This window comes from Lepidochelys kempii, chromosome 5 (assembly GCF_965140265.1).
Source record: "Lepidochelys kempii isolate rLepKem1 chromosome 5, rLepKem1.hap2, whole genome shotgun sequence".
Lineage (NCBI taxonomy): Eukaryota > Metazoa > Chordata > Testudines > Cheloniidae > Lepidochelys > Lepidochelys kempii.
The window spans coordinates 57,252,781-57,541,138 of NC_133260.1; the positions used below are offsets into that span (position 1 = coordinate 57,252,781).

Below are 288,358 nucleotides of genomic sequence, written 5' to 3' on the forward strand. Positions count from 1 at the left end.
CTGAGTGATTTGATCTTGGGCAAGTCATTTTGGGGGCCAAATTCAGATAAGCTTATACACACTAAATAGCACCAACTCCATGAGTGGTTCTATTGAAATCAAAAGGACCAATTCAGAGTAAGGAACTATACCCAGTGGGTGAAATCCAGGTCATGCTGACTTCAATGGCACAGGATTTCACCCCAAATGAGTACAGGTATCAGAGTCTGGTTTGTAAGCTCTCTCTGCTTCAGATTCCTGTCTGTAAAGGCGGGGATGATAATTTCCCTGCCTCACAGGGATGCTGTGAAGATAAATTCATTAACATTCGTGAGGCCCCAAGATACTGTGGTGAAGAGGCCCCTATAAGCATATACATTTGTAATTAACATTTTACCCCATTTAGGAATCAGATATAGAAAACACTGACAACAGTTGCAATTGTTTGTTGCAGTGTTATTTTTAAAAGTGCTACAATGGCATATAATTAAACAACAAAACATGTAATCAATAAAAAATGCACCACAGACACTGTATCACTAAGAAAGCCAGTAACTTTACTGATTTGTCTGCAAAATACAAATTATACCTTATTTCCAGCAGGAGAAACTTGTGAAATTTTCCCATTTTTGTTCACTACAGACAGCTGAATTAAGTCCCTTGAGATACACAGATGTGGTTTAACTTAGTTATAACATCTTGTCATCTAGTGGCGACAAAGTCCAGCTTATGCCGCTGTGAGCCTCTATTTTAATACTTGTTGCAAATGCTTGTATATGCCCCCCATTTACAAGCTTACTTTTTAATTACCATTGTTTAATGGAAACAACTCCCCAGAAAAAGAAGAAGAAGAAGCAGGAAACAAAAAGGATACAACAAACCATCTGAAGCAATCCAAGTATAATGCCTAAGGTAACTCAGGTTTTACATTATTTATTCCACAAAGGACACAGGTACTGCATTTTTTATTTGTCATTGAACTGACCTCTTTGAATCAAACTGAGGTATGGATCAGTCTGAGGTATGAGCAGGGAAGGGAAAATGCAACACCTGATTACAAAAATAATCAAATGGAGAATTTTGAGCAGACGGTGTGGCTCAAAGCTTGGATTGCTCCACATCTTTGGTTAAAATATATTAACAAAAGCCTTTGATTACATCTACAGTCTGAAGCATTCTAACAGACACCAATGTTCCATCAGTCCTTCAAGAGCTCTGTAGTGGCAGGAAATTAATGCCATATAAGTGACGACATCACAGCAGATGGCATAAACAGGAACAGATGAAGTATGCCATGTTTAGGCAACAGCCTTTATTGAGGTTTCAAGTGGCTTTTAAAAAATTACAAAGCATTTACTTTCTAAGAGAAGAAGAGGAAAAAGAAAACAAAATAGCATTGGTACGTCTATAGTTAAAAGATGGGTATATAGGATAATACATACAATACAAAAGGATTGACATTCTTGAAAACAGTATATTGAGTTGTTTTATTCTTACTTTAGCTTTACCTGAAAAAGATCTGAGAACAACAAATATTTTTATATTATTCATTAAAAAACATTAAATTCCACTTTTGGGAAAAATATAAGCCATTTTGTTATAAAACACAACTTGTGAAAAACAGTGAAATGATAAAAGCTCCATTGTGAAAGGCAACAATGCATACAATATACAGATTGTGCAACTGTGTATATCATATCATTGTTGCCAGCAATTGGGCTAACTGAAAACACCTTTTTAGAGAAGGATTAGTTTAGATACAACAATATTTGAAGATGTACTAAATGCCACTTAAGGTATTTGAACTTGCAATTAAGAATGTTGCCTAAAACATTATATACCATGGATTAATGTAAAGTAAATGTTAATACTCTTTTAGGGCTCTGCCCCAAACTCCTTAAATACAAAGGAATCACACGATAAACCCAAATTACCTTTGCAAACACAATACATGGTAAGTTACAGATAAAGGAACAGGTAAAAGTAGACAGTTATAGTTTACAGAAAGTTACTTCACAATCAAAGTTGTGCTTCTTTTAATTAGATCAGTTTACAAATATGTATTATCCCCCACTATCTTGCCACTACACTTTCGTTGAGCTCAGTAGCAGGAACAAAAGGGACGACTGGCATCCGTATTCATGTGATTCGATTTGTGTTTGTTTGTATAAAACCATGGTTAGAATTACTAAAAATTGCCATGGCAATACCTTTCATGCTACTTTCTGCTAGTGACTTAAGGTAATGTATGTTATACCACTACTGTCTTAGAATCTCAAATTTCCTTTTTCTTGTGCTGCTGAGGCAAATTGTAAGATAAACTATTAATATGGCTATTCTTCATATTTCAATAGACTGACTCCCCTGCCCCCATTGACAAGTTACTACTAACAATACTGATAAACCTAAGTTTTTTTAAATGGCAAGGTACATTTGTGATATATTTGCATATTTTAGACACATTAAACTTTAAAAATCTCAGACTGAGAATATGAGAATAGATTCATTTTAAGGTGAGGAAATGTATTTTGAAAAAGAGTTTTGTGTTTTAAAAAACTGATTATGGGCACTAGTCTCACTTTTTGTTATGCACACATATCTTTACTCTGATCCCACAGATTGCTCTATGAGATAGGATGGATGCAACAGCAACATGTTGTTCTGCTTAGAGAGCATGCAAAATACGTAGCAATGCACTAGCCTTTGCATGACCAAGTGTGCACTTGTAGTCAGGTTGCATATAAAGGAAGAGCCCAAGTCATAATGCACAATGTACACTATACACCATTTGCTACCACAGAGAGGTAGACTTTATCAATGAGCGGTGCACAGCAACTGCATGTACAGATGGGAAATAGAGGGTATGTTTCCCGTAACATAACCTCTCCATGTTGATACTTAGACAGCTATTGCAGCTCGATTCCTTACTGTGTCAATGCATCTAAGTGGGAGACAGAATTACTCTTGAAAAGAAGAAACATTATCAGTTGTATGATGGCACTAAAATCTTAAAGGGGAATTGCGCAAAAAAAAAAAAAAGCCAACAAATCCCACCCAACATAAATGCTGAACTAAAAATCCTGTATTCCACCATTTTCCTGTAATAGTACATGAGGGACAAAGAGGTACTAAAATGAATGGGGTATTCTTTCTAAGTGATTTTAATTAAAGAAAAAAATATATGATAGTAGAAAATGGTGGATGCCCTATGCAAAACCTGTTTGGGTGAAATACACAGGAGACATTGTTCAACAACATTCCCTCTGTGCGACAATGTGTGAGAATTATGGTGACCTGTTGGCTAAGTATTGGTTGTACAAGATAAATCTGCTTTTGAATGCTTCTTTTATCGACCACCCAAATCTCTCTAAGATTGCTAAAACTCTATAACTTGTGTTTCTGTGCTAACTCCTCACTTTTGACTCCTTTCTCCACTACTTGTGGAGCTCTTCACCTGCACTCAGTTATCTGGCAGCCTAAAAAGATGCACATCCAATTCTAGCAGACAGAATATCAGCTTCATTTAATTTATGAGAAAGGGCCAAGTTATGCCACTTTGTCATTTAATTGTGGAAAACTACAAGATATGCAGGACATAAGTAATATCAGGGCCCTGAACTTGTTACAATGCACAAAACAGCATGAAAGAACTAATCAGTATATACAATGGATCTCAGTTCACCCAATGGTTTGTAAATGTTGTATTAAAATGATTTAGGGGTGTTACATCTTGGGTAAATTCTAACCTTTTACAGATTAGTTTTTTGACAGCTGACTTTGAATCTGTAAAATGTATGCAGAGTAAAAGAAAACCAAAAGAAAATAGTTACTTAAATGTGCAACTGCACAAATATAATCCCCCCACTATTAAGATAACAAAAACTTTTGCTATTACCATAATTATTATATATATTAGAAAGCTATACACAAGCATGTTAATTTCACAGATTTTTTTTAAAAGATTCTTAATATTTTATATAATTAGAAATACACATTTCAAAAACAAAACTTCTGCAAAGAGAAAACAGTTATCTTGGTTAGCAAAGCATGGAGTTCTTCATGGCTTAGGGTAGTGCTTTCTATACAAAAAGTCCTCTGTTTTCTTCAGGACTGTTTAAAATATTAGCGAAGCTATCAAGGAAAAAAACACACATTTTGGCTTAAGGAAACTACAAAAAGCCACAAATGCTTTGCAAACTTTGTCTTACTTTTTAATATGAAAATAAGCAAAATGTAATGTACATATTTTTCTATTTTTTATTTAATACGTAATGCAGACCCAGAATTTTAAAAATTAAATATGTTAGCCCTCAAACGAACATTTTTACAAGTATGGTCCTCTTTTACATGTCTTTGATCCTTTTAACTGAGTGCCATACTCCAATGATATGCCTGCATGTTTGTGAGCATTTTAGGTATGGTAGGTGACCCAGACTCTTTCTAACATTTATTCATGGCCACCCATTGCTGGGTCTGTCAAAACATCTGTACATTTTCTATATGTTGCATAACACCTGCTTTCTCTCTCAGTAAAGTCTGCCACTTTCTGGCAAATGTTTCCTTTTTTCTATTTACATGTAAATAACGTTGAACCTGCAACATGACACTATCTATTGTAACATACATTTTGCAAGGGAGCACAACAGTGAAAAGAAGTTAGCCTTAAAATCTATTTTGTACAAGTGTTCTGTTGTACAACTCAAGTGCTAAGCTTATCTCAGCATTTCTGTTTATCCTTATACTGTATCACTGAGGCAATTTAAAAGTACTTTTACAAAACAGAGTACCTGACTTTTTTTTTTTCCACACACGGCACATATAATGCATATCGACCCCGCCCCCCCCACCCCCATTAAGGTATAGCACACACACACTGCAAGAAAAAAACCTAATAGGTAATAACGCTATCATGTTGCCCATCCTTCAGAGAGCCGCATGCGCTTGACAGAGGGGCTTTCCCTTTCGTCCGGCGAAGGTCTGGTGAGTCCAATGGGGGAGTGGAATTCGTTCCGATGATCCTCTCGGTCGCTTCCATCATATGAGCTGCTACAGCTGCTCAAGCTGTCAACAGGAGATCTCCCCGCCTCGTGGCGCGTGTGCTGTGGGTATCTCGAGGGGGTGGTGGTGCGGTCTCTAGGAGGAGAAACAGGTTCTGACTTGATGCTGAGGCTTTGAGTAGAAGGCAGGGAGAGATTTGTACTCTGAGATACATGAGGGCTAGTGCAAGCTCTGTGGGAGGAAAGGAAACCCAGTTACAGGCTGAGGAGGCACGGAGCCCCCAGAAACGTGCAAACACTTGCCCAAAACGTCTGTTTAAAGACTCCTATGGATAACTGTGCATGCCAGGAATGTGAGGAATATTCTCTAAGAAATACTAAGACCCAGTGAAAGGCAAGGGAGGCATCACAACAGACATGACCCTCTTGAATGGCTCTATGGTATACCCTATAAAGAAATTCTATATTTTTGTAAGTGCTATGATACATTTTGGATGCTGAGACGTTGCACTATTGAAGCCACTAGAGTTTTCTTTATAACTGATGAATATTAGAACATAAGGATGGCATTACTGGGTCACACCAATGGTCCACTAGCCAAGTGTCCTGTCTTATGGCAGTGGCCAGTGCCAGACGCTTCAGAGGGAATTAACAGAACAGGGCAATTATCGAGTGATCCATCTCGTCATCCAGTCCCAGTGTCTGGCAGACAAAGGTTTAGGGATACCCAGAGCATGGGGTTGCATCTCTGCCCATCTTGGCTAATCACCATTGATGGACCTATCCTCCATGGATTTAGCTAATTCTTTTTTGAACCCAATTATATTCTGGCCTTCACAACATCCCATTAACAAGTTCCACAGATTCACTGTGCATTGTGTGAAGAAGTACTTCTTTATGTTTGTTTTAAACCTGTTGCCTATTAATTTCATTGGATGTTCCCTAGTTCTTGTTATATGAAGGGGTAAATAACACTTTCCCCTTCACTTTCTCCACACCAGTCAGGATTTTATAGATGTCCATCATGTCCCCCCTTAGTCGTCTCTCTTCTAAGATGCACAGTCCCAGTTTTTTTAATCTCTTCTCAGGTGGAAGCTAATTTTTGGTGCTCATCTCTGTACTTTTCCCAGTGATAATACATCTTTTTTGAGATGGGTCGACCAGAACTGCATGCAGTATTGAAGGTGTGGGAATGAAATGGATTTATATAGAGGCATTACAATATTTTCTGTCTTATTATCTATCCCTGTCTTAATGGTTCCTATTCGGTTCGCTTTTAGGACTGCTGCTGCACATGGAGCAGACGTTTTCAGAGAGCTCTCCATGATGACTCCAAGATCTCTTTCTGAGTGCTAACAGCTAATTCCAACGCCATCATTTTGCATGTATAGTTAGGATTATGTTTTCCAACGTGCATTTCTTTTGCATTCATCAACACTGAATTTCATCTGCCATTTTGTTGCCCACTCACTGTTTTGTGTGATCTCTTTGTAACTCTTCGCAGTCAGCTTTGGACTTAACTGTCTTGAGTAGTTTTGTATCATCTGCAAATTTTGCCACCTCACCGTACACCCCTTTTCCTATTAAGGAATATGTTGAACAGCACTGGACTCAGTACGGATCCTGGGGGGACCCCACTATTTACCTCTCTCCACTGTGAAAACTGACCAGTTATTCCTACCATTTGTTTCCTGTCTTAATCAGTTACTGATCCATATGCATCTGTGTATGCATGAACAAGTGGTGACAGGGGAAGCAAGGAGTTTCTGTTGAGATCAATCAGATTAGATCAGATGCACAGAAGCACTGTTTCAGAGTAGCAGCCATGTTAGTCTGTATCTGCAAAAAGAACTGGAGTACTTGTGGCACCTTAGAGACTAACAAATTTATTTGAGCATAAGCTTTCATGAGCTACAGCCCACTTCATCGGATGCATGTAGTGGAAAATACAGTGGGGAGATTCTATATACATAGAGAACATGAAACAATGGGTGTTACCATACACACTGTAACGAGAGTGATCAGGTAAGGTGAGCTATTACCAGCAGGAGAGAAAAAAAACCTTTTGTAGTGACAATCAAGGTCGGCCATTTCCAGCAGTTGACAAGAACATGTGAGGAACAGTGGGGGGCAGGAAATAAACATGGGAAATAGTTTTACTTTGTGTAATGACACATCCACTCCCAGTCTTTATTCAAGCCTAATGTAATGGTGTCCGGTTTGCAAATTAATTCCAATTCAGCGGTCTCTCATTGGAGTCTGTTTTTGAAGTTTTTTTGTTGAAGAATTGCAACTTTTAGGTCTGTAATTGAGCGACCAGATGATGGTCCTGTGATGGGCCTAATCACATCAGGCCCAACAAAGAAAATAACAGAACTAGCCGTCACCTTCAGCTCCCAACTAAAACCCGTCCAGCGCATCATCAAGGATCTACAACCTATCCTGAAGGACGACCCATCACTCTCACAGATCTTGGGAGACAGGCCAGTCCTTGCTTACAGACAGCCCCCCAACCTGAAGCAAATACTCACCAGCAACCACACACCACTAACCCAGGAACCTATCCTTGCAACAAAGCCCATTGCCAACTGTGTCCACATATCCATTCAGGGGACACCATCATAGGGCCTAATCACATCAGCCACACTATCAGAGGCTCGTTCACCTGCACATCTACCAATGTGATATATGCCATCATGTGCCAGCAATGCCCCTCTGCCATGTACATTGGCCAAACCGGACAGTCTCTACGTAAAAGAATAAATGGGCACAAATCAGACGTCAAGAATTATAACATTCAAAAACCAGTCGGAGAACACTTCAATCTCTCTGGTCACTCTATTACAGACCTAAAAGTTGCAATTCTTCAACAAAAAAAAACAAAAAAATTCTTCAAAAACAGACTCCAACGAGAGACCGCTGAATTGGAATTAATTTGCAAACTGGACACCATTACATTAAGCTTGAATAAAGACTGGGAGTGGATGTGTCATTACACAAAGTAAAACTATTTCCCATGTTTATTTCTTGCCCCCCACTGTTCCTCACACGTTCTTGTCAACTGCTGGAAATGGCCCACCTTGATTATCACCACAAAAGGTTTTTTTTCTCTCTTGCTGGTAATAGCTCACCTTACCTGATCACTCTCGTTACAGTGTGTATGGTAACACCCATGTTCTCTGTGTATATAGAATCTCCCCACTGTATTTTCCACTGCATGCATCCGATGAAGTGGGCTGTAGTTCACGAAAGTTTATGCTCAAATAAATTTGTTAGTCTCTAAGGTGCCACAAGTACTCCTTTTCTTTTAGAAGTATTGTTACCATCAGTCACACTGATGAGTAGCAATGTACAAGATAATGCAGACTGTGTAAGTTTTTGAACTTCAAAAATGAAAAGACTTCAAATTAGCTGAACCTTGAAAGGGATTAATATTGAAAAAATATCCTAGGCAGATTAGGATTTGACATATTAATCTATGCTACAGATTTAAGAATCCTAAATTCAAAATATTATTTGTGTCTTTTAATCAATAAGATACCAGAGACTTTTAGTTGAAATGTAATTGAAGATGTCAGGGGAATATATTGCTTTGCATGTGGGCACACCCAACTCAAACAAAGAGTGTTATAAATACCAACAAAAGCTATAGTTCTCACTATGCTATTGTTAAAAAAGGAAAGAAAGAAAATATGCTAAATGCTTATTCTAACTTGATTTTTTGTTTGCATATTTGTGTGCACAGGTTAGAGGCAGTGGGAAGCTGTAATGTGTGGGAGCGAGAGAAATAGGAAAAATGTTCATTATTCTAAAATAAGGGAGGAATGATACCACTTGCCTTTGAAGAATGTTTTGTACAAAAGCACCACCTACTGGCCAAAACTGAATTTCCTTTTTTTATTATACATATCTCAAACGTATCTTTCTTATTGTTATTATATTCTGAGGCATGGTTCCAGTTTAGAACCACGAATCAGGCTGAAGTTAGAGTCCCCAACAGATAATTTCATGGGTTTTAAGAGTGAGGGAATATTTGGAGGGATTTTACTTATGCAACATCTACTGTAACTCCAGTGACAGGCAAAACAGTATTCTGTCTCATTTTGGCAGATTTATACTTGAAACGATTTGGCTTCTCTCCTGAAATTATATCAAACGCTTTTATCACTAATTGTCACAATGTTTAATAATGGATGGCTATTGTTAGACAACAAAGACAGAACAAAGTGCTCCAACAACGATTACTTTAATCTATCCTGCATTCATTTAAAACAGTTTGTCAAAAATTGCTAAGCATACCCTGTACCCTCCCCCAAGCATATTGCAGGGCTCACTGATGCAAATGTTTTTAAAAGTGCAGTGAGGTGTACAATTCCTTCCCTCATGCACTCCCAAATACATTCTGAAGGCAAAGGGGGTGCTCTCTGTTGCATTTTGGAAGTATGTTTTAAATGTGTGGAGAAAACGGTTTGTTAATTTCAGATGTGGTCATTTCTACTTACTCAGTGAAATATTCTACTTTTGCCAAGACCTTCACAAAAAAAAAAACCCGTCAAGAAATAAAAATATACTCCTGATTTTTTTCATTTTCCTATGGATTTAATCTTGTATCCCCTTAGGAGAGGTTCGGGCTGTGCCTGGGATTGTAGGCTGGCAGTTCAATAAATATTTTAGACTAGGGGTGGCTGTGGATACAAAACTTGGCTCTGAATCTGAAATTCCTCAACATATGGGGTGTTAGGACCTGGAGATTTGGTTTGGGACTGCCTGTGATAGAGACCCTTGATATATTGCTCTCTAGAGATTGGGACTCTTTTAAAACACAGGAATATACTTCTTCAATCCAGGGTAAAGGCAAGTATATCAGTGAAATTTTCTCACATGATTAGATGAAACACACTGATCTGTATCTCTTTACATACATTGCACTATATTATATATTACAGTCTCCATAGGCAGCAAGTTTCGGAAAGACAGGTAGGATGAGGGCAACTCTTGAGAAATACAGCTGGCAGTATTGCCATCTAATGTGTGTTACTCTTGGTACAGAGGTTCAGGAACCAGTGTGAAAACGTGCCTCTTTAGTCTTCATTAGCCAAAATGTTGTGAGTCATAAGCGGATGTGATTCATTAGAAGTGAGGATAGCCCTCTATGCATGGGTCTACATAGCAAGTGTGAGTAAGACTTAGAATGCAAGGTGGGAGACTGCAACTATATGAAGGACTGATCTGATTTCTTCATTAGAAAAGGGTAGGACACAGGTGCTTTTCACTATTAAATCCAAATTCTGCATGGGGTAAATACCTGGTTTTGCCTTTACATGTTAATGAAGCGAATATCAATGTCTATTTTACACAAATGTTTAGTTTACCATCATATAAAATGCATTACACAGACCCAGGCTAATATTATCTTTGCCTTTTGAACAACACAGCAACCTCCCTGAAACATAAATGGGGTTTAATGTAGAAAATCCAAAGGGCAAAAGAAAATGATTTAATTTTAAAGAATTCTATACAATTACTAAACATCAATTATTCATCAGATAACACCAGCAAATTGGTTAAAACTATAGTGAAGAGCCAAATTATCAGGCACACAGATAAACATAGTATGTTGCCAAAGAGTCAATAAGGCTTTTGTAAAGGGAAATCATGCCTCACCAATCTATTAGAATTCTTTGAGGGTGTCAACAAACATGTGGACAAGGGTGAGTCAATCAATATAGGGTACTTGGACTTTCAGAAAACCTTTGACAAGGTCCCTCACCAATGGCTTGTAAGCAATCATGGGATAAGAGCGAAGGTCCTCTCATGGATTAGTAACTGGTTAAAATATACGAAATAAAGGGTAGGAATAAGTGGTCAGTTTTCACAGTGGAGAGAGATAAATAGCGAGGTCCCCCAAGGATCTGTATTGGAACCTGTGCTTGTCAACATATTCATAAATGATCTAGGAAAAGGAGTAAACAGTGAGGTGGCAAAGTTTGCAGACAATACAAAACTACTCATGATAGTTAAGTTCAAAGCTGACTGCAAAGCATTACAAAGGGATCTCACAAAACTGGGTGACTGGTGAAAACAATTGCAGATGAATTTCTGTGTTGATAAATGCAAAGTAATGCACACTGAAAAACAGAATTCCAACTATACACACAAAACGATAGGGTTTTAGTTAGCTGTTATCACTCAAGACAAAGATCTTGGAGACATTGTGGATAGTTCTCTGAAAACAGCTGCTCAATGTCTAGTGGCAGTCAGAAAAAGCTAACAGAATGTTAGAAACCATTACGAAAGGGGCAGATAATAAGGCAGAAAATATAATGCCACTATATAAATTCATAGTACCTTGAATACTGCATGCAGTTCTGGTCGACCCATCTAAAAAAGACATATGAAAATTGTCAGAAGTACAGAGAAGGGTAACAAAAATGAGTGGAACAGCTTCCATATGAGGAGAGATTAAAAAGACAGGGATGGTTCAGTTTGGAAAAGAGACTAAGGGAGCGTATGACAGAGTCTATAAAATTGTAATGGCCGTGGAGAAAGTGAAAAAGGAAGGTGTTGTTCACCCCCTCACATAACACAAGATCCAGGGGTTGCCCAATAAAAATTAATAGGCAGCAGGTTTAAAACAAACACAAAGAAGTACTTCTTCACACAACATGCAGTCAACCCGTGGAACTCATTGACAGGGAATGCTGTGAAGCCTAAAGTCTAACTGGGTTCAAAAAGAATTAGCTAAGTTTACTGAGGATAGATCCATCACAGGTTATTGGCGAAGATGGTCAAGGATGCAGCCCCATGCATTGGATGTCCCTAAACTCTGACTTCCAGAAGCTGGGACTGGATGAGAGGGGATGGATCACTTGATAATTGTCCTGTTCATTCCCTCTGGAGCATCTGGCACTGGCTGCTGTCAGAGGACAGGATATGGGATAGGATGGACCATTGGTTTGACTCAGTATGACTGTTCTTATGTTCTTATAATCCACTCACACTGACATTAATGTGGTCATCTTTTTCATACATTGCACAGAAAACATTTAATAATAAAGGAAATATCAAATATTAAACTCAATTCACATTCAAATCAATGTGAGTGGCACACAGAGATTATTCAATGTACATCAGCTGGGGCAAATATGATTCCCCCTTTGGGTATGGAAGGTTCATTAGGAAGTAGAGTTAGCATGGCTCTTCTGTGCAGGGGTTAGGAAATGTCAGGATGCAAGGAATCTGCAAAGGGAGCTTTGACCTTGTATGCCAGTGAGGTATATTCTGTATGGGTCTCCATCAGTTCTAACCTCCAGTTGGAATTTGAGTCAGGGTGGGAAGAGGCCTGGGGTATTACTGGTGAATCTATGACCACATGGCCCTTGACAACACAGATTTTCATGGAGAGGGAAAGATGACAATATATAGGGAGGGGAGAGCATCCCATATAACCTTTTCTTTTCTCTCATGCCCCGCCCCCCAGGGCTTTTTCTCTGATTTTGCTTTCCTCCTTGCCACAGAATACCTTTATTTGTACATGTGTGTGAGTGAGGGTACCTAGGGCTCAGCACTGGATATTAACCAAGACCTTGAGAATTTACAGTTATAACTACTAACTATTTGGTCTGTTAGTCAAGAATCCTGGAGCAAACTTATGAATCTGAGCCAATCCTTTATTCCATAGAGTTGAGAAAGGTTTGGAGACGCTTCCATCGTTATATAAATAAGCGTCTATATAAAAAATTCTTTTGAATAAATATTGTGGTTGAGTATTTAAGTCTGCATTTTTATTTATGAAACCCATTCTTTTGCTCGTAGCTAAGACTCAAAGCAGAAAATGTGCTGTCTTAGATTGATAATTATGGACAAGGAAGAATGTATGCTATGTAGGGGAGTCATGTGGCTCAAGAAATTGGCAACTGGACACAGAACCTTTCACTTGTAGGTTAGAGCTCAAACCCACTTCAGGTCAGTAGTGACCAACAACTCGTGGCTTTTGTTGATCAACCTAAAATAGGTAGTTCTTAGAGGAGAGGTGTCAAAAACAGGAACACCTTTTCATGAAAAACTGACCCTTTTTAGTAAGAAAAATTTCAAATGTAATTTTTTTTGATCAGCTATAGAGCTGGTAAAAAAAAAAAAAGGCCAAAAACTGAACAGACATGGGGTCTGTACTACTGTGATGTCCTTTGAAATTATCCCTCCCACACTGCTCAGAAACATGGACACTAGTATTGTTGCCAGGCAGTGACTGGACCAAGATGAAGAGCAGTGGTTCTTCTGCACTCGTCTGAGAGCCTTTTCAGACACTGCTGCCAAAACAGCCGCCGCTGGGGAGCACAGATTCATGGGTGCCCAGGCCACCTGGGGCAAGTTGTAATAGTACCTGTGCCATGTGGAGTGGAACATGCGCTGCTTTGTATTGCTGTAGGCACTGGTGACAGACCCCCTGGAGAATCTGCATGCCTCCCCTATTAACTGCCCTGTCTGAGGTACATCATAGGTCTTTCCCAAAGCTTGTTTAATAGAAAACACACATTCATTGTTCTCTTAAGTCCCTCCAAATGAACGTATTAGTTCTGAACATATTAACCTATTTTCCCTACCTTTGCATCCCCTGGGACTCACCTCCCTCAGCTAGTATAATATAGGAATTTGGAGGCAGGTCAACCCCATTTTCAGTCTGTTTGCTCAAATTTCTGAGAATGGCTGAGGGGTTTGGGTACCTAGAGTTCTTACAGAGAGTGGGGCATTTCTTCATATTTTTGAAGTTCGTTAGCTGATTCTTCTGCTCATGTGGGCTGGGTTTGTTCTTATAAATTTGTGTTTGAACTGTGCATTTTAAAGGAATTGTTAAATCACCCAGAGCTTAGGATAGGTGCTTTTGTGTATAAATCTCAATGCACAAAATAAAACAAAGAAATCATGCTTATTTTCTGCATAAGTGGAAGACTCCTCTGGGGCTGTCAGTGAAACAGTTTTCATAGTACTAACTTCACTTGAAAATTATTGAAAAAATAATTTTAAACCCACAGCCCAAAACATGTTCCACTGGGCACAGCCATTAATTTTTAACTTTTTTTGTGATATGAATTAGAAACATATGATGATGTGTGACATATTTAAAAAGGCATGCTGTTTGTTTAGGATTTAATTTATACTTTGTTTGGTTAACCAAATAGTCTTATTATGGTAAACCAATGAAAACAATCAACTTTACAGTACATTATACGGTGATAGCTAACATGTGAGTTTTCAGTTTCTTTAGGATTTTATATCCCTAGATGTACAGTTAACGTGTTTACCCCAAAACAGTACATGCCTCAAAAAGAAAAGCAATAAGGAAGGAATAATGAAGACGTATTAAGACTATTTTTTCTAAATCAGCACATTTTTGGTTGTATGTGTTTATGCAGTTAATATCTGTAACTATGTAACTCTTTTTTTTATAGAAGAGGTATTCAAAAAGTATATGTTTCTTCTAAACCTTTGTTTAGTTATTCCTCTAAAAACCCAAGCCAATGGCGCACAAGAGGTCAGATAATTTACAAAGAGAATTTTGAAGTTTAAACCACATTTACAACATTAAATACTTTCAGATTATGGCAGCAGTCTGGCAAAAAAATTAAAGCTTATGTGTAACATTTGTCTTTTTTGAAAAAGGTTGATTTAATACTTTCAAATGCTAGTGAACTAAAACTTTACTAGTTGATATATTCAGTCACTTTTAATTTGTACTTTTCTCAATGAACAACTTTCAATTCAAGCATGTCTGGCCATATCTTTAGCTATAATGTTTGCAGTGCCAGCATACACCTAGGACTTGGCTCACTAGGATTTGTAGGAGTTCAGCATCTCTGAAAATCAGGCCCTTAAAGTTTATTTCAATTAGCCAATAGTTTTGTTTGTTTGTTAAATGAATTAGGTTGTTTTTCTCTTGTGAATTTCATATTTTTAAAATATTTAAACCATATAGGACTGTTTTATTGTAGGCTTCACATCTACTGGAGAAATATCTTGAAAGTGCCACTAGAGGGCACGAATACATATTCTCTTAGATACAGGCAAACCAAAATTAGGTTTATCTGCTGTCAAATTCTTAGTCACAATTATGTTATACTTCTATAAAGCAGTTTCAAATAAAAGAAACTTGCAAGTCACAGCTGAGCAGATGGAAGTATGTGATTATCAAGCAAGGTTATGGATTCATCTAGGTTAAATCATTATGCTATTCTTATTTATCAGTGATTTAAAAATATGTAAAATTTGCAAATTTTATTTTAAAAGTGTGCACTGAACTACATGGAATCAAAAAGCTTAAGGGAAACAAAAAGCAAAAGAAGCACAATGATGAGTGTACTGTTTTGTTCTTCTGTGTTGGAAACAAAATATCACTTAGACAAATAAAGGATTAGATAAACAACAGTACGCTTTCCTACAACACTGAGAAAGAGCAAGGAAACAGAAGACTGTAGTTTAGCTACCTGCCAAGCTTCTGATGTGATATCAATTTTCCAGTTTTGACTTTTGAAAGTGGAGCTGTTACACATAGTAGACTTTTGTTGATATGTTATCTCATTTATGATTTGGGATTAATTGGGTTACGGAAGCCATTGTTTCTCATGCAAACCAGTGATAAGTAACATACAATGATAGGATAATCTAAGGAATATTACTTACCCCAATTGACTGAGGGCAGATGGTGGCATGTTATGTAGGTGCTGCTGTTGCCAGCCAGTTACTGAACCAAGATGAAGCGCACTGGCTGTATTAAACCCAGAGAGAGATGATAAGTCTGCACTACTCAGTGAGTATTCTAGATATGAAAACAGAACAGACAATAGCTAAATTAAGTGGAAAATAATTAAACAATAAGAAGAACCGTAATTTAAATTTTCATTCATAATGTAATAAGCTTTTTTATCTTCAATATGCCAGTGGTATTAAATTGCACTAACAAAACTGGAGCTTTTCTTAAGTCAACTAATCAGTTTGGGAACAAATAATGCACTAAAAACATCCTCTAATGTATGGAGGCATTTCTGGACATAAAGATCCAGAAATGTTCTTGAACCAAACAGTCATCATTGCCATGCATAAATAGTCATAGATTCATAGTCTTTAAGGCCAGAAGAGAGCATTAGATCATCTAGTCTGTACAGTGCAAGCCACAGAATTTCTCCGTTACCTCTGTATTGAGCTCAAGAGCTTGTGTTTGACTACAGTGTGTCTTCCAGAAAGGCATACAGTCTATATATCCATCTAATCGATGCAGTACTAGTGTGATGTGATTTTCTGTGATGTTTAGCTGTGTGAACCAAAGAAGTGCCCCTTTTAAGCTACACTGTTTAGCAAAAGTCTTTGGGAGAAGGCTTTATAGAGCAGTTTTCCATTATAACAATGCAGTCACTTCTTGAATCCCTGTATGTCTCAAGTCATTTATAGACTCAGAGTAAGCTAATAAGGCTTTCAATCACTTAAAGTAATACAGAATACAAATTCCTCTCTTTGGTCCAACATACATAAAGGAATTTAATTACTATTGACCCACTGCATAGGTCAGTATCTTGCTCTCCCCTACTATTCACATCTTACATTGATACTTACCGGTACCATATGTTGTTGAAATGGCTGATGGGTATCCTCCCATCCCTTGCCCTGGCAAAGTAGGAGTTGCTACGGAAACCACTGGGGTAGCCAATGACTGAGCAGACTGGGAGTTATTTATCCTCTGATTCTTTTAAAGTAAGTAAAATAAACAAATTATTGACAGGTTTAAATCAATTAAATGTATTGGATTTCAGGGTACGTTTTGTGCATGAGATACAACTTAATACAGATTTCATGAAATTAATCATTTAACATGTGGCTTTTATGAACTCTGCCAACCCTATCATTTACAATCCTTCAAGAGATTAGTTGTCACCATAGTAACCCATTACATCAGTATCTCCTAGGAAACCAAACTTGTGACAAGTAAGATTGCTTTATTGTGGGTAGAAAAGAGACCATGTGAAAAACTGATGAAATATGTAAACTCAACTTCCATTGTTTTGCTTTTCATTCAAATGCAAAAATTTTATTAAAATCAGCAATAATGGATTTTATGTTTAATTCAGTAAGCAATATTGCGGCAATGCTGCATAATAAACTCTCTCCAGCAGATGGTGCTCTGGCTACTTCATTCTTTCTCACAGTAAAACAAACTTCAGAAATACTATCTAGCAAAGCAGTTATACATTTGTCTTTAATTCTTTGGCACTGGATATTTCAATGCATAAATTGCACCAAGGAATTCAAATTCTAGGAGCAAAAGGATAAAATGTCCAGAGAACCACTTAAAAAAATCCTAATAAGGTATGCTACTTGCAAAAAAAGTTGTCTACTTTTTAGCATGCTAGCAAAATACGAATAGTGGCTAAACGTCCTTCTCAACGGCTTTTTTTTTTTTTAACATGAAGAGGTTGAAGAATATAGGTAACAATTTCATTCACCTATTCGTTATATACGAAATCAATAATACTGGGAATGCTTAATTTTATTTCAACCACTAAGTCCATATAAAAAGCAGACAAAACAATTGGTTTTTTTTATTATTATGCTGAGCATCACTACCACTTACCAAAAGCAGATCAACATCCTCAGACTGAGAGCACAGAAAAGGAGTGTTAATAATTAGTAAACATAAATATTTATCAGCAGACAGCTTTCAAGCACAATGAATAGCTTCATCTGATAGGCATAACAGGTTAAGTAATTTTTGAATACTGTCTACAAAAATAACATTTCATAAAGCCATTTTTTGTCCTCCTAACGAGATATTTGTCTCAATTGTGAAGACAATCTATCCAGTTTTCAGCACAGGTCTTTGTCTCACTATTCATTATTTCTCTCCAGCCCCAGTGGCTGCAAAGATTGTATAGTAGCACCTTGTGTCAGAGACCTGACCAGTCAAAGAATCCCTTGGAAAGTATCAGTTTTAAGATCCTTGGAATAAATCATTTGATGGAGACAGCTTGTCACAGCCTTGGTCTACTTGAGTGTAGCTCCATAGGAGACTGTATTTATTACTCCTCATCTTTTAAGTAGAGAGCGTCACATTTCTGGGGTTTTAGTTTGATATTCAAAGTTAATATATAATGCATCAGGCTAAAGTAGCCAACTTGCAAGTTGTTTTAATAGCTTGTCTGTTACATAATGGCAAAATATGTTTACAGCACTATCAGGATCCTTTTTTAATCATCCTCACTTTTAATGTTACATTGCTCATGAAAGATTTTGTAGGGAATAGAAAGACACTAACATGAAACACTTGATGACTCAACCTTATATCATAGTCCTCTGCTTCAGCTTTGTTAACACAGACAGGAGATGCATAGCTCCCAGGTTAGATGCTTTCACTTTTTCTTACTACATCTAAGGAATAATTACTGCTTCTCATCATTATAAAATGTGACCCTTATTTCCAGCATGACAGATTTCCAACTCATTTGTTTCTGGTTATTCTGTCATTTGCTGAAGCTCTCGTTGTACGGAAGCTAAACCAAAGTTGTTAATTGCAGACCATGTATAGGACTAAGTTCAATCTTGTAACAAATCTAGGAAAGGATTCTCCAGTCACTAGGAAGGAGTGCCAGGAAGTTGAGAGTGTGCAGAAAACATTTACCATTTTTCTAACTGAATAGAAAAGAGGAGGAAGTAAAAATGACTTCATAAAAAAATATAAATAGACATGGAACCAGTCTACAGCCAGAGTGGACTGGACAATGTCAGAATATAGGGCCTGATCCAAAGCCCATGGAAGTGAATAGGAGTCTATACAGAGAAACAGCCATAGTTTGAAGGGAAAGAAGAAATGCCTAAGGAATGCATTACCACTGATGGCATTGTATTTTTGCTGCCTGGTGGAATAAGCACTCGGAGATCTGGTTTACGGTTGTTCATTCCCAAATTCATTGGGGGCGGAGATTTTGCTTGCATATTCTTGTTCAAGTTGCCAGGTGAGACCAGCAGACCTGGTGAATTTCGGGGGTTGCCATACCCATTCCCTGTTTTTTTGGAAAAACAGAACAAAATGTTAAGAACAGGAGCATGGATTCAAACACATTTCCTAAGGTTGTACATGAAAATTAAAGCTTGATATTAGCAAAACCAGCATATAAACTCACAAAGCTTACTGTGGGTGCAGTGCAAGTGCCCATGTGTGAAAATATAACCCATCTGGTATTTGGAACAGTTGGTTTTGAGACACTTTCCCTCATGGCAGTTGACCTTTCAATGATGCAGTGAAGTAAAATGTGATTATCTGACACTACTGATACACTGTAGAGTATTGTGCACTCAGACCAGCCAAAACCTAACTTTTGTTACAAAGAAGAGTCAGGAAAAGTCAGACAATCTTACAGCTGAAAAAAATGGAGAAAACTGTACTGTGCTTTCATGGACAAATACAAGAGGATTTTGACTTGGCTGACTCACTCCTTTCCAGTTCATGGTTTTGTTTTGTTTTTAGACAAAGAACAAGTATAGCAAGGCTATAATTTCCAGAAAAAGCCGGGGGAGGAATAGGAAGACTCTGAAATGCTTTTCTACTCTCTTCCCCTGACTTTTAGGACCTGATCTTGTCAACAATAAATTCAATGGGAGAAGGAGCATGTCCTTATTTGGAAAATGCCCCTGATATCTTTCCTCCTGCCTTCCGCAAATCCTTGAAACAATCCTGACAGGCAAATGCTTCGAATTGTGCTAATTTGGAAGCAGTTTCTCATCTATAACTGAAATAACACTAGTGTTTGAATAGCAATGAAATTAATGTCTTCCCAGCCCATGAAAAACAAGACCTTTCCCCTCTCACCCATGAAACCCCCTCGCTCTTCCCATACCCGCAGAGAAAGCCTGGGAAAAGAGATGGCTTTGTAATATGCTCTCCATATTCTGGCTCTGTGGGACCAAGGGAGGTAGAGACAATGTACAACCCGACTGAATAATATTAAATCTTTAATACAGACAGAGAGGGAACTCTCACATTTGAATATCAAGAAAACAAATATTAATCAAAATATTCCGTTCTGGGCTCATGTTTAGTTCACAATTAGCAGACTGAGATATGCATTCAAAAAAATAACAAGGGAATATGGGCTTGTAAGCAAGGCACTGACCTAGAAATTGGAAAACTTGGGTTCTGTTCTTAGTACTGACACCAACTTCCTGTGTGATCATGGACAAGTAATCTAATCGCTATGGGCCTCAGTTTCTCCATCTTTAAAATGGGGATGATTGCCGTACCTCGCACAGGTGTGTTTGAGGCTAAATTTGTAGGGTGTACCACAGGAATACCAATAAATAAAAGAATGCATCCTCTTGGTGTAATGTAGCTTGTTGATTTGTGTAATTAAAGTGTGTCTGAGAACTAAGAATATTAAATCATAATATTAATCTGCAAACACATAAGGCTAAATGTATTCATTAGATCAAGTATGATGCTCTTCTGGAAACTTGATGGAAAAAATTAAGATAAAGACTTTAAAGGATCAGAATGACTTTGGATATATTTAACATTTTAAAAAGTCCTGTTCAAAGTTAAGTTGGCTGTTTCTTTTCTCAACAGCATCCTACAGGTAGCAAGATAAAATATGTATTAATTAAAAAGTGGATTTTACGCTGATCAAAACTGAAGTAACAGAGCACTTGCAAGAATTTTTCATTTAGTATCATACAGGTTTTTTTTAATGAACAATTATTTTGAATGTGTATTTGCTACATTTTTAGCCTTAATTAATGCTATGGGTTATTAGAGCGATGGTGATTGAAAGAAGGACATTTTAAGGATGGTATTTTTCTAGAAGCTATGCAGTGCTTTTTTCTTAAGATGAAGTTCAGTTTGACAAACACAACATATGCTTTACTCATGTGAGATCTGGTTTAAACAAACAATCAAATGGAAAATTAGCTTGGTAATTGCAAAAAAAAGCAGCAGCAGCAGCATTAAAAAAACTGTTCAGAAGTGTGGTGAAGTGATCTACAGAAGAAGCTGAAGCGTAGGCAAGGTTTTCTCTGATACTGGTTTTCATATAGGAGCTATTTTGTTAAAAGGAAGTAAAACCGCCTTGTGAAATGTGTTGTAATATGATATGACAAGCATTTGTTCCATGTGTGAAAATGAAGCTGTTTCATAAAAACTGTATGCTTGTTTTTTTTTTTTAAAAATTTTATAATAAACTTTTTGAGATAATCCAGCAAAGGCCATGTACCATAGTGGATTTTTTTCTGCTTCTGATTTTTGGAGAAAAGAAATGTTTAAAATAAAAACAGTACAATATTCCACAAAAGATTTTTATCAACCCAATGAAAGAATTTAATTTATTTAATGAAAAGAATTTAATATCAGGAATATCTTTCCATCATTTAGAAATTATGCTATTCAAAAACATCAGGTTTTTTATATGTATTTACCTACTGATATAAAATATTTTGAACAGTGATGACATTTCTTAGGTTTATATTTTTAGAACATCAAATTATTTTTAAGAACTACTGCAATCTTCTCTTTACCAGTAGATTTCTGCTGTTCTTGGCATATTATGCCAGCTAGCATTTTGGAGCCATATAATGACCATTTCTCTTTCCAGCCACCAAATTGTTTTTCTTTTGGCATAATGTGGAATCAGGAATTTAAGACTGTGGACTCTAAACCAATGATATTGGAACCCATCATTTGAAAATCAATGATGAATACGTGCATGCGGTTTACAGAAGAAGAAGAGCCTGCATTTAAACCAGCTCTCTAAACCGCATCCTCCTTCTTACTCACAAAGCTGTGGCCTGCTCTGAGGCAGCTGTCCTACCTTCAGATAAATCCACCAAAGAGAATGGTCTAATTTACATTCAGAGGCAAAAAAAACTGTAGAAGCCTTCTAATATACAGATTAAACCTTTCTTCATCCTATACTTTAAAATTACACGCCGCCTGGAGAATTATCAATTTAGATGTGACTGTATGCAGAACATCACATTCCACTACCCACTAGAAAGCACAAAAATTATATGTCATATATGAATGGATTTCCTGATTATAGATTATAAGAAAATGAAGAACAGATGGATTTTAGAGCAAGTTTGCTGTACATTTTTATTTGGTTAAAAGCCATATTTTCACTGGAATAGAACATTTTTAAACATTATGGATAGAATTTGTAATGCAAAGTGAAAATAAAAACAGTAGATGTACACATTTTAAAGGGCATATGTCAGAGCATGCAAATTTACAGCACTTTCAATTCAAGAAACTTTAAGCACAAATTGTTTTTTCCTGTTTTTTGGTTTTTTTGCTTTGTTGACTTTAAAGAGAGCAAAGATTTTGCACATAAAAAGAAATTGCTTATAGCGAAGTAAAATAGAGGAGCAGCACAACACTACTAAATGTAGTGCCAGACTTTGTATTTGGATTAACTTCACAATATAAAGAAAAATTCTTTCTGAGCATAGACTCTTTTTCTTTGGCATGTTCCTGTGCCCATCAACCAGGGAAAACTCCCACTGACTTCTGAGAGAATATTGCTTAAGTAAAGATTGCAGGATTGAGCCTTATATAACACCTTTTAAACTCCGTCAGCTCCAAGAAAGAAATTTCTATGCAGCAGGAGCTAGTTAATCAGTAATAATTAATACAAAATGTTAGTCCATGAAAGGAAAGATATTACTTGACCTATATGAGATACATTTTCTCAGTTATTTCAAATTAATTATGTTTAATTGTTCACGTCTATGCTGTAAGAACTTTAAGATGGATTTTCAAAAATGCAAAGTTAGGGCAATGCTGAGTACTTTTGAAAATTTCACCTTCAGTAGCCAGTAAACAGCATTTAAGACCGGATGCTGTATCCCTCACTCAGATTAAAGTCGTATCAGTCAGGACAGCAGGATTTGGCACATATTTTTTTATTCTAAAATGGCACTGTTAACAATTTTGGGCTCAAAGTTAACCAAGTTGGACAGTGATTCCTGTCTAGATTTCTGAAAGTTTTGATTAGTTTCATTTCATCGTTACAAATGCAAGGAAATAAAAATAATAAATGAACAACAACAAAAGAAGAAAAGAAGGAGAAATACTTGTCATGTACGCTGACATTTTCAAAGCTGTCTAGGAGCTTTTGATGCCCAGTTCCCATTAATTTTAATCATAATGGAGTGTCCAAATTCTTGAGGCAAGTTTGAAAATCTCAGTAATAATTTCAAGTTGCCAGCATTACTATTCGCCTACAGCGTTATTTTTCCATAATTCTTCTGAGAAGAGTATACAGATTCTGTTTTATAAGTGGTCCCTGCTCCCTCATGGACATTTGTAGTCATTTGCGTAACCTTGCTTCGTGTGACCAGCAAACCTCTGAAAATATATGTGAAATTCAGAACGACTCTATATAAAAGAGAGAGCCACCTATGCTGTATTTTACCTTGAAATTTATAATACACAAGGAATAAGTGAGAAGAGAATGCAGAGAGTAACAGAAATCTTGCTAATTTTACACCCAATTCTACACTCTTTACTCAGTCTAATCTCCCATTGACTACAAAAGGAATTTTGCCTGAATAAGGAGTAATTAAATGCTGATATATAGGCCTCTAAGGATTTAGGTGTCTCTTTTCCTTTTAGTCCATGTATATAGTTCTTATTTCCTTTAATTCATGTGCACTGATGGCAGAAGAGCTCTTATAGTTTACTACCGAAACAAAATGGATACTACCCCTAATGCAAAAAAGGCAGGAAATCATGCTAGTGCTCACCTACAACATAATTTTTGAAGGAGCTAATGACTGAAGGTTTTTACTCACATGTTGCATCTGCTAATCATTTCACAGTACATTACCTTGGTTAACTGCAAGCAATAGAAGAAAACTGAAATGGGAATATGTTATCTGAGAAGAAGAAAATCTTTACTTTAAAGTACCTGCCCATTCCCACACTATTATGCTAATGGACCTTCTCTACTGACTTACAGGGAGCAGACCAAGATAGATGTGGTGTATAAAATCTACCGACTTTGAATGAAAAGCGTTCTATGGCATATCATGAAGTATCAGCTGCTTTTGTGCTGACGTGGAGAAGGATATGGGGGATAAATAAATATTTTTAGGAAAGTAGAGAAAAATAGCTCAACAATTCTTTCTTTAAGGATTTTTTAAAAATAATCATTCCTTAAAAAGCGACTATGTAAATGTAGAGATAAAAAAGCCTGTATGGTGTGATGTGATATTATATTATATCCCTGTGAAGCAGCTTAAAGATCATTAATGAGAAATTGTTGCCCTTTCCCTACAGGTATACAGAGTCCTAGCTGCAGTGCAGTTCTGCGGTATAAGGGAGAGGGAAGGATTTAGGGGCTGTGCAGATACAATGATGATGAGAGGGGTGGAAACAATTTAGCAACAGGCTGTGGCTGAGGGTGTGCAAAATGGGAGGGTGCAATTAGCCCTTCCTACACTCTAAAGGGCAAATGCCTAGTGGCGCTCCCCTAGGGCTGTGCAGTTTCCCACTGCTGCTGCTGCAGGCCTATGATCAAATCTTTGGATAGACAAAGAACCTACCTATGATAGAATCATAGAATCATAGAATCTCAGGGTTGGAAGGGACCCCAGAAGGTCATCTAGTCCAACCCCCTGCTCAAAGCAGGACCAATTCCCAGTTAAATCATCCCAGCCAGGGCTTTGTCAAGCCTGACCTTAAAAACCTCTAAGGAAGGAGATTCTACCACCTCCCTAGGTAACGCATTCCAGTGTTTCACCACCCTCTTAGTGAAAAAGTTTTTCCTAATATCCAATCTAAACCTCCCCCACTGCAACTTGAGACCATTACTCCTCGTTCTGTCATCTGCTACCATTGAGAACAGTCTAGAGCCATCCTCTTTGGAACCCCCTTTCAGGTAGTTGAAAGCAGCTATCAAATCCCCCCTCATTCTTCTCTTCTGCAGGCTAAACAATCCCAGCTCCCTCAGCCTCTCCTCATAACTCATGTGTTCCAGTCCCCTAATCATTTTTGTTGCCCTTCGCTGGACTCTCTCCAATTTATCCACATCCTTCTTGAAGTGTGGGGCCCAAAACTGGACACAGTACTCCAGATGAGGCCTCACCAATGTCGAATAGAGGGGAACGATCACGTCCCTCGATCTGCTCGCTATGCCCCTACTTATACATCCCAAAATGCCATTGGCCTTCTTGGCAACAAGGGCACACTGCTGACTCATATCCAGCTTCTCGTCCACTGTCACCCCTAGGTCCTTTTCTGCAGAACTGCTGCCTAGCCATTCGGTCCCTAGTCTGTAGCTGTGCATTGGGTTCTTCCGTCCTAAGTGCAGGACCCTGCACTTATCCTTATTGAACCTCATCAGATTCCTTTTGGCCCAATCTTCCAATTGGTCTAGGTCCTTCTGTATCCTATCCCTCCCCTCCAGCGTATCTACCACTCCTCCCAGTTTAGTATCATCCGCAAATTTGCTGAGAGTGCAATCCACACCATCCTCCAGATCATTTATGAAGATATTGAATAAAACCGGCCCCAGGACCGACCCCTGGGGCACTCCACTTGATACCGGCTGCCAACTAGACATGGAGCCATTGATCACTACCCGTTGAGCCCGACAATTTAGCCAGCTTTCTACCCACCTTATGGTGCATTCATCCAGCCCATACTTCCTTAACTTGCTGACAAGAATACTATGGGAGACCGTGTCAAAAGCTTTGCTAAAGTCAAGAAACAATACATCCACTGCTTTCCCTTCATCCACAGAACCAGTAATCTCATCATAAAAGGCGATTAGATTAGTCAGGCATGACCTTCCCTTGGTGAATCCATGCTGGCTGTTCCTGATCACTTTCCTCTCATGCAAGTGCTTCAGGATTGATTCTTTGAGGACCTGCTCCATGATTTTTCCAGGGACTGAGGTGAGGCTGACTGGCCTGTAGTTCCCAGGATCTTCCTTCTTCCCTTTTTTAAAGATTGGCACTACATTAGCCTTTTTCCAGTCATCCGGGACTTCCCCGGTTCGCCACGAGTTTTCAAAGATAATGGCCAGTGGCTCTGCAATCACAGCCGCCAATTCCTTCAGCACTCTCGGATGCAACTCGTCCGGCCCCATGGACTTGTGCACGTCCAGCTTTTCTAAATAGTCCCTAACCGCCTCTATCTCCACAGAGGGCTGGCCATCTCTTCCGCATTTTGTGATGCCCAGCGCAGCAGTCTGGGAGCTGACCTTGTTAGTGAAAGTTAGTGATGTTCCAATGAAAACAAGTGTAATTTAAAAACATAACTAACAAGAAATGTGTGAATGCATTTGATAAACCAGCTCAGTAACACACAATATTGGTAAGACAGACGATGGCAAGGGAATAGGGAAGTGAGTGGAGAGGATCTGCTCCTCAGGGAACGCGATGATTTCCATGAGGAGAAAATCATATGTCAGCCCTCTTCCAGGCCCCAGAATAGGGGTGAACCAGGGGAAGAGAGAGAAGCATGCTTTGGCTATTCTAGGTGGGTGGGCAGACCTCTGGGGAACTTTGCAACCAAGGTTACACAAGGGTCTGAATGGCCTTGTACTTGCACTCCCCTGTCTGTCTGTATCCATCTGTTGTCTCTTGTCTTATACATAGTTTGTAAGCCGCATGAGGCAGGGGACATCTTTTTGTTCTGTTTGTACAGCACCTAGCATAATATGGTCTGAGTCTATGATAGAGCAATACAACTAATAAATAATAAGAATACTGGGAGCACACTAGTTATTTCAATCCAGTTTTGCCCTCTCCACCCCGCTAAATGCAGAAATGGAGCAACATACAATCAGAATCCTTGTGCAGATTTCCCCCGCCCCCTTAATGTTGCTGCTATTGCGAATATTATTATCAGTTCTCATAATGACTGTTCATCGGTCCATACAATTTGCATTGTTCGGTAATTCCTTACCATCTGATTTAGGGAATTTAGGAATATATTCCTCTAACGCAGGAAAACATTACGCTTCCTATATTGTTACCTCTAATTGTATTGACTTACATGTTTCCACTGCAGCAAAACTGTTTTGCTCTTTGGTTTATATATCACATTATCTTATTTGGCCTGGAGTTTCACCTGATCAACTCAGCAACTACATTTTAATTAACAAGCTAAACCACTTAAGACTATTACATTCTGATCTTCATATTTGCACTAATTCATAGTACTTTGTAGCTTAAAAAGTCTGGGACAGTTCAGGGAATAAGAGACCTGTAGCTTTACCCTATGGGCTCTTCAAGTGTTTAAAGCCAGAGCCCTTGTTGGGTAACAGGGGTCAGATGGTCATGGTGGGGTGCCTGGCCCTGGCTGAGATAGCCAGCATGCCTTTGGGACTGTGGGAGACAAAGTGAGAATCAGACATAGTGCAGAATGTGTTGCTCCCTCTTCACTGGTCATTCTCCCCTTTGTGGAGTTTAGTGCCACAGTCAGTGCTAGACACATCTAATTCATGTACACTAGAGGCCAGAACTTCAAAGGAGCTCAGCACCCAAAATCAGGGGTGGATTTTCAGACAAGTTCAGCTCCCATTCAGCCAGCATGCCAGCTCTTCTGAAAATTGGGCCTTCAGTATCACATTGGGTATGTCTATACTGCAAAAAAAGACCTGAGGCAGCAAATCTCACAGCCCAGGTCAATTTAACTTGGGCTCTGGCTGCTGGGGCTAAACATAGCAATGTAGACATTCCTGCTCAGGCTAGAGCCTGAGCTCTGACACCAAGGATTGGGGTGGGTCTCAGAGCTCAGGCTCCAGCCTGAGTGAGAACTTCTACACTGCTAGTTTTATCCCCACAGTCCAAGCCCCCCAAACCCAAGGCAGTTGACCCAGTCTCTGAAACTCGCTGCTGTGGTTTTTTCTTTGCAGTGTACGTGTATCCACAGGGAGCTGCTGGGTGCTTAGCTCTTCTTAAAATCTGTCCCTTATCTAAGTGCTTAAAAGGGAGATGAGCGCTTTTGAAAATCTGGCCCCAATTGTGGTTGCTGAGCACTTGAAAATCTGCCCCGGGGCTCTTTTGAAATCTGCTTTTAGGACTCGGACTTGGATTGCCCAATGCCCATTAGAAATTAATGCCTAGTCCCAGGGAAGGAATTCAGCACATGCATACTTTAAGCATATGATTAGTTCATCTCCCCACCTTGGCATTCACAGCCACAATCTAGCCCTTTGTATGCAAATAAACTACATTTTCTTGTTGTATGAACTGCCCTTGAGTGTTAAATCATGAGAAAGAGTAAAGAAGCTTATGTAATAGGGGAAAACACATTATTGGAAAATATAACCCTGGAGGTTATTTAATTGAATCTGGAGGCAATATTGAATTGAACTGAATCTGGAGGCAATATTTTGGTATTTATCCCCACTTTACTCTTTGAAAACCTTTTTAAAACACAGGGCAATTCATTTACTTCTTCAGCTGTTCTAAATTAATGATCTTTTGGGGAAAATATCCTATATATTTTAGGGAAAATATTTCAAGATAAGAATTAACTCCAAATATAAACGACTATAGACTAAAAAAACTTAATTTTTAGCTTCCCCCATGGAAATTTTAGAAATATTGATTACTGTTTCTTTTTCATAAACAGTGATAAGTGGTATATTTGTTAAATTACATATTTCTTCTTACACACATAAGAAATGCTGCAGAAATGAAGAACACATGGTTTCAAATTCATGTTCAGAAAAACTGGTGACTGCATATTCAAAACACAAATCACACATTCCTAAATCTCCATCCTTTCTATGTTATTAAACTAGATCTTCTCAGAAAAGGGCAGCATGTGAGGTAAATTTGCATATATTATATAAAGATAAAGTTAAACTTTTAAGATCAGTTCTGTGCAAGCAGTTGTAAACACAAGACAAAATCCGAGTTACTGCCTCTGCCATGTCTCCTCTTATTTTGCTCTTATACTTTGAGCAACAGTTCCAGCTATTATCAGGGGACAAAACAGTTTGCAAAAGATGTGGACAACACATGGAGTCTGTGGCTTGAATACTTTAATTGGGGAATAATGCTGAAAGTTAATGGGCAAGAGGCACATTAACTCAGTATTGCCAGGAGCTTCTTAGTGCTGCTTTGCTGCAAAATCTGTATTCCCAGCTCCAAGGGTTAAATGAATTTCTTGCTTTTCTTTCTGGAGCAAACCCAGAACTGCATTCCAAGATCTAGGAGGCATCAACTATCTCTTTCAGTACTCAAGGGTAAGCATGAAATCCAGATGTTTGCTGATTTGCAACACTTCCTTATATTTTCTCTTTCTCTGAACAAAGATGCAGACTGCACAGCAGAAAAAGACAGCATGATACCTCCTAAGAAGATATGTAACCAAAATATAATAGGTAAAATCCTAGCCTCACTAAGTGAATTGCAAAACTCCCATTGACTTCAGTGGGACCAGGATTTTACTCAATAACCCCACATTACTGTTTGAGCATGGATTTTCTAAAGGAATATTTTTAATTGCTTGTGATAAAAATAAAAATGAAATTGATCATGCTTGTCTTTAAAATCCTACTTATAGAGAACTGCAGCTTGTATGACTCACTTAATTGTTCACTACTTGTGATCTTAGGGCTTTCTCCTTAGGAGAGATGTGAGGGTGTTCTCATTATTGACTCAGTCATTCATCCTTTCAATCTATCTTTTCATAAATACAAATATTGAGACACTATAAATTAGAGACAAGGTATGACAGAGAATAACTCAAATCATTCTGTTAACACTTCCACAACTGTTGGAAACTCAGTAAAGGGCCACATTTTCTCAAAGTACAGGCTGAGGTCTACACAGAAAAATGGAGTTGCTTTCAGGCACCTCTTTACGTGAGTGTACATCGGTTAACACTTTTGTGTGCAATTACCGGTTAGTATGTGATTCTGTTTTTCGTGCATGGACTGCAGCTTCCACTCTTGAAAATCTGTTCTCCAAAGGTTTGACTGGGTTCAGTTCACCTCAGCACCAGATCTGCATACCACTTCAGTCACCCAGAGCACAAGTGGGACTTAAATGGTACACAGGCCCTCTCCCAGCCCTCTGCAAAGGTGTGAATTTCAGCCATTGAGAGAAACAAATTTTTCAGTATACTTTATATTTGTTAGGCAAGATCCAGTGCTGCCAACTGTCAGGATTTTATCAGAAGTCTCTCACTATTTGGTGTTTTTCTTAAAGCCCCAGCTCCTGGAGTCAGGTGATAACGGAAAAATCTCAGCTGTCATTAAAAATATTTTTAAAAAAAAGTTTTTAGCCTGCTCACCTGTTTGTGGAGAAAAGCTTGAAAATGTGACAAATAAAAGTTCAAACCCTAGAAGGCAAATCAAAAATCTAACAATTATTTTATTTATTTTAAAATCTCATGTTTTTTAAGACAATCTCATGATTCTTGAATGCTTTAAGTAGGCAATATTGAAAGATTAATGAATTAAGGTGTAAAAAGGTCTTGAGATTAACCAAAGATCCACCATGCATCTAGGTAAGTGGATGGACTATATCCTGAATGACTGTAAGCTCGAAACAGATATACGCAATCTATTAGAATTCTTTGAGGCTCTCAACAAGCATGTGGATAAAGGTGATTCAGTTGATAGAGTGTAGCTGGATTTTCAAAAAGCCTTTGACAAGGTCCCTCACAAAAGGCTCTTAAGCAAACTAAGTAGTAGTCCTGGGATAAGAGAGAAGGTCCTCTCATGGATCAGTAACTGGTTAAAAGATAAGAAACAATAAATGGCCAGTTTTCACAATGGAGAGAGGTAAACAGTGAGGTCCCCATGGATCTGTACTGGGACCTGTACTGCTGAACATATTCCTTAATGATTTGGAAAAGGGAGTGAACAGTGAGGTGGCAAAGTTTCCAGATGATACAAACTTTTTCAAGATTTGGTTGACTAAGAGTTACAAAGGGGTCTTACAAAACTCAGTGACTGAGCAACGAAATAGCAGATGAAATTCAACAGTGATAAATGCAAAGCAATGCACTTTGGAAAAAATAATCCCAGCTACAGACAGACAGATAGATTCTAAATTAGCTGTTACCACGCAAGAAAGAGATCTTAGAGTCATTGTGGATAGTTCTCTGAAAACTTCAGCTCAATGCAAAGGAGCAGTCAAAAAGGCTAACATAATGCTAGGAACTATAAGGAAAGGGATAGAAAACAAGACAGAAAAATACCATAATGCCATTACCTAAATCCATGGTGCACCCGCACCTGAAATACTATGTCCAGTTCTGGTCGCCCCATCTAAAAAAGGAACTGGAAATGGTTCAGAGAAGGGCAACAAAGATGATCAAAAGGTATGAGATGACTTCCAGAAAGGAGAGATTAAAAAAGCTAGAGCTGTTCAGTTTAGAAAGGAGACTATTAATGGGGAGGGACATGGGAAAGGTCTATAAAATAGTGAATGGTATGGAAAAAGTGAATAGAGAAGTGTTATTTGCCTTTCCCAAAACAAACAAACAAACAAACAAACAAACAAACAAACAAACAAACAAAAAAACAAACAAGGGTCACCCAATGAAATTAATAGGCAACGGGTTTAATACAAACAAGAGGAAGTACTTTTTTCTCACAACACACAAGCAACCTGGGGAATTCATTGCCATGGGATGTTGTGAAGGCCAAAAGTATAGCTGGGTTCAAAAAAGAACTAGATGAATGAGCTCATGGAGGACAGGTCCACTAATGGCTATTAGCCAAAATGGTCAGGGATGGAACCCCATGCTTGGGACAACCCTAAACCTCTGCCAGAGGAAGACAGAGATGGTTCTCTCCAAAACTGCCCTGCTCTACATTGTCTCCCTGAAACTCTGGTACCGGCTGTTGTTGGAGATAGGATACTGGACTAGATGGACCATTGATATGAACCAATATGGCAGTTTTTATGTTTTCTTTTAGACTGTAAACTCTATGGGGCAAGTACTGTTGTTTACAATATATTTGTACAGCATGTACCACAGAGGGATTCCTATATGATGGGAGCTTCTAGATATATTGCAGTATAAATGGTTATGTTAATAATAATAGTTTTAAATGAATTTCTTTATTTAACATATTCCACATTTATGGCCTGGGAAATATTTTCCCATTGACATTCACCAAAGCACATCTGTAGGGCAAGGATAAGAATTCATGTGTAATCCTTTTAATTTGTTTCCTTTAGCATTAGGTTAGTTGTTTCAGTCTGGATTTTCACTGGAGCCTCAGGGAGTCAGGCACCTTCAGAAATTCCAACCTGATTGTTTTTTTCTCCTGCTCACAGGCTTATTTGGGAACATTGCTTTTTTTTTTTTTTTAAATAAATCTTTGTTTTCGTTACATTTTTTGAAAAGGTGTTGCCCAAAAATCTTCCAACCTGAGGGCTCAGAAATTAAAAATAACTATTACACACATATCTATTTGGTATGAAATAGTAACAGAATATCTAATCCATTTGTACACAGTCAATACATGACTAGTTGAAGTAAAATCAATAGTGTAGCACTAGTGAGTTATGATACTAGCTGAGAAAGAGCAATCCAAGACCCAATCTGGCAAAAACTGAGGTGGCCTCTGGTATGTGGTATGCTGTACTTAATTTTCAGAAGAGGGGATTTTACCACATCCCTCCTTAAGTACTCCCTGCTTGCCTACCTGCCAATTCACAGATTAATATGGGATTGGGTTTTTAAAAAGTACCCGGAAAAGGTTTTCAGAAATGACTAGTGATTTCTGGGTGCCCAACTTGAGTGACCATAAAGAGGCTGGATTTATGGAGAAGAGCTCAGTACTATCTGAAAATCAGTTCCCATTAAGGTTTTTTGACACCCAAAATTGCTAGTTACTTTTGAATTGCGTATCCCTTTTCTTTTGATATTGGCTTTAAGAAGGAGAAGGTGAGGAAACAGGAATGAGAAAAACAAATTACAAAACAAGAAAGAGAAAAAAAGAAACAGTTAAAATGGCATTTTTGTTGAAAATACTGCTAACCTTATCCCTTTGGAGAATCTCAGGTTGGATTTAAAGGTTCAGGGTCAAATTCTGCTCTTATTTCATTATTATTTACAGTGGTAAACCTGAAATAACTCTTGGCATCTGTGGACTTGTTCCATATTCACACCTGTGTAACGGAGCAGAACTTGTCCCCCAATATTCTTCTAGTTACTTTCAATAGAAAAATTAAAAATAACACAAAACTATGTGCTCCTTATGTGAAGTCCCAATACTAGTGTGAAATGTAAAATATAATCCAATTTTAGAGGTAGTGAAAACCAGGAGATCAAAACATATTGGCAAAGAAAGGCCTCCAAAATCAATTGTAGCACTAAGTTTTTAAAGAGCAGTCAACAATTATTTGAAAGCTTCATCCTCTGTCAGGTTTTCAACAATGTTAAACCACTACATGAAATTATAGCTCAGATAATGTACAGCAATAAAAACGCGTACGTCTCATTATTAGCTTCTTGTCAAGTTCCCCGCAACTTAAATGGTTTATGTTTAAGAGTAAATGTGCTTCCTAAAAATTAAAACAACATTGCATACTTTACTATGTAAACAGGTAACATGTCACTTGATTAAGTGGTTATGATGAAAGGGGTTTAACTCTAAAGACGTTTTACAACATACTGGTTTAGGTCCCAAGAGTTCTTGTTCTTTTCTTTCACTCAAAAATCTCTGGTTTAAGAGAAAGGCACCAATGACATTGATATATTTATAGTTTAGCAGCTATACTAAATGGGAAGTTCACTCTAATTTTGCTGGCAGTTGTTACTCTCACATAGAATCATAGACGAATCATAGAAGATTAGCAGTGGAAGAGACCTCACGAGGTCATCTTGTCCAACCCCCTGTTCAAAGCAGGACCAACCCCAACTAAATCATCCCAGCCAGGGCTTTGTCAAGCCGGGCTTTAAAAAACTCTAAGGATGGAGATTCCACCACCTCCCAGGACATGACATAAACTGTCCCACTAGAGTTTGACTATGAATAGAATTTATTCTAACAAACCTAAGGTAATCTTGATTTTAGTTTATAAATACCATTATTGGTATTTAATTGTGTAACGTAACAATCCAAACCAACAAACTAACATAGTTTTCAAAACATGGATATAACTAACTTAAGTAGCTTTTTCTGTTTCCCATTTTCTAGTTATCATGTGATTTGTTAGAGTCATGCCAGAAACTTGTGCCCTTTTGTTGGCCATCAAAAATAGTTTCTTTTTGTAGTAACTGAAATTAAACTTTTGAACAACTTAGCTCTTCTTGCAGTGCATTATTTTGAATATATGCTATTTTTGGATGGTGCAGAAAAAATGCAAATTCATAAAGTTAGAATTTGGCAAGAAATAGGAACCCTAACAAATTAAACCACATGATCATGCCATCAGCTTCTAAGATGCCAAATGGAAAAAAACACTGGGGTCTCTGTTTTTTCTGAAAAATCGTGAACAAAGAGAACTTTTGGTGTTTATTCTTCTGTAGTCTTATGAGAGAGAAGGCTCTCCAAAATAGTGGCATTGTTGAATGAAGCTACTGAGGCAGACGATTCAACCATATATGACCCCTTATTGTCCTTTGGCCCTATATCAAATCCCTCCTACTGCTTTGCATTTAAGACATGAAGAACACATATCTGTACTGGTGTTTTTGGGCTCTTACTGCCAGATAAAGAACGAAGACTATTCATACAATTAAATATTTATGAGACGTTCCTGGTAATGTCCCTCTTACACAGCATTAAATCAATTGACCAGCCCAAAGATACATTGCTTGAAAGCCAAGTGTGTAATAATAGAATAAGCAATCTATATTCTCAAAGGGTCATTCTGTCCTCTTTAGTATACCTAACTTAAAAGAAAAATATACATTAAAAAAGCATGGTCCCTATACTTAGTGTGTTGAGTGTGTCTTCTTTAGACAGCAAAATGTGTATAGATTTGAATGAGAACCAAGAACAACAAAGCCAACTAGACATTTAGAACAGCAATCATTTTAGTAGACACAAACATTTTTTAGAATGAAACACTGCCAGCTTCCCAGCACCTTTGTAAGAACGAAAAGAACAGGCAAACCAATGATGGTGCTACCATGACATGTCTTAACAGGCCAGTAGAGGGAGCTCATTAATAGGGCAATCAAACTTCCTCTCCCTAGTTTATTGGCTGTGGTACCTGAAGCTTCAATCATGTACATGGTCAAAAAAGGGTATGACATGAAACCACCAGACATCACCAAAATGAATCTTTTTAGCTGCATTTATGCAAAATACCAACAGATAATAAGAAAATTGTAATTTTCTAGCATGGTTTTTGTGAGACTAGGAGAGACTAATGGCTAAGAGCCATATGTTCATGTGTTTTGCATGCTGTAGTCATACAGTAATACAAAATGACCTCTCGAAGCTGCAGTGCCAGTTGAAAATGCCTACTGGCTCCACTGTTGTGCTGTTTCAATTTCCCAACATATCCAGCATGCAAGATCTGTGATTTATTTGCATGTGACAAAATAAAAAATGAAAAACAAAAAAAGAAAAAAAGAAGATAAAGGAGAGGTCTGAGGCAAGTTGGGAGGAGTCAGGGAAAAAAAAAAGAAATTTATATAGTACCCTGGGTAAATATCTTTATGATATAGTGTAAGAGAGTAGAACTTTACAATATGTGTCACCAATTATTGCTACCTCTGGTGTATGGTGCACACAGTGAATCTCCTCACTACTCCTCCGTATAGCTCCTATCAGCCAGCAGTTAACACAGTTCCACTGCATGTTCTACTGCTCGGCTTTTTCCTGGAACATTCTAATATTTTGTCATCTGCATTTGTCACAAAGCAGCATCACTGTCCTGGTAGTATACTGCAGCATTTACTGAGCCCGGGAGCAGTTCCTACAACACAAAAGCAACATCACTCTGATATTGCAGTCCTTACCAGCAATAGCTCCAATTTAAATCAATTGGATCCAATATTTTCCTATGCCTGGATCTCCTAAAGTCTTTTGAAAATTCCTTGTCTGTTAGTCTTTGATTCCATAAAGCAATTAAGTAAATGTTCAAAGTTAAATACTACTGGTGTTTCACTGCAATTTTTGTAGCTCAAAATCAATACAAATGGCAAGTGTAACTTAGTACATGTAACTTAGTACATGCTGAACTGCTTTGCTGAATAGGGGTGGAGTTAAGCATATGATTAAAATGAAACATGTGCTTAAGTGCTTGGCTGAATCAAGGTCCTGATAAGAGACCCAATCCTAAAGTCATTATTCAAGCTTATATTCACTGTGCAAAATCCTGGTTCATTGAAGTGAATGGCAAAACTCCCATTGATTTCAATAGGATTGGGATTTTACCCATTGACTTCAAAGGGAGATTTGGCAGAATAAGGGCTGTGTGATTGGGCCTAAAGATTTTTACAGAGAGACTTTAGGTTAAAAGGAAAAACTTGAGGACACTCTGAATGTGGAAATCTGTTAAGGGTGTGGTTTTGCTCCCATTGAAGCTGATGGTAGAACTCCCATTGACTTGGCAGAGGTGAGCTCTTATTCTGAGTATACAGGTATTTTAAGACCAAGCCTATGGTAATGATCTGTTGTGGTGCATAACACAAAATAATATTATGCAACATAAAATGCTCTTCTCGTTACCTGCACTGGTGCCTGCACCGGTTGTGAGGTCCCCACCCATCAGGCCACCTAGGAGTTCAAATAAAATAGTCAAAAGGAGACTGGCTAAAGGTCAAACATTTTAAACAATATTAACATGTTTTCTCTCAGATGACCTGTTCCAATGCCCACTGAAGTTTCTGGACATCTTTTAATCGACTTCAGCGGGCATCGGATCAAGCCCATAATCTTAAAACTGCAAAATGCCTTTGGAAGGTTTTACAGCTAACAATATTTGTGTCATGATGTCATGCAAACATAAAAATATGTGCAATACTTTATAGAAACTGACACTTTCCAGAATTTTTTTCAAGCTGACATAGTCTAAGAAGCATCCTTATATTTTAAAAAAATCAGACTAGCCCTGATTATACTGGATTATTTGAAAAAATAATTATTTCATTGTTAATTGCATTAGAAAAGCCAAACGTGATAATTCTGCATCGGGTTGGTGCCAGGCAATGACATATTGCAAGTAGCTCTACGAACAAATTAATGGTAAAGAATGATTGTAACACATTTGTGTAATTGTTGATTATAATATTCTTGACCCTTTTGCAGACATTCGTTCTGTAGATTTATTTATTTACTTTTTTCCTTGGGCTGGAGACCTTGTATGCTTCTTTGAACTCTGAATGCTTAAGGCTGACGTTGCTTCAGACAGATTGAGGGTTGTCTACACTACGAAATTAGGTCGAATTTATTGAAGTCAGTTTTTTAGAAATCAGTTTTATATATTCGAGTGTGTGTGTCCCCACAGAAAATGCTCTAAGTGCATTAAGTGCATTAACTCGGTGGAGTGCTTCCACAGTACCGAGGCTAGAGTCGACTTCCGGAGCATTGCACTGTGGGAAGCTGTCCCACAGTTCCCTTAGTCTCTGCTGCCCATTGGAATTCTGGGTTGAGATCCCAATGCCTGATGGGGCTAAAACATTGTCGCGGGTGGTTCTGGGTACATATCGTCAGGCCCCCGTTCCCTCCCTCCCTCCATGAAAGCAAGGGCAGACAATTGTTTCGCGCCTTTTTTCCTGAGTTACCTGTGCAGACGCCATACCACGGCAAGCATGGAGCCCGCTCAGCTCACTGTCACCGTATGTCTCCTGGGTGCTGGCAGACACGGTACTGCATTGCTACACAGTAGCAGCAACCCATTGCCTTGTGGCAGCAGACGGTGCAATAGGACTGGTAGCTGTCATCATCATGTCCGAGGTGCTCCTGGTCGCCTCTGTGAGGTCGATCAGGAGCACCTGGGCAGACATGGGTGCAGGGACTAAATTTGGAGTGACTTGATCAGGTCATTCTCTTTAGTCCTGCAGTCAGTCCTACTGAACCATCTTATGGTGAGCAGGCAGCTGATACGGATTGCTAGCAGTCCTATTGCATCATCTTCTGCCGAGCAGCCATGAGATGTGGATGGCATGCAGTCCTTCTGCACCGTCTGCTGCCAGCCAAAGATGTAAAAGATAGATGGAGTGGATCAAAACAAGAAATAGACCAGATTTGTTTTGTACTCATTTGCAAACATACCCTCCCCCGCCCCCCGTCTAGGGGACTCATTCCTCTAGGTCACACTGCAGTCACTCACAGAGAAGGTAAATCTAGCCGTGTATCAATCAGAGGCCAGACTAACCTCCTTGTTCCAATAAGAACAATAACTTAGGTGCACCATTTCTTATTGGAACCCTCTGTGAATTCCTGCCTGAAATACTCCTTGATGTAAAGCCACCCCCTTTGTTGATTTTAACTCCCTGTAAGCCAACCCTGTAAGCCGTGTCGTCAGTCGTCCCTCCCTGTGTCAGAGCAACGGCAAACAATCGTGCATCTGAGTTGAGAGTGCTGTCCAGAGCAGTCACAATGGAGCACTCTGGGATAGCTCCTGGAGGCCAATACCATCGAATTGTGTCCACAGTACCCCAAATTCAACCCGGCAAGGCCGACTGAAGCGCTAATCCACTTGTCAGGGGTGGAGTAAGGAAATCGATTTTAAGAGCCCTTTAAGTCGAAATAAAGGGCTTCATCGTGTGGACGGGTGCAGGTTTACATCAATTTAACGCTGCTAAATTCGACCTAAAGTCCTAGTGTAGACCAGGGCTGAGTGAATGATCCTAATCCCCATTTATCCTGCTCAGAGGTGACCCCGAATCATCACCAGCATGGAAAGCAACCTTTTGTTTACACACTTCAGCTTGGAGATGGCCTACCATTTACCAATCAATGAGCTTGTGAATACATACAGAATCATAAATGTTGTATTTAGCCTCTTAACTGATGTTTAAGTAATTAGAGGCCTATTTTACTTTCGAAGATAAGGTTGCCCTGATCACACTTAATTTTTCAAATTTATGAAAAACAGTGCAGAGGCTTTTTGCATGACACAAGTAGATGAGCTGCCTTTTTATGTAACAGCAAATTGTCTGCCTTTCATTCTTTATTGATTTCTTCATTCTTAGCCAATACTCAGATGTTTCCAGAACATTATTTTCAGGGCTTTATTTTATTTTATATATCTGGGTTAGAAACCGCATAAGCTTTTTCTTTGATTACTTTAACACAGCAATTTTGGGCACACTGTTATGACTGGTAAAAGAGACTCCTGCTTCTCTGCGTACAGTTTAAAGTGATAGAAGATGCACTGGTACTCTGATAATAAAGAACATTGAAAGAAATGGGATTTAATAGAACCTACCTGTGTTTCCTGCACTCGGAGGCCGATGTGTCACACCAGGAGACATGCTATTTCTCTGCAAAGAAGGGTGGGCCAGTGGCAAAAGGTTGGGGTTACCCAGCGAGCTGACTGGGTTATTGTATACCAAACTGTTGTGGTTGGACACTGGGATAGAAACTGGCATCTCAAAGTTGGGTGGCGGAACAGCCTGTACAAGCAAAAAAGGGAAACAAAGACAAGAATAGTACAGAAGCACAACAGTCTTCAAGTACAGTTACTCTATATTTAGTTCAAATATTTTGTAACTGGTGGTTAAAACATTAAAAAAAAAAACACACCCTAACAATCAAGAGAAGAATTTAAGGCACTAAGAAAGGCTTTTACAAATGGCTTTACAAATCATGATTCAATATTCCTTTCCTGCAGCTTGTACATCTCCTTTGTGAGTATTGGAAGGTTTTTTTCTCCACTTTGTTTAAAACAAAACCCCACTTCATTAGACTTCATTTTCCTTCTCTTCCATTCAGGGAAGTCATAATTGTTCATTTGTGATATCTTAATCTGGTGTCACAGATGACTGTAAGATCAAAGGTACATGATTATGATGACTTCATTTCATGGAGAAAAATGAGAAGGGATGGAATGCAAGGGAGAAAGCTTTTAGTTTCAGCATGCGTTGCTTTAGCAACCAGAATCATGTTAAAGGCACAAACAACTGAATTACTTTTTAAAAAAAGTTTTTCCTTAGTCTGGAATGGGCTTTAAAGAAACAAAGTGCTCCCCAAGGACATATCAAACCATAGTGTAAAATATACATATCCAGGATCCTTAACTGACAGTTCTTTTTTTGTAATGCCTTTTCATTATGCTTTTATCTTCATTTAAAAGTAATATCCTCTTTATATATATATATATATATACACACAGTAATTTTCATCCTGAAGGATCCCTTTAAATAAAGCAAATTGGGCCAAGTTATGCCTCTTATTACTCTAAACAGCGTGGAAGAAGGAGAGAAGGTGCAGTGCCTGAGTGGCAGTGCCAAGAAACATTTATTAGACATTTAAAAAGCACAATCTAGTGTTGCCAATTCTCATGATTTTCTCATGAGTCTTGCTTGTTTTCTTAAAGCCGAAGGTTCTGGAATTATGTGGACACGTGAGAATTCCTGTTTTTGTTTCTTAAAAAAACAACAAGTTTTCAGTCCTCTTGGTTGCAGAGAAAAACTTGAAAATGTGACCTGAGTGCATCCTAAAGGTTCAAAAACTAGAAGCAACTAAGAGGAACCCCAAATGTATTGTTTTTTTAAAATCTCATGGGTTACAAGCCAAAGTCATGAGTTGGCGGGGGGAGGGGGGGGAAGGGGGTCTGACTCAAGATCTTGGAATGCTTGGGCCTGGTAATACACACCTGGGACCTGGAGTCATTGTGATGAGAGATGTCCATAGTGCAACAATCCAGTTGTGCTGGACAGGGGATACATAGCCTTGTCCATGTCCCACCCATAAATACATCCTCTGGGGCTGGCTATTCAGTTCTGCAGGCAGTGCTAGCTCAATGCCCTGCTTTGTGTACTAGAGCAGCAGTCAAATTATGGCTGCCTTACGCTCCCTTTCCCTTGTCTCACCTCTCAGGGGAAGTATAATTCAGGCCTAAATATACAGGAATCATTTTACTTACCACTGAAATGCAGCAAGTGAATAATAGCACACAGCAAGATTTCAGTTCAGGGCAGGATGCAAAGGACATGTGACATGAGTACCTCCAGACTCTAGGTATAATTCAAGGTGTTAATTTTGTTCTCTAACATGGTCTGTGGCTAGGGTCCTGGCTTTAAAAAGACTGCCTCTGTCTCCTCATGCTGCCATGACAGCTGAGCGCAGCTGGGGTACTCGAGCTAACTGACCCCAGATTAAGTGTCTAGGGCCAGCTGGCAGGGCATTCTCAGTGGGGAGCCCTTGACTCTGGAACTAACTTGCCCTTTGCTACAACAGAGCTGAAGTCTGTTTCCCTAACAGTCAATTTTCTGAAGAGTTTGTTCAAGGAGGTGGTTTAAGTCTGTGTGGAAGAGAGAACTATTTTGAGGAATATCCTTCTCCTATTTTTAGTGGACAAGAAGCAAAACTGTATGTTTACATTCTGTATCTGGCCCTTGAATTGTACTAGATAGCTTGTATTTCATAAATAAAAAAGATAAAACAAATAAATACATACTGAAAACTATAACGGATAAATACCATTAGAGTGCTCTGCATCACATTTAGAGACAAGGTGCTTTCTGTGTGCAGCACCCTAACCTGAATTGTTATGTTAATAACCAAAACTTTGCCTACATGTATAATTTTTCCTGCAAAAGAAAGTTTACAACACACACAACACAGATTAGCTTCTCAGAGTGTGTTATGACTGTAGGCCCGATTTCTTGGAAACACATAAATAGTAGGTAATTCAAAACAGTATATGAGTAGGTAGATATGTTTAGAAACACAATGGGTGAAATTCATCCCTCCTGGCACAAAGTCCAAATAACAGCGGTTTGGGAGGGGAACTCCCTAGGATGGAATCTACCCTCCACAGCACAGAGGCAGGCCATTAGGCTGCAAGATTAGCCTCTCTTCCACAGATATTTCAGCCCATGTGTTGCATTGATGGCTGCTGTCTTTCCAAAATGTTTTGGCCCACGAATCCATGTCAAGGTGGATCCATTAGCTACACTTCCAGCCTACTGCTAATGAGTTGACTAGGAGCCCCCTATCCTGGCAGCATGTTTAGGAGGTGTGGCAATTCCCCTCCAGGCTCAATCTGCTCACTTCTCTAGCTCTGTTGGGTCCAAGCAACACTTAGGGGCTTACATGTGCTCTCCCGCAGTTCAGAATTTTGCCCACTGAGTATGCAGAATGATCCTGTCTGCTTCACCTTTGCTATGATACAGACAAAGCCCAAGCTGCTGATCATGGCTACACAGCTAATGAGCAGTGTTCATTCCTCTTCCCCTTTTTTCCTTTCCTACCTCCTTAATCCTTACCTCTGCTCTCAATTAAAATAAGCACCCAACTAAAAATATGACTAACAACACCGTGCCAATTCTTCACCAGATTAATTTGCTTGTATCCTCATCTCCTGCTCTTTGTCCATTTGTGTCTTTAGACTGCAAGCCCCTCAAGCCAGGGATTGTCTCTGTTCTGCACAATGGGTCCCCGATCCTGACTGCTGCTTTTACTACTGCTACTATACTACTGTACAGACTAATTATCACCGAAACATATGAGCACTGCCAAAGCAATTATTAGGTCCTCCTTTGTCCTTCTCTAAAGGCATTCTTAGATGACCTACAGAATTCATATCCCTCATTAGTAGATGTACATATTGCAGCTGGCTTTGCATGCTTTTATGTAGTTTGGATACTGTAGGGCTAGTTTAGAGCACACTTTGCATGCAGTTTGGCTATGGTTAGGTTGTTTACTCGGTGCTTTTATATGCAGTTTGGCTATGTTAATGCTGGAATTTTGTTTTATTCCTTCTGCAGTCAAAATATATGGGACATAAAAATCAGTAATGAGTTGGGTAAACTGTGGGGTCCTCCTGGGCATCACGGCTGGCTGTATAATATTACACTGCAGAACCAATAACAACCTGCTGCAAATTTGATTCTCTGGTTCTGGCTGCCTAGAACTTCTGTTTACAGACACAAATTTTCTCGGCTGGGCTGTGCAGGACCTGGTACAGATCCCCACACCACTTCTGGTGGTGAAACAAGGGTTAGAACATTCCATGGTATCATTAGTTCAGCCTTAACTGATGTGCATCTGTGCATCTGATATACTTCAAACATGTGGGTGACTTTTACATATTGCTCAACTTTGCCCGGTCTTCGTTCCATAATCAAATTGCGTGTTAAGTTGATGTGAAATTTCAAATGGGTGAAATCACACAACGTTGAGCTAGAAATTATGGTCACAATTTCTTGTGCTAAATTTTGCTAAAGTTTTTTGCCAATTTCAACCAGGACTTACCACTACATACATTCAGAGAGAGAGATTCATAGATGCTTTCTAGTGGACTATTTCTGTCCCATATGCTTTCAGCACTCTTCTAATAACTACAAATAAATATATAATTATCATCAGATGTTTTAGAATCATATAAATACGCATCCCTGAAATATTCTGTGGAAATATTATTGGCCTTTTTCATTAAGAAGAAAAGCAAAGTTTCTTTTCATCTGCAGTATTTTTGTTTAATTACAAGTCCAGGAGCAGGCCTAACCTTTGCCTTACATTTTTCTAAGCCATGATTAAATGGTTTGACTTGTTTTCACTCCCCTTCCACCCCTCCTCCCCCAGTTTTGCTCCTTTTCCCACCTTCCTGCCTGCCTTTTGTAGGCCACTTCTTCAGCTGATAGAAATTTCTGAAGCTCCACTGAATTCACTGGAACTATGCTGATTTACACCACCCGAAGATCTGGCCTTATATTTACAAATCTCTGTTATGGATTAGCTATGAACTCCATCAGGCCTATTAGACATTGGCTTTCACTGGGAGGGATGGCGCTTCCCACTGCACAAAGGGAGACTGTCTGCTGCTATTTTGTTTCAAAGGATATATCTCCTGCATGCTGGTCCTGCTCTGCAGACCAGTGTGGAGGGTGAGAATTGAGCCATTTGTGGAGAGGGAGTGTCCCTCGTTTGCATAGAGGGAGCCATCCTTGGGCTTGTAGGGCTGCAACTGTGTCAGATCTTTGTGTAGTGTGTGCACTGGAGGAGTGGGACACCTTGAGGATCTTTCTCCTGAGCATCCACATCAGGGCATGTCAGAATCCTGCCATATACATAATCATGGTAACACCTGCGATTCTATAGTGCCTTTCCTCAGAGCATCTCAAAGCCATTTCACAAAAACTAATAAACTGCACCTCTCAACATCTTTGGGAGGTATGTAAGTTATATTATATCCAATACGCAGTTTAGGAAACTACAGTAGAAAGAAGTTGAGCCAAAGAAATAGTCAATGGCAGAGCTGGGACTATAATGCAGGAGGAGAGCTGGTGGTAAAATTTTTCTTCAGTGTTTTGAATTTTGATGAAAAAAATAGACAACGTTTTTGTGACACTTTTGTGAGAAAATTTCATCCTGTGTTTTTACCTGCGCTAGTGAGGATTTCTCTTGGTCACTGTTGCCTACTCTTGTAAAGAGTTAAAAAGCTGCCAGGATCGATGCCCAGTCAAGAGTGAATTTTTTAGGATTGCAAAACTTTAAACAGTTACAGAGATATGGTGCTTTGGAATAACAAAACCAAGTGGCACATGAGCTCACAGCCTCTCGAGGAGCATGTGAAACTCAGTTCTGTACATGAGGAATGAATTACTTGAGGGATTTTGGTTTCTGGAATCAAATCCCATTTGATCAAGGCCTCTGTCACCTGGGGATTTGATCAACCAGTATCCATCATCTGAAAGTGGAAAGGAACTGCAGTGGGCAGGATTTTTACCAGGTAAAGGACTAGAGATCTGAGTTAATAACTGACTCAATAAAGCCATCACTTTACCAAAAAGATCTGTGTCAAGTCTTTTAGCAAAATCATGGTGGCAATTTCAAAGCTCTCTTGCTGACAAATAGAATTCGACAGAGGAGAGGAAGTAGGAAGGTGGGGGAGGAGGGAAGGAAATATAAGTGTATATGTATTCAATTAAATGTTGCATACACATGTTAAGCATTTTTAACAATGTGTTCTAAATGAATATTTGTCCAATTTAAAGCTATTCCAAAGATTTGCCAAAACATGGTTTTACCAGAGACACCAGAACAGCTCATTCAAGTTTTCCTTAACTCATATGAAAAATTCTTTATCCAAGAATTGTTTCCAACTGAAACAATATTTAAGTTGTGAAAGAAGAATCAGAAAATTCTTAAGGACAAACGTCTCTCCAGTTTGGACATCAGCTTTTGCATATGCAACGGATTGTTCTGACTGCAAAAGAGGCCTATGCTTTGAGGGACATAAAAAGCTCTTTGTATCCAGCCTTCCAATTTGCATGTACACATTTAGGTTTTGCATATGCAAGATGGCTGCATGCTCACTTCTGGAGGTGCAATCAACAGAATGTGCAAACACTAACGTGCAAATTCAGATGCTTGCTTGAAACTGGCTAAAAACGTGGCTGTACATGAAGATAAATACTCTTTTATTCTGTTTATATAGCTTGCTTCTCTTTCCTATACAAGGTGTGTTGGATTTAATCAAGGATTTCGGAGCTTTTGTCAGTTTGTATCACAAATGTAAAGTTATTAAACAGTTACAATACTTACTTTTTTTCTGTATGTGTGTACAAACAAAATAGCACATGCAGAGTTATTTCTCTTACGTATCTGGCAAGGCATCTGACTGTTAGAAATTTTGACTTGGTTAAAACAAAATTTAGCTCATGTTAAAGCATTAAAAGAAATGCTGATGAGGTCAAAGCAAATCCTCTGATAAAGCTGTAAAATCACCCCAGCACACAAACATGTCTGAGTCCTACCATTAGGCTCTCATGCAGGCTGTTTCTCTGCAGCGAGCAATTAGCTGTAACCCTTCAGTGCTGTAACTGAATTTAGCATTGAGGCTTAAGAACTGAAGTGACATGTACAAAATGCATTAGCTACTATATATAAAAGAATTTCAGTTCTACATCATTTTTTCTATATCACCACAGAAAGTATTCTGTGGGTTTGTTAGCCTATCCACAAAGAAAGATTTCCATTGTTATTTTCTAGATATAATTTGGGCAAGTGGTGTGGTAAACAGTTCTGTAAATCAAGTGAATATAATGTATATATGTATATTTCACTTCCTTCCGTAGGTTTCACCTATAGGAGGTTTTGACTATGTGTCAAATGAAGAGAATTCAAGAGAAAAAAGATGTTTGTGATTTTTTTCTATTTGATTCTATGGGAGGGCCATTAAAGCCTGTTTCTAGCTTAAATGCTCTCAATAAGAATTCAGAACTGAAAGGGTTAAGGTATGTTACTGCAGCAATCAGCAGACAGCCATCTAACCTTTGGTACTTACAGGTATTTTATGGCTCTTGATCATATTATCAAATTCTTCATTAATTTTTTTGTATTTTTCTTCAGTGCGTGGGGTGAGAGCGTAAGAGGAGTCAGGATCGGGGCTTTCACAGCCTTTGTTTTCTTTCTTGTTCAACGCCTGCCAGGTTCAGAGAAATATCAAAAAGTAAAAAAAAAATGAAAGGAGCTCAGAGTACTTACACACAATCTTTGCCTGCTGATCATTAGATCAATATCTTCATTAAGTTTCCTGTACTTGTCCTCAGACTCAGGGCTGTGACCTACTGAATCGTCTGCATCGGGGTCTGGACTGTCACAGCCATTAAGTCCTTTCTTTCTCAATGTCTGAAATACATAATTTGGAAAGTTCAAACCTTGACACAGGCTGCAAGAGAGATTCAGGGGTGTTACAGTGCTGCAAACTGCACTGTGGTTGGAGACTGCTACATTTAACATTAGGCAAAGAAAGTGAATACAGATCTGCCAGGTCAACGCTAAAGGGCCCCCCTTGCCAGTGGCAAACGGGCGACCATTCTGACCTCTTCCTTCTGAAATCAGAATCAGTCAATAAACTATGGGAGTAAGCAATCTGATAAAGTGTCTTGTGCTACAATACATACTTCGCACTGTAACTGATCATGTTTAAGATGTTCAATGTGCAATTAGTTTCAACACATAACCTATTTATGGATTTCAAATGTATAACTAGAGACATCAAAACAAGAATACATTTAAATTGGAGTATTGCAATGTTTCCCTCCCCACACCCCAACTCCAAAAAGGAACAGAAGGAAGAAATACAAACTTTGCACACAGATTTAAAAATCTATGCTCTTGACAGAAGAAGGAAGAACATTTAAATTAAATCCTTGATTTGAATTTTACATAAAGGATGACACTAATGGTGCCCTGCCACTCCTTACTCTTGATAGGACAAAGGGGAAGAGGACATTGCTTATGCTACTCTGATTAAGAGCTACTAGGCATTGTGTTTGCTTTTTGTTGACTCTAATTACAGTGCTACTGATATGAAGTGTTGAAATTTAATATACAGGGAAATACACTGTTAAAACAGATGCTGACTGAAAAGTCAAAACATATGAGTTTAAGGTTCAGCAGCTCCAGCAACCTTCATAACTCTGAACATCATCAATGAGCTAAGTAATGGTGACAAAAACCATCAAAAATTACACAACCCGAGTCAGCAACTAACAATTTAGCATGAACGCCTTGCCTCAAATATTTTTTGTTAATTGGTCGACCTGGATGATCATAAGGGAAGAGTCTCTTGCCAGATTAAATTGAAAATATTTCAGAACCAGACCCAGGTGAACTGCAAAAGCAAGAATACACAAAACCAACCTTCATAGGTTTGCTCAGATTTTGCTTCAACAGTCCCTAGAGCAAAAGGTTTTCAAAAGTCTTCCATTTGGATACCCACAAACATTACCAGGCAGCTACTTGTGGTGCATTTTGTGTTTAAGCCTGTTCCTTGGGGGAGGGGGAGAGGGAGAAGGAGAGGCACCTGGCATTCGCATGTCGCTAATTGGCTGAGCTTGACCCATGTGATCAGGAGAGGCAGCTTACTGCAGATACAACTGTTTTCTTTGGTTTCTCAGAGTGCCTTCATCTTACTTGAGCTCTCTGTCCAGCTGGAATAGTCAGAATCCCCTAGGTCTTTTTGACTATGGCAGTGACCTGGTGCATTATTGCCTTTTGTATTTCCCTCAGCTACTAGAATTGATCATTATTTTATATTTTGGTTCTCATAATAATTATATCCCAGTCTTAGAAGGTCTTGTTGTATTTTAGCAGAGACCTACAGCCCTTTCCAGCTCTATCAAACTAGCAACTTATCATTGACAAGAAGCTGAGCCATGCCAATGGCAAGGCAAAGGACTGACTAAAAACTGAAATGTTTGTTGTTTGCTGTGTTTAATATAAATAACTAGAGACATTAAGGGTGAAATTCTCCTTTCTGAGTGGAATAGTGAGTCTTGACTCTGCTTGTCATATAAAACAGGAATTCTCTATAATGTGCAACGTACTAGTGACGAGATCCACTATAAGGATCTTAGGATAGAATTTTTTGCACCAAATGTGAAATTCAGCTCTCTATGCACATTGCACAAAGCCTAAATGACCAGATTTCGGGCCTGATTCAAAGCTCACATAAGTCATGAAAAGATTCCCATTGACTTCAAGGGACTTGGGATCAGGTTCTTTGTGCAAGGGGTGGGACAAGTTTCCACCCTTAACACACAAGCAGGCTTTGGGACTATAATCCAGTCCTCCCCAGCTAGAAAAATGTTCACTACCTCTCTGTGCCCCTGTTGTGGGGCTTCCTGTGATCGAATGTGTGCTCAGACTAGTGTCCCCTCGCCAACTCACCCTCAATGCCCTCTTCATGCTGGTTTACTCAAAGCTGGCATGGTGCTCATGTTCATGGTGAGTAGAAATACTCTACTTCCTTCCCATCGCCTACTCCAAATGCAAAAATACAGCGGGTAAGGGAAAAGTGGGGTGACTGGCATAGAGAGTCTTTCACCAGTCTTTGCCAAGGGAGTGGATTCCAGCCTAATATGGTAATTTCAATTTTTTCATAATATAAAATAAAAAACATTTAGAAAAAACATTAACATTTGAAAGGAGGCACAGTGCATGAAGGTTGTAGTATCCACCACAACTGACTGAAAAGTGGTGGCCATAAATTCTCACCCATGCTCACTTGACGCACACATTTTTGTATAATGGGTTGGACAAAGATCATCAAACTCTTCTGGCCTCTAGTCCCCACAAATTAAACTTTAGTTTTTTATAAAGGGCTAAATCCTGTCCTGTGATGTGAAAGAACTAGACAGGATTACAACCTAGCCCGCTAGGCTGGAGCTCTGGCTGATAGGGCCACTAGAGGTCCATAGCCACAAGAAAGCTGCTTCTGATGGCTTGCAGTGCTCCCATTATGGACTCTTTCTGTGTAAGGACTTAAACCCTCATATAAGCAAGACTCCCTGAATGGTCAAACTTACAACCCACTCATTCCCAATCCTGTGATAGATTCTGGAAGGAGCCCCCCACAGTGTTCCTTATCTGATACTCCCATTACCAACCAGGACTACCCATCCAGTTGTCATTCTGGTAAATTACATTGAGCTGTCAGAAAAAACAACAACCTGAGTGCTCTCCATTTTCCCTCCCTTTCCAGTATGTGGCTATGGGAAACCTTCCAGCTATCAGCAACAAGTAGTTGGAACCCCCTTCTGCTCCTAATGGCTATGTACTCTACTTGCAGAGGTAGACCGTAATCAGTTGTAATGCTTTCATATTTTGAACTGTCCTATTGAAACAGCCATTTCAAAAAGGCCAATTACATTTATGGAGGCCCTGGAAAAAACAACACACACATATTTAAACCATGTGCTAGATTCATCGGAACATCTATTGCAACAGAAGCATTAAAGTTAGGAAATGTATAGTGAAGTCAGCCTTCACTTAGTCCTCTTGCTCATATACATGTTGATGAAATTTTTGATACCATATGATTTTTGCAAATATAGCTGTATTTCAATAACCACACATTAAATTTTTACTATGTTATTTTCACCTACGTGACAAAGACAAACCATTGTCTAGTCTTTTACATACATCCTCTGTCCTCTTCTTTTAAACTAATGCATACGAGCATTCTTTCCATAGCAATACACCAACCACCTACGCTTGGAACTGCCTCCCACTTCCGTGTGCCAAGTGATTACCCCCTCCTCCTCCGCATACCTATTTTAATCACACTTTTTGTGGAACCAAATAATATGGTGAACCTTGCCAATAGCATCTGTTCCTCTTGGCTTTTGAACTACCAACTGCCGTCAGGTCAACATGCACATTGGATTGTTAGCTCCTCAGGGCAGGGAATTTCTACATGTTGTAATGTAATGTGGACCCTGTTCTATTCTATTCAGGTTCTTGTAATGTGCCAATCAAATAAAAAAGGGCTATCCAACCAAAATGAAGCATGGTGTTTTGACACATCACAGGCACGGCAGAATTATTTTATTTTCCTGGGCCAGGCTATATAATTTAGTCACTGGCCCATGTTGTGGGTGATGAAGAGTCACAAAGGCCCAGGGGAACTCCGGAAGGGTCTTTGTTCTAGGAAACAAATCCTCATCCAGGTCCATGGAGTGCAGGGGAATCTACACGCTTGGGACAGTGCAGCTTACTCATTCCAGTTGATGGTAGAGCTACATCTTGTAACAGGGGGTGGTAGACTGGAGAGCAAGCTTGCCCTGCATTTCCCCAGCAGTGGTGGTTCCTGTCCCGCAGGCCTGGGCCTGGCTCCCCACTTTGGGCATTGTGACCTAGTACATGGGTTGAAGAGCCAACCCGATTTGGCCTGACCATCCTTCTGTTATGAATCAGGGAAACTGGATCAAGCTTGAGTGAGTGGTGTTGTGACACGGAGCATGGATCATTTAAGGGATTGACTTGCTCTCCAGCCCTGTGTGAAAATTCATGTCATACACCTCCTCTTGCCAATTGCATAATATGCTTGTAATGATGCCACACATCTAAAGGCTGCTGGAAGGGGATGGGGGCAGTTGCCCACCCTGCTGCCCTTATTAGCTCCACCACTGCTTCCAGTGTGTCTGCCCTACTTTGAGTCAGAAAGGTCTGTCTGTCTGTCATAGAAGGCTGCCTCCTCGTTGCTCTCTTAGGGAAAATTTGTGCCTCTGGGAGCCCTCGGAGGGAGCAGTCTGCTCTGCATCCTGCATGCAGGGACTGCTATTGTATATTGTGGCCTTTCTATGGGGGGATGCATGATAGGGAAGGCTCCTTGTGCCCTGTACACATGAGCAGGGGCCAGACACAATCCACTCCTCATTGTTCAATTTCATTCACTCGTAAAACACTTTTTAAATTTGGTATTGGTTTAAATTAAGCAGAGCAATTTTGGGCTTATGAAAAAAATAGAAAACAGATATATCAGATTCATGGATCTCATCTTAACAAACCTCAACCATGTATCTTTCTGGATTATCCAACAAGCAAACAAAAACAGACCACATGAGGAGATTGTCATAAACCTTTATATTATTTCCGCTAAATCATGTCCATATACACTATGCATAGACAAACAAAGTTCATGTTTATTTCATAGTGCATCCAAAATGTTTCTATTCTCAATTATTATATTTGTAAATTATTTTTATATCAATTTTAAATCTGAATTATTCCTGAGATTTTAAGGAACATATTTCCTCATCCTTCAAGTTTAATTTGAGCTTTCAAGCTGAGCTCTTGCCATACAATAAAAGGTTGTAAAAAAATTTACCAGGCAATTGGCTCAGAATTCTTACACTAACTCTCAATTTACAAGATCACATTTCCCAGGCTTTGACAGAACACACAGATAATAACATCCTTGGGTTCTGCTAGGGTCTGAGTTTAGTCACCCAGGAATTCATCTGGGGCCACTGAAACTGGAGAAAGAGAATGTGAGAGGGAGGGAGGGAGAGTGAGAGCACATCAAGTGATCTGAAAACATGCAAGTTGGCTTCTCACTCTGTCAGAGCTCAGCAGTTTACAATCTGACACGAGGCTACATCACTAGCCATCAGCAATTTTACTCATCCTAGATATCCACACCTGTCAGCGACTCTGCACCTGTTGTCTAATTTGGCAAAGGCCAAATGACAACAGCCAATCGCAACTGCCTGTGCTGCAACATGGCCATAGATGGCTTTTTCTGTCGTGTCTCTGCTGATTGGGGCTGCTAATCTCCCTGTATTTCAGTGGTCTGCTTTTTGTACTTGTAATATTGTCACGATTTTCAGCTCTTATCTGGGTAAAGGGTATAAAAATATAACTGTTACACTTTGTGTATATGCTCCCCTAGTATACCAGCTCTCAATACATTTCAATTTTTTGTCCAAATCTAGATCCACATCGGACAAGACTTTTTTTTTTAAGTCTCCGTTCTCAAAACAAACAAACAAAAACCAGGTTCCACTTACCATAATACAGCACTAGATCCAAACTTACTATTTCCGGAGTATGCTACATAGGGGCGATAAAAACTACTATATGTATTTTCAGACAACATGGATATTCTTTAAATAAGGAATGTATATATTCAGGCTATGGAGCAATTAAATCTATGCTGTAAAGATTTATTGCTATCATTATGCTATTGTTTTAACTTGGATCACAGCATTTCATTGAACTGCTACCAATCTGACAACAGCCAATATAAATGATATTTCAGCTTTTTTATATTTGTATTCTTTGACAATTTAATCTCAAACACAATTAATTTTTAGATGTTAGTAACCAATTTTTTTCAGTGAAATAAACATAATTTTGAAAACACTGCCTAAAAATGAAGTGCACTTTCAAAGCCAGCTCCACTGTGAAAATATAGTGCCAAGAATAGTGTGCAGAGAAGGAGTAATTAGGGGGCATGTGTGTTTTAAGGACTGAATAGTGACCACTGCACGCAGTATGTCCACCTGGAGACCCACACAGCCAAATGCTAAGCTTCACTTTAGAAAGCTCTTCACAGCTACTGCGACAGGGTTTGTAGAGGAGCATCTCTGCAAGTTTTGGGGGAAGACAGAATAAGGGAGAAAAACCTCCACACCCACATTCCAAATCTGTCCCACCTCTCCCCCCCACTTTTTTTTGGCATGTCCTTATGTACAATGTCCAGCCAGAATTTGGCTCATAGATCTATGTTACATGTGCTTCAGTTCAGTGACAAAAATTAACACAACAAAGTAGTGATAAATACTTAGTCTCCAATTCATTACTGCCCTAAAGTGGGCTTAAAAGGCAGCATTCCATTCTCCTGGGGAATACTCCCAACATAAGCTGGCTCTCCAGTTGGCACAGAGCTTGCAAACGGCTCTCTGTGGCCTCCCACAGAGCCCCAGACATAGCGGATGTGCCAGGAGAATAGCTATGCTCTCTGGTTATTCTTGATTGCTCATAGCCCTTTACACCAGGGACCAGTGAAACCCCTGGCCAGGTTCTGAATACTGGGAGGCAGGAAGGTGGCTTTAAGCTACCTTTGCCCCCTCACTGCCCTTCTGCAATCTCAGCCTTCTATTCTTTTCACCCTTATTCTAAGTAATACCAGCTGTTATACAGCACCTGTCAAAGGTCTCAAAGTAAAAATTCATTAAAAATGCCTAATTTTGTGTAAACTTAATCTAGTTTGTGGTTATAATGAGGAGCAGAATTCTCCATGATTAGCCCTATTTGAAATAGAAGAGGCTATTGTGATTTTTGTTAAGTTTTACTGCAATGACAGCAAGAATATATGAATGGAAAGCAAAACATTATAGTTGTTCAGCAGAATCAGCTCAGCCTTGTTATGGACTATGAGGCCATTACAAAATAAACACTGATTGTTACACTCCCTCTCCCCCTTTTTCTGTCTCTCTGTCTATAATCCTTCTTCAACCTCAACCTGGAGCAGCCCTCGCAACATTTTCACCTGTGTCTAAATTAGGAGAAGAGGGAAGCGTGAGGCTGGATTCTGATCTCATTTACATGGGGGTATATCTGGAGCAACTGTATTGAGCTCAGTGAAGTTACTCCAAATTTACATAAGTATAACAGAAAGTCTATTACATCTGTATTACTAACTCTTCACATGTATAATACCTTAAATTTGTAGGCCTAATTATAAATGACCATAGAAAAGTTAACTATTTCATTCAAAGACAACTGCTGGTTATTCATGACATAAACTGCAACATTTAATACGCAATTCCACATGAAAGATATTGGGAAAATCTGAAAAACCAAACCACATATTTCAAAAAAAGAATGTTTGTGAATGAGAACTTATTTGCATCAAGAATTATAGATGCTCTGAATTGCATTTTGCATGTATGTATTACCTATCATTCCAAAGGATCCTACAGTGCTTCTAAGAATTGTATGTATAGGGATTGCATCACCATCCATTAAAATGCAACCACCTCTGGGGTAGAAATATCATGGTAATCCTGTGTAAGAAAGAACCAACCGACTATTTTCAGGACAGGAAATGATGTATAACTGAAATTGTAGGATAGATTATAATCACTGGAAATTAAATTTTCCTTAGACTGTGGGGCAAACAAAAGTGCCATGGAATTTTTGATGATTACAACATTTTGGTTATGCATTTTATCCAAAAGACAGTACCTCCAGTAGCAGTGTGCTGGGGAACTGGTGCAGTACTGACTCAGCGGTGAAAATGCCACCCACTGAGACACCAACACCACTTCCTGCAGCACCTGGGTTTTCCTTGGAGGTCTTGCATGAAAATAACGAATGTATCAATGTTAGAACAGATTTCTCTTTTGAAGAATTTGCGAATTTATGTTACAGTGGATCAAATGACAGAGTATTAAATAACGAGGTTATCGATATGACAAGCAGCAAACACCTCTGAATAGCTGTGTCTTTCAAATGCAAAGGAAAACAGCCATTTATTTTTATAATTGTACAATTGCTTCACCCAGCTGTAAAATGTACAAATCAATATTTTTTTTAAAACAATGATTTGTTACAAATGAAAGGCTTGATCCCCTAAAAAGAATCCATATGGGAGGTCTCTTTGCAGAATCCAGGCCTTAGTTACCAAAGAAATACGAAGCCACCAACTTGCCAGTTTGCTGATAGAGTCAAGTTCTGACCTCAGGATACATATAAGCATATCCCATTAATTTCAGTGTGTGCATATACATACCTGCGGGGAGAATTTGGTCCACAGCTTTTGACTGTGGAAGCATTTAGCAGATGGCTGAGAAAAGAGAGAGACTTTCATGGCTGTTTTAAGATCTATTATCTATTAAGATTTTTCAGTTAATTTAATAATGTACATTAAACACACTTCACACAAATGTTTCTAGTACATAATAGAACTTATCTTTAAACAGCTATTAAAGTCTCTAGACCATGACATGCATTCATCTGCTCACTAGCACTGCTTCCATTACAACCAATGAGCCAGATCATACACTCTCATGGAAAATCCCACAGGAGACATGCAATACAGCTGGAAACTCTGCAAGTTGAAACTTGAAAGATTCTTAACTAAACGTTTATTAAGTGGGGAAGGAGTAGGGGTTGTTGGCCTCTGTAGGGTGATGGGGTACAGCTCTCCGACTACTCGGTTATCCTAGAGATCCAGTCCCCTTCACACTACTCCCCTCCTGCAGCACGACTCCTTTAGAAGACACACTGCTACTGCCAGTCTGCTCTCACCAAGGTCATAACCACTCTCCAAGGGGATGTGTCAGCAAAAAGAAAGAACCCATGGCTAGATTTTGAAAAATCCTCTTGGCCAGAAGCTTTCATATACAAGAGCCATCTACTGCTGCAGAATCTGTCTGTTTCTAGGTCTTATGTATACAATGATAAGCTTCTAAGCTGGAAGGACAGGTGGTCTAGTGGTTAGGGGCTAATCTAGCCCTCAGAAACCCTGGGTTCTATCTGCTATGGATTTTGTTTGTGAACTTGGCCAAGTCACTTAGAGCTAGATTCACAAAAGGACTTAGGTGCTTCAATCCCAGAATCAGGCCTCATTGGGGTTCACAAAATCCCCATTTAACTTCTGCTGAATCCTGTCAGTGCCTAAGCTCATTTGGTACTAAGTTGTTGCCTATGTTTCTGCCTCTGCGTACACACTGCTGCTTCTCTCAGCATGAACTGGTGGAAGATAGGCATTCCTCTGCCTGCCTCTCCTGTGGCACCTGAGCTGGTACTTATGCTGAGAGGCCATTTATTGGCTCTGGCCCCATATGTGAACTCATGCAAAACAGCTGGGGAGGGAGAGAAGGAGGCAAAGCTCATTCCCTCATAACTGTCATCCCAGTGCTTCAGGCACTCACGCAGGATGTGGGAGATCCTAGTTCAAGTCCCTCCTCTGCCTGTGGGCAATAAGAGATTTGAACAGGATCTACCATCTCTCAGGTGAGTACAGTACCCACTGGGCTATGGAACATTCTGACTGAGGGCGGGATAGACCCTAAGTCTCTCTTGTTGAACCTGTTCCGCTCTGGCTAAATAATTAAAAAAGTCATTGGAGAGGTGGGACTGAATCCTGGGTCTCCCAGGTAGATGCCCTACTCACCAGTCTACAGAGTCATTCTCCTGTTTATTTTTACTCTCTCACTCTGGCCCAACGACTCTTAGTTAACCCACAGCGCAAAAGTGTCAACAGATGCGACTGAGGGAGCTCCTATTTCAGAATATTCCATAGCCCAGTGGTTAGGTTTCTCACGTAAGAGGGGGCACAGCCCTGTTCAATCCCTTTCCCCTCCTCCCCTGGAGAAGGGACTTGAACAAAGAGTCTTCCACATCCCAGGTGAATACCTGAATCACTGGGCTAAAAGTTAGGAGTGTGTTACCACCTCTCCCCTCCAGCTTCTTAAAAAACCATGGTAGGTGCCTAACTCCAAGAGGGTTTGCAGCTGAGAATCCAGAGCCTGGATCTCCCATTGGCTATTTTAGGCAAGGAGCCGCCTAGGTGCTGGCTTTTGTGAATCCCATTCTAAAGTGCCTATCTCTCCCCACTTGTTGTATAAGGATCCTCGATGCCCAAATCAGGCTTTGTGAATCCCAGTGATGTTCTACATGTCTAAAAGTTAGGCATGGCGACACTCAGTATTATCATGCCTATATTCTTTAGCGAACCCAGCCCTTAGCCTCTGGGTCCCTCCTCCCCCGTCAGTCCCCATCTCTTAAAAATATAGATAATAGCACTTCCCTACTGCACAAGTGTGTTGTGAGGATGAATACATTTAAAAGATTGTGAGATAGGAAGATACTATGGAAATGTGGGCCATATAAGTATCTCAGATGGACAGATTCTCAGCACAAGCTGGGCATAGGCTCATGCAATAGTGACTTGCTAAATCTGCAGCAAGACAGCTACAGTGCTGCTAATGCTCATGGCTTTGTTAAGCAGACGCTGGATAACTTTAACAAGACATTGGTTGTGTTCACTATGGTTATGCAGAAGACTGTAGGCAGCAAATAAACTGTCAAGAACCTGGTCAACTTCATGCTATTACTCCTACTTGGGAAAAGAGAGCAGCAGCAGCGGCAGACTCGGGACCTACTCAGAGGGAGCAGGTTAGAGAACTATTTAACGCTGCCCCTCCCCACACTGAAAGTCAGGCAGCCCATTTCCCTGTGGAACTTTTCATTCGAACTTGCTTCCTCTCCACTGCAGGAGAAGGGGAAGTGAAGACTGTAAATAGAGGGGGAGGGGCAGATCCTAGACTTTTTGGATGGAAATGAAATTTGTGGGAGGGGCAGAGAGGTTGGTAGTGTTTCATTAAAGTCCAAAGCCAGGTGCATCTTACCCTCATTTGAGTTACAGTGCAAAAAGTTATCATAGGTCCAGTAGCGAATCCTTTATATGTCCCGCTGTCAGCCTGATTTTACTTCCAGAAAGCAAACTCTTTACCACTCATGCACTTCAAATCAGAACTGTCACATCTTGTTATCTGCAGGGGGCCTGACAGTTCAAGGGTTCTGCTAATGAAGCCAATTAGGTGGAATCCCCTATACCTGCCAATATTTGAAAGCTATTAATGGAGACATCTGGAGAGAGAAAAATAGGAACACACCTTTCAACTCTTTTGAACTACACTGGAATAGGAGAGATTTTTAGAACGACAGCATGGGAAAAGGATCAATGCTTTGCTGAAAAAACAAGGACTGTCTTTCCTAAATTGGCATTTAGTCTGTCTGACACACACCCAAGAGCTTAAGCTAACAACTAACAGCTATAAAGAGCTGTACGCCCCCTCCTCCTCCCAAGTCCCTTGCTGCAAGGAAGAGACTTATGCCAGGAAAGAAGGACTGGCCCCTAAAATGGAGCAGCATGGTCCAGGGGATTAAGTCTTGGCTTATAGGTTTATAAGACCTGGGTTCTGTGCTTGCCTTTGGTTAAATCACCCCACTTGCTTCATCTACAAAATAATATTTTCCTTTGTAAAATGCTTTCAATTCTATCAATAAAAAACACTAAGTCTCACTATGTAATTGAGAGAATTATCATTCAAAAGTTAATATTCATATATGTGGGATAAGAGGAAATTTAGAAAGCAAATCTCTTTTCATATATGCTGCAAAAATACAATTCAAATGCTAAAGCATATATTTATTATAGCCATTGGAGACAAAATCATAAAGATGCCACTTTATTACATCAGTTTGAACATGCAAGAACTATGTAATAACCAAACCTTAGATTACAACAGTTAAAGTATAAACTGAGCGTTTTTACATTTTATCACGTTATATCCATGATCCTATTGTAGTAAACTATACATATTTTAAACTCAGCACACTCCATTAGTAATTGCTTGTCTGTCAAGATTTTGATCTCTTTTGAGTCAATCTATAGCAGCTGTGTGTTGTTTAAAATACTCATATTGACTCTTCTATAATTTGCTTCCTTTGAACAGTCTGTGTGCTATAATGTTGGATCAAAGAAATAAACGTATACTTTAACAACCCAAAGTAAAGTGCATGCACATTTTTATAACAGTGCACTATAAAACGTAATTATAGTTGTCTATAGATCACACAGGATGATATAAATAAATGGGTTTGAGATTTTTTTAATGCAAGCATATCCAATACATCAAAGATTTTTCCCCTTATCACCAGTCCCTACAGTGCAAAGACATTAACAAACCATTCAGAATAAAGATGGTACAACCTCTTTTACTAGTATATTTACTTCTTCATTAATTGCTGACTATATATAAAAAACATCATATGGAAACTAACGATGGAAAACAAAATGACCCCATCAGGCTGGGGTTCTAAAATAGAACATCTAGCAAATGTTGATTCAACTGCAGGCCCCCCTGCCCCTCTTTTTTAACAAAAGGTATTTTTTATTCAAAGAAAAATGAATATTTTATACGTAAACATCAGTTATAGTTAATTGTTTACCACAAACATTAATTCACAATTGGTCACTGAGCTTATGATTATTAAAAATGTGGCATAACAAAGCAAACATGTTTGAGGTTTTACATGGCTGTAAATTTGATAAACTTACATTAGTTTCATTTTTGTTTTATGTACGCCGTATCACAAGCATCTAGAGGCCTCTCTGAATGCGAGGCAAATGGAGTCCAATCAATATCAGCTACATAATACATAAAGGATGGATGCACATTTTATAGCATAGAAATAAATAATTAATTGAAATCTATTTACTGTAACAAAGAAGAAATGTCAGCATACTTTGAAGTTTAGCAGAACTTTTGCCACAATCATAAAAACTGTGGGAAGGAGTCTCAGGGGGAGACTGTTATTTGCATGCAGCCCAGAGCAAGGAAAGGTGTAGAGGTGCATTGGTGCAGGGCAGAATGGCAGACACTGTGTTCCGGACTGAGCATTTAAGGGTATGTCCACACCAAAATAAAAACTTGAACACTGCCCTGCAGCACCTGGCCCAGAGCCCAGATGAACTGATTCAAGCTAGTGGCTGGACTCAGGCCGAGGGGCTAAAAATTGCAGTGTAGACATTAAGGCTCGGGCTCTGATATCCAACCCCTTCACAGGGTTCCAGAGCCTGGGCTCCAGCCTGAGCCCAAACCCAAACAACTACACTGTGATTTCAGCCCCACAGCCCAAGCCCCACGAGCCTGAGTCAGCTGACTGAGGCCAGCCTCTGGTGTGCCGCAAGTCTCTTATTGCAATATAGATGTGTCCCGAAGGGGTAGCTCCATGTGGAGGATAAGTAGGCAGCAAAGCCATGGCTCCACTTACTCTCTACTCCTCTTCACACAGACTCTCTGCCCCATCGTTGCCAGGGGAAGACTCTCGTATACAGCACCCATCTGCCCAAAGAGTTGGGACTGCAACTGTGGTCAACCCTATATGGCCATGCAAGGGAGGTGGAAATCCTTACTTCCCTGTGCAGACATGTGAGGGTGAGCCATGTTCTAAACTATTTAGAGCACATTCTGCCACCATCACACACACTTGAGGAGTAGGGTCCTACTCCTATAAACAAACACTAGACAAACATTTAATTTTATGCATATGAGTAGTCTCACATAGGGCTATTGACTACCTAAAGCTAAGCACAATTTGTAAGTATTAACAGGATTGAGGCCTACAGGTGCTACTCACTGTGTGAAAAGCTGGCAGAAGTGGCTCCTTAAAAACAGACATGGCTCCACTTAAGCTTGAGCCACAATCTTTTGAATAGAAAGACCCCTGTTGACTTCAGTGGGCATTGAATCAGGCCCTTAATTAATTCTGAGCGGTGGATTTCACATATCAGAACTATTTAGCATTTAATAATCTGTTAGGTTACCTAATAAAACTATATGGTAGTGGCGAAGGGCCTGTGTTTGCAAAGACTTACACACTCATTAACTTTACTCTCATGTGTAAGTGTCTGAAGAGGCTGCTTATGCAAGGAGCTCAGTGTCAAACTATTCACCTCCACATTGACTGAGAGCACAAAGCATCGTGCAGGACCTAAATACAACAAAATGTCTTGGGAGGGAGGGGGATGTTTACCAGTTTGAATTAAGAACGGCTGTGACTTAGCAGAAGGTATGGTGTTTCTAGGCTTCTGATTAATAGTACTGGGTAAGAGTTCAGGTAAATAACTACATTTTACAAAACAGGGATGTCTTAATGATGAAAATGAAAAATGGGTATGCTCACAAAAGCCTTTGTCTCTGGAATGTAGCTATAAGTAGCTCACTATCTAGGTTGAAAATGGCTGTGCTGTGTCGTGTGTCCTATTTTTCCATGCTTGCAGTAAAGATACAATATGGGAATTCAGCCTTGGTAATTACTAATACACCACATAGACACAATTATACCCTGTATACTGCATAAAGGAATCACTTGTGGTCTGCCTCCATTACAAAGAGCAGTTGGGGGCCAACATGCAAGAAGACAAAATGCTTTACAAGAAGGAAGGAGACCAGAAGAGTCAATGTACACAGATACAAGGACCTTGATTCTTCTTGCAGTGATTTAAGTCCCCTTCCATCAATTATCGTCCTTTGTCTCCAGAGCCTTATCACTAGCAGCATTACAGGAACTGAGCAGAACAATACTCAGGCCCAAATAACCCTGTGAACTGTGCTGACATTTCCACACCCTGTTGCTGTGTTTGTGCAGGGTATTCAGATTCCTTAAAAAACAAAAACAAAAAAAACCCCAACAACCCCACACAACAAAAACAAAATTCCCAACTGTTTTAAGTTACCTACCCCAATCCCTGCCTTAAGCCCTCTCTCCCAGTTTAACTAATTTGTTCACTGCTGCCTCACACACTCTAATCCTGCAATGATGCTATAAGAACCTCAACAGAACAAAACAGAATAGAATTTCTCTAAACCCTTGCCAAAGCTCTCAATACATTTTTCAGTTAGTTAAAAAACAAACAAACTTGTGAGCATTGGATGAATGAAGAACTACAAGGTAAGGGCCTAAATAATACATAGATATAGCAGCTACATTAGTCTAATTGTTTATTTAAATAAAGCAGCTACCTAACTCATTTACTTTTACTGTACACAGAGGAGACATTTTCTCTCCACAGGGACATCTGCAAAGTTTTGAGGGTACAATCACAAGTCTGCAATTGGTGATATATGTCCAAGTGGTGATATATGTCCAAGTTTTTTTCATGGATGGCTACTAGACACGTAAAGTTTCATGGCATTTCTTAACAGGACACCACACTCACTGCTCATCAGAAAATATATTTAAAAACACTGTGGAAAGGAAAAAAAAAGGACCCTAGGAAAGGCAGCTATTTTCGACAGTAAGTCAGCTCCTGTGAAACAAAGTCCTGTCTTTCAGAAAGTGTTTACGATCTATGAGAAAAAATATATCCTTGGGCTAAAATGTTTATTGGCACCTAGGAGTCTGAAGAGAGCAAGTCAGGCCTGTGGTTTTTTGAGGGCACTTTATCATTCCCTGCATTCTCAAAGGGAACTCTGAATGAATAGAGCTGGATTACTCAGCCTTCTATTCCACGCCTATTCCTCTCCATTTTCCTTGGCAAGGCTGAGAGCCAAGCTATTTTTAGTTAGGCAGTTTTCTATTTTTAGACAACTACCAGTTAAGAGACACTGGTTAGGAGAAAGAAAAAAAAGAAAAAAGAAAAAGAAAAAGAAAGAAAGAACACAAAAATGGGAGAAGATGGAACTTCCCTTTCTCATATTGTAAAGAAGGCCCTTCAACCTGTAACTCCAGGCATTTCAGCTGTTTCCAATCTTGGAAAAATAAAGAAAATGCAGAGTTCAGGGATTTAAAAATAAACCTACCCTCTGGCAAACAGACCAAAATGCAACAAGCTGTTACTATGTGAAACAGTGACTACAAAAACAAAGAACATTCTCCAGTGACTAGATTGGGAGAAAAACTCTCGAGCTATTAGGCTATAAGAATGTTACACAGACATGTAAGATTTTTCCAGCTTCTCAGCCAGATATATCATGTTTTGGAGAAAGAAACAGGCATCTGTGAAGTAGAACTAATACTCTGCAATACAGATTTTAGAGCCCAGTTTTACATAAGAAGAGAATCATGAATCAAGTCTGAAGCACATTTATATTGCAAACATATTTTTCACATTTATTCTCATAGCATTTTTACAACAATAACATCCAAACATTTACAGAGACACTGAACTCAAACATTTTGAAAGCAATTAGTGAGTGTGGAAAAATAAAAATAAAATAAAAGGGGATCTGCCAAAATTATAGGGCCAAATCCTTAGCCTGTGTAAATCAGCACAGCTCAACTGATGTCAAGAAAGCACCTCCAATTTACACCAACTTTGGATCAGGCCCATGTCTTGCAGCTGTCATTGCTTCAGACCTACCAAAAACACCTTCAGGAAAAGGGGACTCTTTAAAATGTTTTAAACAGTGTTTTCCAATGTCAGCCTTGCATTGTTTGTCACATGATGATCTCTGTTAACAAATTTGGATTCATCTGCAAGTTACTATCTGCTTCCAAGAAAAGGCTAAAGACAACTTTCCAGATGTTGCACTTTTAAGCCTGCACCAAAAAGCTGTTTAGAATCAGTAACAAATCCATAGCACTTGCATTTCTCTCTCGCTCTTTCCTTCTCTGTTTTATACAAAAATAATCTACCAGGTGAAGTATTTCACTATCATTTGGGACCCTTGAAGATTATGAAATATACTGCATGAAAACCAAACACTTGTGGAGAAATCATAATAATGAATTGGTCACTTCTACGAAAAACAACTCATTATGCAACTTTCCCTTATCTGTAGTATTCCTCATATTGGATTAATCTGAAATATATTCAAAGTAAAAAAGTGTAAAGCCAAATTCTGGGCTACTTTTGTTCCTTGTGGCAGGCCTCAAAGCATCTTAAAAAGCCTTCATTTGGCTGCAGAGTGTCAGTGGAGATCCTGGCACAGATTGGCTGTACACCCCTTGCCTGCTGCAGAGATCTTCATAGTGCGTCTAAATAGTTTAATGTGGAGGGGAGGATTATGGGTGAGCTTCAGACTTGATTAACGTGTCCATGCAGGGCACATATTAACTGGCCAAAATCCCATAAAAGTGCATGTGGAAGGGGAAGGTGGAACAAAAGGCCATTATCAGCTGGATTTGATCCTTCAGTTCAGCAACCATTTTGCATAGAGCAGAAATCAGTGTTGCCAAGTAAGTGAAGTCCATTTATTAATGTCTGGATACTGGTGACATGGCAGACTTTTTGAAAGCCTTCTCAATCCATCACTAGTGTTGCTAACTCTCATGATCTTATCATGAGTCTTGTGACAGCTAATATTGTTCTTAAAGCCTCAGCTCCTGGAGTACCATGATTACAGAAGAATATCATCTTTCATTTTAAAAAGTATGTTTCAAACTTATTTGGTCAAAAACGTTTGGAATTAAAATGTGTGTGTGAGGTGGGGTGACTGACTTATGATTTTTTAACACTTAGGGCTGGCAATACTAGTTCCCAGCATCTGGCCCACACTTGATCATCGTAAACCAAGAACCAAACATTCAAAAAGTTCCTAAAGTCATCATAATAACAAAGTCCCTTGGCCAAATTCTGTCCTCAGATATGCACACAGTGTAGCTGTTGAAGTCAGTGGGAGTCACGTGTGCATCTAAGGCCAGCGTTTTCCTGCAGAAGCTACTAAATATGGATCACTCATACTACTATATATATAAATAACACTTTTCATGCCTAGATCTCAAACCATTTCACAAAGGACGTCAGTCTCAATGTCTCCATTTTACAGATGAAGAAACTGAGGCACAGGAAAGTTAAGTAATTTGTCCAAGGTCACCCAGAACTCTGTCTACAAAGCTGGGAACAGAACTCAAGTCTCATAAGTCCCAAACCGATGCTCTTTCCATTTAAGTACTGCTTTCTTAGACCCCTTTAACTTTTTTTGTTGCCTAACAAGCTTACTCTATATTTAATGGGCCAGCTCCTCAGCAGTGTGTAGCTTCACTGATTCCAATGGTGCTATGATGATTTACACCAGCTCTGAATCTGGCCCAATCTAGATTTCACAGTTTGTTTGTATACAGTATTCTGTTATGATGTCAAGAGAAGAAAATACTCTTATTACATACACTACAACAGTTGTCCTGTTTCTTTTCTGAAATTTAGAAGATTTAAATAGTTATGGGGCTTATTTACCACAAATATACAGATCAGAGTCTTAATTGATATCAAGAGGCTTTCAAAATCTAATTAACCTCCCAGCTAGTCATTAGCTCTGTGACCTTTAGAAATAATTGACAGAAGCGATTTTTTCCCCTTCATCTCATTCGCCAGGTGACTAATCTTAGGTGTGCTAAAGGACCCACTGCACATCTGTAAGATTTGATGCGATAATATGTAACAAGTCAATTAGGAAAATGGAATTGTGGCATTTCTCGACACAATATACAGCCCATGTAGCTTGTCAGAAGCATACAGGTTTTGTCACCTGAATACTAGTCTAATCATCTCCAGCTTTTCGATGCACTGAAGCCACACTAAGTCTTAATTCTCAAGTCCCTGCATTATCCCACAGCAGATTTAGAAGCATTTCACTACACTATGTTGCTGGTTATATTAAAAGCCAATTAGATTTTCAACTGTAGCTAGTCCTTTTATACTTAAGTAAATATTGTACACGATGGACTATCACTTGTTGCATATTTTTCTTATACAAAATGTGGGCTCATTAGCTTTACCTGAACGAAGTGCCCTTTTTTTTTTTGCACCAAGCCTGCCATTTATAAAGCTTTGCATTACTATGAATTTCTTCCCTTTCAGAAATTATCTTTCATCCCTACAATTTTAACATCATATCATATACCTAGGGCTCTGTGTGTTGTAAAATATACTGGACATGAAGGCTGCAAGAAGAATTCCATGTGTTCACAATCCCAGCTCTCTCTGATTGAGTGGAAAATTGCTGCTGCAGTTGGCACACATCTCTCTGGCTGTGCTCACTTCATTGTCCCTGTCCAATGCTACAAGCCCACAGGGCCCTGGGCAAAACACATTTTAAAAACTATGCAGAGTTTTGATTCACTTTTTAAAAAGACCTTGTAAGTAAAGTGTGTGTAGCTTTTTGAAACTGTGATTTATGCTTTCAAAATAGAATGATCATCTCTTCCACTGGCCATCTTGCAACAATACCCTATTACCCTCAAAAGCCCAGTAATATCGCAATCTTCCTGCTAGACTGAACTCTGGATGAAGCTACCTCTTGATGAGGTCACTGATATTGCCATGAGAGTAAGGTCATCCAGAAATAAAGAGGAGGGGAGTGAGGACAGAGGGGCATCAGCAGTGATGGAAGGAGAAGGTCACTGAGAGTGACACAAAAGGAGCAGCTGGAAATGTAGGAGAAGGAGAGAACAGGATGAGGAAAACCCCTGAGGAAGGAAGACAGCAGAAAAGGAGGAAGTTATCAATTGTTTTGAAAGTGGCAGACAGATTAAGAAAGATAAGATTGGACATGAGGGACCATGAAGGACGTCAAGCTGAAGAGACCCTTAGAACTGGTCAGAAGATGGCACTTAGTAAGAGTGGTTTAAGTGTTGTGAAATAGAAATGAGTTTGCAGAGGATTCAGATGTGTCTTACTTGGGTAACCATGTGACTCTATCATTGTAATCCTTTTTTTTAAATCTTTTAGCCCAATGTTTTTCTTTGTTGCTCTCACTCATATAAGTTCTCTGGGACAGGTACTTGTCTTTTACTTATCCAGTAAAGTGTCTATCATGCTTTTGTCTGCTATAGAAACAGTGACCATAATCCATTAAGAGAACAGGGAAAGAGGAAATGTGGGTGGGAGGATATGGCGTGCTTGAGGAACTTTGAGGTGAAGGGGAGGAGGGAGCCAGTGAGGTAATGAGGCAGGCAAGTGAGGTTAAAAGAGGGTTTTATTGGGAGATGGGGGCTACTAACTTGTGTTTGAAGGTTGAACGAAAGAAGCAGGGGTCAGTGTGTGTAACAAAGACTTAGAAAAAAGAGAGAAGGGGAGGAGTTAGGAAGAGAGTAAAAGTGAAGGGAGTTGATAGCAGGAGACACAGCTCAAAGTTATGAGATTGTGAGGAAAGAAAAAGCTGCTGGGAGTAAGGAAAAGAAGTTCTTGCTAGATAACATCAAAACTGTTTTAAAAACTGCTAAGATCATGGACAGGCATGTGTGTGTGTGCGCGCACGTGCGTGTGGTAGAAGTTTAGAGACAAGCAGCTGGGTGATCAGTGTGGAGAAGCAGATCTGTTTGTATAAAGAATATGGCAAAGTTGAATGAGCAGAAAACAAATTATAGTGGAGGAATTCTGTGTGGTTCCTGTTTTTTCTCCACAAGTGCTCAGTGGTATGAGGAACAGAGGGTCAGTGGGATGAGTCTGAAAGAGGAACTGAGCAGGATAATTTGAGCTAAAGGTAGTGAGCATGGAATCAACAGAGAGGTGGAGGTCAGCTTGAGAAAGGGGGGGGAGTATGGGAGAAAAGAATCAGAGAGATTGATGGGCTGGAGATCACAAAAGAGCTGAGTGATGAATTGGCGGGCAGGGGGGATGGAGTGATTTATGTGCATGGGGACAGAGTGGGAATCAGAGAGAGGGGACTTGGAGGTTGAGAGACTGAAAAAGAACAGGGCTTGGTAAAGATTCATGAGAGACTTGTTGAAGATGAGACAGTAGTTGAGGCTGTAATGGCACGGGGGAAGGCAGGCAGGAGACTTCACTTTAAAACTTCAAAAAGCCTAATGGCTTAGCTAAACAAACACACTGGATTTCTGTAATACACTTATGATTGTAATTATGTTTGCAGTCAAGATAAGTCTAAAAATAGTCCCCATGCAAACAAAGGACAATGGCCTTTCCAGTCTCCTGGAGGAATGACACTGTGCTTTGGCATTATTGGCAGAACTGAATGTGTTAGGTCTTGTATCCCTTACTCAGGCAAGATTTCCACTTCAGGTCAATGGAGTTCTGCCCAAATGAAGAATGGAGAACAAATGCACTAGACTGGATAAATTAGAGCAAACACAGGATGATAAACAGCTGTGTGTCATGCAGCAGTCCTTTATACATGCTTCCTTATCAGTGGTGAGGTGCTGTCCACCTTCTCCCTTGTTCAGGTGGCAGTAGGCAAGTATTGCAGTTGTGGTAAAGGTAAAAAGGGGTGAGGTGGGAGGGAAAGCTATATGATGCTCATATGGCTGGGGAACAAAGGCAGGTCCATTAACCCAAAACCTAGAGGTAATGTTAGAAAGTGGTCTCTGATATGGGAACTGAGTAAACCATAGGGAAAACCATGATCAGGCACAAAAAAGAGGCAAAAAAGACCAGTTCTTCCTGCAAACAAAAGGAACTTATGGGCTGTTTACGCATGGCTCTGTAGCTTTCATAGACCTTAAGGTTTGGTACAATTGGCAATTGCAGACAAGATTTTCCTTATTATAATTGTAATATGTGAATTATGTCTAACAAATTAAGACCCATTGACTTTGTGTGTCAAAATAATCAAAACTGGTGTTTTCCATGCATTTTAACCAGACATATACTAACAGACTAAACTATTTTAACTAAGGTCATGTTTTCAAGGTGTGTAAAGATTAGCTCATTAGAGGTATCTTTATGAGATGCATGCATGCATCCTTTATTTATGACATATGACCCACTTACTTTTTAGGGACATGGGCAGCAAATTCACAAGCCATGGGCCTGATTCTCCTCTCACTCATACTGGGGTACAGCAAGAGAAACTCCACTGAAGTCAATGGTGTTACAACTGTGTAAAACTTATACAAATGAGGAGAATCAGACTCCATGATTTTGAACAAACAATGAGATCTCTGTTCTATTGCAGAAAGTGGAATTTGCTCACTTAAGTAAATCAACCCATCCCTTTTTCCCATCTTAATCCCATTTTTTCCTCATCCCCAAGCAGAAATACCAATACAGCCATTTATGACCTCAGTAACCAAAACTGGAGGATTGTGATTTTGTGCATGTTAAGTAAGTGATACTTATTATAGATCCCATTCAATTAAAGAAAGGGAGAATCTGATGTATTTTGTATACAACTGAAGATGGAACGAAACCCATAGTTGTAACAATGCTATTTTATAAATTAAACAAAAAAAATGTAGTAAATGCAAAAGGAGTTTTTATTCTGAGAAAGACCTATCCCACTTTAAAGTAAAGAATAACAAGACTTCTAGTAATCTAAAATTTTCTATTGCACAAGAGAATTCTATTTTTAGAATGACAACTGTACTAAGTGTATTGTTTTTGGTACCTATCATACAGCATTGGGAAGTTTACATAATGCAGAAGTTGATCTTTGCCATCAAAATCAAAAGGTTTAGAGAGAACCAAACCTTACATAGCTCATACTATTCCTTAAAATAAATTGTCAAATCCCAATAACTGATGTGCTGTATTAAGAGAAATAAGGTTTAATGAAAGACTGTGGGATGGGTGGTTTAGTGGTTAAAGACACTGAAGCTTCAGTTTTAGGAACACAGTTCAACTCCAGACTGAGGCCTCAAAGTGAAGCTTTGTTTGCGGAATCAATACACATCACAAAACTGCCACACATAATTCAACAGGATTTAGAATAGTTGTCATTCACTGCTTAGAAGAGATCCAAACATGAGTAAACATGGAGGGTGAATACACTTTTCTCTCTCAAAAGTGATATACCTCCATGTTAGAGTTTAGGTGACCAGTAGGTGGTAAGAGGAAATTTACACTGTAATGCCTGAAACAAACCCATTTAACAGATAACTTTTCCAAAGAACTCAAAACTCCCACACCTGTATTTCAGAATACATTTTTATAAGGAAGGTAACATTGGATCTGTTGCATACTGAGTGAAATGAAGTTGAACAGGCAATTTCAGAGACAGGTATCAAAAGTGACTGCGACTGTTATGTAAAAATAACATTATAGGATTAATTGTTTTTAATATGATAGATTAGAAAGTTTGAAAAGAAGACAAACCCGACTGGTTTAAACGGTTTATAAACTCTCTTAATATTAGCTAATCTACTTCATGTCATGGCTGTACTCTGAATTCTATATGTACAAGTTGAGCAGCACTGAGATAGCTTGGTGTGATTTGCAATAACGTTAAAACACCCATTAACTTATTCCAAGTCATTTCTTCCTTGAAAAACAGCATAACACTTATTAGAAATGCAAAGTCCTTTGCCTTCTGTTACTTCAAATAATAAATTGTTATCTGAAGAGTGGTATCTTCATAAATACTAGACATAATTAATTCCAGTAAAATGCATTTAAAATGGCTGATAATAAAACTAACAACTTTAATCAGAGCTATATAAAAATAATTTAGGCTTAAATCTGAATAGCAATAATTTCATTTGAAAGTAATGAAAGTATATCAAGGATTAAAATTATAACTGGGTTCAAAAAAGAATTAGATAAATGCCTGGAGGATATGTCCACCAATGGCTATTAGCCAAGATAGTCAGCGATGCAGCCTCCTGCTCCGGGAGTCCCTAAACCTCTAATTTCCAGAAGCTGAGTCTGGACGACAGTGAATTGATCACTCGATAATTGCCCTGTTCTGTTCATTCCCGCTGAAGCACCTGGCACTGGCAACTGTTGGAAGACATGATGCTGGGCTAGACAGACCATTGGTTTGACCAAGTATGGCCGTACTAATGTTCTTATCTATACTTTTTTTGAATTATAGGAATGTATACAATTTGAAGAAGTTGTGATATGTGCTAATCACCGATAGCGGAATCGAAAAAAGTAACTAAACAGACATTACTATGCATCATGTGAAGAGAAATTGGGATTCTAAATTAATTACAGAGAATGTTACACAGGCATACCATGCATGTATTTCAAAAACAATGTTACTTTAGAAGATTTTCTTCTCTAGTTTTGTAGAAAGCTGCAAGCAGAGCTATGCTCTGTACTTTTGCTGAAGTACAGTTATTGAACAATCATTAAGATGAAAATGAACAAACTTAATAATACCATCCAATCCTTAGGCTGCTTTTGATTGCCTAGGAAGAACAAAATTAAAAGCTTTATGAAGTCTAGATGTCACACAGCCAAATGCAGCGGACTCTCCACAAGGAAATACTCATAATGCAGTAAAATTTTAAATGATCAATTTAAATATTTAAAATGTGGCAGTTTTGTATTCTGCACCTTACCATACAGTATATAGAAACTACACTGAGTGCAAAACCATCTGTCTGCTCTTTTGTGGGTTTTTTGCCCCGTTGAACTGGTAACAGTAAAGTTAATGATCAAGTAAAGACATACTTGCACAGATTTTTTTGGTAATATAACAAATCTTTTTCAACACTAACATAATGCTTAACTATTTCTTTCGACCTGGTAACAATACTGTCACTAGAGAGGCCTAAGCACTTCTCAATGCTAGAAACCACATCATTCAAACTGCCCACTGATTAAACTACTATCACAGCTAATCCATATGGGAAGAAACGTAATGAAAGGCCCTTTATCTGGCTTCTCTTTATTACTAACATCATTCCGTTTAAATAATGATAATTATCAGGGGATAGCCACCGGACTCCTTGTTGTTTTAGTGATAATTATATTTACCCATTTTTCGGCTAAATTTTCTAAGGGTTGAAAACAATATGATTATCCACAGAAGTTTGTGTCCCCCACAAAATTACACATTCGAATGCAAACTGGATAACACATGAGTAAATCAGACAATTTTTTGGGGCAAAAAGTAAAATAAAATAAAAAGGGTTTTGCAGGTGTGCATATCATTATTCCCTTTGAAAATCTACTCCTTAAAGTTACAGCAACATAAACATAGCTTAAGTTTCACATTTACATTGAAGTTTCTTGGAAACCAAAGGACTTGATGATCAAAGGACCTACACACTCATTGTGAAGCACAGCAAATGACCCAGATAAATCCCGACCTATTGGCCTGATCACCTGTTTCCATAGGAAAACCTGAAAGAGGGAGCTTAGAGGGAAAATATCACAACAAGGTTTTTCTTCCTAAGAATGTGCTCTTTTTGTTCTGTCAGGAGAGGAAGGAGGATAATTTGGGGGTCAGGGTTTGTCCCTTGCAGAACGGCACATAAGACTGGCCACCAGTGCCAGGGCTGAATCCCTAGAGATCAGTGGGAGACTTTGCCCATCGGTGTGGAGGCTCCAAGGGGGGCTTGGAGAGGTGGGGGGAATGATGTACATCCCACACCCTTCGTGGTCCCACCTCACATGGATTCCAGCACCCATGGTGCACCCTTGGCGAGAACTCACTCCCTTTCCTAATGGGGGCAAGGAGATGTGCAGGTGGATCTGGGAGGTAGCTAAACAGTAGAGCCCTGTACATCAACATGAAACTATATTGCAAAAAGGGTTATATTCTTAGTTACAATATTTATTAATATAGTTTCATGTGACTGTATTGTGAACCTCTAGCAGTAAGTTCAATACAATCTATAGGCTCATGAACTATTTCTTCATCGAAAGTATCTAAAATGTACAAATTAAATGTAATCTCTTCTATTGCAGTGCTCAAAATTCTTGACTGGTGTACATCAAGGGTAAAATTTTCAGAAGCCTCTAAGTTTCATTTGCAAAAGCACCTAAGTGATTTAAGATTTTAAGGGTAACATTTTCTAAAGCACCTCAGTGACTTTGGTGCCTAGTAGGCTCCTAAGTCACTTTGGCACTTTTGGAAATTTTACTTAATGTTTTATTATATTAACAAAATCCATAAAAGTCACATTTACTTTGGTTTGAGTCTTTAACTATGTTTAACTTGCTATGATAGTAATGGAATTAATGAATGCTGAAAATGAATGTTTTAAGTTTGAATTAATATTCTTGAGCAGTTAAAATACAGATTGCTACATCTAACAGTCTACATTAAATAATTCTACTATGATAATGTTATAAAGTGTTAATAACGTTCTGATAAATGTTGTTTCCATGCTCTAATTTTACATATTTGGTAAAAGCATTCTAAGCAAAGTTGGATTTTTCCAATGTTCAACTATTTTTGTGTGACAGAGAAAGTGCAAACATTTGTCACATAACTTTTAAGTCAATTTTCCTTGAATTCTTTTAAATTACAGTGTTCTTAAAAATAAACTACACAGCTTCAGAAATCATTCAGCAAGATCAGATGTCTTAGATGAGCATTGACAAAAATTAGTCCTCACAGGACATATATTCTTACCTCAACAATATCTGAATTCGTTCGACTCTCATGTGGCTCATTGTACTCTGTATATTTCAGCAACACTTTGTCCATATCAGTGCTGGCATACTGAAACAGTTTGTTGGTGCTGTTGAAGATGATTAGAGCAATCTCACAGTCACATAGAACACTCAACTCATAAGCCTTCTTCATTAACCCAAATTTCCTCTTTGTAAATGTCACCTGGAAAAAGGAAAATAAGTCTGTCAAAAATCCCCAAGTCTCTTTTCTAGAGTCCTGTTTCTTTTATGAAATTATAACTTGCAATTCTATAGTCTTTGAGCTTCAATAAGTTCAGCTGGAAAGCAAATAAATCAAAACACAGTTCCAACACAGAACACAAATATCGAAGTGCTAAGTAACTGAAGGAAATGCATACAATCCTCAATGCACAATTCAAGCTACAGAAAGTAAAAAAATGGGGCATTTCCATTAGTTGAACTGTGAATTTTTCCTGTCTCATTAACCAGTTTAAACCATTGGCACTGGATTCTTCCCAAAATATTTTAATTCAGTACACTTAATCTTTTGCCCACACATAAGCTAGTAAGTTTATTCTGCATAGTAGATGTCTTTGCCACTCACCCCCACAACATTTTAAACATTACATCTCAGTTCTAGAAAACTTTTAACAAAAGATTCAGCCTATTCTTATTCAACAGGTCTTAGTTCCAGTTGAATTCCACCCCACAATTTATCTATCAGTAAGAAAAAAGTTATATCTCATTTAATTAGTCAAAAAAGATGATTTGATGTAGAGATGCACAGATCTATAACAGTTTTGAAAAATTACCAGATATATTAAAAAATCCTTTTTGTTTCACTTTCAAATTCTCAAGTGTCAGTACAATGAAGAATATAAATCGGGAGTGAAGAACAAGTTATATAAGTACTGACTAGCCAGCAATATATATGCATTACTGAGGTGAGTTCTTATCCATACATACCTGTTGACACATTTTATTTAATCTCAAAGGAGACACTTAGAAATATGAGTTAGCATTTTTAGTACAATGAAAGGATTCCAGTCACATTATCTTGGTAAATTAGGGATGCACATATATGGCTTGTGTGAGGGCAAGTCAGCAACTGCTATGAAACTTTGCAAACTATGCAAAATCTAAGCAGTATGAAGACCTGCAATTAAAAACTGAATTTCTTTCATGATTGATTTGCAAAGTTCCAATAAAACATACACATCTTAGTATATGAGTTTCTTACCATGAGAAATCTAATCTGATAGTAAGAACTGACTTGTTTCTGTTTTTTCCTGTATTCCATTTGCACTAAACACATAAATAGATATTTTATTTTTAATATCTATTTTCCTCTACAGTAATTTTCTGTGATGGATTTTGAAAGTGAATAAACGTACGGTACTAAAACAATTATCAGTCAAATCAAATATGCAGTGAGGGTATTTGACACAACTTGAGGGAAGCACTAATCAGGTAGTGTAGACTTGCTTAATCTGACACTCAGTGCTAACAATTCCTTAATACCATCAGTAAAAGTACCTATGCACATGGTTCATCACTTAGGCAAAAAAGATTCCATTCTGCATGGTTCAGAAGGCTGTTGTTTTATCTTGTTACACTCCTAATGCAAGCTAATGATAACTGCAACCCCACTCTACCTTGGAATCCCAGCTGGTCATGCCATGGAAAACGTGACATTTAAGTATTTCTAATCCCTACCAGCTAGTCTATCTCAAAGAGATGTGGCTGTATGCCAATGCTCTGTACATTTATTCTCCACGATGTATCATGAATGATGTCACTTTTATTGCCGTCTCGATCATTGTAACACCTTTATAAAATCTATTAACAACAGACAGATTAGTATTAAATCTGATTTTTCAAGCATTAAAAAAAAACAGTTTGCACAGCATTAGATTTGAATCTATATTTTTGTCACGGCTGATATTAAGACATATCTAAATGGGTAAGGTCCAGCTGGCTTTTGCTGTTTGGCATGATTGATGAAATACACAGTCAAAAACTCATCTTACCATTGAAAAACTGATCAGTCTTTCAAATGCCTTTTAAACACTTTATCTGCTTGCAGAAAATTGTGATGCAATGTTACACACAGTAATATGAACATCTATATAATTTTTTAGAAAAGGCTAAACAAGCTATGGATCACATGCAGAGGGGAGAATGTACTAACCCGACACATTTTTCTGCATCTAAAACTATTTTCAATCAGACTAGTTGACCACAGTACTGTAGGTGGAGTGCATCTATACAATATGGTTTCTGTTGCACAGAAACCTCAGAATTTAGCATGTTACAGCTCCTCACCATCAAAGTATACTTCAGCACAGAAATATCTTTAAAGCCACTGTTTGTGTTTACTGTTAGGTGCTCCTGAACATTTTGGGTAACCACACAGATGTGCTGCATAGCACATACTTATTTCATAACACTTATCACAAAAAAGATACTACTTATAGTGCCTTTTCACGAACACTGAAAATAAAAAGGACAACAGATAAGCTAGAGGGTTTATTAACTTTTCTTTAAAATGTAATCTTAATTGCTCTGAATTTAATTCACTATTATCTGTTCTTTTTAACAGTCTTCAAATGTATTACATAATGCTTTTTTGCCATTGTTCTTAGACATAAAAACAATTGTATCTATTACTGTTTCTAAAGTGATCTAGAATATTACTCTTCTTTTTAAAATATACCAGTCATTGACTGATTGCAATTCAGAGCTTTTGCACTTATACCTAATAATGTATTGTAGTAATGTAATTTCTCATACTTTTACAATAGTTTGTAATAGGGATGAACCTATTTATTTACTAAACTTGCAGTAGGGTCAAGACCTTCAGGAGAGATTAAGAATACTTTTAAAGGTATTTAAAAATACATTCTCCTTTCATATAATTTCCTTTATATAGCCACATCAAGAAGAGGAATATACTCATTTATCCTCTGAAGTATTTAAGTGAGTAATATGAACAAACAACATTTAACTTTGTATTTTATGTCCAGTATGTTGTTAGCTATATTCACCTAAATCAAAATTAGCTAATAAATATTGACTAAGATGATAGATACCATATTTTAGCACTGCAGTGATTTCACTGAGTGTTAAAGACTGCAATAATGTATTAAAAATATGTTGTCTCTTTATGTCTAGGTGCAAGCCAACTGAAACCTATAGCTGGAAGTCTGTAATTCTGTACTTAAGAAATAATTTTTACTTGTGCGAAGTTAAGAACAACATGAAGTAAATACAGACATTTCTTAAACACAGTTGCATACACACAAACTACAGAGTAGCTTAATGATTCAAAAATTGTAGCTGGTCGTATTGAGGAGAAGGGATTTACTGTAACATTTCACAATCCAAATATGATCACTTTACTAGGGCTAAAAAAATCTCGAAAAGGAATAATCCTGATAACTGATCAGGAACTCAGATACTACAGACATTGAAAGCCATATAAGCAGCTAGATAATCTGTCAGACTACAGGAAAAATTTCTCAGGAAGGAAGACTTTTATAATGCAAAATCTATATTCTATTTCACAGCCAGAAAAATATAACTATGTGTTGCCAATTTACTGATGTATTTAAAAATAAATCTGATCTATTTGCATACACACAAAATATTACATGGATTTTGATGACATCTGATTAATATTAAATGTATTTTTCAGTAGCACAGATTGAATAATTTCATATTCTTACCTCTGCTGACTGTACCAAGGACTAGTTAATTAATTAATTCACAATTGAGCCTGATGTCCAAATCAGATTTGGGACATGCTTTATCCCTTCTGCTTTCTGGATCAGTGGATGTCTAGTACTGTCCTCAAGTTTCTATATTTTTCTTTGTATACAGGAGGTTTTATTGACTGGGCAATTTGTGAAGTCCTAGCCTCTTGGACTAGTCTATGATGATAGTGAGATAATCGGGGAATTAAGTGTTGAGAAATATAAAATGGCTGCCTAGAATCAGGAGGTTGGCTTTTACCTGTGTTTAAAACCCTGAAGCCTCACACACACAAAATACATAAGCCATACAATAGAAAAGCAATTGTCAGTATTTTTAAGTTTTCAAAAGTACAGTATAAGTACTGGGTAACTAGTGTGGCCAAGCAGTGTTTCAAAGACAACATTTCCAGTGGAGTGTGCAGGGAATGGAGTATGTACTTGTGCAGCATGCTGAAAATTAATCAAGTTGCATGTGTTCTACATAAGCTCTGAATACAGCTTGCTTTATTCATTTTGAGCCTGCTATTCAGAGCTGATGAGCCCATGAATGTTCACTGAACACAATCGTGATGCCCAGCACCTCAGATGATCAGGCCCTGAAAGTCTGCAGTACTTGGGTACGTAAAGCAAGGAAGTTTAAATGCAAAGATGATTGTCCAGGCTTTGAGCAAACCACATGCTTGTTTTAAATATTACAAAAACAAAAGAAAGAGTGAAAAAGCCAGTTCTTAGCTTCCCTCTCATAAATCAAGGCTAGGTCTTTGTGCATTTTGGACCAGATTCTGGCTAGAGGTTAAACTTACTATATGCACAAGAAGGAAAGCATGGACCAAAGGCGATTTGGGAGGACATTTTCCATCTTCAATTCTGGCTCTCCTCCAAACTACAGAAAGACAATTCTCCAGGCTTTCTATGGTCAAAGCTGTGAAGGGGCTTTCCGAGACATGGTTTTGGGATCAGAGACTGTGATATTTGTGAATGGGGCTGTAGCCACCCAGAATGCAGGTGTACATTCACAGTACTCCATAGCTGCAATATGCTCTCACTAGGAAGGTAATTTGGCATGGTGCCAGAATTTGGCATTTTATTTGTAGGGAGTAATGTTTATTTAAATTAAATACATTAGGAGATAGGTTAGTTGGTTTTCTATATAGGTCCTTTCACATACTGGAATGAATAATACAATGGGTACGTATGCTTTTTCCACTCAAGACACTATACTAACAGACTGTGATAACAGAAAGAAACAGCAATCGACTGGAAATTGTTTTTATTTATCTAAAATTATACCAAAATTGTTGTGCAGCTTGTAGATGTGACTGGAACAGTGTAAGAGCAGGAGTCACTGCTGAGAGGTTGAAGCTTTTATTCTGCTGATTTAGTCTGTGACCTGTCTCTGCTGCACGGATGCTACATTTTTTTTCCCTTTGGACTCTTCCACTCTTGACTTTTAAATCTGAGATAATCTGAGAGACTAATTTTGAGTGACTGTCCCGTAATAGCGGTGCCATCACTGGTACTCAGTATCTGTCACTGGGGACCACAGAGTCTACGGCTTGCTTCTTCTGTTTTCCAAACAGCAGCCAGTGCTCTGCCCTGCCCTCCAGCAGCAAACCAATCCTTGGACAGTATGTCAGGTCTTCCCTCACCTCTTCCTGTCCTGACATAAGGCTGTGCAGGTGCTGGCACTGAAAGGAGGAGAAGAGCGGGGAGTCTGAACCCCCACCCCCACACATTTCCTGACATTATGTATATGTTAATGTGAGGGCCTGGGGAAACTGGAGGTGGCTCATGCATCCAATATTTGATGTATACCTTGTACCTGGCTATTGGGGAGTGTTGTGCTGGTTGTCCCTCCTCATTCAGAGTGGGGTCAGCTGATATGGGGTATCTGGCAAACAGGATGCATCAAATGAAGTACGCTCATCATCATAAAATCAAGATGGCCATGTATGAGCCATGTGACTTTTGACTAAAGTGCCAGGAGCAGACACTTATCTCTACTTATCTTATAGCCAAACCCCGAAAGCTCTTCAAAAGCTGCAACCCCCTTTCTATTCCCACCCCTGACTCTCCCGTCTATTTTATTCTGCTTAGCTCAGTTTGTCATTTTAAAAGGCTCTCCTGCAACAAACTTTATGACTATGTTCAGCGGTGGTGGCAGTGGGAAGTAGCACCAGTGCAGGATTCCCTCTAGACAAACCCTCCTTTATGCAACAACGACTAGGCATGCCATATTAAATGAAAGGCCCTTTAAAGAGCAGTAAGGGACTCTTCAGCAGCCTGCTCTATGTTCTTGTAACCCTCCAGCATAACTTATAGGGATGACACAGCAGTGAGTTATGCTGCAAAAAGAACTATTGTGCTTGAACAGCATTACTAAAGCATTACTAAACAGGAGCTCTAAGTAGAATGACCTAAAATTATGACTGTAATATATTAAATGGCCCTATCTTATAAAACAGGGTTCTTTCAGCATCTCATGATTAAGCTTTACAAAAACGAAGGTGCTGTACTTTTTCATTACACTTTATGGTTAGCGTATCAGCACACAAATAATGGAGCGGAAAATTAAACAAAACTGTGAGATTATTCACTTTTTCACAAGTCCGAAATTTTAGTACATAATCGCTGATCTCTGTTATGACATTTGTCTTTATGAATAAAGAGAGAGGGATAACTCAGAGATATGTTAATTAATGGATGGTATAGCAACTCACAAATTATTAGGGTAGGCAACATTCAGAGTCTTTTATTCCCATATATTCTAAACAGTTCTAATTCTCCAAAACATAACCTATATCATATTCAGACTTGAAGAATGATTGGATATTATTTTTTTTCTCTGTTGAATGATATGCATAATGATGGTTAATCTCAGTTATACCATTCCTCTTCACTCATTAGGACAGATTGAATTAACTCACTTATATCTAGATGTATAGACATGGGCATCTTATTTGTAAGAAAATATATCCTTTCCATCCATACACATACTCTAGATAATATAAAGTACAATAAAACTGACTTTTTATCTATACCACATTCACTAGGTCTGGCAGGTACAAATAAATGTTTTGGATAAAAAACATGTTTACTAGCTGAACAAAACTAAAATGTTCATAAGGTAAAGGTCAAAGAATATTTCATTCCCTGCTGAGCAAATGGTCAGGAAGCACATTTGTCTGCATTTCCTGTCATAACAGGAAGAGTGTAACTTCTTCCTCTCCACAATGGCTTCAGTTCTGCTTCCCACCTCCAGCTCTTTCTCCCTCAGGGCCTTCCAAATCAATCCTTACAAGACAGAAAGGCAGTGGCCATATCTGCTCTAGCTTTCAACACAGCTATGTTTAATGATACCATAATTACTATTGGACTATCCTTACTTAGGCTGCTCATTCATACTTCACATTAAAAGTAATTTGGCCTAAATATTTACCTGAAGCTAATTAATTTTAAATTATACTCTGGCATATATTGGAAATACAAACATACCTAATCTTAAATATAATACAGCCATGAAATTCATTATTAGGTTAGCATCGCTTTTAAAACATTTTCTCTACCATGTATGGAATCTCAATTAGATTAGTACAATATGAAATGATTTTAGATTAAAATGGAATCAGGCCCAACTGGGCCATTAAAATTTGGGAACTTGGTCACTAAAATGTAGTGTACATCTTCTGTTAGTTAAAGAGAGAGAAATGTTGAGGTAGCCTCTCTGATAAAACTAGGTATTGTGCTTAACAGGGACAATCTATTCCAGTGCCATTACGGATGATGTAAATTACTACTTAATGTGAGTAAGGGTGGCAAATCAAGCTTGTACAAATTAAAGGCTACATCATGGTTTTAAGGTACATCTCATTGAAAAGAGTGGTGTAGAGCTGCACAATTAAATGTTATCGAGATATTCCCTTCATAAAGCGCTGTAATTGGTGGGCAACCGACCAACCTCCTAAAATCTAAAAACTAGACTAAAGCCAAGCTAACTTGTGAGAGCAGACTGAATTTTTTTTTTTGGTAGAGGTGGTGTGGGGAAAATCTCACAAAATGTCCTCCTAAATTTGAGCTGATCTGTGCACTAAATCATCAGGCTCCCTTTTCTGCTTCTACAGATGACGTTCTGATTGAGGTGACGATCTTGTAGTCTGTTCTTTTCAACAGAGCTAATGCAGATAAAAATAGATGCCCCTAAGTCTGAAACTAGTTTTGAAACTAGCCGCATGAGGTATTGGAGTCAGTAGAACAAATCTAGGTCTTCCTGCAAACGGACATTTCCCTCCAGGATATTCTTCCCTGCCCTATAACCTCACTTTGCTTATCTGATTTTATTTGTTCTCTGTTCAGTTGATAACTGTAGCAAGTCTTGTTTTACCTAATTTCACACATGTGCTGGGAGCAAAGAATTATCAAATCGTACATATGCAAAAGTTGCTCTGCACGTGTTTTCCAAGTGCCTCTAATATTGTTTTCAAACCAGCTACAGAGCCATACTACTTAGAGTGTCTATTATCTGAGTACATATTTCCTACAGTATTTGACAGTCCTCTACATACCCCCCCTCCCCAGCTCATAACAAAACTGAAGATGTTTCAAGCAAAACGTGTGGAGTTATTAGCTAAGCAGAGCACACTTAAAATTAGGAATGTGGATAAGAGTATGCTTCACAACTAGGAAAATAAAGAAATGTAAAACATCAGAAAGAAGACTGCAGGCATGAAAATCATCACACCACATTTAACGCCAAATCCTTTTTGTCCCAGTCACACAAGTTGTCACAGTGAAGTCCAGCAGAGTTAGACTCTTAATAATAAGAAAAAATGATGGAGACAGACAGCAAGGTCTTGGAAGCTGTTCAAAATCTGACACCAGAGTATTTTTGAATCAATGTGCACTCTGATTAGGTATCGCAAAATGTCCTATTATAACAGTAGTATAACATAATTATGGTACGAAAGCCATCCCTTTAAGCCTGGCCTGCCTTGTCTGGGTAGTGTAAAGGGAATTTCTGGAGCTCTTCCCCCCCCCCCCCCCAAAAAAAATCACCTTTCTCTATGGGACACCAGTGCAACTGGAAATGGCCCTCGCTAGGACTGGTTGAAATGTTTCAAATTTCAAAATTTGAAAAATAAATGAGGGGAAATTTAAACAAAATTTTTGGAAAATACCTTTTGCCTCCCATATTACACTCAACTGTAGAGCTGACTGATTTTTTTTAACTTTGAAATAAACAAACATTAAAACTGAAAAAATGTCTGTTTTTGCAAATTCCTCCTCCCCCCACTTTTCTAGCCCTCATCTTGACAACCCTCAACAAGCTGATTTGCTGGCTAGTCTCTGTTGGAACTTATGGTCCAAGGTCAGAGGACAAGGCTGATATTGCTGGCTACCACCTCAATTGATGGTGCCACAGAATCTGAGCATGCAGATAACCCTTATTGGCCTCCCAGTTGCTAGGATTGCTATAGCAGCAAGTCCACAGCAGAGTTCCAACCATCTGCCATTAACATGAGGCTGCGAGGTATTTTTATTCTTCCTCTCTGTGGTCTAAAGTGCAGTGAAAAGGCTTATGAGAAATGGCCTGGGCCAAATGCAATGGGTTCTCTAACTGGGATGGATGGATCTGGGGCCATCCAGGAAAGGAGAAGACTTGTTGTACTCTCCTTCTCTCACCGTGCACCAATGTGAGGGCCAACCAGAACCTGGCCCCCTGCCAGCATCCATCACACAAAATTCCATGAATGCTTCCCCATGATTACAGGACTTGAGCTGGCCTTCATTGAAGTCAATGGCAAAACTCCCATTGACTGCAATAGTTCAAGATCAGGCCTCTGTGTAATTTGTATTCATTTTTCTTTAACTATTCAAAGATGTCATTGTTTCAAGAAAAGCACAGATCATATACCCATGTTACACTTCTCTCCGCCTTTGCAGTTGGAAACACATGTCTGTTAACAGCACTCCTGAGCATTTCTCATTCCTTCAATATTTATCTAGAATCTGTTATCAAACATTTAATGACGAAAGGTGCTGATCACACTGGCTGCTTATAACATGATTCTTTTGCACCCGTTTTAATTTGAGGGTTTATTTTTCCATTTAATGTCAGATTAGCAACCAAGTACCCAAGTATATCCATTGAGATAACTCTTTTTAGAAAGAGATACTCTTTTACTGCTAGAAGACACCACTATTTTTGCCTCTTGCAAGCTGCTCATACAAGCACTCTTCACAGCACAAGAGACTTCTACTACAGCGAGTAGTAATCTGTTAAACAAACAACTGCCATCTCTATCACAACGGGGTAAATCCACAGCTCAATGTTCCACCTGATTAATCAGGCATGGTAAATGTGTGGGGGACAGTGGAGAGGAATCACTTTCTCCAGGCCATGGACCAACTGCAGTGTCCTTCTGCTGAAGGTATTCCATCCCCGCTGTGGGGAGAGGATTGGAAGATCTGTATATCACTGGGTCTTCTGGCCCTGATACACACCTCACACCTTCCCATGCATTATGTGCTGTCCTGCAGAGAATTCAGGCACAGCATGATCTGCACATGGGATGAACACTCCACATGCAGCACGCTCCCCCACTCTCTGCATCCAACCCTCCTTGCTCAGAAGAACTACACTGAAAATTTCAATACGAATGACTGTATGACAGGTTCAGATAAACAGATTTGGTTTTGTTCTGTGTCCCTTGTGAAAACCTTTCCTTATGATGGGAACAGGCTAAGAGCCCAAACCCATAAAGTAGGTGAACAGTCCTCACTCATGCAGTAGTAGTCTCATTAGACTAGAATATGGGACTACTTGCAGGACTAAGGTTTACAAAAATGGCTCTAACTGGGACTTTAAAAAAATGAATATTAAAAAACTTCTTACAGTTTATGAATTCCCTGTTCTGTGCATCCAAATTAATTTGGTTCATCTGTTTTCACAAATATAATGTAATATTAGAAATCAATACATAGAAGACTTTAAAAAAACATAATGCAGAAATGTATACATTAGAAAACAAATTCAGTGATGAAACTGTGCTCAGAAGGAGCAACAGCTGACAGGATGTGAAATATTTTAACAAATACCCATGTTTGTGAAGTACTACTTCCTGTTCAAATTTTTAAAAGAACAATCAGCAAAGCCAGTGAAAATCCAGTCATACTGAATTGCTAGCAGTACAGCTGGACTTCAGCTGCTTGATCCAAAGCCCACTGAAGTCAACAGAAATCTTTTCACTGACTTACCTGGGCTCTGGATCAGGCCCTAAATGTACAAAGGAGAAAAACCAATAGAAACAGTTTACTAATGGAGTTTTCAAAATGTTATTAGAAATGAGGCAGCAGCATGAAGCCACTTATAGTGTGTGGCAGCTAAAGGATGGTACAATTATCCTTCCAGATTTGTTATTAAATCTGGTTTACCAAAATTACGAAAATAACCAAACACTTGAAAAATAAACCATTTCTATAGTAACGTAGTAATGCTATAGCTATTAGTCTTCCAATGTTATGACTAAGAGTGGCTGCAAGATTGCTGATGAAATATACAGTATATGAATCAAAGAAAGGCTTTTAGATATTACTAATTTTGAGAACTGGTGTTAAAAATCTTGGAGTGCTACAGTAAATGATTTAAAGATCTGTATTATTTATTTTTTAAGTAAATTTACTCCTCATGAAAGGTGCAAGATTGACAGCATTGGAGAATGAAGTCCTCTATTGGCTTCTTCTATTAACGCATGAAAGTGGATACTAAAGCTACAGTATAAATAAATGTTACTAATGGCAAAATTATGTAGCTTTATTTACAACATGTTAATTCAGACATGCTTTGGAAGAAATTGTGGTAACATGGTATTGGCCAGAACAGCCAGTGTCTAAATGGTTAATGACACATCCAGTTCAATATTTCAACTTTAATTTCAATTTCAAGCTACAGACCAATTAAAACAAATATGGTGGTTTTATATTGACAGAATTATTGCTTTCTGGCTTGGCCCACAGCAATAAGCAACCTGTAGGGAAAACACAGACTGTATCCATCATAAATCCTAGCATTGTTTGCTTTTTAAACTCGATTTTCTGCCACGGAGAGTACAAGGCATGCTCATACTACAGCGCTTACAAATTCAATGGAAGACACGCTTGAAAACAAAAATTTTAGATCATTCCTCTACTGGGTTGCTTCTGGATGGTATTATGAGACTTTAAGCCCTAAAGACAACATAATAATTTCCTATAATACAAATTTGCATATACAAAGAAAATAATACATCAAGTACATGTAATTAGTGTTTTAAAATTAACTGAATACTAAATGCTTTTTGAGGTATAGAAAATAATTACAGTAGGGTAATCCTAAACTGTAGCCACACTCTTAATAGGCAACTAGTAATACTATTCAATAATGTTATGTATCTTATTTCTGTATTTGTGTGCCTCAAATCTTAGTACAATATCTCAGGTACAAATTAAGTATACATTGACAGATTTTAATTCAGGACACTGAATAGTGAGACTTTTATTTTTCTTAAAATAGAGAAACATTAATTTTGGCTTATGATCACATTTAACCAGAGGATGTACTGCTGTTAATATTTGGTATCAGAGTGTCCAGCACATTAAAAAAAAGGAAAAAAAAAAGAGGTGACTGACCCCGGCAGACTTATTTCCAGCCAGTATCAGTATAGACTCTTTGTTTCATGGTGCATGCAACATACCAGCATTATTAGGTCTTGATTATTAAGCCACATTATGATGTGCAGATCCCTTTCAAAATCCATGTCCAACACACAAGCAGCAAAGACTTCAACATATATGAACAAGTACTTTCCTGTACCATAGATAAGAACTCAGTTGTGCCAAAATGCACATACATGAATCATTTTACTCATGTGAGGTGTTTCACTGAGTTCAGTGCGACTCCTCATGCAAATAAAGTTGTTCATGTGTATAAAGGTTTGCAGGATTAGGTGCTATGGCCTGGATCCTGCAAAGATTTGCAGTCATGCTTAACTTTATGCATTGTGCATGATTCAATGGGACTGCTCCTAGTGTGTGTACAGTTAAGCATGCACATAAGTCTTTGCAGGATCAGGGCCTATGTCTCCAAACCCCAAACTGTAACATATTAAAAAACTTTAAAAATATACAAGTCAGACATCTTGATGTTTCCAAAAGCACCTTAAATATTCATTTACTCATATATTGTGTAACACAAGGTAAAAATATTTCTAAAAATCTTTATCTTCTTTATTATCACTGCCTTGTGTAAGCCACACCAACAATATACTATAAGATGAAGCTCCAATACAAGCAGTAATTTTTGCTACTCACCTGTCTGTTACGTTCATCCATAATCCTTGTGATCTGAATCTTTTTTCTCCCCATAGTCCCCGTTTTTCTTCTCTCTCTCGTCCCTGGAATTATGTATTTTTTCCTTCTCTTTTCTTCCTCTTTCCCGTTTCCTCAAAACAAATCTCCCTCTTCAGCACTTGCACTACTCAGTTCACAGACCCCTGCATCCGTTCCTGCTAAGCACACAAAAGACATAAACTCTTACTATAAAACTGATAAAAACTGCCAGCTAGATAGATAAAAGTTACCACAGGGAGTTTACCAAGTGCCTTAATTATAATCTAGTGCACAAGCAAATTATTTTGCAGTTATAAAGTAAATAAGACAATATTAATAGTAGTAACCTGAAAGTTTATTTTCATAGTTATACATGATCCCACAAATCTTTCAAGAAATGATTAAGATGACTGAAATGCATGTCTCCATAATTTTCATGGATTTAGGTATCTCTATTTTAAAAATATCATTCATTGTGCTAATATGAAAAATTACCTAAATAAGATAGTTAACGAACCTTTCTGTACCTGTGTATGCTAAGTAGGCCAGCTAATTCATTCCTGAAGGGAAAACAATCTTGTGTTTTGACAGCAGAGGTGATAATGCCCCTCATTATGCAAATAGGATGGACCATTATTAAAGTGCTATTCGATATATGAGAAATGTCAGCTAGTTTAAATCTAAATCCTTTAATCTCATTCTTTAAAAAAACATACAGTTAATTCAAGTACTACTTAAAATACTTTAAAAGAAAAGTAGTACTTCTTTATCCCACTACATTTCAAAGTATGTTCTAAACTATCTATACCACAGGTACATAACTAGCTAACGTGAATTTTTCCATTCAAGAATATTTGCATAAGGTATTTAATCTATGCAGAACAGAATAATAGGAAGAGTTGCTCAGTAAAGAATGTTTTGAATTAGTATTTTCACATTTCTGACAACAAGCCCACATATTAGTCCTCTGCACTTTACAAAAACTAGTTGCATTATACAATTAAATACTGTTAGAGTAAATAGATAAATACATGACAAAATAACAGAAAATATTCCATAAAATGCCATAAAATGCCATAAACTTTAGGAGTAATTCTAAAGTCTTGCAAAACATTATTTAACCAAACAAAACAAAAGACAAGAAAAACTTTTGGAAAAGTTCATACACAAATTATGTTAAATCTGGCAATAAAATTCATATAATATAAATATTCCTTTTGTCTCTTATCACCCCTAAGATTTACCATAATTATTAGCTGAGTGTGACAGCACAGAGTATTTGTAAACACTTCCAAAAAAAAAATCCCGCAATATAAAAAGGATTCAATAAAAAATGATCAGTGCATCACCACTTTTACCTCAGTTCCGTTATACTAAAAGTATTTCTTCATTCGTCCAATTTACCAATTTTACAACAAATTGGAGTTTTCTTGTTTATTTTAAGCTGGTGCTCTCACAGCCAACTTGATAAATTCCCCCAATATGTTATGTAACACTAAGCCGATGTCCTAGCCATTAAATCCATTATTTGGCTCTGATTCAAAGAAAAGGTAGAAAAGCTGGACATCACTCTGTCTGATCTTCAATTCTCTCTTGATTTTCTTTGTATTTATTTAATTTGAAGCTGTCCAGTATTTTATCACCTTAAGAAGAGTTGAGATCATAGGTAAAAGATAATCAGCTGATTATAATTTTTAACTAGCTATTATGATATAATCAATTCTGCTGGATTAAACAAGGTTTAGATCCTAATATTGTCTATACCTGAATGCCTTTGTATATCGCTAATCAATATTATTTTACAGTATATGGCATGCAAGATGGAGTAATTTGTGATGCCATCAAAATAAAGTGCACAAGTATTTCTGCAGCTTTTTTGCCCATTGGAAACAGTTCAGCAATCTTTTTACTACTTAAAATGACAGTCACCAGACCATATTAACCATAAAAAACTAGATGTGCCAAACAGTGAATTAAAACAAATTATTTAAAATGTATTTATACAAACTTTTTTCTAAACAAATCTAGGAGCCATAGTCCCATCTGATATTCACTGTTGACAAACAAACCCAGGCTATTTTTAGAAACGGTCTTAAATTTCCTTGGACTGGGTTTCTTTCCTGTTTTTCTTATAGTCTTACCTCCGATACAAAGAGCAAGTTAAAGTGGTGTTTCCCATGCACATGCAGGACCCAAAGGAGTCTAACAGGCTTTCTCTGTAACAGTAAGCCAATACACTAATCCATAGCAAATGCATATGGAACAATTTCCTTTCCTTTCATTCAACTGAAGCTGGTGGCACTATCGGCTTACAGCACTACGCCTGCCTAAGCTCTTAGTCACTTCAAGGTGGAAGGTCAGGGTGGACAGATTAGAAAAGTGGTGACAGGGTTAGCAAGGATGAGAGCTGCTTTACAGATCAAGATTCTGAAGCTGAATGAGTGCAGAAAAAAGAGTGAATGTTGAAAATCTACTCAGAAGAGCACAGCCAGCTCCTGGTGAAATAACAATATGGTGAGCCCCTCTCCCAAACAGTTATCAGTTCCACATTTCACACCAATCTTTCAAATAACAAAAACTTTTATAGATAGCTCAGAGTACGGAACTCTTAATACTCAATGGCACAACTAACTATTCTTAAAATAGTCACACAATGCTTTTGGGGCCAAATTCTGCCCTCAGTTACATGGATGTCAAATTCACTGACTACACCAAATTTATATTAGTGTAACTCAGAGCAAAATTTGTCCCATAGTTTGAAGAAACAATCTATTAGGAAGAAAAAACAAATGCGGAAGGTAGCGCATTATTTACAGGATGTCGGAGGGAGAAGAAATTAATGGGATCCCATACATAGATATCTATCTCAAAATTACACAGAAATGCAAGAAGTGTTACCTAAAGGCAACAGGTTACCTTTTACTGAATTCACCTGAAGGTGCTTTTTGTTTACTCTCCTGATTGCTTTTTGTTTACTCACCTAATGACAAATAAAAATGATTGATCTTGTTTAGTGAATTTCTTGCCTTTCTATAATTTGTTATTTTTATTGCAAATACAAATAAATTGTGATATCTGGTATTTTGTGCATCTGTCTCTATATTTATATACATACATATAAATATATAGCAACATACACATATATAGTTCTAAACTGTATATTTCACATATGAGTGTCTGTACACCCCCCTCCCCCCCACACCAAACATATAAAAGCAACTATTTGGATGAAATATAATGTATCTTGAGATGAGTAAATCAGTATATCTGATTCATGGGTCATAACTTTCAAAGGACTGACAACTTTTGTGTCAACCAGAATGCAAAGAATTATGGATATTATCAATTGCCCTTCACCTGCTCTAGGAATTTCAGTAATGCTCATGATACTTTTTGGATATTCCTGCAGGAATACAGTTTATGGTATTAAATTTTTGAAGTTCCTGTTCACTGATCAAATTACATTTTCCAAATGCAAATAAAGCACACTAAGTAGAAAACTTGCAAGTAGTACAAAACTCAAGCTAGTCCTGCAGGCTTTCATTACCCAAAGGGACTTAAAATAATTCCAGAAGCCTCGCTGAAATAACTTTCCACATAAAAGAAAACTTCCAACGTAGTGACATAGTTACATGTAAACAATCTGCATTTAAAAAAAAATGTCATAGTTAAATCCTGTGGAGTTACAGTCTTCAGCATTTTTTCTCTCTTTTTTGCAAACCCAAACATAAAAAAATCAGACTGCTTACTAAAAAGAGGAACTTCATTTTGGCGGGCTTCTGTTCACTTTATGATTTAGCACAGGCAGAGATAGCTGATGGAAGAGTGATCTGAGCCTCAAAAAAAGGAATAAGTTGTAAAGGACAAATGCTGCAGATCAGCAACCACTCCCCCCTCTCATTCTCTCTCTCTCTCTCTCTCTCTTTCTCTCTCTCACACACACACACAAACTCTCCCCTTCTCTCCCTGCAACACAGAAGAATCTTGATAGAATGGCAGGAAACACGCACAGAGTGGTCAGGGAAGGATATGATGTCAGCAACCACGAACAATAAAAGGTGTAAAGGTGCTTCCTTCCCTAAACTGTTCCAGAAGTGCAAAATGGGAACCAAAACTCTCCACTTCCTTCTCCGAACAGTACTGTCTGAATCTGTACTGCTGCAACACCCCAGACAGAGTTCTTTGAACAACTCACAGAAAGGATAGTAAGGAGTATCTAAATAAGAGAATCAAAATAGTTAATTTATAAACAAGGTGACCCCTGAAAAACTTAGCTAAAATGTGTCACTGATTAAAGTTTTCATGATTTCATTACAAAAGAAACAAACCTGCCATAAAGATTTTTCTCTTTTGCTAGGCAGCAGGCTTCTTTAGTAGGCTTATTAGATTTAAAATAAAAAAAAATTCCAGAATAGCCTGTATATTATCAAAAAATGTAAAGAAATGAGAAATGCTGTAAAAAAAAAATCCTTTACCTTGACAGATAAAGGCCTGATCCAAAAGTCCACTGCAATCAATTGGAGTCTTTACATTGACATAATTTATAAGCTTTCCATCAGGCCCTAAAGAAAGAGCTAAATATACCGATAATGCTGAAAATGATGTGTCAGAGAAAATTTTGTTTTCTTTAATTAAAATAATGAGCCCCCCCCAAAACAACAACAACAACAAAAACACCCAACAGTTAATCCCCAGTCCTTACTCAAACAAAACTCCCACTGAAATTTTACCTGAACAAGGATTGGATGATCAGGCACAATGTACAGATAAAAAGAGCTATCCTATTTTAAAAAGAGATTCATGGGACCAAATAAAGATGGTTTTGAATCCCCCACCCTGTACTGTTTAGTATTGCGATAAATATAGAACAAGGGCAAAAGTCACTGGGCCAAATTCTTCACTGAGCAATCTCATTCGGTCAAATTTGTCTCTGATATAATTCTACCGAGGTCAACAGAGATATCACCAGTGGTAAATTTGGCCCTTAAGATTATATGTGATTGTAGCGTGAGTGAGCGTAACTGAGGGCAGAATCTGGCTGATTAACAGCAACTTTTTATAACAGATTTACATATTTCATGTCATCATTGTTGCAATATAACTGTGATACAGAAATAGTGCACTCTACTGTATGGTTCATTTGGGCAAGAAGCCACGCAACAAATGAATGAGTAATTTTAAGATTTCAAACAGCTGTCCACAACACTCTGATTTTGAAATTGAACATAACCTACATTTATGTGTTTTGATCTTATGGTCAGAATACCACATTAAAAGTTGTGGGAGGGAATTCATTCTAATCTGCTAAATTTATCTCAGGAGAGAGTGCATTTTTCTACAGAAAGTATAAGACAAACTTTAAATCATAGCAGAGTCATAACATACAAATATAGACTACTGAAGCTAGCACATGTAATACTGAAAAAACATTAAACATGATGCATGGACTAGTGAGTGCAAGAATTCTATTGATCCTTTCATTTGTTTATCTTATCTGAGGTAAAATGTCTTTTGTAAAGTAAAACTTAACCAGTTTTAACATATCCTTTACACATTGTTTTTCTAAAAGCTGGCATAATTTTTAACAAAAAGTAAACTACAGAATGCTGGCTGTGCATTCAGTAAATGGCAAAATAGCCGCAGGGTCACCAGCTGCAAAATCAATTCTCTCTCATATTTAGATGATTCATTATCATTTTAAGAGAAAACTTTAATCATTTATCTAGATATGCTGATTTTACTAATTTTACTACTGACTTTGAAGGTACCTGCTGAATTTATAATATTTCTTACCTAATTAATATTTTCTCTATTTATTTATTTATTTTAAGGGGGAGCAGAACCTGTCTACTTTATTTTCAACAGTCTCCACTTCAAAAGAAACAGCCTAGTTATTATTCTTATTGATGTCTGACTGCATGTCTGATGTGTTCCTGAATATAGCCATGTTGCCTGGAAAATCCCTCCATTTCACTTTGGACTCCTTATCCCTTATATTTTTGTTGCATTATTCCTCTAGCTGAGAGGGAAGCTGAGCTGCTTTCTTCCTGATCAATACTGTTTTAGAGCTTGTCTAGTCAAGAGTTCATAATACAGTCTCACTTCCCAAGTTCTAAAAATGATGGAACACATCATCACCAAGCTACCTGGGAACTAGAGAAGGGCAAAGCCAGAACTTTGACTCTGACCCTTTCAAATGTTTGAGGTGATTTTTGATCCCTGGATCTAAACTGCTCCCCATGATTTTGTTCCAAGTCAGATGCCAAACTGGAAGGGGTCTATTTTCACGTTCCAGTGTGGGTGTTGCTGAAATCATATGAGATTAGATGTTCATTTTCATCCCACTCTGATAGGATTTGAGCCCAAAATGGTGAAAACAGCATGAGAGGAACTCGTACAGGTACTGTGAAACTGCTGCCATTTGGGGCTGAAAACATTTGAAAACAGGTTGCAGGTAATATTAAATCTGGAGTCTGGCCTAAACTAATCTATGTCGATACACCGCCTAATGAGCCCAGCCTACAAGTAGCGCAGCAAGTTTCTAAATTTAGGGACAGATTGTGTTATAAGGATTGGCATGAGAATGGGACTCTCAAATTGTGGATCTCTCTTCTCCGTGCAGAAAGAGATCGGGGGTTCAGCAGTAGCAATCTCTGTAGCAATTATGTTCCTTTCCCCTAGATCCTGTGCAGGGGCTCTGTGTGAATCCAATAATCTGCAACTGGAGGGAGATGGGATGAACAGGACATTTGTTGGAATGGTAGGGTAGAGGTGAGACAGTCTAGGACTGTATTAAAATTACTGATGCACATGCACTGTACTGATGAACCCCCTAAAGAGGTGTCTCACGGTTGGCACTGTCTGGGGAGTTTCTATCACAGTGGCTGCACTGAAACTGTGCTGCTAGGGAAACGGGGAGATGGCAGAGACCTGGTACCTGAGAGGATCCTCAAAATCTGAGCAAACCTTGGGAGATCCAGGGGGTTCATAAGCAAGAACCCCTGCTTTCTTCCATGGAAGGGCAAATCCTGCACCCACAATGGGGTCCTCAAGGGTCAATGCACAGTTTCCTTGCCCCTCCATTGGTATTTCTCCACAGAGGCACAATATGGTTCCTGTATAGTATATATATTGTATAATAACTTGCAGTTATCTCATTCCACTTGAGAAGCCTGACTCTTAATGAACATATTTTGGTGCTATATTAGATCATTTTTTGCACCAAATACAAATCTTTTTTAGATGGCTCCTCCACCCCCCAACCCCACACAGAGACACAGAATCTTCTATATCTCTGAGTCATCTCCCAGGGCCTGATTCTTCCCTAACTTTTGTTTTACACAACATAACTCCACTAATTTCTGTGGAGTTACTTCTCATTTATACTAGTGTAAGTGAGAGAAGAATCAGACCCAGAACTACGATTGTTCATAGAAAAAGGAATGTTTTCCTACAGCACAGATCTAAAAGACATAACTTTCATCCAGATATTTTTGTTATTTTGTTCCTACAACCTAACATTGCTGGCATATCTTATATGTGGCACTTCCTTTCTTAGCAGAGAACAATCAAACAGAAGACTGTCCCTTTTCTTTTTTGTATTCAACTCCAGAAACTTGTCTTTTACCATAATACCTTGGGGTGCCGTTGACTTGTGTTTGTGGAGAAATGGACGAGGACAAGACAGACAAAGGAGACAAAGGTGAGGTGACCATAGTACCTGATCCCACTATTAATGTCAGGTATTAAACTGTGGTCTTCCTAAAATATAAAGTAGTCTGCATAATACGGTGGATAGTGTGCTGAGATGCTAACTGTTCATTTATTCTATCATCGTCATTAACAAGGCAAATCACAAATTGCAGATGGTACGCAGCCCTGATAGTTTATTCTACAGAAGTGTTAATTTGACAAACGTAGCAGGGGTATAAAAACTATGAAGCTTTCCAAACTCAACTATCTGCCTGGAGACAGCTGAGGATTAAAATGCAGAAATGACAGGGCAACTATCTCCTTCTTCCCAATAACCACAACAGCTGAAAATTTTACATTAAGACTTCCATTCCCATTTTAACATATTTTTTCCAAGGACAAAAGGAGATGAAAGGTATGTCAGGTATTTAATAAAGCTAATACAAAATACTGCTCTGAAAACACCAGCTCTTAGTTACATAGGGGTGAGAAATCTGCTTTTGTCTGTGAAACAGGTTCTTTGTACTATGCAGCTCAGAAATTAGGATAGAACACCTCTTTTAAACAGGTGAAATGTACACAATTTTAATAACATCTGAAGTCACAATGTGTCTGTTCCTTTAAAAAACAAAAAGCCAAATTCATGCAGTGATGCCAATATAACCATGTGATAATTTTGATATCCCATTTAAGCCTTAGGACATGAGCTATTCTCCGTGTGTCTGTTATTCAGGATCTTCCTCTTCTCCTGGGTTTTTAGGTTCCAGCAGGGTACTGTTCCAGAAGGAGGAAGGATTTTGGCTACTGAGAGGCAGGATAAATAGGTATATTTAGTGGAGTGAGTCCTGCACCATCCCTTACCTTCCAAAGCTACCTAGCTCCTCCGTATGACTGGCCTCCTGACATGACTCACTTCCCCCTTCAGCAGCTCCTGATATCTCCCTCTGTGTGGGTACCAGCAAAGAAGAGATGCATCAAAAGATCATGCCAGAAGAGGGGGAAAAACAGTGTGGCGTTGGCAGTGGGGGAAAGCAGAGACATGGATCTAAGAAACTAAGAAGCAGTCGGCAAGCAGCCTGAAAATGTTGGCCTGCTTTGGGGTGGGGACATCTTCTGGTGCTTTGCATTGGAAGTGTGGGCTATGGGTATTTTGGAGGGGAGGAAGGGAGCAAGCAGCAGCTGTGTGTGGGTGAGAGGCAGAGGTGGAGAAGCTTAAGACATATGTATTTGTCTTCAGTAACTCAATCCAGAACATTGATTATTACACTTCAGTATTCTAAAGGGTTAAAAGAAAGACACTCTAGATACCTAAGATCCATCCTGAATCAGTTAAAAAGGCATCAAACAAACACTTAATTTAGCATGCTGCTCAAGCACATCATAGTTCTTATTTAGTCTTTGAGAATTACATTAGGTAACTAATTTATACTTTCCATATGATGATTTGTTCTTCTAATTCTTCACAGAACTGATGTCTAGCAGTTTTCACCTCAAGGGTTGAAGAAGCTACTACTGGTTCAGAAGGTGTTTACCACACAGGTAAACCCAACATTGTCTGCAAGTATAAAAGCCACTATCTAGCATCACAGCCTGTCTGTGTCTGTGCTAGACAGAACTGATGTCTAGCAGTTTTCACCTCAAGGGTTGAAGAAGCTACTACTGGTTCAGAAGGTGTTTACCACAAAGGTAAACCCAACATTGTCTGCAAGTATAAAAGCCACTATCTAGCATCACAGCCTGTCTACAGATCCCGAGCTGTAACCACTCCATTGCACATGCATCTGGTTACTTTTTTTAACCTCCACCCCCTCATCCCACCCCTCCACCCCCAAAGCATGTTTGGCAACATCTAATGCAAAAAGTCAACATCCCTGACAAATATCACCTGAAGATTGATATACAAAATACACTTCATTTGTACAAGGAAATCTTGCTGCTTTGTTGTTACTGCTTTTAGGCCCAGACTTACAAAGGGACTTAGGCATTGCAACACCTAGAAAATCACAGGAACAACACTGTGATCCACAAAGCCTGAGCTAGGCACCTAGGCATATATACAACAAAAGGGGAGAGAGAGGCACTTTAGACTGCAATCCACAAAGCCAGCCCACTAGAGAGGGAGACACCTAAACTAGCCAATGGGACACACCAATGAAGGATGTCTGTGCTAAGCCCTATCCCTCTCTCGGAGATAGGTGCCTCCCTGTACCCTGAATTTAAGCACCTATCTCTGCTTATGATCCATGAATTGGGGGAAGATAGGTGTTCAGATACCTAAGTCATGTTTTGGACCCTCCCACCCAAAAAGGCGCGAGAGGGAGGGAGAACCTCCCTTATAACCTGTAGCTTAGTACTCACCTAGGATGTGGGAGAAATTCAGTTCAAGTCCCCCTTCCTTCCAAGGGGAAAAATGGATTTGAAGAGAGGTCCGTTGCCTCTCAGAGCCATTCTAATTCCTTCACTTGCCCAATTAATATTTATTTATTTAATTATAGTGGAAAGACTGAGGGAAACCTGACATGAGAATAGCCCATAGCCCAGTGTGTAAAGCACACACCTGAGAACCACCTAATCCCTAAATTCATTCTACCCCTCCAGCAGGGAGGGAGAGGGGCCGGGGACTTGAACCAGATCCTAGGTGAGTACAGTAACCACTGTGCTAAAGATTATATGGGAAATCATCACCCCCCACCACCACTTTGTGTAAACTCGCCGGAGGGACCTGACCCAATAGGCAGCCTTTGAGCTCACCTAATGAATCAGATCCCCATATGAAATTAAGGCAGCTGTACGCCTATTCCCGGTTTGAGAATTGCTCTGGGGCTTAGGTGGACGCCTAGCGCGAGGCAGCAGTGCACAGGTTCAGGAGGGAAATAGGTACCCAGGAGCCTAGAATGAAGCTGCAGCATGCATGCTGAGAGGCAAAAACTTGGGTGCTGAGCAAGGTTAGGGGCCTATGAGGTTAGGTTGCATCCAAGCAGGAGTTTTGTGGATCACAGAGGTGCCTAAAAATGGGATATAGGCACCTAAGTACCTTTGTGGATTTCATCCTTGGCAAACAAACTGCACTTGGTTACTAATCTCCATTCCATCTGGAAAGAGTATTTTTTTCTTAATGGATCATCGTTAACATAGCATTATTATCATCATAGGAGTAAGCTGAACAAAAACAAAACAAAATCAATAAAAAGATACATTAGCTAATCTTTTTTTGTGGCCTTGAATGTACATTATGTTTAATCAGAAAAAGCACTTTTATAAATGTATTGATATACAAAGTAATTTTTGATAAGATAGTCTTAGAAACAGAAAACTGCAGTAAAGCTGAAAGGCAGCACAGTATAGAAGAGCATTGCCAATGCTGAAAGGCAGCCACCCCTGACTGCTAATCTTGCATCTGCCACTAATAAATTAAGTCATCTGGGAATTTGCTTTCATTTTCACCATCCATAAAATGGGGTTAATACCTACCTATCTTATACAAGTGTTCTGAGGACTAATTAGTTAATTTGAATATTTGTCATAAGCTACAGATATGCTGAATATAATTAATAAATAGGTTCTGCAATTTTCATCTGGCACAGATAATGAGAAAGTACACAAATATATGAAGCTGGTCCCTAAGCTAAAGCAGATAGCAAAAGTTTAATAGTCACAATCTCGAGTCCCAATTGTTTAAGATCAAAAAGTTTTGAATTATATTATTTGTCAAAAGCATTTAGATACATATACTAGCAAAATAATCCTATATGTTAATATGTATCCTCTCAAAATAAAGATATTTGACAGTACTGTCATACATGGCCCAATATGGTACATAGCACATTCATCAATTTCCTGTTTCTCTCTCTCTCTCTCTTACAGCATCCTTATCAACCTAATTAAAGCTTTGTTCATTTGAAACCTCAGATGACAATTTGTTTAACTCTGTCCCACTGTGGTCTTTTTATAAAGAGAATTAAATTTGATCTTCTGACAGCAATTATTAACTGATCCCAACTGGCCCCAATTAAGACACATGGCTCACAGGCCTCAAAATCCAATAAAATGCCAAGTCCTCTCTTTCACGTGTACATCTTTCTTTACCTTGCTTTATTTTCTTAAAGCCAATTAAGCTAGTCCTATCAAGTGGAACTGAATGCTATTGTGTAGACTAACTCAAGATACAATGTATCAATTTACAGTGCAGACACACTAAAGTATTGACAACAATTCTGAAGTCATCCCCTTCTAAGTCTTCCCTGTTTCAATTAACTTAGATTCTAGCAAAGAGAAATCCATAAATGTAGTCACTTGTGCTGCATATGACCTACATACCGCTTCCTTTAAAACACAGGATATGTTTAAAGAACAGTGATTAGAGGAAGCTATTTAATAGCCATAGCATAATTTTTAGATTGTTTACAATGCTCTTACAAAAACACTTTCCTCATTTCAATATTTTCCTCTCAGAAATCATCTTAATTCCAACAGCTTCAAAGGAACATGGTGCTCATGAGTAACTTCTGAAATTAACCTTTTTTACCCTTAATTTCTGCTCTAATTTTTTCACATATGTTCAGTAGTCAGTTGTAAAGCAATGTTCCCATGCCTTCACATAAATGCAGGTAGCCCCAGGATTTGGAACTCATTGATTGTGTGCTACCCCAGGGAAAGGTCTGAATTATAACCAGCCTCATGAGACTGAAGTAGCTTCTATTCACATCTGGCTCTCCTTATTCTAAACTCTAACACTTGCCTCGAAATTTAACCCCCATCTTTTGCTTTGAAGAAGAAATAGGACAGATTTATCTATAGCCATTTGCTTTAGGTCAAGGCTGAACCATGTGATGTTCTGCTAAATTAATTGCAATGCAATTGACATTGTTTGACACAGTTTTTAAAAGGATGATGTTCAAATCACTTAATGACTACATTTCTTTCCCTCTATTTAAATACATGTATTCTTGTATTTCTCTACATACTGTGGATGATAACTTATCGTCATGCAACAAATGCTGTATGTTGCAATGCTTGTAATGAATGAGTTATAAAAAACTAATAGTATTGTCAGATTGTGCCATCACAGTAGTATGTAAAAACTAAAAAATGCTCAGAGAAAGACTGGTTCCATATCTTTTAACTCATTAACCATGCTGGAAAATGTGTTTTCTATTTGTTATTCTTTTCATTACATGCTTAACAAATGTAATCATAATAGCACTTAGACATGAAGGAGATACAAAGACACTGAAATTGCAATACAATCTTTCGTTTACTGGTAGGAAGATGTGCAAAGGTTATGCAAAACATAATCAGACATATGTTTCCTCTCCAGAAGGGAAACACCATTTTCTTAGTGAAAAAAATCACAAAATAGATACAGTACTTCCCAGTTTTCTAAAAATAAAACTAATCTCAAACACTTGATCTACTAACGCAATTGATCAGAAAATAAAACATACTGACTTTTAAACACAGTTATCACTTATGCTCTCACAAATTCTACATGACCCCAACAAACGTTAACTGTAACATGGAGCATGAATAATGACTGATCATTTCAACCAACTGCACTCAAGTTTCAGTACAATCAAAACAGATTCTGAATGTATTGTGCTGTAAATTATTTCTCATTGTATTCTGATGATCTTATATAAGACGTGATGTTAATTTTAGAACATACTTCTGCTAAAAAGGGCAAACCCAGAAACAGATTTAGTGCAAAGAGCTGAAAATATCCTGTGGAAAAAAATCTGTAGAAAAATCAGACCAACCCAAATCCTGCCATTACTCAGCACTGCAGTGACGTGCAGATGTTTGTAGTGGTTTGAGGAGCCAGCGGGGGCTGGAAACTCTACGTATTCGACTTCAACATGATTGCAATTGAACCTCATCAAAGTAAGAGTTCATAATTTGTCATAGAAAACAGCCAATTAACATATGTTAGCAAAAAGCTCCATAAAGATAATATATGATTTAAGACCCAATGCAGCTGTTGGAAATCAAAATTCTGCATTTTTAAAAGGCAGTATCAGGCTGGGCTTCAGAATATTTAAACTGACAATGGCTACTATGTTTTAAAAACATGTAAAAACGTAATTATAGTATTTCTTCCAGGTTTGGGGTTACAGCTAGGGCAATCTGGGTACTGATGCACTATTTACTATTCTTACGTAGTGCTGTAAATAGTTAAGACCCTTTGCCAAAACACAGCAGTTATTTTGTTTTAGTGCTATTTTAAAATACAGACCTTCATTGTGAGTGAGGTGGCCTTCAGTGATGCACTTTGTTGTCAAGACATTCCTCTGAAAACACAGCCTGTCCTTTATCTTTACAAAAATACAGTTCTGTGAAACTGCACTGCTGCCTCAGGGCCAGGGGGGTGATCTCAATTACACTGCAGCAACTCCAGAGTAACTCTACTCAACAGATTAAGTTATTCTGTAGTTACGCTGAGGAAAATGAGATAAGAATCTGGTCCTCAGCTATCGTTAAAATAAAGATATGCACAACATAAAACAAAATGTGTGTTTTGAATGTGTGTATATGTGTGGGAAGTGGAGCTTAGTGCTTTGCTAACACTTTTTACGCTGACTGTGATATAACTGACCCCTATGTTTTCTAAACTGCTTCTTCATAAATCTCCATTCTAGGTCCTTTGCATGGATAAACCTTTAGAGTCACAGACCTTATGGACAGAAGGGACCACCAGATCATCCAGTCTGACCTCTTGCATATCGCAGGCACCAACAGCACCGAACACCCACACACTAAACCCAACAACCCAAATTAGGCCAAAATATTACAGCTCACTGGAGATTAGACTATTATGGGCCACGGGCACAGAATAGGAGGGACTGAGGAGGACAAGGGCCTGAGGTCCCTGCAATGACAGGGATATGATTAAATGAGAGATACCCAGATAATCCTGGCAAGTGATCTACACCCAATGCTGTGGAGGAAGGCAACCCCTCCTCCCAGGTCACTGTCAATCTAATCTGGGGGAATACTCCTTCCTGACCCCATATATGGTGATCAGTCAGACCCTGAGCATGTGAAAAAGGACTAGCCAGCCAAGCACCTCAAAGTGAGAATGCTGGTGCCACCTCAAAGCCCTGGCCCTCTCTATCCAGTGTCCCACCTCCAGCCATGGCCATCCCTGATGCTTCAGAGGAAGCAGATGTGAAAAAAAAAAACCACCAGAAGACACTGGGGAGATGGGGTAGGGAACCTTGCCTGACCTCTGCAGGTGTCAGGCTGAATTTTGTGGTTACACTGAGTGATTAGGATGGGTTTGTTTGTTTTTTTAAGATATTTTTTCTTTTATAACGTTTAGATCATTATGTACCAATCAGTAGCCTCAGTAATTTTAAAATAATCTATTTTACCGTGTGTGTGTGAAGACATAGTATTGTAAAAGGAAATGTTTCCTCGCTTTCTTTCTGAAAGAAACCCAGTAAAGACAAAGTTTTTAGTTAATTCATTTTAAAACATGGTTTTAATTAATATTCAGTAAAACAAACAAAAAATCTCATGTTGATTAAAACAGTAACATTGACAGCATGGAAATCCAGTGCTGTCCACAAAAATAGAATAGGCTTGAAAGTGGTCTATTTTCCCACTGAAACACTGAAGATTCATCAGTGTAGCATCCATTAATGTTAGAGCGTGTAGTGTGCGTGCATGTGTTCTTCACTCACCATGGGAAGATCAGTCTCTTAAAACATTGCTTACTGCGGTGGGGCTCAACCATCTGTTACAACTAAGCCATGGCTTCTTAGGTCCCGATTAGAGAGACTTCTGTACATGCTTAACTTTATACACTGAGAAGTCACAGAGTTTAAAGCAAAGCACGTGTGTCTGTTTTTTTGAGAGAAGGACCTAAAATTGCTCAACATTTCTGCCTTTTCTTGCACTAGCCAAGTTCTAATCCCATTTATAAGTGTAAAATTTACTAATATCCTCTACAGTGCTTTATTACATTAAACTTAGGCAGAAATGAAACATTACACATATATTTTTTATTAAAATAGCTTGAATAATCTTTGGGTTATACTGTTCCCCCCCCCCAAGGGTGTGTTCACGGACTCTCAGTAACATATTTGATTAAGATCTCAGCAATAGATGAAAATCCCAAAGCTCCTCTGCAGTTGAAACAGTCACATATCTTTGACTGTCCCCAACTAATGACAGTAAACTATGTAGCCTCTAGCTAAACAGATTAATTTTCATTCTGGAATGAATAGACAAAAAGACCGGACAGAACACGTTAATACTAACAGCATTGTTACAGCTAATAACGAAGACACAATTCTGCACCTAGAGTTTTTTTTAAACAGAAATAATAAAATTCAAGGTGCAGTTCAAGTAGTACTTTATAAATGGTAAAATAAACAAAACACAGACAAATACCACGGGTTTTTTTTTTTCCATTATATTTCCTCTGACAATTTCCTGTGCAACCACACTACAAGGTTTAGAGAACCCAGCTTTAAATTTGCTCTTTATTCTTGAAAATAAAATTGCTTAATAAAATTGCTGCCAACCCTAAGAACACAGTATCAAAAAGCAAGTGTTATCCATACCAAGGAAATACTGTCTCACAGAGTGATTTCCTGTTCTGTAACGTTAACTTTTCTTTCTGTGTAGCTATAGTCAGAGAAATTTACAATTAGATCAAGAAAAGGTAAAAGTAAATTTCAAAATCCAGTGCTTTTAAGGAACATGTTTTCCAAGCACACAGATAATCAGATCTTATGTGTGGTTTAGTTATTGTAATATCTCATGATCAGAAATCTACACTATGGTCTTTTTTACTTCAGATTTAACAAATTCTAAAAAAGCAAGTACTTTAAACATGTTTTAGGCCTTATCTTAGGGCCTAATTCAGATCATTCAGCGATGACCTCTGCTAATGAATGCCACTTATGGCACATTGTAACCTAATTTGGGAAGGAGTTTATAGCTCTTTTTCCAATTATTTTAATAACCAGTCCCTCAAGTTTGAAAACAGGGTCCCTAAGTTAGGGTATCCAATGCTGTGCCATTTGCCGAATGTTGTACCTCTGCAAGTCAATGACAATTTTATCAGTGACTTCAACGGGAATAGGCTCAAGGTCTGAGATTCTGAAACTAAATAGACATTTGGATGCTGAAGGGCCAATTTGAATGTCCAAAAGCACCCTTATGTAGATTCTTGTAGTTTTTCCAGAGTACTGAGGGTTTATAAGGTTGATTTTTTTTTTTAAATGGAGGAGGTGGTTTGGGAGTTTTGCAGGAGAAAAGCAGACAGGAGGGTGGATAGCTTATTATTCCCCTCTGCAGATCTTTGCAGCAGCATCCTGCTTCAGCAAAGGAAATAGCTTCTGCTGCTGGCCAGCAAAATAGGTTGGGAGGCTCTGGAGCCAGGAACCTGACTAACCATGGCGTGGAAAGCCACAGATCATCACAGCTGGATAAAGCCTGCATAGTAACAAGGGATTACAAAGATGAAAGGAGTGGTCTGCTATTGTCCTTTTATGATTAAAAAAATACTGACTCTCCAATAGCCCAACATACAAATGTTAACACCAGTAAAAACAAAATATATTGTGTCTACTCAGGATGGACAGTTAGGAATTAAGGGCTCAATTCCATAGACTTTCCATGGAACAGCTACAGAATCGGCTGCAAATGTTCTATAATAACTAACTAGAGCTACTTTGCACTTTCTCAGGTAGAAATCCCAGGCCCTTGAAAGCCTAGAAGGATACTTTTAAGTCATTTTGAATTATCCAGCATCATACTATACCAGCCCAAAGATTTACTTTTCCATACCAGCTGCTGGAGAGAAGCATAATCTGATCAAAAATGATATCACTCTCCTTTTATTAGGAGCTCACTCGTCAGTTGTTTTTTGGCTCCAGTAGATGGAAGCAATTCTCTTGCTGTTTTTTCCCGTTTAGTGTGGTTTTGGGACTGTTTATAGACCAGAAAATTTATTTTTATATTTATTGTCTGTTTTGCCTTTGATGTTAGATTCCTAAATAATTTGTTCCAGTTCATGTAGCAGCTTCTTCAGAAGAGAGACACTCACCAGTAAGTCAGTGACTCCTGCTGAAACCTCTCACATTTAGCACAAGAAGTTAAGAGGGTGGACGGCCTGGTTGCATGCCACAGTAGTTTGTCTTTGGCAGCCTCATTGCAGTCTGATCCTACAGAGATAATTCTCAATAAGAAGAAAGGGAGCTAAAGATTGGTGGTCTGGATGCAAGCCCACATAAATTGATTCTTGCAGCCTTCTGACATTCTGTTCTGCAGGTAAGAAGCATTGGGGGTAGAAGAGCAGGGACCTGTCATTTGATGGTCCTAGCCAATGTGGTATTTCAGCTGCCTGACTGAAAAAATGACGGAGAGGAAATGCAGCATCCCATCCATAGCAGACAAGTTAGAGAAGATGGAATTTCAGTTTCAATGTCATGGAATATGCAGAAATATTTCTGCAAGCTAATGTGCCAGAGGTTTCTTTGTGCTTCAGATGTGTAGAAGCTGACTGATCTCACAAAATAGAAAAAAAAGAAAAGAAAAGCAGATTCGGAGGCTATTTTAGTTTGGAAGGCGCAGTCCAAACCCAGCCCCCGGCTTTGTCATTCCAGAGCAGGAGCAAAGGATCTGAATAAGGGTGTTTAGCCAATGCCCCAGGAGTTCCAATATTGTTGCTCCTACTGTGTCTGGAAAAAGCGTTGGGTTCTGTCAAAAGGAAACGAAACAGACTTTTAACCTGCCAGAAACAAATCATGCTCCATGTCAAGACAGAATTAGATATAGAAGGATAGTATATTTGCCTCCATTTCTTCAGCCCTATTTCAGTAAGGAACTCCTCTCCCAGGTAAAACCGCAAGATTAGATGCTCATCTTTTTCATGGCCTGTCAGCCTCAATTAAACAGGTGTCAATTACTCTTAATCTGAGTGATATATGGCCAGCCCTGGCTAATGCAAGAGACACTTTCCTGACCCCCTGCAGCTATACCATATGTTATGATCTTGTCAGTTCTCACAAGCCAGTCAGGGTCAGGCTGGGTCAACTTTGAAGAATGTACGTTCTTCAGAGGTGGGACTGTCTCTTTCTATGTGTTTATATAGCACCTACCACAATGGGCCCCCCATGGCCTCTGGCCATTACTCAGTTTAATTAATTAATTGTATTTGAATGAGAGACCTCCAAAAAAACAAGTAGGTAATACAGGAAGTGGTGAGTTGCATTCCCATCTGATACAATCTTGAATCAATGGTGTTAGAGGACACTATACTGATATAGGAGACAGTGCTTCAAATGAAATCTAAAACCAAAAGGTTATGGATGTTAACTCCGGTGTCCTGGCTGAATTCCAACTTGAGTTACTATATTCTGCCTACCTAAATTCTCATGCAATTGAATAAGACACTCTTTGCTTCCTGACCTTGACAAATGTTGTGTCGCTGTGTGATATTAAGCAACTGCAATGTTCCACCCTAAAGGTGGTTGCATTTTTAGAGCTAGGTGCACTGATCATTATATACCCATTGCTTATCTCACAGGTAGCTTGGAGGCTTAATTAATTAATATTAATAAAGTGTTTTGAGCTCAGTAGGTACTATACAATTAGAAAGCATTTCTATTAATAGCAGAATAGCAATTTCTAAGGTCAGCAAGGTCTTTCTCTTTCATCACTCTTTTCAGGAAAAGACCATAGAAAGAGCAAATACGGATAGGACTCCTTTTCAAGTGTATTTCAGAAATGAATGCTTAACTCAAAGAAAAACATTCACACTTCCTCCTCTTCCTCCTCCAACTTACTGGCTGTAACTTTGGGAGTTTTTTGTAATACCATCATATTGGTGGAGGGAGCCATATACCCCATGATACCATCAAACACTGAAAAAGAGCCTTTGAGAGTGCAGGTAGCTAACTCAGGACTGTCATGTATACAATGTTCTACTCCATTTCAGCGCTGCTTCAGTTACAATACAGAACCAAGATTCCACAAAAATACAGGGGGTCATACCTACTTCAGTTTCTCTTTCAAAAATGAGAGCTTATTTTTCATTGTGACACCACTTATGATGTCCTAGAACTCCCTCTTTGGATAAGTTTTGGTAAAAGCATAATGAAAGTACACTGGCTTATCCCTCACAGTTAACCTGTCAGTTGCAATTCCTCAGGATAAGTCTAAGTTAACTCATAATTCTAACATCAAGTGATATAATAGTGTTATATTCTGAAAAGACAAGTCCTAAAGGCCAGAAAAGATACAATCTCATTTCATTCAGTCCAGTGTTTTTGGTCAAAACCGAGACCAATTCCAGACCAAGGAACGTTCCTGTATGAAGGTGTCATGGCATATACTTCTATCTGAGCTTTCGGGCTTCACACATACTATCACTATGGATCCTGGACATTCTCTCAGAATTTTTCTTAGCGTTCACACTGGTGCCCAGGCAACAATCATTTGTATATTCTCAGAGTTCTGTGGGTGTCTCAAGTGGGCTCACACATGAGTAAAATTATCATTGTCCACTCAAAAGAGGTTATAAAATCCACTGCTTGCAGACCAAGGGAAGGCAAAATGCCCTTTCCCATTCCTGGTCAGGCGAATAGTCCTGAGATAGATGGACAATGCCTCCACCAATCAGAGAGGGACAAAAGAATGGCAAAGGAGGTGCAGAGGTTCCTGATCCAGGCAAAGATCAATCTCCTAGGGATTATGGCAATCCATTCCAGTAGCTGAAGTGTTGAGTTGCCATGCCAACAAACTCAGTTGCACAAATCTGAGGCAAGGGGAATTGTGTCCTATGTAATTTCTGTTATTAAGTCAGGGGAGAGAGGATCACAGCAGGGGCACTTCATGACATGAGTATGAACTAGAAGGCAGACTAGGAAGTGTAAACAGCCGAAAAGAAGATTCTGTCTTTACTGCTTGGACAGTCAGCCCTTCACATATACATCCTTTCCTTCTTAGTTTAGGCAGTATAGGGAAGCTGTCCAGCAAATAGGTGACCATGAGTCTGATAGTTCCTGACTGGCCCAGGAGGTCATGGTAGCCTAAGCTCATTGTGAGTTCCATACTTCTTCTTCCCTGCCGATTGCTCCTGTGAGATGGTTTACTATTATATCATGGACAAATGTTGCATAGCAATCCCAATTATCTGTGTCTCATAACATGGCTATTGAAAATGCACATCTGAAATGCCCAATGTTATTACTGCCCTTTTATGTTCTCTTTTGTGTTCATATTGTTTCTTTCAATAAAACATATCCACAAACTGGACCTTGTGGAAAGTCTCAACATTCAGAAATGTCCGATGTTTCATTATTCAGAATGTGCTAGATAGGGTCTCAATGTTGTTACTCTGAAAGCAGAGGCTTAAACCTTCAATAACCTGAGAAGTAACTGTGATGTTGGTCCCTGAAGTAGTCAGATGCCTGATAACTTTTACCAAATGGTATTTTTCATATCAGGTCACCATTTCCTCCTTGAGAATTATTCTAATACTCAGCATTTTTAGAAATCTCCTTCAAAGCCTTTTATGGTTGTCTCAAAAAGGTTCCTTAACAATGGTGTTCCTGGTTCAGTGTTTTCAGCCAGACAGGTAGAAAAGTTGAAAACCCTTTTCGTGCAGCAGGGTTTCCTTATCTAGTTTTCCATCCAAACATGTTTCACTTCAAACATGTTACTTTTAACCCAAATTAGGATTCCAATTTCATTTGAACCAGAAGGCATCACTGCCCACTTTGTGTCCACATTCTAACAACAGGAAGGGAGACTCTATTGTGTGACTGTTAAGCAGGACTAGTGGGATTTATCAGAAAAGAACATTTTTGACTAGAAGGTAAGATTAATTATTTGTTCTGTTCAGAAGTCACAAGCAAGAGAAGACAGTCTCCAAGAGAACAAATTCTCATTGGCAGAGGAATGCATCAACAAGAGACATACACAGACCCTGCTAAAGAAGTGGAAGCGAAAATTTACTCTACCCAGTTGGTTTTGACACCATACACAGGGCAGAGAAGAAACTTCTCCATTCAGATATGCAGCTGAGAAGGGGAAGCCTCCCCCATTCTTGGGCGTCTCCCCATATCTTGCATAGGCATTCTGAGAAAGAGCAATGCTAGAAGCTGTAATTTCTTGGTAATACAACCCAGTTAGTATGTCTGGTACACAAAATCCAATTTCTTTAGGACATAGAGAAACCATATACCCAGGTGAGAAATTACCCTTATCGGTCACTGTTTGCAACAACCTCTCAGAACAGAGGTTCTCAAACTGTAGTCTATGAACCATTAATGATCCACAGAGCTATTGTTAGTGGTCAGTAAAGAGCTCGCTAGTCAGATTTTATGTTCTTCCTTGTTTCCATCTACTGCACTGCACTGAAAGAGTGCTAAAATGCATAACTAGTTATTATTAATTAGTAATATTTCCTAATATTAATTTGTCATGTATGCTACATAGCTATAGTTGCCACAGGGATGTTAATCTATTGCCACTGAGGAGGGAGGTGGCCCACAAAGTCTGACTGTAGATAAAGACAGCAGTTTGCGAGAGATCTGTGTGGTTTGCTGGTGGGGTCCAGGTATTCCATAGGAAGGAGTTACAGTGAAGAGAGTCGATGGAATTTTTTTCCTCCTTTGCTTCCAACCGTGGATTTTTCCATTTCATCGGAATCAACTGCTTCTTCAGAGTTAATGGAGTACGCTCTAGAGCACACAAGAGTTATGAGCAAAAGGAAATAAAAGTAAATATAAGGTTCAAAATCAACACAATACACTAGATGAAAACGTTGCTGGAGAGGTCCAATACAAGAAGTGTGGAAGATGATACTTTCTAGTTTTGCAGAATTAGGGCACCATGGATTAAGATACAGCAATGGAAGGATTATTGCTCTTTCTTATTACAGTTCGCAATGTAGAATCCCACACCTGGGATCCTGAAAAGGTAAGTAGGAGTGCCACAGATATGAGATAAAAAGAGCAGAAATTGAGAGGAAATAAATCAGAACTATAGCTGTCCACAATTCCCAACACTTCCCCAAATATCTGGATAGACAATCCTTTATCTGCAAGCCAGGTCAAAGGACCATTCCATAATGTAGCAATGTGCATCTTGAATTTACTGAAGTACTCTAATCACATTTTACAAAATGTCAAAAAGCTTCCTGAAGTTTAAATATCACAATCTGACACATAACAGTACCATCTATGGGGTTCGACTCTTGAGTTGTGTTTGTTTGGCACAAGAACCAAGGAGTGGAAGAAGTGCAAAACTGTCTTTATGTCACAATCGTAGCTTCCTGATTCTGGGACCAGCAGAAAAGTCAGAAATATTAACTGTTGTGTAAAAGAATCATACAAAAAGAAGTTTAAAATAATCTGAAGGGTAAAATTTGCACTTTAAAGCATACTCAGTCAGTTTAGTTTCCTGATAACTGCACAAAATAAACTTCAAAGTCTGAATCAGACTGTATTTTGGTAGCTTGTTTTTCACTTTATCTTCTAACTATTGGTCAGACTCTTAGTTGGCCTCTAACTACAAATGACAGAAAAGTGGTTAAACAAAATAAAGACGGGACTTGATCACAAGCTTGCATTTCTTTGTACTCTTCAATTTCAAGAGCAAATCCACTTTTTCAAGGCTGAATTTCAAACAACTGTTGTCAATTGCCAACTTGACTTGAACTCGATCATTTAAAGTTTACTGCCAATGATAACTTTTTTTTAACCTGACACCATAAACTTTTAATTAAACAACTTCATCTTAAGAATTCCAAGATATACTACAATAACATACTGCAATCTTCACTGATAAGAAATATGCTAGCATGACCTTGTGGAAGGCTACTTTGAATTCTAAAGTTTGCAATGGTGTTAAATCCAGATGAATATGACAATGTATTAGAAATATTTGCTATGTTGCAATGATTTTAGGGTTTTTTTTAACAGAACCCAATCTTGTTTCCACTGAAGATCACTAAGCTCTTAGTGAGAAAAGCACTTCAGTGCACAGTAAACATCTTACTGTTAGGCCTGAGGAGCCCTCTGCAATGGTGTAATTTTATCTTGGGTAGAGAGACAGATTTAGTTCAATGTAATATTCTGAATTCTGTACATTAAGATTAGTAGTCACTTAATTAGGAGTACTTTACTTTTCTCACACTTGTATTCTGAACTTTGTTCTGTTTTTCTAAAAGCACTATAAATGTTCATCCTTTACATTCTACTGAATGAATATTAACTTTAAATAACCAAACAGCTGTCTATTAATTATGTACCTTTGTGTTGTTTGTTACAGAAAATGAACCCACTGTTACTGCTCTGGGTCTTCTACAACAGGCTTACACCTCACTCACACTGTGAAATCAAGAGGTGGGCAGGAGACATGTGTATACCATATAGAAATGGTGGCTTTAACACAAGCTCCCCTCAACAATGCCACGTACTTGCTGTGTTGTGATATGATTCCTTAGAACTCCCACCTGTTCTGGGAATAATGACAAGAAATATAGTTCCAAATTAACTCCCCCAACCCTGGAATAGTAAAAAAATAATCTACTTTACTCAAGGGTGAGTATCACCTTTGTTTGGCAGTACAGGAGTTTTTGCAGGGTTACTTGCAACATGTTGAATAAGTAATACAGTACCAAAACATTATACATCCTGCCACTGTCCTTGTCACTAAATCTAACATACATTTACAATATCTTCTTCAGCATAACCCTTCAGTAAATATGCTAGAACTGCAGTGTATTCTCAGGCTCAGATACTGATTATCAACCACTCAGCCTGAGATTATGATAGCAGCAGATTCCCTTGATTAGATTATAGCCTTTAGGGCTGTGTTCTGACTTTTTGCATCCAGACATGTGTATCTTGTTTCCCCCTTGCAGTTCTATGCAGGCACATAAATGCATTAGCTACACTATATTCAGCAGTAAAAAAACAAAACCAAAAAGCCCCACAATACCAGACAACAACAACAACAACAAAAGGAAAGTAAGAAAAAGAAAAAAACCACCTCCCTCCATAAAACACCATATCACATGGAAAACGTGCTACCGTGCTCCAGTTTGTACATATGGAGGATCAGAGCAAATCCTGATGTAGACACAAATGTTATACACAGTATCATACAACAGATACAGCCTCTATTAGAACCTAAAACATAGGAATTAGTTGCTCTGATAATACAGGATGAGCCTTGAGTCAGCTTACTTATGAATTTATAAGGTGTCTACCATCTTGGTATTTGAACTCATGACAATGGTCACAATGTCACTACCTTTACCTCCACCTTCTCTGTTTGGAGTACAGTGCAGCCTCTGGTGATGAGGCAAAGTTCACACTTTAGCTTTGCATATACTAGAACACGGAAAATAACCATCAATTCCTTCTACTCCATCCAAGTTTAAGTATTCCAGATTAATGATACCACATGAGTGTGACCAAAAAACAACAGCAACAACTGTGGAAACAACCTCTACCCAGTCCCTCTACCAAACACCAGTGTACTATGAAAGGGATCTAGGGAGACTGAAAAGAGAAACAGAAAACAGGAGGTTCCTTGCAGTGGCTTCTTTGAATACATTTGTTCAAGATTAAAAAGAAAGGGGAACAAGAAAACATGCATGCCTGTTAAAAGGAAAACCTTTTTGTGTCAAATATATTAGAGAAATTGTTCAAGAACAGTTCATCCGTATACAAAGATTGCTCATGTAATGTTGCCAAGGTCAGGGTCTGCCTGGGTTATCAGCCATGTACCAAAAGTGCCAGACACCCAAGTTAAAGCTGCCTCCGATTCCCTTCCCCCACTGCATAATGGCCCATTCTTAATTGCATGCTGAGAAATCCAGGTAGGCGAATAACAATTTCCCACAATTTAGAGAGGAGAGTTGCATTTTGACACACTTCTATTTTAATTGTATAAATTCAGACATATGTAGGGCAGAAATCCCTGCAGAACTGTGTCCTAAGTATTCAATCAAGAGGAAAAAATCATATACAGTATTGTAATTCTTATGGATAATTCTGAGGCAGTTCATTGTGAACATTTTTCAAGTATATTAGCATATACTGCATTAAAGCACATCATCTTTTTAAATAAAAAACAGGAATCTTATGGTTTTTATTTATAGCAATCCTTTGGAACATATCATATGGGATGGAATAATTTACTGCTCATCAATGCTTTAAGTTCTGCAGAAGATCTATTACTTTATCAATATCCTTCATTGTTAACATAAGATATAGCATAAGTAATAATGAGTAGCATGTCCATATTGGTTATTCAGTCCCTAAACTGTAGCAGAGCTACTGTTTGTACTTTTGAATAAAAACAGATTAACATACCTCCTTTACAGTTTGTATCTAGAACGAATAAATTATAAAGCAAAAGAATAAATGATATTCCAGGATGCTACAATAAAACTTACTCAAAGGAGTCATTGCTATTAAAAATGTACCATATTCTATCTGGATGCCAGTTTACCATCTAAAGATTAAGAATATAGCACACTGAAGACTCTGCAGGGAATAAGACTTTACAAATTCCCAATTTAACATTAAAATAATAGGTCAAATCCATCCCTGCTATAACACCATTGCTTCAGTGGAGTTATAATGTACATGATATTTTCTGTTTTATTAAAATTTATTTTAATCCATCAAAACATTACTGAAAATAATATAATTAAAGACATGTGAAAAAGTAACTATAATCTCCACCATCTGAGCTGGCCAGACAAGAAGAATATATTAAACCTACATTTAGAAAGAACCAGAGGTGAAAGTAAGCCGGTACGCCCCAGTTCGGCATACCGGCAAGAGCTGTTGCACCGTACTGGAGCAGCCCAGCTTTCCCAGGGGGCAATTTAAAGGGCCTGGGGCTCCCAGCAGTGGCTGGAGATATTCAATTGCCTCCAGAGCCCCGCTGCTGGAGCCCTGGGGTAGTGGCTGCAGGACTCTGGCAGCTATTTAAAGGGCCTGGGGCTCCCCTGCTTCTACCGCCCGGGCCCTTTAAATAGCCGCTGGAGCCCCGCTGCTTCCCCAGGGCTCTGGCAGCTATTTTAAAGGACTGGGGCAGTAGAAGCAGGGGAGCCGCGGGCCCTTTAAATAGCCCCGGAGCCCTGGGGTAGCGGGGGCTCCAGGGGCTATTTAAAGGGCTGGGGCTCCAGCTGCCTCTGCCGCCCCGGTCCTTTAAATAGCCGCTGGAGCCCCACCTCTTCCCCAGGGCTCTGGCGGCTATTTAAAGGGCCAGGGCAGTAGAAGAGGGGAGCCCCAGGCCATTTAAATTGCCTTCAGAGCCCCACTGCTGGAGCCCTGGGGTAGCAGCTGCAGGGCTCTGGCAGCTATTTAAAGGGCCTGGGGCTCCCCTGCTTCTACCGCCCGGGCCTTTTAAATAGCCGCTGGAGCCCCGCCGCTTCCCCAGGGCTCCCGCGGCTATTTAAAGGGCCAGGGAAGTAGAAGAGGGGAGCCCTGGGCCCTTTAAATAGCCCCCAGAGCCCCAAGCTGCTGCTGCTACCCCGGTGGGGGGGGCACTTACCTTACAGGGTGGGCTGGGGCTGGCTCTGACCCCCTCAACTCCGCCTCTTCCGCCATAGGCCCCGCCCTTCCGGGGACCAGAGCTGGCCCCAGAGTACCGGTAAGTCACTCAACTTACTTTCACCCCTGGAAAGAGCTAAATATAGTGGAGTACAGCTTCAGGTATCCATGTCAGCTTTCTCCAATTCCTTCTTTTTGCTTTAAATATCATTTGTAAAACTTAATAAAAACAAGGGTATTTTCTCTCTACAGAGCAGAGTGCACCATGTAATAATATAGACAGGTTAGAAAATGTGATCGGAACTCTGAATGCCATCATCGTGTTATTAAGACAAGTCACATTTACGTAGTACCTTTCATCTCAAAGGATTCCAAAATACTTTATAAACATAGGCCTCAAACCTGCAAAAACGTATGCATGTCCTTAGTTTTCCCCACTGTAATTCAGTCTGTTCAAGTCAAGGAACTTCTCACAGTGTGTAAAGTTAAGCACACAGGTAAGTCTTTGTAGAATAGGCTCCAAACATAAAAAACACTTATGCATATACTTAACTTTAAGCACTTAAGTGTTCACTGAAGGCAGTGGGACTACTCTTGTGCTTAAAGTTAAGCACATGCATAAGGGTTTGCAGGACAGGGATCATATTTTTCCTGCACTCTTTGTGCCCTGAAAATTTGAAATCAATGGTTGCATAAGAAATGCAGGACCAGACACTTAACATGTTTACAAACTACTGGTAGGCATCAAGTTATACACATTTGAAATGCAGGCCCCTCTGGGATGAAAAATGACTACTATTTATCAGTGCACACTGTGTAATTGTTTAGGACAGGAAATGGTGAAGAATGTTCCAGCTGAAAGTGCAGCGGGGATGTAGGTAGGCAAAATGTAAATAGTTGATCGAAAATTTAGCCAGAAGATTGGCGTAAACACCCTACTACTGCACAAAATGCCAAGGGACCTTTAAGTGGTAAGGACTCAACTTGTAAGTGTCTTTAAAAAGTCAGCACTGGTGGCCTTCGAACCAAACTGGAACACCAATCCAGTACAGGATTCTGCCTCCTGAATCACCAAAAGATGAATTTCTGTAGCAGCTATATATCTCTGAAAAATCTTGCCTCCGTGCATTTATCCAGCCCGCTCTGCTAAGCTTGTGAGATCTGATGGGACCTAGCTACAGCTAATTTAGGTTCTAGTGAGCTCTGTAGTGAAGGAATGGTGGATCTGTTATGGCATTCTCCAATCCAAGGCACAAGAGCTACAAGATCTGTAGTAGCAGCAGCAGAGAAACCTAAGAGGAGGATCCATTCCCATTTTAAATTCACCTTAGCACAAATCTCAGTGACTTGGGCTGTGCACTGGGGACAAGATTTATCCTTATAAAGAAAGGAATAAAGCCTCAATTAGAGTGGTTTTACAAGTTGTCTTTCCCAGGTATTATTATACTAAATTTACACAGGGAGGCCTAAATCCTGCATGCCCCTGCTTCAGTCAATAGTCCCATTTACTGGGTATGCTCACATAAGAAAGGTAAACAGCATCTGGCTTCTAAAACTATGTAATAGATGTAATAGAATATCAGGGTTGGAAGGGACCTCAAGAGGTCATCTAGTCCAACCCCCTGCTCAAAGCAGCACCAAACCCCAATTTTTGGCCCAGATTCCTAAATGGCCCCCTCAAGTATTGAACTCACAACCCTGGGTTTAGCAGGCCAATGCTCAAACCGCTAAGCTATCCCTCCCCCCTAAAGTTTGCACTTGCATTGGCCAGGAAACGAACCCGGGCCTCCCGCGTGGCAGGCGAGAATTCTACCACTGAACCACCAATGCTGCTGCTACACACTACTACTACTACGCTACTACTACACAATTAATTAGATATTAATTAATTAATTAATTAATATGCCATTACAGTTGTCTATAATAATCATGTTACTTTTAAAATCCTCCCACTTTCTGCCCCCAAGATCCTCAGAGTGTGGCACAGCATCATAAAAACAATTCTGAGGTACCATAATAAAAAGTAATCAAATCCTTCTTCTTACAACCCAAAAGAAACTATTGAGGATGAAGGTAATAACTATGGAAATTATAAGAATCATTCTGAAAAACATCTTTGTGCAAATAAATGTAAAACGGATTTTGTGAGGGAGCTTGACAGCCTAAAGCCCACCACATCAAAAGACGTAACTTGCCAATCAAGATGGGACGATGAGATTCCTAAAAGTTGTGTGACATCTGAGTGGTGATATCTGTCAAGATGATGCACAAGAAAGAAGTCTTGAAAACACTTGAAAATCTGATGAAGTGAGCTGTAGCTCACGAAAGCTCATGCTCAAATAAATTGGTTAGTCTCTAAGGTGCCACAAGTACTCCTTTTCTTTTTGCGAATACAGACTAACACGGCTGTTACTCTGAAACTTGAAAACAGTCAGTATCTTCACCATTAAGTTCTTTAAAAACCATCAGGAACAACTTAAAATCAAACTGCTTCTTCATAGCAGACAATGTAAATGAGTCAATGTGGAGGTAAGACTATCACATTTGCTCAAAACAAGGAGTGAATGCGCTGCTGCATTCTGAAGAAGCTGCAAATGACAGAGCTGCACTGCTGAAAGCCTTTCTAGGAGGGAATTACAATAATCCTCTCCCATCACGAGGGCATGTGTTGCTGTTATAAAGTCATCAAAGGATAAATAAGGGTGCAGTCTATATGAACTATACAACTAAAAAAGAAACTTTTCTATCTCTTTCAGGGCACAGATTTCCACAAAGAAGATGTAGATGAATGGAATACCAAGATTCTTAACCTGACTACTTGTGCTGAAATCCCTTAAATAAGCAGGGACATGCATGAAGAAAAACATCTTCATAAAGATGAACTGTAGCCATTGGCAAAACTTTTGCTTTCTCTGGATTGAGGAAGAGTCAGCTGACAATATCATCCAAGCATTCCTCCAGCATGGATATTGTACTTGCAGAATCCATGGGCAAGAGATATACAGTTGCATATCATCAGTGTTCTGCCAATGGCTTTGCTAATTAGCATTTTTACACTACCCACTGGAAGCACATAAACTATGTGACGTGACTCTTCTGTCTGCCAAGCAAACCTTGAACTTCAGCACCACTCTGAAGCTCAATAAAGTCCTGTTACCATTAATTTGATATTCAGCACAACAAAATAGTTGGCTAATTCAGTCATAAAGCTTAGCATCTGGTAATATAAACCACTTGATTTCCCCACACATGCGCAAACAGAGATTTCCATGTATTTGTGTGTATTTAGCTGGACTATAAACTGCAAAATGTACTGCAAGTAGTATTTACATGACATACACAAAAACTAGTTGTGGTCATGCATTACATTAAGGTCTTGCATTTCTCTTGATGACTAAAAACGGGTTTACAATTCACCAAATTGAATTACGGTAAATAAAACGTATTATTTGAAGTTTATACTACATCATATAAAATCAGAGTCTGATCCTGAAAACATTTTAATTATTCACTTTATCAGTGACTTACAGTATTTGAATTTTAACATTTATTGTCTCCATAATAAAAAATAAATTACTTTCTTAAAAATGCAACTGTATGTGACAAACAAATTCTCTGGCATTATTGAGTGTCATAAGTACTAAAAACAACTCCTTGTATATCTGTGGCCTGACTGGAGTGGTAATATTGACTGGAGGAAAAGTTCAGGATGGAGTAGAGAGAATTAGATAATGAACTTCTGTTAACTCTGGCAGAAACTGCACGAGTAACTTAACCTATTGAAAGTGTGCCCCAAACCCTCCAGGTCTCAGTAGACTGAAAGCTGTAATTCTTAAACTACAACAGTGATAGTTCTTCAGAAGCCTTTGTAAGTAATCCAGTTGAGCAGATGACATGGCCTTCTCAGACTAGAACATACTGGAACAGGAAAATGTATATATGCTTACTCAAATTTTCCTTTATGTCAAGTAGAAGAGATCAAAAGATCTCACGGTGAGTCTTCAGTTTGGGGGCAAAACTCAAACCTATTGGTCATTGGTTCAGAGAGAAACCTCTCCTGCTGAAGAGGCTGGCAGTTGAGATAAATTCCACAGCCAGTGGACTTTATTGCTTCAAGAGAGGGAATTTTTGGGTAAGCATGGATATATAGTTACCTTATTCTTTAGCACAGTAGCGCCAGAGATCCTTCAATGGCATTATATTATAGTGGATAGCTGAGGAAGGAAAACATTAGTCTAATATACAACTGAAACTGAAATAATGATGCATGTACGCTGTTTCCTGATTTACTAAGTGACTACTGTGTGCAACACCTTTGGCTGAACGCAGCATTGGATGAAGCTTGCATACCTTTTGTGATGGAAAACATCAAGGATCAGCTTGCTGCCTTACAAATCTCTATAAAGACCATTATAATCTCTCTGCCCATGAGGCTGTTTCCTGCTTCAGAAGAAGGAAACAAGTTCTTTGCCTTGTGTGCCTTGGATATATGCCAAATGATCCAAGCAGATATGGAAGATATGAAGACCTTTTCCTTTTTACAGCCAAGTGATAAGACACAAATAATGAGGTTTCTTTAGCATCTGTTTTTTTTCTCCTGGGACATGAATACTTTGTGGTGAACTGTATCTATTATCAAACCCATTATTTGGACAGGAATGTCCGAGCTCTTTATTTATGATTTCATGGTCCTCCAAGATTTGAGATGCCCGTCAAGTCTTGTCTAAGCATGTTTTTAGTTGGGATATATCTTTGGGAGCCAATACTTCAAGTGAATGACTCATTTGAGGAAAGTTACTTATGTGCATAACTACTGTGGGATTGAGTATCTGATTTGTTACCCAATGGTGTGTAGACACATAAAGCAGATTGTCGTGGGACCTACAATTCTGTTTAGAATTTTGTTAACAATACTGTTAACAAAATGCTAAAAAAATTATGTTTCTCTGTCAAAGGTGCCTTTTCTATTCAATAGATGTCTTCCATGCATAGAGGGAGCTGTATGTATAGAATGTATTGTATAATGTTTTTTACTGCTTATATTTCATGTTCTATTTTAACAGTTAACTTTTTTCACAATCAAAACTGGACTGCTATGACTTTGGAGACACCAAACATACCTACCTGTTACCATATTACAAATTTTTTTAGACAGCAGAAGTCGGGAATGGGAACAGCTAGTCAGACAGTGTATTTCAAAGCTTAAAAATATTTTAATTTCTAAAAATGTTAAAATGACATTCAGTATCTTAGGAAATCTGTCATATCAGGTCAGCTCAGTTTTTAAGAAGCCTAGAACTGCTACTACTAAAGAATTACCTTTTCTGAGCAACTATATTTCTACCACTAACATTGCAAATATTTTCCAAAAATAAAATTCATATTTTTTTCAAAAGGCCATCCCCCTCAAACATAATCATTAAAATGCCATCTGTAATTTTACTTGGAAAAATAACTCACAGAAAATGAAATTCCAACAGTACTAACAAGGGAGGGTACCACTCTGACTTTACTGAATACTGAATATAGCATTAGATCCGGACCAAAGTCAACTCCTTCATGGCCAAGTATTACATTATACTAATGCAAATGACTTCCACTGATGCCAGAGAAGGACCTAGGGTAGTATATAACAGCAGAAATCCCTGTAAGCATATCTCCAACTAGCCACCACTACCCGCAGAAAGAACATGGGTGTGTGTTTCATAGGTTCTTCTGGGCAAATACTGTGCAGCTAACACATGTCGATGCAGAGAGAGAAAAAATGATATGTACATATTTAATTTTTAAAAAAGAAACCCAAATAGAGCCCTTAGTAGATCCTGTACTGGCTGTAAAAGTCCAACCTATCATTACAAGTGTAACAAGTCTCTTTGATGGGTCCTAGTCCATGGATAATACATATTTTGGGACAGCTTTACAAAAATAAGCTGTCTCTGCCCAAGAAAGGCCCATGACTAAACTAGCACAGTGAAAGAATTGCCTCTTACCACTAAGGAGGGTGGTCCCTCCACATCGGAAATTGAGGCTACTGGCAAGCCATTGAAAAGTATTTTTAAATGAAAATGCCCACACTGTTCATATCCTGTGGACACTAAGAAAACTGTACTTTTCAGTTTTGCCTTTCCCTTAAGTTTCCAAAGCCTAATCATAGAAAAAGCTAATCTCTTTCACAAATCTCTTCAGATTTTATGAGGTTACAGTTAACTGCACAGAAAGCATGAAAGAAAAATAATAGTTCTATTTTGTCTCATTTTTAAAAAAAGTGTTACAAAAGCTTTGCACTGATCTATGTAATCATTAGATATTGTCAGTTATAAAAATGCAACTTCTGTATATCTGTTTCAGGTACTTATAGGACCCCAATCATCACCTCACAGTTTTTAATATACTTATCCCCACAGTATTCCTATCAGGTAAGATAGTGCTAATATTGCAGGCAAGGTACTAAGTGAGTTGGCCCAAGATTGCACAGGGAAACCGTGGCAGAGCCAGGAATTGACCTGGAGACCTATGCAAATGTCCTAACCACTGGCCCATTCTTCCTCTACAGATAGCAATTGAGACTGAGGTCCTCAGTTTATCTACAAAACAAGTATACTATGGGAAGCCTGAGCACAATTCTCTCCACACTGTCATGTCACTATGTCTTTGATGTACTTGAGGTAGAGGCTCTCCGGGTTAGGAAGCTGCTAGCAGGGCATTTTCCATGAGGTATCTTCAGCTTGGACTCTGTTACCCGCTTTGGTCCATCTGAATCTACTAAGCTTCTGCACATGCTGTAAAGGTTATTTTTGTTCTCAGACATTTGGGAAAGGAGTGGGCTGAGAGACAGAGGCAGATGTAAGGTTCCTGTGCTTTTTGTTATTGTGACTGAAATGTGATATTGCTTTGTTCTACAGCAGGTCAATTTGTAGGCTTTAATTTTGCATGGTATAGTTTAATTTATATGCCTAAAACTACGGAGAGAGGCTGAAAGAAATCAAAATAAAAACATGGTCAGATGAGGAAGGCAGTTTCAGACTTTTGCCTCTTTAGACTGTCAAAAAGAGTGCCAATTAGTACCCAGCCATGGTGGCATTTTTTAATGGTGTAAACACTGTCCATTGGGAACTGAATTAAGATCTCTGACTTATTTCACACAGGTCAAACTGCTAACCAATAACAGTAGGAGCTCTCATACTCCAGCAATGAGGATCTTATAAGTGCATATATAAAGAACAGATAAAATAGTTTTTGGTCACTACCAACCTTGTAGGATTTGAAAAGACTACCTAGCAATAAAGGGAGGACAGTACCATCACAAATCCTCTGAACCAGCAATTTCCTAACAACTCCCTTTTTACTATATGTGTACTAACAAGTGAGCATGCTGCAACTATTTAACCTTTATAAGGGGAAATCACGTTCATAACTCCAAAAAAATGAATTTCTGGACTAATTCAATAAGGTCAAAATCATTCGCATGAAAATTCAGGAATGACTAAAATTTCATGCAGAATTCTGGCCTGTAGACAAAAACAATAAAAACTATTGTCAAAAAAATCATACTGGAACTAGTTTCTACTGTTTCTCTAGTCCAACTTATCTAAAAAGCCCACAGCAGCAGACAACAGAGCAAGTTACCCAACCTGAAGATCTAGAATAAAGCAAAATTATACATTGGGATGCTTATTTTTATGGTGTCCATACATACAAACAGACAAGTAAATACACTGAAAATGCAGAGAATCTACAAATCATTAATTATATTTCTACTGCACGATATATTAGGATGACAGGTCCAAATCACAAGCGCAGCACTCTCATATAGCATCTCAATGCACATGTATAAACAGCATCACAGTGTTTATGGATTAATTATATTTTACACTGTTTAATTGTGGAGAGGCAACATGTAGAAAGTTATATTTACAAAGGCTCTACCATGAATTGAGGCATGCAAGCATTTATCTCCGCATATCTCATAAAATCATTCCTATGAATGGACGCATGAGCTCTGATTTTAGAGAGAGGCCAGCCAGAGCAAGCCTTACTAATGTAGCATTCTAATATTATCTAGTAGCTTTTTTTAACATATACACCCTGTCATGAATATAAAATCTGAACTTGTATTAGGAACTACACAGTAATGTTTATCTTTATAGCATGAGTAATTTTGAGTTTTAAATATATAAAGACCCCCCACTCAAAGTAAAATAATATTTTTAAAATCCCTCTAAAAATAGAGATCAAATTTCTTTAATTTATGTAAATATATATATATGCAAGCTACTTCAAATGCAGCCAAGTCACTAAGCTCATTAAGTAAGTCTTTGATTTTGGGAATTAATGGAGATTTTCACTGTTGAAGAATTAATTTTTTAGCTATCAAAAAAGCCCAGAGAAATCAACTCCGCTGAACAAAGGGCAATTCAAAGATTGAAGTTGGATCATTAAGAATGAGAATAATAGGATTCTGGGGAACATTAACTTGTAAAACAAATTTGATTCTTTAATAAATATCTATTGTGTCTATACATTCTTTAATGTTAACTTTTTTTAACAGCTGGAGGCTGTGACCCTTCCTGTCCAATGTGGACTCCACCACAGTAATTGGTTCCTTTATAATTGCAAAGCTAGATGACATAGGCATTATGTTAGTGCTTCCTGTTCTGCGCTGGCTACCTAGTTGCAAGGTGTTCGTTAGTGACAGTCTATAAAGTTGTACCAGTATGGAACAACTTGTGCTTAAAGTTACACATGTGCTTAAGTACCCTGCTGAATCAGGGCCTCAGAGATTGCCGTCTCTCTTTATGACCTGTTGACATAACGATGCTCTGTTGTTGGAGTTGAACAGTGGGACCAATGGCAAAGCATTCTTAATGAAGTGCCTTCACGTTTAGAACCTACCTATGCTTCTCTTTCCTCTCACTCTTTAGCTGTCAACTCTTTGGAGTAGGGACTATACGTTACTATGTGTCTGTACAGTGCCGTGCACAATAAGGCCTTTATTTAAGTTGGGACTTCTAGCACTATCATAAAACAAATACAATAATAATAATAATAATTGAAAAAAAAGATTTTTCTGAGTCTGAATATGTCAAAGTTCAGGCTTCTAGGTATAACTGGTCAGTCTTTTATTGGGCCTATGGTCTATTTTAGGGGGAAGATATCATGTTTTTATACACAGCATCCTTTTAGACCCATCTTTTATAAATTTTATGTTTATATTTTATTTAATGTAAGGAACCCAGGTTTTTATGTTATGATTGACATTTCTAAATTGGTAAATAGAAAAAAAAATGATAGTACAATGACCTGTGAATAAATATTTCCTTATCCAGGGAATACTGTGACATTTATTCAAGAATAGCCTATGGTAGCCAGCATAACTAAAATCTAAGAGGTTTCTTTAAATATTCTCTTTGTATAGAATGGTGATGAATTTCTTTACTAGTTATTATCAGATCCATAATCCACAAACTAAGAAGTATTTGCACAAGGTAAGTGTATAGTATCTAACATTTTCTAAAAAATCCGTCCTTTAAAACTGTGCCTGAGAATGTCATAACAAAGGAGTTGTGACCGTCTACCTGGTAAAGCACATATACTGTAAGTGATATATTTTTGACAGAAATATTAGAAACTATAAGAAAGAAGATGTGTCTAAAATTTATCCAGATATGTAGGTTTGGGTTCTCTTACATCAACTTTAACATACTTCTAAGGATTTTTCCCAATACTTCCATTTAAGAAGTAAGGAAATTAACATACAAAACAGTAAAATAAACTAACAAATGGGGCATATTTCTGGTCTACTGAACTTTCTGAGAAATCTGTATATGGGCCCGATTTTGATGCCTCATGTGGGTGTACAGGATGGGGAGGTGTTCAAGGAGTTGTGTTCCCCTCAGCCCCTCACCCCCGTTTGCCCTCTGAGGGCCTGTCAGGATTGCAGTTGCTGTATTCCAAGGAGTGCAGTGATGACCCCCTCTGTGCAGCCTTGAGAGTGCAGGTAAACCCAAAGGAGTGAGGATCATGGCCCCACTCCCTCTGTACCAACCCATGCAACAGCAGTGTGAGTATGTTGAACTCCATGAAGAGGTGAGGCGATGAGCATGTACACTTAGGGATCTCAGAGATTCAGTCTGCCTCCCTCATCTCCCACAGGGATAATGTGGCTCTGCATTGCTCCCAGCATTGGCTAGTATTCAACATGCATGATAAAGCCCTATGACAATACAATAAGAATAAGGTAGGTATATACTCTCAGTTACTCTTTAGAGAAAAGAATCCTGTATAAATGACTATGGCGGCATGTTCTGACACATTCTCTCCATAAACTGAACCCTGTTAGTGACAGCAAAACAGATTGTGTGCATCTGCTGGGAATGAGCCAGATGACAGTGGAAGAAACACACATGGATACCTTGGCACAACAACTAAAGAAGAAATAGAAAAAAAAATAGACTTGAAGAAACAGAAAGTTCTCAACTTTAATTAAAAGACTAGAGTTATTCGGGCAGAGATATACAATTGCAGACTGTATGCTTTACTTCATAAAATAATTTCCTAACAGAAACTGTATTCTAAATATTGTCATGTCTGTTCTCTATTGTATGTACATGATTTCTTTTACCCTAACTCTGAAAAGCTCAAAATACCCTTTAAAGGTAGGGAAGTACTAGTATCACAATTTTGCAGATGGGGAACTAATGGACAAAAGCAAAGTGACTTGCCAAAGTGACAAAGAAATTCTGTGGGGGAGCAGAGAATTAATCCCACTTCATCCAAGTCCCAGGCTAACACCCTAAACCGCTCCATCCCTCCTCTGCTTTGGTATGCAGTCAAAAACTTTCTTGTATTATTAAACTGACATTAAGCAAATACCCTGCTATCAATCTAACAATAGTAAAATAGTGAAGGTTTAGATTGACAGTTTGAATGGACATATCTTTACATTCAAAACTGGTAAGCTGATTTTGTTACAACCTCATTATCTCTGACATTCTAGAGCTGAGGGTGTGTATCCAAACCTGCAAAGATTCCAGCATTACTGTCAGGATTGCTCTGGAGGGCTCATTGGTTTGCAACCCTAACTGTGAAGGTTAAGTGTTTAACAATGCAACCTTAATGTTCTCTTCATGTAGTTTTTTAATGGAATATTTTATGTATTTGCCTACCAAGGAATGGCAAGGAATCCACCTAGACAGCAATTTTAATAGTGTCCAGTTTTGTAGGTCATTTGCCACTGGGATACTTGTTGCCCTACTGCACAATATGATACAATATTTCCTCCAAGGATCAAATTCTGCACTGGAGTGGATGCAGCCAGGGCTTGCACCAATGTTTATGACAGCGTGTACACATATAAAGGTATTATCTGGCCTCCAATGCTGTTTAAATAGCAATCCCAGAGAATGGCCCATCATGGCAACAGGGTTGTTGTACTCCATGTTCAGGAGTGGATTTTGGAATCTTGCTGGGTCTTCTAAAATGAAAGTCTCTCATTCTGGGTGCAAAAAACAAAGTTAATTCATACAACTGTCATTCTCTGAAGTATGATACAAAGATGAGGTCACAGATAGACAAGATATACATGGAAATTAATATGTCATAAAAAAAAAGGAAAACAGTACCCCTAATGAGAGAACATGGAAACTCTTCTGAATCTCACACTAACATCCAGTCTTGCTTAATTCTGCAGGCACAAAAAGGAGCAACTTCCAGCTGACTAAAGATTGTACAGTATGTACTGGCCTCGACAGCGAAAATCTTCTCTTTAGAGCATCTGGAAACCTGATGAGGACTAAAGGGGACCCAATTTCAGCCTCCACTGCTGTGGTGTGTGCATACCACATGCCTAACATCTTTATTTGTTAGAAAAAGAAAAGGAGGACTTGTGGCACCTTAGAGACTTTATTTGTATTTCAGAATCACAACAACACAATTTTACCTCATTTAGCAAAATGGAATTATGAAATATCACAGTAAATCTTGGTTTGATGTTTATAAAATGTATGTGTATCATCACATAGGACCATTAACATTCAGCTGAGATGAACATATACATACTCCTACTGCCTCAGCTAGCAAGATGCTCTACTATAGCTCACACTGACTGGGCACCATAAGGATCCATCCCACCTCAAGGGCTATGAATGACGCACACACAGCAAGTGCAGTGACAGGATAGGGACTCTGCTAACTGTCTAAAAGTCTATTTGGAATGTCTGACCACTGATTGGTAGTCACATCAGATACCAACACATGCTCCCACAGTGTTTCATACCAGAAGCAGGATCTGGCAGAGAAAGCAAGGGTCATCCTATTCTGAAATGTTGCATTCCAGTGGTACCGCTGTTTCTACCAAATTTGGAGATAGAGTCAGGGTGGAGGTGGGGAAAGCAGGAGGATGTTAATTAACAGAATTAAATGACGATTCTGTATACAAAAGAATTTCTTAGCAGGATATGATGGGACAGATCATCAGCTGGAGCTCAAGTCAATGGAGCTATACCAATTTACATTCAATTGCATTCTATATACTCTTTCAAATACAGATATCAATATCTGTGCATGCTGGTCCTCTCCATATTTATAAAATGGGACAGAATTTCTCAACTGTAGAAAAAAGTGAAAAATCTCACCATGGCAACACAATATTCCTACCTTATAATCTGTTTCAATTTTTAAACAGTTCTTAGATAAATACTGGTTAAGAATGAATATCTGCACAATTTTTTAACCAGATTTGTTATTCTTCTTCATTTATTCAAGTATAATAATTCAGGAAGTCAGGTTTGGATTTACACCTATGTATGCAGCACAGTAATGTTAACTGTCTCAGAAACTGGCTGAGGAAGCATGCTTGCTAGGCCACAAGATCTTTCCTAACGGACCACCCAGGTCTCCATTGAAGAGGATTGAAATCAGGCATGTAATGACTAGTTTTGAGTTATTTGTTCTCACATTTTGTTCATCAGAAGGGTTATTTAACATTCTTACTCAAGGAAGTTTTCTTTAAGCAATTTTTTCCTCACCTGAAGAGGCACTTCCTGCCTCAAAGAATATATAATCTATCTATTAGTCATTTATAGCACACTCGTTGTCATAGTATCTAGTCACCTATGTGAATTTGTCATTCCTATATTGAGTTCTGCTAGCTATGGCATGACACTTCTCAAGTCAAGAAAAAGAATTAGAATGAGACAACAGTACTTCTGTAGAGCCTGATCCCACAAGGTGTTGGGCACCATCAACTCCCATTGACTACTGGTAAAATAAGCAGTTGCATATACATGGGAGGGTCCCTAAGTGAAGTCTCAAAACCAAAACCAAAGGCATTTTCTTTCTTGTCCATTGCACTTGACAGACAAATGTAACAAGAAACATACTTTTCAGATAATATAAGTAGAAGGGAAATTGTGTTTGGGAAATTAAATTTTTAGACTATGTTGAATCTAGCAGCTCTATATGTTAGATAAGATAAGAACATATATGGCCATCATCACCATAGCATCTGAACTTCGCACCACCATTAATGGATTAGCCTCCCCACATTCCATCTGAGGTACAGAATTTTTATACCCATTTTACAGATGTGGAATTGAGACACAGAGCAAATTAGGAGAATTGGCCAAAGTGGGTCTGTAGCTGAACTGAAATTAAACATTGGTCTTTTGAGTTCTAGTCCAACAGCCTATCAACTACACCATCTTTCTTAACCTACAGGCAGTAGGTCTTCTAAATAATACCTTTTATTACCTCAAAAGAAAACAATTATATATGCACCTTTTTAGGAATGATGGTTATTGAATTAATATGTAAAAGAAAGTTTAGAAGAAGTCTGTATTATAAAGTAGTATTGTCCCCCAAAGTATGAAGTGTCAGAAATTCTGATTAGGAATGATAGTTTCAGGACCTGTTCTCAACTGCTATTGAAATAAATGAGAATGGGTTGCATGTGACTCTCGGAGACTCTCTCTTCTAGATATCGATGATTTTGCCAAATAAAAGAAACAAGTATTAAATATGCATTGTGTTTCAGAATTCAAATTAATATATGTTGGTTCACATTTTCAGTGGAAGAGCCAGTTTCTAATCTGAGATATCTAGCTTGAATTGATGCACAGCTCAAAATATCTGAGACTCTGGGTATATGCACAATATCGGCTACTCATTTAACTGTTTCATACACCGAAGACTAAGGTTTGGACCTATATATGAAAATAGAATGCCACATTTCCTTGCTTTGTAAATGTGTCAGTAGGGAGATCTTCACAAACTTGTACTTACCTAGGAGCATGGTTGAGTTTAAAGTGTCCTGTTTGAAATATTTACATTTCATTTTCAAGTGATACCAATCAAATATGGAAGTGCCATTTTTTAGGATAACATTTAAATTACAGGCCAATCTTCTGATCCAGCAAAGGAAAGATGGTGATCAAAGGCCCATATGGCTTACTGTCACCAGGAAAGGAGAAGGAAAACATTCTCTCCCCCAGTGCCCACACAATTACGTTTCCTCAGCAATCTGGAATGGCATTATTTCAGGTTCTATCTGTGATAGTCATAGACTTGAATGGTCTCACTATTGACCTAACCTTAGTCCTCAGCGAACAGTGTGTGTTAAAAAATGTGGTAGAACAGAGTGCTAATGCTTTACAGAATGGAATAAAGTAACTTGTAGCAATAGTCAGAATCATAAAATCACCACTTGTCTCAAATATGGTGGCTAGGATCTGTCAAGAAGAGGCCAGAATAATGAAAAGTGCTGCTCTTCTGAAACAGACCACAGAATATTTCCTTTGTGTCACACCTAACTGCCGTATCACGTATCACTTTACATTGTTATTAAGTAATGCAGAATGACGCTAAGTAAGGAATGCACTTTGAATGTCCAGTGAGATGGTATCAGTGATGTTCTTTCCCATAGGTACAGAAGCAGAGCATAAAATCACAGGCATTAAAAACGCCATGCTAAATTAATAAATTAACTTCTACCTCTATCTCTCTTCTCTATCTTAGGGATATCTATCACACCCGCTGCCACACCCGTATCCTTCCGCTAAATATATTTTTTTTTTAAAAAAAGTAAACTTCCAGAAAGATATCAGTGAGTACGCTAGAGTGGGAAATGAACTGTGCTACCAAAGAGTGTAATATCTGCGCTCAGTGCTGAAAGAACTGTTGGAAGTAGAAAATGACATCTAGATGGGATATCCAGTACTATATCTGGATGTGCAGATGGCACAAAGCTCTCATTTTGCTGCACTAAAACTCTAGTAATCAAAAGCACAAAAATACACCGCAATATTCACCAAAGACACAAAGGATGTGATCAGAAATTAAAAAGGTTTATACTTCTAATTCTATACTGCACATCATACTACTCATACTGATTCTATACTGCACCTCATTATTGCTCAAATCAGGATAAAAAACTCAGGCCCAGATCCTCAGCTGCATTGTTATCTCAGCGGGGCTATGCAGATTTTCACCACCTGAGGATCTAGCCCTACAGTTTCAATATATATAACACAAAGCAGCTCTGTTGAAATTAGGGAGCCAGCCAATCATACTTTGTTTTGAAAAATCCCTGAATCCTACTTTCTAATTAATACATTTTCTTTAAAAATATAATTTTAAATTAGTTCCAATAGCTAGTACTGCAGCTGCAGTGCATTTAATAATACTACCCGTGATCCAACAGCCCCAGGTTATAGAAAGTTTAAAATGTTTACTCTTAAGTAATTTAATAATATACTGGTTCACTCTATTTAGTTTTAAATGAATCTACCACTCTGTAGTACCTCATTAACAGTAAGAGTTATATTTCTGATCTCTGGCATTTATGCATGTATATTTTGGATGAGGCTATATATCTTGTAAGCAGTTGTAAGGCTGTATTCTCTGGCCCAGTATTCCAACATATCAAGTGTGTTGTACAGAAGGTTGGGTACATGTGCAATTTAACACTTGTTTCATGTGTTGTGGAGGGGCAATAAACCTATTTTTTAGTCAAACCCATGTGCATAACTTATATCAATTCTTCATCTGCATCTTATACATAAGAACAAGATAAAAGAAGAAAATCAGACCACTCTCTCAGAACAGTCTGTAGGTAATGCAGGATCTCATCAAAAACTGCTTCAAAGATCAGTTCCTCATATCGATGAAAACACTTTTAAATTATTGTGTTTAAAGATACTGTTGAAACTGTTGCCCTATTTATTCTACATGATTATTGACTATTCATAGTAGGCCAAATCCTGTGGACATCAATGGAAATTTTGTTCTGTGGGATAAGGCTTTATATAAAGACTAAAGGCTGTGACCCACTATCAGACAAGCCAAACCCGCGAAAAAAATGCAGAAATTGGGTTTGTTTTTGGCTTAATTGGCTTGTGAGTTGCTTGTTGGCTAGTTTTTGGCTTGTAGCTTGTTGCTTCTTTTTTTTATTGTCTCCTTGCAAGCACGGGAAAGGGGCAAGCACAGGCAAGGGGGGGAGAGAGTCAGGGGTGCACAGCAGGCCCACTACAGTCCCAGACTGCATGCTGGGGGGATCTAATCACATAGAGTGTTGGGGTCCTTAGGGATTGGCTTGTTTTGGCCTTGTTCTGAAATGGTATTAGCTTGATTTTTGGCTTATTGTGAAAGTCAGGGTGCTTATTTACCGTGTGAAAGTTGGCAACTGTGCCCACTATGGTGCATTTGAATACTGTCCCACACATTGATCCAGATCGTGTCACACCCTTAAGATCTTCATGGGAATCCACCCCACTACACATATTTCACCCTTACATGGATGCGACATGCAAGAGATGGGGATGGAGCTGTGGCAGGCCTGTGAAGGTGTGAACCAGACACATTGTCCCCCTCCACCCTTTCAGAACATACCCAAGCTTTATTCATTTTTTTTACAGACTCCCCAGTAAAAAGTGCCCTTCTGTGGCTTTTTATGCTAGAGACAATCTGGACCATTTTAATTTTTGTGCTGATCTTTGAAATGTTTTAATGTTATTTAGGTTAGACTAATGCACTATTATTTTACTTATAGACAATAGCTATTCATTTGTTATTAAGAATAATATAATTTATTACAAATTAAAATCAATTAAGCTTCCTTAGTATTTGCATTTTTCTGTCATTATAAAGTAATGTTTCCCATGGACAACATGCTGCATTAAGTTTACTTTGTAGATGTGTTTTCCAAGCAATTTGCACAATCCTCCACCATGTCCTTTATACAGATTTTGTTAACTGGTATTGGTTGACTGTTTAAAAGCAAATACTGCAAATACTATGTATTGGTTCCACAAATGACATACATCCTTCCTATATTTATGGAAACAACACAAATAGTGTTACGTCTAATCTGATTTGCCTAACTGTACATCTCTGGATCATGGCATTAGAGATACATGATAAACATGGCTGGGTTCCAGGAATAGCATATATTTTAATAATCATGCCTATAGTTAACTTTGCCTTCTAAATCATACAATCAAAGAAATTAGAATCAGAAAAGACATGTTACGGTAGAGCTCCAGTTTCACTCAAGCAACTCGAGATGCACGAGGAAACGAGGAACAAAGAGGACTGGGGGACTTTATGTTACCAAGACAACACCACCCCTGATCCTGGGGGCTGCCTCAGTGCTGCCTCAACCTGAGCTCCCTAGGAGCTGCTCCGCTGGTCAGGATCTCTGAATCTCTTCCTTCTCTAGCCTCAACCCTGCCATGCCCCCATAGCCAACATGCTGAGCCCTAGCACAGCTTTAAGCCCCCTGTATGACACTGCAATGGCACAAAGTGCCAATGATCTAGCCCATTGGGTCCTCTAGTCTACCCCATTGCCATTACAGGACTGTTCCCTACAGCAGAGTCTCAAAAATTCTCAGGTACTATAAATAACTCAGATGATAGGGCTTCTACCATTTCCCCGAGGACATTATTCCGCAACCTAAATATGTGTCACTGTAAGGAAATGTTTACTGACACTCAGTTTAGCTTAATTTCAGCCTAATACTCCTAGACATACCCTCCCCACACTTGAGCTGCCCTAAAAAATTCCTCTCCGTGCTCCTCTCCACTTCAATCTTTCAAATTTACTTTCTCTTTTCAAGGGAAGAAGCAGTGCAACTACAGTAGTTCTTGTGGGAGACTTACATCCCTTCTTTGCAATTGCAAATTTGCAATTTGAAGGATGAACCCTCTTTCATACTTTAAAGTGTTTCCAAGATTCAAACAAGTTTAAAGATCTGGGATACTGTCCAATTACAAGTGGCTTAAATAAATGGCAGATCCCAATACTGTTGATCCCTAGTTTAAATTATTCATAAATGCGACAGATATGTGAGTGAGGCAGAATGCAATCTAAAGAATCATAGAATCCTAGAATATCAGGGTTGGAAAGGACCACAGGAGGTCATCTAGTCCAACCCCCTGCTCAGAGCAGGACCAATCCCCAACTAAATCAAGACCAGATGCTGCACTTGATCTAAAGCCAAACTCCAATTTATTTCAGTGGGAGTTGCATACATGGATATGACCATAACTATTTAATATTTAAAAATATATATTTATATGTTAATATACACCTATATGTGTTATATATGCATTGTGAAAAAGACATTAACTTTTATGAGATTTTTTAATTGGTAAAGTTCAGATTTGTGAAAGTGTAAGGAGTCTCACTCTCTTTATATCTATTTGTAACTTACATGGTAAGCCAAATATTTATGAAATCCAATGTTTTTCCTCAAAGCGTTAGAACAACATGTTATATCTCTGAGGTCACAGTTATGCTATTCTCATACCTTACTGAAAATCTTGTGACATTCAAATTTGCAAAACTGCTACAAATCCTATTTTCTTCTTCATCCTTATAAAATTGCACCTGACCGTTCAAATGGAGTCCACTAAGTTATACTTCATCACAGTAGTTTGCTGGAGCCACAAAAACCTTGGTGCTATACAACTTTTTTGAATATCATACCCCTTTCCCCTCCAAAAAAAATTCTCTACTGTCAGATGGTATTAATCTAATAAAATCATATTTTTGTTCAAGTATTGGTGAGTCATGTTGTAGCCATATCAAACTTGTGGAAATCTAAAGCTGTATTTCAGTTTTCACCACTACGTACTCTATTCATCTATATATAAAAGACTTGATTTGCAAAGGTGCTGGTCACTTGCAGCTTTCATTGAAGTCAGAGTGCTGTGGATGCTCCAAACCTTTAAAAATTAGATTAATACTGTTCTCTTACTTATTCAGATATAAAATACACAGGAATAATTACAGAATGTGACAAAAATTAATTATTTTATGCTGCTTTAGGGTTTGAAGTAAGACGGCAAGTCTCGCAACATTCTTTCTCTTTTTTAATTTTATTTGGCTGTGAGGCACTCCACGATATTTCAAACTCTTCTGCAGCTATATTTTCAGGGCCTTAAAAATGGAAAAGCTAAACTATCAGCATCTTTTTTAAACCCCATTTGAGCCCTATAATACTTTCAAAAGTTCATATAATATACATGCGAAGTAAAAGAGACAGAAAATGCTCTCTATCTGGGATACAAACTTTCCAAAATACACTTAAACAATGTTAAAGAAAAATTGTAAATGTGTGCATAGTATCGATTGAGATGAAACATCTCATTTACAGGAATTTCCTGTCTGATTTTAATATCACACAAAATTGAACACATAAATGTTAATTTTATGTATCACATCAGATGTAGGCAATGAAAAAGCAATGTTTACATTTATGGGTGACTCATTAGTGTTTTATTATGTGAAACACTAGGAGGCATCAGTTGGGTAAAAAAAGAAGTTCAGTTTCAAAAAAGGTAAGACATTACCAGAACTAGTCATCTATGAAAGTCTGATACTTCCAAATGTTGGTATAGTATATATGTCATAACTTTAACAGGAACACTTTATATTATATTGCCAAATTAGATTGTAGTGAAAGAAAAAAGGCCCACATTTGATTTGCTAATTATTTTTTAAAACATACTGTGATGTCTACAGATGTAACACAAAGTACAGCTGAATATTACATTTTAAAATATAATGGAATATACCTGGAACTAAGATAATTTACTTGATGCTTAGTGCCACACTTTTGCTAAATTGTAAAATGCAGATGCTATCTGCATATGTTCCTAGTAGGATAAGTGCTACGAATTTAGTATAGTCTCAGGCAGTTTCAAGAATGATCTAATTACGGTTGAAGGATGTATCACCTAACCATTTTTTTTTAAAAAAAAGCCTGCAAAACACTCACATACTCTAAACGTTAAGTCTATTTTCAACAAGTGTTGAATAAACTGATTTTTTGAAAGACATGCAACAATGCTCCATGTGGATCATTTTTTTATCACATCATATAAAACCAATCATTTCAAAATTGAATTTTCCCTGCTTTGAATTGTATTTAACAATGACTAAGCAACAGGGTTATAGTATCCTTATATAGTAATCAATTGAAATTGACGTGTGCCTTGCCATGCTGCAGCAATCAGCTTTTATCTCTGTCCGATCAAAATGACATGAGAACTGCCTAATCCTTCTTTTGTAAGGCACATAAGACTTTGTTGTCACTGTTGGTTTTGTGAATCGCCTCTATAAGCTGGTCTGATTTCCTAAAGATGACAGATCCCAGTGAACAGCCAAGCTCTACTGCACTGCAGTCAATGCGACCGGGAGATTAAGGTACAGTACTGAAGACACTAGCTTTTAATCACCTGTCCACATGTAACATATTGACCGTCAGCTCTCAGAAATTAGCTTAAATCCTTTCAGAGAAGCCAGGCAATTACTATATTTATAAAATGAAAAAAAGAGTATTTAAAATATTTCAATTCTTCACTTACAAGTTAAATCGTGCATGCTGACCAGAGTTCTTCTGTACATGTTTTATTTTTGAAATAAGATGCAAAGATATATTGTTAACCCTTTCATAGACTAACCTGATATCGTTAATCTTAGTGCTAACGTTTTCTACCTCTTGAGTTACAAATAAACCTGGTTTTAATTTTAGAGGTTTGTCTCTAAATCACCAAATAGACTAAAATGTAGATGTAGAAAAATGTCTGTTTTTATTACACTGTGGGATTTAAGAAGCCTGAAGTGCATTACAAAAATTATACTCCAAAATGTTGCATCAATGAATACAATAAAACTTTTATTTTATTATAGAGTATCTTATTTATGTTATTTCCACAATCAGTGTACTTAAAACAACACCAAACCATCTTTTTTGAATTTTTGGTAAATTAATGTGTAATTTAGAAGCTTGGTCCAACAGGTGAAAAGGTAGTTGAGAATCATAAAACATTCTTTTGTGCATTCGAGATCAGGGAATGACTTTTTGCTCAACAAGATACAGAAATACTCTTACGGATGCACTGTACTACTTTACCTATCAGCTGAAAAATTAACCTGTTACAAAAAAGAGTAAAAGAAAGAAAAACTTTAAATGGCAAAAAAAAAAAAAAAAAATTGAAACTTCTACGCAACTGTTAAGTTTCTACGTAGTTATTTAACTATTCCTTCCTATTACAGAGGTACACAAAGAAGTTAAAAACATTCACAATCAAACATTTTTAAAGATGAACTTCTGGAAAAAGTCTGGAAAGGTTAATTTCTGTTTGTCCACAAGGCACTAAATGTTTGAAACTCACAAGATAAAACTGTTTACCTGATCATCTCTCTCTCTTCCTCTCTCTTTTCTATGCGTAATTTACATACACACAAATAAAAGGACTTTATCAAGAAAAATGATATATGCACTAAAAAAAGTTTTTAGAAGAATCTTCAGACTACTATGAAATTGGAAGAAGCTTAAAAAGTTAAAAGTGCTTGTCTGATCACTGTAAGGTACTCCTAAATTGGCAATCCAGACACATCATTTGGAAAGATTTTAATCTCACGTATTGTTCCTCATTTATTGTAGCATCAACACTGAAAGGCATGTTTAAACTTAAATTGGATTTTTCTTGGTCAAACAGGCTAAAGAGAAAAACTCCGAGAACATGGGATAGTAGGTTACGACTGTACTCTTTCATAAGGAAATGTAACATGGGACTCTACTCTTTCACATCTTATGACAACTACCAGACAGACATCTGATTTAGGATCTTCTCTCTGTGGGCCTGTTCCTGAAAACTGTTACTCACATGAATTGTCTATCTTTATACAGGTAGTCCTACCATCATCAGTGGGACTTATTTAAGGACTACTTGCATGAATGCAGGTTTGCATGATCAGGCCCTAGATTTGTCCTTCAGATACTGTCCATAAGATAAACAGTAAAAAATGTATGTCAGATTTTTAAAACCAAATGACGTGTATTGCAGGAGTACAGACACTCTGGATTTAGGGCCCAAACCTGAAGTTCTTACTTAGTCAAGTCTTTCAGTGTCTTCAATAAGAGTTAGTATTTGACCCAATATGAATGACGTATTTCACCCAAATACAGAGGAAAATATATATATTATGTCATAGTTCTATAATTATTTAAATAAAACAGTTAAAATAAGAAACACTGTGGGATTTCTGGTTGGTTGGTTGGTTTTTGTCTCAGCACAATGTTCTAAGCATTGTCTAACAATAATAATTTTGAAAATGACATATTTCCAAAGTGGCCAATTACATGAGTGTTTGAAACTGAAATCAGCCGGTAACACAGAGGTTCAAACTGGTTCACAGGTGGTTATATTTCCATGCCCTGCCAAGCCTCTAGGGATTAGAGTTATTATACTCCATATAAACATCTTTCCTCTGCAACCACAATACCCTGCAAAGTGCCAATAAAAAGAAAGCTAGTCACATTTTTTTGTCTAACATAATTGGTCTGCTGGCCACCTTTATACCCCTTTTAAAATAAATCTATGAAATTAGAATATAATTTAAGGCAATTGCCATTAAATTTATCATCAGATATGTAGTAGGAAAATGCATTTTGTGACTAGGCAATTCTCCACAGACCTCCAGTAAAATATTGGCAAAGTGCCTTTCTCTGCTTAATTCTTACATCTTAATATTAAGGTACATGTTAAGATATTTAATTTAAAAGACAGGTATTTCCTAATCATAACCACCACATACAACCAATGAGAATAAAAACTTTCTTTAAAAACATATAATCACAGGGCCCTGAAGTGACAGAAATTATTCAGATATAAAGTTTTGCCCTGTGCTATTTACCCTTTTCATGTACTTTTGGAGTAAAAGAATTAGTAATATAGTTTTATTCTTGTTCAGTTTTCCAAGATGACAGAACACCATACTAAATTATCTAGAAAATATAAGTATTCCAGTTCCATAATGCACCAACAGTCTCTCTAAATTCCCCCTTTACACCAAACTTTATCTTAGACCTTAAGTAACTTTAATCAGAAGTAAAAAATAGCTAGTTTTGTAAAGGAGATCTAACCTTACTCACTCTTAATATAAAGATTAATTCAAGTATTATGCGAATACCAGAACTTGCATTCTAACAGAAATAAATACCAAATGCCATAATGCAAGCTGCCTCTGCATCTCAAACGTAAGTGTGAAAAAAGGAGATGCAAAAAGGTATGCACTTACAGGCATGCTTTATCTAAAACTGAATGCAAGAATTGAAAAGAGCAGTGGCATATGACGTTTAAGAGTGTTTTGCTCCCATGCCAGACTTTCTTCAGTGAACTGTTCGATAAATCCGGGGGCAAGTACTACAAGGTCATAGCATTTGATGAAATATTAAAACCAAACTGCACACACTTCACGATATCAAGCACACTAACAACGCGAACTAACTTCATGAAACTTTAAACACTCAAGAGACTGAAGGGGATGAGTAATTTGAATAGCTGGTGATTTAACTAAGTTGCTTGACTAAAAAGTTACTTTAAGGCAATCGATAGTGGAATCATATATTTAAAAGTATACAACTAACCTCAATCCCAGTACACATACATTCTTAAAAATGCAAGAGGATATGTATATGGGGCTCATATACAATCCCCACTCTATTTTATTTCCATTCTGAATTTCATATGTACTTACATTGCAAACATTTAGATGAGTAGACTAGTCCTTGAGATATTTTCCTTTCTTAGGAAAAAAAAAATAAAAAAAAACAACAAAAAAAACCCTTTACTTCTTCCAGCCTTTTAAGTGTTCACCACCTGATTCAACATGCAGCCTCCTTGAACCACACACAAGCCTCAAAGTCAATCCAATAGCAGCCAGAAGATGTCTAGGGTGTGTGTGTGTGTGTGTGTGTGTGTATCTGTGTGTGTGTGTGTGTGTGAGTGCACAGCGTGGAGGAGGAGAAAGTGGCTGTGCTGCTGGCTAGATTAAAAGTAACCGGACTCGTCCTGAAAGCGTCCAGGAAGGAAGTGACAGAAGGCAAATGGGAAAAAGAGAGCAGCTCACAGCCTTTGTAACATCGCGGAGGGGGGAAAGGAAGAGGCAAGGAAGGGATTCAAAACTACACGCTTGATGAGGTGTCCTTTTCTGCGTTTCTCCCCCTTCCTCCCTTCTCTCTGTCTCTCTCTCGCTGTCTCTCCCACAATCCCAAACGAATGACTCTCTCCTCCCGAGCTGGAGAAATAATCAGTTTCACTCTTGCAAAAAGAGGGCGGGATCAGATCCCGAAAGCGTTTTAATAAAACAAACATAGAGCGGCAGCAGCTCCTTTCCTTGCCCCTCTAGTCTAAACTAGATTGATAAATTACTCCACTACACTACTTTAATTATGTATATGGTATGCAGAATAAATCACCGAACATCAGCACCTCAATCAAGCACTTTTTAAATGATAATTGCATCTTGGGTGAATCAATCTCTCCATTCCTGACATTTTGCTAATTTTAGTTTTGCGGTGGGGGTAATGGCATATGCCACAGGCAAACCTAATGACAATGCTTTATAATACAAAATTAAGAAAACACGGCAAGCGGGTGCATGTCCCCCCCCCCGCCTCCCCCTTTCTGGTGCGTTACAGCAGCAATAGGACACAAGACCACTGCAGGATCTGGGAGAGAGACACTCTGGGCCAGCTCAGAAACAGCCACGGCAAATGCTGCGCACACTGGAATTGCGGCTAATAAAGGGCGCCCAATGTCCTTCAGTGGCAACACTTACACAAAACAATCGCTGTCTGAATGCGAGGAGTTAGGGGGGAAAGGGGTTTACAACTATATTTTAAATGCTGCTACCCTAATATGCCCGTGATCGTCCCCATATGTGTTCGGCAGGAAAATATCTGGGCATCAATACATTCCAATGTCTATGTACAAGAAAGCGGAGATAGGTACCCAACTGAAATAGAGTGTGCCGGCAATTATTAAAGGAGAATAAACTGAAAGGGGCGCTGAAATGCAAGCGGCAGAGAAGATCCACTAGCATCATCAGCCCAGCAACTGGGGGCTGTCAGGCCAGCAACTTTTTAATCGGTTTCGAAACATATCCAAACATATCTGTGCAGCAGGCGTGTGTATTTTTAGCCCGCATGACATTTCCTACCCTGTCTCCCTGCACCTTTATTGGCCTCTTCCTTCGGAGCCTTCGGTCTGTAAACCAACCCAACTTCCCAAAAGCATTAGACTTCCGTATCCAATTGCTGGTGACTTCACTTACCCTGGGCTGCTTCAGCTGTACAGGAAGCAGACACGGGGCTAGGAGAGAAACGATCGTGATGCTAACGTTTGGGGGAATGCAAATATACAGACTCCCTCAGGGAACAGGGTTGCTGGTTAGATAAAGTACTGTTTGCCTCATTGCACAAGTCCAAATCAGACCCTACTGCATGAGATGGTCTTTCTGCAGACTTTTCCACAGAAATGTAGTATTTCCAACACACTATATAATAGGACAGAACCTTCTTCATATGCTCATTTACCTTTACAACCAGTATTGAAAAGACTCTTCTGTATACAAATTAAAGTCAAAATTAAGCATATTTAAAAATTTGTGAGTAAAACTATTTTGCTGATTCTTGTTTTAACTTTTATGTAGATAGCCAGCTTCTATAATGCTTTGAGAGCAACAGGAGACTTTATAAAGGTATAAGCCATAACAGACAGGAGTAAAGGAAACCTGAGGAATATATATAAAATCAAAGCAGTGAATAAAACAACAGTGAGATTTATTTTGGTTTACTTTATTTTTATTTCAAGGGCCTAATCCTACACATTTTTTGCATGTAAATATCCCACTGGGCCATTGACTGACTTCTAAAATTTCAGTGTAGGTAATTAATAAATATCTGCTTACTTTATTGTATATTCTAAAGCAGGAATGCTCAAAGCATGACCAGATCTGAAGGAAACTGATGGAGTTATAAAACATTGCCCATGACTGTTCTCAGTTTTGATAATTAGGTGGTGCCTTAACTCACTACAAGTCCCATAACCCTCTACTCCATCATGATCAGATTTGATAATAGTGGGCAGCCAATTCTTACTGGACAGATATCCACATCCCATAAAACACAACAACAATTCTCATAATTAATAATAAATAAACATAAACATTTATACTGCAGTAGCATCTAGAGGCCTCAGCCAGGTAGGCACCATACAGACATATAATAAATGACAGTAGTTGGCACACAGGTTAGCAGTTTCAGCAGAGGGGCCAAAACCTGGGAGAACATGAAGTCTGAACTACTCTTTCAGCCCTAGTGGTCTCACCAGGTTTGGAGTGAGGCACGCTGATCCTACCCCTGCTGTGCCTGTTCTGTAGCTAGAGTTTCATTCTCCCAAGCGTCAATATAGCACCAGTCTTTCCCACAGCAATACCACTAATATTTTCTTAGTTTAAAAAAAATGCTTTGGGACATCTAGTTTTCATTATGCGTTGGGACATCTAGTTTCCAGGCTCACACCTTTGTGCTGTAGATGAAAATGGCGGTAATCTGCTGCATTTTGTGCAAGCTAAATGCATCTTTCAGGCTTTTGTCTAGTTGCTCGAGCAGACCCTTCAGTTGGCAGGGTAAAGCTCGGATGGTACCTCAATTCAACATCAAGAAATCAGATAGCAATTACCACAACAAAGTAATATGTACAGCTGCTTAATATGTCTACTATGCCTTCCACATTTTTAGGCTCTGAGGGCCTAATCTTTAAATAGTTGTGACCTTCATATATTAGAGTATCTGTAAACTGTGCCAGGTTTTTGTCAGAGCACAATTCACCAAAACAAGGTAGAGGACACCTCCATCTTAAACCAGAGTTCAAACATTAAGCGGAAAAATAGACAGCTGGACAGATCTACAGTAGAGGGCATGCTTCCTCATCAATCTGAGGATTCAATAAAGCATGTATTAGTGCACAAATATGCAATATCTTTTGACATATGTGCAGAAGCTTTCTACCTGGTAGGGTTAATTTTAGAATGTGGAATAATTTTAAACAACAAAAAATCTTTGCTTTGTTATCTGCACCAAGTTTTAAAAACATGCATCATAAATAGCAAATATTTTTGGGGAGAATCCCCATTGGACTTCTTCCAAAATAGTCTAATCTAAGCTATAGTTCCTGTTGTAAACTGGTCATTCATAGGCCTGTTGACAACCTGTACTATGAAAAACGTTGCACCTTTTTCCAACTGCACCACCTGCCATATCTGAATTAAACAATAAAGCATAACATGAGGTGGGATCATTAGAAGTTCAGATCCCCAAAGCCTTATTAGAATGAGATACAGCCAAGTGTCTCTTTTCCTTAGAGTGTGATTATCTCATGGTTATCTTAGTGAGCACCCCTATAAAGGGTCTTAGTAAAGTCCATTTTTAATTTTCTTAAAAGAAATGAGGCTACCAATTTACATCATTAAGTGACATTTTAACAGAAGAAGACTGAGATTAGGGCAAAATGATCCACAGACTTTGCATCCTAACCCTGGGGTGGTATAGTTTCTATTTTCTGTGCAGAGTTCTGCCACACCCAACTCCACCTCTTGCTCTTATAACCACCTCTCTATCTCATAACAGTAGTGTACTAAAGCACTTCTTCCTATGTCTGTCTGCTTTTTAACTTGGCCCATGCTGGGGGTAGCTTTTGAAGTGAGCTTTAAAAAATTATTTTAAAGTGAGCTGGGGCGGTTGCCACAGCAACCCACCCTGAGAGGAATCAAGGCTATAGATTAATCTACCCCACAAGATTATTCAACAGTACTGTATTTGTTCTGCAGTCATTCAGAATATTCCTTCAATTCATATGCCTTTATAATTGAACATAATGTATACATTCGGAAAATCTCAAAGATAATAGGATATGGATTGCAGGAGCAGAATTTAAATATTTTATAAACCAAGAAAAGAACTGGAATGTATATAATTTCTTGTCAAATGAATTAATTATAAAAGATATTCACAAGGCATGGCTGAGACACGAACTTTAAATAAAATGGTATGCCATTACTAAAATGGTGTAATGCACAGCAAGCAATTATTACAGAAAGCCTTTGTCAATGGTATACCTGTAAGTACACAATACAGAAGAGTTTGCTGTCAAGGCTTTGCTCTGAGCCTAAAATTTGAAATTATAAATACTACTTAATAATATTAAATACAATAAATATTAAACACTCACCATATACACCCTCTTTATTGTCAAAATCATCCGCCTCCAATGCTTTACTTAATCTGTTCCATAGTAGTTACTTCACAGTTTACAATTCTTATTCGGCACCTTAGATATTTAAAAGCACAAAAGTAGCATATTATTAAAATGTAGGTCTGTGGTAGTGATGCAAATACATTTAAAGAGATGTATGAAAGAAACAGCTTCTGAAAAAAACTGAGGCTTTATTGTTCTGAACTTACATCTCACGATCATATCACTTTTAACTATATATGATCAAATACCTTTATGTATTAAACAACTGCAGTAAAATCCATCTGAATCCTACTTTGGGGATGCTGAAATATCAATAAAATTGTGAATGGTAATAAAACTATTGATTGCAGATTGTAATAATCTTCCAAGTAGGTATTATATAAAATAATACATTTATGGTTGCATTAACTGTTTTTTTTAAACAGTTCACTCACTGCTTAATGAAAAGGTATACTGTACAGATGTAACAATTAAAATTATTGTGTCAGATACTGGAATTTTATGGCAAAGTGTATTCATCAATGTATTTTCTTCTTTTAAGAACTATTGTTTTTTACACAACAACAACCATCTGAGGAAGGTTCCATAAAGGCCTACCTTCTAGATTGCAAAACTGCCTGTAATCAGAACACTTTTCTTCTTGTATTGTCTGTCCGGCCTTCTGTACACCCAAACTGTAATGTGTCCCCCAGCAAAGTAATCGAGTAAATGGCCAGGTTTATAGCTGTAGACTATTTGAATCATTTGGACCATTTCTTATCTGATAGTTTCCTGATAATATCTTGCCTACTTTAAAAAAATTCATTTTTATTTGCATATTTGAAATGGCTTGAGAATTACTGCACAAGACAGTGTTTGAGTTTTAGGAGAAGCTTATTATTGTTCATAACCAGGAAGTTAGTGTATCTCTTGAGGTCATTCACAAAACACTCAGATTTACACAAGATTGGTCCTGCAAAATCCCCCTCACAGGCACAGTATGCCTGGTTTCACCTCCCAACTACAGTGTGGGTCCCTTTCTTTAAACTTTTTATACTAGGGGTGGGCTAGATTCCAAAGAGGGGCAATAAGGGGGGGGGAAGGGGGGAGATACTTCTGAGCCTCTCAGGAACTTGGGACTCTGGCCAGCCTTTGCCAAACATCTACAAGCCCACAGCCAAGGACTGCTTTTGAGTCAAAACAGCCCAAACCCCAGCAGATGATTCTTATGGCCACTCAATCCGCTGACACTGCACACATTACAGACCAATCAAAAGTACAGTAAAGCAACAGCCGCGCAGTACCCGTTTGATTTCCCCTCCTCTCCTCCCGCTTCAGGCTGCTGCCGGTGTAGTGTCAGAAAAAGAACAGCCAACACGTGTTACGCGTTGGTACTGGTAGCAAAATGTGTCCGTAGCGGCTTTTGACACTACACCCGGCACCGGGGCTCAGCTCCAAGATCTCTCCCTCCTCTCGGATTTGTAACTCACAGTTCAACGAGCGGGTGTGTGTGCACAGTGTGTGCTTAGGAGAAAGAGAGGGGAGGGACAAACGCCGTTTGTGTGCACTAGGGCAATAGGTCTTGGGTGTGCACAGGGGATGTCACTCGTGGACATGAACTGGGAAGAGAGGGACAAAGGTGCGTGCGCACTGAAGACAGGGCAGCAAGTGTCACCCGTGAACATGGAAGGTGGTGTGGGTGTGTGCACATACACACATTAGGAGGCGAGAGGCAGATTTCGGGTGTATGGGCCCCCGGGGGGGGTGGTTAATGTGTCCTGGATGTTGGGAGAGAGTGCTGTTGGGTGTACCCGTGGAAGGCATGATGGAGCGGGAGGAGTACAAGGAGTGTGACCTACGCGTTTGGAGTGAAAGGAGGGTGGAAGAAGTGGGTAGCAGAGGAGGAGGACGAGGTCCTACGCGCTGTGTGTCTCTGAGCTGAGAGACAGAAGAGCATCATCTGTCTCATGGATAGGTTGTGGAGAGCCGGCGATGTGCCTGTGGGTATGCGCGCGCGCGCGCAATAGGGGAGCGATGCGGTGCGTGCACCCTGTGGAGGACCCGCGTGCGCGCGCTGTCGAGGCGAGCCCGGCTTTATGGATGTGAGCTTCCGGAAGGCGGTAAGAATGCCACGTGTGTGCGCGCCCTGGGGCAGGGACGGGCGGCGCGTGTGTATGTGTGCGCGCGCACTGGAGGGAGAGTGGCGTGGCGCAGGGTGAGAGGGAGGGAAGGGCTTTTTGTGTGCGCACTGAAATGGGCCGGGGGGGGGGGGTTGTCACTCACAGTGCGGGGGTGGAAGTGGGTTGCAGAATTTGTTTGCTCTGGGACAGCATAGTAACCATGACTTCTTTCCCTGCCCCTCTCCGACTAGAAAAGCCCGGAGGAGGCAGAGGAGAGGCGCATTAAGGAGGACCAAAATAAAGCAGAAATGCACTTACATGCCGGACACCGTCTGGATGCCCAAGAGTCACACAGTGCGCTCTATGCCCTGCGTTATCAGTCAGTCAGCCAGACTAGGCACCACTGCCCAGTCTTCCTCGCCTCCTGCTCCCCCCGCCACTGCCCCTGGTTCGCCCGTCTGGACTCAGGGTCCCGCAGGGCTTGGGCGGGAGGGAAGGAGCAGGAACACGTGGGGGCTGCCTGTCATCATAGCGGAGCCATCAGCGCTCCCAGGTCCTCTACTGCCGCGGCTCCCAGTCCCATCCGCACGCGCCGTGTGCGCCTCGGCTGGAGCAGGCTCAGCAGGGGCTGCTGGCAAGAGAGTGCTGCTAAGTCCCCTGCTCTTCCTCCACGGGGATCATTTGGAAAGGTGGATGGGGGGGGGGGGGGGAGGGATAAGCTGTGCATTTTTAAAACGCGCCATTAAACCATACCAGCATGGATCCCACCTACCCACTTACATCTCACCGTGCAAAGAGGTTTGCTGCAGTCGGTGAGTCCTGCCCAAGGCGGAGATCCATCCCTCTTTCTGTTTGCAGAGCAGCTGCAGCGCTCATGCAAACGAGCAGGATTTGGGGGTTTTTGAAAGCACACATATGCTTTAAAAACAGAATACTGATCTGGTTGGCTGTGGTAGTGGATTCAGACTGATAAGGGTGTGAGGTTATTTTTGTTTGTTTGTTTGTTTTTGGCAGTATCTTGAATCTTCGTGGAATTATATTTGCATTGTTTGCTAGGTGCAAACTCAGAAGAATAAATGTGATAACACCCCTTCTTTTGCTTCAGGAGTTTCTCAGCATTTACATTAGATGTCACTTGTTTCAGGAGTTTATTATAACTGAGCTGGGCAAATCACTGGCTACTGAAATATTCCCAGACACCTCCCCCTCCCCCCAAACAGTGGTGATTGTAGAGCTGCGTCAATTATTTGGGCTAAAAAACTTTTATTACAACTTTGTTGTTATTTAAAATAACAGAAAGAGAGAGAGATGCGAATGACAGGAAATTCTAACTCAGGGTTGCATCTGTGAAAGTCTTGAAAATCCATCAGCAACCTTAACTCTGCTCCGGACTCCACTACCTAGTGAGCTGAGCTGTGCTGTGCATGAACCCACGTGACAGAGATATGGCTCCTGTGCTAAACCTGTCAAGCACTTTACATTTTTTGTCTGCCTCTCTGTCCTTGGTGGCTACAACTAGTATTTGTACAGTATAAATAGGTTTATAGTGGAAATCTATTTGCATGTGAGTGTTCATGTCTTAGACCACACTGGGAGGAAGAATAGGTATAGTTCTCTATATAGCACATTTAATGGAATGGGAGATAGTCATGAGTGGTTGAGGGAAATATGTAAATTTGTAATAGAAAACTATATTGTTGATGGGGAAGAGAGTTGGTAAAGTTGTTTGATGTAGCTAGTGTGTCTGAGATATAATGTGGGAGATGGCTTATTCTGCAAAGGGGAATTTGACTATAGGTGTGTGGTTCCTGTGTTGTAAGAATGTAATTTTTATGGGTTGTTGTAGCAGGGGTATGTTGCTCATATTTATAAATATATGTAAAGATATATTGAGTGTGTTTCTCTATGGGATAGAGAGAGGGAGCAGTGGTAGGGTTGTTTATGGCATCTCTTATTTTCCAGACTTTCAAAAGTTCTCCCCTCCCCCCATAGATAGGTCTTGCTTCTCCCTTATTGATGTTTTCAAGGGTCTTTGCAACAGATATAGACTAACTGACTGTACAGGCAAAACAATGAAAATGTCTATACACAAAGTGTGCCACTGAACAAACAAAGTGAACAAACTGGAAAAAAAAGGGATTTTTTTTTTTGCTAACGTCTTTCATTTATAGTAATCTTAGGTGTCACATTGTTATAGCAGGAAACATTCTGAAACTGATCTCCAAGTTGATGCTGTCCCCCTTTTAATATTTTCTAACCTTTTTTCCCCCCAAAGAGTATTTATAAATAAACCAGTGAAATGTGAAAACATTTGTAGATAAATGTTTTCTTTGATAAAGAGCCTAGACTTTGCTAAAATCATTGTAAAATGTAAAAAACAATATTTGCTGTTCAGTGAAACAGAACAAAATATTAGAATCAAATACTGAAGCTTCCTATCCCAGGGGTGGTTCCACTAATGGAGTTTACACACCAGAGATCAGGAAAGCTTTTAAACCTGTTGTGATCTTGGAAGAATTTGTGAACTCCACCTGATTCTTGATCTTTTATAGGTGTAATGTTAGAAAACATTTTTGTCTATGGACCAAATTCAGGAAGACACTTAATTTCCTTATTTTAAGCATGTGTGTAGTCCCATTGACTTCAAGGGGGCATGTGTTTTAATACCTTGCTGAATTGGGGCCACTGTATGAATTATCATCTGTGAAAGCTGCAGAGTTGACATACCATCCATACAAAATCTTCATGGATTTCTGTGGGGCTCAGGGGCTTGATTGAAAGCCCATTCAAATCAGTTGGAGTCTTTACATTGACTTAAGTGGGTTTTAGATCAGGCCCTAAAATGGCAGTTCAGACTCTTATAATACTGTACCTACATCAAAGATCATCCAACCCTGCTCTCCCAGCACCAGGACCCCATCTCCTCTACCAGACCCTTTCTCTCCCTACCATATTTAAATATCCACATTATCCTTTGCACCCATTATAATGTTTATTATGTCTGTTTTTAAAAAGAGGGCAACCATTGAAGTCACTGGGTTTGCATGGGAGTAACTGAGGGCAAAATTTAACCTAAAATCACAAAATTATTTCTTAAGATTTATGGACTCCAAAAATGTACATCTGTGCCTCTATTCTAATTTTCTATGGAGGAGAAACATATGAACAGTTTTGAAGTTCCTAGGCTTTAATTAAAAATCTTTAAGCAAACATCTGCTAGTTTTGTCTCAGAAACATAACTCAGACAGCTTCTGTAGTTAATCTTAAATTCCTACCAAAAAATCTCCTGCGACGTAAAAGTATAAATACCTGAAATTTCAGGTTGAATAGATTTTCTTTAGCAAAAGATAAGGAAGCAGGTTAAAACTTGGCCTAGAATAGAAACTTGAAATCAATTTGTTTACACATCACTAATGTCTCAGGACAAGGTATATATATTTCAAAATATTTTTTTTAAAAGCTGATTTGTCCATTTGAATTAGTAAAAAAATTATTCACCAGTCTAATTATTTTTGTGTTCATATAATTCAAAAATAATTCAATTTTTTAAAGCAAAAAATTTGGCAGCGAGTAAATCCATGATACACTGTAATCTGTCTGTCAGTTTCATGACTGCTAAAATCTACTTGGTTAAGTGAACATCAGAAATACAATGAACTTATTATTAAATAACAAGAGTTTTAACAAAATATATGTAGTGTAGTAATAAACAATTTCAATCTCTCAAATAAATAGTGCATTTTATAAATAGATTAAAAAAACAGCAATAACCCACCTACATACATTATGTTCTCCCTGTAAATAATTTGTTTCATCTTACAAATTAACAAGAGGCAGGAGATTCAGACCTAAGTCTGGCATTCTGCCCTTAACTCATGCTATTGTGTTCTGTTTTTTTAACTAACAAAAGGAGGCAGCGCTGTTCTCTGTTGTGATCTGACTAGGGTGACCACAAGTCCCTATTTTATAGGGACAGTCCCGATTTTTGGGTCTTTTTCTTATGTAGGCTCCTATTGCCCCCCACCCCGTCCCGATTTTTCACATTTGCTGTCTGGTCACCCTAGATCTGACCCCTGCATGGCATGGAGGGGATAGAAAGCTCTCAGAGACAGCCCATGTAAAATACTTCCATTGGAAGGTGTCATATATCTGGCATAACATTTCTGCACTGGCCCCTTTCTCCTAGTCACCAGTGCAGAGGTCATGTTGGTGACTGGAAGGAGCATACTGGCAAGGGAGTTGGCAGGAGGTCAGAGGGCATGTGGCCAGTGTGTGCTGTGCTCTGGCTACTTCTGCTTTCTATGGCCCATACAAAACAGCATAAACTAGAGCAGTGTGTCTGCTCTAGGCTAGCTAGACTCCTGCCTTCCCCACAATACAGGGAGAGTGAGGATAGCTTAGAGACTCTTTGCAAAATGTCTGTCATATAAATGATTTTCATATTTATTTTTCAGTGTCTTTCATAACCTGTAGGCTTGACCCAGCAGAGAATAACTAGCTTTCTGGATCATGCCAATTCCAGAAGGACAAGGCTTCTTCACAGCAGGTTGGCCTTTCTAGGAGAAGGTTCAGTTTGCTGCAGAAGGCTCAAAGAGAGCCAAACAACAGAACAGCCACCTGTGAAGTAAGCTGCACAGCTGACAGGGGGAGGAACTCTCATATAAAATAACTTGCCCTCTACATCATCCTGCTCCAGATCCACATGACTCCTCACATTTGGTTCCTGCAGCCCATGCAATTGGCTACAGTATGTGTAAGTGGGGGAATAGTCCCACTATTGTGGGGAACTTTCCTGGCTTCTGCACTACCCTGGTGAAGTGGGCTAGTGAAAGGATCTGAGTCCTCGCTCCCACTTCCTTTACCCAGTGGCCTTCCTGCCCTTGAGGATTCCCCTTCCACTCTCCTGTCTGGCAGAGTCCTTGTAAACCCCAACAAGGCTGGGCCCAGGATTCCTGGGGGGCTCGACCCCCAACCCTGCTGTGGTCACTTAGGACAGGGGCTAGGGTGTCCCCACTCCGGGGTACTATCTCTGCATTGGGCACTTCTCTGACTCACTGACCATTACTTACAAGTTAAAGCAAATGCAAGTTATTTAATCAACAATTAATTTTAAGAAGAATAAGGAAAAATGGGAAAGGTTAAAGGAAACACATCAACCTGCTCTGTGGCAGGGAACATCACAAACAGCGTCTCTGGAATGTCAGGGCAGTTCACAGTCTATTCCTTGTAAGTCCCAGGCCTTCTTCTCAGGCCCTGGCTGTGCTGCAGGGATGCTGTGGGTTGGACACTTGCTCTGATGGTGGCCACACACTCTCAGGCTCTAAGTGGTAGGACCCTTCTTCCCAGTATCGCCCCCGCCCTGTCGGGGTTACGATCCAAGCCTGGCCTGCAGAGCCTCTTGGCTGAGGCGTCTCCCTGTGCTGGGCCTGCTGTCCAGGGTCCCCCTCGGTCTCCCAAGCTGCTCACCGCACCCAGCTCCAGACTGCTCCAGCCCCAGCTGCATCACTCTGTCTTTGCACTGCTGCTGCTGCTGCTCTGCCTCCAGCTCCCTGGGCTGCTTCTTTGGCTCCTCTGCCGCTGGTTGCTGCAGCTCTGCTCCCAGGACAGGTCTGCTCTGCAGGGTGCTTCTGTGACTCTGCTCCCAGCACTGACCTGCTTCCTGGGCTGCTTTTCTGGCCCCTCTGGCTCTGGTTGCTGCAGCTCTCCTCCGAGGGCAAGTCTGCTCTCTTTGGGCTGTGCCTCTGGCTTTGTGGCTGCAGCTCTGCTCCCAGGACAGGGTCTGCTCTCTCTGGGCTGCTTTTCTGGTCCCTCCGGATCTGGCACAGCTTAGCTTGGGCCCTGGCTTTCTCCTTAGCTCGGCCCAACTCTGTCTGACCCAGGCAAATCCAGCTCATATGGAGGACGGGACCTCCCTGGCCTCTGACTCCCTGATTAGCCTGCTCGCCCTGTCATTCAGGCTGACTTGGAGCATTGGCCTCTCCCCATTGTTCCTAGAGACTATCAGTCTTAGGGTCCTGGTTTCCCATAGACCCTTCCCCTTTTAGTACTGGGAGCTAGCCAACCAAAACACCCCCACTGAATGTTAGTAAGGGGGCTTACTGGTCCCTTTACATATGGGAGGCAGAAGCTTCCTCCCTCCTTTTTCTTCTCCTTGATCTCCATTTCTTTTTGGGAAGGTTTGGTTATTCATCAGGCTAAACATCTCTTCTCTTTTCCTGAAATGAAGTTGTTGGCCATGGTTTGACTGTCTTCACACTCAAGAGTTTTTTGGTGAAAAACCAACGGTTAGTGTCTCCTTGTTAATACCTTGATACTCCGAGCACTTGATCGCCATTTCTGGTGATACACTAGGGAAGTATGTAGCCTGAGGTGGCCAGAAAATGCCTAATGAACCATTCTGCAGCTACTACAGATAGGAGGAGCTTCCACAACTGTGGAGACAATGAGGTCCATGAAACTTCTGAGGGCCAAGAAATGTAGGGGATTGTTTTGGGTAGACCTTAGCCACAGTTCAAACATAATTTCAAATAGAAATGGAATGCATTTTAAGGTGAGAAAAACCTTGGTTAACTTATTCCCCCATTTCTGAAGACCATTATATTTCCTGGCTTTGGCTACAAGTGAAAATTCCAAGTATCACAAGAAAGGCTGCTGCTGCTGTATTTCTAGCTAGAAAGGAAATACCAGAGGTTTTGTGAGAAACCCAGTTCTCATGAGTTTTCCAGACCAAACTTTAGGATATGCTTTAGATAAGCATCCAGACTTTTGGATGTTTCTCTGACCCTTTGCATCTGTTGCAATTTGCTCACCACTTGCTTGAATCAAATTTGGAGTAAATGAAATGGTATTTTAGAAGGGTGTACACTCACCAGGTTATAAACAGGGTGTGGAGTATAGTGTCTTGTGTATATACTGAGTGTGTACACAGGGTACAGAGGAACTGGACTGGTGTGAAAGGGCCCCCAGGTGCCTGACATTCTGCCAGTGTGCATGTGCAAAGGTGCTTAAGTCCTGACACCCATTTCCCAGATGATGCGTAAACCACAATGGGATTCACAAACTAGGTATTCCCTTACCTGTCTTGTTGGCAGGGCCTAATCTGGTAGAGGTGCTCAGAGGCTGCATGAGAGGACACCTACAGGATCAAGCCCTGCACAAAACAATGGAGGAGGTGGTGGTGTTGCCCTTTTACCCAGTAGCTCAGGGGTTAGAATACTCTTACCACTGGGCTATTGGGGAAAAGAGCACTACCACCATCCCCCTTTCTCTTGAGAAAGGGCTGACCTGGCTTAAGCATCTAACTCCCTTTGAAGGTTTAGGCCCCACCCCCTCCTCAGCATTTCTTATTGGCTAGATTGTATGGCTCCCTACTCAGTGTGCGTGGTTTTCTGAATCCCTTTCTTAGGCTCTTAACTCTCCCCATGCCTTGTATAGGGAGGCTGGATATCTAACTCATGGCTTAGGATTCCATTGGGTGATGTGGCAACTAAATGCAGGTGCTACAGTGTTGAGTCTTAGTCCCCTTTGTGGATCTAGCCTTCACAATACTACTAATAATCATAATGAATATGGTAATTTTTTTGGTGGTATGGACATTTCCTTAGCCTTTTTATAGAGGGCTTCTGAAAGTTGAAAACTCTGTTAGATATGTTCGTAGGAGCCTGTAACCCCTATGAGCACAACATTCAACTTCACTATAAGGTATCTTTCAGATGTTGTGCTCATGCTACTTATGCTAACATATGTTAAAACGTTCATGAAGCCTCTGCTGTGCTGTCATTCATTATAACTCTTCTGTGGAGGTCCTTTTAAAGGTTGTACTAATTGAGATTACAAGGAAAGAGAGGCAGAAGAGATTGTGTTTGGATATGGGTTTAGGTTAATTTTTTGCCCTTGAAGCTGGACTGTGGCTGCTGTATAAACTATGGCAAGAACAGATTCAGTTCTTTGGTTCAAAAATTCACAATTTGTTCTCATGAGATCCATAGTGATGGGAATATCATGAGATCAGATAGTCATGGAAAATATTTTCCATCTCAAATAGTGGAAATCTCATGGGAACAAGTTGTCCTGTGAGAATCTGGTTGCATCAAAACTGGAACTTGAAAATAGGCCTCTTCAAATTTTGGATCCAGCTTCGAGCCAAAACTTGGAGTGAATTTGGATCTGGATATTCTAGTCAGACTTATCTGAAATTTGAAGGGGTTCAGATTCAAGGTTCCACATCGGAGTTTTGGTCCACATCTTGCTATAGGTCTGAAAATCTTTCATAAGGAAACACAAAGCGGGGCAGATGACATATGACCTTCAGAAATGTCTGAGATGCAACATTGTGAATGTCTCTATAAGCCAATCAAAGAAAACTAAACCAGTTCTCTAGTATGATAGAAATCCTTGGAAATTCAGCTTTGATAAAGAAGACTGTTGAAATTGTGTCTTAAGTGAGGAACATGTGACAAAAGGCTTTGATTCTTGTTCTTTATCTCAAATGAATCTTTTAAATATAAATTGAAAGTTGCTAGATTAACTGGTCCACCAAGACATCACCCTCACCACATTTAAACTCTTCCTAAAAATTCACTTTTTCCACCATTACCACAAGAAGTGAGTTACTATTCACTAACTTCTATCTTTATCTTCATTATGCTATTAAAAACAAACAGATCTTTACAAAACAACCAAGATGTATACATTCCTAAACTGAGTAACAACTACATGAGTACTTCTGTAAGACTTTCCCTCTTTGCCTCTCTCTCTATTAATCACCCAAACTTGTGTCTCCTCTAAAATGTAGATTAGAAGCTCTTTGGGGCAGGGGCCATGTTTTTCTGTTTCTTGTGTGAAACGTGTAGAAGCCTTTTGGGTGCTATAAAATAATAATAATAATAGTAATAATAATAATAATAATAATAAATAATAACCACAGGTCAGATTCTTAGCTTGTGTGACTCACTGTAGCACCATTGACTTTGATAGAGCTATACTGAGTTACATCAGCTAAAGAGCTGGCCCCAAAAGTTTGGGTTTCATTATGAACTTCAAATTTATCACAATGCTCCAAACAGTATGATCTCTGGACGAGTTTTATGCCTAACCCTCTGGGTTTCCCCTCTCACTAACAAGCCAAGCTCCAGCTTTACCTTTAAATATCTTCAAAGGGCTGAGAGAGCAATGGCTTGCCAGTTCCTTGTCCTTCAATATCTATGGGGAACACTTGGCTGACCTTTTTAGCCATCAGTGGGATGGAAGAGTGAGGAATGGAGAACAGCGACTGGAGTGGAAGGAAGCTGTATGATTTGTTGGCTGTGGTTCTATGGGGAGGATCTATTGGGTGCTGGATATTCATGTTTGGGTTGAAGGTAGATTGAGGAGGGGGTCAAATGACTATGGATGGGAGAAGGGGCTCTGATTCGGTGAAGGGATCTGTGAGGAGTATTGCTGGATTAAAGGGGTTTTGGTTAAGGACCAGGTTTTCTCCTCACAGAGGTGAGGGATTCGGAGCTCTTTTGTGGTTGCCACGCTAGAGGTAGGAAGAGTCTCTTTGCCTTAAGCAGGATGCACACCTATTATAACTTGCATGTGTTCCACAGCGAAGATTACAAAACAACCACTGACTTTGGTGAGAGTTATGTGTAAGGGGACTGTTGCCCCCTCACTAACATTCAGTGGGGGTATTTTAGTTGCTAGCTCCCAATACTAAAAAGGGGGAAGGGTCGATGGGGAATCAGGACCCTGAGACTGACAGCCCCCAGGAACAATGGGGAGAGGCCAATGCTCCAGGTCAGCCTGAATGACAGGGCGAGCAGGCTAATCAGGGAGTCAGGAGGCCAGGGAGGTCCCGTGCTCCGTGTGAGCTGGCATTGCCTGGGTCAGACAGAATGGGACCGACCTAAGGAGAAAGCCGGGGCCCAAGGTAAGCTGGAGAACAGAGGTGTACCAGATCCGGAGGGACCAGAAAAGCAGCCCAGAGAGAATAGACTTGCCCTCGGAGGGGAGCTGCAGCAACCAGAGGCAGAGGGGCCAGAAAAGCAGCCCAGGAAGCAGGTCAGTGCTGGGAGCAGAGTCACAGAAGCAGCCTGCAGAGCAGACCTGTCCTGGGAGCAGAGCTGCAGCAACCAGAGGCAAAGGGGCCAAAGAAGCAGCCCAGGGAGCTGGAGGCAGAGCAGCAGCAGCAGCAGCAGTGCAGAGACAGAGTGGTGGAGCTGCGGCTCGAGCAGTCCGGAGCTGGGTGGGGTGAGCAGCTGGGGAGTGCGAGGGGGACCCTGGGCAGCAGGCCGAGCACAGGGAGATGCCTCAGCCAAGAGGCTCTGCAGGCCAGGCTTGGATCGTAACCCTGACGGGGTGGGGGCAACACTGGGAAGAAGGGTCCTACCACTTAGAGCCTGAGAGCATGAGGCCACCACCAGAGCAAGTGTCCAACCGACAGCATCCCTGCAGCACAGCCAGGGCCTGAGAAGAAGGCCTGGGACTTACAAGGAACAGACAGTGAACTGCCCAGACATTCCAGAGACGCTGTTTGTGATGTTCCCTGCCACAGAGCGGGATGATGTGTTTCCTTTAACCTTTCTCATTTTTCCTTATTCTTTTTAAAATTAGTTGTTGATTAAATAACTTGCATTTGCTTTAACTTGTATGTAATGGTAAGTGGGTCAGAGAAGTGCCCAGTGCAGAGAGAGTACCCCGGAGTGGGGAGACGCTAGCCCCTGTCCTAGGTGACCACAGCAAGGTTGGGAGTCGAGCCCCCCAGGAATCCTGGGCCCAGCCTTGTTGGGGTTACGAGGACTCTGCCAGACAGGAGAGTGGAAGGGGAGTCCTAAAGGGCAGGAAGGCCCTTGGTCAAGAAAGTGGGAGCGAGGACTCAGATCCTTTCAGTAGCCCACTTCACCAGGGTAGTGCAGAAGCCAGGAAAGTTCCCCACAAGAGTTGGACTATTCCCCCGATTACATATGCATATATGTGGACCACAGGACTGGGCCCTAAAATGTTACCAAAAGTTTAGTGGTAGAGTTCCAAATAATTAACTGTTTGAGATAGAATGCAAAGGACACATAATAAAAATGGAATTAGTGATGGACATAATATTGCAGTCCTTTTTCAGGCAAAATTCCCCATTGAACTGAACACAAGTTTTGCCTGAGTGAGACTGCAGGATGAGGCCTGATACTACTAGTAACTTTCAAAAGATTCAGGAGTCTCCTGAAGACTGTAAGCATTGGAAGGACTGAAGGCTGGTTGATTGATTATTTTAATACTCAAGGCTTTTGCTGTGACTTTTAGGTTCTTTCTTGATTTTTAGTATTGTTATTGGATGACACTGATGCTAGTACTAGACTTTTTTCAAGGATATAACGTCTATTGGTAATATTATCTCTAATGATTTCAAATTGGGACAGGTAGATGGTTATTATTAGAGCAAGAGCTGACAATGGATGTGGATATTGAGTATTACAATGTCCTGCCATCACTTGATAGAATCAAGCAGAAAGAATAAATAGTGCAGACATAATAAAGCTAGACATTTCTATGATTTTCATATTCTTTAATGCCTTTTTTCTTCAGTCATTAAGGACTTAAGGAGAAGAATTAATGAGGGAAAAAACTGAGTCTTTGAGAGAGCAAAGATTCATAAAGGTTTGTTGTACTGGTTGTTTATCAGTTGTTAGACATCTTGGTTGAATTTTTTTTTTCGTTGGCATATGCTGTCATACCGTACAGTATGTCAACCATATCAGTGCTGGGGTCAGCTTCAGATATCAATTGCACAATATGCACACCCTGTATTTGTATAAATAGAGAAAGATTGCATCTATGTATTCTTGAACAAAATGACCATTGACTATTTTATTCGATCTGTAAAGTTACTTAGGGTGATTCCAGTGAAGTGCAACTGTATACTCACCTTTGAATATATGCACTTATCCTTTCCAAGCTGTATATATTGAACTTGAGTTTAGAATCTGCTGCTTTTTGATTTAAACATTGAGCACATTGCACTTTTTAGAAGGTGTTTTCTTTTCTAAAAGTTTCTGTTGTTTGTCTTATCATAAATGGAATTTTTGGTATTGGCCTCGTTGTGCTAGCTGCTTCTCTTGGAATGAATATTAGTATACATGGATTGCATTTTGCAGTATATATTCAGGAGAAGAAGACCCAGTGAACAACAGAAATGCTGTATTTCTGCTCAGTATGGGGACGGGGCAGGCAGCAGAGAGGCCACCCAGGGGGCTCTAGTGTCCCATTTTGCACAGTGGAGCCAAGCACTATGGCAGCTTTGTGATAGGATTGTATCAGGAAATTGTGGGTAGGTCAAGGGGGAGGTAGGGGCATGGTCAGTGTGTCTTCAATTGCACAGTAGTCCATAGCCGCTACTCTCGTCCTGGAGTAGAAGCACCCAAGCTAAGCAGCTGCTCCGTGTGCAGCCAATAGGCTGACAGGCAGGAGAATTCCATACTCTACCACCCTCTAACATCCATATGGTCCTATGGGTAAAGCTCTTTTACTGCGGCTTTAAGTGGAGGAGCAGGATTTGGTCCAGTGTCCTATGAACTCAGTGGGAATTTTTACTAAGAAAAAACAGGAGGATTGGGCTCTATAGGTTTACATAGAAAACATTTTAATATCCATTTAGGGGGCTAAGAAGGTACTTTTTCACAATATAAAGAAAAAAATGCTTTGTAACTGTATTATTTCAGAGATAATTGAAATTTTACATGAGGATAAGTTACATGTGCATTAATAAAAAAGTTAATTAGACAAAATATAAAGCTATTGGGTTTAATTGTTTTTTTCAATTGCACCAGTTTTAAACCAGTATAATTCCATTAACTTCAGTGGAGTTCTGATTTACATCTGTTCAGATGAGAGGAGAGCAAGGCACAAAATACCATCCAGCTCTGATTTGAAAAGCTTTACATTAACTTTTGAAGAACACAACATATATTCACTCTGTTGTACTTTTTGCCAAAGATTTGTGTTTAGAACACATTTATATTTATATGCACTATGGAATAACAAATATAATTGTCTTCCTGACACTAAAGTTTGGGATTTATTGGAAAAGACAAACATATGGTTGAAAGCTGAAGTAGTTTGTAGTTTGTGGAAAGATTTTAAAAAATAGCTGCAGAATAAACAACAATATTTTACAAAGTATATAAATTAGGTCAAGGTGAGTGTTGGTTTCTTAGTTCTTAAGAAATAGGTGGGGCAGTAATAAATGAATGTATTCAATATTCCAGATTGTAAGGCCTGATTCAGTTCCTTGAAGACAACAGAAGAACTTTTATCGACTTCAATGAGAACAGGATTTTTATCACCCAGCATTTAATCACCAAATTACATTTAATAGAAATATTTCAGAATTTCATTTAGTATTGTAACTGTGTTTAAATTTGTTGATTGGAGAAATTACAAGCACAATATCCAAAAAAGGATAATTAATTATCCTGAATTTGATTGTATGAATTGTATCTAAACTAAAATCTCTACTTTGCATCGTGTACAGCCTAATCATCATTCCAAAAAGCAAACTGTTCTCTAGTGAAGTTGTATTTAACAAAAGGGACTAATTAAAAGATTTTTTTTAAATGAATTGAGTTACAGACCAACTCTATTAAACTCTGTTTAATAATGTTAGTCTAATGAAATTATCTCGGACTTAGTCACATTAGTTGCTGTTACCAGGGCTCTAGGATCAATACAGTGCAGTGCTGAGGAAACGATAGCCTATCAAAATAAGTTTTAAACCAAAGGTTGTGCACAGTGCTTAGCTAATATAATATGTACTTATTTCAGATTTACTCTAGGAATTACATTTATTACATATTTAATAATATATATTATTTTTTATAATTTAATTTATATTTTTTTATCATTTATAATATTTTATAATTTCACAGTGCTGGGATTTAGTGGACGTATAAGGCATTTGATAGTGAGATTTCTGTATTTTAAAAATATGGTATATGAAAAAGCAATGCTCTACAGATTTATTCTTATTTCAGAGGAGCCCCAGAGCTTTGGTATTCAGCAAAAGTTTCTTTTGCATCTCATAAGTTGTTTCATTATCAATATTAATTTGAAAAAAATATTATTTACCTTTATGGTGTTACTGTTTATTTTTAATCAAGTATTGTACATTCTACAGCCCTTCTGTGTCCATCTAACAAACCACAGAATATTCTTGTCATAATAACAATTAATTGGTTTTAATGCAGAATGGTCCATAAAGTTGCGTTGGCTTGTGTTCCAAAGTGAATAAGACGGACAAAGATTAAGGGCCTGATCCAGCTCCATTCGGATCAAAACTCTCATTGAATGTAACAGTTCAGGATCAGACTTTCTGTCTCAGTAGGGTGACTAGATAGCAACTGTGAAATTAAAAGACTACTACTTGTTAACGCTATGAGGGTGGGGAGTAATAGGCGCCTATGTAAGAAAAAGTCCCAAAAAATGGGACTGACCCTTTAAAAACGGGACATTTGGTCACCCTATGTCTCAGGAAATTCACTAATGTGGAATCTTTAAATTTAAGTGTTCCATCCCAGCTTCAGCTCCCCGCCTTGGTAAATCATTCATATTTTCACACTCAAGTAATCTCCAATGTAGAAGTTATATAATTGTTTATTTAAGCATGCCCCTGGTGCTTTTGTTTTACTTTTTTGCCTTTTATGTGCATGTGACTTGTGAATATGGAATTTGGTTGGTTAAATGGTTTCATATGTTCACTATGTATAATCTTCATCTTCAAGTTTTCTGTTTGCTTACTTGTTAAAATAAATGTTTTCCATTTAATACAACAGTTTGTAAGAATTGCTGTGAAGCAAAGTTAAAAGGATGAGTTCTTGAAATAGAAATTCATAATAAAAACATTTAAAAAATATGTTTTAACATGTGGACTAATTTCTCCCATGTTTTCACATTAATTAAAATCTTATTGTCTTGGAAAAATATCCCTATTCCATCCCCTTTCCTCCCAGTCCCCTTCCCCATTGCCCCCCACATACACTAAGTTTGTGGTGTCATAAATCTAAACATTGTGCAAACTAACTGTACATTTAAAAAGCTCCATGCAAAGAAAATACTTCCACAAAGCTTTTGTTTCATTATCTGACTTCTTACTCCAATGAAATCAACAACTGTTTCATATGGTTACCCTTTGAATGTAAACTATTTTTTAAAATTATTTCAAGTTTTTTTTAATTCACTCTCTTTTTATTGTATAGTTAACCCATCATGGTGTTCATATGGAGTTTTTAGGCATTTGAATGTCAAATTAAGCTACAAATACAGAGAGAATTCTACAAACAAAAGTCATCCTATCTCATTAGAAATGAAAAGGGTAATGATTTCTTAAGAAACAATTTGCATTTAGAGAAGAGTATGATCAGCCATGTTTGCTGGCTGCGAATGTTCCTAAGTAGTTCTGTATGTAATCCTAAAGGTCCTTTGCGTTCAGATTTAAAAGAAACAGTTTAAAAGATATCAACTAAATCTTTCACTTTCAAGAAACCTTTCCCAGACAAAGAAATTACACATGAAAGAGAATGTGAAGCATGCTACAGAGCTTATCTATTTTCAAAAAAGTTTTGAAGTCTGAGCTATTCTGGAGGACAGGTATTAGCTCTTGGTAGAGAGCAGATCAGCTTTAAACACTTAAATTATTTTTTCATTGTTTTGTCTGTTAAAACTCACCAGTGCCCTTCTTCTGCTTCTCCAGGAAGTTGTACCCGTCAGCACCTGCTGAGGGCTTCGTTGACCAAACTGACAGGTAAAAAAATTCCTGTAGAATAAAGCCAGACCAGCTGGCTTTGAAGAGAAACCCCCCAGTTTGGGCTGTGTTTGCCTCACTCACCCTCTACTATGAAGACAGAAGCTTTTTCCCTTTTAGTTGTTGACCTGTAAGATGCGTGATCCCTGTGCACAAGTGTCTGGCAGGCCTAGGTGCACCTGCTCCTGTCACTCTAGAGTAAATTTAGCTGTAAAAGGTATCACTGACAACCAGACCTTTGTCAGCGCTGGCAAAAGAACACAGAATTACTGTCCCCTCAAAGTATGCTGCAAGTTCAAATGGAAAATATCAAAATCAGTCATTTCATCCAAAAGTCACTCCTTTGAGGAAAAAATGAAATTGCTTTCATATGGCAAAGAAGTTTCCTCTTTTACATAGACGTTAAAATTACATTTCCAAGAATAATCTCAGAACAAGACAAGTTTTTGTTCTAATAATTGTGGCTGGAAGGAAACTTTTTAAATGGAAATACAGCACACATATATTTCAATTCAGGCTATTAAACTGTGTTAAGTATTAAAGTTGATTGCCTTTTTTTTTCACTAACTCATTGTGCTTTTTTATCCAGAGAAATATTAGACGGCTAAAACTTCTCAAATAGGAGGTATTAATCTCACTCCCAAAATTAGAAAGCATGTAGTGTTGAGAGACTGGATGTCAAAATTACATGTTCATAACACTTATGCTTTGAGAATCTAGGAACCAACCACTTTTAAAATGGTAGCTAGTATACATGGAAAGCCATTAGATTTTGAAGCATTCTAAATTTGGCAGCCTTGTTCTTATTGGATTATGTTAAGGGTATTCATCATTTATATACACCCTTTACTTTCTTCTTCTTCTTCATCCTCTTCCTCCTCCTCCTCCTGGAGATGGCTTTTGGAGAATTTGACAGTCTTGTTCTTATTGGATTATGGTAAGGGTATTCATCATTTATATGCATCCTTTACTTTTTTTTCTCTTCTTCTCCCCCCCTCCTGCCCCTTCCCACCCGAGATGGCTTTTGGAGAATGAAATAGAAAGAGGTAATTTACATTAATATGCCTATCATAGGGTTTTTAAAAGTTGTCAACATAGGTATAGCAGCATTAGCAGTCGAATACCTAGGTACACAGCTTCTGCTTGAAAAATTATGTAAAGCACTTAAACAAATAAAAAGAAAATTTCCCAAAATATCTGTTTTACAGTATTGCCATTTAAAAGGGGGCAAAATAAAGGGGTGATGAGCAAAAGTCTGGGTCAGGAGCTTTTTGTAAAATAAACAAGTCCCTGTTTACTTGCTATGTATAAACAACCACTCACCAAACTGTATTTCTCTGCAGGGGCACCACTTTCAGATAAAAACATGGACTTGATTGGCATCATCCAGTATCCATGGAAACCCTGGTAAGTACCTCTCTCAGTGTGCACTCCTCTTATTCAGAGTTTAAAAGCTGAGTACTGAATAAGTGAGTGTTTTATTTAATAATTATACAGGAGGTACTTTTTAGAAGCTTGCTAACGAGAAACAGATTCTTGTTTTTTTGTGTGTATCATAATAAAGCCCTTATGTTTTCACCATATTTAATAAAATCATGTGTTTCATTTCAAGCTCTCCATCAGATCTCGTTCTTAAATACAAAACAACCTTCTCAATGTCCTAATGAATGGGAATTCAGAACTTTTTGAAGACCCGTTAGTGTCTGAAGAATAATGTTCATAGTTCTTGATCCTCTCACGTTTAAGTACTACTCTAATTGCAGTAACCCAAATTGTTTTTCTAAATTAATATAGGGGAAAATCATTAATAAAAATACTTTTTTGTTTTTGTAAATAGTTATAACCATTTATAAGGCTGTTTGCTAGGTCACCAAAGTTAGCATCTTAGCAACAAAGTAATAAAGAAGATGATTAAGTTTAGAAGTAACTCAGAGTAAAAGAATGATTTTTCTATTAATGTGTGCTTGCTGCAGTACTTAGCTAAAAGTACAGAGCTAAAGGACTTAGTGTAGCATAAATAAGAAAAGTAATTTTACATGTTCGTATTTCCATACAGAGAAAATATTGTAGACATTAACTAAATTTATTCCCAAACCTATTATCCTGCAGAAGACCTAGATCCAAAATAAAGGGAACAGATTACTTCAGAGTTGCCTCAGCACAATTTCAGAATTGTTTAGCAAGTCAGTATATCTGACGTAAGATAAACACATTTCTCAGTACAGTTTTGATTTTAGTCAAGTATAATTTGATTGTCATCCACTGGGTATAATTAAAATTTGATAAGTATTTTTAAAAGTGCTAACTCAGTCATGTAAATAGAAAGTGTATTTCCCCCACCTGAGCCAGCCTGTAATTCTAAAATGTTCTGTTAATTACAACAATTATCAGAAAACACATTTCTCTCTAGAAAGATCCAGTATTTGTCGTTGAAAGCCAACTGGTTTAGAGTCCTGGTTTGCTTAGTTTTATAGCTCTTCAAATTATTTTCATTTACTCCCATTATTTTTTTTTATTTGCTACCTTGTCTCAGCAACCAAGTCCCTGCTGAGTGCGGATGGCACAAATGATCTCTCTGCTGATTAAGCCAGAACGACATTTGCAGACACTCCATGTTAAACTCCACTCACTGTAATGAAAATTGTTACTTTATCACATACCTAAAACAAGATCTCTGGATCAGTCTGTACATCTATATATGTACACGTACTTTACAGAAGTGTGACAGTTTTATTTAAATAGTATGATTCTAACTTATGAACTTGTTTGACTTTCTATTAAAGCTTTGGTAGGAAATCTGTATGTGGGCTGGCCCATTCACTTAACAGATAGTACTGTGGACTGCCACATGACATTTAGGATTGTGATTGCTCTCAGGAACTCTCACTCTTTGAGCCAGCTAGGCATATCACAGAGGTGATCTTGCCTCTGGGAAGGATGCAGGACATACGACAATTTTGTACCTTTCCTCTACCTGTCCCTGTCCAAAGGTCAAGGTTGTTGGGTTACAACTGGGAAGTGGAATGAGGTGGCAGCACCACTCCAGCACTTCGTGAATTCAGCCTACATATACATGAAACCGTAACCTTACTCCCCATCTTGAACTATGAAAATGCCATATATGTATTCGAATAATTACATGGGAAGATTTTCCAGGTAGACCAAGATGTGCACGTGATACATATTAAGCTTGATCCTGTGAATTTGAAATCAATGGGAGTTTTACCATTGACTGAATGGGAGCAAAATCAGTTCTTTTATCCCTATTTAACAGAGTAAAGTCTGAATCCTCCTCAGTCCCAGATCTTGGGTAGGTAAGGGGATTGTTTAGGCACAAAAAGCTTTATCTAAATGGTATCATTTTCAGATCTTTGATTTTTAGGCATTAATTCCGGGATACCTTTTATCTAGCTTTTGATAGAGAATTGTTTCCAAATGCTAGAAAGGCACCTTGAAGCATATTGCAGTCCCTCTTCTCTATCCTGCAAAATAGAAAGAAAACCTTTGGCCCAAATTTCAGCTTTCAGATGCTCAGAAACTATGGCAAAAGTGCTCAGATAGCATGATAATGGATACAGTATAAAACTGTGGAGGCTAGATCATCAGCATATGTCCAATTATTACAATTTTATTGTTTTTATAAATCATTTTGATAGCACCATCAGTTTATCTGACACTTTATAACCACAGATAAAGCCTTGAACACTTTACAGTGCACATAAGACAAATCCTTGTGGGGGAGTTGGTAGGTGCCCCTTACGAAGTAGATCACAACATGGCAACTGGGCAGAACAAATGTGCTAGACCAAAGCCACCATCCAACATGGACAGTGGGCCCACTGTGGCTAACCTACCCCTACTCAGCACAGTGAGTCTGAGGAGGAAGACATTACCATAGTGTATCCTAGAATGGAGATGATATTTCAATCAGCTGAACCAAGAGAGAGCACCACTTCTTCAGCCCTAAACCCCATGGTGGAAGTATTTAGGCCCATTGCTGGCACACCCATGCCACCAATGAGACATCCTGTGATGACACATCTAGGTTATTGGATAGTGGAGACATACAGGTGAAAGGTGTCCTGGATGCCTTGGGCCTTCCACTATTAGAATCAGAGATGCAGGGACCTATGCCAGTAGCCGAGGGATCCTCAAAGGAAACCTCATCATCCCTTGCCCCAAAAGATGTCCCCCTTGCCCCTGCAGTGCCCACTCTCAATAGGTGGGACAGGGTTATAATGCCCGTTAGCCAGTTAACTTATGATGCACCTGGGGTGGCTAGTGAAGAGCCAATACACTTAGTTCACAGGCTTGTGGAAGCCATAGGGGGTTTCCTGAGGCTCTTTGAGGGGAACTAATGAATTTGGTATAATATGGAGTGTGATTTGTTGGGATGAGAAATTCTCAGCTGGGAGGAAGATGTAAGAAAAGTCTGAATGAGCTCTCCCCTGACATCTAGTGTTGAGCTGTGGAAAAAGACTTCAGGAGCTGATCTCATTTGCATGGATACACCCACCCTGCCTAGGTGCTCAGCATGATGGGATTGCTTGCCCAAATGATCACTTGTGGCTGGTGTTGGATCCCCAGTCTCCTTGTTATTGGGGCAGGAGTAATAAAGCTTTGTTATCCTTGTTGTGTGAACCGAGGGCAGCAGAACTGTACCTGGCATACCCCGTTGGAGAGACTCACCCTCAACTGAACAGCACTCGCTAGGCAGGGGACATGGGTTCCAAAGCCCAATGAATTGAAAGAGCTTGGGGACAGGTACTTGTGCTTGGTGTTGTGCGCTATGTTTAAGAGTCTTAGACACCATTTGACCCTTTTTCTCTCCACAGTATAATAAAAGAGCTTATTTAGACTCAATTGAGTCTTGTTACATGCCGCAGAGCTGAAATCACTGATATCTAGGTCTAAATATTAGACCTACTTTAGGACACTGTCTCTGTTGCAAGAGACTTCCTAGTGTGTACCAGCAGTGAGGCTCCCCCACTAATAGCTGAAATCACTGAGAGCTGTGTTAAGTGGGGGGTATGGAAGCCATCTTGGCAAGTGGACAGCAGGACGGCTGGCAGAGAGGGCCAGAGCAGAGCACTGCAGAGAGGCGTGGCAATTGGCTGTTGGGGTGATAAGCAAGTGCCCAAGCTGCGGAGCGTGTAAGGCTCCTCCTTGCCCCCCCCATACAGGATGGAAGGTGAATTCTGCGGATGAACCTCTGAACTTTGGGGTTGCACTGGCCAAGGACAGCAACTGTGAGTGGAGTGCAGAGAAGGGATGGGCACATTAAAGGGACTTTGGGGTTGCTGGATTTAAGAACCTGAGGGGAAAAAGACATTGCCCAACTTACTTGGGGGTGGGTCTTTTGCTCATGGTTTATGTTTATGAACCCTAACTGTGGAACTTCGTTTTCCCAAATGAATGCTGAGTTACTTCCCTCCTTGTATTAAAAGTTTCTGCTATACTCAAGACTCTGTGCTTGTGAAAGGGGAAGTATTGCCTCTTAGGCCTTGTCTACACTATGAAATTAGGTCGAATTTATAGAAAGCGTTTTGTAGAAAGCGTTTTTATACAGTCGATTGTGTGTGTCCCTACACAAATGCTCTACGTGCATGTAGTCGGCGGAATGTGTCCATAGTACCGGGACAACCGTCGACTTCCGGAGCATTGCACTGTGGGTAGCTATCCCGCAGTTCCCACAGTCTCCGCCACCCATTTGAATTCTGGGTAGAAATCCCAATGCCTGATGGGGCTAAAACATTGTCGCGGGTGGTTCTGGGTACATATCGTCAGGTCCCCCCTTCCCTCCCTCCCTCCCTCCCTCTGTAAAAGCAACGGCAGACAATCATTTTGCACCTTTTCTCCTGGGTTACCTGTGGAGACGCCATACCACGGCAAGCATGGAGCCCTCTTAGCTCACCGTCACCGTATGTCTCCTGGGTGCTGGCAGACGTGGTACTGCATTGCTACACAACAGCAGCTTATTGCTTTTTGGCAGCAGACAGTGCAGTATGACTGGTAGACATCGTCAGTGTATTCCTGGGTGCTCTTTTAACTGATCTTGATGAGGTCAGGGGCGCCTGGGCAAACATGGGAGTGACTCAGCCAGGTCATTACCCTTTTAAGTTTTGTCTCATGGCGATTCAGTCCTACCAGCAGTCCTACTGCACTGTCTTTTAATGAGCAGCCAGGAGATGATGATGGCCAGCAGTCATACTGCACCGTCTTCTGACGAGCACCCAGGAGATAACGATGGCTAGTGGTCGTACTGCATAGTCTGCTGCCAGCAAGATGTATAAAGATAGATGAAGTGGATCAAAACAAGAAATAGACCAGATTTGTTTTGTATTCATTTTCTCCTCCTTTCCTCCTTGAAATCAACAGCCTGCTAAACCCAGTTTTGAGTTCTATCCTTGAGGTTTTGAGTTATCCTTGAGGGGGGCCATTCTGTTTCTCGCAAAGCCACCCCCTTTGTTGATTTTAATTCCCTGTAAGCCAACCCTGTAAGCCATGTTGTCGGTCGCCCCTCCCTCCATCAGAGCAACGGCAAACAATCGTTTCATGCCCTTTTCCCTGGATTGCCCAAGCAGGAGCAGATGCCATAACACAGCAAGCGTGGAGCCCGTTCAGCTCACCACAGCAGTTATGACCATTGTAAACACCTCGTGCATTATCGTGCAGTTTATGCAGAACCAGCACCTGAAAAACCAAGTGAGGAGGTGAAGGAAGCGTAGTGATGAGGACATGAACACACTTTTCTCTAAAACCGCATTCCCCCACAATTTGGAGATCATGGTGTTAATGGGGCAGGCTTATGCTGTGGAATGCCGATTCTGGGCCCGGGAAACAAGCACAGAGTGGTGGGACCGCATAGTGTTGCAGGTGTGGGATGATTCCCAGTGGCTCCGAAACTTTCACATGCATAAGGGCACTTTCATGGAACTTTGTGACTTGCTTTCCCCTGCCCTGAAGCGCAAGAATACCAAGATGAGAGCAGCCCTCACAGTTGAGACGCGAGTGGCAATAGTCCTGTGTAAGCTTGCAACGCCAGACAGCTACCAGTCAGTCGGTAATCAATCTGGAATGGGCAAATCTACTGTGGGGGTTGCTGTGATGCAAGTAGCCAATGCAATCACTGAGCTGCTGCTATCAAGGGTAGTGACTCTCAGAAATGTGCAGATCATAGTGGATGGCTTTGCTGCAATGGGATTCCCTAACTGTGGTGGGGCTATAGACGGAACCCATATCCCTATCTTGGGACCAAACCACCAGGGCAGCCAGTACATAAACGGCAAGGCGTATTTTTCAATGGTGCTGCAAGCACTGGTGGATCACAAGGGACGTTTCACCAACATCAACATGGGATGTCTGGGAAAGGTTCATGACGCTCACGTCTTCAGGAACTCTGGTCTGTTTAGACGGATGCAGGAAGGGATTTACTTCCCAGACCAGAAAATAACTGTTGGGGATGTTGAAATGCCTATAGTTATCCTTGGGGACCCAGCCTACCCCTTAATGCCATGGCTCATGAAGCTGTACACAGGCAGCCTGGACAGTAGTCAGGAGCTGTTCAACTACAGGCTGAGCAAGTGCAGAATGGTGGTAGAATGTGCATTTGGACGTTTAAAAGGTTGCTGCCGCAGTTTACTGACTCGCTCAGACCTCAGCGAAACCAATATTCCCATTGTTATTGCTGCTTCCTGTGTGCTCCACAATCTCTGTGAAAGTAAGGGGGATACATTTATGGCGGACGGGAAGTTGATGCAAATCGTCTGGCTGCTGAATATGCGCTGGCTGCTGAATATGCGCAGCCAGACCCTAGGGCGGTTAGAAGAGCACAGCAGGAAGTGCTGTTAATCAGAGAAGCTTTGAAAAACAGTTTCATGACTGGCCAGGGTACTGTGTGACACTTCTGTTTGTTTCTCCTTGATGAAAACCCGCCCCCTTGGTTGCCTCTAAATTCTCTGTACGCTACCTGCCCTCCCCTCTTCGATCACAGCTTGCTTGCAAAGGAAATAAAGTCACTGTCATTTAAAAAAACATGTATTCTTTATTAATTGATTATAAAAATAGGGAGATAACTCACAAGGTAGCCCGGGTGGGGTGTGGGAGGAGGGTAGGAGGGAAGGAAAAGGCCACTTTAAAACTTGTTGAATGACAGCCTTCTGTTGCTTGGGCTGTCCACTGGGGTGGAGTGGTTGGGTGCCCGGAGCCTCTGCTTCCACGCGTTCTTGGGCGTCTGGGTGAGGAGGCTATGGAACTTGGGGAGGAGGGTGGGTGGTTAAGAAGGGGCTGCAGTGGCAGTCTGTGATCCTGCTGCCATTCATGAACCTCCACCAGATGCCAGAGCATCTCCGTTTCATCCCGCAGTAGCCCCAGCCTTGCCTCATGCCTCCTCTGATCTTCCTGCCCCCCCTCTCCTCCCATTCATCGGCCACCATCCTGTACTCTGCTATTGTGTCCCTCCACACAGCTTTGTCAGTGCCAGACGACTGCATGAGCTCAGAGAACATTTCATTGCGCATGTGTTTTTTTCACCACCTTATCTGAGATAGCCTTTGGGACGGAGGAGGGAGGCTTGAAACATTTGCAGCTGCTGGAGGAAAAAAAGGGAGTGAAGTATTTTAAAAGATACATTTTACAGAACAATAGCTATACTCTTTCACGGTGAACAACACTATTCACACTACATAGCACACGTGATTTAGGAACAAGTTTGCATTTTGCATCTTATATTGAGTGCCTGCGGCTTTGGTGTTAGAGACCGCACATGCAGGGCCGGGCAACAGAATTCAGCTTGCAGGCGGCCATGGTAAGCCATAGTCTTTCGGCTTCTGCAACCTTCATAATAGCAGTGCCCTCCTTTCCCATATCAAGCAAAGCCCGTTGAGTTGGCCATTTAGTGCTGCCGTTTTCCTGTTAACGTGCAGCAGCAGAAACCAAACTAACCCCCTCCCCCCATCCAATTCTCTGGGATGATCACTTTTCCCCTCCCCCCACCACCTGGCTGGTATCAGGGAAGATTTCTGCTAGCCAAACGCAAACAGCCCCCCACACCGCATGGCTAACTGCGGGGAGGATTTCTTTTCAGCCACAGGCAAACAGCCGAGTAGGAATAGGCACCTCTGAATGTCCCTTTAATTAAATTCCCCTATTTCAACCAGGTGACCATGAACGATATCACTCTCCTGAGGATAACACAGAGATAAAGAACAGATGTTGCTTGAATGCCAGCAAACACCAGGGCCATACACTGCCAGGCTTTGTCATGCAATTATGCCAGATTACTTGCTACTAGCATGGCGTAGTAAAGTGTCCTACCATGGAGGACGGAATAAGGCTGCTCTCCCCAGAAGCCTTCTGCAAAGGCTTTTAGAGTACTTCCAGGAGAGCTTCGTAGAGATGTCCCTGGAGGATTTCCGCTGCATCCCCAGACACGTTAACAGATTTTTCCAGTACCTGTACTGGCCATGAATGCATCCCAAGTCCTCAGGGCTACTTAATCATTAAAAAATGCTTGCTTTTATAACATGTATTATATTTAAAAAGGTACACTCACCAGAGATCCCTTCTCTGGCTTGGTTGGGTTGGGAGGGTATTTCAGTCAGGGTGAGAAAAAGATCCTGCCTGTCGGGGAGAATGGTGTGCTGTGTGCTCTCTCCAAGCTCGTCCTCCTCTTCATCTTCCCCATCTGCAAAATCCTCAGGCATGGTGGAGAGTACCCCATCATCGGAGTCCACGGACAGGGGTGGGGCAGTAGTGGCGCCTAGAATTAGGCGTAGAAGCAGCATGTCTGGGGCTCTGTCCCGGAGCGTCCGTTTGATTCTTTGGTTTTCTGGTACGCTTGTCTGAGCTCCTTAAGTTTCACGCAGTACTGTGTTGCGTCCCTGCTGTAGCTTCTGTCCCTCATGGCCTCTGAGATTTTTTGAAATGTTTTGGCATTTCATCTTTTGGAACATAGTTCTCATAGCACAGATTCCTCTCCCCATACAGCGATCAGTTCCAGTATCTCCCGTTTGGTCCATGCTGGAGCTCTTTTTCAATTCTGGGACCGCATGGTCACCTGTGCTGATGAGCTCGCCTGGCCAAACAGGAAATGAGATTCTAAAGTTCCCGGGGCTTTTCCTGTACACCTGGCCAGTGCATCCGAGTTCAGAGTGCTGTCCAGAGCGGTCACAATGGTGCACTGTGGGATAGCTCCCAGAGGCCAAACCTTCAAATTGCATCCACACTAACCCTAATTCGAAACAGCGATGTTGATTTCAGCGCTAATCCCCTTGTTGGGGAGGAGTACAGAAATCGGTTTTAAGAGCCCTTTATGTTAAAAAAATGGCTTCGTTTTGTGGACGGGTGCAGGGTTAATTCGGATTTAATGCTGCTAAATCCAACATAAACTCATAGTGTGGACCAGGCCTTAGAGGCGCCCAGGGGATGGTGTGTAGTTGTCCCAGGTGACTGGGTGGTGGCTCAAGCTGATTTTGTGTTGTATTGTTGAAAAGGAACCCCTAGATACTGAACCCAGCCCTTGTTGCTGGCTCCACCTGGCAGAAGGGTTACACTAACATGAAAAGAAAAACAGGACAGCAGTTCAGGAGATGGGGAGAGTATGGAGATCAGTCATGAGAAGGGGCAAGCAGGAGGGACTGCTTGAAGAGTAGTTTTTAAGGAGGACAGACATGAGGAGGGTGCAGATGGACGAGAGCAGGGAGAATGTTGGAAGCAGAGCCTCCTGAATCTGATATTGTGGAGGCTCCAGAAAGGAGAAGGATCCCAAAGGTCTGCCTATTCAGGTGCCTGAAACTTGGAACAGCCTACCAGGGGCTAGACAAGAAATCAGATTGACATGCCAGACAATTACCTGCAGATCCTGGGTAGCTTGCACATTGCTGGGACTGCCCAGAGTGAATTGTGCCCAGAGACACATGGTGTTTGGGGGAGGGTATTGACTGCATGGAGTTCACTGCCATCTATAGGAGGAGACACAATCCTTCTCTTGCTCTTGAAGGGAAGGTGCACAGAGAGCCCATGGCTCCTAAGGAGAGCCACTGAGGTGGGAGAAAGAAGCTGGCTCTTCCACTCTTGGAGATGAGGAGTTGTCATAAATATAAAGGGAAGGGTAAACCCCTTTGAAATCCCTCCTGGCCAGGGGAAAGCTCCTCTCACCTGTAAAGGGTTAAGAAGCTAAAGGTAACCTCGCTGGCACCTGACCAAAATGACCAATGAGGAGACAAGATACTTTCAAAAGCTGGGAGGAGGGAGAGAAACAAAGGGTTTGTGTGTCTGTCTGTAGTCGTCTTGGCCGGGGACAGAACAGGAATGGAGTCTTAGAATTTTTAGTAAGTAATCTAGCTAGGTATGTGTTAGATTATGATTTCTTTAAATGGCTGAGAAAAGAATTGTGCTGAATAGAATAACTATTTCTGTCTGTGTATCTTTTTTGTAACTTAAGGTTTTGCCTAGAGGGGTTCTCTATGTTTTTGAATCTAATTACCCTGTAAGATATATACCATCCTGATTTTACAGGGGGGATTTCTTTATTTCTATTTACTTCTATTTTTTATTAAAAGTCTTCTTGTAAAACACTGAATGCTTTTTCATTGTTCTCAGATCCAAGGGTTTGGGTTTGTGGTCACCTATGCAAATTGGTGAGGCTTTTTATCCAACATTTCCCAGGAAAGGGGGGGGTGCAAGTGTTGGGAGGATTGTTCATTGTTCTTAAGATCCAAGGGTCTGGGTCTGTAGTCACCTAGGCAAATTGGTGAGGCTTTTTACCAAACCTTGTCCAGGAAGTGGGGTGCAAGGTTTTGGGAAGTATTTTGGGGGAAGGACGCGTCCAAACAGCTCTTCCCCAGTAACCAGTATTAGTTTGGTGGTGGTAGCGGCCATTCCAAGGATAACGGGGGTAATATTTTGTACCTTGGGGAAGTTTTGACCTAAGCTGGTAAAGATAAGCTTAGGAGGTTTTTCATGCAGGTCCCCACATCTGTACCCTAGAGTTCAGAGTGGGGGAGGAACCTTGACAGGAGTTCTCCAGAAGGGGGCTATACAGGTGTAGGAAGCAGAAAGACAGAAGACAAAATATTGGGAAAAGCAACCCTTAGCAAAGCACTTTAGCGTGTGACTAACTTTAAGCATGTGAGTGGGTCCCATAAAGTCAATGAAACTATCCATATGCTTAAAGTTATGCACGGGCTGAAGTGCTTTCCCAAATTGGGGCCTAAAGCAGAGGACTGGGAAGAGTATAAGAAAAGAGGAGAAGAGTAAGAGGAAATGAGAGTAGATATGTAGGTGGAGACAAGATTATGTAGGGCCTCATAGGTACAGATGAGGAACTTGAATTTTATGCAGCAAAATAAGATCAATAGAGAGATATAAAGGTATCAGGAGGGGATGTGGTCAGAGAGGAAAATTACATTAGTAGCAGCATTTTGAACAGTCTTGAGGAGGAAGTGTTGAGTATCAGTATAGCCAGATAAGGGAAAGTTACAGTAGTTAAGGTGAGATGGCCTGTTAATCAACAAGAATTTCAGCAATGGCACAGAGAGGAAATGGTGGATTTTAGACATTCAAAAAGAAAGAAGAGACAGGACTTCAAAGGAGACTGGATGTGAAGGAGGAAGGGCAAAGAACAGTCAAAGCTACACAAAGATTACAAACCTGAGACAGGAAGAAGAATGGAATTGTCAATGCAGACTAAGGTGGGAGGTAGGGGAAAAGTCTTAGGAAGAAAGATAAGAAATTTAAGTTGGAGGGCTTCAGTTTGAGATGGTGGCTGCATAGCCAAGAGGAGATGTGGCTAGCAATGCAATACTGGACGGTGAATGGTCAAAGGTAAAGAGTTAGACTTGCACACCACTGGCATAAAAGTCATGGCAGTTGAAGGTATGGAAGGATATAAGATCTAGGAGAGAGTTAGAATAGAAAGAAAAGGGGAGGAACAGAACCCTCCAGGACACTAAAAATAGGAGAAGAGGATGTACATATCAGAGAGTGAAATTTGACCATATAGTATAGAGGGAATTGGGACAGGTTGCCAGGTCTGCAGTAGTAATATATCTGTACAAGTACATTACATTCCCCAGCTTTAGACCATCGTTAAAAGAAACTGCATGGAACAGTTACTCCTGGTCAGGGGGATGAAGTAACTTCAGACACATACAGGAATACTAGACAGTCATTGTAAATGTGCAGCATGCAAACTATATGACCTTGAGGAGAGGTGACATGGCAAGCCCCAACATGCATCCTTTTATGGCTCAGCAGGGTCTGCACAATCCAGCACAGCAGTCAGAGTAGCTTCAGTTATAGTGGGTCCACATAGCAGGCCTGATGAAGGGACACCATTTTACACGAGCTGAAGATCTGGCTCATTAAGTGGTGCACAAGTGGTCTGTTCAAGAGGAAAGAAAAGGCGTAGCTCTGCAAACCCCCATGCAGGATTAGACTCTTTATGGGTAAAAATACAAAGATTGTCCTGGATTGGCTAATAGCTGTGTACCACAGTACTGAAGAAATGAAAACATCATTAAGGCTATAGATAGAGATTTCCAAAATGGTATATGGGATGCATATCTTCCAATAATTTAAATTAATGTGTCAAAATCCCATAGGCTAGTTTGAAAATCTCCACTATACTGTTGTTGGAGAGAAAAGAGGAAAATTCTGTTGGAATGCCTGAGGCCTAATTTTATTTAAGCCCCTCAAAATAAGTTGAATAGAAAACATTTTACAATAATTAATTTAGTATTAACCCTGTCTTTCAAAACACTGTGATCTGCAAGGTTCTTTTGCTGTGTTATATTGTTTGTTTCATTTATGAATTGTCTAACTGACCAAGAGATAAAACATAGATGTGAAAGTAAGTGCTTACTAATTGGGACGTATTTTAAAAAGAAATTATACACACACACACACACACACTTAGGTGCTTCAAAAACTAAAGAATTTTACAGTGAAGTTAATAACTTGGTGTATTGACAGATTCATTATTTAGGTTTACTTCAGAATTTGAAATAGGAATATTTAGAACAAACATTGTAGAGGCCCCATTTTTATGTAAGTGGTGAATAAAGGATTCCTCTAAAATTCCCATTTACAGGCAGAGTTAATTACTTCCTATACTTGCTAAAAGTCGCCTATATTTATTTGTTTTCTCCTAAGTTGCTGCAAGGTCCAGTTTTCTAAATATGCCCTGTTCAGAGTACTAGGGACTTATTTTGGGTCTGCCCTGTTACTTGAACTAATGGTGCTTACTAATGAACTAGTAAATGGACCTCCTGCTTATCTTAATATATGATTTTTCATGCTATATGAATAGCTGAGTTGAAAAATATAATTACAGATGGAGCTGGTAGCACAGCCTGTACTTAAGGTTGCTTGACACTTCCCGTTATAAGATCCTGTATGCCTAACTTTAACTGTTCAAGCTGAAATTTTCCATGCTGGGTGTCTGCAACAGGCTGATATATATATATATATATATATATATTTTTGAAAGCTTCAGCTAAAATGGTCCAACCATTCCCAAGATCAATATTAGAGAAAAAATACTATATTTTGCCCATGTTAAAAAAAATTCATACAGTTGTTTCACTGAGAAGGCCCAGCACCTCCATGGTTTGGAGCAGGGACTTGATGTTTGCCAGGAGTGAGGCTGTCACCCTGGTGTCAGGATTGTGCCTTTTATTGTCTCTGTGAATATTTACCCAAATTTGGCCAAGCAATACACCTCTGAAAAGTAGCTATTGCACCTACTCAGTAGAGACTAGTTTGACACCCAGGCAGCTAAGAGAAGGAGGAAGTGATAAAGACTGTATTGTAATGCATATGCACAAGGGGGCCAAAGTAAGGTGGCTACTTTTCTGGCATTTTCTAACATTTGAGTGTTTTACTTTGCAACCTTAGCATTCCTTTACTGTCATGGTTTTGGGAGTGGGGTTGAGCTGTCTGCTCCAAGTGGGATCTAGTAGAAGGATTGTGCCTCAGCAGCCAGTTTACTCCCACTCTACATGTCCCAGATTCCCAGTGCAAAGGAATGAATACATAGGCTGCACTGTTTTTGTCTCCATTTTCCCCACTACATGTACCTCTCGGGCTGGGACAAGGAAGCAGTCCCTGCGCATTTTCCCTGAACCTTCCTACGGGTAGGAAGGTGTATTTCATCTTACTGTCCCCCATATACCTCCTTACACCCCTGCAGGCCCGAGGGACAGTGTGCCCCTAAATGACATCTCAGAAAAATCTCAGATTGAATTGGTGTATTTTGAAATATTGAGACGTTCAATGACCATTTATTTATAGCATGTAATTCCATTTCTCTGAGGATTGTGTGGTGTTTTTTCATTAATGCACATATTCATTGAGATTGAGACAAGTGTGTTTCCTTTAAGAGCCTCTGATTTGGACAATTATCCAAAACCATATTATAATAAATGACAGCCTTAAGAATTTTGATTAACCTCTAAATAAATGTTACTTTGGGAAAATCCTGTCAGATGCACTAATGATAAGTTGTGAAGTACTAGTAATTGCAGGCATAGCTTTATAGATAACGTACTTAATTGATACCTCCCTCCCAAATATGTATAAGACATCAGCTGCCATGAAGCTGGAGTGATTGTAACAGTATATACAACAGTTTATATATATTAAATATGACATGTGTAAAATGGAAAGATAGAGTGCTTACCAGCGTCATCTAATCATGGCCATTTGATGCCTGTGGTCAAGTAAATTTTTAATGATACCCCGGCACTACACACCTTTTAGCCTTCTGAAGAGGTAAGTATACATTGATCTGCCCTGATTAGCCTTTCAGAGAATATCAGACATCCCAGTAGGAAGAACAATATATAATAAAGTGAGAGCTGCTTTTTCTGCCAACACAGCATTGGATGACTGTATTGTTTCTTCCTTTTTACATAGCCCATGTTTATCATTGTCATTGTCTGGCAATGTAGTATTAATATTGTTACATGAAAAAGTGTGAGCAAAATTCAGACAGGAATCTTATTCTAAAAAATCTTTTATATTAATAGAAACATGCTAAAGTGCAGATTCCTTCCTTTCATAATGTATTGGGGGCTGACTGCATACCGAAATGCTTGAGAATACACTGGGGCCGTCTAAGCCAGTGGTTCTCAACCTTTCCAGACTACTGAACCCCTTTCAGGAGGCTGATTTGTCTTGCATACCCCGAAGTTTCACCTCCTTTACAAACTAATATCTTACAAAATCAGGCAAAAATACAGAAGTGTCACAGCACACTGTTACTGAAAAAATGCTTACTTTCTCATTTTTACCATCTATTTATTTTAAAAATTCAATTGGAATATAAATATTGTACTTACATTTCAGGGGTATATACAGCAGTATAAACAAGTCATTGTTGGTGTGAAATTTTAGTTTGTACTGATTTAGCTAGTGCTTTTTATGTAATCTGTTGTAAAACTAGGCAAGTATCTAGAGGAGTTGATGTACCTCCCAGAAGATCTCTGTATACCCCCAGGGGTACGTGTACCCCAGGTTGAGAACCACTGCTCTAAGCCGTTCTACTGAAAAGTGTGATGGGCTGCCTGATTATAAATGGTTTCAGAGTAGCAGCCGTGTTAGTGGCAGAACTATCCTGCCCCTCCCCTCCAAATGTCCCTATGAACAGTTTTCATATCTTGACTCACCAGGATAATGTTATGATTAAGTAATGTTAGTTAAGTGCATAGCAATCCTCAGGTAAAGGATGAAATACTTGTAAAAAGTACTATTAATATTGTTTATTTTATTCATTCTAGGAAAATCTAGTTTATAACATGAGAAATAAAGCTACATTTATTTTTCACTAGTGTGGTCTTGTAAGCACCTCTCTGTCTTCCTTGCTTATTCTGACATGGTGGAGGGCTTCAGATTATTTTGTAACCCTCTTTGTGTACCCTACCCTCTTTAGTTGTCACTTGTGGCACATGTTTTAAATCTATATTAAGAAGGGATACCTAATTTTTCATATAAAAGTCATAAGAATGCCCTATAAATAGGCCATCTTCTATGATTTTATTCATCCAGTGTCTGCTAGGCTGGCTAACTAGCACCGTGGTTTGTATTACTGCATTTCCTGCTAGCTTCATATGCCTTGTAGAGTTATTCTTCATGATGGCTTTAGACATTCTTTGTGTCTGGATTCTTCAGAGGCACAAAGGCCCAGATCCACAAAGGAATTTTAGGCATTGCAATGCTGAGCAAATCTGGGCCGTAGGATTCTGAATCTAGGCTTTAGGTGCCTAAGTCCCTTTGTGGATCTGGGCCAAAGTCCACAATCAGATACCATGGTAATGAATGTGGTATAAAAATACAGACATTTTTTCTCAGATGTTTTGAGGCACCTCCTCTGCGGTCACTAACACAGGTTTTTTCACTACTGCTGCCAAGCCAGCACCTGAAAACAGCAGGTGGGCACAGACACTACATTTTGGTCTGGAAAGTATATCCTTCACTCTCAGCTAAACTAGTTGTCAGAAAGCCCAAAACTATGTCATTTCAAACCCTGAATAAGTGATCCTTCTTTGCACATACAGACAAATAGATTTAGAGATGTCTCCTCAGTCCAAATAGACTAAGTCTCCAAAGGTCTTCAGTCACAGTTGTTCACCATGGCCGAGTAAACTCCCTATTTATATTGCAGGGTACTAAATGTGATTGGCATGATACCTGGTACTCAGTGACCAAAGAGTTAACTTCAGCTCAGCTTCCTCCCACCCTTGCACTTATAGCCAAAGCTGTAAGAGTGGCTACCCGAGAAAGGGGTGGGGAAATGCTGTTGGGAAGATAGGGCTCTGTATCCAGTGTGGTAGGACTGAGCTGAACCTCAAGCTGGGGAAATTTCTGTTTACATTCTACTTACTTTACATTATAAATTCTGTCCCTTGAGAAAAAGTCCTTGCAGATTGCAACAATTTTCCGATTGAGTTATTCTGCTGCCTTAAACCACCCTACTTAAAATATAAAGCCATGAGGTCAGTTTATTACCAACTAGATGGAGGCATTTCTTGTCTCTCTTCAATTGAAAAATGATAGATTCATGCAAATTCAACAGGTCTGTTAAGGGGCAAAATGTCATCGCCGTTTGGCCAGTGAATATAGTCAAAACAGTGACACAGGCCAAAATCCTGATTATTTTTTTTTAATTAGCCCTGAATGGATGTTTGCCAAATACATAGAGAGTATTTTCATTTTCAGACAACTTTTTGAAGGAAAATGACACTCTTTCCCCAAGTAAAAGCTATCTTGTCCGAAAAAAGAAAAAAATCTTGGTGGGGTGGTGGGAGAAGGAGAGCCCAAGCGTTTCATGACGTGTTGTTATTTTGCTAGTTCTAACCGTGGTGAAGATTTTACTCCCAGTTGTAAAATAAACATGAAAGAATTTTCTCTAATCTGTAGCAGATTTTTCACACTTAAATATTGAGGAAAAAATATTGAAGGCCAAATTCTCTCGTTTGATAACAATGCATCACTTCAATTTTTGGCTTATTTCTAAAGATATGGTTATATAAATTAGGGCTAGAGTGTACCTGTATTCACCTGAGAGAAATCCTGCTGAGGCACAATTCCTTCTCTGATTGCTCAGTGGGTGGAGTGGGGTAGTAATTTGCTGCAGGGGTTAGGAGTGCTGTGGTTGTGACTGCCTGCCAATTAGTCAATAGTGATTCCTGTGGTGGATGGAAGAGGATCAATTCTCAGGGATACAGAGGACACCCATCACTTCCTCAGCTCTATTTGTGTGTGAGGTTACTTATAGGAAACATTTTATATGATTCCCTGTAAATTTTCCTAGTTTTCCTCTACACTCAGAGCCTTAGCAACTGTAAATTGACATTACTCCACAATGGAGTGACACCAATTTACAGCAGCTAAGGAACTGGATCTTATACTCTGTTATCTTCATACACCTATACAATAGTCTTTGAAACGTCAATCAAGATCACTGTTTTTGAAATAGATAAGATCATATAAGCACACTATAACATGCAATAATTTTGCCCAGGAACTTGAATAAAAAATTTTATCTGTGGCTGGTCTGCTATGATGCACTCTCTTCAAGGCCCTTTGTACTCTGTGGCTAGCTTGACCTAAATTAGGCTGCAACATTCCCAGTTTTCTGTTACAGCAGGCTGGAAGTTCTGCAATAGCTTCAGGCAAATAAAAAAAATGGAGGTTTTTACTAAATTAATTATGGAAAACAAATATCATGAGCAGTACAGTATTCCTATGCTATTTATTTTAATATTGCATTCCTCTGATTTTACACTACCCATACATTTTCATTATTGATCGTGCAGCAGACTCTGGTATTGAAACTTGGAGGAAAAGATTGACATTTTGGCAGCTAGGTAAAGGAAAGCTGTGGCTTTTAATACTTGGGAAGGTATGGGAGGCAGTTGAGGCAGGATAAACTGGATGTTTCTGCAAAAATAAGTGGCTGTGAAATAGTTGACAGCATTGACCATTTAAATTATCATTATTATGTTCCAGAGATAATTCAGCAGGTGAAATCAATGGGGCAGTTCACACCTACAAGAGCTATTTTCTTCAGTTTGCCTGCAAACTCAGGCACACATCACCTCATGACAGGTTTCACAGTAGCAGCCGTGTTAGTCTGTATCCGTAAAAAGGAAACGGAGTACTTGTGGCACCTTAGAGACTAACAAATTTATTAGAGCATAAGCTTTCGTGAGCTACAGCTCACTTCATCGGATGTAGCTCACGAAAGCTTATGCTCTAATAAATTTGTTAGTCTCTAAGGTGCCACAAGTACTCCTTTTCTTTTCACCTCATGAGTTTACATTCAGTTCATATTTGGAAGGTTTTCTTTCCAACTATAAGGCTAAAAAAACATTTTATTTTTAATAATGAAAGCTGAGATCCTGCAGCACAATTCTGCAGTGGTGGGTGGATTCTTTAGCAAATTCTGTTGCCACAGGCCAGTGGCCATTGCCAAATTGGTTGATAAACACAAAAACTTGTTTTATTAACATATTTTCTTCAGTTAGTACTTAAATGCACTGGAAGTGGCCTTTTGGAAAGCATAGGTCATGATACAGCAATTACTGTTTGGATGCCTGCTTTTCTTCAATATTTATTTAACTTAACAATAGGGTAGCTACAGCTTCACAGTTTAGAACATTTATTTTTATGGTTTAAATGTTTGTACAGTAGCAAAATGGTTTAGCATATCTCTGCAATAGAACAGTGCCTCATATTGCAGCTGCTCTGGCTTTCTTTAGTTTAGGCTCCATGCAGGGTGGGTTGCTTTAGGAAACTGGCAAACTTTAAAACCACTCTTCTGCTAGCCAGAAATGGTTTCTTGATTGTTCCAATGTACTGTCCCCGCAGCAACAAACCTGTGAAAGCTCATTTTGGGAACAACTGCCAGTATGGGCCAAATGGGTCTGAGGGGGGAGTGCACAGTAATCTCTGTTGACAGTGACAGTGAAAAGCTGCCTAGGTCTAATTAAAATCTCTTTAAATTGAAAGGGACACCTATCAGTGTGCAGACAGTGGATTTCTTTTATGTGTTATTCTGCAATATATCAATGAATAGGCTGAAAAAATAGCAAATGATACAAAGCATTTACATTCATTTCAGTACATGTTGAACATCTGTTTAGCTACTTATATAGTGGCTGTCATCACCATAATATTTATGAGGGGCTCAGTTATTAATGCATTTATCCCACAGCACCCTTGTAACATAGGGTAGGTGTTATCCTTATCCTCACTGATATTGTTATTATCCTCAATGATGATAAACTGAAGCATAGCAAGATTAAATGACTGTCTTAAGGTCTCCCTTCTGCTTCCATCAGCATGGGTAGTGGGACCAGAAGAGAGATCTGGCAGTGGGAGGTGCAGTAGGGGAAAGAGCTGGGAAGCCCATCAGGAGTGGAGGTGGTCTGTGGGGATCTGGATCCATGTAATGGTGCAGGGCTGAGAGCTGGCTTCACCTCACTGGATTCTTTCGTCCCCACAACCCTGAAGGAGAAACTCAAGCAATTCACTGCAGACAGAGTCTGATGTAATTTGTGTAGGTTCCCCCTCTATGTCATGAAACCCCACCCCATCCTAAAGGGAAACTCTGAGGGCAGCCACAGCTAGCTGATAAGGAGCTATGCATAGGGAGCCAATAATCTAAGAAACTAAAAGTGCATGGGAAAGGGGTTTTATTTGGCAGCCTTGCTGCTATAGGCCCAGGAGATCAGTATGGATTTTGTGATATCATTGGGTTTGGGACATCTTCCTCTTCCCTGGCAGGAGGGTGCATTCCATTTCTCCAGCAAAAAAATGAAGAGGAAGCTACAGTTTCCCACACTTATAATGCAGGTGAAATGCAAATAAGAGGAGATGGACAAAAAAAGAAGTAAGACTTGGTTCCATATATCTAAATACCATTACCTCGTTTGCTGAGTTTTAGAGAGAAATATATTTGGGACAGTAGAGAAAAGTTAAAAAGAAATTAATTGATTTACAGTTTCTAAACCAGATTCTGATGCCTTCATGCTGGATTATACTTTACTCCACTGGAGTTCATGGGGCACAGTGTGAGTAAAAGTATCAGAATCTGGCCCTGAGTAAACTTTCACTTACTGAAAATCCATCAAGAGCTTCAGCTCCTACACATATGTATGCATGCAAAAAGCCAGGTCTGATTTTGTTCAGTTACAACATGTATTGTATTTTTCTCCTCTACAAGCTCCATAAGATTGGCATTATCCTGTAGTAGTGTCGCAGCCTGCAGTCGTTTAATGCCACTTCTTCTGAGGCCAGGATTCCACGCCCAAGTGCATTTAGTAGGTCAGTACAGTAATTTTAAATGTCTTTCTTTCAATCTTTTGCCATCTTCAATTATACCTTTCCACCCTACTATTTGTGTAATTTTCTTCTGTCTGAAATCTCTTTACTGTTGTTCTCTATTGCACAGCATGACAAATTACCCATCAAGCCATATCTTTTCAGCCCAGAAATGCGCAATAACACAGAGTCATGGCATTATCACATGTTGTGCACTTTATTTCCTCACAGTTCATTCAAGTGTGTCACTTTATTTTCTGCTTCCTTTTGTCATCGCAAAGATTAACCGTTTTATTCTTCCTAAACTTTAGAAGCAATTAGAAATTCATTGTATTGTAAGCTGAGAGTGAATACCTATTCAAGCTTCTATAAAGTGTACTTTTCGTATTATCTGTAGCAAAATTATGTCCATGTATCTGAGTCTATGTAGAAGCAAAAGCTTTAGTCCTTATTATACAGCTGAGTAACCTTGGCTATGGACAAGAGAATTATTTGTAGCCTCTGGCCACTAAACAAATTAACTGAAAGACACCGTTCAGTTTGACAGTGAGTGCAAGATTCTCTTGGGAGATACGAAACTCTCTGAACCAGATGTGTGCAACACATAGTTCTTTCTCTCTCTTTAGCTCAAGATAAATACCAGTAATTGTACATCATGTACTGAGATATCTCACAGACATTGCAAGTATGTGTTAGAAAAATCAATCGGAATAGCTGAGATAGCAGGGCTGCAGCTGATATGTAGAAACAATCTTTAGAATTTGTGATTAAGATGATATAGAGAAAGTTCCTTCTTAAATGCCTCATTTAGTGCACTGATCATAACTTATTAGTATTGCTCCAGAACTGTACACAAGTTACGTGCCCAGTGACTCCTGAAGGGTCTGCAGTATTAATTTACAGATTGAAGTGAATGGCTGGAGCAAATTCAAAGCTCTCTTGCTATTGCATCCAGTGTGTGAGATGGGATACCCTTAGAGAGAGGTGGCTTAACATTTTGCTTCAGCTTCACAAATTCTTTTACAGATCACTATTGAAAGAAGGGAGGAATAAAGAAGAGGAAGAAATTTTTTTTGAAAGCCAAGGTTGACGGGTGGTGCGATGAGATATTACATGACTAGATACAGCGTTGATGGGCATGGTATAAGAAAGTAGGATAGATAGACAGACAGACAAAACCTCACATACTATCATATTATTATGAAGAAAATGTCTATACTTCATTTATATAGAATCAATAAACAGCCAAAATAGCAGTGGGAATATGACAAAAGGGTTTTTTGCTTGTTTGTTTATTTGTTTTTAATCTAAGTATCTAGGAAAGGATGAGAAGGAGAATTGCTGGAGGTATTGTATTTCAGGACTGGGGGGCATTGGCAGACCGGTGTGAGAGATCCAGTGATTTGAATAGTAGGAGGAGCTAAGAGATCAGATTTGAGGTGCATTGGCAGAACTGTGTGGGGCTCAGGATTTGCAGGGGGAGCTGTAGGTTAGGCATGAGCTACTAATCCATAGCAAGGATTAAGTCCCACCCTCTGATGCACATCCCCGTGTATTTGGAAGACATGTGCTTACTATACAAGTGCTGTAGCTGATTTGTTAGGATATCAGATAGCAGAACTGAACTCTTAGTGTTGGCATTTGGAAATCCAACCTTCTAATTACCACTACACGGAGGATGAATTCTGAAAGGTTTTCTGAATCATCATTTCCTCACGGGTACCATGGGAGGGTTAATGTAAAAGGAAAAGATAAAGAGTTTTCTAAAAATTGTGGATTTTCAGGGAAAGGGAAAATCTTTGGACTTCTATTTTTTGTAACAAATCTGTTAGAACTCTTGAAATGACTCCAGCTGAGTGTTTGATTCATTCATTTTTCTTTTGTATGTCAGGCAGAAACAGGTAACATAAAATGCAGCTCCAGCACATTTCTGCATATTTCCCCATTTATGGAAATTTGTTACTACAGCTGATAAACAGAACGATACCAGCTTTGTCACACAAATCACGTTATTAAAGGTTCCAAAAACTTGACAACGTTGACAGTTGTTTTCAGCAAATGGTTGCTTCCCTGTAGTACTGTCAATGTTGATGTCCTTGTGCACATGTAAAAGAGCAGTGTGATTAAGGCAAGCTTGTCCATGCTAGATATGAGCCAAGTTTTCAATCTCCTTGTGGCACCAAAAGATTGCTCAGCTGTTGCAGATAAGGCAAGAATAGATAGTAGATTTCTGCCATTTTTTAAAAATATCCTTTGCTCTGGACATGCATTCTGTAGGAATTTACCAGCATCTGCTGCTGACCTAACGTTCTGGATAAGAACAGTTCATATTTGTCATTCTCATTGGTATTGGTCAATATCGATGACACATTTCCTAGGGGAATAGTGAGGTGTCTTTGTAAAAGGAGATTTAGCTGGATGAGACTAAACATATTATATACTTTTACATACATTCTCACCATTCCTCCAGCCCCAGCCTATGCTTGTAGTTTCTGCCCACCATATGTTGAATTTAATTTCCACAAACAATTTATGTAGTCTTTTAACCTGAGAATATTTCATGCCCATGCTTGAAAAACAAAGCTAAGGAAATTACTCCTGCATCTGTTTCTACTTAGGGCATTGATTATCCCTTCCATTTTTTCCCTCACAGAGCGGATGAAAGGAGTGGAAAATCTGCTTCTTTAGCCAGAATTTTGTCAGAGGAAAAGGGGCTGAGCTAATGCAGCAACAGCCTCTATCCCTGTGACCCTGTGAATGATGTCAATGTATGATGAGCCTATGGGGCTCAGCAGTTTTGCTGTCACGACTGGGTGTGAAAGCAGAGAAAGCAAGCCAATTTCCACAGCATCATCTCCTAACAAACCCACAGGGATTTTCTTATGTAAGTTAATACAACCTCTGTCAGTACCAATTTACACAGACTTCCACTCTGTGTCTCTTAAACTCCACTGGAAGGCTTTTGGATCTGTGAAGGTGATTTTTCAGTTGTCTCAGCCTCCGGGGAATGAGTGAGGGACAAGGTCTGGGAAGTAACATGGAGACACGAGGCATTTGTATTGACATACCACAAATGTCCTGAGTCCTGGGCATGGTACTGCAGGTCTCGGGACATCATGACTTGGAAGGAACTGTCGATTGAAATTCATTGTAGGCTGGGCTTTCAGAAGTGCTCAATGCCATCCTAACTCTGCTCCCATTAAAGTGAATGGTTTCCCATCGCTCGCTGTAATCCATGTATTTTTTGCACACAGAGCACAGGTGACTAGGTGATTTGGCCCACTGGGATTTTGATGAGTCAGGAGAATTATATGCTTAAGGGACGTGCACTTTTAATAGGGCACTTTAACACTGCCTACTTGGATTCTAGAAATTAATCTGAGAAACTAATAAACTATCCGTGTAATTAAATACTACACACAAACATTACTTTAAAAGAATGTTATTTTTGCCACTGGACCCTAGTCTCATTCAGTACACAGGATGAGCAGTCCATGCTGAATGTGTCCTGGTCTGTATTTTGGTTTATCCATATTGTTCAATGTGTGGGTCCTATACTTTATATACTGTACACCATTTAAACCCTGCTCTGAATAAAGAACTGTTAATTTCCTCATAGGCTTTTCTATTGTGCTCATCACTATAGTATCCCAGTGCTTCAAAAATTTATAAATTTATTTTCATAACACCCCTGTGAGATGAAGGGGTGGTATTATCTCCATTTTACAGATGAGCAACTGAAGCATAGAGAAATGAAGGACAAAAGTCTACACTCATTTTGAATGCCTTGAGATAACCTGGGCCCGGTTTTTCAAAGTACTTAGCATTATATAACATTTTATATCTTCAAAACACAGCTCTCATTTACTTCAATTGCAGCTGAGAATACGTAGCTTCTGCAAGTCAGACCCCCGATCTCAAGTTGTCCACACAATTAGTGACCACTTTTGAAAAGTCTGGTTGAAGTGACTTGTCCAGCATCACATAGGAACTCTGTGGCAGAGGCAGGAATAGAATCCAGTTCTCCGGGACAGCATTCAGCTGTCTTAACTAGGAGACCCCCCCTTTCTCTTCCTGCAGTCCCCTGCCACACTCACTACATACCTTCCAACTTCTGCAACAAATGAGACGGATCCTACAGACAGCCTCCTTCACTACCCAGTCTTGATTCATCCCCAGAGCATGAGCCATCCTTGTGAACTGAATGAGGCAGAGGTCCCGTGGAAAAAATTGTATGTATTTAAGAGTTGCATCGGAATGCATACAAATAGGGAGACATAGGCAGATTATGGTTGCACAAGCAAGCTAATAATGGTGGTATTTTACTTTTGGGTGCTAGAGTTTGCAACCTTAGTTTTCTCTTAAGATAGGTTTTTTGTGTGGATTTTCCTAGTTTCTTTTTTAAAAAGGCAGTCATAAAAAACCAGATATTTCATCGTGTGAAATCATATTGACACCCACGTGTCAATGGGTCATCAGCCGGATCAGAGCCTTTAGATCCAAAGTGCAGACTTCCACTAGTGGAACTAATATAGCAAATGAAAGCAGTCATCTTATATGCAGCTTAGGGACTGGAAAGGGATGAGACACACACTCTGCCAGTGTGTTTCATAGATATCTGTGGACAGCAGAGAAATATGGAGGCTCAGGAATCTTGGGTTCCAGTCCAGGTTCTGGAGGGGAGTGTGCTCAAGTGGTCACATACCCTTCTAGCCCTGTCCCCCCCAGTCTATCCCTGTCCCAGTCCTGGCTCTACCCCTCCCCCCTAGTTTCTCATCTCCAGTCTCCTTGCCCAGCCAGTCCCATTTTCCACCCTAAAAGATCCTCAACCCAGTGCCATTCTGCACCCCCAGGCTTCCAATTTGAGTCCCTTTCTCCCTCTAGGCTCCTTGTCCCAGTCTGCCCACTCCCAGGCTCCTTAACAGTGCTTTCCCTCCTCTCACCCCTCTGACTCATAGTCCAGTCTATTCACTCCTTTGCCATACCCCCAGATCTGGTTCATGTCCCATCTGCATTTGAATCATCTGCTTCCTTCTCCTTACTGCCAGGGCACCAGCAGGGGAAGCATTGAGAGCCAAGGAAAGACAATCTCCCTGCTTTCAGTTCCCATGCCCGGTTCCACAGAACTCCACAGCAGAGAAAGTCCTGCTCAGCCCCTAAAGACGCAGCATGGAGTATGCTCAGTTGTTCTGTGGGGATGGCACATTCACAGTCTGGGTAGCAATGATAGCTATGACAGGATAAACCTGCTCAGCACAGATGGACTCTTCAGAGAATTTAGCTGATAAACTCTAACAAATCTCTATTGAGCATGTGTGAACTGCAATTTTTCAGAGGCTCAGAACTTGGCCAAATTTGGGCATTTTTTCATGGGGATACTAAAAATTACACCCTTGACCTCTGGACACCCCTTTGCTCCAAAAGACAGAGGCAGTAGAGCATCTCAACTAAATGGTTGTAAGAATTGTTTTAACATGAGCAAAACAATGTATTTTTTACTAATCTTGTTCTGAAAATGGCTGAATCATTTTTGCTGTAATTTCACCCCTTACCCGTTACCTCCCACAAAAAAAATCAGCTTTAGATAGACACCTGGCATGGAAAAATTCAAATCCAAGTGTTAAAGTTTTAAGCAACGGAAGACAGGATATTATGCACGGAAGTGTCAGACAACCTTAACTATAGGTGGTACCTACAAGCCATGTCACGTGTTACAAGCTATGTCATGTATTACAAGTAGGACCCTCTCCTGGCCCTACAGAAGCCAATATTAGTTTTCCATTGGGCTTTGATGGAGTAAATCAGGCCCTATAATGTAAAATAAATTCAAGAGAGAAGACATGTTCATTTACATAACACCTTGTGAAATAAACTTCTTCAGGCTAAGAAGCAAACATAAGAGTACTCATTCAAGATGCTCTTGAATTCAGAGAATTGTCCTCTCATTCACTTTCTTTGAAACTCACATTCTCCCTGTTTGAAACTCTAAATCTCATAAGGACAAGCCTGAGAGTTGTGATTATCAGCTAGTAAATCTTTATTATATCAGTGATTATTTTTAAGGCCAATTAACTCAAGAACATTTTCAATCAGGATGTGTTATAAGAGCAAATCATTCATGCAGAATTGGTGAAATGGGAGCGTTTGTTACTCCACTGTTCTATTCTCTGCTTTCTCTGTTCTCTTAATACAGCTGTGTGCATTACTTTGAAAATCTTAAGCCGCATTCTTTAGAACAGTTGCTTCGTGTTGGTCAAATATCTCTGTGGCCCTTTCTTCCATTTAGAGAAGCCATCAGCCATGAAGGCTGACGCATAGTTTCCAAGAACTTTAGCATGTCTTGTGATTTCTGAATCCCAAATATTTCTTAAGAGACTAACATATAACCAGATAGTCTTAGGATTGGGAATTTCCAAGAAGCAAATTAGAATCCACCTCTGAACAAGTCATTATATCATTTTATGTTAGTTTGGTGCCTTTACTGTACATGTATTTTCATTGTTACATTTGAAATATTCACAAGATCTGAAGAGACTATAAAACCCTACTGATGCTTGTACTAATAATAGCTTTTCTTGGTCTGTAAGTGATATTGCATACTTATTAATTAAAAAAGGAATAGTGTACTTGGAAAAATAAAAGATGAATGGAAAACAAAACCACCAAAAAGGGCTATTGCCTTTCCCAAAACAATTCTCTTATTTTTCTGACCTAGATCTACTTTTTTCCTTCTACGAGCATCTTTTAGATTATGTACTAAAAATACAAGCATTCAAAGTTCGAACTTTAAGTCCAAAATTACTGCCTTTCAGATCCTTTATTATTCTCTCAGGCATCTAAAAAAAATAGGTCAGAGCAACACTGCATAATTTGGAAAGATAACAAAATGTTGCTAATGGAAAGAAAATGTAAGTAGATGTAATTACAATAACGTTTAAATGCTTTGTCTCCCTTCTATTGTCAATTAAGCATGTTAAGGAACTGAAGTTCTATACAAAAATTCTTGCCAAACCAGAATATTTTCCTGAAGAGCGAAAACTAGTTTCAAAACATTTGACATCAAGTCCACACAGCTGAATTGGCATCCTTCCAGTGTCTTCAATGTGCTTTGGATCAGACCCTAGATTTGCTCTCTGATCAAGTACCTCATTCACAACATGGTGCCTAGAAAGCATAAGGAAGTGTGAATATGGAAGAGCAAAATATAGTAATTATAGATATAAAAAAAGGCCCTGATCTTGCAAGCTGCTTTGCACAGGTAGATCTCTACTCTTGCAGAGCCTCTTCGTAGTAATAACATATTGGCATTGGTTTTAACTTTCTAAATATTCAAGGCTAACAGGCATGGCTATAACTAACAGGCTGCAGCTAACAGACATAATATTGATAACACTTCCTACAGGGAAATACTGTGATAAAAGGAGGGAAATTATCTTATTTTCTTAACTTGGGTGATGGTACTGAAGACAAAACATTCAAGAATACGCATCCATAATTGATAACCAAAAGACTCAAACTCCTCTTTAATTTTATACATACTGTCTGTTGGTTGGTCTGGGTTTGTCTCATCCTCAGGACAAATCTCTTAGTCCTAGATAGGATCATTACTCTGCAACATAAAACAGTCAAAAGCAGAGTCCTGGATGTGTCTGCCCGAGGCTTGTTTTATGAGAAAAGTTCCACCACTGCTAACACAGATACAAGACCATTGGTGATAGCAAGAGTGGGATTGTTAGAGTAGAAACGACTCCAGACAACTGCTGCCATGTTAAGCACTATATTGTCTAAACTTTCCACAAGCAGCAGAATATATGCTGATGACCAGTGTCACCTTGCCTAAACACTGCCATCACCAGTGGACCTGAACCTGTAATAGCAACAGTGGAGAATTTTCCAGAACCTAGAGTAGACAATGCTTAGGGGCCAGTAAGAGGGAAACCTTGATTATAGTCACCCAAAGGGAAGTCCTTTGTTTGGGACATTTAAAACCAGAATAATCCTGCATTGGCAGGAATGTGGAATAGTTGGTGTCATTTACTCTTAACTTATTCGATTCTGTGATTGATTCATCTGGGTTCTGTTTAATGGCTCGTCTCCCTAAGGAATGTGATGCAGAAGAGTAAGCAGGGTCGGGGGGATGTGGGGAGAGGATAATCCACTGCCACATAGTTCCCTGGGGCTGCAGATTCACTCCACCAGCTGAAATAATGATCTCTCCCGCAGCCTGTCCCCAATACTTCCCTCTTTGTTCGCCTATTTGGAGCTGGTGTGGAGGCCACCACTACAACAGTGCACCATGTCACACAAGGCCTTGTGTGTGCCTTCTGCAGTGAGTTGCACTTTGCCTTCAGTGCACATCTTTATTGCCATACCTACTTGCAAGCACCCAAAATCTGCCAAATCAGATTGTTGGGGGTACATTTTATTATTTTTCCCTCATACAAGCAAACTGTGTGTTTCTATCCCAGTGAGCAAGATTTTAAATAAATTACTCTTCCAAGAGCTGCAGACATTCCAGCCTGCGGCTAATGATGAGGTTAAGGAAGGGCTCCTCTTCTGCAGTATCAGTGTTTTAACTATTACAAATATGTAAGACAACCAGCCCCTCTGATATTCTATCAGACAGAATATCTGTCATATATCTTATACAAGTTATTCTGGGTACATTGGTAAATCTATTCCCAGGATAAATTGTTCTTGAAATGTTGCCATTCAACAGCATCCATTCATGGGAAAAAAAGTATATTTAAACAAAATGCAGCCAGAACAAACACCTCCTAATGAGTGGATCCACGTATACATATATATTTGCATAATACAGGCTTCTTAAAGGAACAAGAGGGCTGAAACAGGTTTTTCAAACCATTTCATAATGGGAGTGGGATATTGATGCATGTTGTTGAAAATAATTTTTAAAACTGGAAAATTTAGAAGGCGGGAGTTTTAGAGTTATGTAATAGTAGGATTTTCCAAGAGAAGAAAGGAAATTTGAGACTGACCCACAGCACGCTGAGGTGTTTCATGTCTGAATGTTTTAAATATTGAAGGACTAGTTCACTGATAAGCATCAACATTGTACAAAGCATTTACATGTCCTCCTGAAGATTGGCTGGTAGATCACTGCCATGAAGAACAACTGGCCACTGGCTCACTACCATGTGAATTTGAGGAGCAATGGACCAATCATCCATTTGGCTTAAATTAAGGAAAAGGCAGCAGGCTTTTAGGAAGTTCTTAGAGGACCAGAAGAAGCATCCCAAGGATTCCCTGTCAGACTGAAGACCAGATGCTGCAAAGGTGTAGCAGAGTATTTTCTCCAAATATCTGTCTCCAAATAAATAGCGTGTCTGTTGCTGGTTGAAGTAAGGAGATGTGGAGACCGTTTGAAATCTCCTCAGTTTTCTTTAGGTGGGAGGTGGAGGTAAGGGTCACTCTCCCAAATTTTTCAGAAGCTCAAAAGAGGTTTGTTTGGGGTTTGAGCATTGGGCCAAGTTCTAGGGTTTATCTTGCTCTTTCTGTATTGGCTCGTCCATCCCTACTTACAACTTATTAACTACTTAAGAGAGATAATGGGGATTAATATCTGAAAATTTTATGCTCTGTAAAACCACTGTTGTAGGTCTTGAAAGTGTATCTACAGGCCACATGGAGATGTTTACAGCTGCAGTGAAGGATTAAGTTCTTCAAGCAAGAATGGAATAATTTGAAAACAAGGCCAGGGTTAGGGAATTGGGAATTTTAAATATTCCAGAGCAAACTGAATTCACTAAATTGTGTGTGAACATGTTTGTTTTAACTTAATAGAGGCATGATTTCTTTGGCTCATGGTTGCCTTTGTGCTGCCTCAAGACCTAATTCTGCTTGAAATAGTGAGGTTACTCACAAGAATGTCTTTACAAGATTTTCCCCCCTCAAATATCCCTCTTTTCTTGTACTGCTCTCCAAATTTATAAAACAATTCCAAAACAATTACATAGTATAATACAACGGATAAGCTTGAACTTGCTGGTGCCAGGTCCATATATCATGTTTGCACTCAGGTATTATTAAAGAGAAGACACTGCTTTTCTCCAATTAAAGAATGACGGAGAATGCTGGAGCTGAAGCTAACTGTGTGTTTACCTGGCAAAATATCTCCTGGAAGGGGTGAAAAGACAGCTACATTTCAGACTGTGAGAGGCTGCTGTATTTGTGGTAAGCAGAGTACTTCATACCTTGGAAGAGTAAAATGAGGTAGCTTCTGTGGGCAATAACTATAACATACTGTCCGACATGCCTTATTGTCTGTTCTATGGTGTTTGTGTATGAGAGGCAGGGTTACACTGAAATGGGGGCCCAAGTAGGAATTCTGACTGCCACCTTCTGGGGATTTAAGGGTGCACTAGCTTGTGGGGCAGGTCCTCCATACTTTGGGAGGTGTACTGTGTATTCCTCCAGCACCAGCCCAGCTTTGGTCCTATCCTTCTCTGCAGGCTCCCTCTGTGATGCTAGCCTTGAGCAGTCCAGTACTGAGGTTGTGACTGGCTTCTGAGTAGGTCCTGAAGGTGACAGAATGCCTCTTGCATGTTCCACAGGCCAGCCCTGGTCTGACCCCATGTGTTTTATTTCAGAAACCATCTCTCTGTCTATGCCCTGCTGCATCTGTTGGTCTAGGAAGGAATGTTTCATCAGTCTGCCACAAGGACAGGATTCATGGTTGCCTAGGGTAGGACATTCTTAGTGGCAGTCTCTCACGTCTGGAGCTCAGCCTTGCTGGAAATATATTCATGCCTGAACCCAGCCGTATTTAGGGCAGGAGGCAAGACACATCTCCTCATTCAGGCTACTAGCTACTAGCAGGTTCTGGAATGCTCTGATGCTGAATCCCTTGACATTAAGTCTACTGGATGCTATCAACTCTCTCTGGTCCTCTAAAGGAAGTTGAGTCAGAGGCTGCACATAGTCATGGAGAATATGTTCTGCCCACTCATGCAAAGTTGTTTGATACTTTCTTCATCCATTTAAAGGTTTCAGAGTAGCAGCTGTATTAGTCTGTATTCGCAAAAAGAAAAGTACTCCTTTTCTTTTAATCTGTTTAAAGTGAGCTTCAACACAAAAGGGTTAACTGCATTGAAAATGCCTGAAATATTAATAATAATGTGGGTGCTTTTTTATGAGTTAATAGATGTGTGGGTAATAGGTATTATAAGGATTATTGTAGAACTTAACACGCTATACTTAACCACCTGTCTGTGATCTCTGAGAGATTGCAAACAAGTTTAACTCCTTTTTTTGTTCTAGAACCAGCAGGTAGTAGCAAACACTTATTTATGTGTCCATTCCTGTCTATATTTTTATGGGTTTGGATGTGTTTTGCTGTGTAGGATAAGCATTCTGCAAAATATGATTGTTTTGTTTTGCCATGATTGTTGTTTTTGTTTTGATACTGATGAGCTGGACCAAAGCTTCACTTTGAGGGTAGGTTAAAACCTGCCCCAAACTTGGTGGAACTCAGTAAAATGTCTTGTGTGCCCTAGAAGACTCTATGAACTTCTAGGAACTGGTAGGATTACTAAATCACATACACCAAAAAACTAAAATCTGATTGAGATGGGATGGGATTTGTGTTTGGGCTGTTTAAAATGCGTGGCTATTGGTTATTTTTTGCTAGCATTAGCACCTACAAACTCATGTGAAAAAAGTGTCTTCTTTAGAGATTTCAAGACCCTTTCCCTTCAATTAAGGTCTGGAAGAGCTCTTAGCCCACATGCCTGAAACCTCGGATAAGTCCTCTAGCAAAATTAGGGAAAACCAGACATGACATTCCCAATATGTGTAAGATAAATAAATAAATAAACAGAAGAACCCATTGCCCCTCACTATCGTTTTTTTTAACCTAGAAAGCGCCTTGCAGGCCATCTGTACACATCATAAATCTATTGTTTCCTTTCCTTTGTAACCTTAAAGAGGAATAAATATATTTACTGTCTTAATACTTGATGCACACCCCACGGAAGTCTATGGAAGGACTTCCATTGACTTCACTGGGTTTTGGTTAATAAGAATCCTGTGCAGAAAGGATATATTACAGCTCCATAGTGTAACCTATCCCTTAGCTTTAATAGAAGCTTTATAAGCATGGCATATTGTGTTTTATTAGCACATTCTAATGTATTCTATTGATCACAGTGCCAATTAAAATGCCTATTGTTAAGATAAATATTCATATAGATATGCAATGGTAAAGACCTGATTAAGAAAAAGCAACACCAACAAACCTTGTGTACATTTTACATATAAGGGTACATCTAATTTAAATTAGATAAATCTGCGACAGAGGGCTGATTATAGGAAGAACCAGGTCAATGTACTTTTGTTAAATCTCTGTATAAATCAGGCACACTTTTGAAAGGTCAGAAAATGACAACCTAGTGGCCCGATCCTGCAAATGTTCTTCATTTCCTCAAGGGCACTTCTTGGTTGATTAAATTTACTGAACTGTATAAGCATTTTTGGTATTGGGCCCTGCAAATCAATTTAGTTTGTTTGTCTCTTTTAAAGATTTTATAATAAAAATGAGATTGGAAGGTCTTCACCTAGCAGAAAAATAATGACAGTGTTCCTTGTTTCCTCCAATCTCTACTCATGTAAAAACAGAGTTTTAAAATGAAACCATGCAAACTATTGCCAGTTAAGTTGTTTAAAAGCCACCACATCCATCCTTTTAAACAAAATCCTCAAAAGGTTCATTATAATTTAAACAACAGCCTTGTTGTTCAATTACATCCCGACTTAGCTTCTGCAACTCAAAAAGTTTGCAGCCAGTCTGAGAACGTAGAGACTAAACGTTCTTAGAAATGTGCCTCTGAGTAGTTCTTTGCTATTAGTCGGTGCCAGCTCTGTATTTCTCACTATTAGAACAGTTTGACTAGTTTGCCTTAAAGAATAGGTTTCCTTCCATCCTTGACTACTGATTATGGGAATGGGTGTTTTTGGAAATGCCACTAGACAGAAAACCATAACAAGGCACAGATGTGGTGTTTGAGATATGGATATGGGAACATTTACCCAAAGTGAGGTGACAATGAAATTTATAAAGCTAAAGGGGATGCTGCTTTGCAAGTCATATTAGGCCCCACAGACTTGGTTAAGATTTCAGTGGAAAGGGTTGGGGTGGGGAGATGTGGGAGCAGCAGCATGGACTGAGCTGAGGCACTCATCACAGTGGTAAAAAACTTTGCAGTCGTCTGGAGAGGCGGCAGTTTATCACAGGGGATAATTTTACTGCTGCAGAATACAGTAGCTTTTTTGTTGTTTTGTTTCTCAGAGCAGGAATGAAGGGGTTCATTTTAAGCCTGATGCACAGGGAGTTGTTAGTTGGAAAACTCTGTGTAACTCCGGACGCAAAGTATGGAGAATCTATCCTGAATTGTGAGCTTGTAACAGGAAACCTTTATCTTTGGTTCAAATGTGAACACAATAACTCATTAAACAAAATCTTGACTTTTTACATTTACTTTCATTTAGGGAGAAAAAAACAGATTTGTTTCTTTAGTTATTTACAGGACCAGCTTAGTTTTTTTTTTTAAAGTGGATTCTTTTGCCTCTTGAAAAAGACTTCAAATAACATTTGTATTAGCTAAATTTTTAAATGGACTCTTACATTGGCAATACTATTAATCCCCAGTAGTAATCAAAATCTGTGCTTTAGAGCCATTATGCTGCTTAGCAGCTGAAAGAAGAAAAACCAGGCTACATTGTGTACCAGCTCTGTTATCCTCTGTTAAAGCTCATCTTGGGCCAGTTAGCAAAGTCTGAAATTCACCAAACTCTCAAGAAGGCAGACTGCTTGAGATCATTTGGGGGCACTCCTGGAGCTCAGAGAGAATTCCTGAGTTTACTGGCCCTACATGATATTTCAGGCATCTCTTGTTTCCGTGGGTATGACCTGTTGCTGAGAGTCAAGCCACTATGTAAACAAGAACAACTTCAAACTCACAGTGTGCTGCTTCCCCGAGCAAGTGGTCATTTGTTCCAGTTTCCCATGACCACATTGCTGCTTGGGTTTGCCGTTCAGAACTATATTCATTTCAGCATGAGTGTTAGACAAAAGGGGGGATGGATTAATATATGCTATATTAAGAGTGCTAACAAGGTAATATTATCCATTATTATATCCCTTTTCAGCATTTGAAATCATCTTATTTAAAAATACATGCCCAGATATCCAAACATATGTAGCCAACATCCAGCTTGGGAAATACTTTCCTTATCTATTAGCAACATTATATGACTTTTAAACTCAGGGAGTGTTACCAATTTCTGTATCACTTCCATTCAAAATAACTTCTTTTTTATTGCATTTAGAACTCTGCAACTGAAAGGCAGTAGAGAAAGGCAGTATCAGAGAGTGGTTCACATTATGCTGAATTGTATAGTACCTTGACATTGTGAATGAACCTTTGGAATCTTTGAAAAGAACATCAAGGAAAAGTCAGTTTCTCATGTGCTGAGGAAAATATTCTGACATGGTGATAAGTGAGGTGAGTTCCAAAATCATGGCTTGAAAATGTTCTCAATGACTGCTATTTCAGCTGTCCCAATCCACAGACTGGTATTAAAGTAGACTGGTAGTAAAAAGAACTGACAGGCTTTTTGTACCGGAGAAGCTTAGGACTCTCACTAGGTAACAGTTACAGTGAAATAGTTGTGGACATTTCCAATCGTACGTATTATTAGAGGTTTCGTTTTTACAGACTAAGAGATTTTTATTTAATATAAACTGGTGGCCAGTTTTAATCTGTGACACATATATAAATCCAGAGCAACTACACTGTAATTAGTGGAGTTACTCCTGACTTACATCAGTGTAACTGAAATCAGAATCTGGCTCTAAGTGTGTGGATCTCCTGGAATTATAGAGGTTAGGAATTTATAAGCCACATTATCCACCCTGATAAACTTGCATTCATGGAAAAAGCATAAACAAGTATGCTGTACGTTTTATTTTAAGACATTTTGAAAACCTTCTTTAAATGTGAACATGCCATAGATTTTAAGAGTCTGGCTGTTGGCTTCCATCGGAATTGATAGGGGTGAAGGTTCCTTTTCTTCTCTCTGAAGAACCTTTAAGCTTAACCTTTTTTAAAACATGGGATCTGTTTTTCTGTTTTCAAACGGGACACATTTAAAAGAACTTTGTTATTTAAATTTTAAAATGTAACATCCTCATGTTAAGTAATCAATGAGACGTCTGCAAGGTACTCTGTATTTGTGGGTAGTTGGGATACCTTTGACTCCAGTACCATACTTTACATGCATACGTAAAGGATGTAGATGTATGATATGAGGGCCATGTCCTGCATCCATTAAAATTGGTGGGAGGCTTTCCATTGACTTCAGTGGTCTTTGTGTCAAGCCTCAAATTCATACTTTACTATGTGATGCTGCTTGGCACAGAGGTCTGTGTGCTAGAGCAGTGGTTCTCAACCTTTCCAGACTACTGTATCCCTTTCAGGAGTCTGATTTGTCTTGTATACCCCCAAGTTCCACCTCACTTAAAAACTACTTGCTTACAAAATCAGACATAGAAATACAAAAATGTCATAGCACTCTATTACTGACAAATTGCTTACTTTCTCATTTTGTCTGTATGAAATTTTAGTTTGTACTGACTTTGCTAATGCTTTTTCTGTAGCCTGCTATAAAATCAGGCAAATTATCTAGATGAGTTGTTGTACTCCCTGGAAGAGCTCTATTGTACTCCCAGGGGTACACGTACCCCTGGTTGAGAACCACTGTGTTAGAGAAAACTGCCCTCCTAACAATAGCATCATTTTAAGAACAATTTTAGCCCTACCCTCTCCCCTTGCTCTAACTACGGCAGGAGACAATACAACCATTCTATGCCCTAAACTAAGCACACTCCCAGTCAGTGTAGTATGTTAACTACAAAGTTGTTGACAATTTCCTTCCTGTTTAATTACCCCTCCCCATAGCGATATGCCAAGAGTAAATGGCAGTGGGGGAAGGGAATGCTTCATTCACTCAGGGATTGCACCAACATAAATTCACCAAAGTATACTCATACAGAGCCAGTAATCATAGTAGCCAAGCGGTCCAGGCCTAGCAATTAAATATAAAAGCCTGTCTTTGTACAAGGAGACTGTCTATATTTTGGAAATTTCCACCACACTTCCTTCTGAACTACTACTTTGCTCAAAACATCGGTGCTGGCATGGCAGCATGATCAGTAATAGTTATGCTGGCAAAGGAGTGGCCATATATTTTTTAAGTACATCAGAAGCAGGAATACTGCCAAACAATCAGTGGGCCCCCTGGATGCTCAAGGTGCTTAGGGAGCACTCAAGGAAGGCCAGGCTGTTGCAGAGAAGCTAAATGAATTCTTTGCTTCGGTCTTCAGTGCAGAGGATGTGAGGGAGATTCCTACCCATGAGCCATACTTTTTAGGTGACAAAGTTGAGGAGCTCTCCCAGATTGAGAACAAATTGATAAACAGTAATAAGTCACCAGGATCAGATGTTATTCACTCAAGAGTTGTAAAGAAACTCAACTATGAAAGTGCAGAACTACTAATGTGGCATGTAACCTATTGCATAAATTAGCTTCTGTACCAGAACTCAGGTGGATAGCTAATGCAACACCGATTTTTAAAAAAGTCTCCAAAGACAATTCTGGCAATTACAGGCCAGCAAGCCTAACTTTAGTACCAGGCAAATTGATGAAAGCTATAATAGAAACAGAATTATCAGACACCTAGATGAACATGATATGTTTGGGAAGAGTCAACACGGTTTTTGTAAAGGGAAATCATGCCTCACTAAATCTATTAGAATTCTTTGAGGGGGGTCAATGAACTTGTGGACAACCGTGTTCTAGTGGATATAGAATACTTGGACTTTCAGAAAACTTTTGACAAGGTCCCTCACCAAAGGCTCTTAAGCAAAGTAAGTAGTCATGGGATAAGAGGGAAGGTCTTCTCATGGATTAATAACTGGTTAAAAGATAGAAAACAAAGGATAGGAATAAATGGTCAGTTTTCAGAATGGAGAGAAGTAAATAGTGGTGTCCCCAAGGGGGTCTGTACTGGGCCCAGTCCTATTCAACATACTGAATGATCTGGAAGAAGGGGTAAACAGTGAGGTGGCAGATGATTTGCAGATGATACAAAACTACTCAAGATAGTTTAATCCCAGGAAGACTGCGAAGAGCTACAAAAGGATCTCTCAAAACTGGGCAACTGGGCAACAAAATAGCAGATGAAATTCAATGTTGATAAATGCAAAGTAATGCACATTGGAAAACATAATCACAACTATACATATAAAATGATGGGGTCTAAATTAGCTGTTATCACTCAAGAAAGAGATCTTGGAGTCATTGTGGATAGTTCTCTGAAAACATCTGCTCAATGCAGTCAAAAAAGTTAACCAAATATTAGGAATCATTCAGAAAGGTAGAGATAATAAAAATAAATATCATAATGCCTCTATATAAATCCATTGTGCTCCCAGACCTTGAATACTACATGTAGTTCTGGTCACCCCATCTCAAAAAAGATAAATTAGAATTAGAAAAAGTAAAGAGAAGGGCAACAAAAGTGATTAGGGGTATGGAACAGCTTCCATATGAGGGCAGATTAAAAAGACTGGGACTGTTCAGGTTGGAAAAGACTAAGGGGAAATATAATAGCGGTCTATAAAATCGTGAATGTGGAATGAATAAAGAGGGGTTATTTACCCCTTCAAATAACACAGGAATCAGGGGTCATGTAATGAAATTAAAAGGCACATAATGCACAGTCAACCTGTGGAACTCATTGCCAGGGGATGTTGTGAAGTCAAAAGTATAACTGGGTTCAAAAGAGAATTAGGTAAGTTCAGGGAGGACAGGTCCATCAATGGCATTAGGCAAGATGGTCAGGGATGCAACTCTGTGGTCTGGCTGTCTGACTGCCAGAAGCTGGGACTGGACAACAGATGATGGATCACTCAATAAATTACCCTTTTCTCTTCATTCCCTCTGAAGCATCTGGCACCAGCCACTGTCAGAAGACAGAATACTGGGTTAGATGGACCATTGCTCGGACCCAGTATGTCCATTCTTATGTTCTCATGTTAAATTAACCCACCCTGAAGAACTACAGGCTTTTAATTCAACATGAGTGAGCTGTCACTTTCAATTTGTTTGGTTTTTTTTGCAAGTCTTTTTATTATCTGTTTCCACCAGAGTTTTCATTCTCTATTAGAGATCAGCTGCTGTGAGCAAAAGTCTGATACTCAATATAGTAGTCATGGGTGGTATACCCCTAGTGTTACGTGAAATCTGAGAAACTTTAGCCTTTAAGATGCTGGAGCCTTTCATTTGGGCTTTGTCAGGCATTTCAAGAATAGCATGGATCTTCCAATATAGGTCCTGGAACTTGTGGTGGGGGGAAGAGAGCCAGTAGTTTCACAGCAAATGATGTTATGATATTAGCAGTGTTGCAAACCCCAAGGTTTTCAAAACTCCTGAGTCAGGCCCCCAAAAGTGAGATTTAAAAGTTTTTAAAACATTGAGATTTTAAAAAATGAGTTACATCCTGGTCCTGTTGAAGTCTATGCCATTGAGACATGTCAGGATTTTACCCAATATATGTTTAGTTCCTTTTATTCTCTTTCTGACTTTTGAGCATTTGGTATCAAATTTTCAAGCTTTTCTCTATAATTAGGTAGGCTAGAAACATGTTTTGTAATGAAAGCTGACAGTCATGTAATCCCCTGATTCCAGGAGCTGAAGCTTTAATAAAAATATCAAATATATTGAGACTTGTGATAAAATTACAAGAATTGGCAACACTGAGTGGGACAGGCTTTTTATTATTTTATTTCAATAAAAATAATTCAATATGCATCACTGTTGCATATTAGTGCAGCAAATTATTTTTATAAAAACTTTTTCAAATCCACAAGGATCTCATTTAAGATGTGACAAACAATATCTTCTATCAGAAAAAAGAAACAAATAGTGAATAAAATTATGTTAATGCAATGTTAAAGTTGCAGAACTAAAATTAATAAAGGCAGAAGACGTAAAAGCTGTTTCCTAAAGTTCAATAACATTAACTTAGCCATATTGAGTGAGTTCTATTCTGTGGCCTCTATTTAAAACATAGTCCCTGGTTCTGCAAAGACTTATATATGTGCTTAACTTTATACACCATGGGTAATACCATTGAAGTCACATAAACATTAGTATTTTGAGGCCTGTGTGCAAAAAATGGAGCGTCAGGACCTCAAGTTAGACAGTGAAAAAAAAAGCACGAATTACATAATTACATATCTTCAATATGGCTGAGTAAACGTTGCCTTAGAAGAGTTCACTTTTAAAGTTTATATTATATATATATATATATATATATATATATATATATATTTTCCCCCCAAGGCTACTTTTAATCGCTTGATAGTCCATATATGTATCACATAAACTTTAAAAATGAACTCTTCTAAGGCAACTTTTACTCAGCCATATTGCAGATATGTAATTATTGTAATGCGTGCTTTTTTTTTACTGTCTAACTTGAGGTCCTGACAGGACCTCATATATATATGAAAGGGCTGTCAAGCAATTAAAATATTAATAGCGATTAATCACACTGTTAATAATTGAATACATTTTATTTAAATATTTTTGGAAGTTTTCTACATTTTCAAATATATTTATTTCAATTACAACACAGAATACAAAGTGTACAGTGGTCACCTTTTATTTTTGATTACAAGTATTTGCACTGTAAAAAACCAAAAATACTATTTTTCAATTCACCTAATGCAAGTACTGTAATGCAATCTCTTTACCATGAAAGTTGAACTTACAAATGTAGAATTACATACAAAAAAACTGCATTCAAAATAAAACAATGTAAAATTTTAGAGCCTACAAGTCCACTCTGTCCTACTTCTTGTTCAGACAGTCGTTCAGTCAAACAAGTTTGTTTACATTTGCAGGGGATAATGCTGCCTGCTTCTTGTTTACAGTGTCACCTGAAAGTGAGAATAGGAGTTCTCATGGCACTGTTGCAAGATATTTATGTGCCAGATGCTCTAAAGATTCATATGTCCCTTCATGCTTCAACCAGAGGGGACATGTGTCCATGCTGATGACGGGTTCTGCTTGATAACAATCCAAAGAATTGCAGACTGACGCATGTTCATTTTCATTATCTGAGTCAGATGCCATCAGCAGAAGGTTGATTTTCTTTATTGGTGGTTCAGGTTTTGTAGTTTCTGCATCGAAGTGTTGCTCTTTTAAGACTTCTGAAAGCATTGTCTTACACCTCGACCCTCTCAGATTTTGGAAGACACTTCAGATTCTTAAACCTTGGGTCGAGTGCTATCGCTATCTTTAGAAATCTCACAGTGGTACCTTTTTTGCGTTTTGTCAAATCTGCAGTGAAAGTGTTCTTAAAATGAACAGCATTTTCTGGGTCATCATCCGAGAGTGCTATAACATGAAATATATGGCAGAATGTGGGTAAAACAGAGCAGGGGACATACAGTTCTCCCCCAAGGAGTTCAGTCACAAATTTAATTACGCATTATTTTTTTATGAGCATCATCAGCATGGAAGCATGTCCTCTGGAATGGTGGCCGAAGCATGAAGGAGCACAAAAATGTTTAGCATATCTGGCAAGTAACTACCTTGCAGTGCCGGCTACAAACGTAACATGCAACTGCCTGTTCTCACTTTCTGGTGACATTGTAAATAAGAAGAGCGCAGCATTATCTACTGTAAATGTAAATAAACTTGTTTGTCTTAGAATTGGCTGAACAAGAAGTAGGACTGAGTGGACTTGTAGCCTCTGAAGTTTTACACTGTTTTGTGTTTTAGTGAAGTTAAGAAACAAAAAATAATCTACATTTGTAAGTTGCACTTTCACGACAAAGAGATTGTACTACAGTACTTGTAGGAGGTGAATTGAAAAATACTATTTCTTTTGTTTATCATTTTTACAATGCAAATATTTGTAATAAAAATAGTATACACTTTGAGTTTTAATTACAACACAGAATACAATATATATGACAATGTAGAAAAAATCCAAAATATTTAATAAATTTCAATTGGTATTCTATCGTTTAACAGTGCAGTAAAAACTTCAATTCATCGAGATTAATTTTTTTAAACGTGATTAATTTTGGGGGGTTAATTGCGTGAGTTAACTGTGATTAATTGACAGCCTATATATATGCACTTGATTATGATTATATATATTTATTATGATTTATTATATATATATATTATGATTTTTATATATAAACTCATAATTTTGTATTTAACTTCCAAATTTTAAAAGGGGAAAATAAGGTGGGGGGAATGAAATTCACTTGAGTGCACACTTCTTGAGTGCAGATATAGGTAAAGCCTGATCCCCAGTACTGTCTACCCCAGCCTTACACCATACAAGGATTTCCCTGTGTGATAGGAATAAGCTGGCTGGTTAAGCGAACCCACAGCAATTATGAATGTAAAAACATATGTTACAAAAATATTTATTATTCATAGATTCATAGGCCAGAAGGGACCATTCTGATCATCTAGTCTGACACATATAATAGGCCATAGAACTTCCCTCAGATAATTCCCTTTGAACTAGATCATATCTTTTAAAACACATCCAATCTTTTTTTAAAAATTACCAGTGGTGGAGAAGCTACCAAAATCCTTGGTAAATTGTTCCAATGGTTAATCACCCTCACTGTTAAAAATGTGTGCCTAATTTCCAGTCCTAATTTGTCTAGCTGCATCTTGTGGCCCTTTCTCCGCTAGATTGAAGAGTCCATTGTCAAACATTTGTTCCTCATGTAAGTACTTATAGACTGGGATCAATTCACCTCTTAACCTCCTTTGTGTTAAGCTACATAGATTGAGTGCCTTGACTCTCTCGCTGTATGTTTTGTAATCCTTTAATCATTCTTGTGGCTCTCCTCTGAACCCTCTCCAATTTGTCAGTATCCTCCTTGAATTATAGTATTCTTATTACCACCATAATAACACTTTGCACTTCTATAGCACCTTTCATTCAAGGATTTTAAAGCACTATACCAACACTAATTAATAATAACCGTGTGATCTTGACATTATCTCCATTTTACAGATGGGGAATCAAAGAAAGTGAGGTGAAATGGTGTGTTCGGAGCCTTGGCTGCAGTAGAGTATTTTGATGTTTCAGCCACCCTGGCAACCCCTCAGCATGCCTGTAAAATGTTTCATGTCCTCACAAAATATCTTACCACCATGCACAGATGTTAACACCACCCTGTGACTGCAGTTGGTGTGAGCAAGGCGTAAGCACTCTCCTGCGTCCTACAGCTGCTCACTCTGCCTATTTGCTGTGCACAGGAAATGCAAATGTTGCTGCTGCAATGGTGCAATTTTTTGTCCCAGCACAATCCCACTGTGCTCCTATCTATCCTTCAGTGTCTAGTCTGCCATCTGTCAAATAGGTCCAGAACACAGACAAACCACCAGCCCATAGTGCTGCGAGAAACAGACTGAGAAACTGCAAACTAAAACTTGGTTAGCAGCATTAAAACAGAGAAAGCACAAAGAAAAATGTGGTCAACAGACACGCTTCCACCCACATAATGTTCTTTGTTGGGGGTCAATATGGCAGTCTGTGCATTGCCTCAAGAGCACTTCCCACACTTCTGAGTTCTGAAAAAGAAAAAAGTGTTGCTAACGAATTGATATATAGCAAGGCTTCTTTCTCTACTTTAGGGCAAAGGTTTAGCTAATGTGGGTGAGTTTCCCTTAAACATCCAAATGTTTGAACTGACCTCTGAATATTTTGAGTTCCTCCCCCTCACTATTTCATGTGTGAACCCAACTGGGTAGAGCATGCAGCCCACAACAAAGGATGCTTCCACATGAGAATGCCATTTTACTACTGATCATTTGATATTTATTTACAGATAGCAGCAGTGTTTATTAGGGTATAAAAAGAGAATTCACACATGCATTGCAACTCCCTTTCCACTTGGGAATATCCCCAACATAGGGATAGAAGGGGGGAAATAGTAAGAAAGACAGTGGCTGGGCAGTCCTGATCTCAAGGCTGTAGGTCTGGCTGATCGCCTGTTTGGGGGTCAGGAAGAAATTTTTTTTCCCATGGACCAATTGGCAGAGGACCAGGGAGATTTCTGCCTTCCTCATACCATCATCAAGCCATGGAGGGTTAAGTAGGAATGTTTTTAGTGCCTAACTGGTTGAGCTGTTAATTCATCTCAACTTGTGGCTCATTTCCAGTGTGATTAAAAATCTCATGGCTGCCGCAGCATGCCCCAGGAGCCAGTAGGCCCCAGAAGCTCCTGAATAGGTAGGCACAAGCCACTTCCCCTCTGTCTCTGCATTGGAGCTTGTGCAGATGTGATATTGAATCTGGCCTTCTATCACAGGAGTCCAAACCTAAGTCATGAATGGTCCTGGAAAAACTGCTTCTCCTAGTGGAGAGCATAAATGCAGAAAGCACAAAACACATGCCTCAGTCTATGAAAGAAAATTCAGTCTGCCAGCAGCTACAGTATATCCTTTTATAGATTGTGACAGGGTGTCCACACGGAATTGACTTAGGCAAAGGAATTTAAAAATTTGTTTTCCTAGGTGGACCCTGAATCCTAGATACATCACCAGCTCTTTGGGCACATATCACTGAAGTTGACTACTGTGACACTTTTCCTCTATTTCAGTGGTTTGGGCATATAAAAAAACCCACACTGCCAGTGTTGATGACCTACAGTTATAGTTAATGCCAGAAGCTGAAACTATAGTTTCTCTAAATTAAAAAATGTTTCATAGGCGAATACCACAGCAGTGTCTCCATTGCATCTTTCTGAACATGTGAAAAAAAATGCTTTCAGCATTAAATTACTTGATAATAGAAATAGCATTTTCTCACTTAGATGTTTAAGTGAGACTCATGAAAGAGATGACTATTAAGCCAAACATTTGTTTGGCTTTGCTGCAGCAGGCTGCAGGAATGTAAACTCTTTTTTTTTTTTTCAATGACTTCAGCTCCTAATTTAAAAGCTAGGATTTTTAGCAGTGAGCAAGAGACTATATTTGGCAAAAAAATTCCCCTGGCTTGACTTAGTTACTCGGCATATTCAAAACAATACTTCTTTATCAAAAAACAATAGTCTGTTTTATTCACAGCACATGTGGAAGTTGGACCAGCCACCAAATTCCACTTTCTTCCCTTGCAATATGTCCGTAACCAGCTAATGAGCTGTGACAGTGTCTGTGCTTCATTTTCAGCAAATTAAGTTTCTGCCTCACAGGAATTGTGGTCTGGCTATGGCACTGCTCCTAGGTATGGGTGGGGCATGTTTCTTCTACCAGTTGTAGGTTAACCACATGGGTACGTGCTGTCGCACCACACAACAACATCTCCTCGATAATAACTAGTCTAAGTAGCCATTTACCCCACAAAAGTCGATCCCATTTAATTTACTTTGTGTTTACAGCACTCCCTTTCAAATCGCATCTTTGGCACAGATGGATATTTATACAACTTTTATTTTAAACTATTTAGAGTTGAGACTTCAGTAACACTCACTGTCAGATTTATAGTGCATTTTTAAAACCAGGATTCTAAAAATGTAATATTTCAAAGAGAAGGAGGCAGACAATGAATTTATACACGTGGGAGTCTATTCTCCTTTCTCTAAGTATACATAACATGCATTAACATAAATGCAACTTCTGCACATTGTTGATGTGAGAATCAACTGTACTGAGTAGACCATATACATATGTATTTATACAATAGTAGTTGATCAAACAGCTTGGTAACATGCACTGTCTTCAAGCTTCATGCAAATACAGCACATTGCTGAGATAGGATGCATTTTAAATAACATTTTTTAAATTGCCATGCTCCATTGGTAGTGGCAATCCTTTCAAATTGTATGGAATATTCCATCCCTCACCAGGCCTCTCAAAAATCAGGTGCACACGGCAGAGAGAGAGAAAAACAAAACAAGAAACTGACTCCTATTCAACTACTGAAATTAGGCCTAGTCTAAAAATGTCTTGAAAAAAAAAAAGCCTGAATCCCTCAAACCCAGCCAGGGAAGAAGTCATCTTCCACGTCTCAACCGGAGCTTTTTACACATAGCTGAATTGTCAGCCTTCCTAGTCATGGTGGAAAGACTTATTTGGCTGGATGGGTGAATGAATGGAAAATCTCTTAATGAAAATGCTGAACATTTATTTCCAGCAACCCACTGTCTTCTACTCAATAGATATCAGAAGAATGAATGACAATATGGTCATAGATATACCTGTCACAAAGACCTCTTTCCTCTAAAGGAAAAAAGTTACAGTTGATCAAGCCTAAATTTGACCTCATAAATTTTCTCCGTATCTTTGCAAAGGCCATGTTGTAATATGTTACTGACAAGCAGACTGGTATCAAGCTAAACCCTTTATTGTGAACAGGACTGTGTACAGCAATGAAGTAACAAAATTTTCTACCCCTCGATGTAGCTGCAGTCTACCACTACCTGTCTTGTTTCTTTATTTTTTCTGCCCCAGCAAGAAGTATGTCCCAGGAAACAAAAGACTGCATCTACAGTGTACATGTCTAAACTTCCTGGAAGACTTACTCTGTAGACACATGTCATTGTTTCTGGATTTTTCCTTTAAAGCACCATTTCAAAGCTTATTTTAGGAGCAGCTCCTGATGCCTGCAGCTCAGCAATGATGAGCAACCCTACAATAACTAAACATTGTGCAAAAATAGCAAGAGCAAAATGTTTCTTAATTAAATAGATTGAATTGTTGAGTGTCTGACACATTGTAATAATAATAACAACCACAAAACACTTTGAAAGTATGTGCTGCCTTTCATTTTGGGATCTCAAAGTGCTTAAAAAATTTAATTTTCAGACATCCCTGTGAGATAGTTAGTGTTGTTATCGTATTTTACAGATGGGGAACTAGAGACACAGAGAGGTGAAATGATTTATCCAAAGTCAAACAGCGATTAAGAAGCAGAGCCAACAACAGATTTCAGGGTTTCTGATTCCCAGTCCTGTGCATTAACCACAAGGGCCCTGGTTCTAAAGGATGTAAAGTTTCAGAGTAGCAGCCGTGTTAGTCTGTATTCACAAAAAGAAAAGGAGTACTTGTGGCACCTAAATTTGTTAGTGTCTAAGGTGCCACAAGTACTCCTTTTTTTTAAAGGATATAAAGACATCCACTCATGCTTAACATTATGCATTGTGAGTAATTCCAATGAAGTCAGTGGCACTTCTCACACTGAGTAAAGATAAACATGTGTTGTAAGTCTTCATGAGATTGAGACCTGGATCAGGCACCTTTCCGTACTCTCGTGTTACAAATAAATGCAAACAGTATGTTGTAAAATTATTAAATTCCACAAATATAATAGGCAAGAAACATTGTTTTTTAAAGCTCTTCATAAAGCTAATTGCATCTGGGGCTGCATTCTGCTGCCCATACTCAAGTGAGTAATTCCGTTAACTTCAATGGGACTATTCACACGAGTAAAGCAAGTAGAATTTGGACACACAAAGCGGTCGGCTAGTAAACAAGCAGTGCTTTCAGAAGGCTTGATCCTGCAAACTCTTATAACTGGGCATAGTGCTTATTATCCTGAATGTGTTCACAATGTGAGAGTAGAACAAAGCAGTCTAAGCAGTCTACAGCCTTTAGAGCTGACAGGCTTCTCTTCAGAGTGAGTGGGAAGCTCACCCATAGATGGACTGCACTAGTCCCTCTGCCCCCATGCCATACTCCACTTCACAGGAATACCACTGTATCCATATTTGCTGGGGCATAGGGTCATACCAAGGAGCTTCCAGTAGTGGAGGGGTACCATTCTAACCAGTAGGATGAAACAGAGGACACACAGGTACTGTGTTGCAGCCCAAAGTCCTGCCTGCAAATGGTATGTGTGTGGTGAATCCCATTCCTCAGCCCCAGTAATGGTGCTTTCTGGGGGAAAGGGGAAATTTCACCTCAGAGAATATGCTGTTACAGGTGATAGTGCAATATTATCATCCCCACCCACTGACAAATTGGTGAAGGGACTATGATACATACCTCCCTCAGGAACCTCTTAGCAGTTATATACAATACATTCCTGCCTCACAGTTAATACTTGCTTACCTCACTTGAGTGCTAAAAGTCTGAATTAGTTTTTGTTTCCACAGATCTTTGAAAGCATAAAGTGCTCTTGTAAGTGCAAACTGTTATTATTATTTTATTGTCCTCTCATTATAATCTTTCCTTTTGCTTTGGAACCAGTGAGGGTAAAATTACTGCCACACATTGCATTGCCTAGTACTTATGCTACAGCATTTTTCAATGTTATCTTTGTCTAATTATCAGAAGTGGTTAAGTTTTTGTTCATGTCCTCCCACTGCATGCAGTCCATTTCTGTGTCTGTGTGTTGGCTATCTAGGAAACATCTGTAGGATGGAATTTGATTGTCAGAGGTGTGGGTAGAGTTTCAAGTGGTTGTAGACAAGAGCAGGTGGCCAACACCTAAAAAAGTGTCATTATCAAGCATTTGCCTTATTTATAAGTGGTACAAGAGAACTATTATAGGGCCCAGTACTTAAGGTTTTACTCCCACAAAGTGGGACTACTACTGTAAAGACTACTCAGAGATGTAAGGGTTTCACAATTAAGTGTACAGTTGAACAGATTTTGAGGAAATTAATTGTGCACTGGTGGGCGATTCAGTTCTGAATACTGTAAAGAAGGATTTCATTTTTAATAACAATGATGCAAATGAAAGTTGTTGTAAACTTATTCATAACAACAATATAGAAAATAAAATATGTATATGTTGATGTTATTTTCAGCTACTATGGCTTCACTCTTCTCCACCTAATATGTACTTTATATGTAAAATTAAACTGTGTGTGTGTATGAAGCCTATATTCTTTATAGTGATTTCATTGGAAATTATGTACAGCTTAAAGACAAACTTTTCAGCAGAAATGGGGCAGAGTTGGCGCTCTCTCAAAAATAATAGGAAGCTGAATTGCCATTTTTGCTTTCATTGCCCTGTGTGATATAGTATACAATTTAGGACGTTGACATCTAAAAATAGAGCTGGGCTCTTTGCCCAAGAGAGCCAGAAAGTAGTAGCCCTGTTAAAATGCCTTTCTTAAATGCATGGTAGAAGTAAACATTCAAGCAGAGCTCTTCATACATAGATATTTTCTAGTAAAGCCGAATAGATTTTTGTCCCACAATGTCAAAAAAAGTGAAAATGTGGATAGATTTTGTTTCCAGTATTATTACGAGTTTTGTATCCATGCTTTTAGTTAGGTTCAATATTTATTTAAAAGCCTGTGAAAGTTAATTTTAAATATATTGTTGATAGAATATTACAAAAAAATACATAGTTAAATTAATTTTATGCTAAAAATTGGGAAAGGAAATACTTCTAAATTAAGAGCTTTGGAATTCAGAGCTTTTTTGTCAGCTAAATAAAAATTTTCAGAAGCTCTAGAACTGAGAGCACTATAGTAACAGTTCTACACGCTGATTCTTCATTACAGTTACCCATTGAGAGCGTCGCTGAAGACATTTCCTCTGGGATCACAGAGACTAAAAATCAATTCTGATAATATTAGAACAAATTTAAAGAGCAAAAAGCCTCAAAAAGCATGTGATGAATAAATGGGGAGATCTTTATTCCCTGTGTAATTTTTTATTTAACTGAAATAAAGTAAATTTAACTTTACTTCCCAGGCTGGATTGTCTACCAGCTCTTTATTCTTCTTCCAAAAGCTTTTGTAAAACTCATGTTGAAAAGATTCATGGTAAAGGTAGAGATGATATACAGGTATTTAAGTTCCTGAATGCATTAAGTGTTTACAAAATTGACAGTTATGGAATGTGAAAAGCTCAGGAATGAAAATATTAATAAAATGTTATTAATCATTTTATGATTGTTATAACCCCATATGATTTGCATTCTCCCCTATCCAACTGCCCACTGCTGAGGTACAGTAGAATGGATTATCTACCTTCTGGACAAATGACTGGAGGTTATGAAAATAAATAGAGCACAGTTAACTGAAGTATTAGACAATCACCCTTTTATGTGCCAGAAATCTTCATATAAAATTTGTATTTATAATCTTTAAGGAGAGAAGTTTATTTTAGGTACCTTCGCCATGAAGGTCAGCTGACAGTTTATACTGTGCACAGAATTTATCCTGTGGCTTAGGGTGTCAGCCATAATTCTAGGCTGATAGTTTGTAAAGGGAAGATTCCATTTTGTACTGTTTATAAAATGTGATTCTGCAGATTCATGCTCCAAGACTAACAAAAGTCTATCCAAGTATAGTCAAGCACTTCAGTTTAACTTACTGCATTCATTAAACTGGGCTTAGATTGACCTAATTATATGTTATCAACAATTAAGAAATGTATCACATGCCCCAGTCTGGCTCAAACACTCTGTGTTCTTGGATGAATGCCAACAGAGGTGTCAAGTTCCATACTACCTTGTCATCAGCTGCAGCTCTCATTTTGCAGTACAGGCAGCAGCTGTGCTAGACAAAATAATCTAAATTCTCACATGTACTTTTCCTTTAGGAAACAGCTCACACTGAATTGCATTTCTGGTAGTGAACAGTGCTACACCTGAGTGAGCTTGTGCTGAAAACGTATTTTATGCAAATAAAATGTTAACTCATAATCTTTCATGACTTTCAGATGTACTTTTTCATCTTATCATGAGGATAAGCTTGATGTTTATGCTAACAGGATTACTAACTAGACCTGTGAACAGTAAAGTGCTGCACGTGTGTTTAACAATGATTTCCTATACCTCAGATTACATATTTTTTTTGTATAGGGTCTCTATTTTGAAAACATATAGTACATATAGTGTGCTAAAACAAGGCCTCTGCCACCAAGAGCTTGCGAATCAAACAGTCAACATATATATAAATGATAGCAGGTGGGCAGAATGGAAAAGGTAAGTGATTGAGCACTTATTTTATTAGTTCCATGGTTTTTCTTTGCTTGACCTTTTCCAATTTTGTTGACTCTTATTTGAAAGGAGATCTAGAATTTAGACTTTCCTAGAAGAAGTGTGTTTTAATTAATAAAGGGCTTGAAGGAGTTGTGGGTGGAGGTGTGTTGGACTGGGTCAGGGCCAAGGTTCTGACTATGAGAGGCCACATAGATCAGAACTGGTACATGCAATAACTACATCTGACATGAGAATTATGGACTATGGGCTCAATCAACTCCCACTGTAGTTAATGGGAAAATTGCCATTGACTTCAAAGAAAGAACAATCAAGGCCTTTATCCTTATGTGACAGAAATCCACATGCAACTCTGAACTCAGATAATCAGTGTATACCAACAGGGTAATAAGTATCAGAGGGGTAGCTGTGTTAGTCTGTAGCCACAAAAACAACGAGAAGTCCAGTGGCACCTTAAAGACTAGCAGATTTATCTGGGCATAAGCTTTTATGGGTAAAAAACCCCACTTCTTCAGATCAAATGGCAGCCTACTACATCATCTGTCTGTTAGGCAGGGTCGGATGGTTATGGCTATCTCACTAGCCTGGCTTTCCAGAGCCACATTCCTTCCTGTCAGGAGTTAACCAGAATCTAGTCTGCTATGAAGAGCTAAATTTGTGTATTCATTGCTGGTACAGAATCCTGGGACTCAAAAAGCAAACTAAGAGCTCTCATCTGAGATTGCACCCTGCCTCACCTTAGTTTACCAGTTATCACCCTATCTAGCACAAACCAGCTTTGTGACATAGATAGCTATTTGTGTAGTTAAATAGCAGTGTCAAGGAGCATCTGATATCCAACATCATTATGAATCCCTGTTGTTATTATTATTATTATTCATTATTACATTAATTGATTAGTATTTGCATATATGGACATGGTGCCTATCAAGAAGTATCTAAGGCAGAGGGAATGGATGGAGGAGGACATAAACAGGATATGATTATAGAGTTGCTGGGGTGCTATTATGAATGTTCTTAGTTGTCTGTTGTTTTTTAAAAGCACACTTTTTGCATAGTTTAAAGAAAATTCATTAGATCATTGTTGTGAGTGATCAGCGGCAGAAAACCAGGGTCCCTAGGAACTGCTCAGACTGTGGCCACCACACAGCAGCTCACCCAAACTGGTGGAGAAAGTGGCCAGTGAAGCTCTAACCCCCAAGGGACCCACTCACAAAACTTTAGACCTGGGAAGATGTCCAGCCCCACCGATTGGCTGGGATGCACTACTTATATCAGAAAGAAGGCAGACGAAGTTGTCTGAGCAACTAGGTGAATATCTGTCTGGCTGTTGCTGTCCCTGCCTCCTGAGCCCTGCTTCCCAGCCTGTTCCTGGTTCCTGCTCTCCAGATCCCAGACACCCCCATGTGTTCCCAATTCCTGCCTTACTCCCGGATCTTGCTCCTACACCCTACCCCTGACATGTGAACTCAGTTCTGACCCTTGGCTTGGCACCTGACTCTGGCTCTGACTTGTGGCTTAACTCCTGACTCTGACCCTGGCTCTGGTTCCAGACTTCTGACTCAAATAATTAGGCATGACTGTCCCTACAGGACTGTCCCTGTCCCTACAGTTATTCTTATAGGAAAAGGTGAGTTTTGAGAAGGGATTTGGAAGGAGGGGAGGCAGCTTGTATGGCATGTAAGATCAAGGAGAACATTCCAGATATATGGGGCAGCACAGAAGGAACATGGATGCACTTGTGGAAGGTGAGAATAAAGGGAGAGTGAAGAAGGTAGAAATGGCAGACCATTGAGTTTCATCAGGAAAAATGGTGGGTGCCCAATGATGAGATATAGACAGAGGCAGGGCTGTGCAGAGCCTTGGAAGTGAATGTGAGGCATTTGAAACTAATGGCTGCAGAGCCAGTGAAACTGATGGATATGTGCCAGGAAAATGAGTTTGGAGACAGATTCTTAGGAACTGAAGTATATGTCAGAAGGCCAGAGAGAAGGAGATTCCAGTAGAGCAGGCAGGAGATTATCAAAGAAAGGACAAGAATTTTAACAGTAAGGATAATAAGAAGATATGGATTCTGGATTTGTTGAAAAGGAAAAATCAGCAGGATTTAGGGCTAAAAAGTGAAAGGTGTCAGAGATGACGCTGATGTTGCAGACCAAAGGAACAATAATTAAATTATCTACCATGATAAAAAAAGAGAATGGGGTGAACGTAAGAGAGGAAAATAGGGAGTTTAGTTTTGCTATGTTGAATTTGCTAATGGAGGGACATCCAGGAAGTGTTATCTAAGAAATAATATCAGATATAAAATAGACAGAGTAGGAGAGGTCATGGGTCAAGAGACAAATTTGAGAGTTATTAGTGTAGAGTTGAAACCACGAGAGTGTATGAGATCAGCTAGGGCTAAGCCGTAGAGAGAGAAGAGAAGGCCAACCACCTGACAACCATGTTACTGCACATGTAGTCTGGTGTTTAGACAAAGACACTGAGAGGAAGGAGACCTGAAATTTGTTCCTAACTCTTTTCAGAGTAGCAGCCGTGTTAGTCTCTATTCGCAAAAAGAAAAAGGAGTACTAGTGGTATCTTAGAGACTAACCAATTTATTTGAGCATAAGCTTTCGTGAGCTACAGCTCACTTCATCGGATGCAGCTGTAGCTCACGAAAGCTTATGCTCAAATAAATTGGTTAGTCTCTAAGGTGCCACTAGTACTCCTTTTTCTTTTTATTGCTAACTCTGCCACTTACACTCTGTGAGATGTCCTATAGGGAGATGAAAATATATACCAATTTTTGTACAGCACTTTGCGATCCTCAGATGTATTGATCTATATAAGTGCAAGGTATTGTTGTTAAGAAAAAGACATAACCTAATAAGATCCTCAAATAGGGAATGTAACAACAGTATAGGATTATCCATGTGGTATGGATAATCAACACAAACAGTATAAACGCAATACAGGACACAAAATAACACAAAATATTAGTGATACTTTACACTTATATAATAATGCTTTGCACTTCTGTAATATCTTGTGTCTGAGGACCTCAAAGCACTTTATAAACTTTATTAATGAATGAAGCCTCAAAATACTCACCTAAGTACAGTAAATGTTATGTTTACTTTGCAGATGGGAAAAATGAAATACAAGAGCTGAATTCTAGCCCGGGTGACACAGCTCAATATCAGAGTCAATATGAGAACTCAGGAGTTCCTAGCTTAGAATCTCCCCTTTATTCCACTCAACTAAACTGCATTTCCCCACAGCAGCCTAGTAAAGTAGTTAAGAACTATTCTAATATGCATTTTGCAGAAGGGCAAACTAAATAAGGTTCAGTGACAGTAATAGACGTCCCAGAGTCATGCAGTGAGTCTGTAATGACCATGTAGCATGTGTCAGCTTTATTAGAACAAAATTGGGATACACAGAAATGGGGCACAATATACCACACCTCTTCTAAATAAAGGAACCTTGTATCCACCTGGAGTAACATCAAGCACTGCAGAAGAAAAATGTCTCTGACTGTATAGAGACAAGGTTGGGGAGGTAATATCTTTTAATGGACTAACTTCTGTTGGTAAAAGAGAAAAGCTTTCAAGCTACAAAAAGCTTTTCAGGTATGTGACTGAATACATGCATGTGGGAGAGGACATAGATGAAGTTTGTCACATACCCCGATTGAAGCAAAAGACCTGTATTGTTAATGTATTTGATAGGGTTCCCTCACAAACTATGTTCTACATTGTTACAGTAGTCAGCCTACTGTCCCCATTTAGCTCCTCAATGAGCTGTGAATATTTCAGTGGTGATGCATAGTCAGTTCTCACTGGTGTTTCATCTGTGTTTCATCATGCTGGAAGAAATGAGTCTTTGGACATTTCTGAGTACTGTCATGAAGAGCGTAGGCAATTTTCCCTGACTTTTATAATCAGATATGTAGGAGCTCCTCTTTCCTCAGAGCAATTTTGCATGTATCTCCTGCAAGCATCTGCAATCTACTTGGTATTCTTGTTTCCTAAGGTGGTTTTTGTGACTTTAATATTAGTAGAGATTTTTGATTCTATATAGAATCAAATCAAATCTGCAGTGGCTGCTGAACAGCAGTTAAAGCTTTTTAGGTTGAGGAGGAGCCTTTGTTTTCATATATTTCAAGGGACCTGATTCACTTTTCACTCTGGTCTCACATTGTCTGCAGCAAGCTGAAGAGAACTCATGTCTTGGTTATAGGGCTGCTTGCACATCTGTCCCCTTTTTGGTGTCTCCAAATGCACCATCTCAGGTGCTAGGCCTTTTGCCTTTACCTTTCTGGGATGGAATTTTGCAGTTCTCCCACTCTTGGACCAAAACCTGAGTTCAACAGGCTTCTATACCCACCACTTGTTACTGTCCAGATCCTACAGCGTGCCCGTGATCAGAGCTAAAGAGTGGTGAACAGCCTTCTTTAAACATTGTTAGAATATGAAACAGAGCATTAGTGATAATTATTTCAAAACAACAAACAACCCACATACATATTGAATCTCGTCTAATCTTAGGCTTTACTACAAGCTAAATGAGATGGGCTTCCCTCTTGGGTTACGGGAAAAGAACAGACCCAACTAGCATTCTTTCAGGAAACTATGTGGTGCCTGGAACCCAGCTTGGTCTCAGTTTTCCTTCCAAAGAGTGTGTCCCCCAGACTGTTCCCCCTCTCTCAGGGAAATTGCCTCTTCTCTAAGCCCTACCTTGCCTCTGTATGCCTGAGCCCAATTATCATATTGCTCACAGCAGTTATGGCCTAAGCATTACAAGGCCTAAGGGTGAAGTTTTCCTTTTGCCACAGTGGGTTTTTCCCCAGTTGGCCAGACAGGCCATCTAAGAGAACGCCCCATGATGGTTGCTCCATTGTCTGACAGGTAGACCCATTCAGCCTCACTGGCTTGCAATCACAGGCCTTGTTGCTGTGGGGGAGTGTGATTAAACTGATCCCGAGACATGCTAACACACCACCTCATAAATATTATTCATACAACTCATTTTGGGGTACAGGTCAATATTCATTACTGAGCATCCACATATTCATCACAACCCCTCTTTAGATGAAAAGAGGATGTGTTGCACAAAGACTGACAAAATCTATTAATGGGAATGCTCGGTAAAGCCACATTCCTCATTGCAATAAGGTACGGTGAGTTATCTGCCACATATCTCCCACCCTCTTAGCAGATCTCAGGAGAGATCTTTTTTTCCCTTACGTGTTCCACAGAAAACACAGATTATGTTCCACAGAAAACACAGATTATGTAAAATCATACTGTGCCCTAGTCTTACTGGGTCTCTAATTTGCCATTGTGAGAAGAATTACTTGCTGTCGTGTAGTTTAATGCAATTTATTAACTAGGGTTAAAAGAGGATACCTGTTCTCTAGATAAAGATTAAGGAGCAATCCTGTACTGGTATGTGAATGGATTAGATTTCCTAATACTGTAGCTTTTCTCCACCTTCACCTAGTGTGATTAATATTTTATATGCTGCAGGTAAAATTTTGAGGAAGAGGAGATTTTGCCTGAATATATCTATGACTGTGGGGCTAATGACGCACTACAACATGATTTCCTCTGGAATGGAACTCATAGGAGTCTGGAACAGGCAGGAAGGGAAGATTCTAACCACTGCCCAGTGCCAGAGATCTGGGGAGAGATACCTCACATCTGCCAGATATCTGTCCGATTGAATTGAGTAAGTACCCCCAATGCACACTTCCCAGCCTCTCTCTTTAAAGCAATGATAGCACACATGTTTCTTGGCCATTGACTCCCTGGCATCCCCTCAGTGTTCCAAATAGCATTAATTTACATGAATGTTCATGTACATTTCTCTCTTAGAAGTAAGTTACACGGCTCTGAATGGGGAACAGATTGTTCCCCAACTCTTCCTCTTACAACTGAACAAGCGTTTCCTGTTTGTGTATGTTAGCTCAGACATGTATCTTACATATATGGAGAGGTTGCCCATAGTTATGAGATATGTTTCATTTAACTGCTTTCCCCTTCACTTATTGTGCTATTGTGACTCTTAAGATGGTAAGTATCTATTCTGATTTTTGGAGTGGAAGTGGTAAAAACCCAAAAGTATCAGGATATTAATCTGAATGTTGCTTTTGAGACTTAGGAAACCCCACTCAGTCTGTCAGCTGGCTGGTATTGCATGAGTACAGTTGGACTTTCTACTTTTAGGACAGTACAGAAATTTAACTACCGTTAAAAGGCTAGTATTTATTTATGGAGCAAATGCTGCTCCCCACATTCAATGCACAAGTAAACAGGCTTTCTACAAAAAAGATTTATTAGGACACACTGCATGTATGGTTTTCTGGGAGTGTTGGTGTGAGCTTTGAAGCCCCACATAGTCACAGAACCACGAGCCACACCATATCATATCAACCTCTCCCCAAGACCAGCCCCTCTGCTGTGGAAAGAAGAGCAAGCAGGAGTTCAGAGCTTCCCTGAAGAGGTTCTTCATGACCTCCTATCCTGAGTCCAGAGAAACTATATTGGTTCAGCTCTGTTTGGGCCTTCTGTCCCAGCACAGGACGGGGGCTGTGGCGGCGGGGGGGAGGGGGGGGAAGAAGAGGAATTGCACTTTAGCATTCATCTAGACATAATAAGCTAACTCTGTGCACTGTGTTAAAGTTGTATGGAATGATTAAAAGCTAAAGGTCACCTGTATGCTGTGTAGCAATAGGAAAGCGGGGTTGCCATTGGAATAAGAGGCAAAATAATAGATGTGCATTGTATCTCTTGCTGTCGGAAATCTTACAGCCACCTCAAATTAAGGGTTTTGCTATGCCAATGGAATTATTCTGTGAGATAAATATGGGTTAACTGGGATAATGAAGTCATAATTTTGAGTAGCCAAAATAAAGACACAAGAAAACACCTTGTGGCAGTTTCAAACAGCTTGGCCAAAGCCTGGTCAACATTAAAAAATGAGAGAGAGACTCTGATTGCTCTGAAAACTTTAACAAGGTTTCATCTTAAAGTACTTACATACAGGTTCTGTGACCTGCCAAAATTTTGCTTAGGTTATCTGACATTTATTTGTTGTAATACGTATGCTTCCTCTTTTTACTTTTAGGCTATAGAGGAAGGCACGGGTGAGAGAAAATATTGTAAAATAAAATCTTGCAGAAAAGTCAAAGCTCAGAAAGAAGCTACTGCTTCGTGTACCATTCAGTCTAAATTCTACACAGCTGACAGCTGAACTAGCCAACCTCACTGTACACTTAATGCTTAGATCATATACTGCCTGTGTTTGTGCAGGAACTGTGAAAATTACGGGAGTTTTTATTTAATTATAGAGGTCAAATGAAATGTCCAACATTTTGTTGAAGCTGGCAGCTATGAAAAGAAGAGCATGGTCAGATCCTGGAAGACAAAACATCAACTATAGAACTTTGTCAACATTATGATATTTACAAAATCATTATTAAAAAACAATCTTATCCAATATCAGTACCACAATACACTCTGGTCCAGATCCTGATTCCCCTACTCATATTGAATAGTTTCTTACTATCTGACTAGCCCCAATGAATTCAATGCTTCCGGAATAAAGTACTATTGAAATTTATTAAGCATGCCAGAATCTTTCCCACAATGATCCACTCTTGATCAGTTTGGAAAACCTGTAGAATTGATGATTTTCACAAAGACTTTTAGAACTTCTAAATGTATTGTGAAAAATACTTCAGACCTTTTTTTAAAATAAAACATTTATTTTAGGGCTGTCAAATTATTTAAAAAATGGCAATTAATTGCCAGATTAAAAAATAATCACAGTTTTAATCACACTGTTAAACAATAATAGAATACCAATTTCAATGTATTGTAAATATTTGTGAATGTTTTTCTGCATTTTCAAATATATTCATTTCAATTACAACACACAATACGAAGTGCACAGTGCAAATATTTGTAATGAAAAATAATAATATAAAGTGAGCATAAATGTTTAATCTTGTTAATTTGTTTTGCATTAATCACATGCATTAACTGTGATGGACGGCCCAATTTTTTTTCCCAAGAGAAATTGACCCTATGATTTTTTTTTTTAAGTAAAGAGATATAGCTTACAGCTTCTTACAGAATAAATAAGCAAAAATAGAACACAATATTGTCAGATAAAATCTTGCAAAAAAGTCAGAGCTCAGAAAGAAGCTACTGCTTCGCGTACCACTTGGTCCAAATATTATATATTTATATATATTTATACAACCCTCCCTCCACAATTAACTTAAAATTTCAATGAAACAAAAATATTGTTTATATATATATGTGTGTTTCATTTGAAAAGTTAATTTAGGGTAGGGGGGATTGTGTGAAAATTTTCATTTTGTTTTGGTAGAAAGAAAAACATACACTCTCACTCTTTTCCCAACTGAAATAAACCAATTTTTGTTTTGATTTTTGTTTTTATTATTGTTGAAAGAGAAAAACGTCAATGAAAATGAAAATTTTCATTTTGGTACAAAAGGTGTTTTCTGTCAGAAAAAAGTTATGACAGGAAATTTGGACAAGCTCTACTGCTTAATCAGACTATTTAGATACTTGATGTAAGTTCATTTGTGTGAAAGTCCCATTGAGTCAAATCCTGCTTCCACTGAAGTCCATTACAAAACTCCTGTTGATTCAGTAGCTGCAGTATTAGGCCCACTGGGCAAGCTTTTCAAAATTTCTTTCAGTGTGAGTTGTGCTCCTAGGTCACTGAGGAACATTTCTAAATCTCACCTATTAGGTTCTGTATTGTTCTCTGGAGTAAGGTTACGCACCACAGTGAATTTATTTCTTTTTATTTTCTGGTAGGATCGGAACCTGGATTTCGATGTATGATTAATTTTATAAATAATGCTTATCTATTTTGGTGATTTGGTGAGATGATTTGTCAACAGACCTCTTGATCAGAAATACAGATTTTAGAAGACTCTAAAAGAAATGGTTAAATGTCTATTAATTTTAATTACCAAAAATTAAAAAGAAAATCTTAATGTAAACATTAATTTGGTGTGCTGCCAAGTCAAACAAAAATGAATGAGGCATATTAAAAATGAGCATGTTTTTTATTTTTATTGGTTATGTGACCACCTTTCTGACTACATACGTCAGTTAGCAAAGTGTGCTTTCAGCAGTGGAAATTTCATTATCACTTTTAATTCTGGTTTAGTAGCATATTTAAGTTTCCAATAGCTAATAACTCTGGTTTCTTTCTATTCAGGTTTACCTTTCATGAAAATACAGGGACGAGGAGGAAAGAAATGACAGTAAGACTGAATTATGAACTTTAAGAAGTTGAGAACAAGTAACTATTTGTATTGTGAAAGCTAAATCCACTGGTCTTGATTAAGAGTCAGCAATAGCAGTCACTAGTGATCACATGTGTAATATAGAAACAAAGATTGTTAGAGCAGATGTAGTGTGTAAATCATTTATGCAGGTTGGAATTGACAAAAGAAAAGCATTTATTTCAATTTTCAGTCTAGATTATCACAAACACAATTTTAATAAAATGTATCAGTTATTTGAAAACTAATTCTAGACCTTCTCATCTGCAACTTTTTCCAATTAAAGTCACCTTATATGGCTAGCGGTGAGGCCATGGTATCCCAGACTTTGTTGCCAATACTAAACATTCATCTTTCAAGTTCTGTATGACTCAGAATACTTGTAACACCTGGCCTAGCAAAGCTTTTTGCTTAGTTATTTTAGCTCTGGATTTTTGACACTTTCTGTCAGCAGTTCAGTTCATTTTGCTGATGTAACTGGTAGTGTGTGTCTAATGGTTAAAGCAGTCAGAATGCCCAGATTTTGTTCTGAGTTCTGCCACTGACTCTGTGGTTTACCCATTTGTAAAATGGGTGCAATAATATTTCACAAAGGTGTTGCAAGGTTTAATTAATTAAAGTTTGTTAAGTGCTTTAAGATCTCCTGGGAAGAAGTGTGATATACATGCAAAGTACTATAGTAAAGCAACAATAATGTAGATAGTAAAGGTGATAGGTAGGCCTTTTATCTCTCTAAATTAATCTTTCAGCCTGTGGTTTTTCTCCTTCTTTCCTTGTTTGTCAGAACAGATGCTGTTTGTTTTTCTTTAGTAAAAAGGTTGATATTTGATCCCTTAGAGCTGATAGTGGCAAGCTACATTTAGTCTGTCATCCTGAACCTCCCCTACTTTCAAGGTGATGTGATCCATGACATTAGAAAGATCTGTAATCATAGTCTGCTGTCACTTTGAATAATGTCTAGATACCATTTGATAGGTGGGACAAGACCACACAAGAAATCAGTGTCTTCCCAGCACAGTTACTGAGTCTGGAAGACTGATGGTGTACAGCATTATGTGCGATGCAAAGGATATATCAGGATACTACTGAGACCATGGGAATGTGTTAAGGTTCCCAAACAACAATTCAGCACTGTTCCAAGTTTGCCTCCTTCTTAGTTTGCAAGGAAAAAGGAATTCCAGGCCAATACTTAGGTACAAATAACAAAATCTATCATTGCAATGTTCCTGTATAACATGAATGGTATTTTTGTGGTAGTGCTCCTATTTGCCTCTTCCTGTTTATTATCAATCTGTCCTACAAGCAACTCTCAGGATAGTGTGAGTAGACAGTTTTTCTCCTGGTTAGCATAAGCTTAATTCTGAAATTTTGAAATCTGGAAAACCACTGAGAACTTCAATTTGTCAGCTTCAAATTCTACAGTAGTGACAATTTAGGGCCCTATTCTGCCAGCCGTATTTTCAGTAGCACTTTACCCTATCAGAAGTCCCTTTAAAATCACCATGCGTAAGGTTGTCAGATCTGGGCTCTACCTTTGCTCAGTACGACCTATGCCCCCACCCCCTACAGCTTCCACCCCCTACCAAGGCACTCAGCATGCGCCACAACAGAGTAAAAAACCGTAAAACAAGTGGATACTATAAAACAGTAAGAATGCAGACATTTAAACAAATGGGGGGTGGGGGGTGGGAAGGGATTGGTTTGATTCAATTCCCTTAGCGATGACACACAATTGCCCATTATTATGGACTGAACCATATCTCCTAGGGATGACTTGAACCACTGAATATCACCTTCACACCAATGACATTCCTGAAGTCAATCATATGAGTAGCCACTGAGGAATCCACCATGATCAAAACAGTCAGCTGACTGATCTAGCAGGAGCTCGTTCAGGATACTGATAAATGTGGTCACAACTTCAGAGCAAAGGGGAAAGCCAGACTAGGACTGAGGGCTGGTCTACACTGGGAATTTATGTCAGCATAGCTAAATCTCTCAGGGTTGTGAGAAATTAGAAATGTAGCTATAACCCCTTAGAAATGTAGCTATAACAACCTAACCCCCAGTGTAAACAGCACTAGGTCAACAGAAGAATTCTTCCTTCTCTTGGGGAGGTGGATTACCTGTGCTGACAGGAGAACTCCTCTTGTTGGCATAGGTAGTGTCTACACTGTACAGTGCTGCAGCTGTGCTGTTGTAGCAGTTTAAGTGTAGACATATGCTTACACGGGATGTCACTGGTAATCTCTGTGAGTAAAATCAATACAGCCACAACAAGGCTGGAGTGCAAACGGTGTTCAAAAGTGAAAATGAGCCCAGAAAACCATAGCTAGAAACTTCAGAATTCAAGTCAAACTATACTAGAAGAGAGACAGGCCACTGGGACTTGTAATCCAAACCATTTATGTATGATAGCCCGGATCCTATATCACTGAAGTCAGTGGGAGTTTTGACACTAACCTCAAAGTGTGTGCAATCAGGCCCAAATGGAGCTGGTTTAAAAGTGAAGAGATTGATTTTGTCAGTTTCAAAATTAAAATTGGTTTGATCAACTATATTATATTTCTTAAAGGGGCATTGTCAACTCCCTAAATATCAGCACCAAAAATTAAGTGATAAAAAATGTTTGTTTCATTTTTTGCGATTTACGAACTGATCACATGCACTGCTAATGCAAATCTGTAATACTCTATTACTACGACTTGCCTTCCAGAGCAAAATGTACACCACACAGAGATAACTGGAATACTGTTGCTGGGACTGGTTCCTGGGACAGAACTCAGCAGAACCATTGGCAGGTACAGGCCTCTGTTTTGGGGATTACTTAAAGTTAGAGTTCAGTGGTCTGGAAGGTGAATGCAAGGTATAGCTATTTAGTTTAACGTATGGTTAATTTTGTTTTTCTTGTTTTGGGTTGGTTAATTCAATTCCCTTAATAAGGACATTTAACATATCCTTGGCAGCCAGAGTGGTCATTTTATGGGTCACTCTTTGTGGGTTGTCTGTGCAGGGTTGTTTTTTGTTGTTTTTATTCTTGTTCGAATTTTGTAAATCAGCACCTGTTTGCGAAGGACTGTAGGTGCTATATAAATCATGAGGTGGTATCAGCGGGTTCGAGGGTAATGCTTACCAGTGCAAAGCAATGTATTCCATTATTCAGTACTTTTACACATACCGTGGTTATTTATAAAAATCCAAAAGTTCACAGGCAATTGTTTGGATTTGGGAACAGTCTGACAGTTCTGTAAGAGAAAGCTGGCTAGCAAGCAGAAGCAGCTTTTTTCCTCATGAAGAAATCTCTCCAAATTAGGCCATGCATTTATTATTAATCATAATAATCATGTTCCATTGTGCTAGGCACCATACAAACGCGGTAGTTGATGATCCCTGCCCTGAAGACCTTACAGTTTGAATAGCCAACACCACAGACTCAGGGCGGGGGGGAGGAGGAGGGCACATGAGTTGAGGGAACAATGTGAGGGCAGCAAAGGGCATGTTAGCACCACAGGTTTTTGTGGGAGCGGGAGCGTGGGTTTAATTAGGAGAAGATAAGCTACATGGAAAACAAATGTGGCATGAGGTTGATCAGGGCAAGGGAAAAGAGGGGCAAATGTGGAGTGAAACTGAGGTGAAAAGACTCTGAAGAGGGAGAGAAGGGAGAGCTGGAGTAAACGGCCAGTCAGAGGACAGAGAAAGTCCAGCCAAAACTGTAGAAAGTTCTCTGAATGTCCAAAGGCCCCTGCTTTGGCTGCTTCTGCTCCTACCAGCTGGAGCCTCTGGCTGATTCCTCTCTGAAGTTTACCCCCAAGGCCTATGACCTGTGGCAGGGTGAGAAAGAGATCCTAGCCTGCCCCCCCTCCACCCTAAATGTGGGGGGTTGGGGGGGGAGGGGTGGGCTGGCTGGGTCCCATTTTACCCTCTCTTCCAGTGCAGCAGTCCCTGCTTTGGCTGCTTCTGCCTACCAGCTGGACTCTCTGTTTCACTAGCCTGTATAACAACCAGATTCTGATATTGTTACTCATATCAAAGGGTACCTTATTCTAGGAGCAACCCACTAGAGTAAGGTATTATTACATGTACCTGAGTATACCAGATTCTGGCCCTAAACAGATTAAAGAAACAGTTCAAACCAATGACCAGTCTTTTAAGGATTTAGGCACATGCTAAGTTGATTTTACCACTGTTGGCTGGATTCTCTGGTCCACTGAGGCTGTTTTATGCCACATAAACATCGCAAAGTGGCTTTAAAGCATCCAGGTAAGCCCAGTGGATATTTCCCTCTGTGCAGGAGAATTCTCCACTGGTGTAAAGATGGCAGAGACATTCCTACCAACTACTGTCCCCGTCAACCCTCCACACCCTTGGGGTAAAGGAGAGAAGCAGTGTGACAGGGTGTCCATCGGGTATGGCGTGACCTGGTCAGGTATACCTGATCCTCTGCTTGTGGCAAGGCCAGCAGCCTTGAATCAGGGAGCTGTAATGGGCTCTCTGCAGCCCCTCTTTACACTTCATCAAAGCTGCTTCCAAAGAGAGTGGAGAGTGCCCGTGTGAATAATTCCATTGCCCTCAGTGGGGATTACTGAGACCGTGTAAAATAAAGCATGTGCATAAATTTGCAGGCTTGAGGCCTTAATGCTATTAGCAGGCATTGTAAAGTCTGCACACCCCCATTGTAAATACTTTGAACCAGACTCACAGCTGGTGTAAATCAGAAACTTACACTAGCTGAAGTTTTTGGCCCCGTGTTTAATTTAAAAAATAAGTTTTTCTTCTTGTTGTCTTCTACATTAAAAAAAAAAAAACAGGAGTTGGAATTAGGAGTGGAATAATAATGAAAAAATCAGACATACCTAAATGTTTTTCCCAAATTGTGTTTACAGTAGAACCTCAGAGTTAAAACACCTCCCCAGAAATGGAAGTTTTTCGTAACTCTGAAATGTTTGTAACTCTAAACAAAATGTTATAGTTGTTCTTTCAAAAGTTTACAAATGAACATTGACTGAATACAGCTTTAAAACTTTACTATGAAGAAGAAAAATGCTGCTTTTCCTTTATTTTTTAGTAGTTTACTTTTAACACAGTGCTGTACTGTATTCCCCCCCCCTTTTTTTGTCTCTGCTGCTGCTTGATTGCGTACTTCCAGTTCCAAAGGAGGTGATTGATTGACTGTTCAGTCTGTAACTCTGGTGTTCGTAACTCTGAGATTCTACTGTAGTTAGATGTCTCCTAAATCTGAGTTAAGGAAAAATAGGTACTTGTAATGTAAGAAATTATGTAAGAAAATGTTAATACCCAGACAAATATCCCTATTTAAAGAATACAGTCTGTGAGTATCCACAAAATAAAGTGATTAAAGTGATTTTATTTTGTAGAATTAAAAAAGAAATTAACCAACTGTACAGACTGATCCTATTGTGCAAATTGATATTGTCGTGTATGTAGGAGCCGTGTTTGGGTTTCATTTCAAAATGAACACTAAAAGGGTGTTTCTTAGAAGCCAAAAATCATGAGGGGGTCGACTGCCTGCCTTGGTATTTTTATATTTTGTGTCCTAGTGAGGCTTCTAATGCATTTGTACACTTTCTTTTTTTCTGACAGTCAGTTTACACTGTCCTCTAAAAATCTAAAAGGTTTCCCTTTTCTTCCCTTTACTTGATTTGTTTTATACCATCACAAACTGCACATGAGAGGTGGAGCTGACATTTTAACTTCAGAGATCAGCATGACAGGAGGGCAGTGAAAATCAAGCATAGCTTCAAAAACACTAGGACAGAAAGTCCCCCACAAAACTGGGTATTCAAGTCCAAAACTAGATGGGTGGCCAACCTAAGCCCAGACAGTCCATCAACATCTTAACCACAGAACAAACCAGAGGTAACTCTAAAGCTGCTAACACTGTTCTGTCATGTTCACCAAGAAACCAGATAGTGCTGCTTAAAGAATTTCCTCAACAGGAAATGCCTTTTGATGGAAAGAAGAGGGTCAATGCACTTGGGAAAATGCACCCATCTTCCACCTAATTATAAACCCTTCATTAAAAAATGTAAAACCAACCTATGTTCTTGATTTTGTAAATAGTAATAATATGAAAATTCTGTTGGTGGACCTTTCCAAATCAGCATGAATTTTCCTTATCTTTGAAGCAAGGAATTTAAAAAATAATCAGGTAAAAATTTTACTGAATTAGCTCATATGGGCTTTTATTAGTTCAGTTCCTTGCCCGGTTAATAGAAATTATAATCATCCAACATGTTACTGTTTGAATTTTGCCTGCTAAAGTAATTTTCTTCATGAATTATTTCTGTTCTTGGAATCCAAACATTTCTGTTTGACTTTATTTCATTGGTGTTTTGTAGAAGAACCTACATATGTTTGGAGGGTGAAATACAGAAGGGATATTATTAATTATTATTATTATTATTATTATTTTATTTTAATTATTTATATTACCTAGCACCTAGAGGCAAGGAACCCATAATGGGCCCTAAGTACTGTACAAACATAAAGAGTCCCTGCTCAGAGAGCTCACAATCTAAGTGTGAGACTATGGACAAAAGATGGATAAAAACAATCATATATTTAGTGCAAAGTGATGTTTAGCTTTGACATCAATTGTATGATTTAGGAGATTTAGGCTCAGATTCTCAAAGTCTTCTATACAGATGGACCCTGGCATCTGTATGGATCCCCACTGAGGTCAGTGGGGCTTGTTGAATTATGTCCCTTAAGACTGTGCAGAACTGTTGCCCTGAAGAGCTCTTCAGGGCAGGGAATGTGTCTAACTCTCTTTGTACAGCACCTAGCATAAAGGCGGTCTGAGCATAACAGGGGCCATTGGCCACTAATGTACTGTAAGTAATAACTTAGCGTAACATGGTCCACAAATGCGTAACAGTGCGCAACACATGGTACTATAACATGTCAGAATTCCTTAGCCAACTTATTTCATTATGATTCAGCAAATCTATACAGTATTTCAGTTTTTCAAATTAATGAATGGTCATGAAGGGTTAACAGCAGTTTCAGCTAATTATTTGATTTCATATCAGTCTTTTAAAGAGAATTCCACAAAAATTCCAAGTGCAGTGTGAAGAAGTGAATACCTGGTCTCTCTCTCCTTTCACTAAATGTTTTATATGTAGCCCTTCCTGCCTAGTTATGCTTCTGTCTATTAAACAGAAATGGCTGGTTTTGCAGTAAGAAAAAGTGTGATTTCTAGTTCTTGATCCAATTTCTTATTAAAAGATTTTGAATACATAGGAACTTGGGAAAGATGTGGTTGTAAGAAAACAGCTTGGAAAACCAGTTTAAAACAAAGATTTTTCCATTAATATTTTCAAGTTTTCCAGGTAAATAGTGAGTTAGGCTCTGTAAAGGGGAATTGTCCCTCCATATGGTGGACTATATGCAAGGGCATAAAGTGGAGGAATACCTCACACTTTTGTGTAGTTGGTTTTCAGCTAAGCTATGTAGTAGATTTTTTATTTATATGGGTCTGCAGTTTTCCATTGGGCCTAACTATGCATTCTATAGTCATTAAGTTTCTTTGATGCTTATTGTCTAGAACCAAGCAGACAAACTTGTTTTTAAAGAATAAAGTGAAATTCTGTATAAATGTATATTGTTGTGTTTCCAGTTCTCCCTAAGTTAATGTACAATACTAGGGATTTGTATACAACAAGAAATATATTTTAAGATTAACATTTTGTAATTCTTCTTGTGTCTTTAGCATTGTGAGCTAGAAATATAATCTAAAAATATTGTGTATCATAAAAATTGAAACTTTTAGCATTAATCCCATGCAAGTCATTTCATATTTTATATTCCAACTATCAAAACTGGAAAAGGAATCAGCACAAGCCCCAAATTGCAGGACTGTCCCTATAAAATCTGGACCTTTGGTAACCCAACTTCCTGGTGTCTTTTTTTACCTCCATGTTAGACTGAAATTCCAGTGGGTACAGGTAGACAGTAGATGGTTGTTAAACTTTAACGACCATCCGTTCAAATGGAGCACCTTGGACTCTTACATGGAAGTGTACCAGATGCAAAGTGGAGACAGACAATCTGGGAACCCTGAAAATACTTTTGGGAAACTGGCAGTTTATTAAATCACTGCCACATTCGGAACTACAAACTGTGATTCACCTGTACATATATTTTACCTGCTTTAACCTCTCAATAACTCTCGCTTCATTTTCTTAGCTAATAAACCTTTAGTTAGTTTACTATTGAATTGGCTGCCAGCATTGTCTTTGCAAGATTTAAAGTGTCAATTGATCTGGGGTAAGTGACTGGTCTCTTGGGACTGGGAGCAATGTGATGTTGTGATTTTTGGTTTAAGTGATTTTTTTATCACAAAGTCCAGTTTGTCTGGGTGGTAAAATAGATTGGAGAGTCTTAGGGGACTGTCTGTGACTCCATGATAAGACTGGTGCACTGATCAAGGAGTTCACATTTGTCACTGGCTTGGTGAAATCTAATTATAGATCACACCACCAGCTTAGGGTGTCTGCCCTGTTTTCTGACAATCTGCCCTGAGGCAGGCACTCGTGGTCGTGAGCCACTCCAGACAGCGTGACACTGTACTTTCTTGTTCTTTATCTGTTAAGTAAAAGATCACAGTGCAAATCCCGTGCCAAGCGTTTTTGTGTTATATATAGGGCCCTACCAAATTCTCAGCCATGAAAGATGCACCACGGACCATGAAATCTAGTCTCCCCAGTGAAATCTGGCTATTGTAGGGGGGTCCTGGTATTGCCACCCTTACTTCTGCATGGCCTTCAGAGCTAGATGACCAGAGAGTGGCAGCTGCTGTGCAGGTGCCCAGCTTTGAAGGAGAACCACTGCCAGTAGTAAAGCAGAAATGGGAATGGCATGGTATGGTATGGGCGGGAAGTTGGCACTTTCGGGGGAGCAGGGCTGTCCTTCTGGGTGGGTGCTGTGGGTGACCACCCAGGGCGTCATGGTCAAGGTGGTGCCATGGTCATCCCCCCACATACGCAGAGCCATCCCAAGGCCCCTTTAACCCTGAGTGCTGGGCCCACAGTCAGGGAGGGGCAGGGCTGGGTTTGTCCTGGCCGGTGGTTCCTATCGTGCACCAGGCTCCAGCAGCTAGTCCTGGCCAGGCAGGTACGGGACTTCCTCTTTCCAACATGGGCTGGTCCCGGAGCTGGGTCAGACCCATCTCAGTGAACCTCTCCCAGCTGCAGGAAGCTCTGTGTCTGCTGGCTGGGAGCCCAGCTCTGAAGGCAGTGTTGCCACCAGCAGCAGCGCAGAAGTAAGGATAGCAATATTGTGACCCCACCATTCAATAGCCTTGTGACCCCCCCCATTTCCTCACAGTTACAACAGCATGAAATTTCAGATTTAAATATCTGAAACCATGAAATTTAAGATTTTTAAAATCCTATGACCATGAAATTTACCAAATGGACCGTGAATTTGGTAGGGACCTAGCTATATACCACTCTTGCCATGTAGCCCCTGAGAGAGTAATCCAGAAGTCTCACACCTTTAGTGGGATTCAGGTAGAGGGTGTGTTTATGTTACTGGGGTGTCTTGGGGATCAGCATAGTCCTGGGGGTAAGTAGATGGGCTGAGGGGCTCCATTTCCATGAAGGAGTAACAGACTGAGACCATACCTTACAGGGCTGTTGTGTGGATGGATGCATTGAAAATTTTGAGGTGCTCGGATACTGTGGTAATGGGGACCATGTGTAGATAATGGGCACAGTAGGGGAAGAGAGAGTAGAACCTGCATATTATATTCTTTCCCGGCCTGTGGAAGTCAGTCAGAATATATCAAACAGCCTCAGCAGTATTATCTTTTCCACATAGTACCTCCCAGGGGCCCCCTGCAAGCAGGGCCACATTGGTTCTTCTAAGTTCAGGACCTTCTGAAGCCACTGGGTGGATGGGCAGGCAGGATTCGCCCCTATCTTATTTGACAGGTGGCTGACTGGAATTTCCACACACATTCAAGGGAAGAGCTAACTAGACCTCCCCCCACCCTTCTGTCTTTCAATTATGCAAAATTCTATGAGTTATTGAGGGTGTATGTCAGGGCTGACTAAGAGCACTTGAAGTTTGCAAATATGCATTTACAAATTAGCATGCTGCCAAAGTCATTTGTAACTGTAACACATCCAGTGCTCTTAAGCTCAGAAGCAGTGCTATGGGTGAACCTGAAAGGCAGCGGTAGTATTTCTTTGTTAATATGCTATAAAACGTCTTAGCAAAATCAGAAGTGGTGTTTATTTTCAGTGATGTGATTTAGGTGGGTCTCATGTGACAATCTTTTGTGTTGTATTTCCAAAATGATCACTACTAGAATAGCATACTATTATAATACTTTACGGTATAAAGTTGCTTGAGCAGCAGAACGCTCCTGATATAATGCTGTACAGTGGAGCACTTAAACAATTTAATATAACTTTCATGTCCAGTATTTTAAAGAATCGTTGCGAGCCCTGTTCACAGTGGTTTTGGGAAAGCAGGGCAATATTGAAGAGAAAGTTCCTTACCAGAGAGCTTCCTGGCACAGAACCCTTGTGCTGCTGTTCCAGCAGAGCCAGGTGGGAACATTTTCAAGGAAATGTCGAATACTACTCCTTTTGCCCAGAAACGTCAGAGCTATTTTTAGGAATATTTTCCATTGGGCTGAAGTACATTTCAGTTACGATAGTATAATGGGGAATGTCATATTATATGATATGTTGCATTGGGAAAATGACTATATTGCATCATTTTTGTAGTTGGCATTGAAGGATGCTGAGATATTCATATTTCTCTGTACATGTGCCAATTTGCCTGTAATCCAGATATAGCATAAATAGCACGGATATAATGGAGGATCTAATTCTGCACTCACACCAGTGTCAATCAGGTGTAACTCCACTATAGTAAGTTATCTTACACCAGTGTAAAAGCTATTCAAGTGAGATCAGAATCAGGCTCAGAGTATTTTGGTCATATGCTGAGTATGATACTTAAAATAAGACAGTTGTTTTTCAGAGAAGGTTATGATCTAAAGCTATGGGCTGTGTGTCTGTAGACTTGTGAGGCTCAAAAATACAACTGTCTGAAATCTAGCCATCCGTTTTTAGGACCTCTTCAAATTAAGGAGATATCTATTAATACCTTCCAGCCCTGCATGTGAAATCCCCTGATAGCTGGAAAGGGGTAGTACAGCTATCCCAGACTACCCAGGGCCAGATTCTTGGCTCAGGGAAGAGGGCTGACTGGGACCCAGTTTTGACTCCATGATTCTGAAGCTGCTTTGGCCCCAACATAAGGTAGAACAGCTGAGATGGGCCATATACCAGTCCACTTCTTCCCTCTCCCAGAACACCTCTTTGTCAGGGTGTACAGTTGGAGAAGAGCCAGCTTTGCTGGCTTTATGCCATTGGAGAGTTTCCTTCAAACTAGCAGCTGCAGCCAGATTCCAGCTTCTTCCCACTGAAACAGAGCAGAGAATCTGCTCCAAGATTCCTTGACGATGCTCTTCTTCCCCAGACTCTATATCAAAGTAGCAACATTTTACAGGGGAAAAGCTGCATTAGATCCTCTGTTTTCATCTAAGTAAAAGAAATCAAACTCATACCCATGACAGAAACTTTATTTTATTTTGGATAGTTTACACAGCTCTCTTTAGGAAAAAAAGGAGGATTGGAGGTATAAAATTAGCAGTCCTCTAGGGAACTGATTTCTTAAAGAGAGAAGTTTCAGAGTGGTAGCCGTGTTAGTCTGTATCAGCAAACAAAAACGAAAAAGGGGAGTACTTGTGGCACCTTAGAGACTAAAATGTATTTGGGCAGATGCTTTCATGGGCTAAAACCTACTTCTTTGGATGCATGCAGTGGAAAATACAGTAGGAAGATATATATATACACACAGAGAACATGAAAAAATGGGTGTTGCCATACCAACTGTAACGAGACTAAGCAATTAAGGTGGGCTATTATCAGCAGGAGAAAAAAAAACTTTTGCAGTGATAATCAGGATGGCCCATTTCAAACATTTGACAAGAAGGTGTGAGTAACAGTAGGGGGAAAATTAGCATGAGGAAATAGTTTTTACTTTGTGTAATGACCCATGTTAATTTTCCCCCTACTGTTACTCACACCTTCTTGTCAACTGTTTGAAATGGGCCATCCTGATTATCGCTACAAAAGTTTTTTTTCTCCTGCTGATAATAGCCCACTTTAATTGCTTAGTCTCATTACAGTTGGTATGGCAACACCCATTTTTTCATGTTCTCTGTGTATATATATCTTCCTACTGTATTTTCCACTGCATGCATCCAATGAAGGCTTATGCCCATGAAAGCTTATGCCCAAATAAATTTGTTAGTCTCTAAGGTGCCACAAGTACTCCTCGTTTTTTTTAGATAGAGAAGGTTCCTCACTGGTGGTTGTCTGTCTCACCCAGTTTGGCTCAGTCAGCAGGCTATATTTGTGTGTCGAGCTGACATGGGAACTGCATTACTAGTCTGCCCGAAATATTGTCATTGGCAGAGTAATGGAGGTACCCTGTGCTTATACGGTAGCTGTCTGCACTGTACCTAGCCTTTGGATAAACAGAGGATTTGCAAGGCTGTCACTATTTCAACCTTTAGGTACACACATTTCTATTCCTTCAGAAAACTGCACGTCTTTTATATGCAGACCTCAGCAATAACCAAGAGACGTCTTTCTGGTTTAAATTAGAAAGATCAGCTAGCTGAACTGGACAAGCTGAACTGCATGTTGAAGTCACGTTTAGGAGACCCATCTCCCTCGCAATGTTTTGTTCACTCCGTGAGAGTAAGTTAAAATGCAGTTGTTTTTATACGTTATTTAGATAAAATTCTAAATAAATTAAATAGTTTTGAGAACACCATTGTAGAAATGATATTTTAAATGGTTTGGGGAAATTAGCTGAAAGAATACATTTATGCACTCCAATCCTTTGCAGTAAAGAAAAACTTAAAATAAATAATTCTAAGAACCGTTACATTGGAGGAAAGTGGGGCAAATGCCCAGTCCAAGCAAGTTGCTTATTAGAAAGAATGGGTCAAAACCTGGCCCCACTGAAGTCAATAGAAGTTTTGCCATTGACTTCAACAGGGCCAGGATTTCACCCAATATATTGGTACAAGTTGATCTTTAGACTTTAACCCTGTAGTCCAGAGGTTCTCAAACTGTGGTCCGCGATCTCCATTCAGGTGGTCTGCAGATAGTTCCCTCTAAGGTGTGCTCAGGCATGGCTCCACAGATTAGGTGCCTGTACCCTGGAGAAGACACACATGGAAGATGAGGTGGTGGCCTTGTGAGGGGGAATAGAGGGTAGGTGGGAGGGGGCAGTGGGGTGAGAAGAGGGAGTGGGGGGAATTTTGGATGTGCTGGGCTGCAGCAGCCAGAGAAAGAGGCGACTTTCCCCAGCTCCAGGGCTGTGGCTGCCGGGGAGAGATGGCCCTCCTTCCCAGCCTCAGCTCTGTGCCTGCTGTGGTGGGGGAGAGACCCCCTCCTTTTTCCCAACCCCAGCCCGGGTGCTGCTGTGGCGGGGAGAGAGGGCACATCCATCGCATTAGAAAGGTCAGATGACTGATATTAAAATATGAGTTGTGTATTTTTATTTGTAGAACAAAAAAAGTTAATTATTATTAAGGTTTTTTTATATAGCGCTTTTATCCAAAGTGCTTTACAATAGTTAGCTAATGGTACAAACAACATTTGGAAAGATCATTAAGTGGTCCGCCAAGACCCCCATCAATTTTCAAGTTGTCCACGAAAAAAAAAGTTTGAGAGCCATTGCTGTAGTCCATTTTATCCAGCTGGTGGTGAGATGATTTTTACACTTCATGAGGAGTGAATGATCATCTTGTGGGCATGGAAGATGACTCTATGATGCTCAGTATCATCACACAGCTTCTGTTGTTGTGTGGTGTCTTGTCACTTATCTTTAAAAGAGAAAATACAAAAGCCATATTTTTCTTTTTATTTCTTATCTGTTCACATGCAAACTCTAACATGCAGCAGTATCACTGCTTATAACTATCACACTTAATTATGCTTCATGTGCTGAATTAGAGATGTGAATGTCACTCAAGTGATTCTTGCACACTTTATGATGGATAAACCCGAAGAAAACAGATCATTTAATTTTCTAATCAGTTTACCAGATACAGAATGTGAGGCATGGAAATATTGTGAGCATTTTCTATGTTTTTTAATGAAGCGTTATTGCAGTGAGGAGAGGAGGATGTTGCAGCCCAGCTGTTGCAGTGCGCAGCAGTGGCTTTTGTGTTCTGCACACAACTTTGTGTGTCAGCTTGTGACAAAACTCCAGCCCTCCAACCAAGGACATCTGACAACAAACTGCTGTTCGAGATATGGGTTTTTTTCTCCACTGGATAAACACCTCAAAAATTTCAGAGTGACAGTTTGAACATTTCTAGGAGGAAAAATGCAGTGTTGTTTCTTAACATTCTTTCTTTCTTATGTTGTTTTACAAAGGTGTAAGTCTTATTTTCTTTCAGACGTGGCTCTATGTGCTTCTTGAACAGCAAGTTCTATTTATGGAGGTCATGTAACAAAATCTGTTTTCACTACAGTATGTTTGCCTCCTTAACAATTCTATGATTTGTTTTTTCCTCCCTTAAAATTAATCTCTTAAATTGATAATATTCTGTGAAGATGTAAGTTTTATGTTTTCCCTAAAAGTTGGAACATGTTCTTACTTTCAGTGTGTAGCGTCTAAGGTATTGAGGAACACACCATTAACAGTTATGCAAATGTATGTGTCAGATTCCCAGAGGGAACAATGCCATGCGTGCAATATTTACTCCAGACATCTAAAATCCAGCACCATTGTTCTTTCAATCTGTTTTTGAAGCAAAGGAAAGTGTACAAAGATCATTCTGGGTTAGAGTGAAAAGGTATGTGAAGCAGTAAAAGTCAAACTTTACGTTTGGACAGTTAGATTACATGACATAGGGTAGATGTTAATCATTTGTCATGGACTCCAGGTCATCAAGTCTGGTGACCTACACTTCATTTATAGTCTTATTAATGTATATATATGTATTGCTTTGAAAAACGTGCATGCTTTCTTTCCCCAAATTATAGCATTATAGCATTATTGACAAATGACAGAGTGAGTGAAGCAGTTACTCAACTGTTTGAAAATTAAGATAAATATCCCACCTTAGAAAGACATATATATACTTATGTCTTAGGAACAGAGCATGTACTAATTCTTTAGAGCTGAAGTGAAAATGAGAGTGTGTATGTAGAATGTTGGGAGACGAGGTTTGAATTGTAACTCACTAATGGCAGCTACAGGACTTAGAAATTGCTTTAGTTTGAAAGGTAATATTTCATATTGATTTCGTAAAATAACAGAGAGGTGTGTTTCTTGTGTAATATAACTAGGAAAAACAGTTGTTGTCCTATGAGAGAAAAGATATCAATAGTTTGAATACTCACAGCCACATATTGAATATATTGCCGCTGATGTCATTTAACGCAGGGTAAAGTCAGCAAAGTTACACAAGTGTAAAATCAGTGTAACAAAGAGCAGAGCCACTCCCATGTTCTCTGTGTTGTTGTTGAATAAAATCTTGGAAAGTATTCTTTCCTACGTATAAATGATTAGGAATCACAGCTCACAGAGGTTTATGCCTTGAATAGTTTACAGTGATCCAGCATACAATTGCCATGAAAAGATAAGGCTTAGGGTTCTGGGTACTGTTTTGAGGTGCTGAACACCCTCATTTCCCGCTGTCATCAATGGGAGTTGATTGTCTTGTAGAAGCTAACCCATACTGAATTAGTAAATTTCCCTACAAAAATCGGTAAGCAAATATGTCCATATTGTGCCATCAGTTTTTAAGCCTGGCTCACCATTGATTTCAATGTGAAGTCTTGCATTAAAAAACTTAATGCCTTGATATGACCCCCTAGTAATCTGAGAAACTATTTCACACACCTATCCAACCCAGGTTGTTCATATTCCTGATTGATCCTAAAGGATCCCACTCAACATTTGTCCTCACTTTTACCCAACTGTCTTCATGGTCCTACCTCACTATGACAGTCCTTCCAATGAAGGGACATTTAAAAAATATTGCTTATTTGTCCCAGTGTTATGAAGTACTTCCTAATTTCCAGGTCTTGAGCAGCCTGCCTTCACAGCAGTCCCAGCTCCTTTGTATGACACCAGAATGGGGCTGGGAAGAGCAGAGGGTGACATTTCCTGTATTTGGAACCAAACTCAGGGTTCCTACCGGGCATGGCCTTACCTTTTCTTGAACATGGTACTTCGCAAAATGTCTGAAATAACAACAGGGCTTTTCACTGTTTAATACAATTACTCAAAATTTAGGAATGGGGAGATATTTGGTAGGAGTGAGTTTTATATTGGACAAGCTGATCAAACTTATAGTGGGTGGATTTTATTTTATCTTTCTTTTAAAAAGTATTTTTTTTATTTACGTTTAACTGAACGACTATCTGGAATTCTTATCATTATCCTTTCGATCAAAATCTTCCTTCAGAGACTCACAGCTCACATTAGAGTCAGAGGGAGCTGTGCACATATAATAATTGGCCTTCTGAAATTGTGCCAAGTAGTTCAATTGACAATTACTAAAATTATTTATTGAAACTGGCATTTCATCAGTTTTGAATATTTTTGATGTAGGGTTCAGATTTATATAAATATAGACCCTCTCACAGCTTCTAGAAATATGCTCTGATACATACTGTACATGCCCAGAAATGCTGTTACTTTGTTAATATTCCAAATCTGAAAATAACTATCACTGAATTGTTTTATATTTTGCTGAAATTGGGTTCAGTCACACACAATGATATTAATGTCAAGTGTTTGCTAATCCAGTATTTGGGAATTTATCAGGCCAAGAAATCAGTAAGAATCATGTGTTTTTCAACCAGAAGTAAAATAACAAATCAAGAATCTCTCAGTACTGCACAGGACTCTAATTAAAAGAACAGAGCTCTTAACACATTTGCATTATTTTTCTCTCTCTAGGTAAGTCAGGTGTTCCCTAATCTTAAAAGGCCTAGACTTGCATTTAGTCTTCATGCATCTCATCTGGACAGAGACTAAATGCATAACTAATTATTTTTCATAATTAATCTGCTTACACTGTAGCAGGATCATTTGTTTTTAAGATGTTAATAATATTGTTGGCCAGAGAAACTGATACAATCTGGATCTTTGTTATCACTGGAGTGGTTCAAAGCAGCCTAAGTGTACCAGTGTGTCTGGTGCTGCATTTATAAATGAATCTTCTCTAATATCAAAATATATGTAAGAAAAACTAAATCACATATGCCCAATCCTACATTGGAATCTACTTATAAAATCCTCTGCAGCTGTATTGGAGTCCCATTAACTTCAGTGGGAGTCCACATGGCACAGTGAACCACAGTAGTGGATTCCTATGCAGGATTATTGTACAACTGTACAGTTATTATTTCCTACGAGCATGGGTTTCCATTAGATTCCTCTTTAGATAGGATTTTTCAAAAGTACACACCATTGATCTACCAGCTATTATTGAAATCAGCCATTAACTTCAATGGAAGCAGAATAGAAGCAACATGAAGCGTGTTTGAAAATCCCACCCTGCATGTGTAAGATGTTTTTCAAGGTAATAAATAGGACATTTTGCTATTAAAATTCATGAGAGAGTTTCCTGGGTTATGGCAGCATTTGCACTCATGTCTATTGATATTTTCCACCAAAATTTCATGAAAGCAAATAAATATTTGTTTAGCTGTACATAGCACTTCACATTTCAAAGCAGGTATATACATTAAAAGAATCCACACAACATTCCTATCAGTTTGGTAAAAAAAAGTTATCTGCATTTTACGGACGGGAAAACCGAAGCACTGAAAGTTAAATGACCAACACAAGGCCACATAGCAAACAAGCAATAGAACTAAGATTCCTGACTCCGTGTTCCATGATTAATCTGGAATGTGTTAACTCTCTAAAATCTAGATAACAACCAAGTTTACATTGTATTCTGTACGTTTTATTGTGACAATGAACAGTTCCCTCTTCTACTTTATTTTATTTACAGATTATATATATATGATTGGATAGGTTATTGGGTGCATAATATGCTACTCAAAGAGCATTCAAAATACATGATTGGACACTAGCCTTTAAATGAGGTTTGGTTTACTGGTATATACAGTTCATTGGCATTCCCCTGATTTTGAACTGATAAAGAAATCATTCACAATTTTATGTAATTATTTGTTTTGCAGAGGTATATCCCTCCTTCCCCACCATCAACAAGGCAGCTACCACTACTGTGGAATGCACAAGAACTGCCTGGTTTCACGAGAGAAAAAGTGCCTCAGCACAATGGGCTGATGCTCCTAATGCTGCAAAAAACTGGTCAGCTCCATATTCTTTGCTTCTGGCACTAATGCACGCTCTTGTAAAATAAGTACAGACATATTCTGGACCTTCAGCTCGCTAGTGAAGATGCTAATCTGCTGAAAAGCGGGGGAGGGGGGAACCAAATATTACCACATGTTCTGAAACTCTAAAGATTAGCTGTAGCCTTGTAAATAAAAAAAATGACATGGTAGTGGAACAAGATTTTTTATTGTGGCAGGAAATGCAGTGAATGACACTCAGCATAGTTTTCAGAGGAACAGCCGTGTTAGTCTGTATTCGCAAAAAGAAAAGGAGTACTTGTGGCACCTTAGAGACTAACCAATTTATTTGAGCATGAGCTTTCGTGAGCTACAGCTCACTTCATCAGAGATTTCCACTCCATACGGCTAAATGCAGTGCCTTGCATAATGACAGGTTTCAGAGGAACAGCCGTGTTAGTGATTCTCAGTTGCTCAGAACAGCTCCCAGTAGTGCTTCAACTGGAGTAAAGAACATGAAATGCTCTGCTCCTTTTCTAAGTTAAAAAATTCTGAATTATCTTACAATTTTGGATTTGCTTTTTCCTTATGCTCAGAGGAAATGTTTAGAGCCATACGTGTTAGATCCATGGGATGCAGAATGGATTTGAGACCAAAAAGTCTCCCAGGAAGGAGGGGAAAACAACTGAGAGAAGGCAATGGAAGAGCGGGAATTGGTAGGTGATGGAGAAGGAGAATCATGGAAAGGGTTTGAAGATGTCATATACCAGGGAACTTGGAAAAGAAGAGAAAACAAATTAAAGAAATTACTGTTAATAAACCTAAAATATTTCACTGCATGTTTGTTTACATCTGTCAAGGTTCCTTCCTCACTCTGAACTCTAGGGTACAGATGTGGGGACCTGCATGAAAAACCCCCTAAGCTTATTTTTACCAGCTTAGGTTAAAACTTCCCCAAGGTACAAACTATTTTACCTTTTGCCCTTGGACTTTATTGCTGCCGCCACCAAGCGTCTAACAAATATATAACAGGGAAAGAGCCCGCTTGGAAACGTCTTTCCCTTCAAAATCCTCCCAAACCCTACACCCCCTTTCCTGGGGAAGGCTTGATAAAAATCCTCACCAATTTGCATAGGTGAGCACAGACCCAAACCCTTGGATCTTAAGAACAATGAAAAAGCAATCAGGTTCTGAAAAGAATTTTAATTGAAGAAAAAGTAAAAGAATCACCTCTGAAAAATCAGGATGGTAAATACCTTAAAGGGTAATCAGATTCAAAACACAGAGAATCCCTCTAGGCAAACCTTAAGTTACAAAAAAACACAAAAACAGGAATATACATTCCATTCAGCACAACTTATTTTATCAGCCATTTAAACAAAACAGACTCTAACGCATATCTAACTAGATTGCTTATTAGCCCTTTACAGGAGTTCTAACCTGCATTCCTGCTCTGGTCCCGGCAAAAGCAACATACAGACAGAGAGAACCTTTGTTTCTCCCCCACCCTCCAGCTTTGAAAGTATCTTGTCTCCTCATTAGTCATTTTGGTCAGGTGCCAGCGAAGTTATTCTAGTTTCTTAACCCTTTACAGGTGAAAGGGTTTTTCCTCTGGCCAGGAGGGATTTAAAGGTGTTTACCTTTCCCTTTATATTTATGACAACATCACTTTAATTTCCAACTATTTTATTGATGTAAAATATGTTAACCCACAAGTTATTCAATGTTATTCTCTCCCCCTCAATAATGTAGTTGCAGGGCTTTTTAAAATCTCAGCAAGATACCTCAGTGTGTCTCAAACATTTACAACATCTTCTTGAGTGATCACACTACTTGGCCTTCAGTTTCCAACCTCACAACCCAAGGTGTGGCACGATCCAAGTATGCTATCCTGTCTTATTGCTTAACTACACCCACTTCTGAAATTACCACACCACCATTGGGGGGTGAATGAATGCAAGATAACAATTGCAGTTTGGCTGTTTTAAAGGAAATGGATTAGGGATTTAATTAGACCCTCTACGTGCACTTCTTTGATTCCTAGAGACAGTTTCACTCTAACAGAAGCAGATGTGAAATGTCGTTTCAGAGTTAGGGTTGTTTTGCATGCTTAGATGGATAATTTCAGATACAGTAAAACAGACAGTAGTTAGAGGTCTAAATTGCAAACCAAATGACAGACTAGTTTAGGAATTGTCTGCATTGTCTCTCCACAATCTTCTGATACAGCAGGTGTATTAAAAAGACAATCAGAATACTGTTAAATGGCTATCAGGCTGAAAAGAAGAGTCATATCTAGGTGACATGGCTTTCATCTCTGTGGGAACAGATGAATATTACTGAATGAATATTAGATGCTTCAGCCTTGTTCTGAAGACCTACAGTTTCTACAAGATTGAAAGGAAGACAAAACCCATGTTATATGTGTTGGTTATCTGGTGCTTATAATGAATGAGAAGTATGAAAACTTCAGGAAATTGATAGTGTTCACATAAAGAGATGGTGAAATGCTGAACTTGTATTGTACAAATACTGAAAGGTAGACTTCTCCAATCATGGAGTTGATCCACAACTAACAATATGAGAGTCAAACACAAAAAGAACTAGATTAAGTTGGAATGGAGTCCAATGGTTTGATTGACAAATGACCCATAAAAATGGATTGCTTCATAAAGGGAGGGTGTTACTCCAGAGCACTCTCCTCTAACTGGAAGGGTAAAAATAAAGTGACCACATTTCTGAGAAAAAATTGTTGTAAACATATTATACAGTGACCAGCTTGTCAAACAGGTAAACAAAAGTTAATAATGTTCTCTGTGAATTGTTGAAATACTTTGAGGACAAGCTCTCTCAAATTTGGATCTAGGAGTCAAAATTCAGACTGAGCTCCATGCCCTTGGGAACTGTCTGCTTGTAACAGATACAGAGTTCTCAGCTTGAATGCTACCTGGTGTTGCCTGCTGAGTTGTAGAGATGATGGTGGAGCTGTGATTTACCACTAATGAGTTACATCCAACAGGGGATTGCTGAGGCCATTATTGGAATTGACTGTTAATGCCTTCCCTAGGGAGAGCCTGATGTTGGCTTTCCTTAAGGAAGCAATTATTGGTACCTTGCTCTAGAAATTATCTCTTGACACTGAAAAATCCTCCAGTTATTGTTTTGAATTACTCATATTTAAGAAAGATTACCAAGAAGCTTGTGGCAAGGCAGCTTCAGTAATAGCCATGTTCCTCAGGACACCCCTTTGTCCCACCTCAGCTATTTTAGCATAGATCTAGGTGTGGGACAGTGATTGTATTTGGTTTTATTTGTTGATCACCTCCTTCTGGTGATGGATAATGATACAGCATTCATGAAGATTCTTTTAGATCTGTCTTTGATACTGTTGACAATTCTGCAGACCTTTGCAGGATTATCTAGAGTTGAATGACACCATTCCTGAAAGTAGTGTGGGACAGTTGCTTATTTGGCCATGGGGGCTCCAGTGTGGAGTTCCACGTGGGTCCCTACTGTCATTCTTCCTGTTCAGGCTGTATAGGATACCCTTGAGAGAGTTTTCTGTATGCTTGAGTTTTCTGTATGCTTGTAGTCACTCAGTTCTATATCACCATTCTAATTCCCTCTCTGACTCAGTCTGAGGCCTTGGGCAAATAATTTGTGTTTTCTCCCTTAGCTATCAAATCTTTTCAATGAGGATATTTATGCTTCTAGATGTCACAGGGGTGTTGTAAGTAATCTGTTAATGTCTACAAATTTTGAAAATATAGGACCAAATTATTTAAAAAGGGAAGCCATCTTGCGTACACAAGATTTTGTACGTAATTGTGCACTTGCAATTTGAATAAACAGTCATTATAATTATTCACATGAATAATTAATTAGGCAATTCACTAAACATTTATGCTCACAATCAACTGCTTTACATGTGCAATTAAAATATGTGCGAACATACGCAGTTGTGATAACCTCTTGTTGAAAGAACTTCACCCATAAAGTACAAAATACAATAAATGTACATTTTTTCTGTGACTTAGGTAGAACATAGTGCATGGATTAATCAACTCATCAGTCTTTTCCATATTTAGTACATTTGTCTACAATATTTAGTAACAAAGTACAATGAAGAATAACATATAAAGTAGCTCTAAAATGTCATCTCAAAAAGCCTCAGTGTTCTTAACCTCTTTTGAAGGCTCCTTTCCTTTCTGTATAGGTCCTTATATTCCCCTCATCACTGTAGTATCTGAGCACCTTCCAACAGTTCGTTAAGTTACATGACTAATGTCTGTTAATGTGGTTCATTTTCTTCTTCATCTCCCCAAGGGAAGCACTGTGTGCACTGTAGTGTTTTGTTTTAGAAGGGTTTTGGTTTGGGTGGTGGGTTTTTTAAAAAATGTTTGCTATGTGATTGCAAGGGAATTGGATCATTTGCAAGGTCAGGGTCATTTATTTTTCCTGGTGTTGCCTGGACAGTGGATTTGTACAAAGGTGTATATATGCACAATGCTTCACTGTCAAGTCAATAACAATGTGCTAGCAAATCACCTTGAAACATGCTAGTAGAAATACCAAGTCCATCACCATTTTCCTTCTCTAAACAATCTGCCCTTGGTGCGTTGTGAAAACAAGCTTTGTTAAGTGATTGCATAATGACTGAAAATGAGAAATATTTTCTAAGACTGTCAAAGAATTCTCCCTATTGGAAGAAACCTTGATTTTGTGGTGTCTCAAAAAAGTGTAACATTTCAGGGTTTGCCTTAGACTGGTGACTTCCCACATCAACAAACCACTCAGCTGTGAATATTGCAAATTTTTTTTTTAAATGTGACTTTGTTGCCTGTGGAAATCTATGTTTTTTTCTCATTTAGAAAAATGGTTTTTATCTTCCCCCTGAAAAGCTTTGTTTCCTAGTGGAAATGCCCACATCCCAACCTGGCTCACACCTCAGATTTTGCACACCTCAAATGTGCAGTTTTTACTAACTTCACCTCCCCGTTTATTTTAACCCTTTAAAAAAGTGCTGAACATGAACAATCTGATAAAGGTTGTCATCATAAATTGATCTCAGTATGTAAATTTATTAAAACATTTTCCTTTTATAAAAAACAAGCTAGCTGTTGCTGAATAACAAATCAATATGACTTTCAGTACACCTGAATAACATCCTGTATGTTTTAAACACAACAACAATAGATGTTGCATCTGATAGCTTTGTAATTTATCGTTAATGTCAATTCACTTTACCCATGTAAAGGCACTAGCATCTTGGTAAATCCCTTTAGGTAGCAAATGGCTGTTTAGACAAACTTCTATAAAGAATAAATGATTCAGATCAGAAGCTTTTTCTATAACTCATGCTATGCAGTAGACCAAAGATCAGGAGTAGTGAAGTAAAATGAAAATGTTCATAATGAAACTTCATTTGTGTGATGTGCAAGTATTTGCATCATTTGTCCAGCAGTTCAGTTTTTGCTCTGTTCATTATTCTTACATTTGCTGAAAGATTTCAGCTTTCCTTGGACTAGCTCAGAGAATAGGTGGTTTTCATTGTCTCTGCAACACGTTGGAGTTCCTTGCTTTCACAAGTGGCTTCAAGGAAGTGGACTCTATCCTCATGCAGTAAGCTATCACATCAAATCTTCCTGTCTTTGCAATTCTGATCAGTTCTCTCTTGGGATGGGATGCAGTGGGGGGAGCAGGGGAGAGGGCCTCCAAGCCTCACTTAGATCCTCAGAATATACTCTTTATCTTGTGCCATTTTACACCATTACCTTCTCAAAGTCATCATGATGATCATCCCAAAATGCATCTTTCACCGGAGCCAATTAATGGGTATGTTTAAGGGGGCTGCTAAAGAGCAACACCTGGCTAAGAACAGGGGCTAAACACATCTCCTCTGGCACATGAGCAAAGGACCTGAATAAAGTTGGTCGAAAATGTTGAATCCTGAAATTATTTGACAAAATAAAAGGGACTCTTTTTTTCCTTCTTTTTTTCACAAAAATGTTCCTCTTTTTTTATATAAAATTTGGGTTTTCTTTTGTGAACAGTGGTAGTCACTGTTAAAAAGTCAACATAATTAGCTGGTGCGTTGTTGTTGTTGTGGAAAATTTTAACTTGTCACAAAACTGAAAACTCAAAATTTTAATTGAAAACTAAGAAAAGGAATTAGCCAAAAACTGATAAAACCCAAAACTTTTTGGACAAAAACTGCTAAAAATTGAAAAAATGTCGTATTTGACAAGATTTTTCATTTTGGAGGTTTTTGTTTTTCTGATGAAAACTTGAAAATTGGAGAGGAAAGCAGACACTTTTTGTTAAACCGTTCAAGTTGTTGAAGACCCAATTTCCAAAGAAAGAAGTTTTGATGGAAAATGTTCATACTTGGTATCTCATATACCACTGTGAGGTAACTGTGGGACAATATTTACTGTATTTGCATTCATACAACATTAATTTTCCTTTTTTCTCCATTCACTAACCAGGCAAGAAACTATGTAATGACTGTGGCAAAGTAATCACATTTTCTGTCTATATCACCATTGTAACATTCACAAAAAGCATTGATGTGATTCCTTACTTTGATGTATTGGGCAGATTGGAGTCTGCATTACATCCACTTCATCCCATTCACCTTGCAAACTGGAACCATCAACAGAACATAGCTTTGTGAACGTTTCTTTTTAGGCATTCACTAATTTAATACAGAGAGGTAAAAAATCAGTTAGGGCAAGATACCATTCTTGTGAAGAATTGATGTGACAAATCTTTTAGAATAAAAGAAAGATCAGAAAATTTAGTCTGTTCAAAGCAGTTTACTTGAGAAAAAAAGATTTGAAAATTGTGAATGAAAAGGATCAATAGCAATATGGAGGAATACAAAACAAAAACCTTTTCTTAAATCTTGCCATTTATCTGACTGTAGGTTTTCGTAAGTGAAATGGATTAGATTGAATCTAAGTAAATTTAAGGCATTTCTCAAAATGGTAATGCACCACTTCTTAGACTTATTTAGACAGATTGTTTTTTTCCTTTGTAACAACAACTAAGGGCTTAATTTTGCCTTTTACATACACGTCCTGATCCAAAACCCATTAAAGTCTTTCCACTGGCTTCAGTGGGCTTTTGATCAGGCCCACGACACATAATAAGAGACAGTACAGAGCCACTTTGCTCCCACAGCTCCTGGGCACATCAAACACCTACATTCCTTTATCCTGCTGCATAGGATGCATAAGGAGAAAAGCCGTGGTCCTGCCTCCTCTCCATCTCTCCCTGACACCTTTGAGATATCATGCAACTGCAGGAGAGTGAAGAGGCAACAGCCCCTGTATTTCTCAAATCACACAGACTGCGACTCTGCTCTTGTGCTCCTCTACACTGTACACCAATGCAAGGGCCAGGCAGAATCTGAGCTGCTCAGTTTTAGAGGCACAGCTTAACTTGATAGCTGTGTCTCTTCCATGTCATCCCATACAATCACCATTTACACAATATGGGCTGCTTTCAGTGTTGACACCTTCCTTCTCCATTAACATGGTCTTGACATTTCCCAAGGTCATCATTCCCATGCTTGAATCTCTCCCTGCAAACGAAGGATTCTCTTCAACCCTTTCTTCTGGCCTAAATACTTTAATGGAGTTTCTGGCCTTCCTCCTATGGCATTTGATTGGTTTGCTGCCTTCAGTCCTGCCCCCTTATCAGCCCCTGGTGCTGGGGGAGTGGAGTGCTGGGCCGGAGTTAATCCATTACTTGATGGTGACCAGGTAGTGCCCATGTCTCATGATCACAGAAGGGGAAAAAAAACTTACATGTAATATTTACAGATAATATTTACAAATATATTTGCCCTTCTATCATGGCTGAAACCTGCAATTAAAGATATTGTGATAAAAAAGCTCATTTTCATTGCTAACGAGGCAAAAAGTTCATCAGGATGGCAGAACGAACACAACGGTGGCTGTAGTTCCTCAGGGAGTAGCAGAACATCATTGCTATTTCTAGGTTTCCATTCAGAAATATGAATGGTTGCATATTGCAGTGCTTTCTATTGTCATAAAAGCTTGTGTATATATTAAGACAAAGATCCTTAAATGCAGGGGAAATGGAAAATGCAGTTGGTTTGGAAGTTTGGATTCAGTTAAGGTTTCCAGTAATTGGAGCTGGATTTTAACGGTCTACTGAAAAGATCTCAATGAACATTTTTTGCGGTGAACCAATGATCACCTAGTCAATTGCATCAGTTGTCTCTGCATTGGATCAGTAGAACCACCTGTCTCATTATTTCCATGATAAGATTAATTTTTGCTCATCACTTTATAGTAAAAACTTGCTATTTTTCCTCCACTGTATTATGACAAAGGGGAATTATAAGAAGTAGCGAGCACAATGATTGCCATTTAAAGAATGAACCTTGGGAAGTGTTGTCAAATATTGACTTTTAAAAGTAACCATTGTATGATGAAGAACAGCTAAGTTTGTAATTGAACAATGATAGCATTTGTCTCCATACAGCATTTGTCACAATTAGAAACACACTTTTAATCATTTACAAAGTTGACAGAAATGTGTGATTTACAAGGCTGAGCACAGGACAGGGAGCCTGGAACTCTATGGTCTCTAACCATAGAGCTCTAACAAGCTCTAACAACGTCGCATCCAGGAGCAAATCATTTTTGCCTATATGCCTTCATTACTTATTTTGTGAAATAAGGATGATAATAATTCACTGGGGTGTGAGAAGGAGGAGTTAGTGGATCTGAAAGTGGATTGAAGATGTACTAGTAACAGTCCTATATAAGTGCTGATCATTATTATTATTGGTAAGCTACTACTGGTATAGAAGTTCAGCATACTGATATAGCTGAAGTAGCAAATAGCACAAATTATGTCTATGAACATAAAGAAATATCATAACTGGAGAGAGTACATTCAGAAGGTGATTGTGTGATTTTAATTGGACGGATCAGAGATATTCCATCTGAGAGTGTGGGTCACTCAGACCTCTACCAGTAACAGTGTTCATTTTGTAAACACCAAACCTGGGTTAGAAAACAAGACATGAGAATGTCACTTTTAGTGAGTTTCTCTATATGCTAAAGTGGCCCATTTTATTTTGTGAGGGAAATCCATGGGAATGTTAAATCTTTTTGTATCTTGTTCTCTGGAAAGAGAGGGCAGTGCAGACATTCCTAACGATGAGAACCACAAAAAGAGGACATGTCTGATCCTTTGTCTCTCCAGTTATATCTGGACTCAGAAAGCTGCCCTGAGAGGGTGTTTCACTCTTTTTTCCACAGGGACTGAAAGGGACTTGCTAGTCACCTTCAGCAAGCTCTTTCTCTCTGTACTGGACACTTTTTTCTGTCCGCTGGCAGACTGCTTGGTATAATTCTTTGCAAGTTGCCATTGTTTTACTAAATGTTGTCTTTGTCAAAGGAAGCTCCTTCCTGGCTGGAACTACTGGATGCAGTCCTCTCTGGTCAAACAGAAAGGCTTCTAGCAGCAGAGGGATTTTAAATGATTTTCTGGCCACTTTAACATTTTATTTCTTCTCTTCAAATTAGTCACACAATCTGCTACTAAGATATGATTCTAGATTTTATAATGTAAGGTCTTTTGATATCCCTCACCGCATGGAGTAATCGTGCCAAATGGGGTATGGGGATTTTTAATTCCAAGGTCTCAAAGAGCTTTACATAAGTGTGTAAATATCATTATAAGACATACAATGGGGAAACTGAGGCACAGAGTAGCAAAGTGACTTGCTCAAAGTAACACAGAAAGTCAGTGCAGAGGTGGTTGATAGACCCCAAGGTGTCATGTCTTGCAGTTCACTGCCATAGAATGGCCTTCATGCTGCTGCCTACTAGAGCATGAAATCTATGGTCAGACTTTCTTGAGAGAGCATGGTGAAAGGACCTCTCAAGAAAATATAGAAATACATCTCTGAAGAAAGGCCAGCAGAAGTTATTTTGTGAGCAGTTTTTATTATGTTGTGTTAGTAATATAGGCAGATCTGGCTGGGGCAGCCCAAAAGGAAGACATCATCTTCCCTGCCTTCTCCTAACCGCATAGAATCCCTTCCCTGGGTAGGGCAAAGTTCCACAGGAAGGGAGGATGCGGGGTCATGGGGGTCAGCTGCTTTCCTTAGCATTGTCCCACACAATGCAAACTCCCTGTTCTCTCCCCACTGTCATTCTCCATAGGATAGGGGTTGTGGCACCTGGCGAAGGCATGTTGAGAAACAGAGTGGCGGTATAGGGGTTTAATGTGGGTTTCTCTGTCCTCATCTGATCTCAGAGGTTTTGCAGGTTTAGGGAGTTAAGTCCCTTGTTATTTCTGTGGGGGGACTCACCCCGGCCCTTTGCCCACAGAACAAAGTATCAGAAATTCCCTAAATTGGAACTCATGGCCTGTCCCCTGCGAGGGTGTTTCCTGGATAAGGGATGACTTGTCTATTATTCCTTATCCCTCAAATTGTCACTGTTTGACAGGAACAATATACTGGGACCCAATGAGTAGCTTCACTTAGCTCCTGTTGTCCAAGGAGGAGAATGCGCTACTTTCTTCAGTAGCAGGAATTATTTTCATCCTGTTTTCCTTACAGGAAAACTGCCCTTCATGTGTTTTGCTACCATTCATGGGGTGATAAATGGGACAACTGAGTTAATGTCCATTCTGAACTAGGCCTTCAATCCTCTTAAGTCAGAAGCAAAAAGGAGTTTAGTAATCACAGTGCAAGGCCCTGTCCTACTCCCACCATCACAAAATTACCACACAATTTATCATAAATCACACAACTGATAGTTTTAAAGAATAAAATAACTGGTTTTGTCTAATCACAACAACCGGTAGCCTACTAACTCTCCTTTGTCCTGTGACTGATGAGGTGTTAATTGCCCACTTCATTTTGAATGGTTTCTTGCAACATGTGTTAATTTCTTATGTGAGACAATCAGTTCCACCTTGTATTTAGCTATGCCACTCTGGTTGCCTTTTCCAGACCAGAAGAGGAGCTGGAAGAGCCCAACACTCTTCATAAACTAAACACAAAAAACAAGAATTTTTTCAAAAACCATTGCAATGCAGCCACCTCTGAGGTGGAACAGGGCAGCTGTTAAATTCAGCAAACAACATTGTATGATAACAAAGTGAAGGATGAAGCGCAAGCAGAATTTAAGTATACTATGGCCAAAACACCCTGCTTGGGCATTAGATCAGTACTGACTCATTGGGAAGAGTGCCAGCTGATGAATCACCAAAACAACTTCATGCAGCATCCTCAGTTTTCTGCAGTGGACTGAAATCACAACCCCAAGTCTTGGCTGCCAAAAATAAGCCTCACATCTGGATATGCAAGGTTGCTACAGACTTACTTCCAGGATGGGATTTAGGTGCATTGGTAGAGTTGTTCATATGCTTTGATGGCACTCAACTTGCTAGGAATAGGCCCCTACAATTCTTTCTTACAAAAGTAAAAATAATTCATAGAAGCCTGCCCTTGGTATTATATGCACAATTCCCACTACCTTCAAAGACAATTCTACTGTGTTTGTGGGGGCCAAATTTGGCCTCTTGTGCAAACACCACATACTGAAACAGTCTGGGTATGCTTATGTAGCCACTTGGTTCTTTCCTACTGTGAGCTTTATTGACAGTATTAACCAAAAGCATTTTAAGGAGATTTTCAGGTGGCTAAAAAAGTTACTGGAGGCTAAAGCTGAATCAAGTTTGAAGCTAAGTAAAATCAAGGTCATGATTACACAGTAAGATCAAATGTAGAAGAGTATACAAACTTTGAGAAAGAACTTAAATTCTGCGTATTTAAATAGTTACTGCCTCTACGAGTTGCATTGTGACTCTGTAAAATACAGCTTCCTTTACCAGTAAATCAAGCTTATAAAAATGGTAATTGTGAAGTGCAGTTGCTAACCATATCAAGAGAAAAGGGATTTTGCATGTAATAGAGATTCTTTTTAATGATAAATTTTCTAGCTCCTGGCTACCGTGTATGAGTTCTATTAACTGCTAATAAATTGTTCATCATTAAATCTAGTTCACTCTTCTTAATTAGGCCAGGTTTTTTTTCCTAACCTCCTCCCCCCCACCCCCTCCCCTGCCCACGCACCTTAATGTGGCAGGATGTTTGAAATCCCAATCATCCTAGCAGCTGCATCAGACGCACTACAATGGTGTCACTTTTGGAATGATGCTGCACAGCCACAAATGATTGAAAAGACTATGTATAAGACAAGATCAGGAGCTGAAGCACTGTAGAAATGGAAGGGTCCTGTTGTAGCCAAGGAAAGTATAATATCAATTATTATACGCTTGCAGAAGCTCTCTGGTTCAGTTTAATGAAGTAAAAAAAATGTATACAATGAAAGGTGCATTTGAAGGAACTGAAAAAGTGCTATTTATTTTACAAGATGTTTAAGAAGAAGCAATGAAAATATGAAATTACAAGGCAACTCATGGCAGTCTGAGAGGAAGAGTGAAATGCAGGGGATGAAGTTCACCCTCCTATGAAGGTCAGAACAAAGCTTTCTGTATCACTTAAGCCCCAGGCCAAGGCTGCCAAGGAAGGCCATCAATAGACTGTTTCCGCACCCCCATTTGTGCCACACAGGTCTCTATGCAGCCCCACGTAAGCCAGCATAAAGGACAATCATGGGAGTAGGCCTTCAAAGGGTCCAGGAGACTGTACAAGTGCTGTGGAGGGCTGCTATACTATCCCATGAGCTGCAATAGCGGCCACATGAGTGCTGGATTAAAGCCCTGCTCTCTGATCCCAGGGTGGATGTCACCTCTCCACTACCTGCCTAAAGCCCAAACCTCTGGATTTCTACAAGTGAAGTTAATTTCAACCCAAAAGAACAAAGGCACAGATCCACAAAGGGACTCAGCTATTGTGGCACTCAGTGTCACAACACCTAACTTTTAGGTGCCTAGAAAGTCACTGGAACAATACAGGGATCCATAAAGCCTAAATTAGGCACCTAACTGGACCCTGGGTCTCCCACATCAGTAGCCTAACTGCCAGGCTATTGAGTCATTCTAATTTTCTTTCTCTACTCCAATGACTCCTTAAGTATTTCTTTAAAGTGGAACAGGGAAGTCCCGGATGACTGGAAAAAGGCTAATGTAGTGCCAATCTTTAAAAAAGGGAAGAAGGAAGATCCTGGGAACTACAGGCCAGTCAGCCTCACCTCAATCCCTGGAAAAATCATGGAGCAGGTCCTCAAAGAATCAATCCTGAAGCACTTGCATGAGAGGAAAGTGATCAGGAACAGCCAGCATGGATTCACCAAGGGAAGGTCATGCCTGACTAATCTAATAGCCTTTTACGATGAGATTACTGGTTCTGTGGATGAAGGGAAAGCAGTGGATGTATTGTTTCTTGACTTTAGCAAAGCTTTTGACACGGTCTCCCATAGTATTCTTGTCAGCAAGTTAAGGAAGTATGGGCTGGATGAATGCACTATAGGGTGGGTAGAAAGCTGGCTAGATTGTCGGGCTCAACGGGTAGTGATCAATGGCTCCATGTCTAGTTGGCAGCCGGTATCAAGTGGAGTGCCCCAAGGGTCGGTCCTGGGGCCGGTTTTATTCAATATCTTCATAAATGATCTGGAGGATGGTGTGGATTGCACTCTCAGCAAATTTGCGGATGATACTAAACTGGGAGGAGTGGTAGATACGCTGGAGGGGAGGGATAGGATACAGAAGGACCTAGACCAATTGGAAGATTGGGCCAAAAGGAATCTGATGAGGTTCAATAAGGATAAGTGCAGGGTCCTGCACTTAGGACGGAAGAACCCAATGCACAGCTACAGACTAGGGACCGAATGGCTAGGCAGCAGTTCTGCGGAAAAGGACCTAGGGGTGACAGTGGACGAGAAGCTGGATATGAGTCAGCAGTGTGCCCTTGTTGCCAAGAAGGCCAATGGCATTTTGGGATGTATAAGTATGGGCATAGCGAGCAGATCGAGGGACGTGATCGTTCCCCTCTATTTGACATTGGTGAGGCCTCATCTGGAGTACTGTGTCCAGTTTTGGGCCCCACACTTCAAGAAGGATGTGGATAAATTGGAGAGAGTCCAGCGAAGGGCAACAAAAATGATTAGGGGACTGGAACACATGAGTTATGAGGAGAGGCTGAGGGAGCTGGGATTGTTTAGTCTGCAGAAGAGAAGAATGAGGGGGGATTTGATAGCTGCTTTCAACTACCTGAAAGGGGGTTCCAAAGAGGATGGCTCTAGACTGTTCTCAATGGTAGCAGATGACAGAACGAGGAGTAATGGTCTCAAGTTGCAGTGGGGGAGGTTTAGATTGGATATTAGGAAAAACTTTTTCACTAAGAGGGTGGTGAAACACTGGAATGCGTTACCTAGGGAGGTGGTAGAATCTCCTTCCTTAGAGGTTTTTAAGGTCAGGCTTGACAAAGCCCTGGCTGGGATGATTTAACTGGGAATTGGTCCTGCTTTGAGCAGGGGGTTGGACTAGATGACCTTCTGGGGTCCCTTCCAACCCTGATATTCTATGATTCTATGATTCTAGGGAGCCCCATATCAGAATATCCCATAGGTCAGTGTTAAAGCATTTCCCTGAGCTGTAGGAGACCGCTGTTCAAATCCTTTTGCCCCTAAGGCAGAGGAGAGAATTTAACCTGTGTCCCCCTGTGAAGGTCTAAGGGATACCATTTGACTGAGGTCAGAGATTAGCAGCTGGCTGGCTGATTAGCCCTGATTGTTGCACCTGGGGAAAGACTTGCCTCTTAACTGGCTGATCCTCATAAAATGGAGAGGAGGAGCTGCAATATCTGCCAGAGGCTGCAGCTACAGGTGGGAGGTGTGATGAGTTCAGTCACAGAGACCCCCTTGAGACTGTCACCTGATGTGCTGAGAGTATCTCTGAGCCCATTTTCTCTGCCAGTTTGGGCCTCCAGAACCCTGCCTTGTTGAGCCAGACATGCCAGTCTTCTCCAACACAGACCCATGGTCTGAACCATGTGCCCCAAAGCTACAGACTTAACTGAAACCAGATTAAGAAGTGCTCCTGTCTCCAGCACCCAGACTCCCAATGGGATCCAAACCCCAAATGAATCCATTTTACCCTGTATAAAGCTTGTACAGGGTAAACTCATAAATTTTCTACCCTCTATAACACTGATAGAAAGATATGCGAGTTGTTTGCTCCCCCAGGTATTAATTACTTACTCTGGGTTAGTTAATAAGCACAAGTGATTTTATTAAGTATAAAAAGTAGGATTTAAGTGGTTCCAAGTAATAACAGACAGAACAAAGTAAGTTACTAAGCAAAATGAAACAAAACATGCAAATCTAAGCCTAATACATTAAGAAACGGATTACAGATAAAATCTCACCCTTAGAGACGTTCCAATAAGCTTCTTTCACAGACTGGACTCCTTCCTAGTCTGGGCCCAATCCTTCCCCCGGTACAGTTCTTGCTAACTCCAGCTCAGATGGTAACTAGGGGATTTCTCATGACTGGAACGCCCTTTGTTCTGTTCCACCCCCTTATATAGCTTTGGCACAAGGCAGGAATCTTTTGTCTCTCTGGGTCCCCATCCCTCCTTGTAAATGGAAAAGCACCGAGTTTAAAATGGATTCCAGTACCAGGTGACATGGTCACATGTCCTGTGAGACCCCAAGCCTTCATTCTTCCTGACCTGACTCACAGGAAGGCTTGCAAGTAATCAGAGCCATGTACAACCAATTGTCCTAGTTGGTGGGAGCCATCAAGATTCCAAACCACCATTAATGGCCCACACTTTGCATAATTACAATAGGACCTCACAGTTATAGTTCATATTTCTAGTTTCAGATACAGGAATGATACATTTATACAAATAGGATGACCACACTCAATAGATTATAAGCTTTGTAATGACACCTTAAAAGAGATCTTTTGCATGAAGCATATTCCGGTTACATTATATTCACACTCATTAGCATATTTTTATAAAATCATATGGAGTGCAACATCACCGGAGGTATTGCTCCCAAAACCAAAAATGGACAGAAGGAAGACTTAGGAGACTATCAACAGGCTCTTAGGTAAGAGCTAGGAACTTTGGGTTGAGGAATTTATGGTGGGTGAGGGACAGACCTGGGCAAGTTTGTTGAATCTTGTTTGTTGAAGAGACTTGAAATAAAAGAAACCACAACTACTGACCCAGCTGGAAACTACCTTCCCTGGGTCTGATTCAGTAGGTAGCCTCCAAGCACACCTTCCTGATGAGGCCCCAAAGATGAGTTAGATGGAAGAATGCATCTTCTCTTGGTTTGTGGATTTCCCTGAGGCTTAGGTGGGACATAGGCATCTGGATGCTTAGAGTGAGGCATCAGTGGGCGTGGCCAGAGGCAGAACCGTAGGCATCTAAGGAACTTTTACTCGGAAATTTTAAGCACCTGGAGGGTTAGGCAGCAGTCGAGTGGGGGTATTGTGGAGCATAGTGGTGCCTAAATCTGGCGTTTAGGCACGTTGATGTTTTGGGGTTCACCCTAGCCAGTAAGGGGTTCAGTCACTGTCTGCCTTGTAACCCTGGGTGTCTATGCAGCTTAGGTCCATAGCTTTGATCCCAACAGACTGCCACCAGCCCACAAGCCTCAGGCTTGCTTTGCCCATGCCGGTTACCCCTTGCAGGCTGACCTTATTACCTTCCAGTCCCGAATTCACCCCAAAATCATCCTCCTGCAGGGAGCAGTCCCTCTCACTGGAGTCTCCAAGAGAAAGTGTTAGTTTGCTATCTTTACAGAGACAGTAAAACACTCCAACTTGTTAGCTTTCTATAAGCACACACTTTCCTGAATTTACACAGAACTGATGATTTATAATGAAAGCAAAACAAGCTTATTAACAAAAGAACATGGATAAACTGATACTAAGTAAGAGATAGAAAGTAGAGATGGTCAGGTCCCATCACAGGGATCAAATCCCTTGGTTCCTTTGACTCCTAACTTAAAGGCTAAAGATGGAGTCTTTCTCTATTCCTTATATCCCCTTACTAGTCTTACTAGTCAGGAAGACTATTACCTGTCAAGCTCTGTGTTCTTGGGGAACCAGGGCTCAGTATCCAGCCTGTCTGACTCAAGAAGGGCACCCCTACCCCCAGCCTCTGCTTGAACCAAAACCAATCAGAAGAAAGACTTACAAAAAGCAATAAAAAGGCAGTGGGAGACATACCTAAACTACTCCAGACAAGGGTGACAGGATTAAGGCAACTCCCTAGCCTCATTTGCATCGAAGATAGGACAAGGAGGCATCTCCATTAGAATGGAGAACAGAGATTCCAAGGCAAGAACTGCACTGAACTCTGGGACCAGAAAAGCAGGGAAGCACTGCATGATGGGGGATCTCTGCTCCAGATGTTAATGAACCCATGCCTGTACACACCCAGCTCAGTAGTTATCAGACCAATTCTAGTAATAAATCCTTTATTGGTATCCAAAATACTGAAGCTGTCTAATTGCATTGTGAGCTCCCTCAAAGGAATACCGCCCATAGCCAGGAATGATCAGTTCCTACTGTCTAGCCTGAAGAAAACAACTTTAGTATACTCCCTTGAGCCATCAGTTTACCCATGAACAAATCTAGTGATCTCCCTTGAACCATTGTTGTTTCCCTTTAGAAACCCCTACCCACGCTCAAGTAAGTGTTCTGATGCCTGGATAAAAATCTGCATCAGTTCCATTGGGACTTCATCTCCTCCTGACTGATCATGCTGGGGGCTCTGCCTTTCTCCAGCACTCCGGACCCTCTGCTGCCACCACCACCTGAGAATCCCAACTGGTTCAACCGTCACGCGTGGTGAGAACCCAATTCTCTCTCTTTCTCTCTCTCTAGGTATAGCCTTCTGACCCTGACTTGTGTGATCAGTTATAGTTTTCTAAACCTGACTTTTGTAATTAAATTTAAGCTAGATTTAATACTGTAACTGTTTTGTTTGCTTGGCTCTCCTTTTATGGTTATTACCTAGCAATAAATAATGTTTATGGTTAAGTTGGTTGCTTCCCCTCCCCCTTTTGTGTTTTTGGCTTCTCCATTTGCTCTGCAACAACGGTCCTCTTGCCTAAGCTAAAGATCCCTGTGGCACTCAAAATCCTGTGGGGTTTGCTCAAGTGGGATACTACCAGAACAATTGTAACGTGAAAGTGGGGATAGAGACGTGCTGAACCTGTGGCATAGGAGGGTGGCAGCTTGGAAGTGCTGCTTGACCCAGTCTACTCAGATGTGCTCTGTTAATGTGTGTGTGCGTGTGTGTGTTCGTCTGATTCTGGGCCTGGAAGAACCCAGCCCTGGAGAACCTAGGTCCTGCAGAATAGCTCCACTGCAAAAGAGAGAAGTAGAGCTCCATATGAGAACACAAGCAGTACATTGACAGAATTACAGAACACTCCCCCTCCGTCCCCCCAGAGGAATAGTCCTAATAAATGAGCAGACCCCAAAGTAATGGGCAAATCTGGTAACAAAGCTTCCTGGGATTCAGTCTCCTGTATCTCTCTGGGGCATGGGAGCGGCGCCAATTGTGTCTTTCAAGTTCAGGTACAGGATAACCCTCACTGGTTTAGTTCAATGTCTTTGTTTACTGCTACATTTACATGTAAATTGTGGTATACACATGCATTTGATTAGGACAGATCTTTACCTGGGCTAGGCTGTCTGGTCTTAAACATCTTCCAGTAACATCCTACAGAGGGAATTCATAACTTCACTTATAATGTTAACACATGCATTTAATAGTGATATTAATAACCAGTGTTGTTAGCATTTATATTATACTTCACAAGGCATATTCTACAAATATTATTGCAGTAGTGTCTAGGGTGTGAATACAGGGCTGCCTAGGGTCACAGCCCCCTAAATACCTTTGTGTATCTGGGCAAAAGCACATAGTATTATGTTAGAGACAAGGTGGGTGAGGTAATATCTCTTATTGGACCAGCCTCTTTTGATGGAAAAGGCAAGCTTTCAAGCTTCACACAGTTCTTCTTCAGGAAAAGGACCAGAAGGTCACAGCTAAATAACAACACTTTAAATAGTATTATGTTTTCATTTAACAGTGCATCACCTTCTGACAAAAAGTCACATATACCCCTAATGTAACTTGACAGATTCCAGTTTAGTTGCACCAGAGAGGAAATTGTCAATATGCACATTTTATATTTCAAAATAAATAAATGCATTGAATAATGTTCAGAAAAGGTAATTATGATCCATGGGTACTGGCTCTTAATTGTTGAATAGCTTTGAACCTGCTCTATTATTAGGCAGGGTCTCATACAAAAGGGCAAATACAGGTGCATTTGATGTATGCATTATCACTCACTTTGCATTGCTAAGAGGCTCTCCTGATACCATTTACGGTTCAGACCTAATCAGTCAGCACATTTCATATGTCTCCTGCAAGATGTGAATTTTTCCAGAGGAGAACACAGTGCTCCAATGCTGGACTGTACAGCAATTGTGATTGCAGGGATTCCCAATTGTCAGTGCTGGAGGCTATCAAACCATGTGACTTTTCCCATGGGGTATAGTTAGCAAGCCTTCCTGACAGAGGCTGGAGGCATGAAGAAATCAGATTCTTCAGAGCTAAATTTTTTGCATATGCATAAAGATAGTTTCCACCTATCTGCTGAATAATTAAGAATACGTGTAGTTTAAAAATATATTGGGGTGTTCTGTACCTCCTGTGAGTGCTCTCTGCTTCTATTTGGCTTGATCCTGCACAGTTAGTCAATGGAAGTTTTCTCAGTGACTTCAGTGGGAGTTGAGCCTGCTCAGCGCCTTGTATTTCTGTGACCTGTATGAGCAGGCAAAAAAAAAAAAATGCAGTAATGATTGCAGTTTCCAGTATTGTTTATAGCAGCTGCTTCATGACAACATCGCTCTGATGGTAGAACCAATGTTATATATACTGCTTTTTCAGCTGAACATCCCGCCACTTGTACCAAGCTAATAGTTGTAGAAAACTTTAAACAGTCATTTCAAAATGTTTCATTTCAGAGATTGTGGAAGTGTTTTGTAATCTTTAGATTACGTGTGTGTGTGTGTGTGTGTGTCTATGTACATATACACAAAAAATGAACACTTGAGTCCAGAATATAAGATGTGTAATGTGGAATAGAACAAGTGTTGCATAAAGAAAACAAGTAATATCAAATATTTTCTAATCTTTTCCCTATATTCTTGAGATGTGTGTGAGGGGGGGGAGTGGGGTTCAGAATGTCTTAAGTTTACGCCCGAAGTCCAAGTTGAATCTATTTTATCATGATTTTGTATATAAAATGTATATATGATTCTTGTCCAAATATGTTTTAATTATGCAGTATTTGGTTCCACAGTAATTTTTTCTGGAGAAATATATTTTATATTTAGAAGAGCTACATTACATAGTTAGAGGAGCACCCTAACTTGTTTATAACTATTACAGGATTATAAAAAGGACTAGATGAATTCATGGAGGATAGGTCCATCAATGGCTATTAGCCTGGATGGGCAGGGATGGTGTCCTTAGCCTCTGTTTGCCAGAAGCTAGAATGGGTGACAGGGGATGGATCACTTGGTGATTACCTGTTCTATTCATTCCTGCTGAAGCACCTGGCATTGACCACTGTCAGAAGACAGGATACTGGGCTAGATGGACCTTTGGTCTGACCCACTATGGCTGTTCTTATGTATCTTTCTGGTATCTTGAGAATTGTATGGACTCTACATGATAATCCAGAGTTAAGCATTTCTTGGTATCTTGTAAATACTGGATCACATAATAACCTCTGCTGAGAGGCCTGAAACCAATGGGTAGAAACCAATGTTGCCTTCTGCCTCTAACCACTTTGGAAGCCTTTCCATGTGTCTTGAGGGGCTGATAAAGCCAGAGAGAGAAGAAATTAGGGAATAGCTACTGTCTGAGTCATCTTCCACTTGAGTCTGGACAGATTTCTGACTGGAAATTTGCATCCAATTTAATATTAGTTGAACTATCTGTAACTTCCTTCTGTGGCTATAACATCTCACCCCAAATGCAGACTCAGAGCTTGGACCACTTACTTCCTGGGAGGAATAATGCTACTATTGGAAAGGGAGAAGTTGGAGGAGTTTTGCCAAGTCTCCTGCTCTCTGATGGTGGGTGGTCCAAGATCCATGTCAGTTCAACACAGGGGTGAATTTTCCACTTGATACATGCGGTCTCCGGTGTTGACCATGTCAGTAAACTCCTAGATTAAAGGATTTGGAGGAAACTAAGTATACCTCTCAGTGTTCCCTATAGCAAGATTTGTTTTCCCCCACAACATAGAGGAGCACATGACTCACTGAGTGGAAACACTCTATTGCACCAGAAAGACATAGCCCTGGAATCTGAATCGATATTATAAAGCATGTGTGAGATTTTCATTTTTAAGTATAAAGAAAAAGAGCTCCTCCCAGCAAGGACAGTGGAACAGTCCATTGAACATACCATTACATGAAGGATTTCTTTTCCAAAAAGAGGTGTCCAAATTCTTTAAGCTATTTGAATAACAGTGATCCAATTGGTGGTTGTTAGGCAAAGAATCTTTTTGTAGTACCATTTATATGAACACACTTTTGATTAATCTCATTCTTTTATTTCTCCCTCTGGATACTGCAAGACACATTTCTCTTTCTGGGCCTTACTGACTTTCCTGGGAGCTCTTTTACACTTCCCTCCCAATAAAACACCTGCAAAATATGGCTTTTAAATGGTCAACCGAAATCATATTGCTTCACCGTGCTTGCCTCTTCTTTCAAATCTAGATGCTTTCCAGGTCTTATTTCTTCCCATCAATGTTTTGTCTCAATGGGTTACAGCAGCATAATAATCAATAGCTAGCTTTCTCACTTCTAAAATCTCCTGTGATATATTGGGTTATTTGATGGAATATTAGACATATTAAAAAAGTGTCTAAATATCAGAAAGGAATTGCTTTGGATTTTAAATTGTATCTAGAAGACAAATTGAAGTTTATTCTCCTTTTTGGTTTACACATTTCACATGCAGTCTGACTTTTCAGTATTTATCTTGTTTTTTCACTTTAATGATCAAAATATCCCCAGAAGATTGGCAGTGTTATTTAAATTGAAGCTAAAATTCAGAATTAAATATTTACACTTAGTCCACCTACAAGTCAATGTTAATCACCAAGCAAAGAGTCTAGCTGTGAATCAAAAGGCATAAAAATTGTCCTAAATTTGTCAGTAGATTTATTATTTTTCCCACTGAGGTTTTGATAAGGCATAATCCCCTGCATGTTGAAATTTAACAGCACATTAAAAGGCTCATTTCTCACACATCATTCGTGTCCAAGAAAACAGTAATGCATGGAAATGGAGAACATATTAGAATTTTGACCATCCCCACTCCGTTCCCCTTCCAGGTAATCTTATATAAATCATAAATGTGGTCGAACACTTGATTAAAGGAAGTTATTGTGGGTTTTATGAATAACTTTTGCCAAGTCAGGATCAGGAAAATTCAGTGCTTGGGCCCCAAAAATGTAACAATCTTTCAACATGCTGAACAACCTTGCATCCTACTGAAACCAGTGAATGTTTAGGGAACTCAGAATTGTTCAGGATGCACATAGCACCTTTTAGGAACAGACCTCCCAGCTGTAACTGAGATTTCGAATCATATTTAGTTTACTTTGCTTCCTTTCTGACTGCAGCAATGGCTGTAGTTTTCAAACAGTTGGGTACATATGCTGTAAAGAATTGCGCCTGCTGTGTTCTAAAGGATAAAGTTGCAAGAGAAAAAATAAAGTTTCAGATGTCATGTTCAAGTTTCATGTCTTCAGTCTTTCATCTTTATGTGTAAATGATGTCTTAGGCCTTTTATGAATAATTAGTGCACAGTAGTTAATTGACAAAGGAACTACAGATGAAACTTTACTTTGCTGTAATTAAATGGTGCCAAAAAACTTCAACAGTGGCTGTACCACTAAATAGGCTCTGACAAGACTTTTATACTGGACAAAACAGGTTTGATCAGAAACACTCGCATGGCTGAAGTTCAGGATTTCTTTCTGCTCCAGCAGCTGGAGAGAGCCGGAGCATAGGGGTACTGCAACCCTTCATCCTTTTTACCTATCCACACCCACTGCTCCAGGGGCCATGAACTGGGGTGGCATAAGAGCTGCTACAATGACTCTACTCCACGCAGTGATTTCTTTACACAGGAGGAAATGGATCCTCTGCTGGTCAGTTAAACCAGATTTTGGGCTGCCTTGTTCATACTTTCCCTTCCCCCCACCTTTCTCAACTTTGCCTACTGCCTCCCGCCTGCCCAGTATCTACCTTCTCTCCTAGGATCCGTGTAGTGCCTTCCTGGCAGTTGGGAGGTGGTGGGGGGAAAAGGGGGGAATGGGGAAGATGGTGGCACAGACACTCCTCCCACCCACAGATGGTCCCTTCCATGCATGGATCGCAGAAAGATGATACTAGCTTGTATCACTTCTATTTTTCAAATATTTTCTGGGGTGTGCATGTGTGCTCTGTATCTCAGTGAGTCTGATTTCCCTGCTCATGCCCCTAGGTGACTAGTCTAACCTGAATCTCCAAACAGTCAGAAATCATGGAAAAGACAAAATGACAGAAGAGAAAGTTTGGCACAGTTATGGGTGTATAAATAACAGGTTTGTCAGATTCAGACACAAAACCTGAAATTGAGAGGTTCCAATGCCATCTCTTCCCTGATCTTGTCCTATGGCCGTCCCTGATCAGGAGACCATTAAAAACTGCATAATGCCAGTTCTGGCACATAGTCAGAGAAACGTAGTAATACCACATTAAACTGTGCCAACAGCAGCTCTGGAAGCTATTTTTAAAAAATACATCAGAAGCAGAAAGCCTGCTAAACAACCAGTGGGGCCACTGGATGATTGACATGCTAAAGGAGCACTCAAAGACGATCAGGCCATTGCGGAGAAACTTTGCATCGGTCTTCACTGTCTTCACTGTTGAGGATGTGAGGGAGATTCCTAAACCTGAGCCATTCTTTCTGGGTGACAGATCTGAGGAACTGTCCCAAATTGAGGTGTCATTAAAGGAGGTTTTAGAACAAATTGATAAACAAAACTGTAATAAGTCTCCAGGACCTGATGGTATTCACCCAAGAGTTCTAAAGGAACTCAAATATGAAATTGCAGGACTACTAACTGTCATCTGTAACCTATCATTTAAATCAGCTTCTGTACCAAATGACTGGAGGATAGCTAATGTGACGCCAATTTTTAAAAAGTGCTCCAGAGGTGACCCTGGCAACTACAGGCCAGTACTTATTTCAGTACCGGGCAAATTGGTTGAAACTATCGTAAAAAACAAAATTATCAGACACATAGATGAACATAATTTATTGGGAAATAGTCAACATGGTTTTTGTAAAGGGAAATCATGCCTCACCAATCTACTAGAATTCTTTGAGGGGGTCAGCAAGCATGCGAAAAAGGAGATCCAGTGAATATAGAGTATTTAGATTTTCAGAAAGCCTTTGACAAGGTCCATCACCAAAGGCTCTTAAGCAAAATAAGCAGTCATGGGATAAGAGGGAAGGTTCTTTCATAGATTGGTAACTGGTTAAAAGATAGGAAACAAAGGGTAGGAATAAATGGTCAGTTTTCAGAATGGAGAGAGGTAAATAGTGATGTCCTCCAGGATCTGTACTGGGCCCCATCCTATTTAACATATTCATAAATGATCTGGAAAAAGGGGTAAACAGTGAGGTGGTAATATTTGCAGATGATACAAAACTACTCAAGATAGTTAAGTCCCAGGCAGACTGTGAAGAGTGGATCTCACAAAACTCCTTGACTGGGCAACAAAATGGCAGATGAAATTTAATGTTGATAAATGCAATGTAATGCAAATTGAAAAACATAATTCTAAGTATACATATACAAAGATGGGGTCTAAATTAGGTGTTACCACTCAAGAAAGAGATCTTGGAGTCATTGTGGATAGTTCTCTGAAATCATCCACTTAATGTGCAGCGGCAGTCAGAAAAGCAAACAGAATGTTGGGAATCATCAAGAAAGGGATAGATAATAAGACAGAAAATATCATATTGCCTCTTTATAAATCCATGGTACGCCCACACCTTGAAAATTGTGTGCAGATATGGTCACCCCATCTCAAAAAAGATATATTGGAATTGGAAAAGTTTCAGAAAAGGGCAACAAAAATGATTAGGGGTATAGAACAGCTTGCATATGAGGAGAGATTAATAAGACTAGGAGTACTTGTGGCACCTTAGAGACTAACCAATTTATTTGAGCATAAGCTTTCGTGAGCTACAGCTCACTTCAGCATCTGATAAAGTGAGCTGTAGCTCACGAAAGCTTATGCTCAAATAAGTTGGTTAATCTCTAAGGTGCCACAAGTACTCCTTTTCTTTTTGCGAATACAGCTAACACGGCTGTTACTCTGAAACCTGTCATTAATAAGACTGGGACTTTTCAGCTTGGAAAAGAGGCGACTAAGCGGGGATATGATAGAGGTCTATAAAATCATGAGTGGTATAGGGAAAGTAAATAAGGAAGTGTTATTTACTCCTTCTCATAATACAAGAACAAGGGGCCACCAAATGAAATTAATAGGTAGCAGATTTAAAACAAACACAAGAAAGTATTTTTCATGCAACGCACTGTCAACCTCTGGAACTCCTTGTCAGAGGGTATTGTGAAGGCCAATACTATATGGGGTTCAAAAGGGAGCTAGATAGATTCATGGAAGATAGGTCCATCAATGGCTATTAACCAGGACGGGCAGGAATGGTGTTCCTAGCCTCTGTTTGCCAGAAGCTGGGATTTGGTGACAGGGCATGGATCACTTGATGATAACCTGTCTGTTCATTCCCCTTGGGGCACCTGACATTGGCCACTGTCAGAGGACAGGATACTGGGCTTAATGGACCTTTGGTCTGATCCAGTATGGCCATTCTTATGTTCTTATGTACTGCCTCCTCTGCCTTCCCTTCCTTCTCTGTCACTGAGCTGTTGATTTTCTATTGTATATAGTGCTGTACATTTAAAAGTATAATGGACCCAAATGACCAACTATAGCATTTTGCTGCTACCACTTGATAAGCCATATGAGAACTGCCATTTTGGATTCTTTAGGAAGGAATCCTCATGGCTTCTTTCTATTTTGTTTTTAAGGGGAAAAACCCCTCTCAAGTATTTTCCCTTTTCATCTGGACTGTGTGGCCCTGTAGTTAAGGTGCTGTACTATCATGTAGCTGAGTTCAATTGCTCACTCTCTGGCCTAGCTGGGAATGCGCAATGTCAGGTGCTCAGCCCCTAAATGATTTGTGTTGCTGTGTGGTGACCCATATGGTTTACAGGGCAGTGCTGACACATTGCAAAAACTGGAAAAATGTTTACCAGAGGGCAAAAGTTCGTCCAAGATGTAATGAAGCTTGCCAGTTTTCAAAGACAACCCCATGTCTTCCACAACAAGCTCCACATTTCATTCTTTGTGTCACCGCTTCTGCAACAGGTGCTGGCTCTCATACCTTTGGTAAGCATCTCCTTCCAGGAGATGCTGAAAGCTTGTAGCCTTATTCCATTTATGTAGGGTCTTTTTTGGGAAGATTCTCTTCCTTTAGTGGCACCTGGTTGGTGGGTGGGGCAGTTGTCACTCTGGAACTTCCATGTTATTGACACTCCATAGCTCAAGAACAAGAGAGGCTCCAATTTTCAGTGGTAGACCAGACAAGGATCCAAAGGGCTTGTTTATGCTGGATAAGTAAACTTACCCAAACTGACCTTCATCTTATTTAAATTAGCATCCTGTGGGATCTACTGCATCACCATTTCCAAAGAATGGGAAGTGTATTTCATGCAGTAGAAAGGCAGAAGTCCTTTGTCACAGTGCAAATCCACATAACATGTCCAAGAGCCTGAGTCTGAAAATGAGATGCTAGAAAAATGTTGTTTAGCCCTTTGAGGAAGAAAGCAGTTGAAAAATGAGACTTTAAAAATGGTATAAGGATAATAAAGTTTGTGCTTGGTCTTATGAAAAAGAATTGTTTGGATTTCATCACGGGGGGTGCGGGGGGAATCACTTAAAAGTTTGCATCAACATGTGGAATGTATTTATCGTGCTAGCTATCTCCAGCGCCATTTAGTGTCTTTGCAATAAACTAATCTCAACAACCCTAGAAACTACTGACAGATCGGCATTAAAGAACCATGCATGCAAGCAGAGCAACTGTCTGTTAGTGGCTGTCAATCTCTAAAAGAAAAAGAAGAGATGATGGGGCTGAACAGCATGAGGGGACATTGTCCCCAGGCCCACTTTCACTTCTGCTTTTGCCTCCTCTACTGAATGAGCTGCAAAAAGACCTAGAACTACTATACAGCTACAAAACTATAAAGAACTGGCACCAGATGGGACCTCTTGTCTCCATCTATCTCTAGCCCAAACAATCTGCTACAGAATTTTGAGGAAAAGGGTGGGGAAGCTAATAATGCCTCAAAGTTGAAAAGATAGAAGAACAGTGGCTCTGGCTCGAGCACCACCAGCCTGTTCTGGAGGAGGATTATTATTATTATTATTATTATTATTATTAAGTGTGCCAAAGGATATGGCCATTTTTCTTTCTCACTCTCTCTTTGCAACAAACATTTTGGCTACCATTAGCCAGCTGGCAAATATAAATGAAACACCATGTACCACTTACACAGTACTGTAAGTGCCAGTCCACATGCACCGCTTGTACAGTGGTGTGACTGCCAGTGCACACTGTTGCATGTGCTTTATGTCTGCTTCCCTATTTTAGAATGGGGGAAGAGTGTGCTGGGAAAATCTGTTAGAGACAGAAAGTCCATAACACAGTTCCAAAACATCTTTTTGGAGAAGGAGGCCAATATCTCTCTAGTAGAAAATGGTGGGCTGACTGTGCACCCTAAAAATACATTCCACCTTACTTGTTTATCATAAACTCACTCACCAGTGACTGCACAAAAGGTATGCAGAAATACTGAAAGTATATCTAAATAGATCAATGCTGACACCTAATGCGAAAATAGATCCCAGGAAGAAAGCTGGTATTAACATGCAGCAGGTCATGAGTCAAATCCTGCTCTCAGTTATTCCTATGCAATCCCTGTCTGTGAGACTGAATGGCTGGAACTGAGCGCAGGATCAGGCCTCATGGCATGTTTCTCCTCCTCCCTTTAGCATGTTATTCTCACTCCCGTCCTTTCGGTCTCTTCTACTTTGCTTGTCTTTCTGATTTTAGCTCTTATGCTATGGTGGTCATGTTGAAGACTGACAAAACAATTTTTGATTCAACCTTAGGTAATCATTTTCCAGATCATTTTTTTTAGGTTTAGGACACCAGACACTTTATTTTTTCACTTGCCAGGTAATCGCCCGATGAACTGTATATTTATTTTGACGCTATCGTGGCAAGCCGGGTATTTTAATACACCTCTAATTGCCTCCTATCAGAGATAGTATTCCAGACTTGAATACTTGCTCTTGGAACAAACAATGTCGTGTGGTATCATAGACTTGTTCCCAAAGAATTTACAGCAAAACTAAGTAGCTATTTACTTTAAATATGCCAATTAAGCATTACTAATGTACAGTACATTTCTAGGTTAAGGATGATTGATAGTAGCATGCAGTGAAATGTTCTTAAACTGCAGTCAGAAAATGTAAATGTACAAAATGGAAAAAAACAAAAACTAAAAACCACTGACTGACAGCACTATTTATATGTTTCAAAACAATACTTACAAATTGTTCTTTTATTGTTCTTTCAAGCTTTTTCTGCTCTTTACTTTGGCTGAATGGTAGCCATTGTAGTAGTAGCAAAAGTTCCTACAGACAATAAAATGATTCAGGAGCCCCTTCCCAAAAAATGGTTGTATTCCTACTCTCATTAGTCAGTGGCAAAACTAATTAGTGGGAGCAGGACTGGGTCCAGTAATGGCAGTTAGGGATGGCGAATACAATTTCACTAAATTTGAGGTTTTAATATTTGCTTTCATTCTGCATTGGAATAAAACCTAGAGCTTTCAAAAAAAAACTTGAATAAAAGAGACACCCCCTACCCCACTGCCACTTCTGTCCCCCACAAGAATAACCATGTGGTTAGGGCACTTACCAGAGATGTGGGAGAACCCTGCTGTACCTAATTTGGATCAGGGACTGGAACATGGGTCCTCTGAATCCCATGTGAGTGTCCTAAACACAGGCTGTTTTGGCTCTTCTAGTTGTGGCCACGAATCCCATTCTGTATCAGAGAAGCTTTCCTGAAGAAATTTTAATTGAAACCAATACATTTTCCATGAAAAGTTTTGGTTTTTACATATTGGCATTTTCTGACAAAAAAGATTTTGTCCAAAAAATGCCTGACCAGCTGTATTGAAGATTCACCTTGTAAGTACATGAACAATCAAATTGTCTGCCTCTTTTAGCGAGAATACCATATTAAGTAGGAGAATTCAAAGGCATGGCACGGTGAAATCCAAATAGGGTATTACAGTATACTGTACTGAGGGCCCAATCCTGGGAGATGCTGGGTCCTTTCAATTTCCATTGGCTGATGGGGCTTGATCCAAATCAAGAGAGTGTTTTCATTTACTTTAATGGGTTTTGGATCATGCTGTAAGACTATAACCACAACAATGAAAATATGTCACAAAGAATTTCCTAAGAAGAATGCCTATTTTACCTGATATATTTATCCTGGGTAATTTGACAGAAATGGAATATGTACACTTGAGCCATTTACCATCATTTCATACTAACAACATTCAGTGGTTTTTTGCAGCCGTGTTAATAAGCACATTTCAGTTTCAAAGACATCACCTGCATTATTCCTTTGCATTCCAGCAGGTACTGCATATAGACACTTGTTTGTGATGGAAAGATCTTGACTCATTAAATCTTCAATACAAAAGTAACTTCAGCTTTTCTATTTTGTAAAAAGACTCTTTGGTCCTTGTCTAGAGTATCAAAGTACAATAACTACATCTCTGGGGAAAAAAATTGTTTGAACTTAGTGTGCAGCCTTCAAAATTCAGACCTTTCATTTCCATGCTTAAGATTTTCTTCCTTTTTTTAAAAAAATGTATTTATAACTTCCCTTATTTTCTCTTCACACTAGAGTATTTTCGGTCCTTGCCAACTTTCATGCCAACTAACAAAGCAAAGTAGCTCCAATACCCTCTCTCTGGATTTTCTTTTCCTTTCCAGGCTTGAGTACTGAAAAGAACAACCTTCAGGCCAAATGTATCGAGGTCAAGAAACTTGACATTCATGAAATGTGCTCTTCCCACTCAGCCTGTAGCACTGAGATCAGACTCCAGTGCTCAGTATCAGCAGCCCTAAACTGTTAGGCACCATACTAGCCAGAATCATTGCCAGTAACATTGAAGTGCCAGAATTATTTGGAATGCAAATATCTCTGGGCCAGATACTGAACAGTACTTTACATCATGAGTTGTACCACTAAAGTAATTGCAGCTGCTTGGTTAGTGAGAAACTATTAAACCAGATTAAGGATATGAGAATCAAGACCGGTGTTGTTGTTTTTTGTGGCGGCGGGGGGGAACTAGCCTGAATTAATTTATTAAATTATTTCAACTTTTACAGTATTTCAAATAGTATTGGAGAGAACAAAAATAGTTTTTAACAAGTATTTGAGCTGTGCCTCTGGTGTTAGCATAGCGATGTTTTTTAGTGTTGCTATAGTTAAGGATCTGTGGACGTATATAATCCTTTATACCATTAATGCCCTTTTTCAGGGATGGGTTTTTTTTAAAATGTCAATCATTTACTTCATATCCTAGAAAAAAAAAACATAGAGTACCAGGGCTCAGCCCAGAGGCAGCTTTCTCTTTCAATTTGATTCTAATTACTATAGTCATTTTCCATTTTGAAAAATTCAATAAAATAAGCCACATGTTGCCTTCCCCTATGATGCTTCTTTGTGTGGCTGGAAGATGGAAGAACCCCCACATTTTCCTCGTAGAGGGAGAGAGATGGGGCAGGAGTAGAAGAGCTCCTCCTAGCAGCCTTCAGGGATGGTGGAAGAGCTCCATATTCACCTCCTTCCCAGCAGCTGGACTACGGAGAAGAAACCCTCTCGATGTCTCAGGGGGATACAGGCAAAAATGCTTCTACCTCCTGTCAGGCTAGAGAGAAAAGGAGGCAGAGCAGGGGGAGAAGAAGGGAGCAAAGCAGATTTCCAACTGGAGGTTATAGGTGATAAAGGATGATGGAGGATTTTTTTCCCTTGTAGAAGACAACTAATACTTCCCTGCTCATGTATAACCTAGAACAAAATTTTTAAAAAGGGACATATGATTTCAGATGTGTCCTTTTTTGGATGTTCAACTTAAGACACTTTAAAGGCTCACTTTTGAGGTGCCTCTAGTTGTACATCCAAAAGCAGAGGCAATCAAGGTGACTAGTCACTTTAGAAAATCTTGGGCCTGGTTGTAAAGAGCAAACATGTTTTGTGGTGCATCAGATTGCATCAAAAAGCATGTCTTTTCTCCTGGTGGGATATATTTGGGCCTCCCTACAAGAGAGTAATGACTCAAGAAAACTCTGGTGTGTGTGGTAACTTAGGGTATGTCTATGCTGCAATGAAAAGTGTGACAGCAGCATGTGTAGATGTACTTGAGCTAGCTTTATCTAGTAGCACAGGTGCCAGTAGCAGTGAAGCCATGGCAGCATGGGCTTCAGCAAGGGCTGTACAAGTCCTCCTGGGACCCAGAGTACTTACATGGTCCACTAGCCCACACCAATGTCCATGCTGTCATGGCTTCATTGTTATAGTCATTCAAGTTAGCTAGATCTAAGCTAGCTCAGGTATGTCTACACGTGCTGCAATCACACCACTGATTGCACCACAGACATACCCTTGGAGAGAAGAAGAATGTGGGAGGGAGTTGACATAACATGCCAAGATGCCATTCTCAAAGAATGTGGTGCCTGGGACAGGAATTTCGCTCTTTTGCCAAAAGTTAGTGAGTGCTAGATGGAATAATTCTCTATTTGGAAAATCTATATTTGGAAATTATTGATGATACAGATACAAAACTACAGGTACAAAGAATTCTTTGCTAGTTTTCTAAGATGGGTATAGGGATTCATAAAGCAAAACCATTTTACTAAATTTGGAGTGCTTATTTCCTTTGAATATATGATATGTTGGCCAGATGTCTTACCTGAATCACTTCTCATCTATCTATCATCAGTTTTAACCCAGGATACAGCATGACTGGCTGACAATCTGGAATCAATCTGATCATCTTTAAAAAGCTGCTGAGAAGATTCAGAAGTTGCCAGGTCCTGAACTGTAAAGAAAATCTTGGAACTAACAACAAAGAAGAATTGCAAAGAAAGACTAACTTCAGAGTCTGCTATCTGGCCCCTGTTGTGCAGGGTAGATGCCATCTGTCGATGCCATCGTTCTGAGGCTGTTTGGATGGAAGAATGTCTGAATGGTTTGTTAGCACAACAAAACATCGTTGCAGTTTTTAATTATCATTGTAATTTTCAAGAAGTAAGAGGTGGTTGCTTTATGGGTTTCACATGCAGCTCAGAAGAGGCTCTAAAAGCAGCTGCATTTGTCCATAGTACACCTCTAGTTTTTTGAGTTGTATCTCAGATTCTGTATGTACTTCTCTAAAAGCCTGTGATAAAGGACTCAGGCACCACAGCTGGGGTAATCAAGACACAAATTTAGTGTAAAGTAGTCCTGTGGTGTGAGGCTCTCAGATTCAGGCTGTCTCTCAACACATGCATGCTAGGTGAAACCAATGACTGTGGAATCTTTGGGATTTCCATTGAACAATGTTGAAAGAGGCCACTGCATGCTTCTTAGCCCTGGTCTACACTATGAGTTTAGGTCAGATATAGCAGCGTTAGATCGGTTTAGCCCTGCACCCATCCACACTATGAAGCCATTTTTTCCGACTTTAAGGGCTATTACCGGTTTCTGTACTCCTCCCCGGTGAATGGATTAGCGCTGAAATCAATCTCGCTGGGTCCAATTTGGGGTAGTGTGGAGGCAATTCAACAGTATTAGCCTCCGGGAGCTATCCCAGAGTGCTCCATTGTGACTGCTTTGGACAGCACTCTCAACTCAGATGCACTGGCCAGGTAGACAGGAAAAGCCCCATGAACTGTTGAATTTCATTTCCTGTTTGGCCATCGTGATGAGCTCTTCAGCACAGGTGACCACTCAGAGCTCATCAGCAGAGGTGACCATGGAGTCCCAGAATCGCAAAAGAGCTCCATCATGGACCAAACGGGAGGTACTGAATCTGATTGCTGTACGCGGAGACGAATCCGTGCTATCAGAACTCCGTTTCAAAAGACGAAATGCCAAAATATTTGAAAAAATCTCCATGGGCATGAAGCTATCACAGGGGCTCGCAGCAGTGCCGAGTGAAACTTAAGGAGCTCAGGCAAGCCTACCAATAAATCCAGGACGCAAATGCCTGCTTGGGATCGGAGCCCCAGACATACCGCTTCTATGATGAGCTGCATGCAATTCTAGTGGGTGCCCCAACCACTGCCCCACCCCTGTACATGGACTCCTGCAAGGGGGGAGTCTCACGCAACAGGGATGAGGATTTTGGGGATGAGAAAGATGATGAGGAGAGGGAGGCTGAAGATCGCGCACACCAGGCAAGTGGAGAAACCGTTCTCCCCGACAGCCAGGAACTGTTTATCACCTTGGATCCAATACCCTCCCAACCTGGGCTCCTGGACCTTGAAGGGGGAGAAGGCAGCTCTGGTGAGTGTACCTTTGTAAATATAATACACGGTTTAAAAGCAAGCATGTTTAATGATTAATTTGCCCTGAAGACTTGGGATGCATTCGTGGCCAATACAGCTACTGGAAAAGTCTGTTAATGTGTATGGGGATGAAGCGGAAATCCTCCAGGGACATCTCAGTGAAGCTCTCCTGGATGTACTCCCAAAGCCTTTGCAAAAGGTTTCTGGGGAGAGCAGCCTTATTCCGTCCTCCATGGTACAACACTTTACCACAGCAGGTCAGCAGCACGTAGTCTGGAATCATTGCATAACAAAGCATGGCAGCATATGGTCCCGGTGTTTGCTGGCATTCAAGCAACATCTGTTCTTTATCTCTCTGTGTTATCCTCAGGAGAATGATATCATTCATGGTCACCTGGTTGAAATAGGGGAATTTTATTAAGGGGACATTCAGAGGTGGCCGTTCCTGCTGAGCTGTTTGCCTGTGGCTGACCAGAAATCATACCCACTGTTAGCCACACGGTGGGGGAAGGGGTGAAGCGATCATCCCAGAGAATTGGGGGGGGGGGTTAGTTGGGTTTGTACTGCACGTTAACCCGAAAACCGCAGCTCCTCCTTTTAAATGGCCAACCCACTTTAAAGGGCCAACCCAACGGGGGCTTGGTATGTGAAATGGGGGTGCTGCTGTTTGAAACCATTCCCACATGTTAGGAAGGTTAAAGAAGCCAACAGACTGTGGCTTACCATGGCTGCCTGCAAGCCGAATTCTGTTGCCGCCGGTCCTGCGTGTGTGATCTCTCACGCCATACTGGCAGACCCTCGATATAAGAGGCAAAATGCAACTTGTAAAGAAAGCACACGTGCTATGTAATGTTAACAGCTTGGTTCACCGTGAAAGAGTCTACCCATTGTTCTCTAAAATGTCTCTTTTTAAAGACTAATCTCCCTTTTTTCCCTCCCGCAGCTGCAAATGTTTCAATGCTCCCCCTATCATCTCCGTCCCAGAGGCTATCAAAGATTAGAAGCCGAAAAAAACACACTCATGATGAAATGTTCTCTGAGCTCATGCAGGCCTCCGACACTGAAAGAGCCCAGCACAATGCGTTGAGGGAGACAATGTCAGAGTCCAGGAAAGCACAAAATGAACGCGAGGACAGGAGGGACGAGTGAGAGAAGAGGAGGTATGAGTGAGAGGAGAGGTGGCGTCAGCATGATGAGAGGAGGCAGGATGCAATGCTGAGGCTACTAGAGGATCAAACTGATATGCTCCAGCATATGGTTGAGGTGCAGAAAAAGCAGCAGGAGCACAGACCGCCTCTGCATCCCCTGTGTAACCAACAGCCCTGCTCCCCAAGTTCCATAGCCTCTTCATCCAGATGCCCAAGAATGCAGTGGGGAGGCTTCCAGGCACCCAACGACTCCACCCCAGAGGACTGCCCAAGCAACAGAAAACTGGCATTCAATAAGTTTTGAAGTGCAGTGTGGCCTTGTCCTTCCATCCTCCTCTCCTCCCCCACCCCTCCCGGTGCTTCTCTCCTTCCCCCACCCTTCCCAGGCTACCTTGGCAGTTATCCCCACAAATTTAATAAAGAATGCATGAATTTGAAACAACAATGACTTTATTGCCTTGCAGGCAGTGATCAAAGGGGGGAGGGGAGGGTGGTTGGCTTACAGGGAAGTAGAGTGAACCAAGGGGGTGGGTTTTCATCAAGAAACAAACAGAGCTTTCACACCATAGCCTGGCCAGTCATGAAACTGGTTTTCAAAGCTTCTCTGATGCGCAGCGTGCCTTGCTGTGCTCTTCTAACCACCCTGGTGTCTGGCTGCGCGTAATCAGTGGCCAGGCGATTTGCCTCAACCTCCCAGCCTGCCATAAACATCTCCCTCTTACTCTCACAGATACTGTGGAGCACACAGCAAGCAGTCATAATGATGGGTATATTGGTTTCGCTGAGGTCTAACTGAGTCAGTAAACTGCGCCAGCGCACTTTTAAATGTCCAAATGCACATTCTACCACCATTCTGCACTTGCTATAGTTGAACAGCTCCTGACTACTGTCCAGGGTGCCTGTGTATGGCTTCATGAGCCATGGCATTAAAGGGTAGGCTGGGTCCCCAAGGATAACTATAGGCATTTCAACATCCCCAATGGTTATTTTCTGGTCTGGAAATTAAGACCCTTGCTGCAGCCGTTCCCATAGACCAGAGTTCCTAAAGATGTGAGCATCATATACCTTTCCCGGCCATCCCACGTTGATGTTGGTGAAACGTCCCTTGTGATCCACCAGTACTTGCAGCACCATTGAAAAGTACGCCTTGCGGTTTATGTACTGGCTGCCCTGGTGGTCTGGTCCCAAGATAGGGATATGCGTTCTGTCTATAGCCCCACCACAGTTAGGGAATCCCATTGCAGCAAAGACATCCACTATGATCTGCACATTTTCCAGAGTCACTACCCTTGATAGCTCAGTGATCGCGTTGGCTACTTGCATCACAGCAGCCCCCACAGTAGATTTGCCCACTCCAAATTGATTCCCAACTGACCGGTAGCTGTCTGGTGTTGCAAGCTTCCAGAGGGCTATCGCCACTTGCTTGTGAACTGTGAGGGCTGCTCTCATCTTGGTATTCTGGTGTTTCAGGGCAGGGGAAAGCAAGTCACAAAGTTCCATGAAAGTGCCATTACGCATACAAAAGTTTTGCAGCCATTGGGAATTGTCCCAGACCTGCAACACTATGCAGTCCCACCACCCTGTGCTTGTTTCCTGGGCCCAGAATCAGCGTTCCACAGCATGAGCCTGCCCCATTGCCACCAGGATGGCCAAATTGCCGGGACCTGTACTTTGAGAGAAGTCTGTGTCCATGTCCTCATCATTCTCTTCACCGCGGTGCCGTCGCCTACTCGCCTGCTTTTGCAGGTTCTGGTCCTGCATAAACTGCATGATAATGTGAGTGGTGTTTAGAATGGTCACAGCTACCACGGTGATCTGAGCAGGCTCTATGCTTGCCGTGGTACGGTATGAGCAGGAGAGCAGAGTGGTAGCGGAAGCGGCGGGTGGATGATGATGCTGACAGCAATATGGTGCCTGCATGGAAAAAGGCACAAAACAATTGTCAGCTGTTGCTTTCACAGAGGGGTAGGCTGGCAGCAGACAGTGCTGCTGGCTGGGAGAGCAGCCTGGCCCCCTCAAGGATTGAGCTCACAACCCTGGGTTTAGCAGGCCAATGCTCAAACCACTGAGCTATCCCTCTGCCAATATTCCAGGCAGAACTGAATCTCCATTAGACAAAACTTAAAGAAGAGAATGACCTGAGTCACTCCCATTTATGTGCAGGCACTCCTGACAGACTTTACAGAGGTCCGCCAGGTGCACCCATGTCCTCCCAGGCGCCCCTGACAGACCTCGCCAAGATCTGCCAGGAGCAGCCATGTCTGCCCAGGCATCCTGACCGAGCTGACCAAGGCCGGCCAAGAGCACCCAGGAGATGACAAGGATGGCTACTAGTCGTACTGCACTATCTGCTGCCACAAGGCAATGAGCTGTTGCTGTGTAGCGATGCAGTCCCATGTCTGCCAGCACCCAGGAGACATACGGTGAAGGTGAGCTGAGCGGGCTCCATGCTTGCTGTGGTATGGTGTCTGCACAGATAACCCATGAAAAAAGGCGCGAAACGATTGTCTGCCGTTGCTTTCACAGAGGAAGGGAGGGAATGGGGGCCTGATGACATGTACCCAGAACTACCCACGACAATATTTTTTGCCCCATCAGGCATTGGGGTCTCAACCCAGAATTCCAATGGGCGGCGGAGACTGCGGGAACTGTGGGATAGCTACTCATAGTGCAAGGCTCTGGAATTCAATGCTAGCCTCAGTACTGTGGACGCACTCCGCCGACTTAATGGTCTTAAATGGGGACACACACAATCGACTGTATAAAATCACTTTCTAAAAATTCGACTTCTATAAATTCAACCTAATTTTATAGTGTAGACATACCCTTAGTCAGAACAAAGTAAATGTGCCCCAAATTAATGTTTTGTTAGAGAGGGGGCAAGAAAAAAACCACCAAACCTTTTATGTCACACTTGTTCAGTGTTGTTGTTGTTATCTATATCTGAAATAATAATTCTTGCATCCTATAGGTCTTCCATCCAAGGATCTCAAAGTGCTTTGCCAAGTCACAAAACAATTTTGAGAGGCAGTGTTCTATCTATGTACCTCAGGGTTTTCTGTAGTTCCTGTCATTGTAATTCTTCCCATACAAATTAGAGCAACATAGCAAGGTTGGTAGTGGACCCCATGGAGTCTTCTGTTTTCCTGGTGAAGCAAGATCGACTTGGGGTATTAATATTTTTAAACATATCATTCTGATTACAGTGCTTAGGATTATCAAAAAGAAGAGTCTTAAAAGACTCTGAATTAGTTTCAATCATATTGTTCTTTTTCACACTGACTTTAAAATAACTCATAAGAGGATATTTGACTACCTACAATTAAGCACCTAATAAGTAAAGGGCATGATTTTTAAGAGGCAAAGAGCACCTGCAGCTCTCATTGATTTCAACAGGAGTTGCAGTGTAACTGAGAGCAGGATTTGACCATAGGTGATTGAATTCATGCATAGATGCTGTTATTGCTCACAGATCTTGTGGCCTGTGAATGCAAGATAGTTAATCTGCTTAGTGGCTAGTTTGAGGCCTCTTTGAAAATTTGGCTTTCTAAGTTCAGCTTTCCCACAAAAGTTAAACACTTTCTCTGGAGAAAAAGTTTTCCATATTTCTTTGAATTTAAAATGGAAAGGTTGTAGGATCAACCTTTTAAAAATATTGCAAAGGGCATGGAAGGTCTAGGGGCACAGATTCTTTTCTTTGTCACTTGCTTCATTGTGATTCAGTGATATACTGATGACAGGTAATAAGTAAAAGTCTCAGGATTTGTCCCATACATATTAATTACATTTGTTATAATCCTTTAACCCATTTTAAAGAGTTAAAAGTATGTAAGATGAAGGTTAAAACTGATCTCAGAATAGGTTGCTGGCTCAGTTTCCAAAAATGCCATAATTTCCTCATGATCACAGGAAGCTTTTCACTTAAGTTCTAATAACTTGGTTCAATGTTTTGGCTGATAAGCCAGAATCCTTGGCTAGATCCCATGGCTTGGCTATAACTGTATATTGTATGCCTTGCCTGAACTTATGGCCTGATCCTGTGAAATTCTGAGTATTTCTGACTCCCATTGAAATCAACTGAAACATCTTTGTTCAAAGTGTCCAACACTTTGAAGAATCAGACTCTTAGCAAATATCATCCTCAGAAAGTGGAAAGTTCTGCTTTTTTTGTACCAGAAACTCATTATTAGATTGGGAACTGTAGACGAAATTGGACCACTTGGAACACACTTTGAACTGCTAGCTCCCATTTTATTTGCTCATTATAGCAATACTTTAGACGCTGATTTTTCACAGGTTTAGCATCATTTTCACTAGAAATGCACCAAACTTCTCTCCCCTCAACTAAACATCGTAACCCGAGTCAGAGACCAAAAAATGGTTAAATATCAGGTTAAAATGTTCTTTTTCTAGTTTTTCAAACACTTCTCTTTTCATCCATTGTTATTACTATGGCTCAGTAAAATCTCTTTCTGCCCTTTAGCAAGGGAACTCACAGCAACTCTGTTAGCAAGCTGCCACTTCAGCAAGGTTCGTAAGCACATGCCTAACTTAAAGCACATGAGTACTCCCAAGTCAATGGGACTACTCAATGGGCTTTAAGTTGGGTACATGCTTAAGTCCCTTGCTGAATTCTGGCCTAAAATATGTTGACTAACACCACTGAGGATTTTTCTCTTTTTTGGTGCTGCCTTTGAAGCACTAGTAAGAAATCTTATGTGTGAAAATATAAATTAAATTAAAACAGTAAGAAACTGAAGTGAGTATTTTTTTTTCCCCAAAAAGCAAATAAAAAAAGTCTTTCATGGAAGGTTATAAGCCCCATATTATTTGCCTGAGAGACTTTTCCAATCACTTGGGTAAACACAGAAGGTAGACTTGTGTAAATACATACTTGGCTAAACATTGAAGCATTTTAAAGGCATATTTACCAAGTTTTAAATATATATTTTTGGTACCTGTAGTATATGTATTTTGGTATGCTCCTGCAGAGTCATTACAGCCTATTGAGTAAACATGGCTACTGTATGTACACAGTTTGAAAATTCACGTTGGAAAAAAAATCTAATCAACCAAGGACAAGCATTTAGACAGCTTGTGAAATACAGAGTTTTAGCCAATTGATCATAATTCTTTCTTAGTTCAATGTTATCAGACTTCATACATTTGACAGGCTCTTAAACACCATTAGAGGCTAATATTCATTTGGATGCTGCCGATAACAATAAGTCAATGTTATTAGAATGACTGTGTTATTTCATTCATAACAAGGAATTTGTATTTTTATTGTTCTAAAATCCAAATAGTAGATCAGTGGCCTGCAAAATTTCATTTTAACTAAAGTCTGCTGGGATGATGAGTTTAAAAATGAAGACCGGTAACCACCCTCTTGTTACTGCAAAAATCTGTATCTAGAACAAGAAACATGTCAGTGCAGAAGAAAATCTGGAAATAAGATGTAAAACTTAAATGAATTCTGCAGGTTATCTTTAAAATTCTTTATCATGAATACTGGAGGCTTTTATGGTAAACCCCACCCTATTTAAAACACCCTTTTTTGGGAGACAAATTTTAGGATCATTACAGGGCCATGTTCTACAATACAAATTCGGGGAGGGGGAATGATTAAAACATTGTTTATTCTTTTAATGTTTGACAACTGCAGCTTAACAAAGAAGCTACCAGAGGGGCTGGTAACATCAAATAAAGATCTCAGGGAAAGACAAGACAGGGAGGTATGTGAAAAATCACAAAGGACAGCAATGATTTAAAATTCCAAGCTTGCACTTCCCCTCTGACTATTTCAGCTGCCCCTTTTATAGCAAATTAACATTAACACAGAACAGTTTTTACCTAAAATAAGGGCGTGATGATATATAGAAACACTGACCCAGTCTCAGTTTGAAGAGTATGAATGGCAGCACTGCAAATACTGCTGGTATGAACAAGTGAAATTTAACAACAGAGAGGCAAGAAAACAGACACCTCATTGTCTTTGCTATTTAGCAGGAGATAGTCACGAATACTTTTTAATTACAATGTTTTATTGGTTTTATCCCTTCCTTATTTTATTCTGTGGTTAAGCTCCTTTTTTCCATGTAAACTTCCTCTGGGAACACAAACTGCTGACTCCACATCTACTGACAGAAATGCCACAACATAAATTAAGTCAGGAAAATGATGGTTTTTGGAGGGTGCCAAGCTAGATAAAAAGCCACTGTGCTCCTGCACAGTGTAAAACTGTCCAGCTGAGCACTGATAAAATTTATCACAGGGGCACATATGAGTAGGCAGCTTAGAGAAGCTGTCTGTGGTAAAACGTGTAACAGCAAAATAGCTAATGGAGCATTGTTACTTAATAATAAAACCATGACCAAAAAAATATAGCTGATAGGTTTACAGGCTGACTTTCTCCTTTGGACTTAGCAGGCAGTCAGCTGCTCTTTTATTCACAGACAAGTAACAGTGAACAGTTCACCAAAGCTGTGAATTCTGCCTAATGGGCCCTCAAGGAAATCATTTGCCCAGTATGTTTACATTGTATCTTGAATATTAAACCCAAGCCTTTGCCCAGAACTTGAAACAATCTGAACCTGAATCGCCTTTGTGGCTGAAAAAGCTCAATTCACTCTTTCTTTTGTTATTTACATGTTTGTGAATTTCAGGACTTCTTGGTTGCTCTACAAGTGGAAATGTTGCAACAAAAATTGGTTTCAGTGTATTTCTGACACAGCCAAACCCAAATGTAGTTGAAATCTCACAAGAAAGTCTGATCATGTGAGCTCTCCAGGCCAAAGAGATTTGGATGAATTCAGATAAGCTTAAAAATAAGCAGACTATTGAGTTTTCCAAATCAAACAAATGCATGCTTCAGGTTTCTCCTTCCACCCATAGCAGCGGTTGCTATCCAGGAAGGCACATACGACACCTGGATACCTGGATGATGTATGTTTTAACTTAGTTCTCCTAGGTCTGGAATATGTAATACAAATTGAAATGACACATCCAGTATCTGAAAAAAATTCTGGATTAAAGGAACTCTTGGATTGCCAGACTAAGCAGTCACTTGTGATAGTTTGTGATGGATCAGGAAGGATCAATAACTCACTCAAGTCTGTTCACTCCATCATGCAGTTCTGATCCCACTTGGCAGCCTGCTGATTCACTCTGTGAAGGCCAGATTCTCCTCTCTTGTGTGCCACCATTTATACATGAGCAAAGTGAGTGCAAAGTGAGTGTAAAACTCTACTAAATCAGAAAAGTAGCATTGTACACCTGCATTGCACATGTGTAAATTACTACATGAGGTGTAAGGCCCAGAGAGTTGAAATAAAAAGGAACAGAGCATTCATAAAGGCATACAAACTAAAGACCATTGCCAACATGCACATAGAAGAAAAAAAGACAGAGAGGAAAAGCCAAAGGAAGCAAGAGAGAAAAAAATAGACTGAATCAGTTTTACAGCAAAGGGGAGGATAGAAAATATGTGGATTAGAAGGAAAAAATGACAAGACTTTTCTCTCATATAGTGAAGCTGTCCTCAAATGCTTCAGAAAAGCTTTCATAAAATAAAAATGATGATTAATAGAATGATAGCAAAGGAGAAATATCCCCCCTTCTTGACAGATGAGTAAAAGCTGAAAGAAAAACATTTTAATATAGAAAGTAAAAGGAAAAACATCAATCCAGCCCTTAAACATAGAGGGAATAACCTTTCAGGTGTACATTTGAAGGCAGATGTGAAAAAGAATCAAAATATTTAACATGCTCAGAAAAGTCATTCTGGGACTTGCCCCTAAATTTTACTCTGCATGCCATTTATGAGTCAGGCCCAGTTCTAAGAGGAGTGGCCATCCCAGCATTTCAAGTGGTACAGGCCAATGTTTCTTCACACAAAATGATAAGATCTTGCACATGGCCAGCACTGAGCACTTGGGTATGTGGCCAGCACTGACCACATTTGCAGTGACGTCTATCATTCAATATTTGTTCTATAGGGCCCAGAGTCCCCTGAACTGGTGCAGAATAATGTAATTTACATCTCAGTGCTCCACAGAGAGATGCAGCCCCATCCCAAACAGTTTACAATCTAAAAAAGTAGAAGCTGTGCTGAATAAGGCTTTCATTTTCTCAGTATAACTCACGTGAAAACAAATTGTGCTTCGGGACAGCTACTCCTGTATGTCTGTAAGCCAACACTATGTGACACATTGTCCTTGCTTTCTAAAGTAGGCCTCATCTCACTTTTAATGTGTGAAAGGAGAGATTATTCAACACAGTGGTAGACACATTTCTGTTCTCAAGAACACTGTGATATCATTAATCTTCTGGCAAGTCTGCAAAGGCAGGTTATGTGACTGCAAGTATTTTGCAAGGCTATAAATAAAGTTTAAAGAGAGAAAGAGACAGAAAGAAAACATGTTTTCCTAGAGCTTCTATTGCTACAATACGGCCCACATTAACTGTGCAATAACTTACTAGTCATAACACTTTTAAAATCCTCCTTATGGTTTTTCAACATCTGTCCAGAAAAATGGGGCATAAAACGGAATTCTAAACCTGTTACACAAATGTTCTAATACAGTCTAAAACAGACACTTTATCAAATGATATAGAAAGCAGAATTATCATATGCAGTTTCTGTGTGTGTATTTATAAAGAGAAAACAATAGTGTGCTGTGGTATGAAAGTTTTATCAGCAAGAATTTGTGAAAGCCACATCATTAGTCACAAATGAAGAAGATAAAAAACATCTTAAATGGGTGCCTATAGTATCTTTATACCTCCTCATCAAGTATTCTGTATATGCCACATACATTTTAAATAATCTCTTTTGGAAATCATAGAAATGAAAGGCTGGAAGAGACCTCCAGAGGTCATCAAGTCTAGCCCCCTGTACTGGGGCAGGACCAAATAAACCTAGATCATCCCTGACAGGTGTTTGTCCAACCTGTTCTTAAAAATCAATAATGGGGATTCCACAACTTCCCTGGGAAGACTATTCCAAAACATAAATACCCTTAGAGATAGAAATTTGTTCCTAATATCTAACCTAAATCTCCCTTGCTGCAGCTTAAACCCATTACTTCTTGTCCTGTTTTCAGTGGACGTGGAGAAACGCCGTTCTCTTTGTAACAGCTCTTAACATATTTGAAGAGTATTATCACGTCCTTTCTCAGTCTTTTTTTCTCAAGTCTAAACATGCCCAGTTTTTTTAACAATTGCTTTTGGGTCAGGTTTTTAAAAACCTTACATTTTTGTGGCTCTTCTCTTGACTTTCTCCAATTGGTCCACATCTTTACTAAATTGTGACGCCCAGAACTGGACCTAGTACTCCAATTTAGGCATCACCAGTGCCAAGTAGAGCAGGATAATTACCAACCAAGTTCAAAAGAGTTTTTTTAAAAAGTCAAAACTGTTTTTGTATCCTTTCACCTGTAAAACCAGGGGCCTTAGATATTATAAATCTGGTGATCCAGGGCTTAGAAGGAGCCATAAACATTCTTCTTCAAAAGGGCCTTTCCACCATAAGAATGACACTCACAAGACTGACACCCCCTTCTAGCCAAAAAAAGCCCCGATCACCCTATTCCCCAAACATCTAAAAAAATTAGAAACACAAATCCTACATCAAGGAGAGCTTTTACCCCCAAAAGAGGTAATTCTGAGAGACACCATACAATCCACTAGGGGCTTGGCTACTGCTTTCAATTATATGTAGAAGATAGAAAGATAAAAACTAATAAAAATAATGTGAAATAGTTTACCTGTGTCTGAAAAGGTAATGATTTTAAATATTGGTAACCTGGACCCTTCAAGGGCTATCAGTCAGGGATGGGTCTCATTGGGAGGCTGGATCTCCCTTTCCCAAGTGAATAAAACCCCAATTTCTAACTGTGCAAGGTTGTGATTTATCAGATTTTAAGCCTATAAATGTTCCAGTATTGAACATTGCCTGCCCTTGGCTGGGGACAGGGTAATTTTGGGAGGAAAATTCCACACTTGGAAGAAAGAAGGAAAGAGTTTCTGACATTTGCTTAAAAATACAAGTGGTGGCTGTTTGAAGCAGTTCAGAGATAAAAAATGGTAGAAGTAATTCCAGTGAAGATATATTAGTGGGCATATTACCAGAGCCAGGTGGTGAAGTGGTCAAAGGTGCATGATAAGTTGCCAAACCACATGATATGTTTTATTTATCACATGGATATCACTATCACTGATGTGGCTTTTGAAAATTGGATATTTGTTGCTTGTCTCAGCAACATTGTAGCTCAGATTTCTCCTATACAATTTACTGATTGGGGATCATTCCGTACAAAATAGAATCTCCCTCTCTATGGAGCTGCAGGGGCTTGTAGTAAAAGTGGTTAATTTGCCACAGCTTGTTGTTTAAAACTATTTTTTATTCCAACCTGTAGAGTTAAAGAGACTTGTTTGAATTAATTTTTTCTACTTTTTCAGGTCAGATTTTTGTCCTGCCCTGCAGTGAATGTTCAAAGGGAGGAGAGGAGCCAGAATCCTGCTCCCTATGATAAAAAAATTCTATCCTCTGTGAACACAGGCATCAGAGAAACGGTAGCTATTCCAGCAGCCCCAGCCACCCAGAAGCGGGTTGGGCCATGTAAGGTGAAGAGTGGAACTGGAGAATAAGGATCGGATTTTAGGAGAGTTCTAGATTTGTTTGTGAATGGCCAGAAGCTCAGCAATGAGCTCAGCCCTCAGTTTGTAAAACTGGCCTCTCAGCAGGTTTAGCAACACTCTTTCTTACAACTCTACCTCCTTGCCACATCACACTTATCCACAAGAAGTTGCGAACTGAAGCCCACACTGGGGAAAGTACCCAGGTCACTTACTCCTATCATTTTCTAATCCCCTGCACTGTGGAGGCATTCTGTCTGCATTGCTGCTCCACAAGCAGAATACCTCTGGGAATGCTCTACACAGATGCCTCAGGAAACCTTTTTCATCTTCAGTTTTTGGTAGTTCAATAACAAAAAGCATTAGATTGAAAAAACACAGTTAAAATGACATAATTCATAGTTACGGGAATACCATAATATTCAGGTGTGTAGCTATGTAGGGGCTTTTTGGAGTCTTCATCCCTCCCACATAGTTTTTAATGCCACATGATAATGCTGAGTGCCTGCTGTTGGTTTGGCCTCAACAATAGACAAGTTTGTGGCTGAGCATACTGATGTGAAGTAGACTGGAGGCTTCGAGTCCAGCCATTTCTCTGTAATAGGAAGTGTGGTTTTGGAATCAGGCTAAAAAGTGAGGCCATCAGGCCACCTTGTTGATGTTAGTGGATAGAGGCCAGAGACACGACTTGGAGCAACATCTGAATCTCTGTACAAACAAGACACTTCTTCCATGCTCACTTCTCCACAGTTATCTCTCTGCTGCCTCACCTAGATAGGTGCTATGGGGAAGGTCCTCAACTTCTATAAGATGTCATAGTTCCATAGTCAATGGAGATAGTCAATGGAGCTGTGACATCATAGACATCATAGAATATCAGGGTTGGAAGGGGCAATTTACTCCAGCTGAGATTCTGCCCCTGAGAATAGGCCATCCCAATTTTCTTGAGGCAGTAGTAGCAGAGTATTTTCCTTATGACTGCCCTGCATGTACCAGCTACATCACACTGGATGACCTGTACCTAGCTCCTGGAGGTGAATGTGCAAAAGAGAGATGGAGACTTAAACATAGGTTAGATCTGAGGCGCTGGCTTTTTTGGTTGTGTTTTTGTTTTTCTTCTCATAGCATCGCAATACGTCAGAGTGTAGGTTGTTTGGGTGCCTTAACTATGCATTTCTGTGTCCGGACATGCTTGGATTTCTTTTAAATGTTACCTTAACCCTGAAGTTCTTGGCTTTGTAATACTTTTATTGGGAATAATTCTGACATCCATATACTGTTTTTCGTTTAAATTACTAACAGTTACTTTCAGACTTCACTCCAACTTAATGTAGTTTTACCTGGGACTGTTTAATTGAAACGCCACATATATAATACACATATCCTTGTACAGATAATAGTCTTCTCTTTGGGGCAGGAGACAGCTTATATTTATTGATCTGTGCGAAGCTATTACTGTGAAAATATGTATTGTCATCTAAAATAAAGTGAACTCTAGCAAGATTTCATTGAACCAGCATTGAATTTGCCCCAAGATCCTATTTTTCATATTTGTATAGTTGCATTTACATTTTTTACACTGTTACAAATGTGTCATTTCTAAATGTCCATGTCAAGGGATCCCCTTTGGAAAATGTTATGTGGTCTCATTATACAAATCCCATCCTATTGGAATTATTTCTACTTTAATGCTGTCTGACAAATAGGAGATGTATCTTGACTCCTACAATCATTTCCCATTAAACAGGGTGGAGTGTATTATAAAGAAGTCTCCAATATATGCAATAATTAATTTTAAAGAGTATCTGCAGATTGATTAGATTTTATTTTTATATGTTACTTCAGATTTTCATCTAAACTGAAGTGTTTCTTTCGGCTGTTTTGCAGCTGTGCTTGCTTTCCAGCCCTAATAGTCATTCAGATCCCTCCTTGTGCTCTTGTAACCTGCTGTTAGCCCATTATTTGCAATCTGTGGAAGGAAGAGACAAATTGCATCACTATTCTTTATCAAAAGACCACACAGTTGTTTGCCACTTTGACTCCATGATGGACAGTTATCTTGAGGTGCGACAGGTGTGAGGCTGGAAATTTAGAAGGAAACAATGCAGGAGCCCAGTTGCATTTTGTTATTGACACTTGCTTTATAACATAAGGTTAATCAATCTCTTATGTTGTCCTTAACCTCTTTTCTTTTTGTCTGCAAAATGCAGTTTTTCTCATCCAACTGACACTGCAGGAAAAGGTTCAAGGAGATAACAGACAACATTTTTTCCTTTACCACATTCTGGATACTCATCAAATTGTATGAGAAACCTATCTCTGAATGTTTAATTTGACTAATCCTTTTTAAAACTGGGATACACAACTGGAAAAAGTACAATTAAAACTCTCAAAAATCCATGAGTCAAGAAATCTACCATCCTGAGAAGAATGGTCTTTTTTCAAGCTAGATTTTTGTTGTCAACAAGCATTCTTCCAGCCTGTGAGTTCTATGAAATAATTAGCCATATCTTGTTTCCCATTGATTGGGCTGAAAGAAATTAAATAACCGTAGTTGTTTTTAAAATTTTGCAGTTCAGGGAAGTACAGATTTCAGTGCATTTTCTGCCAGTATTCAAGATCCCATTTAGGCATTATCTTGACATTCAGAAAAGAGAGCACTGTTACCAGCGGATACATCAATTCTGTAAATGTTATATGCAGTGTTCATTATTATATTGTGCCAGACAGTGTGACAAGATATATACGCTGAGGATTTACTTTAAAAGCCAGAGAATGATGGGTTTTTTGGGGTTTTTTTTAGAGTTACAGTAATATCTAGAAACCTCAACAGAGCTTAGGACCCCAGTGTACATAACGCATAATAAATCCCCAGCATGACAGACAGTACTAATCTAAATAGACAAAGGAAAGGGTGGGAGAAAGAGAGTAGTAGTATTCTCATTTTACAAAGAGGGAACTGAGTCATACATATATATATATATATATATATATATATATAATACATATATATATATATATATATATATATATATATATATATATATATATATATATATATATATATATATATATATATATATATATATATATATATATATATATGTATGTATATACACACAGATTTTTCTGAGGTCATCCGGGAAATCTGTTGCTGAGCTAAGAATTGGACCTAGCTCAGAAGTCCCAGTCTAGCACCTAAACCTCAATTTACTTTGGTTTCAAATGTATTTTATTGCTCTATTTCTTTGTCCCACTTTTTT

The 288,358-nt window shown here is 39.5% G+C and overlaps 1 protein-coding gene, 1 long non-coding RNA gene and 1 other non-coding gene across 18 annotated transcripts; 1 reads left to right on the forward strand and 2 right to left on the reverse strand.

Annotated features, from left to right (window-relative positions):
* Window positions 1-515: 515 nt before the first annotated feature.
* On the reverse strand, window positions 516-144,515 carry MEF2C (myocyte enhancer factor 2C). 16 transcript variants are annotated; one of them, XM_073344440.1, is made up of 14 exons: window positions 144,461-144,515; window positions 142,017-142,115; window positions 101,272-101,325; window positions 86,192-86,388; window positions 73,090-73,293; window positions 46,553-46,696; window positions 39,327-39,513; window positions 36,623-36,670; window positions 18,849-19,021; window positions 17,596-17,619; window positions 16,581-16,710; window positions 15,654-15,789; window positions 11,325-11,357; window positions 516-5,208 (listed from the first exon to the last, which is right to left on the reverse strand). In XM_073344440.1, exons 4-14 carry the CDS (start codon window positions 86,243-86,245, stop codon window positions 4,887-4,889), a joined length of 1,455 nt encoding a protein of 484 aa, XP_073200541.1. In that variant the 5' UTR covers window positions 86,246-86,388; window positions 101,272-101,325; window positions 142,017-142,115; window positions 144,461-144,515; the 3' UTR covers window positions 516-4,886. The 16 variants fall into 16 exon arrangements, with proteins under 16 accessions (XP_073200541.1, XP_073200544.1, XP_073200542.1 ...); XM_073344443.1 differs by lacking the exon at window positions 101,272-101,325; XM_073344441.1 differs by lacking the exons at window positions 142,017-142,115; window positions 144,461-144,515 and adding an exon at window positions 138,961-138,979.
* On the reverse strand, window positions 115,196-115,266 carry TRNAG-GCC (transfer RNA glycine (anticodon GCC)). Its single transcript has one exon. It is a non-coding gene; the product is annotated as a tRNA-Gly (tRNA).
* A 67,041-nt stretch (window positions 144,516-211,556) lies between the features above and the next one.
* On the forward strand, window positions 211,557-223,949 carry LOC140911431 (uncharacterized). The gene is made up of 4 exons (XR_012158951.1): window positions 211,557-211,752; window positions 217,284-217,485; window positions 221,020-221,065; window positions 223,803-223,949. It is a non-coding gene; the product is annotated as an uncharacterized lncRNA (long non-coding RNA).
* The last annotated feature ends 64,409 nt before the right edge of the window (window positions 223,950-288,358 follow it).

Coding starts and splice junctions, on each gene's coding strand:
- MEF2C (XM_073344453.1), bottom strand. CDS start 86,245: ATGGGGAGAAAAAAGATTCAGATCACAAGGATTATGGATGAACGTAAC. Junction 15,790..16,580: donor TTCAACAACATATGGTACCG/GTAAGTATCAAT, acceptor TTTCATATCTAG/AATACTCACTGAGTAGTGCA. Junction 5,209..11,324: donor AACTGCATGCAGTATTCAAG/GTACTATGAATT, acceptor TTCCTCCCACAG/AGCTTGCACTAGCCCTCATG.